Genomic DNA, 288,358 nt, shown 5'->3' with positions numbered 1-288,358 from the left:
ATAGGTGATTAATTAATGTCAGATACTGACTCTGGAGTCTATTACCTGAATTCATTCACTTGCAAAGCTTTAGAGTTTTGTCACTTGCTGACCATCCATTATGTGTAGTGAGTGATCTGGGGAATCAATTTCTATGCTTGGTTTACTGTACATTAATATGACTTTTTACTCATAAGGTACTGTTGAATTTCATATTGTGGATAAAAGTATGCATACAATACAGTGTATGTATGTGCAACACAGGCACCTGTTGGTTATGGGAAACATGGAAATACCTACTTGTCTCCAATGTCTTGGCAGCACTGCACACAACTGCAGCAGGCTGTAATGTCAGTGACTGTAACACAGTACTGAAAAAAAACCAGTACTGAAAAAAACACTGCTGCGTAAAGGCATTATTCACAGAAACAAAACCCAATATACTGTTATTCATGCAATAGTAAAGATACAACCCACCAGTTGTACTGCAACCCACCAACTGCATCACAACTCTATCAAAATAGTCCAGAATGCCATTATTGATGAAACTTAAGTTTCAGAATGTGTCACACCAGTAAAAGTGAAAAGGCAAAAATTTTTTATCTCTGCGTGCATTCAAGGAATTCAAGCAAAGCCAAGAAACTGTCTTTCATGTATTTCCATAAAAAAATCAGATGACATATTTGCAAAACTCACTAAGATGTCATTTACCCCGGTAGGTAGTGTATTGCTACATAATGTTGTGCAAGGCATGCCAGAACTACACAGGATTTAGCTACTTGATGGATTTCTCCATTACAAATGGTTATGCTACAGAATTTCTTCCATATCCAAAGCTTTTTGAAAAATGACGGTCACATTTCTCAATAATCAATCTAAAGCCTGATATAAAAATAATGGCATTTTATTGGGAAAGTTTTCCCAAGCCCTGTAGAACCCTAGCTTTGCTTTCATGCTGTTTACGGAGAGAGGTCTTCATGGCAGAACAAGGTAGAAACCAAACTTTGCCAGTTGCCACTTCATGCTGGCAGAATTGTCTTGGTTTGGTCCATAGTGCCTCCCACAGAAGCAAAATTTCAGAACAAATGCAAACAATTACAGAATTACAGTTTGTGCAGTGTGTTATGTTTGTCCTTATGTATGTAACTGCTGCATAATTGTGCATAGCAAAAGTTTGTGGAACTGCCAAGATTTGCAGATCAGCAATGAAATTAATACTGAATGAAATAAATACAGCCAGGTATTTACACTATTCAACTATGTGTTGCACACTGAGTGCTACTCCTTCCAGTTATGAAGGTGGACTCATACTTCTAAAAACCTACAGGACACTGTTGAAAAGACCATTGCATTTTTTCTCAGACCATTCAAAGAAACTGAGGAAAATATTCCACTTGAATATGCTTTTGTGTTGCTACAATAGAGGATCTAAATTAAGGTTACAGATTTTCAGCTTAGTGCTGTAATTTAAAAGCACTAAACAAGGGTTCAAATCAACACCAAGGGGAGTCACTCATTCATGCAGAAGACTACATCTACACAAGTATGATACGAGGTACTGGCCAAGAACTAGAAATATGACTACTCAGTGCTCAGCCCATGTTCTTTTTCTTCACTGTGTATCTAAAGACACAGGCATAAATGCACAAGCAACAAACACATTCTTCAGCATCTACAAAAAAGCATTTAAGTATTTCTTGCTTAATGTGTCCAGTCCAGCACAAATAACATGGCATCTTGACCACAACGTCTGTTAATCCAGAACCTGTTTTCCAGCTCTAATCTGCCAATAGTTTTAACTACACTGTAACCATTCCCCACCACAAAGCTGTGGTGCAAGTTGGTCAGCAATTTCTTATTCTAGAGAATTTACAAATATACTGTGATAATTTATATATCTGGATTATGATTCACATCACTGGACTGTCAGAATAGAGCAACTGTAGAACCTACATTCTCAGTCTCCTGGAAAGGGAGCAGAGACTTATGTATAAACATTGCAGTCTGTCCCTTCATGTGATTCATTGCGGGGAAGGTTTGCTACTGATATCAAAGACCTATTTGTTCATGCGCCATTGACTTCTGCTTTGCCATCATCCTGAGAGATTGCTTCAATAAATGGCCAGAAACAGCATTTACGTCACCAGTCACACCTGCTACTGTAATTACTTTTCTGTCCACTGTTTCCTGCAGAGTGGAGCCCAGAAGAATTAGTATCCAATAACGGATCACAATTCACCCTGGTAGAATCTGAAACTTTTCTGGGGAAGTGAAACGTCATACACGGAAGATCAAACACTTTAATTAAACTTTGGATGAAGGTGTACCAACTGCTAGGCAGAAGACTTCCTACAAACTTCCACAGCACATACTTCCAAAAGTATAGCACAGTATACACTTCCAGAATGACTATATATATAAAAGAGAAGTGAAATGTTAAATGTTGCTATATTATAGATGTTCTACTATGCAACAGAAGCACAACTAAAATAAATAATATATAATAAATAATAAAACAAATATTAACATATAATAATAAAACAGCTGAATAATAAAAGAGCTAAATAATAAAAAATATAAATATATAATAATAATAATAAAACAGCTGAATAGACACAGTGAAATCACAAAATGGACAGAAATTAACATCATGGTGCTAAGAATCTGCAAGTATCTCATTTGTGAGAATATAAAAGGTGATTTGTTTGATTGGGAGAATCGAAGTCCATGTTGCCTCTCAAGACTGTCAGAAAAGCAAAAAGAAGAAATAGAAAAAAAACTTACACCTCCAAACTACCTGATAAGACAGGTCAGAGTGCATTTCCCTGACTAAAGTAGGAAATAGCTTATCTGCTGATAACAGGGGATACATTAATGGTCCCCAAACAAGAAACACAGGAGAAAATAAAGACTATTCAACATTCCACCAAATCCTGATTAACCACCTCCAGGCACTGGAAAACATTAGGTAAATAAATGTAAATGTTTAGGCTCTCATTTTAATAATTTTGTCCCAATTCAGTTTTGGTCCCTAAGTACATGACTGCCTAGTAAGTAGTTATATACCTGTTGACAGTAAGATAATAAAGTTATTATTTCATTATTGCTTTGGCATCACAAATACGCAACATATTCCAAGAACTGGGGCATACATAGTCGTGCAGTAGGTGCTTGGAAGGTGCTGCTTCCGTGTTTGGAGGTCTGTATCTCTCTCACGGCTGCTGCTGTGGCTATCTCTATCAGAACATACATCCCAAAGCCTGACCTTTACACTTTATCTTGGCTACACTCTTAACTACATGGAGAAATTAATACTGAGTTATAATTACCAAGGATTGTTGAGTAGCAAAATTCAAAATTCCTATAACTCTTTTTCTCTGAATTAAAAAAAAAAAAACAACACCAAACTTAGATAAACATTTGCAATATTCTCTGTGGAAAAGAACATACAGAAGCTAGGAAGAGGGAGGAGAAGGGAGGAAGTCTCACAAAGATGCAGGCTTTTATGCCTGGCTTCCAAGATCTGTTATTGAGATCTGTTGGATTTTTGCGTAGTCTCTCGTCCACGATACTTTTCAAGTACATTTAGGATCAGCAGAGATATATCAAAGATTTAATAAACTCTTGCAAGTTTCTGAAAACAGGTAGCTAGATTACATAGATGACTTGATAAACATCCAGATGAAAAAAGATAATCATTAGGTAACATTTTAAACTAAACTTCAACAAATCAACACAGGAAAAAGCTGACATATGACCCTTCAAAACAGAGCTTATAATTGGTTGTCAGGTGCAAATCCAAAGAAATTCCAGGTTCAGTTTCCTATAAAATGTTATTGCTGAAAAGAGGAAAACTGTTGTAAAGAGTATAGTGAGCCGTTCTCAGGTACAGCAGTCATCAATGACATTACAATGCTCCACAGGAGTATTTGAGAAGTTGCATTTGTCAATATAAAAAAAGAGTGGGCAACATCTTCCATGCCTTACCACCGTGGAGCTGTGGACAAATACTGATATTAATGGTCTGAGCACAGTTGTTAATATTGGGATCAGCTAACCACTGAACTCTCTTGGCAGCAATGTGTTGTTTTCTGCCATTCCTCATTATCTATCATTGAAAGTGGCATTCGAACATCAGAAAGTAGAAGATGACTAATGCTATAATACCCTGGCTAGCAGCAATCGTTTTTTATTATGATATTCAGTTTATCTTGTCAAACAACGTTAGTGTTCACTGATTTGAAATATCCATTAGGCTTAGAGGGGACACACATCTACAAAGAGATAAAGATAACAATTCTGTGTCAGGCACTGATAATCTATTTAGTGCATCACAAATCAAAGGAAAAGTTTTCACTGAAAAACAGGTATATTATTACAACAATTGCCAAACATCTGCCTCACCCAGGTCACAGAGGCATGCAAATGCTCAAATGACTTGAATGATCCACAGTCTAAGCACGAAACACAAGTTTAAAGAAAAAAAACTACAGTGTCCTTCTAGGATAGCAACTCTCAGTGGTTCAGCTGAAATTAAACAGAAAGTGTAGCCTGTTTGATTCATATCAGATCTCAGCTCCCACCTCTTTTGGTTAGAAACCATGTGTGTAAATACTATTGGGAAAATCAGTCTTTGGTCATCATTATTTTGACCCAAATCATAGCTTGTTTGACTTTTCCTCTTCTGAGGTCTTGATTCCTCATTCATTTTTGAGTGCTGTAGTGCTAAAGTACTAATCTAGTTCCAAACATTGACAAGACATGTCAGAGCACTGTGAACAAATACCGAATTGAATGGTCACCGCAGTAAATAACACTTCAGCCATATTCACAAGGACAGATTTCTATCACAAGTTTTTTGTTTGAGTCTTTGATGAGTTTTCCAGGTGTTTTCTAATGCTTGACCAAATTAGCTTTTTACTTGAATAAAGCAAAATCTTCGGTGGTAATCCAGCTTCCCTAAATCTGAGATTGTGTCATTTTATTCCTGAATGAGAGGTATAAATATTAACAAGGCACCCTCAGAAGGAATAGTCTCAACTAAGGATACCTTCTGACAGTGATGTACCTCTAAGGAAATGGTTTTTGCTTTCCTGTTCCTACAGCGGTACACCACTGAGGAGAGTGACACAAAATTTCAGTCTATTCAGATGACTGTGTCTCCTTCTCTCTTTGAGCTGGTTTATTGTCTGCCAGAAATGTCAAATCTCTTTCAGCAATGCGTTGAATTCTATCATGTGGAGACATGTTTCTTGAAGAGTTGGGGAGAAGCTTTCCCCAGCTTTTAACCTTTCAACTGTGGCCATTTATAAAATGAAACTGTTTGCCTGTGCTATAAAAGCTGTGCTAACATTCAGAGGTTAAGGTTACATACCACAAGATTCAGATATCTTTTCTTACAATTTATTATAGTGATTTTAATATCATCTGTTTCTCTTGCACAGCATGCCAAGGACTTGTTTAATTATTGGTTTAACCAGCGGTTAATCGAAACTGAAAAGATAGATTTTGAAGTAAAATATTTCCACATTTTCAGATTTTAGGACTGAAGTTTTGATGCAACACTGCCCCTTTGCTGAATATCATCAGCATTCCCTTTATTTTAAGGCTTGCAGAAACTGTCTTTATCTGAATGATGAACTGGAAAGGAAAAAATGAGCCTTGGCATTCTTTCATTTGTTTTTCATAGAATCATGGAATCATTAGAGTTTGAAGGGACCTTAAAGATCATCTAGTTCCACCACCCCTGCCATGGGCAGGGACATCCCACTAGACCAGGCTGCCCAAGGCCCCATCCAACCTGGCCTTGAACATATCCAGGGATGGGGCATCCACAACTTCCCTTGGCAACCTGTGCCAGTGCCTTACCACTCTCATGGGGAAGAAATTCTTCCTAATGTCTAGTGTAAATCTGCCCCTCTCCAGTTTAAACCCATTCCCCCTCATCTTATCAGAACAAGCTTTTATGAATGGTCCTCTCTAGCTTTCTTGTAGGCCCCTTTCAGGTACTGGAAGGTCGCTATAAGATCTCCTCTGAGCCTTCTCTTCTCCAGGCTGAACAAGACCAACTCTCTCAGCCTGTCCTCATATGAAAGGTACTCCAGCCCTCTGATCATCTTTGTAGCCCTCCTCTGGACCCGTTCCAAGAGCTCCATATCTTTCTTACATTGAGGATTTCAGAACTGGACACGATACTCCAGATGAGGTCTCACAAGAGAGGAATAGAAGGGCAGAATCACCTCCCTCACCCTGCTGTCCACGCTTCTTTCAATGCAGCCCAGGATACTATTGGCCTTCTGGGCTGTGAGCGCACATTGCCGGCTCATGTCAAGTTTCTCATCGACCAACACCCCAAGTCCTTCTCTGCAGGGCTGCTCTCAACCACATCATCCCCCATACTGCACTGAAATCGGGGATTGCCCTGACCCAGGTGTAGGACCTTACACTTGGCCTCGTTGAACCTCATGAGGTTTTCACAGGCCCACTTCTCCAGTCTGTCCAGGTTCCTCTGGATGACATCCTGTCCTTCCTGTGTGGCAACTGCACCACTCAGTTTGGTGTCATCTGCAAGCTTGCTGAGGGTGCACTCAATCTCTGTCAATATCATTGATGAAGACATTAAACAGCACCAGTCCCAGTACAGACCCCAGAGGGACACGACTTGTCACAGATCTCCATCTGGACTTTGAGCCATTGACCACTGCTTTTATACAAGGCAATTCTGAACGCTTACTTTAAGAATAAAATAGTGAGGTTTTTAAACTTAGTTAAGGTAAGGCTTTATGTCATTAAAAAATCATGTTTGATAACTCACTGGGACATTTGCATTTTGCCAGCCAGTCAGCCAAATCAGTCTTCCTTCCTTTTTTTTTTGTGTTGCTATACACAGGGCTGTAAAGCACAGAAAACAGCCTTTCCTGTCCCTGGCTGTGCACACCCTGGCTTCTCTCCCAATAACCACTCTTTTGGTAGAAATTCTAGTCTGGGTTTTCTTGCAGTACATCTGGGATCTAGTCATAGGCTAGCAAGAGAATTATTTGTGGTAGCTCCGAGCTACAGCTTTTCTTCTCTGGCAGACTGGCAAGTGGTCCTTTCATAGAGTATCTCATAGCTGAAATTTAAAGGGGCAGTACAGAAGCCCATTATGCATGTTTCTGATTTTATTGTACTAGCAAAGTTCAGACTTTTCTCAGACATCAGAGATGTTTACTGGTCTGTTCAACACAAGCAGAGGATCAGGGTACACAGTCCTTAAATGCACTAAGTTGTAGAACATGTGAAGAAACATTTTTCTGGAGTACAGGCTGGAAACAGCCCTCAGCCACATAAGATGAAGTGGCTCTAGGAGAATGTTCTCATTCAAGCTTTCTCACACCAGCAGGGTCTACACAGAGTCCCGTGTTTGTGTCAGGGCCCACCGTATTTTAGTTTGCTGGGCTACTCACTCCTCAGCTCATTTTGAGAAGCTAGAAAATTTCTGTCTTCCTAGAATGGCACATTACACTTCTCATCTCAATTTTTGATCATTTTTGCCCAATGGTCCACCAAAAGGAAAGACTTAATGCAAGGAAAAAAAATACCAATCTGTTTTCAAGTGACCCACAGCTCTATGCATCACGAGATGAATGTGATTGGAAGGAAGCAGTGGTTGTAACCAGGAATTTTTGTGATTACAATAGAAAAACCAGCACTGAGACACTCAGCTCTCTCACTCAGACAGGAAAGGGACATGGTGATAACACGGATCAAAAAACACCTTCACTGGGCACTTCTGGTAACTGCCTGTTCCCTGTTCAGACTCCAGTTCTTTATCCATTCTACCCGACCTGACTCTCAGCTACTCTCTGTTCAAGTTTTTTTCCCTCCTCAGTCATTTCTCAGTTCTCTGCAAAACCCCTTACAAGGCTCTCAAACTTCCTCTTTGATTACTTCTTTTCCTTGTTCTCAAGAAATCCGGGAGCACTAACAGTACTTTCCAAAATTACTGGAGCAAGCCCTTCTCTACTATTTCATCTAAGAAGCCATGAGATTTTAATCATCAGGTTCATGTTCATTAAGTTATCTATATTACCCACAGTCTGGTCGATATACTCCTCAGGGTGCTCTGAGATGAACCATCAAAAATTACAACATAGTGAAAATTCATGTGGCACTAAGACAGGAGCATAATGAAAGGAGAAAAAAAAAAAGTACCAGTGCTCAAAAAAAAAAAAAGAACAAAAAAACTAATTACCTTCTAATGACTATAACCTGATCCAACAGCAAAATTACAGAAGTGGATGTTAAATGAGAAATTTGTTAAGACGTGATAAAAGATCAGTGAGTCAAATTCCTGTTGACATGACTGGAAATTATCAGGGCTTTGCTGCCATGAAATGAAGCCTCACAGGTTCTTCGGGAAGATTTGCTGCTTGGACAAGAAGGGATGCAAGATTTCCTGCCCCTTACGTTTTTTTTAATTATTGTATCCCTGGATAGTACATAAAGACCACAAAGCAATCTAGCTACAAAATGAGAAGCTCAACCCTGTAAATTTGTAAAGACAAATTTATAATCTAAGTATAGGGGGAAAAGAAGAGATATTTTAAGCTAAGAGTTAAAGCAAGAACATCTCCTAAGTGGCATTATGTCACTGGATGGCTTTTACAGGCATTAATTCAGACATTTTTGTTTGTACCACTGGTAAATTTCAGAATTGTACCAATGGGAACTGACTGCCTGATCTGATGTTATTGCAGTCAGTTCAGTGGGTTTCCACAGGAACTGATTCTAACCCAGCACACCAGGAGAGGTTCTCACTTTGTATTTACACTGGGGCAACAGAGCAGAATTTTGCCCTTCTGCTTAATGATAAATAATATTTTTTCCCCTGTCCAGTGGGAAAAAAAAATTGTTCAGATTCAGAAAAACTGTACCATAAAGTCAAGCTATCCCATTGTTCTAATACCACTGAGAGAAAATGAAACAAAATGAAGATTCACCAAGACTTCACTCACGTTTACATACCATTAAATTTTTATCTTCTGTCTTTCTACTCAGGTACCTACCAATACCAAGTCCTTAAACTACTGCTTCTGGAACAAATAATTCTTTGACACTAGAGGCACAGATGGATTATAAGCAATTTGTACTTGAAGTGTAGGCACTAATGCTGTCAATGAACCCATTTGTTTTTTCTTGCCCTTCTACTATTGCTGCAAAGCACTTACAACAAAATACCTTGTCTCCCGTCTTGACCTCTTTCAGAAACGCAGTTAGAGAGTGCAGTTAACTGAAACAGCACCATCAAAACACGCAATGACTTTCATAAGGAAGCAAGGTAGCAAGTTACTTAGCAGAAAATAACAATGCAAAAGAAAGCAGCCTCTTTCTCGTGGATGTTTTAATGGTGGCCATGTGACTAAGCTTGTTCTAGAAGACCCTCTGATTTTTTCCAGACAGATGAAGGAACAATGCTGAAACTTGGAAAATGAGCAAACAATAGTGCTAATTTCCCATTCTGTTGATTTAAGTAAGTTTGTTTATCTGAGACTATAATAGCAAGAGAAATCAAATGGAGTAAAGACCTGAGTTCAAATCCCAGCCTTCGTATGACCTCTTTCATGTCTCCTCATTTGTTTTATTTTACAAAATGAAGCTCTACCCCTTACTGGTGTTAAGAAGTAGCAGTAACTCTGAGACTGCTCTACCAATAGAATGGAATATAAATGTTTATTATCTGATAGTTAATGAGCACTAGCTGTTTTCTGTTTTGGAATCTGAAATGTAATAGTCCATCTAGAGTAAAACTCTAAAGTTGTGTATTTACCATTACCTTTTCCAGAAGAACACAATGTAGGACTTGTGAGTTGCAACGTGAATGTCTCAGCACAGTCCCAGGGCTGACATTCAAACGTTCAGGTACTGCCTGCGCCACTCCAGTAACAAAAGTAGGACATGCTAACACGCTTGCACTTCTCAGATTTTACTGTGGATAGCATCAGTTCTAATCACAGAATTACTTCATTTCTTGTCACAGTCAACAAATCACTCCCTTCTCTATCTCCAAAGAACAACTACTGACTATAGTCAGTCTTTGCTTATTAAATATAATTGAATCTCAATTTTGTTTCTGACAACATTTTCAAGGTTATTAGGCAGGTGACTTCTAAGTGGGGTTTTTGTGCCATCAGTCTCTCACTCTTGTTTCTTACTTCTCCTGTCTGACAGTTTTACAGAACAGCAATTATCAGTATATTCACAGTAGCAGCACAGTGACTATTACAAATGTTACAGTTCAGAGCAATGTTTTTAATTAGTCACCAGAGCCATGCTTAAACTGGGCTTATCACTCAGCTATTTTTACCAAGTTTCCTTTATTTCAAATGGTTTCATAAAACTTTTCAGTCACAGATCCAGGATATTCTGCATTTTTAAATAGAAGACTTTTTCTTCCCAGATCCTCTAGGGGCCAATTACTGATTCAAATCTTAACATTCCCAGGCTAATCAGTATTCTCTGTTTATAATACTCGATAGTATCTACAGATGTTTCTTTTGTTCATCAGAGCACAGTGCATGAAATTCATGTCTTAATGTCTACTGAAATCTCTCTGTGAGATGATACACCACTGGCTAAGGTGATTCTCTGCAAAGTATCTTGTTCCCATGCATTCACGACTACAAATCATCTTGGTTTTCGACAAAAATAACTACCACTGTATTCTCCATTTGGAAACTGTCTTAACTCCAACCAATCTCTAGCTAAAGCATGGAAATTTGAAAATTTGTAATTAACACTAAGCCACTGAGCAGTGTTGGGTAGGTTTTCAAATTCAGGGTCAATGAATAACATCTAAAATCCATAAAGAACTAAATCTGCTTTTATGTAGCATTTCTCTGCCTGAAGTGGAAGTCCAGCTCTACTTCAAGACACAAAGTTTGGGTAAATTAAAAGCAGTAGTACACTACTAACTGAATCTAATAAGAAACCATTTGTTTTAGCTGCTCTTAGCAGTAAGTTAAAGATATATATACCCCACTTTCTTCATTTCCTAAATGTTCCAAAGGATATTTGTAGCTGCATCTCTTTGGTGCTTTGACCATGCATTTCAAATGTTGCAATGGCTTGGCATTGAGTGGGTGAACAGGAATGATGGATGGTCAGCTAACTGATGGATAATGCTGCTATTTTCCACCTCAAAAACTGAACCCAACACAATTAAAGTTTCTCTTCAATATTCTTTTTCTCCTCTCCAATGCTCTCTGCCTTCAATTTCCCCAACTCTCATGATTTTTCCCAATATACAGTGGGCACTATTTATCAAAAATGACATTCTCAAATAAAAGCAGCTCCACAATGTAAGTACATAGTCTACAGCCTGCGTTTCCACTGCCTCAGTGAGGTTGAGTTTTCTAGGCAAACAGTGGTTCACTGTCAGTCACTGAATCTTTTGCACTGACTGGTATGTTTCTGTTGCTAAAAATTATTTATCATGAAAACATCAATCAAGAATGGCCTTGCTATGGAACTTTGTGAAACATTTAGTTGAGAGGGAAGGGCACTGACTTTCTCAGCTCCACATTTGGTCACTTTTACACATTCTTTGTTTGGTTTGCTGAATCTCCATTTTAAACAGATGCCTGTACAAAAAATATATCACTCAAATGTAGCAGATTTTTTTTCAAAAATGACCTGTGGAAATGCTAGTGTGGGATTATCATTCTTGTCAACAGAGAAGCCAAGAAAATTATAATACCATGAGCAACGTTCCCACTAAATGAAGTGTTTTCCTCACAGTCAATTCTGCTTTTTCTATTTCTCACCCCAATTAAGTATTGAATATGACAGTACTGGATATTCAGTAATGTACTAAGGGGAAAGGGCAAGCCTCATGTCCCATCCACCCACTTAAATTCATTAAAGATTCAACAGGTATTTGCCATAAAATGCTTTCGATTCCATGGTACCACAAATGGCTGTGAATCTAGCAGTTGTCTCCCAGATGCCTTCCCACATTCTCCAAATAACTTTAATCACTGATGCTTTCAAGTATGTCAAGGGTAGTTGTGATGAATAAATTTGCAGCAATTACAGTGCTTAGCTGTTATGACTGTAAATAATTCAATTAATTCTGTGTCCGATTTTAAGAGCAGACAGTATTTCCAAATGTTATTCTTGACAGCGGGCTGAATGTAATTCTTCAAAATTCCTGAAATCTGGATTCTTAAAGGGGAATACATGTGCATTAATATCCATTTTATGCATCCAGCACCTAATTCTGTAAAATGTTAGTAACATTGAGATGGACTCATAACCTTAAATTCTCAGAGAAATTTCAAAACCTGGAGAGATTAGGCTCTCGGGAAACAGACCTCCTGATAAAGTTACGGCAACGTGAACACCAAAAAGAAAATGAAAAGTCACTTCTAAACAAAACCATTTTGGAGTATATGGAGAGAGCACCTTGTTAAACAGTCATCCTGGAAATTCCTAATGGGTCAATCTTTATGCCCCCAACACTTTTCCTACTTTAACAAGTAGGAAGTGGTACAAGGAAACATAATGGAGTCATGGGGAAAGTTCAGACACATGAAAAAGAGGAAACTGAGATAAAAAGAAAAAAGTTTACAATTCTCTAAATGCTAGTTTTGGTTAATAATCAATAAATATCTTTTCCAACTGACATGATTTTATGATTCTATGATCCTATAGTTCTATAAGTGACAGGCTTTTAAAGCTGCAGCAATTTAAAGCAGTATGATTCTCCATCAGTATATTTGGGTTGGTTAGTCATGTACCAAGATGAACCTACAAGACTTTAAACTTGATGAGAACAGAGCCAAAGACCTCTAGGACTGCAGGAAAGCAGGAACCATCATCAGCCAAATCTTTCCTGCTTGTGAAGGAAGTGGAGGCTGAGGTACTATGTGCTACACTCCCACAGGCTGGTAAATGCTCTTCAGCACTGAAACTTCTGCAACAATAAGAGTGGAAACGTCATTCAACTTTTTATCAAAAATCAAACCTACTTTTGTTTCTAGCATCCCAAAACCTAAACATTTTGCCTCAGGCCACCAGAGATGGTGACCAGCAAGTCAGTCGCAGAATTAAAACTATGAGGATATTGATTTTCTGATGAGAAACAGAAAACAATTTGGACAGAATTGTCCTTCAACTATTAATAAGACAATTAGTCACAAGCCCAGTCATCTTCTTTTATCAGCCAAAACTGTGCTCCAGTTGATACAAATGTCATACTGTGGGTAAGAAAATTATTTCCTGCCTTGCTAATTTAAAGCACGCTTTAGATGCACAGCACGAAACCATCTCCATTAGGCTGTGTATCTAGAGTAGACACATAAGCCTATTGGCCAAAGTTTTCTGCAGACTTCCCTTCATTTTCAGCAATTTTAGCACTTGTAAATCCAAACGTACTAATGAAAGACGGTCTGTTTGCTTGTTTGTTTCTTTACTCACTCTTAAACTACAAAAATCAACACATTGTAGAGAGCAGGCTTTTCTTGAACACCTCAGTTTTCTACCTGAAAGACTGTGCTGACTCTAGGTCGCTAGAGAAAAACATTCCTCAACAAATGCATTCCTAAACCATCCCTAAAACTCAAACCAAATTATGACCTACAAGCAATCAAGACAGCAGTGCACAGGATAAAGAAAGTCAGCAGATAGCTGAGAGGGTGCAAACAATTAGTTGTCTTGCAAGAAGCAGCCAGCCCACGAAAAACTGAGCACTGTGAAGTGCTCGTGATCTTGAATTGAAATGTTTTACATCCAGTAGGGGTTTTCTCCTGGTGTAACTCAAAGCAGTGGTCAGCAGACAAAACTTTTCGGAAAGTTTGGCTTAGGTCATTCCTGTAAATGATGATGCCAATTATGTTGTCTCCACATTCAGCAAATTCAGTTTATTCACATGCAAACAGATTTTTTGCATTAAAATTCTTTTTTCTCTCTCCTTGTGTAGCATGGGTTATTAATAATTTCTATTCCTTCTCCACCAGTCTCCATTTCTCTTCTCCATGCAAGCCATGACACACCTGCCTGTTTTGTGGTTTGCCTTCTGCATTTTTTTCTTAGCAGCCTGTTGCAGCCATCTATTCTTATACAGTCTATTTCTGTGCGGATTTTCCCATGTTCAGACTCAAGGAAGCCAAATATAATCTTAGGATTTGCTGCACAAACAGGTCCTGGACATTTGCAATTTCTATTATCTTCAATAAGAAATAAGCCTGTTTAACAGCTCAGGATGTCAGATCATTATTGCTTTAAAAAAGATACTTATCAATGAAATCCTAAATGCATACCTGCAGAGCTATAATCCTACAAAATCTGAGTATTCACAGCTCAGATATAACTCACAACACAAAAACATCATAATCAAAAAGTTATTAAAAAAAATCAAGCTAGTAAACTAAGACTGCCATGTTAAAATTCATCACCTACACTGGTTTCCTTTTTGTGATTCCTTAAGCCTGCAGTTCTCCAGGTGCTGCTTCTATTTACTGTCCAACTTCATTCATTGTTTATCGAGTACTTACAGTTCAGATCTCTTTTAGTGAAATTTTTGCAAACCTGAGCTGTTGTCTGACTTAGCTGTGCTCTTTGTTTGCACAGATTTTCAAGTATATTGCTCTCCAAATACATAAATTTTTGTTATATATAATAATTTTATATTATATTAAAAATTCCTTGAACTCTCAATGGCTTGTTTCTAAGAAATGTTCACTATAATGTTAATTAAGCAAGAGCACATTAGCAGCTTCTCAAAACAAGTGGAAAGCACACCTGGACCTTTGTTCATGGGAAGTCCCTCCTTCTGCAAAACAGAAATACTCTGAAGAAAACTGAGGGGCAGCTTTCCCAAGGAGCAAGTTTGCATGGAAGCATTTACATACGTATAAGACAACCCCACGGTTTTCTAAAAGCAAAAATTACTACCTTCCTCCATACTTGTTTTTCCTATACATATAGAGAGCAAACTTGTTTTAATAATGAGAGCCCTGGGACCTGTGTCCTCGCTCTGGTATCGATCTGTTTAAGTCTCCTTGTCTCTGCTTATTATCTACTCTTGCAAATTTATCTTGCCGTGGTATCCAAGCACCTTCCACAACAGGAGAGGTAAAGTCCTCACTAAGCATTACAGAACCAGCAGCATGTCTTCATTTTGAAGGTAAATACTCTGCAGGTTCCTGAGGTTTTAATCTTAGCTAATTTACCATGTTCTGTCATTCACTTTCTATCTACAGCATTTATTTAAAAAGTACAAATCATCAGGGCAGGACCCAGACACGCTTTGTGTTTGTAGAAAGGCTTTTAGTATTGGTTAATGGGACCAAAACCACCACATTATATGACAAGGACAGGCATAGGGAACAGATATATATGTACGTATAAAATACATTTCAGGGTATCTGACCACCCTTTATTTTCTCTTTGTTCTATCCTAAAACTAGACCTTCACACCCTATTTCAGTCAGCCCTGGACCTGCAAAGGTTTTCATATATGCTTCATTTTCAGCACTATGAGTAGCTTCATACTGAAGTAACTCCAGCTGCAGTTACAGAAATAAGTAACACTTCTCAGGTCTAGGGCCTAAGCCTTCAATAATACACAATAACACTCCTTTAATACTTTTATTCTTTCAAATTATTCTTTAATTCCTGTTTCTCAGCTCTCCTCAGTATCATCAGACAAGCAGTGTGGGATTGATTAGCACATGAAGAAGTATCATTAAAGTGTAGCTTTATGTTCTGCACCTAATTTAATTCAAGAAGTGTTTTATAAACCTCTGTTTAAATTTTCATCAGATCAATTTTTCTCATTTTAAAGTTCAAAGGTTTTATCCCTGCAGTACTCATAACAGGAAATATTATCTCTACAAAGCAGATAATAGGCATGGGCAGGGTCACTATAGTACCTCTTGGCACTTTCGGGGGAATTTAACAGCTCCACTGTGTGTAGACGTATATTGTGTACTAAAATTCCCTTGCCAGTGTCAAGTGGGTATTAAACATTGCATTTGTGTATACTGTTATTTTGTGCAGGGTATTTGTGGGCTGTTTAACAGTGATGGTATTTCACTCCAGAGGTGACTGCACTTAAGATATGCTCGGAATGAGTGCATGTCTGTATGCTGTGCTTTGCTCTTTTGGCAAGAAAAAAGATGTTATAGATGTTACATAGCAATGTATTTGAAGAGAGCTTTAAATACAAACTGACAACTTTCATCTCAAATGGATTTACAAGATTAAATGCTGGCTATAGAGATAAGATCACAAGTTAAGATACGATGGTAGGCTAAGATAGGAAGAAAGGAGGTGAGGGGAAAAGATAACCAAGATGAGGCACAAAGAGATGAGCCTGAGTTATGGAAAGGCAGCGCCCAGTAGCTGAAGCTCCAAATGAGACAGATCCTCGTTGCTGCACTGCCGAGATTATTAGTTTATAACAGAGTCACCATGTTAAAGAGTAGAGAGATACAGAACCATTTTATTGGCAGTGCACGCAACAAAAGGAGAGCAGGCAATTGTAGCCATCAAAGTCTTTGCATGTGAAATCATAAGTACAGTAAGAGAGCATCACCAATAAAAAACATATGCAGAACACTAGGCAGGAATTAGAAAAATAACAGATTTTTCTGGAACCTGTATTGGACAGCAAGAATAAGAACATGAGAGTCAAAACATCCAGGAATTTAGAATGAAGTTTTTGAAAGGGAAAAGCAGGAATATTGGAAGATTTTTGAAAGGAAAGTTGGGGGGGAATCAAAATCAGAGAAACTGCAAAGGAATGTGAAGGACTCCAAAGGAAAGGGATGTATAGCAGATGCTCAGAGAAGATGAACGCATAGGAAGCAGTTCTGTATATATAATGCTACACATGTATATATGAGTATGTAACATATTCATAAGTACATAACACTACCCTCGTAGTCCCAATAGGAGGATGAGACAGCAGGTACACAGGTCACACTGACACATAAAACAAGAGAGGGAGACTTCCCAGGTGCATGAAAGAAGTCTGTAGAGAAAGTAATTACAGTACTACAATTGTGACAGGAAATGTCATAGCTAAAGGGCCTTTTTCAAAGCAGTAAGCTGTTAATTATCAGAGGGAAATATGGGAGAATAACAGAGACTTTGAGATGCTGAGACATTTGAATACTATAGAACTCCATCAAAAGAAAAGGAGAGGTGAAGGTATGAGTAAAAGGGATCTTGGAAATAAGCTTTGTAAGAAAAAGGGCTGTTCATGTCTTGCACTCCATAAAGAGATAAATGAATACTGGAACATATAGAAAAGATAACCCGGTAATAAGGAAGAAAAGAGTCAAGAAATATGCAACAACTAAACTCAGTAGGAGAGTGAAAGTACATGCAGGTTCCTCTAAACATCAGTCTGGAAGAATATTTATACAGATAATTTACTCTGAGAGAACTATCTTATTTCTAAAGTGTTGAAATAAAATCTCATCTGTAATTGCACATTACTCCAAACAGGAATATAAGCTAGGAGGAAGCCAGAGAACAGTTTATGCTATAATTAATTGTTTCTGTGTGTGAGAGGAGTTGGTGTACCTGCTCTATCAGCCTAGTCTTCTGAGTTCTAAAAGGTATCTATTGCTTTCAAATCTCATAAAAGTGATATATTCTTTTATTTACCCATAATATTTTTTGTCTGCACACTAGGTAGCCCCATACCTAACCTTTGCCAATGTTCTTCAGCGGCAGAGTGGAGCAAGCAACTCTGAAGCTCATTCCTTTTCCTTTATCCCACTTGGAGCATAGCAGAAAATACATTTGCTCCTGCTACGTTTGTGACTCCTATTCACAGAAATAGGGCAACTTTGGGGATCTTTTTTGTCTGAGATAGTTTATGTTTATGCCCCAGTGACTGCCTAAGTGACTCCTAGCTTTGCTTCTGTATTTGCTTCTATTCTTATGCACCATTTCAACTGGGTTTTAATGAGTTACCACAGGGAGATTTCTGTAATTTCCCATAGCACCACCAGAAAGTTACCGAAGGTCAAATGACCCAAAGACATGATGACAGCTTTTCCATGCCAACAAGTCTTCAGTTGTGAGGGCAAATTCATACACATAAAGTACAGGTTTAGGGGAATATCGTCCCTTACATTCAGGGGCAAGTTTCAACCTATTCTATCTTTCAGAGGGAAAATGAGTATGAAGAGCACCTCAGCAGTACTAGGTAGGTATATCCTGTTACCAAAAGGCTGAACCAGAGACTGAAGACATTCCAACAGAAAAATGATGGTTACATTGACACTTCATAACAGCAACCACACAGGCACATACATCAAAAGAAAAATATCTCAATATGCCTTCACTGGTTTCTCGTCATACATGATGCATCACATCCACTGGGGTCTCAATATAGTCACTATTCTCTTCTCTTTTTATCCTTATCCTCCTTCTCAATGCAGGGCAAAACCTTATGAGTGATTACTCCATTGTACTTTTCTCTTTCCTGAAATTGCTTCCCCCACTCCACATTGTGCCTTCCCATTTATTTGCCGTAATGCGATCTCTCTTATTCAAAATGCCAAAAGGAGATTCAGCTGCCATTTTCTCCACCATTCACATAACAGAAGGCTTGATTTAAACTTTATGGAAAACCCAGTTGTTAGATTGTGTGTTTGAAGGCTTATCTCCACAAAAAAAAAAAAAAAAAAAAAAAAAAAAAAAAGGAGCATAGAAATACAGCAGCATCAGGGGAACACCAATACTTGATAAGAGAAAGGGAGCTCCCTGCCACAGTTCCTCCTATGAGGAGTGATCAGACCTACCATCCAGGTGTGAAATAGTCCAACAGGTGCAAAGCGTCATGGTAAATGGAGCTAAATCCAGCTGGAGGCCAGCCACAAGCGGTGTCCCCCAGGGCTCAGTGCTGGGTCCAGTTTTGTTCAATATATTTATCGATGATCTGGACGAAGGGGATTGAATGTAGCCTTACATTCGTGGATGACACTAAACTAGGAGGAAGTGTCGATCTGCTTGAGTGTGGGAAGGCTCTACAAAGGAATCTGAGCAAGCTGGATTGATGGGGTGAGGCCAACAAGACAAGGTTTAATAAGGCCCAGTGCAGAGTCCCCCACTAGGGACACTACATCCTCGTGCAGCGCTACAGGCTTGGGGAAGAGTGGCTGGAAAGCTGCCTGGCAGAGAAGGACCTGGAGGTGTTGGTTGACAGCCCACTGAACACGAGCCAGCAGTGTGCCCAGGTGGCCAAGAAGGCCAATAGCATCTTGGCTTGAATCAGAAATTATGTGGCCAGCAGAACCAGGGAAGTGATTCTGCCCCTGTGCTCAGCACTGGGGAGGCCGCACCTCGAACACTGTGTTCAGTTTTGGGCCCCTCACTACAAGAAATACATTGAGGTCCTGAAGCACACCCAGAGAAGAGCAACAAAGCTGGTGAAGGAGCTGGAGAACAAGTCTCACAAAGAGGGGCTGAGGGAACTGTAGTTGTTTAGCCAGGAGGAGGCTGAGAGGAGACCTTATCACTACCTACAACTGCCTGAAAGGAGGTTGTAGAGAGGTGGGTGTTGGTCTCTTCTCCCTAGTGACAGGCGATAGGACGAGAGGGTATAGCCTCATGCTGTGCCAGGGCAGGTTCAGATTAGACATTAGGGAAAATTTTCTTCACAGAAAGGACTACCCAACACTGGCACAGGCTGCCCAGGGATGTGGTTGAGTCACCATACCTGGAGGTATTTAAAAGGCAGGTAGTTGAAGTGCTTAGGGATATGATTTAGTAGCAGACGGGTACAGTTGGACTTGATCTCAAAGGTCTTTTCCAACCTAGGACTCCTATGAGTCAAGAGGAGCAGCTCCTCAGATTACCTCACAGGCTGAGGGGATGGCAGTTACAGTTCAAAGAGTTATGGGATTCATTATGGAACACAGGGGAAGAGTATCTTGAGATGCTCTGCAAGATTTATTGTAGGAAGTTTAGAGAAGAAACCAAAGGCAAAGAAACAGATAGGTCAAGGTAGTCCAGGGAGGAACAAGAACAGGAGAGCAGAGATAGATAGGGTTAAAAGGAGCTGATCGCATGTAAACAGGTTGCTGCTCAGTATGCTTATCCAGCCATACCATGCATCAGATCACTGCAGCCTGTCCTTATGAAATACTTTTTCAATATTTCTGGGTGAGGAGACTCTGTGTGCATGTGTGTGTGTGAAAGTCCAAGCGCACCAGCAACCAGAGAGCACAAATAGCCTAAGCGCCAGCAACTGGAGACCACAGGCCATAGACACCATAGACTAGATAGAAAGCACATGTATTGTGTGGTATGTACGTTATTATCAAACTGCTAGTAAGTATCAAGCTGAGTCAGCCAGCAAGTATTATAAGAGGCTTGGGAGCCAGGTATCAAAACAGCCTCAAGTCTGGGCTGCATATTGGAAAGACCAGAGAATCAGAGTGCTGGCTACTAGAGGGACCAATAAGTCCAAGCAAATTACTGGAGAGTCGATGGGGTTTTGGGTCAGCTCAGACCCAGTCACATGTGTGTGTCCGTGCACAACAAAATTGAAGATTAAAGGATCCAAGGGCCGGTTACTCAATAGACAGAGTGTCCAAGGCCATCCATGGTGTGTGTGCATGTGCGTGTGTCTATACTCTTGTTTATGAATACAAGCAACTGGAGAGGGACTGAGGCTGGTATGCCCCGGTGCCAGCAACTGGGGAGACCTGGAAGCCAGGTGCTAGCTACCAGATAGACTGACTAAAATCAGCTCTTGGAAGGATCCATCTTGTGGATGTGAATATACATACATAAATCTTCCATTAACAGATTTCCATTGTGATCAACCAGATCAAGATGAAGCCACTGGTGCAGTCTTTTCTGTATGTGTTGATCTGCATGGCCAGTCATGTGCATATACGTACGTCCACGTGGGAATGCCTGCTCAGCCTTACTGCTGTCCAGAAGTGGGAATATGGAGCTGCAGCAGCCTCACCTGACCAACCTTTCCACTAACCTCCACGCACAGTTGCAGAGAGCATGCTGTACCCACTTCCAGTTAGAAGAATCAATGTGCCACAAGTCCAGTGCATCAGATTCACAACAAGTGCTAACTGCTGATATGCAGGCAGTGCCACACAACTGCCTATTGCACACACAGCGTATTTGCAGGTGAAAAGTAGCCACAGTTCCTTATGCCTGCAGAATATCCTCCGTGTTTTTAATTTATAGCCTACCTTCACACAGATCCACATTATACAACATACCTGATGACTCCTGGGCCATGCTGGCTCAGGATAGTTTTGCAGAGCAATGCTGATCCACATACAAAGCCTATAGATGAAATGTTATTTTGATACCAAGCACATAAGAAATTTTATGTTCTCTCTGACATTGTTTGTTTCCTGTATTGTGCTAAGGAATGTGCAAGGACAAAAATCAAATGTGTAATCTCTGGTATGTCCTTTCTGGTCCTCTTTGTTGGTAGGCTTCATAAGGTAATTTGAAGACTTGTCATGCAAACTGAGATCATTTTGTAGTTTCTAGGGAAAATAGTGTAACATCTCCGTTTCTTTTCCCGTCTTCCAAGCTTCACTCCAAGTCTCTGACTATGTATCTAAAATTTATAAGCCTTACTGGCCATTATCCTTCACAATTCCATATGCCCACACTGTTATCTGAACCAGAAAATAAAGCAAAAACTTTTTTCAAAAGAAAGGTCGCTGTAGAACAGCTCAAAGCTGTGGTGTGTTATCGTTTGAAGTTGCCTACTGAACTCACACGTTCCCAGTGCTTCAGACGCAGGGGTTATGTAGGATTTTTTTAAAAAAAGAAACTCCACTGTTCAGAAGCTTTTTCCAGCTTTGATGACAATCCTCTGAAATTGCTTATTTTTCAGATCAGTGGAGAGTGATACAAAAGGTCTTGGATCATTACAGAACATGAAGATCCTTACACATCTGAGCATATTGCAAGTGACAGCAGAACATACAGTGAGACCCCAACAACACTGTCAGCAGCTAGCGTTAAGAAAATAACACTCACTGAGATTTTCCTTACTTAAGAATGTTTTCTGACTTTTTTATTAACCCAACACTCTTATGCGTTTAAAGCAGTCAGAGACGCATTACATCAGCCCTAGTGCTTTATGCAGAAATATAGAGAAAAGATCATCCAATGACCCACATTAATGATCAGGTCAACAATTCAGTCTGCATACAGATGTAGACACCACCTATCTTAACAGCAGCACTTTTTCAATCCCTTCATCCAGGAGGAGGCTTCTGTAGGCTGAGGCCTACAATGAAGAAAAGGTGGAGAATGGAAGAAAGTGCACATTGTGGCCATCCTACAGAAATAGGAATAGTTGAAGTTTGAGACTCTTGGGCTAGCTGCAAGCACAGCCACACCACAAAGAGGAAAAAGGCCATTCTGGAGCCAGCTGACGGGCAGTGCTTCCACAGGCAAGCCACCGGCATGTTGCACAGGTCAGCTCAGGAGCAGCAAATTTTTTCTGCTGAGGGTACACAGAAGCAAGCACAATGAGCCTCATGCTGTTGTTTCCTTCTTTAATACCCCTCCGACATTCACAGGCTCGCATGTGAATGATCCATCTTTTTTTAAAGAGAGCCTCTGAAACTTACCACCTAGAAGTCTGAAATTACAGTCACCAAAGGGATAAGAAATCTTTCTTCTTTTCTCTTAAAGGCAACATTTAAACATATTCCTTTCATTTTCATTACATTTGCACACAACTCCTGACTGCAACATTCACATCAGTGAAGCTACTATGTTAAGTAGTTTTGTACACTACCTGCCCAAAATTCTTTGCTTGTGAGAGAAGGTGAACTGCCCCACTGAAAGTGAGTGACCCTGGGATATCAGTTAGCAGAGGGGTTGTTCAGATTTCACTAACACTGACTGCCTTCAAACCTCAGCAAGTGAAGGCAAGTTGCAGTAGTCACATCAACTACTACATAGTGCAAGTTCATGAACAATACTTTCTGAAATCTTTAAGCGAAAGTTTGTTGTTTCATTCTTGAAATGTCAAGCTGAAAAGCTCACCATAGGCTACATCTAAAATAAGGCCATCTGTAGCACAGCAACATTGTTGCTGCTCCGGTGTGCCCTTAGAGCAGTGAACAGAGCACACAGCCTGCAAAAGGGCATATAGGTGGCATAGCTGTGGTTCCCTTATTTGTTGCAGGCACCTTGAAAGCTTCAGCCTTTGGCAGGCAGCTGTGAGCAGGGAAGAGAAGGAGACCACCTACGTGAATTATATGAAAAGGCAATAACAATGTAATATAAATGACCAGAGAATAAAAAAAATGGAAGAGCTACACATAACTAAGGTACAAATCCTGAGTGTCAGTGGAGACATTCCTGGAAGAGGTATGAACAGTTTGGTGCTATAAAAGATTTTCATTTACTATCACGATCATCTGCTTTGACCTTAAAGTGTCATCCCAAATTCTGCTTTCTTTCCAAAGCATCTTCCCATTTTGCTCCTTTCCTAAGGACTTGTTTTCACTGTAGAATTTTAACTAGCAGCTTGCAGAGTGGACCATTTACACATCATTATTATTTGAATAAATGGAAAAAAAAATTGGGAAGATTTCAGTAAGATGTAGACCATCCTGCAGGCTCTAGGTTTTCTTTTCCAGGAGAGAGACGGCTGTTGACCCACTTCATCCACCTTCCAAAAGGGGAGGGAGCTTTGGTTTTATTTTCTTTATACTTATAATTTTTCCCTCCTCAAATTGCTTTCTGGGAAAACGATCAACAGAGAAGAGAGACCTGTGGCACATTATGATTGATTACTGCTTTTCTCACAAGTTGCTCTCCTCATCTATTTCATATGACATTTGCAAAAGCTAACATGATGTTAAATTCATCAGTCTCTAGACAAAGAAAATGGCTAGCAATGAGAGATCAATTTGTTTCATCAAAGTAATTCTATTTCTTCTCAGTCTATCTTGGGAAACATAATGCATATTTTAAAACACTTTCCAAAATATTTCTCAGACATAGTCCTTATATTATATATCACATAAGAAATATTTAATTCTGTTTAGTTATCAATGGGTACTGTTCCTGAGATTTCATGTCTGTATTTCCAAAACCTTCCTTTAACTGAATCTACAGACACCTGTACAGCACATTCTTATTTATCGCACAAATCCATAGAAAAGCTGAGCAAAACAACACTTTACATTTACTTGTTTTAGGGCTGTGTTGCATTCTTAACAAAAGATAGTACAGTTCTGAGCAGCTCCAGAGGCACCACAGGAGGGAATTGCACTGCAGGCTGGTGTTTATTTAGTGTAAGCATAGATGTAAGCTAGCAGTAAATACTCTGATGCGCAAGTCCAGTAGGCATCAATTGTGCTGTCTAATATACTGGCAGAAAATACAAAGTTAGAGAATTATCCTACACCTGTCTTTTCCCAGACCATGCCTCGCACCTCCGCAGAGGAAGAGAGAGCAAGCACATACTGGTTTTACTTCTCCAGGATCCTGGGAAATTCTGGAAGGAAGGATGTACCAGTAAGTCCCTTTCTTGTCATGCAGCCTTCCTTCACACTCAGCTCATGAAGAATACCCAGGGCTTCAATGAATCCAACTCCAACAGCGTCTGCACTGAAGCCGGGCACAAAAACTGCCTAAGAGCTCCATCTTCCCTCAAGTACACAACCACAGAACCACTGTAGAGAGATACAGGTGAACATTAGCAGCGTGACAACCTCTCTACTCTTGCAGTGATCTGTGAGCCAGGCAGAGCAATAAAGCACTAATGTGCACAGCAAGCACGCATTTGAATGCCTTTCAGCATGTAAACAGACATATTGGATTTTTGTCCATAAAACACTATCCTAGATTCCATAAAAACAGTCTGTTCATTTCCTAACAGGTCAACAGTCTAGTTAGTCAGTGGTCTTACATCCCATTGGAGGCCATGTTAATATATAGTGTAGGAACAGTCACAAAACCTAAGGCAGAGCCTTTTTAACTCAACAGAAAATGTTTTTATTAATTTCATTCTCTTTATTGCTAGTACTAAGACTTAGCAACTGTTCCTTAACATGGGAATCTGGTAAAATTTAGTTCCTATTAAGCAGTTCAACAAAACGGGCTCTTTTGTGTCAAAGCATGCTATTTCAGCTCAGTGTATGAAAGGAATATTCACTCCTAAGGATGTGGATTGGCAAACACCAGTCAGGGCCATATTTGGCAGCAGGACGTACCAGTAAAAAACAAGCTGGCTAATATCAAGGGCTTGAGAGGCAGACACATCTTGCTTGCTTTCCATTGCAAAGTTCTGTCTAATTAACATTTCATTCCACTCTGAAAGAATGAACAAAGGGCTGTATGCAGCCCCCTCATTAGCCAGAGGTTCCCATGTAGGCAGGAAAGCCGTCTGCAGATTCCAGACAGAGCAGTCCAGGCAGGTAGGTACACTAACTGGTTGATCAAAAAAAAAATGTTCTTCAGCTAAAACCATGGAAAACGTACAGTCACAAGAGAAGACCGAAGAAGAGATGAAGTCCAAAGACAAGATTTTCAAAAACAGGTGTCTGCTTTCTGTCTTTAAAATCCACCTTGCATGTAACTTCAGCCACATATCTGTTTTTCATGCCAAATGTTTTTACTTTCCCTTTTCCTGCTGTAACTGTTTTATTTGCAATTTTGCCCATTTTTGGGGTCCCCTCACATGTGCCCTCTATTTCTGTGTTCGTGATATGAAATGTTTTCCTAGGTTTTCTCTTGTTTTCATTGGCAAGCACCTTTTTTTTTCCACTAGTTAGCTTGCTCTCAAATTCCCTGCAGTCTCACCTGCAATTCTGTCAAGACCAGGAATACAGATGCAGACTTGTTACCGAGGGCTGTCAGCATCCGCTTTTGAATGAATGGCACACAAGCAAGACCCCAGTAACTGCATTTTACAGATTCAGTCACAGCTTTCCAGGGCAAAATACTGACTATCTGGCTGATAACAGAAGATATAGAAATAAACACAGCTTTGAGAAGTCTCTCACGGCAGCTGGGCTTCAGTGACCTCTTGTAGAAAGTGCAGATGACAGCCATGATCAAGCACACCAACTATCGCTGGTCGGTTCTGCTGGGTGTCAGAGCACCAGGACAGAGAGCAGGTCAGGAAAGTATATTTAAAAAAAAAAAAAATCACTCTGCAGTCCTAGCCCAGTATCCTAAGTTTAGAGCACCTCAGAAGAAAGAGCCATGAATGAGGTTGGCAGATCCAAGCTGTCCACAAAGACAGGGCAGTCAGCTATCATTGTTGAGCATTTGAACAGCCCCACTCATCCACACTGCAGCTGCTGCTCAGCAAGCATTCACCCTCAAAAAATAAAGTGAACACAGTAAGACAGACTGGCTACAGGCTTTAGCCATATTAATGCAGTAGCTCACACCTACGCAGCCGCAGTCCGACCTCAGTAAGTCACAAAGTGCAGTGACTGGACGTTACCCAAGATGGTCAGGGTGATGATGCTAAAAGACAGAACCTGTCCCCCTTCCGGATGCAATTTTGTCCAAGATTTTAGAAACTGGACACAAAACTCTGACACCACAGTACGGATTCAGCTTCAGACTGAACATCCCATGTATAACAGAAAGTAGTTAAACACCCACTTCTAACAGAAAGTAGTTAAAAGGCATATGCTGCTATTTCGTTTCCAATAGATACATGCTGTGTATTTGTTTTTCTTTGTACATGTGGAAAAAAAAAAACAGTCAAACTTACACTTTACTCTGTTCTTTTCCTGGATCTATTCCCAGAAATCAGGAATGGAAATACACACCAGTTCCAGTGATTTACAGGGAAAATATAAACCCACACTTTCCCTCTGCACAGTTTCTTGTGTCTCCACCAAACTCAGCTATCAAAACTTTCAGGTGTAGCCTGTGGGACTGACTCCCTACAGTTAACAGAAAGCAGAGTACAGCACAGCAAGGAGAACACTCCTGAATTTACTCCAAAGCTTGAGTAGATTCTCCCTGAATTCAGGGAGATTGGATGAGGTTCTGGAAGATGTGTATAAAAATAAATTGCAAGGGGGAAAAAAAAACTAGTTTCAGTAACACTAAAAGAAAGAGAAACCCTGCAAAAGCATTATGGAGTACACTGAATATTGTTATTCTAATTTTCTAATTGTAGACTGAAGACCAAGTTGCCGGGCAACCCCCAGGTCACAATATACCCAGTATATAGCAACAGTCTCAAAAAAGCACCCGCCAAATCCACATAAGCTGCACTACACATCACCCTGAAAGTCTCTGAGAAGTACTTACAAAACACTGGAAAATTAACTGCTGACAATTGACATCCATCCTGCACTAGGGTAAAAAGCCAGCAAAGGGGCTTGGCAATACAGAATTTGGTCATTTTCTGTACTTTGTACAGAGGTCATCAAAGCTGCTGCAGGTCCCTTGTCTGGGGGCAAGGTCATGGTCCTGCTCAAAGCTGGGGCCTTGGTCTACTCCATCACAGAAAAGTGGTTGTACTAGACCAAACTACAAGTTCATCTCCTGCTGCCATAACATGTATTCAGAGAGAGTTGTAGTTAGAGAAGATCAAGTATCAAATAAGCACAGCATCTTTAACATTGTCTTGGTCTCCTCCTGTTTTAGCTTAGGGACACAGCTGCTGTGGTTTCTGTGTCATTAGTAATCCCCAACCATAACTTTTTCTTTCCCAAAGTTTTCCAGTTTCCCCTCAAACTAACACAAGTGTGTTCACAACATCCTTTACCAAAACGTTCTATGTGTCCACTACCCTTTGCAAGAGGAATTAACTTTCTGTCTTTAAGCCTTTCTCCTGTTAGTTTCATTAGCTGTCCACTAGTTCCTGAATGATGACACACCTTGAATATTCAACACTCTACATGCCACTTCTGATAGACATACATCAGAGATTCCTCAGTTGTCTCTTTCCAAACTGGAGTCCAAGGTCACTTTGTCAGAGCCTCCTACAAATTATTTTCATGCCTTTGATCATCCTTACTGTCCTTCTCCAAATATTTCCAGCTCTACTACATTATTTTTTGAATACAGAGATCACAGCTTCACACGTTATTCAAGATACAGTTAAACAACATATTTACATGTAATATTTGCATATCGTGTTTTGTTCTGTATTCCTTTTCTTATAAGCCCCAACATTTTATTTGCTTTTTTGACCACTAGTGAGTAAATAGACCTTGTCTCAGATTTATCCACTAAAGCACCTAGTTCTCACTCCAGATTCCGCTTCCTCATGTGAGTTCAGCTCACTACTCATTGTTTATAAGAACTGGACTGTTTGTTCTCTGTACGGATCACTTTATCATCACCTACACTGTGTTTCATCTGACACTTTATTAACAGTCACTCACTCCTATGAGGTCCTTCTACAGCTTTCCAGACAGCCTTCACTGCCCCTACTATGATAACTTCTTATCACCAGCAGCTTCTCTCCAAGTCATCTGTGAGCACAGCTAAGACCACACAGGTCCAAAAACACATTGCCATGTGAACTTCCACTGCAAGAACTGACCATTTACCTTATTTTCCAACTACTGGCTAAATTCTCTACCCATAAATACCAGAACTGTCCTTCCAGTATCACAGTTACTTAGCTTTCCTACAATCTTCTAATGATGAAGGTGATTTTCACAAAGGCTTCTGACAAAGCAGACTATACCACACAGATCATTTTTATCTACAAGCTTGTTGACTCCTACAGAGAATAGCAACACATATGCAAGGCAGATATGTATTCTAACTCATTCCAAGCACATGATACTTACCCAGACATCTTGTAATTCTACTTTTTATAATAGGTTTTACAGAGTACCAGGTACTTATAACAGACTTGCAGGCCTAGAATTCTTTAAGCCACCCCAGGAACCTCTTGAAGTTGGGCATCGCATTTATCACCTCAGGTACAAAGGCAAGATTTATGACAGAGGTCACACACTACAGTAACCTTGAGTTCCTCCATTTTTTTTGGATGAGCACAATCTAGTCTTTTTGATTTGTTGCTGTTCATTTTAACAATTTATTCTATAACCTTCTACAGCCATTTCAGTTTTAGAAAGACTGTCTCAAGGGTACCCCACAGGAAGTGTTCTGTCATGGGAAATCTCCTCAAGCTATTCCATAAAGAGCAACAATGCAAGGAATTAAAGAAATTTCCTTGTATTTGCCTTAACAAGTTTGAGTATTCCTCTTATACCTCAATCATCTTTTACTTCTACACACACTCTGGCAGGTTTTGTGTTCCTGATGCATTTGAGGAAACACACTAATTACTATAAAAGTGTGGATCCCTCTTAGCAGTTGATATGACAAAACCAAAAACTTAAGCACTTTACTGAGTTTTGTTAGGATAGTCTTCTTCCTTCAAGCATATCTTCACCTTCTTGGTATTTTCTTAATTCTGATAACCTCCATTTTAGGCAAAATAAATCATCCTGACTTCCTGCAATCTCCTCTAACATGTAGAATGTCCTTAAGTAGCCTTCAAGCCAGTTTGGTGGCAACACCCTCCCTCATTTTATACAATTACTTTTCTCCACATTGAGGACAACCGCAATGGATTTTTTTGGCCTCCTTTGCCCTAACAAGGATGCTCAACCGGATACAAAATATTACAGTCTTCATTTCAGAGTTTGCAGGATCCAGGATCCACCCATCACTTGGAATTCAACCCAAGCATACCCACACCCCTTGTGTGCTTGCTAATCAGTTGCTCCATGGCCTCATGAATAAGCCATAAATGACTACCTCAACACTTGGTCTCTCCATGACATCTTGTCACCTTCACTCAACTGACAAGAGGTAAATCAAAGACTCCCACTACTGGTGTTTTTCTTGTTCCTCACAGGCTTTCTGTTTTCCAAATGCACTGTGTTGGCTGCTACATTCTTTGTAGAATTTACATCCCACCTAAAATTCCTTTTCCTAGGGGGCATTAGCAGCCACAGCACATTGCTTCTTAGAAGGTGACTAGCTCCCCAGACAATTTATTGTGTTAATGATGCATGTCATGATCAACAATGTAATGATGGACATCTATTCACACTGTAAATAGAAAGATAACAGGACTCTATAGCAAGAGTGGAGAGGCTGTTAACTGAAATGAAGGCATGTGAGTGGAAAGCATGACTACATGCCAGCCAAAATGGATAAAACAAGTAAAGAGGACAGTGGAAAAAGAACACAGGTGAAACTAATCCAGGACTAGATTCATCCTGTTACCTTAGTATTTCATATAGTCTCACTGCGCTCATAATTCCAGTCAGCAGAAGGTCCATAACAACATTAGTCAGAAAAATCCAAGAATTCACAAAAAAGACCACAATCCACCACACAAAATCACAGAGGCTTATTGACAAGCCACACTCCCCTACACCAACAAGCTCTGACGCAATGGGACACCAGCAGCCTTGAATTTTAGCTCAGATTGGTTGCTATCCGACTCGGTTAAGACAGTCTCAGGTTTTTTGCTGGACCAGAACTTCAGTGTGGACTCCATTAGGACTATTAGTATTTCATGAAAAATACACCTGCTAGGAATACGTAAAGATACTGTAAGACTGCTTAATGCACTATGCAATTTGCATATCATTTCTTGGTGCCATGGTGTTTGAACCTGCTCCTGTTCTGCCACAGACGTGGTAGTGCAGCTTCACTATTCAACTGGAACAAAATTCAGCTTTAAGTCAGTGGGAATATGATCGTCCCTCATATTTGTACTTTTGAGCAACACCACTGAATAATTCTAAGCTATTATATTCAATTACATGATGAAACAAACTTTCTTCTCCCTGGTACAATGGGGAGTGTTGCATAATGGTACTATTTGTACCTTGAAAACAAGGGTTACTTTCAAGACGGCAATCTGCATTTAGGCAGGAACATAGGAATGAACATATCAGATGAGACCTCTGGTTCAACCATGCTGTATCCCAACAACACCAAATTCTCCAGATGAATGTTGTGGAAGCCTCACAGTAGGGAAATACGGGAAAATGAAGACCTTATGAGTCTCATGTCTTAAAAGTAAACTACATCAATCAGTTCTTTACAATGTGCTTCAAAATTCTGTTTGATTACAGACGTGCATTTTTCATCAACAGAAACCAACTCAGTAAGGTTGTAACATAATACGGCTGTGCACGCATTCCCTTACTGTACCCTGTAAAAAAAATTTTTAAAGCATTTCTAAACCTAATTCTTGGTGTAGCAATCACTGAACAATAGTTCTTCCTCAACAGCCTCTTGCACGGGAGTTGCAGAAAAGGTGAACTTACTTTTATGCAAGTCCTCAGTGATTACAAGTTTTGGAGCATTTGCTTTGTTTTACTGCTTTTTTGAGCCTTGCTGAACACCACATATCCATCACCCTCGATGTATCCATGAAGGATAACAACCTTAACAGACAGGCTACATTAACTTCAGGTTGCCTTATGCTCAGGAAAAAAACTGAAGTAAAAGAAATCTATCTCTGCAGGCAATCTTTAAATAATATTATTTAGATGCCCTATGATATTGAAAGTGCAAAACTTTCCCTAGGAATTAATTTGTAGACAAAACATACCCAATTGCCAAGTGACCAAGACCAAGGCATGCTAAGTTCCCCTACTATCTTCACCAGAATCCATGGCAGTTTTCTTCAGCTTTATTTGAAGCAGCCTTAATTTTATTCTATCAACATCCTTACTAGACCGGCCATGAATAAAGTCTGTGATATTACCATATAAAATGCCTGTCCCCAAGTCATAGCGCACATAGTCTTTCAGAACACATTTCTTTTATTACCTGAAAGAATTGTTAGCACCCAACAGCTCCTGAGTTACGCCAGCTTGGCTGACAAGGCTTAAGTCAATTTACTGCAGAAAATGCAGTATAAACAAAACCAGATCCTCTAACAATGACAGTACCAAAGTCAGGGCCATTTTGCATCGTTTTCATTTATCTTTTCCAGCCTGCACTTCCCAACCTTACTTACAAATAAAATTAGATTAGACTTAAGAGATCAAAGAGAACCTTGTTGCTTGACAGATGTAGGCTAATTGGCAATGCCTTGGCACCCAGAGGGGTCTGCAGTCAGTGTGGTACATAAAGAGCTATTACAGTTAATGGGATAGTTCTAATTGCAACTTCTTTCCCCAAACACCACACTAAAAATATGCCTCAAGAAGACAGAATGTGCTGCTCGGTCATTCACTCAAGACTCGGCACTGAGGAAAACTCACAGAGTGCTTGCAGTAGGGACTAAAGCATGGAACTGTGACACAACCAGTTAAAACTGAAAGATAGCAAATACAGGCAAGGGAGCACATTACACAGCAGCTGACTTTGCTTCTTCCTTTAAACTTTCACCTTCACAGATGCCACAGATTTCTGGATAGAATCTGCCTCTGTACAATCACTTTCTCATCATCTCTTCCCTCCTGTAGAGTATTAATTTCCAGAAACACCACATTAAGAATCTAACCTATTTGTAAGAAGACTTGAAATGCCAACATTCCTGCTTACATTCCATCTATTGAAGTTAATCACAAACCAGAGTGTTAAACCAGAGAATTAACCACTAAGCACATGGGAAGGGAAAACCACTGTCCTTCCCATCACATCAGTCATCACTAAGATTCTTAAATCTTACCCTGGACCAAAAAGGAGTTATCAGTGGCAGAAACAGGTTTTCACAGGATGAGCCACTAGTATCATCATGAGGTGGACTCCTTTACTCTTTGTAGATGGAGATGAGGTATCACAAGAGCAGAATGAAGGGTCCAGATTTATCCCTAATGTAATAAAGCTATATATCATATAATTCTCAGCCTGATCAGAGTACCAGCCTCTCTGCAGACTGCAGAGCAGATTTATTTGTGTTGTGACTTTTTCCTGTGCAACTTTATTTTAAAAGATCAAGAACACAGACCACATTTCTGATGGCTGTACAAGTCCTACAAAACCTTTCAGGAACCAGAGAACAGAATGCTGTTAAACACCAGGTATTCATCAACATGAAGCTAAGAACAAGATTTAGCCTAAAAGGTTAAAATTTTCAGGTTATTGGTGATATACCAAGGCACTTGGCACAGATTTCAGGCGCTGTAGGCATCTTCTAGGGCAACAAAGCAAGATAAGCAGCTAGTAACTAAATGACTATCAAAAATGAAAATATCTAGAAACACAAAATTTTTCCTTTCACCAAATAAAGATTTTCATCTTCAGAGTATTCATACAAACTACTCAAATTAGTTAGCAAGGCTAAAAGGGGGTTAATGAGATAAAAAGAGAGTAATTTCTTTGGTTTGAACAAAAATACTCATGGTAGGGTAGCAAAATTTTTTCTAATTTTCTGCTGAAGTTAAAATACCACAGAGCACAATTTTCCCCAAAAATATCTAGGCATTCAGACTGTTTTAAATGTCCTGATGTTTGAATACAGAGCAACTGGATTTTTCAGTCGACCTGCTTAGACAATAGCAAGAGCACATCTATTTCACACATCTCCTTATATATTTCTTTTCAGCAGCAAACATGCTATATTTCCATACAGCTATAATTTTGCATTTCAAACTAAAACCTGCAGTAAACTGCTCAAACCCAGAGGCAAAAACTGATACTAAATTTGAAATCTGGTAGCTAAGCTCATGCCATAGGCCCATCCATCTTCCATGATCAAGAGACACTTCCTACCAGTTTCTCAGTGGGTGGCTGTGAGACAGTATAAGATAGTGACAAGACCTGCTATTCTCTTTTTCCTCAGGCTTATTTCTGCCATGGTTTCAAAAGCAGAAAGCAATCATCCTGTAGGACTCTTCATCAGAAGAAAGCTGACACTTATTTCAAATTGTGAATGCTGCAGGGCATTCCCCTCCCCCTATAATAAAAATAAGAAGTCCCCAAGAAATTCTATAAAATTAATAGAAAACGTCTTTCTCCCCATGGCAATTTCAGATTAGCAAATTGCCTTTAGTGCAAAAATGTGTGAGCTATGCACATGTTCTTTTCCAGTTTAAATTTTACAGGTCACGTTCAAAACTCAGGGCTGAGGATCCTGTTAAATGTCTGAGAGACTAAAAGTGACGATGGGCCATTCAGTGAAGTCCCTGTGAACTATGGCGCTGTTCACTCCACAAGAAACATAACTTACTACAGTGATACTGCACCAGGGAAATCCCAGGACTTTAGGGTAGTTACTGCATTTTCTCAAACAGTGACAAACTCCGTGGCCTTTCTCCAGCATCTCTGAGGGAGCAGGGACTAATTCCAAAAAATAAACACCACGTGGGTACACAGTACAGGTAAACACTTCATCAGTACCAGGCTCAGTTTGGAGGGAAAAGCGCTAAAGAGACACACTCCCCAGCAACACCGTAACACATGCATTAGCTGACATTTAAAATACACTGGTTGAATTCCTATCTAAGCCAGAAACATGTCCAAAGACCTCCCTAGGGAGGCTAGGCTGCTTTCTCCCTTGCACTGCCCACTGCTGGAGGTGGGAATTGCAAGCTGGAATTGCTGCTGCACAGCAAGGTAACTGGCACTGTTCCTTACCCAAGCTGGGTCTGGGCTTTGCTTGCAGCCTTCTCTCAGCTCTGCGTCCTCCACCCTTGCTCCCTAACCACCGCACCAGGTTCATGCCAAGACAACCATCCAGCTTTTGCTCAAGCCTGTGATACTCCACAGTTGTGGAAAGTCAGGCTGGTTTATTCAATGCTTTATTACAGGGCTAGGAGCATTAGCTGGCCAGACAACTTTACACAATATCTTTAGAAGCAAAATAACAACTACTTATATGAATCCACTTTGTGGCATTAAGCTTTATCAAGGCTTAGGCTCATCATTTAAAGAGTATAAGGCTTAAAAAACTAGCAGCATCCGTCACTTTATAACTCCAGAATCAGCCTAACAAATCAGAATAATTTTATATTAAAAGAAAAGATTGCACATTTAACCCGATATCCTGGATATTAAGTTTCATATTTGCGGGATTTCAAAAGACTGAACCCAAGTCTCCCAAATCAGGCAACACAGAAGTTGATGGGCTCCAGCACAGAATGTATTTAGCAGCTCCAGTTCCTCACTGAAGTATCAAAAGGGCACTGGAAGATAACATGCTTATTGAGCAATGCATTTTCTTACTCAGCATGCAAGGTTATTCTTAACAGGTGAAAAATGAAGCAGAAGGAACATAATCAGCACAGCATCTTGCCTTTTAAGATGTATAAAACTGTAATAGTACTGGAAGACTAGAGTGTGGCAAATCCTTATGCAAAGTTAATTGAACTCCAGTACTAGGCAGCTGCCTTGCCTAATGATCTGTTTAATACAAACTATATTTCTTGTCAAGGATGCTCTGTTTTGTTTATTTGTTTAAATCATAAATCAGACACAGTGACTAAGATGATGCTAGGTCTGTAGGTAATAGCTCTGTAAATAACATTTTGTCCTTTTGCTCTAGCTTCTCTCCCATCTCCTGCCTTAGAATAGAAAAGCTCACAAGAGTAGCTTGTGTTTTAGTTAAATGCCATCTGTAATTAGTCAAGATGATGTTCTGGGAGGTTGACACAAGACAACCGTAAAAGTTCTCTTTTTTCTTTATTTCCTGCTCATCGTTGCTGGGTAAGAGCTATGAATATCAAACAGATGGGTTGCTGGCTTCCTTATTTTGAAGGATTTTACCAACTTGAAAGATCAAGGGTTTTTAATTATTTCCCAGTCCCAAATTTTCCCTACAGCTGAGTTGGGGTAAGGACATTCAGAGAGCAGGTATCTCTTATTAGAAAAGACTACAGGCAAACAAACCATACAGAGATATAGAGATACACACAAGATCATCCTACACGTTTGGAAACAAAATTTCAGCAGAGTAACACCAAGGCTAAATTTGTCCCAGAGTCTCTACATCCAGTGTTGAATCTTTCTTCCAGTAGTAATTCATTCAAACCTTCCAAGGCTTTATTTTATTGTGAGTGGGGAGAAGTCATCAATACAAGCAAAATGTTGATCTTATCTTCAGAGCTACCTTCAGGTAGCTCTGAAGAAGGAACAGGTTGTTGCTGGCCACAAAGGTATTTCACTGAGCTGAAGAAATCCTCTGTGAGCTTCTGACTTAACAACCTTTCTCACCTTGCATTTTCAAAGGAACTAATTTGGCACAGCATAAAATGTTAATTTCCCAGGTGTTTCCTTAGAGGGAAGCCATGACTTTTCTCTTAATTTAAAAAATTCTCAGGCTCCAAATTGTAACCTTTCTTTTTTTAATTTTTAAAGGAAGCCAGGGAGAAAGGGGTGTCACTTACAATTAGGCAGCAAAGCCAAAGTCACAGATGGGTCACCTCCACTGCAGTAAAAGTCCAACATTCACACCAAGCAATAAATGACAGGAACCTCATGAAGTCAGGAAACAGTAATGAAACTGAAGCCCACCACAGTTTTTCTCATAGCCCCAAGGGTTACGGTGGATTCCTCACAAATCTTGTATTACAGTCTCAGCCATGCTTTCTTGTTCTTCTGTGATGATATGAGAGGCTCAAGAAGAGACCGTATGCATGGTGAACCTTCCTCGTACAACCCTGCTCAAAAGCGAAGGCCAACCTATGCCTCTCCTTCCCCCTGAGCCCATGGCAGCTGCAGGCTGGCAGGGGTGAGCTGGCTGTAGGACACCCTCTGTACTATCTCCCTGTTCCAGCTGGAAAAAAGCACATGCTTCAAAAGGTCCTTTAAAATAAACACAGGCTTCAAACAAATCTCTCCCAAATGTACTTTGTTTGCCACGATCTTCCATCCCACTAACATGCTTCATGTCAAATGCCTCCCAAGGGAAAAATATCTGCAGAAGTAGCCTGGATACTCTCAAAAACAGGAGATGGGACTTTCAGCAGGTCCTTGGCACATTTAAGTCAGTATGGCTCTTTGGAGTCTGTGCCGTTTGCCTCAAAAAACAATAAGCTATGTACCATTTCTACTGTTACTTTACTGTTATTCCTCATTTTTAGCAGAATAATCCCCCCTCAAAAGCGAGGTCTTCAGATTTTGAGGCTGATGTGGCAGGAAGAACCATGCACAAAAATTAAGTTGGAGAGAAGACAGGAAAAAAACACAGGAGGGAGGGAAAGAAGAGGGAAAGAGCATAAGAATCAGCTACTTTATTATGCTTCTGGAGAAACTGCTCTAGTAAGCACAACAACTTGATGTTACTTATTTGTATCTTATCACATCCATGTCAGCATTGCCTAATTTATTATATACTTGAATAGCCATATTTGTATTAGTCTCTGCTCCATACTATCAACATTGCTTGCAAAACACGGGCTGCAGCATTTCTCCCATACATCAGCACCACCAATAGCCAGAAAAGAGAAAACAAATTCTGGTTCTGAAGCATAAAGTAGGGCTAACATTTATATACAACAGAACAAAGGCAGCTGGAGTTCATTTTTCTCACCTTTCAAGGCAAAACTGCAGACCTGGCTTTGTAACTCATCTGGACAAGACGGCAGGGACATCACTAAGGAAACATGATGAAAATGCTACAAGATGCTATCTTACCCCATTGAGTTCTTCCAGGAGGAAGTAAAATGAATTGTACTTGCAAAGAGCACAAGCACTTCAATTTGTGCAAAAAGCTTCGGAGCTGGAGGACCCAGACCCATGCTCTCTGAGCAGTGTGGCCAACAGGCACTGCAGACATCACAGCAAAGCAGAATCAGGCCTTAAATGAAGTACCAGCACTGCTAAAAGAAAGAGACCAGTGAGGGAGAAGGGAAGAGAGAAGTTCATTGCCACAACAGGCTTCCTGGTATTTAGGCATGGTCCAAACACTGTGCTTAAATAACTGCTCAGCTCATTGAAGCCCACAGAAGGGGCTGGGGGGATCCTAGGACTAACAAGCTGACAATCTCCCATTAAAAAACTGACCCCAGTGGAAAATACCACAACTGAAGCACTTTATTTATCCTTAAAAGGGCTGGAACAGTTTCCGTCATTCCTTTTCTGCTCCACTTAGTTACTAGACAGAGGTCCTTGAATCCGTAATACACCACTTAATCTTAATGGTTAATTTTATGGATTATTCAATTTATGGTCAATTATGGATGCGAGCCACTCCCTCAGCCTCTACACAAAAGGAGTCTCTGGTTTTACACAGCACTGACAGAATGAGGATCCAAGTTGCACTTAATGGATATTACCATTACATTTGTGACAGGAAAGGTTGCAAAAGTCTGGGGGTCATTTGGGTATCTGTTCCAGGGAGCCAAGCAATTTCAGAGAGAACTAAATTTTGTAAGTGAGAAAAGCTGCGCTTGAGAAATGTGAATGTAGAGTCCTTCTCCTATATTCACCAGAAACACACAGTAGGCTACTCTCTCTCTCAGAAAGACACCAGGCCAGCCACTTCTGTAAACTATTGACCCAAAAATCAGTTGTCTTGCTTCCTCTCAAGGTCTTACAGAAGTGTCTGTGCCATCTAGCTACTTCACTTCTAAAAGTGCAAAGAGGGAGAACCTTCAAACCACACCCTGCATTTTTTAGACGCTCAAAAGCTTCCATAACCCTGAGGCACCAGCTCTACAACTCCTAGCTGTCTTGAAAAACTTAAGGGGATTTTTCTTCCTACTGAGCTGTAAAAACTGGTTGGTATAATCCCTCTCCAGAGAGTCACTTGCGGGTGGTCATTATCAGCTTCTAACACTGAGCCTCTTGAAGTCCCCAGGCAAATGCAGAGTCACACTAGTTTCATTTTATAGATGAAGAGCAGAGTCAAAGATGCTTACCTCAACATGAGCAGGGAGCCTGAAACAGCCAAGGTACAACACAAATCTCTTGACCTACCCACATGCTGCTCCTTTCTATGACCACAACCTAATCTCTCTTCATTAAAAAGTCATAAAGGAAACAAAATGCCACAATATATTTAAGCCTCTATAGAGGTAAAGGACAAAGACCCCTGTGGCTTAGTGTACAATAATAATCAGTACCACTTTCCACAGTCCACTTGCAAGAAACCACTTCTGCAACCAATTTAATGTCTCAAATTTGCCTCTGGGTTTTGTCAGTCACAGAAGCCTATTTCATGCTGGGACAATCAGGTAACGTTATCAATGTCACTGCTAATGAGCACTGAGGAACAGAACATAGTTTTCAGTAGGTACAAATGAAAGCATTAGGCACTGTTTGTGTTCACTTAACAGGGAAGAACAGCTACATATCCTTCCCATAGAGGCAGGCACCTGTGTCCAGGAACGACACCACCAGTATCAGCAGGTCCTCACAACGATATAATTTCCTAGAGCCAGTTCAGCCGTCCTTCCAAATCAGGAGAAACACCACTCTCGCCAGGGCAGGTACACTGCAGTACAAACTAAATAGGCAAGATCCAAATGTGGGTAATAGGGCTTCCCTAGAATAAAAGTTTTGTGAGGGGAGATGAGAATTAGACTTCTAAGTGAAGTCAGGTACCTTGGGGCATTTGATTCAGCAATGTGCAACAGCAAGATAAAAGGCTTTAAGAACATGTTGGTTTCCTGCTTTTGAAGTGTATTTGTGCATTCAGCTGGCAAAAGTAATGGTAGGTGATGTTAGAAGGTTGCACTTGAATTCCTACGCACGTTTCAAATGCAATTCATTCTAAAAAAAAAAAAATATTAAAAAATTTTAACAGACATTAACAGACATCTGTTAATGTCTGGGGATATTTTGCCAGTGGTGTCACAAGAAAGATTAACTGGAGAGGGAAAGGCAAGAAGTTAGATGTCTGTAATGCAGCTACTTTCCCATGTAACACTGCCCAAGCAAGCACATGCTCTGCAACATGTAACAGGACAGTGTAACATAGCACCCCCTTCGCTAGGAAGGGGGCCGCATCCATCAGAGCCAGTGTCAGGTAGCCCCAAAGCCATCACTGATCTGCCTTCACGAGTAGGTTCATGGCCTCAATGGAGTCACTACCCAACTAGAAAATTCAAAAAAGGTTAATGCATACTGGGTCATTCTCCTATGAAACCATGCCCTCTCACATGAGGCAGCATGTAAGAGATCTTCCCACAGAAAGGGGCCATTTTTTGGACCAGAAAGGAGAATTGTGGTCCCTCTACCAAAAGGAAGCCAAAATGCAGAGATTAAGCAATCCATCCAGTCACACAGCAAGCCCATGGAAGATCACAGAGCTGAAAACACATTTCTTTTGTCCCTTCTAATACCTTAACTTATAAGCAGCTGAGTTGCAGTTTTCAAGGAGGGGGGAGGGATGAGAGTAAGAAAAAGAAAAAAAAAAAGTAATCAAACCTGATGCCTGTGCCAATGAATGCCTACTACTATTCTTTCTTGCTTACAACAATCTACATTGTCTACATCCTTCTCAGTATAAAAGGCTATGCACTTTCTTACTCAAACTATTAAATGTTTTCTATCTTTGTGTGATCTCACAGACTTCAGGGAAATGCACCATTTGATGTAAATCTTCAGATGGAAACAAAAATGGTCCCCGTGGAGAGATAACCCCTTCTTCTATCTGCATCTATCAAGTTTGACTCATGACAGAATTATGACCCTAAAATAACATTTTAATAAGTGTTTACATGCTACCGCTCCCCAAAGACTAGGCTGATAAAATTCTTCCTCAGAACTAATTATGCTTCAAGACAAGGTACCCTCGGCGGATTCAGCAGTGAAAAACAGGGCAGAGTTGGACCTTCCTTCTGCAAGCACGGGCTCCTCCTTGTGGATGTATGAAAAATCCCATGCTTTGCACGTATTCCATGGAAAAAACTGAAGTTACGCATTGACGTGCTTGGAATTTCCAAGACTTACACTAGTTACATTAAAAATATGCGAACATATTGGCATGTCTTCCCTTCTTCTCTCGCCCTTCCTCCTGATGGGACAAGGCAGGACAGACCAGCTGGCTGATCTCCATGGAAATTTTCCTTACTGTGGGATTCGGGATCAGAGAGCACTGGAGAGGTAACACCACAGCAGCTGTTTGGTATTATCACCTTGTGCTACATAGACCGTGAAGTGGACAAGATCAGACGTTGCTTTTTCAGGTGTACAGATGACAACAGAAAACACGTGGAGACACATACCTCAAGATCTGAGGAAGATAGTGTCTTGGTGTTCTACATTCCATCCTACACATTTCGGACCAGTTACTACCTGCCCCAGACCACAGGAGCTGCAATGAAACAGAATGAAAGCGAATGGAGATTTAAAATCTTGCCCTTTTCATCCTAACATCTAAAAAAGAATGTTTCTACTGCTGATAGAAGTTCTTCAGCTTGGCAGAGATAAGAGGAAAGATTAAGTCCATGCCACTATTAGTAAAGGTGCAGTTCAGCTTTTGAATACCCCATGTCAAGACTGCTACCAGTAAATATTTCCACAGCAATCCTGAAAACAGTGGGCATCTCAAGCACATCTCTTTGAGCTATCCAGCACGCAACCCTGGCCAGAGCAGTACAGTTAGTGTCACAGAATAGTCCACCGTCACCTGACTATTCACTTTAGTTCTATATGTGTTTGAGAAATGAAAAGAGCTCAAGAGTACATTCCTTACAGAATCAACCATACCATATAGTTCAAGAAAAGCATTGGTTAGGTTTCTCTCACCTGCACTGTACCTATCAGAAGTCCACGTAGACCTCCATGTTCTGATGGCAGATGACATATTTTCCAGACAGAATGTATGCCTAATATATGTCCACTTGCTCTTTTGCTGCCATGGTTCTTTAGGTTCTCCCTCCTCCTCTCCTCCTGTCATTGTCACTTCTGAAAAGTCAGCCTCCCAGTGTTCATTTTGCTGGTTAAACAAGAAAAGATGTAGTCTCTTCTTGTACCTTATGGTCCAATAGACCTGGGCTTATGCCAACATCCGTCCTAATCTGCACCGATCTTCCTTGAACAGAACTATCAAATAGATATTTATAAATCAGGACCAGACAAAATTTTTGGAGTTTTAATTTATCCCCATCTTCAGTGTGAATAACTTACCAGAAACATCCTATGCTCACTTTTGATACCAGGATGTCATGGATATGTATGTATATATATATATATACTGATGCGTACATGTGGCCTTTCCTCAGTTCACAATCTACAATGTTCAAAGAAATTCTTGTGAATGTGGTGAATCTGCAATAAACAGCTTCATGTCTCTGGAGTTGCTGTCCTCATGAAAGTCATTTAAATCATTTTACAACACTCATCTGCTACAGTATCAGCAGCAAATATTTTCTCTTCTGCCATTGGTGAGGTTTGTTACTCTGGTTAGCCTTCAACATTCATACTGTATTTAAAGGAATATATTTCTTTAAACCACATATCATCAATCTCAATTTGATCTGTTTTACTTAAGTAGTAATGTTCCCTGACTCACTAGTGATTTCTGAAATCTACTCCTCTCATAGAATATTTGTGCACTCCAAAGAGATTCTATGTCCCCATCTCCAGAAACTGCATTGTTAGGAGCTGAAGAAACCTCAGGAACAGACCTCTGTCTCCAGCAAGCTTCCTTTTGGTACAACCAGTGATGTTCACCAGAACCTCTGACCAAAAGTGCCCAAAACTCAACAGCAGAAATCTCTGTGCACACCTGGTCTCTCATCCCTCCAGCTCACACCTTCCAGGAAATCCAAATTGTCTGCTTTCAAACAATGCCTGTGCTGTAAGACAATATTTACCCTTCCTGTCACAAACAATATATCGCACTATTACATCAGTTTCAGTCTGAAGTGCACAACGTTCATGTTTAATTTGCTTACCTGAACAGAACCTGGAGAGCGCTTTGCTCTAAAAAAGTCACATGAAAAAAATCATACATCAACCAAAATATGGGCAAAACTGCATCAGTGCACACAGTCATGACCTCAATTTTTTTTTTTTAAAAATGATCTTTATTCACACAGCCATTACCCTAAGGAACAGCAAGTATAGCAGCTCTGCATTGGTACAGAATGGTCTGTACTTAGACTACTCGAGAATGATTAACAAGAGGTCTCTAAATAGTTATTTAATTTCTGACATGTCTGTGTAATCTGCAGTGATAATTTTCATCCTACAGACTTACGGAAATATTCCACCTTAGCTAAATAACTTGAGATAGAAAACCTTTAGAAAAAGACCATTTCATCTGCTGATTATAACAAATAAATAAAAACCTTGCAATAGGAAGATTGGAGAGGCCCTTTCAGCTATGTAATGTTGCCACCTAGTGATCATCTTTAAATGTTAAAGCACAAAAAAGCCCATCTGCCTGTCTTTAATCTCCCTGCCTGAACCACCAGGGAACCTCACACCTGCAACTCCGTCCTGGCTGAAAAAAAGTCAGTCTGATCAATTTGTAAGTGTGTTGGAGAGACATCTTTTTTACATATGCAGCATATAAATATATATATATATAGCAAATGGATACAAATCTTGGCTCCTAATCAATCAAACAAAACAGATTTTGTTTCCCCTACTTAAGGATCTAAATTAATGGCCATCTATAAAGAGAGGGATAAAAGAAGAAATTACCTGCAAGCAAACAGTGAGGGTAACTACCGAAAAACAGAAAATTTTCTGGCTTCCTGAAAATTCTTCTGAAAGCACACCAGGATCCACTCAATACGAAAAGCTTTGAAATATCTGGCAGTAACAGCGCTGGGCAGTCTGAGAAGCATTATTTGTGTCCTATTGGTTGTGTATCTGCACCACAGGATATTTTGAGAGGCGTGATAGTGATGATTTTTACCTACCAGTCTGCTTACGTCTGACTGAGACGGTGGCCAATGGAGGATATCAATGGAGTCTGCAAAAATCCAGACAGGCCACTTAAAAAATTTACTGCCAATCTAAAATTCTGCTGTGCCTGGGCAAACAGCAGGTCTAAACAGTTTCATGGGGAGAAAACAAAAGGAACCAGTGACTTAAGTGCCACCCCTGCCAAATCCTGAGCTGCTGGCACATATTTTTTTATTTTAATTGAAAAAAATTGCTAAGTTAGAAAGTATCATCCAAAAACTGGAGCGGGAGAAAGTTGGACAGTAAGGTTTGACTTCTGACCATTCAACATCATTTAAAATACCCTGGTAGGAGTCAGGACTAGAAAGGTAAAACCATCACAAGAAGCAAATTAGAGGCAAATAATCCAAATCAGCAAAACTAAAAGACTCAGGGAAAAAGGCAGAAAGTGAGCACATAATACAATGATATAGACAAAACAATGCAAAGTTGTTTACCTGATGTCTTATTGTTCTTGACTATTTGGCAAAGCAATTACTGTCAACATTTTGCACTTTCCTATGTCTCCACGAGACAAGGTTTAAGTTTCCATCCTTTTGAGGACGCCCATCACACCAAAATGTCAATAATAACTAATGAGCCATTTGTAAACACACAGCAGAAAAACTAATTTACAGGGTCAGTTGCGTGTGCATACAGCTCCTTCTATGCAAGCTAATTTGCTATCCTCCTTTCCCATAATTTGAGCCCTTACAGAGAGAGCATAAGTATTCTTCAGAAATAAATAAATACAAACGAAAAGTAAAATAACCTGTGGAAGAAAAATTACCATCTGTCTGCCTTTTTAACAAAGATGTCTCTCTCTCCCTTCATTCTAAGTACAACATTCTCATGAAAAATATTACCCAAACACAGATAATGAGCTGATGAAAGTATATTGTCTATTTCCCCCTGAGCTAGGATAAGAAGTTAATTTAGAGCAGACTTAATGAGTTATCCTCCTTCCATACCTTTTTCTGCTTCTCTGAATACTGTTCTCTTGCTAGCATTTTGCGTTAAATTTTTTGATGCATTTTGGTGCTGTAAGAGAAAGATTCGGCAAACTAGCAAGCACCACTGGCTAAGGGTTTAATCCAAAATATATAACAAAGATTGACTTCCTTTTTTCTTACTGCTTACTCCTTCTGAGCACAGAGCACACTAGAACTGTTTTGCAACTGCACTTTAACCCTTACTTACTTCCTTTTAAAATTCTTAGAGCTGAGTAGGTTCTTGGTTTTAAGCTGATTTTTCAGACAAACCAAGTCCATATTTTGGATTTAGAACTGACTAAAATGCAACCAGAAAATACAGACCAGAAGCCAAGCCTGCCTCCTCCCAGCTACGCATCTTAACCACAAGCATACAGTCTTGGGACAGAATTTTAAAGGCAACATAGCATGTTACGCTGCAACATTAGCCCTTCTCTAAGCTCGATTTAAAATAAATCGGTCCCATAAAACTGTGTTCTGTAGGGAGTCTCCTACTACAGACCCACTCCATGAGCACTTGCAGGATCAAGCTGTCCACAAGCCAGAGACAGAAGAACTTCATTTCTGTGCCCACAGAGGGTTCAGACATCATTTAACAACTGAGCTGCTTCACTTTTCAAGACAAAGATAACACCTAACATCTACAGAGGGACAGTGCAGACACTTGGGGAACTTCAATCAAGCAAAGATGCACCCGTGCAAGTTAGAAACCTCCAGAGTTTAAACAGTAGCTATGCAAAGCTCTTTTGAGTCATAATTTAGGATTCAAGGACATAAATTTATCCTAAATCAAATTTCAAACTGCACTTGGCCTTGTCCCTACCACCTCTCTATAAAATGAGCCTTGAGCCGCAAGGGAGGTTCCTAAAGTCTGTGGGACCACTAAGCCAGTAACCACAGTCATAAGTTCAGGTAGGATCACTTAAAGGGAGATGAAACTGAAACAGCCCTGCAGGAGGAAAACAAAGCCATTCACATGCAAAAGGTATTAATCTACAGCAAGTCTGTAAAACTGCATGCCTCAAAATTGCTTCTCTTGCTCTAACAAGCCTGCTATGGAGATAGATTGATAGAGAACCTCTGAACCATCTTTTGTATGTGTGGCAGTGCTTTGCAGATTTCATGGCCATCCAACAATACTCTAATTCTGTAATTGGGTCTGCTCCGTTTTTCACAACCATTTTTGTTCTTTGTCTCTCCAGAGAGTTGAAAGGATTTAGACTTTAACTCAGGAGAGAAATTAAACCTCTAATTAGACCAGGTGTGTCTAGGGCTGTATTCCCCAGGAAACCTAAACAATTCTACTTTCATTTTACAAATTTATAAACCATTAGGATGCAAAACCTGTAAACAGGAATTACTCAAAAGCTTAAAACCATACTGAAATACTAGGAACGAGTGCATGCTTCCCATGCTGAAAACACCCCATAAAGCATTTAATTCTCCATCCAAAGCTCAGAGGAATTAGTGAAAAGAGACCCATAGGGGTTTTGGATCAAATCTGAAACCCTGCAGGCATACAGCATTTAACCAGACAGAGCTGCCCTGGCTTGACAGAAACAGCTCCGGAGCTGTAGATTAGCTTAAAAAATGAGCTTTCCAAAGCCTATGTAGAGGCTTTGCCCAAAGTATGAGAGCATGAATAAAGCTGGACCTGTGGTGCTAAGTGCTTCTGAACAAGAAACAGTCTGCCTGCAGCTCAGAGAAAATTAAAGTGTAAAAGAAGAAACAATTTGCTTCTGGTCACACAGCAGAATCAGAATTACCATACATGTTGTCTGAATCAAGTTCTTGTGGCTCATCTCCTAAGCTTGCATTTCATGCTTCACCCAGCCTGTCTGGATAAAACTACTGGTGTAGAGAAAAGAAGGTTTTCCCCGAGATAAACAGGCATCAAACTCACTCTTTGCAAGGAAGAAAAAGGTTATCCTGATAGCTCTCCTGAGCAGACAGATCTGTGGAGAAAGGTTACCCACGTGCAAATCAAAAACCTTCAAAGGACAGTGCTGCTCATATCTTAAAGGGTATTTCTACACTATTAAATTGGATTGCTTCACTACCCAACAAAAAGCACCCACAGAAATGAAGCAAAGGGTATTTATCATTTATCCATGCTAATCTATAAGGATGAAATCCACTCACATTGGTCAGTTAAGCATCCACTGATCTTCCCCATCATAGAACAAATTCTGGCAAGTCAGTAATTTAATAAGCAAACAAACGAAACAAAAAAAAAGGCATTTGGAATCCTGAACAGCTGCCAGGGAATTCAGAGAAGTAACGGTCCATATAAAGGTTATTATGCAAACGTTTAAAAGGGATGCTGTGTCTGCTGTATCCTAAAAGTTACACATGGAAAACAACTACATACAGTGTACACCTCCAAACAGGAATGAACTTTTCTAACAGTGGTCCACAGTGTATATAGTTTTCCTTAGGACCTGTTTCTACTCAAATCTTCTCCATGGACAAAGCAGCCAGAACAGCTAGCAGGTATCTCAAAAGATCGAAGCAAAGAAATATTAGAGAAAGGTAACTTTGAGAATCACATGGCAGCTAAAGAAAGGCATCACTCACTCATATTAACAAAAGGAATAGAGCTGAGTAAGCTGAGACTTGGATCCTAGTACTTCAGACAGATTTAGATACCTAGAAGAAAGAGAACACTGTTAAAACCCAGTTTTCAGGCTCTATTTCATATTTTGCCATTAATTCAGACAAACAGGAAAACAAATCTCTCCTTAAAGAAAGATTTAACATTCAAGTCAGTAGTGGCCGTTATCTCTTTTTTTATGCAGTAGCTTTAGCTAACGATACTAAATTCCTTCAATTTACCAAGTTTCTAATAAATTATACTCAGTATGGAGTTCAAGGCTGCAGCCATGAACTGCATGGCTGTTTCTTTCTTAGAAAAAAAGTAATTACAAGAAATTGATGAAGCATTGTTTAGCTGGTTCAATTTTAAAAACAACTCAAAGCAGGTATTTTCATTACTATCCATCATCTTCTGCATTAGCCGCTGAGATCAGTGCAGATGAAGCACAGCCTCTACTCCACCTTTCCAGTTTATTACTCACAGGCAAGAAACTGTTTAACTGAAAGTAATGAAATTTTAAACTTTTCCTAAGAGTAGGACACTGGTCTAGTAGCTATATCTAATGATTTTTTTCCTCTCCAGATTACACGTTATGATTCTGTAATTCAATTCTATCAAACTCATGGGGAGCATAGGTGGTTCTACAACACCACAAAAGTCTTTGTATGATTCTTTTACACGTAAAAATCAGATCCCCCACAGAAGTGGTTCTCAAGATATTTATTTTTATATATATATAAATGTATGTGTGTGTGTGTATATATATATACCGACATTTTGCTTTCTAGCAAGAAAGCAGTTAGAATATTCCACTGCAATTCCAGGTACACACATCTAGAAAGTTAAGATGGCTGCAACACAGGTGTATCACTTTTATTTACAAAATTAATCAATTTGGATTTTTATGCAAGTCTGAGATTGCCTTCCACTCCTTGGTCTCCGAAGTTATGCGGTGTGTGACTATGGAACTGGCCCTGTATTTGCCAAGCTTCACTGCAGTGAAGCTGCTGGTGTTCCAGTTCCCAATATGAGCGTTACTTAAAGGTTCTAAATAAAATAATGGAGCTATGAAAAAAACAAAAAAAAAAAAAACAGATAAGGGGAAAAGCTGTAGTGCCTTTTGAGGTGTAGGTATTTTACAATGCCATTACTAAAGCTTCATTTGCAGGTTTCTGTAAACACTTAAGGTGGTGATCCCATTCCATGAGAGGCAACATCAAAGTCTCAACTAAAACTACAGTGACAAATATAAAAGAAAACTCCTTCAGGAATTAACACACAACTGCTCATGGAATATATGTGCTATTATTGCATATCACAACACAGCACAACAAGATCTTCACACAGAGAAACGCATAGAGGCTGCCTGTATGTGCATCTCTTCTTTGCTACCCAAGAATATTTTGGATTAGCCCGTAACACACTGCCTACTTCCTCAGCTATGGGCTCATAAGCACTGATGCACTCTTGTTCAGAGAAGCCACATGGCAGAGCTGTAAGGAGAGTCCACGAATGAGCAGCTTGACCAAGAAGGACAGTCGCTGGTTTTAAAACCTCTGGCAGCATGCAATATGGTGGCTTTTTCATGAAAGGCTGGCAGAGAATGAACGTATCCTCAAGACAGGTTCAAGAAAACATACAGAAAAAGTGTTACAGCCTTCTTGGATAAGGAACACAGCCTGACAAAGTCACAAGGCCAGCAACTTAACAAGGGCCCACTGGTAGTTCTGTGGCTCTTCATGTCAGGGTACCTTAAAAAAAAAACCAAACACCTCATTTTACTTTTATAGGCCATTGTGAACCACCTAGAAATGCTGGACTTTAATACAAATCCCTAATCTTTGAATAACTCTGAGGATTTAGGAAGAAAAATATTCCAAATTCAGACTCCTACACCTTTCTGTTGCACAACAAAAAGAGGCGTCACTCTTTTTGAAGGTCAGACATCTCTGAGGGCTGAGTCATGTAACGCACTCATGTAGAAGACACAACCACCAACTGCACCTTGCTCAGCATAGTTCATACAGGGAATCAACTCTGAATTTGACAGCCTTCTAGTGGTAGCTCTGTACTACAGTATCCTCAAATTACACTCCACACTGGAGGTAAACACTGGGGAGGAGGGCAAGGACTGACCCTGCAATCAAAATTAAGTTTGCAGCCTGGCATTAGCACTCTTGAGAGTTCATTATATACCACACAATCCACAGAAATATATATACATCCATTCTCTATTCTGTTACACATATTTTCAAATGCATAACCAAAACACTTTCCAGTGTTTACTGTTTCACATTATGTCAGAAGGCAGAAGTACTTGACAAATCACTGTGAGGTACATAAAAGTTTTTTGTGCAGGTCAATAAATATAAAAATAAACAGTGGTGTTGAGTTACACTTCATTTCAGAAGGTCACCAAGGCTTTCAAACTGCTCCAGCAAATGAACTGTTCTTGGGACCATTTTCTTGTCCAAAAAAAAGACCCATACATCATTCTATAGCAAAGTTTCATAATCCTTGACTTTTGGCGGTGCACACGAAGGCTATGTCAAAACCACACTTGAGCCCCAAGCAATAGCTGACACATTAAGCCACAAGAACAGCAAATATATTTACAAGCTCACAAAGCAACTGCTTAAGCAATCTGAAGTGAAGAACCACCTGTACTTGAATTAAGGAAGGACAACTAGGATTAATAAGCTATATAAACAAATGTAACTGTATCCGAAATGTTTCAGTACCATATATCATCTGATCTTTATCTCAGTAAACTGTTAGGGGTTAGACGGAAACTTTTATCAGAAAGAATGCTCTCCAGCAAGTCTTGTAAATCCCCCAAAACCTAGACTAACCTGATTCCAGGTGCAGCCCTGTAGGGGCAACTCCTGTATTTCTGAAGGACAGCAAAAAGTAAAGATATCTTCTGAAGATAAATAACAGAAATAGAAGTTTTGTCACCGTGAATGTTAAGCCTCATGCAGTATTAGATGTCATGCAAAAGAAAAAGGCAATTTCTTGATAAGATCAGGCAATAGTTTGGTCCTAAATTTCAGCCTAAAATATATTGTACTTTGTGTCTTTGCTACACAAATCAGTAGACATCAAACTTATTTTATGAACAGCTATCGCACAGGTGACAACATAGGGCATAAATTTTTGCTTTGCACTGTGGCATGTATGTTAAGTATGAAAAACCTCACAGGAGGTGGATCTCAGCATTTCATACAGCAGGCTGGAGAAAAATGTTTTAGAATAATCCAGTTGAAGAAAGAGGAAAGAAGGAATTCTTTGCTTCTTTTTAGTTACATTGTAGTTTCACTTAGACAGCTAAGACAGACAATAACTGTTGTGCCAAGCCCCGTGCTGTAGCAGACGCCCTTCAGCCTGTGAAACTGAGGATTGTTTTCCCCTCTGTTCACTCTCGTTAACACTCCATGCTGCTCCATATGAAAGATGCTTGTAAAATAATATGTATTTACATATAAAAACATCTCCGTGCTTATCAGGTAAGAGAAACTATCAGCCTAGCAATACTGACAGAGTGGCTCTTGACAAACTGGGGCCCACACCTGAATCCTAAATAGAAATGTGCTTTGTTAGAATGAGCATGGTTAAAACTCTGTATCTACATTTCTCAGCTGGTCACATTATCTAAAACAGGACAGACCAACCCCAGATACAAATATACCCACATTTTAAGGAATTCAATATTTGGATTCTTCCTAGAGACCCAGGGTGTTATAATTCAGGTAATATTAAATCAGAGGCAGAATATAGTTTTGAAAACTAATGGTATAACTTTGTTTTGCTAGCTCAGCAATGCCTTGTATGAGGGCAATATTTTAATGGGATATTATGAGGAACACGACGCATTCCTTCAAAGCAAGCCTGTTGCCTTCAACCTGCTGTAAGCAGCCATCCCTGGACAAAGAGCAGCAGTGACCACTTCCATTCTGATCCTATCAGAACAGCTTCAGCTCTCTGAGATGAAAGAGCCCAGAGCAAAGGTGAGAAGGAGAAAAGGCAGTATCAGCTTTAAAGAGGGTAGTCTTTGCAACAACCTCTTGCAGAACTTTGGGGTTAATCCACCTTAGAACCACTCAATTACCTGGAGGGAATATTTTCTAATCATTTGAGATAAATCAGAGCGGTGGATGAAGGGTGAGTAAGACCATGACTAATGGACTTAACCCAAAGAGTCTCATAGAGGAGAAGGACCTGCGGGTGTTGGTTGACAGCCGACTGAACATGAGCCAGCAGTGCGCCTGGGTGGCCAAGAAGGCCAATGGCATCTTATCAGAAACGGTATGACCAGCAGGTCCAGGGAGGTTATTCTCCCTCTGTACTCGGCACTGGTGAGACCGCACCTTGAGTACTGTGTTCAGTTCTGGGCCCCTCACCACAAGAAGGATGTTGAGGCCCTGGAGCGTGTCCAGAGAAGAGCAATGAAGCTGGTGAGGGGGCTGGAGAACAAGTCTTACGAGGAGCGGCTGAGAGAGCTGAGGTTGTTTAGCCTGGAGAAGAGGAGGCTGAGGGGAGACCTTATTACTCTCTACAACTACCTGAAAGGAGGTTGTGGAGAGGAGGGAGCTGGCCTCTTCTCCCAAGTGACAGGGGACAGGACAAGGCGGAATGACCTCAAGCTCCACCAGGGGAGGTTCAGGCTTGACATCAGGAAAAAATTTTTCATGAAAAGGGTCATTGGGCACTGGCAGAGGCTGCCCAGGGAGATGGTTGAGTCACCTTCCCTGGAGGTGTTTAAGAAACAGGTGGACGAGGTGTTGAGGGGCATGGTTTAGGGAGTGTTAGGAATGGTTGGACTCGATGACCCAGTGCGTCCCTTCCAGCCTAGTGATTCTATGATAATACAAACACTCTTGTAATGCAGGGAGAACTCCCATGTGGTCTATGGAGGACCTTAAACTAAGCCCGTTCTCAAACATTTTTCTGAATAGAGATTGATTTAAACAAGTGCTTTTTCTTAAAGCAGGGCCTTAAGTAGTAGAGAAATCAATAGAAGCATTTACCAGGTAAAGGTAAATATCAGTTAATTTTGATTCAAAATGAACACTATGGGCAAACTAGGTTTGGAGTACATCCTTCTACATAAGCCTTATTAAGATTTGTAGTAGAAATTTTTGCAATATAATTACTTAAATCTTAGCATCAATCATTCAACACCAGTATAAATCCTAAAATCCCCCTAAGACTAAAATGTTGACAAATTTCATTAGCAGCAATACAGAAAAAAAAATCAGTAAGCTCAGTGCTGGAAATAGACTATTATTTAGCTAGTCAGTAAACACTAACTACAGCAGTTTCAGCTTTCGTTTGGGGATTAGTAGAACCAATAATGTGAAGTTTACAAGAGTAATAATCCTGCACAAATTGTTTCTCAATGTACTTTTGTGTAAAAACAGCAGTAACTACATACATAAGCCTTTAATACATACACACAGTCTTGTAACAACATGGGGCTTAGGGTGAAAGGAAGTCTTCTACAGCATGAAGAAATTGGTTATAAAGGTCCTATATTTTTAACTCACAGCCATCAACTCACCACCACAACCTCTCACTTAGTTCTCCTGCCTCTGCCTCTTCTTTATCTCACTGCTCTCCTCTGCATCCCTTCTGAAATAGGTGACTCATGATGTTTAACAAATCTTCAACACCTGCAGATAGCAGCATTAAGCTCACCTCTATCACCAGGCCTTCCCTAGAGGACCAGAGGCAAATAGGGCTTGTGCTGTTGAACATATTCCCTAGAAACAACAATGGGAACAAAAAAGAGCTTCAGAAGCTGAGAACTGCGATGTTGATTCTCCCAGGGCTATTGCATGCCAAGATTTCTATGTAATGCTGGCACATCTTGAAGCTCTTTAATCTCTTCTCTCCAGAGTCGCTGCAGAGACAGTACAGGCTAGAAATGACACTATCTTCTGGTTTGAGCTAAAATAGAACCAGGTTTCTAACTTTGGCTAGCCTCACCTGAGTAACTTCATTTTCTGAAATTAACTGCATGTTTTTCAGACAAGGTCTGTCTCTAGAAGTGATAACATGGGACGCTGGTGTGCAGAAAAGCCACAGAAAACAAGGTCATCCTCGTGTTGGTGAAATGCCCTATGTGAAAGCAGAGGAAAAGGGTTGCACCTTCAAGGAAGGGCAGCCAGGACAGGTGATCCCAAACTGACCAACAGTATTCCATCCCATATATATCATACTCAGGCTAAAACTGAGGGATCACGAGGGTCACTCTCTCTTTTTCAATGGCCAATGTCCAGTGAGGACCTTGTCTGTCTCTTTGCCCTGATAGTGGATCCATGTGTCCCTGAATGCAGTTCCTGAGTCCAGCTCCCTCCTGCCACTGAGTCCAGCCTGGGACCAGCCTGCTCTGCTGCAGCACCTGTGGTGATGCAGTCATCTGGAGCAGTGAGGGGAGTGAAATTTCCTACATTTTGGCATTTGTTTGGGTTTTTTTTAATTAATAGTATTTTTCATTATTATTACATTAAAGCTTTTTAAGTTTCCAGCAGATAGATTTTTTTTTTTCCCCCCTCTCATTTCCCTTTCCTTGGAGGGTTGGGCAAGGATGGGAATTGGGGCCACTACAACTGCTCGTGTTTAGCTGCCAATTAGGCTGCGCAGGGGCTAAACCATGACACGCTATAAACTAGAGTTTACCAACCTCTTCTCCTTCTAGGCATCGGTGCCAAGGTGCCGTCAAAAGCAAACAAATCACTTCTTTCCCTGTGTATTTTGTGTTCTTAGGTGTGTCCACACTGACATTGAACTGCTGGGATAAGGCAGCAGTAAAGCCATACTGTGTTGTCACACACGTGCCAGAACAGGTATCTTCAGACACAGGTTAGGATACAGAATAGGCAAATCACACAGGAGGACAGTTGGACAAAAAGGTACAAATAGAACAATGGGTTGTACAGAATTTTTAGCTACCCGCAGCTACCTTTTCCCAACACTCATCTGTCAGAAATTTCTCTTTTTCAAACTACACCAGCCTTTCTTCTTTGCCATTTATTTACCCACAGTTCTGTTGCTTGTCCTGAGAAACAGGGAGGTGATGGAGGCAGACAGGGTACTGCTCTCATATCCAGTGAGCATAGGACAGACAGGATGAGGAATTTGCCTAGATGAAGATTGCTCTGAGAGCAGAAATTTCCATTTGACCTGGGGATGATACTGCACTGAAGTGCAGTCATACAATTGTTCTCCCCACCAGGCACAGCAGCAGCAGCTATTTCCATTCAAGCAAAGCACAATGCAGAGCTCCGCAATTAATGTACTACTGCAGAATAAAAGAGACCAGTAATTTACCTCTTCTTAAGCTTCGGTCCCTCACTTCCCATCTCTCAACAGCATGTACATTGGCCAAGTCAACGTTATGTTCCCTCTGCCTCACACAATTAATTTTGATGGTTTTAAGCTAAGTGCAACAGCTTCAGCAGGAGAGTGGCTGAAGTCCCCATACATCACAGAAGCCTACAACGTGGCACTTCCATTCTGTTTTGAGAGACAAAGGTTTGATCCCTCCAGCTGCAGAAGAATTAAACATAGGGCAGGATCATGCCATGTTTTGCAGAAGGGCATTTTGATAGTTCTTTCCCGGCTCCAGCCCCTCAGCAACCTGACTGTGTTCCCATGGCTCAAAGCAAGACCACAATGCGAATTCCCCCCTACTCCCCAATAGAAAAGAAGCTGGAGCATTTTCCAGTACACGTGGGAGAGCACTTAAAAGGTCAAATCATCCCCAGTGGACTGATGCCAATGCCACAACAAGCAGCAGTTTCTAAGGAGAGCATTTGTCCGAGAGCAGAATGTGGCACTGCTCTTATGTTTAATCTCCAGATAACATTTAGGGTCCAAAGAAGGAAAAAAATAAGGGTTTTTTTCTGTAATAATCCCCACCATCCTGCTATGCTCTCCAAAGGTAAATGCAGGTCTAAATTTTCTCCCTAACCCCAAATTAGCTCCTAATTAGAGAATTAATTGTGTGACAGTCTCATGCAAACAATCTTACAGGATAAAGAAGAACAAGATGGCTACAAAGATGTCAAGTCCCCATAAGATGGTTCATTCATATTAAAGGGGCCAAAAATACAAATTCATTTTACTGAATATATGGCAAATTATTCACAGCATCAGAATTAACATAATTCAAATTACAATGGATTTCTTCTAAAAGAGACTGCTGTAGTAATTACATAAGGCATTCTAAAAGGAAACAAAGCCAATTGAAAATTTCAGACTTTATTTTATGCAAATATCGTAGTTGTAGCTTTCTAAAGAATTCCATTGTGAACTGAATTGTCCATTTCTGATGCTATGAATAATTGCATATCCATTTATTTCTAATAACCTATTATTTTCTGCAATTTCTTTTGTCCTAAATGCTACAAAACCATTTAGAAAAACCACCTATATGACAACTTACCAATTATCTTTATAAAACTTTGTATTGCTTTGGATTAGTTACACACACAATTAAATGCCAACTAACTATTATGCTCATATAAGTTAGCAAAAGTCTATGAAACCCAGAAATATTTCATTTAATTCTAAACAGTTGTTTCTAAAAGGAAAGAAATTACATATAATCAGTCTAGAATGCAATCAAATTACATTCAGGTTTATGATTAAAAAGATTATTGAGTGCATGTATCAATATTTAAATATGCAAATAGCGACCATTTTCCAGATCATCCCCAAAACAAACTCAGTCACTGCCTTACTCTTCTACTGCACTGGTACTGCAGCCACTTACATGTGCACCCAGCAGTATGCCCATAAGCAGCCCCACGGCACCACACATTTACCCTCCATGATCACCTTGGGATACACTTGACACTGCATTTGGCCACTGGGCCACAATTAGGCTCAAGGCTGGTGATTTAGATTACTCAAGCCTGTTACATCCACACTGTAGGACTTAGCTTTCCTCTGGGCCACACTGCTGAGCACCGGTGTTGTCCAGAGGGGCTGCGCTCGGGCTCTCAGCCAGGTCTGGGTCCCATCATGGTCCTCAATGGTGGAGGAATGGCCATTCCTGCCAGCACAGTCACATGTGCCAAGAGGCTACCACTGTGTCACATATACTGACTGCCATATCGTCACCGCCTGGGGAGAGTGAGGCAGCCCACTGTTGCCGGCAGCACAGCAGAAGAGCATGATTCTGCCCCGTATCCCTGCCACCTTTATACTAGAGAATCCAAAGATGCCCTGGCTTCCTTATCCATAGAAAGGGCACCTGGCGGCACTCATCTTCAATCCACCTCTTGCTTAAAGGTGGCTCTGGCTACACAGATAAAATGTACTACCAGCTGGAGACCCGTACACAGACATTGGCAAAGACTGTGCTGTTCAGTGCACGGCTTCCATGCCTTCAGAAAGTCAAACCCTGCACTGCTCAGCCAGGCACCTCCCGGCTGCCCACGGAGAGAGATGATGGCACTGTCAGGATACCAGCCGGCAACATGGCACACCGCTTGCCTGACAGCATGAAAAGCCCAAGTGTTTATTCTTCCATGGTCATAGAGAAAATTGGTCAATAAGGGCTTTCAGTGAAAACAGAAGCTATGTGGAAAGACTGTGACAGCACCAAAAAGTGGCAAGGAGAAAATAGAGCGGGCATATGCCCTCCAGAGCCCAGAGAATAATGCACAGGCCTCTCAGTGCAACCAATGCACCCTTTCCATTCCACAAGGAATCAGTCATGGCAGCTTCTTTGGGGAGGGCCATAACTACAGCACCTCAGATTCAACACACAAGAACTACTTGCTACGGAAAGCCACTTGTTCTAACCACAGATCTAAATAAACCATGCACGTGCCCTGACAGCCGCCCCGAGGAACGCAACTCGAGAGCAGCCCATGTACAGAGCAAGCAGCCCTGCTTGGCAAGCTGACAATGTCCCCCATACAGTGAAGCAGGAGACATAAAGCACCCAAAGATCACAGCTCATGGTGCCCAGTACACTGGATGGAGGCAGCAGAGAGAAGGCAGACATCACTGCAGCTAACTGCTAGAAAGGCCTGCAAAATGTAGCATATCTGAAAAAATGCCTTCCCTCTCCTCAGCAGTAGGCAGAGACGGGGATCTGGAACACAGCACCCGAGGGCATTTCTTGGGCTTTGGCATCTACCTATCCCTTTAGCTGCCCAGATGATTTATGGTGCTATGTTAAGTAAATACGTGCTGATTTATCCATGCAAATCCTTTCTTAAACTCTTTTTTTGTTGAAGTCTACACCACCTTTTGGAGGCACAGTGTGCAAGTAGCCCAGCGTTAGCCAATAAACTCAGCCTGTACGGTTTACTAACGTGAGTCTTCACTGCTAAGGTGAGTCCTCAGGACCACAGGGAGCTACATAGCTCCCAGGCTGAAGCTGACTCCTACCTGACCAGCTTGAAGCTTGCTCGTGCCAATGCGCAAATCATACAAAGAATATTCAGTGTGTTTCCTTTCAAGCTCTTTTCCTCTCTTTAAGCCTCTCAGTACCTCCCATGCCTGAGAAACTATGCCTGGCGCTGCCTCAGGGCACGGCAGGCAGCCTTGAGGTGCAGCAGGACCCACAGCAGGAAGATGTGCTGCCACAGGCAGGTTATGGAGCAGGCAGGTTATATCCTGCAGCAAGCAGGATTCAGTCCTGGAAGCCTCCATATCATGGGACTTCATGTATATTGATGTAAACGAATGTAAATGTAAACCATGGGCAGGTAGGCAAGAGGAGCTCAATTTGACCGAAGTAATCTCAACCTAACTTTTGGCATCTTTAGTTTCAATTTTTTCCATACTTACATCCATTCTTTTAAATGACATGCCGTGTTTGATTCCATTTCCCTCTTTTTAAAGCTGAACCACTCCTTACACAACTAAAACAATTTGCCATACTGACTCTTTCAATACACTTCTCTTGGTGCATCAGCAACCACCTCCACTTCTGTGCCACCAAAAGCCTCCATGACAACTGTACCCAAGTTAATACTGTCTTGTCTCCTCCTTTACCCTCAGTGATTTTTACCCAATTCTGGACTTTGAGCGCTTTTCCTTCTGAAGCAAACTCAGGCTTTTTCCGTTACTGTTATTCTAGAGAGTCTGTCATGCCAGCTTTGTATTCACAGCAATTAATAATGACACTTATTCTACTCCATTACATAGTTGTCTTTCTATATTAATGCATTTTTCATCTCTTCGGTGCCCTTGGGCTTTCAGCATACAATTCATTTGTGGACAAAGCACTTGTACGGCCCTACACTGTAAACCATTCAAAATACTGGCAATGAAAAATGCAATACAAGTGAGCCCTAGAGGGCCTGTACTACACTGCATAGAAACTTTGCAATCACCCATGTACAAAATGCACTCGCTCTCTCTTGTACTTCAGATGATTTGCTTAATTAAACTGGCAATAGTAAGGGCAAAGAGGGTGGAGAGGCATAAAATGACCTGCAAATGCAATCAAGTGCCACAGAGATTCACATTTGATAACCGCAGAAGACATTTATTGTCCTGCTCACTCCTCCACCATGAATCATAGAATCACTAGGCTGCAAAAGACCTTTGAGATCATCAAGTCCAACCATACTTGTCCGCTACTAAATCATATCACTAAGCACTTCATCTACCTGCCTTTTAAATGCCTCCAGGGATGGTGACTCAACCACATCCCTGGGCAGCCTGTGCCAGTGCCCAATAAACCTTTCAGTGAAGAATGTTTTCCTAATGTCCAACCTGAACCTCCCTTGGCACAACTTTGGGCCATTCTCTCTCATCCTATCACCTACCACTTGAGAGAAGAGACCAACACCCAGCTCACAAGCTCCTTTCAGATAGTTGTTGATAGTGACAAGGTCTCCCCTCAGCCTCCTTTTCTCTAGGCTAATCCCATTTCCCTCAGCCACTCCTCACAAGACTTGTCCTCCAGTCCCTCCACCAACTTCGTTGCTCTTCTCTGGACACGCCCCAGGATTTCAAGGTATTTCTTGTTGTGAGGGCCTCAAAACTGAACACAGTATTCGAGGTACGGCCTCACCAATGCCAAGTACAGAAGCACAATCACCTCCCTCGTACTGCTGGCCATGCTGGTTCTGACACATGAATACTGTGCTCCATGGTACAACACGACAACAGGAAGCCTAAGCAAAACCCAGCACTCAGATACATTCGCTGCTCTGCTGAGGGTCTCCAGCACACACACATTTCCCACTCGCATAACCGTACAGGTGCCCTTTGCAAGGCTTTTTGCTTCAAATTATGACCTCTGGCTGTAGGAGGAATGCACTCATCAAATACGTATAGCCTTCAGCACTGCTCTCCTGCCCGTGCTTGCTTGCTGTGTGCTCCCATTCCCCCACATCCTCCCACATCATTTTTTTCTCTCTGGTAAGACGGCAGACAGGCTTTACTACTAGAAAATCCTTTAAAAAGCATGGGGGGACTGCAATTACCACTGCCCTGCAACCACTTACACCCGGCAGGCCAGCACATGAACCAAATCCCCTATGTATTTGTCCCAGGGTGGTCTGACAGCTGAACTGTATTTTTCAGATGTGGGAGAACAACTATTTTAAAAGTAGCCCAGGCAGTGTTGGACAGCCTGAGAGAGAGAGAAAACTCCTGCAGTGGGAGAGCCCAATGGCTGCAGGCTGGGGCACCCGTGGGGGACCCTGCTTTTCCACTGCTCCTAAGGGCAGCAAGGTGAGGTGAGAGAGGTTTCCATCCACAACCTCCCCTCACCCCAGTGAGGACCCCAGGCTCACGTCTGACATAACACTGCCAGACAACCTCCCCGATTTCAGAGGGACTGAGGTGTAGGGAAGCCTTGTCTTACTCTAGTCAACCTCCCGTCTTAAAGCAGGGCCACCCTCCTAAAGAGGGAGACATTTAACGGCACCTTGGGAGAGTCAGCCTACTCCGGCCATGCCCCACCTCCCTTGGGCATGGGCAGACAGGCTTCCAGGACCCCCCTTGCGCACTGGTGTAAGTTATCAACACCTCAGGGCCTCAGTGCATAAAGCTTCTAGTGATATTCCCTCAGCACCACAACATTAAGGTTAACTTTCCTCTGGTGATGCACAAATGGTTATAGGTGTCTCAGGCAGTGAGAAAAGTGGGTGTCCAGAAGCTTACACGCTGCACATAAGGACAAACAGAGTGGCTTGTTAGGAAATTAAAAAAAAAAAGTAAAGAGAAAAAAAGTTTTCTAAATAAGTAACAGTCAGGAAAAAAAAATATTCCATGCCATCAAGAATCATAGAACGATGATGACTCCACCACTTCCCTGGGCAACCTATTCCAACGCTTCATCACTCTTTCAGTAAATAAATTTTTCCTAATTTGCAATCTGAATCTGCCCTGGTGCAACTTGAGGCTATTCCTTCTCATCCTATTGCTTGTCACTTGGGAGACGAGAACAGCACCCAACTCGCTACAACCTCCTTTCAGGTAGTTGTAGGCAGGGATAAGGTCTCTCCTCAACCTCCTCTTCTCCAGACTAAACAAGCCCAGTTCTCTCAGCTGCTCCTCATAAGACTTGTTCTCTAGTCCCTCCACCAGCTTCATTGCCCTTCTCTGGACACGCTTGAGCTCCATGTGTTTCTCAAACTGAGGGGCTCAAAACTGAACACAGTATTCAAGGTGCAGCCTCCCCAGTGCTGAGTACAGGGGGATGATCATCTTCCTGGTCCTGCTGGCCACATCATTTCTGATACAAGCCAGGATGCTATTGGCATTCTAGGCCACCTGGGCACACTGCTGGCTCATGTTCAGCCGGCTGTTGACCAGCACCCCCAGGTCCTTTTCCACCAGGCAGATTTCCAGCCACTCTTTCCCAAGCCTTTAGCGTTGCATGGGGTTGTTGTGACCCAACTGCAGTACCCAACACTGAGTCTTGTTGAACCCCATACAATTTACCTGCAGCCATCAATCTATCCTGTCCAGACCCGAGAAGAAAACAGGGTGGATTGTGCTGAGCGACCAGAAAAAAAAAAAACAAAACAGAAAATTGTAGTCAGCGTACTTGCCCAAATAATGAAAGAGACCAGCCTGGTCACCTGCAGAAGTTAATCTGATCACTCTCTGTATGTGCAGAAAAGAAATGAAGAAAATGGAAGAATGTAAGTGCTCCAGTTTTTATTGTTTGTTGGGGTTTTTTTTAAATGTTTTGGGGGATGTGGCTAATGCCTAAGATTATCTTGTGTTTCTTTTTTTCCTCTGAATGCAAATGCATTGCCTATGGAAATATCAGATATACACAATAATGAAACTATAACTTATTTACCTGCTGGGAGAACACTAATGAGTGTTCAAGTAATGAAAATGGCTTCAGTAGCTTGTAAAATGCAAACCATCAGGGAACTCACGGGAGACCCCACAAGCATACGTCAATAAGCAGATATTATTCATAAGTATACAAGCCTCCCAAGACATCAGTTTCCCAGCCCCTTGTCATTTTCCGATTGCTCATGTTTTAAGCAAAGTCAAAGACCAATTTTCTATTCTTCTCTAGCTTCTAAATTTTTTGCAGGAGCCAAATGATCATACCTTTCCATTCAGATCTAAACTGAATATTTAGGCAGCTAATACTTCACATTATCTAATCTAAAAGTACTACAAAGTGTGATAACAATACAGGACAACTGTATCCATGACCATAAACATCTGAACGTAAATAACATTTTACCAGAGTCCTCTCATGATGCACTCAGAGACAGCACCGGTACAGTATGCTCTCATTCATGCTGTTGGTATTCTCTGTTTCTCTCCTTTGCACCAATCCCAACAATACCAACACCCATAACAATCACCGTCTAGTCTCATTTCAGCATTTCTAGTGTACACTGCCAAGCTCTGCCATGTGTTAAGAGTAAAACAGAAAGTGCTAATCCTCACCAAAGGGGATCATTTAGCAAAAATTCAGATCAAAGTGTTAGGATTTTAACAAAAAATCCCATTAGAACCAAGTCCAGGCATTTGCTGTTCGAACAAGATTGCGATGACTGTATTTCAAGTCCCCCTTCATTATAAATCCATTTGGCATCCTTTCTAATAGCCAGCTATCCTCAGAAAAGAATTATTTGATGCTCCTGTGGATGTCATATGTGCCTTGTGCTTTTACAGCACTTCTATTGTAATTCAACATTAATTATATTTCAAATTAATGTACTGCATAATACACCGCACAATGCTACAATATGAAAATCTCACATTTTGTAAATGAGAAAATTGAGCTCAGTTCTGTCTGCTTTGATCCCATTTTACTTTCATTATAATTCAGTACCAGAACTCTTTTCCTTTTTTGTTTGGGTTATTGATACCCTGAATACACACAAGGGAGCCATCTCTCACATACAAAAGATACATTTATGCTTATCTTCTCCAAAAAGACCTCCAATTTCTCTTTTTCAGTATCATTTTAATATACTTTCCTGCCTTATGATTGTTACTGAACAGCTCAAAAGGGAAATGCATATGACAGAAGTACTAATAGAGCAACATTTACAAATCATCATAAATGTAGGCATCATAAATACCTACAACTGCTGGAAAATGGTAAGTGTGAAGTAGGCCACCCTACATACACACTACTGTTAGGCACAAAATAACTCGGGCAAATACAGGAAACTCAGGCAAAGGCTCCATTTCCAGAGTTATACGAGTAGTACACCTCCTTCTCTCACGTCTAAAAAGTCTCTTCTTCCAAACAAGTCAACCAGATTGTTACAAACCCCACTGCCTTGATATTAGAAAGAAGTGACTTCCCTCCATTCCTGCCTAGATAAGAGCTTCTCCATGTGCTTACTCAACATCCAAAGCAGGGTGGGTGCTGAGGTGACCCAACAATCACAAGGACAAAGCCTGGTGTTCTCAACATATGTTTCCAATTTCCCCCATGGGTAACCCTGTGTTGAGGATAAGCAACAAAGCAAGCTACCACCCACAGGGGGACTCCAGCCTCCACGAGCAAGTTCTGTTCAAGGCAATTCTTTCAACTGCTCAGGATGGGATCTCACACTATCAAAGGAAAGAAAAATATTATTGCCAAATGAGAGACAAAATTCCAACCACAGAGATCCTTTGATTTTTTCACACATTTATAAGCACACAGAAAATGGCAACAACAAACAACTACAACACAACCTTATGAAATTTCACTTTGCATTATGAAATTAAAATCATACATGAATATTATGAACTTAGAAATTACAAATCAAAACGACACCTTGTGGATTGTTTTAAAAAATGTCAAGAAAAACAGTTTCAATTTACTTAATACATTTCCAGTGATTTCAGCAGATTTAACTACTGCGTATATATTCCACACAGGATTCTACTGGGTAACATGAAATCATAGCTAAAGATCAGTGTGAAAAAAAACAGGTCATTAAAGAGAATCCAGTAAAGTCAATGATAGTAACTGCACCAGCAAGGATTGATTGTGTAAGTTACACCAGCAGAAACAGGTTTGCAAATTGCCTGGATTTTCAAAATTTTTTAATCAGATAATGCCCTGGTCTCTGTTTTATTTCATATAAGTGAATGAAAAGCAGCCTGGACAAGAGATTTTTCTGTAAAAGAGGTTCAGGCCTTGCAGTACACATCATATTTTAACTTTGCTCCCAGCTTTGTTCCTTCTAAGCACTCTTTGAATTTGGCATCCATTTCCTGGTTCTGAGCTTCAGTGAAAAGACTTCTCCAGTCTCCAACAACACCTGGAATATAAAGAAAAGTAAAACATTACCTTTGACTGTAAGGACCAAGGAGTATGATTTAAAACAAAAAACTACCTTTTCTCTCCTATTATCATATCTCAGGATAATCCTTTTTCTTTTTTCCCACAAGAAAAGAATCTCTGACCCAAGAATACATTCTTATATTTGCCTTGTGTTTGGTGTCCTCAACAGAATGTGGATATAAAGCAAACATAAGAAGCTACGGGTCTGCCTTCATAGCTTTCAGCATGTGTCTTGTACAGCTGCAGAGAACTGTAAAAGGCAACCACCAGTTGTGAAACCAACCCAGAAAGTTCAAGGACGTGGCTTTTAACTGCAAGAGCTTTGTGCACTGCAACCAGACACTGTCATAAGCTACAGTCTACTTTTAATCTAGATTTTGGAGAGTCCACTGCGAGGCTGTCTGAGTTTACAGCTCTACCTTGATCCATGGCTAAAAGACACAGCTGTGGAGTGTCCACATTCCATGTGTTGACTGAGGCTATATAGAAAACATATGAAAAATCTGTGCAGGCACTCTGTAGACTGAGTGCCAGTCTATCCCCAGTACTCACAGAAATCAAAAGAAAGCTCTTTTTTTGTTTTAATTGCTTTTACTGCATACCATGGCTGAACAGTATGCTACCTGTAGGGCACTTCTGCTAATTACATTATATAGGGCTTTACTGGCCCTTGTGATGAAATCAAGTGACAGCACCCCGAAGCACAGCCAGTGTTTTTTAAACAAAAAAAAAACTTCAAAATTCTATACAAAGATTAACCATCTACTGATCCAAATTCCCGTCTGCCTAAGATGCAGCACTACTCTAAGTACAAGTCATGGTCAGACTTGATGATCTCAAAGGTCTTTTCCACTTTTCCAACCTAGGGATTTTATGATTCTATCATACTGAATATACCCTAGCAAAATACAAACAAATTTACCTTTGCGGAAAAGATTTGAGCCAACAGCACCATAAGTCTCATGAGCCTTTTCCTTTACTGCCTGGAAAGTGGCTCTGTCTGCAATGCACTGGATCTGCTCTGCCGCTGGGGAGAATCCAAAGAATTCAGCTATCTGCTTTACACTGGCAGTCAGGTTCTGAAAACAATACAGTGAAAAGGAGACATGCAATACTCTTCTTCTAAAGCAGGAGTTGCCCACTTGGGATGTACATTGCCACCACCTATTGACAATATATATTTCCCTTCACAATATGCTTTCTGCATTACATTGGAGGTCAGCTTTTATATAGCCAGACTCAACTTCATTTTGCTCTTTCTGAAACCTGTGCCTTTTGCTGTGAAAGTCAGCAGATTTCAAGGAATGGTTTTAGATGTCTTCTGCCCCTCAGTGCACAGCATCTGCTTTACCTCTTTCAGGTCTTCATATGTTATGACCATAGTATTCTCATCCTCAATGTGTTTGTTCCAGGTGACTGCATGATCAAAATAGGATCCCCAGCCAACTGTAAAGAAGAGAAAAAAGCATCAGTGCGACCTTTTCTTACAGGGTACTAATCTCCCTCTGACTGAACTGCCCTCTGTTGCCTATCTGTTATATCAATGCAAACAAATGGAACAGCTCGTCTTTTTCATCCTACCATACTGTACAAAAGAACGATGGAGGCTTCCTCTGGACTTTTGTAGGTAAACAGTTTCTACATAAAATATGAATTTCACTGTGCTTACCCTCTGTTAATATACTGTCATTTAAACAACTCCTACAAACTAAAGCCAGACATCAGTCTATATCTAAAATCTGGGTTACTAAAGAGGTGTTCGGTCTCATGTTCAGAAACAGTAAAGACAACAAACTGTCACTTCATTAATACTTTGGATCTGCAGCGTTTCCTCCATCACAGAATATTGACCCAATGCCATTGTCAAGCTGCCACACAACTCGCTCACCCTTACTTGAAAGAGCAAAATACCTAGAAGCAAAGCATCTTTTGGATATTCTCCCCATTCTGGCATTCAGATGTCTCCTTTATCATGATGTATGGCCATCAGTAAACTAATTATGACACAGCTGTTTTCCCACAGGCACCATTTGGTTGGTTTTATGTTGTTTTCTATTTTTTTCTATTGCTTCTTTAGCTACATTCAGTAACTATAACAATACCTTTCCCATTCATGAACTGTGAGAAGAATTCATCCCAGGAGCTGTAACTGGGGACGTTTGGCACATTGTTGTGGAAATGGAAAAATGAAACAGCTGTATCTTTAGGGTTTCGAAACAGCACTAGTATCTGGAGTGGAAGAAAGAGATCAACAATTTTAGATCACTTATTTTCCTTGGCAACCAAATTGAGTGTATAACCAAACATTCTGCAACCAATAACATACTGGGGGCTATAAAATATTTTATTAGTTAAGGTGGGGAGAACAATTTTATAACGTGATCATAATAAAGAACTTGTTACTACTTCTAAGATTTGCTTATGTCATGAAGCAATTGTAGAAAGAAGCAACTGGAAAAACTGTAATATTGTCATTGAATACTACCCCATAGCTACCTAAGACTTGGGAAATTGCAAGAACAATTTGCCAACCTCCTGCTAGGAAAAGCTCTGTTTGATTCTCCTTCAGGAAGCCGCAGCTGTTACAACTATCTCCCATTTTATAAAGCAAGGCAATACTGTTCTTGCAATCCTAAGAGACTGTAAAGCATAAACACTTCTGAAAACACTTTATAAACATTATTTTTTGTTATACATATCTTTCCTGTCACATTCAGGAAAAATTACCAATGAAACAGAAAAAATCCCCATCCCTTAATAGATTATTTCCATCATCTGTGGTACATCTCCTAAGTGCTATGTATCCACGATTGTTCAGTGATAAAGCACATATTAAAGTTTTTGCATGGAGACAGTCGATGTCCTATAGATACTGCTGACACGTTCATTCCCACCACGGTCATGCACAGAAAAGAGAAGCATAAAAAATGAAAGTGTGACACTCCACCCATTTCTGAGCACTGCAACAGACTCTAGATCTGTTCTTGTTTATGTTAACTACAGCACCTCTAAGGCTATTGTAAATTGTACGGGGGGCTAAGCCAGCCCAAGCATCATGAGACCTTCCAGTGTCCCCAAGTTGCTTTCCCCCAGTGCCACCTGTTTGGGTGCAAGAAAAGGGTGTGGCCCCAAAATTACTCTTGCATGCTGGTACTGTCAGAGAGATGAGGCTCGGTCTTGGAAAAAGAAAAAAGCCCACCTTGGCTTTGTTCTTGAAAATAGACTTGGGGAGGCAGTCATAATTCAAATGTGTTGCCAAAATCCTTGGAGATGGAATCTGCTTCATCCTCTTCAGAAAAAAAAAAGAACCATAAGTGAGAAGTAGTTTATTACATGGGTGCAACAATGATCTCTGAGAGTCACCTATGTGAAACAATCCCTAATCAAAAGGCATTAGTCATCCAAGATTATATTTTCTCCTCTCTCAGGAGAAATGTCTTTACTTGCTGCATGACTTTATTTTAATGACTTGTGGGGTGGGGGTACAAGAGAGAGAAAACAACAGACTTTAAGTGGTTTCTTTTTACTAACCTGATACTTCTCTGGATCTCCACATTCAATAAATGGCAGTTCTGTGCTTACAGGTTTACTCTGGATAGTGGTAAATATCAAATCACTTAAAATCTGGATAAGCCAGTTCACACCTGCATCAAGAAATTCAGAGAACAAAATAAAACGTATCAGAGGTTTATATAAGATCTCAGAGCCTTCTCACATGGCTTAACTCAGCATAATAGACAGTCATCAAATGACAAATAAAACTAAAGGTCTTGAATGATTACAAACAAAATAATGATTTCCCTTAATGAGATCCTCAACAGCTTTTTAACCAACATTCTTGCATCACTTATAACCAGTATGTGGAAAGCACCATGGGCAGAACTCGCTCAACAACGTACTTAACATATTTTTTAATATATTAATAAAACTGTCAGTGACAGACAATATCGGGGGATTTCCTGTCTTTTGCAGACAAACACCTGGGGAAGGTCTGGATAGGAGAAGGAAGGAATGAGCAAGGAGCTTCCTCATTCTGCTGAAGAAAGCATCTGTTTCCCTTTGTTGCCCTGGGTCAGGAACAGAATAGAGTCATCTGTTCAATATGACTCTCAATGGTTGTCCTCAGTTGTGCCTGTTGCTGTCTCTATAATGTGCAAGTCAGAACAACTGCTAGAAGCATTGTTCTCTTCTCGCACTGGACACCTGCACCCCTCACCACCCCTTGCCCTTGGGAAGGGATCTTGGAGCAAAGCCTCCCCTACACCACATCCCATTTCAGTGTGAGCTGCACCATGGTACAGGCTTCCCCGAAGTTTCCAGGAACTACATTTCCTCGACTGATGCTCTGCCAGCTGCCAGCAGGATAGAGCAAGGGAACAGCAAGTTCACCTTGGCCTGCAGCACCCTCCCCATGTCCTTATGGGAAGGTGCTTGGAATGTTTCCCACTGGGCCCATGAAGATGGAACTGCAGAGCTGTCACTGCTTCCTGCACACTGCAATTTACCTGTGAATACAGCTGCTAGAGGCACCGACAGGGAACACACAATGCAAACAGCATTCAGATGATGCTTTCAGTAGAAAGTTATTCCCAGAAAGGAATAACTTCCACCCTATGTTACACAAAGCGCCTCAGGATGCTTGGATGGAAGCAGCTGATACATGTCCTTTATACAGTAACATGTATACAATGCATGTACATCATACAATGTCTTATAATACATATATTATATTATATATATCATATAAAGAAAATCATATAAACCTCGGAGGCAATCAGTGTCATGACTCAATATCATATAAAGAAAAGACATTGCATGATCTATATCACATACATCGCTCTCCCACTTACATACAGTCCAGACTCAAAAGCTCCATGTTCTCACCTGCCCAGTATTAACTGCATGTACACAAATACAAGCTTTATTTTAATGAAAAGCTACAATCCATAAACCTAACATTCCTAGTCTCTAAATCCCCTATTGGCTTCTCAATTGCGCAGCCCACCCCTGTGAGGCACTGTATGCTGGAACTCCATCATCCTTTATGCCCCACCTCATCAGCAGTTCTCTGCATCAGAATTTTCCTCTTCATTGTGCATACATAAGTTGTGGGGGAATCTTCTATATAGTCAGACTTCACTCTAACTTAACCTTCATAATACTTCATGAGTACAAGGCATGAGAAGAATATTAAAGCTTCAAGAGACAAAGCATTTGAAGGGCCTCAGTGTGACTCCTTCATCAGGTGTGTTCATGATCATCTAAACCTGGCAAATGCCAAAGAGTTTGAGGCCTGCATGGAAAATATCTGAGAAGCTGGCAGAGGAAGCCAGACACCAGGATCCCCTGCTGTAAGAGGGAAAGAGGCCTGCAGAGAGATTTTTATTATTGCCTGGTGGCTTTATGGCTTTGTGGGTCCAAGTGTGGCATCAAAGCACAAGAAGGAGCCCATCAATTTCTGGCTTCAAACTGGGGCAGATACTGTTTCCTTTTCATTCTCCTCTCTTGCCCTCTTCCCCCAACTTTGCAAACTCTAGGAAATTAGGATAAGATCTCTATTTTGCATTGCTTAAGACCAAACATCCAAATGGGAGAACGTTCCAAAATATCTACCTGCTGACTGTAACTAGACTGCACTGCACAAATGCAGCATTTTCTCTCCTTCCTCCTTTCCCATTTCTTTCATGCAGCTTCCCATAAATGCCTTTCCAGCAGTGTCTGCCAGTTAACAGGATGCTGCATTCCCTAGCAAACCACAAGTAGCTGTGTATTCCGCTCCCTACCGAACAACTGGCAGTGGTCTTTGGTAAAATTCCCCCCTGCTGTCCTACCTCAAACTGCCTGATACTAACAGTGCGAGATCTCTTTCTTTACCTACTGGTCTGTTTCTCTGTGCAGGAGCAGTTTACCAAGTAGCTAAACCTCGGAGGCAATCAGTATCATGACTCAATGTCTGAACTCGGCGAGAAATCAAAAGCCAGTGCCAAGTTATGACAATGATTTTTTAGGTATTTACAGGGCCCAGCAGAACTCCGGACCCAAACCCAGTGGAATTACAGGCTCCTTAAAATAAAGTTGCACATATCACATCTTGTGCCAACTCCCTCCTTTTGCATTTGTCCTCTCTTTCTCTTGGTTCATTTTATCTCACAGCAGCTATAAATTCACCCTAAACATTATGGGCATACTTCTTAACCCCCTAAATGCACCACAGTTTCTTTCCACATCAGAACTCTCCAACCAATGGGACTTACATGTTTTGAATGAGATCTTGACCTAGGACTCTGGTTAGAGCCCAACTCACTGTATGCACTAGCATGCTAGTGCAATGAAATCCTTCCCTGGACCCCCATTTTTTCTGACAAACCTAAGCTTCCACTGTTTCGGTCTCAAAGAAGAAATGTATACTTGGATAGGATTTCCTAGATTAGAAAAACCCATCCCTTCCTTCTAAGCAACCATGTCATAATTCATAATAAACCTGATCAAAATCAACTTGTTTGTTTGGTTGTTTTTTTTTTTAATCTGCTGTTGCACCTTTCCTCCTTTCTGCAAACCTCTGACTAAAAGATTTACACATCTTGTATGTCTTAGTCCATGCCACTTCACAATAACAAAATAAAAACCAATGCTGATACTGAATAATACCGAGAAACAGCGTACAATTTTGCAAATAGAGATGTCACTTTCTATACCTTAAAGAGTCTAACGCATAACTTTATTGCTTTTGTAGAGTACACTACATTATGGTGCTAACATGCTTTTCAGAATACAGATTGTCATATGTAACATACTGGCAGAATTGTCTTGTCCTACTGATATAAAAAAACTATGTACTTTATTCTTGCTTCTTCAGCCAAAAATATCATTGAACAGTAAAACTTATTTTCCTTTCAGAAACATAAACCACATCAAAAAGCAGTGCAACAGATTGCTCAACTAGGATAAAGCAGAACAAAAACCTGCTGCCTCTGGTTGTAGTAGAAATGCCCAATATCCTCACACCATGTACAGTGGCCATTAGTTGGTTTTCCTTCTTATTGTGTCAGCTAATTAGTTACAATACTGTAGTCTACAGCAAGTAATTTATAAAGTACTCACCACATTTGGGGTAGGACACCAACACCATATCATCTCTTCTGGCTTCCAGGTTCTCCAGGGCTTGGAAGGTTTCCACGCTGCACACTGTGACAGGATATGGGGTCCCCTGGTAGGAGAACAGCAGGTCCTCCAAGGCAAGCCCTTCAGACTTTGCCAACACTTTATTTATCTCATCAATAAAGACTTTTTTATCCTGAGCCATATTTACCACCTCTAAGGTGTGAAATTGTAAGTCTAATGCAGTAAGCACCTTTAAATAGATATTAAGTGGTGGAGTAGAAATTCTTGGCATTACTTCTGCCCTCCCTCTAATCTGATATGCTTCTTTCTCTCCTCCCTTCCCACCTTTCTGGAAATGGAAGCTGGATTGATCCTGTCCACTTATAATCTATGGAGCAGAAATTACTTCAGTAAGAAATCCCACTGAGAGAAAGTAGTACATGCAAGCTCAGCCACCAGGGAAAACAGGATTGGAAAATTAATTACCCTGTAAGAATGATCAGAAAATATTACATCTGATCTTATGTAACATCAACAGGTAAAAAAAAAGCATCTCACAAGGAGAAGTCCCCAATAAAATAAATCCCAAGAGGTTTTATTTGGGCAATAAAATCAGCTCCATATTGAGTTAAGAGAAACAGAAAATAATTAAAACTACAAACCGGAGAGAACTGTATCGAGAGGGAAGGGATGCTGCCATCTTTGATACCAAATCTCCTTACCGGAGCTGGTGTGCACTAGCGTTGTTCTTCATGTTGTGAGAAACACCTAGTCACTGATAAAATATTGAAAAATACAAAGTTTTTGAAGCAAAGACAATAATATCTTTGTTTTACAATTCAGCACTGAATTGGATGCCTTTCTAAATAAGGCATCCCACCTTACAAAAGCAGTAGGTGTATAGGTACTAGTTTCAGACAAAGGACCATGCAAGTCCTCAAATAATGGGAGTTTTTTTAGGTTATCCAACCATGTCTAGAGACTTCCTTCGGGTTCTCTCTTGACCTACGACAACTACCTCTTACAAGACAATTAAGCATACCAATAAATTCTTGCAACTCTAAGGGAGTGTCTATTCTTTCAGGTTATTCATCCGTGTCTGGAGATTGTCTGCATATTATCTCTTGATACAAGATAGATTTATATGACAAGATAATTAAACGTACAAACCAGCTGCAGCAAAACTTATCGATTCATTCTCACAATGTTAAAAACACAATTCATAGAATCGTAGAAGCACGGAATCATGGAATGGTTTGGATTGGAAAGGACCTTAAAGATCATGTAGTTCCAACCCTCCTGCCATGGGCAGGGACATCCCACTGGATCAGGCTGCCCAAGGCCCCATCCAACCTGGCCTTGAACACCTCCAGGGATGGGGCACCACAGCTTCCCTGGGCAACCTGTGCCAGTGCCTCACCACTCTCAGGGGGAAGAAATTCTTCCTTATGTCTAGTCCAAATCTGCCCCCTGTAGCATGGCTACAAGCCTTTGTGAACAAACAGTAAGATCCTGCACGGCACAGGTTTCTCCAACATTCCTACGGCAGAAACAGCATCCCTTTTTTAACTCCTGTGATCTCTGCGTTATCTCCGCTCCCCCCACCAGTGCTGGCCCTCAGGAACAGTAGAGCCCTTCCACCAGCTGGAGCTGCCGAGCAGCCCCCGGAGCGCCCCGCCGGGATGGGGGCGGGATCGCGCCGTCACGGGAAGTGATGCCAGAGCGGAGCAGGCGCGGCGGGCGATGGCGCGGCGGGCGCTGCGGGCGCTGTTGCTGCTGGAGGCGGCGGGGGTGCTCGGCGCCCTCCTGCTCTACCGCGCCATGGACCGCAGCCGAGGTGCGGGGCGGGAGCGGGGCGGGCATCCCAGGGGCGAGCCGCTGCGCTGCCTGTGTGACACCAAAGCCCTGGGGACGCGTCGGAAAGGCAGCGTGTGAGCCGGCAGCGACTCCTCATCTGGGCCGTCTTAGCAGGAACAGCCCGGCCGAGATAGGGGCTGGGAAAGGAGAGGCTGGAATGCCAGGGGGGCAGGACTGGACATTTCCCAGGTAGGGAACACACCCCCTGGCAAGCGGGCAAGGCAGCCAGCAGCGCCTTCCACACCGGAAGGTCGGGGTGTCATCCAGAGGGACATGGACAGGCTGGAGAAGCGGGACTGTGCCAACCTCATAGGGTTCAACAAGGCCAAGTGTAAGGTCCTGCACCCGGGCCAGGGCAATCCCCGATTTCAGTACAGGATGGGGGATGACGTGACTGAGAGCAGCCCTGCAGAGAGGGACTTGGGGGTGCTGGTCAGTGAGAAACTCAACATGAGCTGGCAATGTGCGCTCGCAGCCCAGAAGGCCAACTGTGTCCTGGGCTGCATCAAAAGAAGCATGGACAGCAGGGCGAAGGAAGTGATTCTACCCCTCTGCTCCTCTCTTGTGAGACCTCATCTGGAATGCTGTGTCCAGTTCTGGAATCCTCAACGTAAGGATATGGAGCTGTTGGAACGGGTCCAGAGGAGGGCTACAAAGATGATCAGAGGGCTGGAGCACCTTCCATACGAGGACAGGCTGAGAGAGTTGGGCTTGTTCAGCCTGGAGCAGAGAAGGCTCTGAGGAGATCTTATAGCAACATTCCAGTACCTGAAGGGGCCTGCAAGAAAGCTGGGGAGGGACTGTTCACAAAGACTTGTAGTGATAGGACGAGGGGCAATGGGTATAAACTGGAGATGGGCAGATTTAGACTAGACATAAAAAGGAATTTCTTCCCCCTGAGAGTGGTGAGACACTGGCACAGGTTGCCAGGGAAGCTGTGGATGCCCCATCCCTGGAGGTGTTCAAGGCCAGGTTGGATGGGGCCTTGGACAGCCTGATCTAGTTGGATGTGTCCCTGCCCATGGCAGGGGGGTTGGAACTAGATGATCTTTAAGGTCCCTTTCCAACCCAAAATATTCTATGATTTAGCTTCAGTCCCTCAAGTCTCAGACTCCCATCTCATTGCTTGGGTAACACAAAAATAAGCCAGGCACCAACTTGGTCGCTGCAAGATTTGCTCTGCACAGCAGTGCCTTTTTTATTGTCTGCAGGGTGCAGCACTGGTTAGACATACCTGCGCCCCTGCTGTAAAAGGCACTCAGTCCTGCAACGTACAAGGTCAGCGCAAGCCCAACAGGCAGCTGCTGCTATCACCGGGAGGGCACGAGCTCACCCCTGTCAGCAGTAATGTGGTCTCACACCAAGTTCAAGCTGAACTTCATCTATGCTACATAAGTTTGCATTGGTTACCCCAGATTCAGAGCCCAGCACACTGCTACACTTAAGCTATCTTTCTTTGCATTTTTTATTAAAAACTATATAATCAAAATGTGGAGAAAAATGTGTCGGCCTGTCCTGGTAACTTGGTGCTGGGCTTTCATGGTTTCTCGTTCTCCCCATTTTCAGTTCTAGGTCCTAGTTGTTGCAGAAGAATTGCTTCAGCTGCCGTTCTTGTAGTTCTTTAAGGTGCAGCGAGCTCATCTAACAGCTCAGTATGCTCAGAATGCAGCTTTTCCTGCTTCCCTTGCGCTAGTACTAGCATTGGTAAGATCCTGCTATGAGCTGCTCTAATCATTAAGATAGCTTTATGCTATCGTTACACGATTTTCTACTGGGTTGCTGGAGCAGCGCTCAGAAGGATCAAGCGAACACCTAAAGCTACATAATGAAACAAAAGTTTTCCCAGATTTCACTGTATGTCAGCCTATGAGAGGCATTCTGCTTCCTGTGAATATGCAGCTTCTATCTGGTAATCACAACTGTGAAGAAGCTCAGAAAACCCAAAAGGGGCATACAAGAAGGCTGGGGAGGGACTGTTCACAAAGGCTTGTAGTGATTGGATGAGAGGGAACGGGTTTAAACTGGAGAGGGGCAGATTTAGACTAGACATGAGGAATTTCTTCACCATGAGAGAGGTGGGGCACTGGCACAGGTTGCCCAGGGAAGCTGTGGATGCCCCATCCCTGGAGGTGTTCCAGGCCAGGTTGGATGGGGCCCATGGCAGGGAGGTTGGAACTAGATGATCTCTAATGTCCCTTCCAATCCAAACTAATCTATGATTCTATGAAAACACTGGGATGATAGGGTTGCACATATGTGTAATCTGAATATGGTTTGTCATACAATTTAAAAAAAAAAAGGTAAATTCAGATTATGTTATTTAATGGTGGCTGTAACTAAGGAGCTCAGACAAATTTAGGTAAAATTAGTCTAGCTAGAAAAATAATGCATTTAATTATTTGTCTTAAAATACATTGGGTAAAGTAACTGTGATTTCTCTTTCCTGTCAGATTTCAGATATACAATGCAGAAGAGGTTTCCATCAATTCTGGAAGGTAGGTGTGTAGTTGTTGGATTCAGAACTGTTGGCTGAAGCTTCTGTTGCATCTTATGTATAAAACCGATTTTATTATTGCTTAAAACTTACCCCAGGAGACACTGTGTGTTTATTCTTATGCATAGGCATGGCTGAGAGTCAGACTGTTGGACAGAGTCCTCAGAAGTGGAGGAGTATACATGCAACAAAACTAGCCACAAAGTGGCTCACCTTCAGGCACACCTAACTTATAGCTGACATGGATTTTCCTGTTTTTCAGTGTATTACAAATCCAATGAGTGGTCTGGAATTCATGGCATAAAGGAGAATGACCAAATGGCATGGTTAAGCAGCAAGAACTGAAGTAAGAAAGATGTGTAAGTACTTAAAAAATAATTTTAGAATAATTATTTTTAAAACGTCCACATTAAATGTCCCCGTTCATCTTTTTGATTTCTTGCCTTTGTACTTGTTTTTCAGCCCTCTGTGCTTGAACTGTTTCTTCCTTTTGATGATGCTTTTCACATCCCTATTATGAAGCCACTTGTCACGCTCTATTTCCCACTGGATCTGTTTGACATCTGTAAGAGGAAAGGTGAGAAATAAGGAGCCAATGCATACTTCAGACCATGATCTGGAATACAGATGAATCATGTAAAAGTTAAAACTTGGGTACTACATAAATGTTAATAAAGTGCAAGCTGCCATATTTCTTTTTTTGACACCAGAGAAAGTTTTGTTTATCATTTCACAAAATATGCCCTACCGTCTCAAAATTGCAGGGTTTAAGAGACTGCTCTTGCCGTTGCTTTGTAGTTTACTAATGCTAGACACACTTATGTTAGAAGTACACAGCGTGAATATACAGTGTTTGAGGGTGGTGATAACATTTTTAGGTGACACCAGGAAGACTCATAAAAGCTCTACAAAGGACCAATTATTCTATCAGTATATAATCATTTAATTCCTTAGAATTATTCCTGGGAAACTACTCACCAGTGCTGTAAGGAAATACTCTGGTAGGTCGGTAAAAACAGCCACACCTTCTGCCTTTCTTTCACAAGAATCCAGGACACTCTTTATCAGAGCAAAATTCACATGAACCCCCAACAAACAGCATAGTGCCCGTTCTTATGTATGAAAGTGCGAAAGGGTGACACGATAGCCTTTTCCTCTTTTCTGAAGCCTTATTCACTCCAGTAGTCACATTAAGCATTAGCACCAGGCATCTCTTGCAACTGAAGAAAACTATATCGTCTTACTGACTTGGAGCTACTGTTCCGACTGTGTGATTTCTGACTCTGTGTGTATTTCAGTTAAAGAAAGTATGTCTTTTTAAGTACAGAATCTGAAGAGCAGTAAACCAGCATTACAACTATCTGCTTTTTCTACTTACTTGCATTATCTCGGTTGGCCATGGCGTTCATTCCAATATTGTCAAACTTAGACCCAGCATTCTCATCAAGCAGATAGCCAAACTTTAGAGAGAGAAATTGTAATAATTTATTACAAGGAAACAAGTAAAAATGCTTGATCACTTTTTGCTAAGCACTGATCAAACTTACCTCTTCTGCAGATGCCAATATACTGGCATCTGTGAGTTTTCTCTTTTTTCCTCGGTTGGATCCTTCAAACAAAAAGTACTGTTCTTACAAGACAGAATTTCAAGTTCACAAAGACAGTAAAAGCATTACCACATTTTTTTTTTTATTTAATACAACCACCTAAAATAGCTGTGTTAGTAACCTTTATTCTCCACCCTCCCTAAAAAATACCCTAAGAACTAAATAGAACGAATCTATTCATCGTGTTAGTAAGAGATGCACAAATCATCAGTACAACTTCATCCTCTCTTCAAAAGTTCCTCCTTTGATTCCCAGTCCTTCAGCAGTAGATTGTCACTCTAAATTAGGCCACACTGGCTGGAGGGCAGGACTAAGACTAACTCCTTTCTGGTTATGGTTTATTTAAATCTGAACCCAGATCCAAAGCTGTAGATAACCTGCTGTACCAAAACCCCCTGATTCCAAAGTTTTCCAGACTCTGTATTCGTATTAAGCCTTCTTAAATAGAAATGACGGCAGTGTTTCCTTACCTTCAAGTGATCCCACAAAATTTGTATCTTTCTTTCTCTTGCCCTTTTTACTGACATTGTTCACGTCTGACAGGGGAAAAAAAACAGACAAAGAAACATCAAGATACACTAATCCCCAATTCTCACACCATATGCATATATTTAAAGCAGACCAGAGAGTAAAATTTCTTTTTAGGCATATTTGTCAGAATGGTCTGAATCTTGACTTTAAAAAAGTTTAAAACACCGTGCACACAACCAGATCTGGGATTTCTTCAACCTAGACAATGAAAACTTGATCAGTGGTGTGCCATTCTTCATGCATTTTTTTTCCCACAACACCAAAAAGGAATGAAATGTTATAACTAAGTTAAAATATGAAGGCTAAAAGCAGGTGTTATGTAAAACTTGAATGTCTGCATGGTAAATCTGGTGAAGTAACTCATGAAAGATTAATGTGTTAACAGGTGTATGAGTGGTTTATCTCCTCTACCCTCAATCATCTTCCTGTGACTTTTAAGTTATTAGATTAAATACTCCCATTCATCTGTGCTTTTCCAGCCACATAAAGTGTATACTGTGTAAACTCTGCTTCTCAGTTGAGAAGACAATAAAACCATGCAGGTGCAAGAATGAGTTATTACAGTGGTAATAAAAATTTAGGTGCATAGCTGTATCAGAAGAGAAGGCTGTTCCTTATGAGTCAGCAATTTACATACAAGTTATCTTGGCTAATAAAAAAAAAATAAAAAATCAACATTAACTAGGTCTAGAGAAATAAAAAAAAATTACCAAGTACCACATTTGTTTTTTCTTTGAGAAATTTTCCTTTTTCCTTTGAGATCTTCTAGTACTTCTGCCTACTGTAGTTAGTCATTTGTGTATAAAGCTACTATTGTTACTGCCAATGTTTTCAGAATGAAAGATGTCTTGTTTGTAAATTTTTATACCCAGATGCCTAATTCCCACTCTCACCTAGGAAGCTATGCCAGGAAATGTTTCTCTTAAGAATTCATTGTCCAGAGAAGGACTTGTCACTACTTAAAAGCCAAACCTCCCACTCAGGAAACTAAATTTGAATTTATATATGTAATTACATATTAAATAACCTATCTTTAAAGCTTCTTCTCATTTTTCAGTTATAAATGTTATTTTACCTTCGCGGTTATCATCATCAGCTACATCCATAAATACACCTCCCTCTTCATCCATATCCTCTTCAAAGTCCTCCTCCATACTTCCTAAGGAGACTTCCTCATCATCCAGATCACTGAATTCATCTTCATCATCAGAATCCTCCCAGTCAGCACTGGATTCTGCACCTTTCTTATCGCCTTTGGTTTTCTTTTGTATATTACTAAAAGAATATGCAACAAGCTTAGCACTTCATCTGGAAAAACACTGTTTGCATCCAGATAACATCTATCTACTGGCAAACACTATGTCAGAATAAGTTCAACATCCTTGCAAAATACTGTAAATGTGGGTTGAGACCTAAGGAACATATTATGCACTCAGGTACATTTTCAACATCAGCATATGGAACCATATCATAAAAGTCAGCCATTTGAAGAAGTTCTGGAGAGAAGTCTCTTCTGAATTAACAGAAATGTCAGCTTCAGTGTTGTATTCATGCCTTTGCTCCATTTCAGAAAGTCTTTTCTGTAAAACACAAAAAATGCTGGTACCCCTAGCAAGTCAACTTCATGAAGAAATGCAATTTTTTGCTTAAGAAAGCAAACATGGTTCTTCATGTACTAGATGGTTACTTGTTTTTTGTCTCCTCTGTTTTTCACTCACAGCAGTCTGGATCACAAAAACCTTAAGGCTTCACTAGGAGTTTAAACTTTAATTCTCCTTTCAGATCAAGAAAAAAAGTTTTTCTGTTGATTCAAAAGCTGTTTTGCAGATACTTTAAGCAAAAAAAGAGGCTACTTCATCATTCACAGTAGGATTCAATGACCTTAAAGGTGTTTTCCAACCTAAATGATTCTATGACAAATGAAACTGCTGACTTCCTGAGAACTGAACTCTGTGATGCTGGATTCCACAAAGTTTATTTACTGCATTAGGTCCAGTTACAATCACACCTTACAGCAGCAGTCCCATTATGCCTCATTCTGCTTATTTTTGCAGTTAGCAATTCTCAAACAGAAACGTGAGACAATGAAAAACAAGTAAGATTTTACCTTGCTTACTGGGTCACTGCATTGTATAAATTAAATACTACAGGTCTCACGTGTCAAATCAGCAGACTGTAAGCACCACAGGATCATAATGCTCCATTATGGCACATGCAGAAAAGCAGCACCGCCCAGCATTCAACTGCTATTGCCTTTTCTGTAAGGTGATATTCTTGAGTCTTTTTGAAAAAGATCTGCTCAGTTTTGCAGAGTAAAATTCTATAAAGGTATTTAAAAAAAAAAAAAAACAAATACGAAAGAACCAATTTGAAGTGTTACCTAGCAAAATCAAGGTCGTCCTGGCCAACATCGATGACATTATCAGCAGCTTCAAGTGTATCTAGGGGGAAAAAAAATGTTTATATTACAATTAAAATCAAACAAAGAAATATGAAGTCATTGCAAAATATTTAGGTATCATTTTCCTGAAAAGTTTGTTACTCACACAGATCATATAAAGGGCCCTGATACCAAAGGGTCCTATAGAAAAATACTCCCCAAAACAGCTACCTCAAACTAAACGGACTTCTTCTGAAAAAAAACGCAAACACTTTTTTTTTTTTAAACAACAGTGAAAGTCTTCTTTTATCCAGGATGTAATTTCTGGCAAGAACTAGATGATGTCCATCACAAACCCAGATGGACACACAGTTGCCCAGCGATTCGAACTTAGTTGGAACACAAGATATCACAAGTCTCAAATACTTGACCAGGTCAGACAGAACAATGACTCAATTAAGATACCCCAAGCAAGTGTCCTGCCAGCTAATTTGTTCATTCATTTTCAGACCAGAAGCATTCACTATAATTTTTGATAGAAAAGCAAGCATGAGTCAATTAGGAACAAATTGCTATAAAAAATAGCAGGTTAGAACAAAATCTGAAAAACTACAGCTGTTCTGTTGCAAAGAGTAAACACTAATACTGGAAAGCCAGTTTTCCTCCATATTCCTTTATCTGGCTCTTTTACACCATACAAACTATAAAAAGAATAAATTAATAATTTGCAAAAGAGTGAAATATTGGGACACTTCCTGCAAGGAAAAACACCACCTCACCCAGTGCTCTTTCAAATTCATCATCATCTACGTCTTCCACACTTTCTTCATCATCCTGACGCCTCTGTTTCTCTCTCTTCTTATCAAACTTGGAATAAAATCTGAAATAATATATTGCTGTCAGACATAAAATTACAGAGGGTGATCTTTATGACAAGTTTTTTTAAAAAAACGACCTGCAGATTGTTTCATGTGTATTTTTGCCAGTTGGAAATTGTAAGTCATGGTTTCAAACACATCCCTAATCAGAGATTCGTATCTTCCTTGTTTTTCAGAGTAAGCTACTTCTTAAGATTTCGAACAGAAATTTCACAGCCAAAGGTACCAGAAATTATTTTTAACATAGTGAATTTATAAAGAGGCACAAAAAAGATGTGTAAATCTGTGTTATACTGATAAGGAAGAAACAATCAAGTTCAACTTGAATCTAACTGAGGGGGAAGAGGAAAAAAAAAGATTCACCCATTAAATTCTAATAAATTTTCTCACACAGCCCTATTCCATGTGCTTAGTTTTACCTTCTGTGAGTCATATTAAATCACTTTCTTTCCTTTTTTCATATTATAGAACCACCAAAACACAGAAGGCAAATGTGATCAGGTACAACAGCAAAACTGTACAGCACTTTGTATGGAAGACTTTAAATGTGTGATCTCAGTTTCAGTCATCTTCAACGTAACAATACTGTTAACTTTTCAGACAGGGGCATGTTTTTAACCTGCTTTTCTTTAATCTCAAAACTAGTACCAGCATTTTATGTAAGTAATCAATATTATAATATCAAATAATTAAAATTAATGAGTTGCATTAACCTGACACTTGAAAAAAATTTAAAGGCTCCTACAGCAGTGAATACACTAAAGAAATAAAACCCCAAAGTTAATTAGACAAAATAAACTCTGATCTTGTAAGTTACGAGACATTCACAGGTAACCAATATTTTGATTTACTGAAAACAAATCTTTGCCAAATGTGTACCAATTCAATTTTAGTGTTAGAGGTGCATTTTTATATCATAATCTGAAAGGAAAGCCAACTAAATGGAAAGAACTATGAATAATAAAAAAACTAGCTCCTCTGACTTTTTTTGCATTGTTCCATTCTAACAACTCATAATATTAGCAAGGTATATTCCAGGGTGTTTTTTTTTAAAAATACTCCTAATGCCCAAGAACTACAATCCACAAAACATTTGTTACCTATTGTTTAAGGCCTCTCTACCACAGCATCAACTTACTTGATTATAGACTACAGTACTAATTGCCTTTGTTTGTAAGTGATATTCTTTCTTAAGCACTTTAGACAAATGTTAAAATTATGTTTCAAGGGAAGTACTATCACCACATGTCCATGTGACAATACTCAACTGTATCAAATTAATCAAATTTAGCAAACACTTGGAATAGCAGAGAATATTGTGAAATGTAATGAGTTTTGATGGCATTGCATTAAAAAACAACACTTAAAATGAATGTTCACAACTGTTTCATTACCTGTGAAAAAACACTTCATCCACTGGAATTTTGCTTTCATCTTTGGCACGGAATTCTTTACTGTTGACTGCAAAACCAAAAAAGGACTGATTTTATCTCAAGTTGAACTGATTCTTGTGAAAGGTTAGACAGCATGCAGAGACAGAAGCACAAGATACCCAGTGTCATCTGTTAAATAAAGTGGAGCCCATCTCAAAGTTTCTTCAAACTAGCAGTTCTCAGTGTATATACCAATGCCTGGATGTAGGCAGGCCCCATGGAAAAACTCAAGAGGCACAGCCCTAAGGAAGTTCAAATCTATATATCAGCATGCGAGGTTTTGCCATCACATACAGTGAGAATGCATTCTTTCTTTTTTTTTTGAACAAAAAATTAGGAAATAAGCTAAGCTTGCTGTCATGCAGTAAAATAATGAAACTGCTGCTGCCCAGCACTCCTAGCAGTAGGAGAAATGCTTGTCAGCAGCTGCGAGGAAGGCCGATACACCAGCTGATCACGTTGAAGATGGGATGGAGCCTCACCCTGCCTCCATTTCTGAGGAACCAAGGCAAAATATGACACTGCAACAAGAGACTGACCAGGCTACTGATCAGGTTCCCTGTGGAGAAGCTTTCTACCCTCACATCTTCCACTTCCCCCCTCCACCACAGAAGTAAATCAGAGCAGAAAGAGCTACTACAATCTATTTCAGAGGGCACGGGCTATGATATTTTCTAAGTGGCAAGGGTCCAAGTTTCTGAAACCATATCAGCATACTCACAGGACTCTTCAAACGAATAGTAGAAAGTACCACAGGATTTGCAATCTCAGTTCTCTAAGTCTTAGCAGAGTCTAGCTACACACAACAAACTGTACCTTCAAGTGTGTTCCAGGTAAAATTTCCTACTTTAAGCTTTAATAGCCATAAAACCATGCATCGGTAAACTTACATCAGCTAATCTGCATAACTAAAACCATCTGTGCAACACAACAGACCTAAAGTTAGAGGAAAGCACATCCCTGGGAACATTCCAGAAGATCGAAGCTCTTCTGTCCTCAAGCAGCATGTTTACTCTGATTTTTAATTGCTGATTCTTAAAACCAAATCCTGCCCTTACTCACTGGAAACAGTGGGACTAGACAAAAGGCACCCTCTTTCTGGAGGCAGGAAGACTTAGCAAAGTAATGGTGCCAAAGTCATCTTGCACTAATCCTAACAATAGCCACAGCTGTGGCATTGTATGGAGTAATCCATATTATTTAATGAATGAGCTTAATGTGCTTTAAATTGTTATATAAATCACTGTTTTGAGAATTTATGTCATTTTTCAATCACAATAAGCAGAATAAAAGTAGCAATAAAACAACTTGGAAACAAATAAAAAGGTTAACTACACAATACTACTATACTAACTGCTGCTGGATCAGCATACATTTTGAAGATTTTTATGTAATTTTAGATTTTAAGAACCTGAAAATCATTATTCATAAAACTAGAATGCCAGGCATAAAAATGGCATATTCATGAGCAGAAAATTTAGTTGTATTTTATAAAGTCACATTCCTCTGAAGTTAGTAACCTAACACACTACTCTTCTGGAATAAATATCAAGGCTTTTTTTAGCCTTTTTTTTCCTTTAAGTGGTCATATTGCAAGCTACAAACAGATTTGTAAAAATGTTGTAAACTTTTAGCACAAGACTGCAAATCAATTCTTTAGCCAGGGGTTGTATGTCCTTTTACGGGATGCAGGAAAAACTATAACTTAGCATAAAAGAAGGTATAGAAAGCATATGCAGGTCATAGCAGAAAAAGCACAGAATACAAGGCATGCAGTTTTCAGCAGCTCTGTCCTTTGCTGTTATACATTTCTTAATGGACTGGCGGAAGTATGACCTTGTACAGATCAAACAGAAGGTACGGTCTTAATCATGCACTGCTTAAGGAAAAGGAATTACTACAATAGAAAGTAATTGACAATTAGGTGGAAAAAGAGATGGCAAAGAAGGGTCTTACGAAAAAAATCAATGTGCAGCCAAGCACTACAGAAGACAAAGCATTTTCATACTGAATGGGCTAACAGTTGAGGTAACTGACTTTATGCCATTTATTCTTAAAATGATTCAATGGATCCAAAGTTTCAGCTGTGAAGATCTCATGCACCCTTACAAGATTAGACCTGATCCTGAACATCAGGCACCCCCACTGCACTCCTGATGGACAGGATTTTCTTTTATTCCTAACAGAAACAGCATAGATAGTGCAGATGACACACCTACAACAACCAGCCTGCACTGTTTCAGCCATCATAATCTTAACTGAAAAGGGGCTGGCTTACCTGCAACACTGTGCATGTCTTTCATAAACTGCTTCTTCTTTGGCTGCATTACCACACTGCTGGTGTTTTCTGTAGCAAAACATAAATCAGAAAGAAATTATTTTACTTCAGTTGTTACAAAACTGTGAAGAGTAGCTGATAGACCAGAGGGTTTTGCTGCCATCTATAAGAGCCTCTAGAGGCCGGAGAGATGGGCTGGCAGGAACTTAATGCAATTCAATGACGGGAAGTGCAAAGTCCGGTACCTGGGGAGGAACAACTCCCTGCACTGGTAGATGCTGGAGGTCACCGAGCTGGAAAGCAGCTTGGCAGTAAAGCCCCTGGGTGCCCTGATGGACACCATGCTGATCATCAGCCAGCAATATGCAGTAGAAAAGGCTGAGAGTATCCTCAGCTGCATTAGGTGAAATGTTGCCAGAAGGTGGAGGAAGGTGGTCCCTCCCCTCTACTCAGCACTTGTGAGTCCACATTTGGGACTGCTGTGTCCAGGTCTGTGTTCCCAGTACAAGGCAGACATGGGTGTACTGGAGAGAGTCCAGCAAAGGGCCATTAAAATGATCAAGGGACTGGAGCATCTCTCCTGTCAGAAAAGGTTGAGAGGGATAACTATTCATCTTGGACAAGGAGGCTCAGTGGGATCTCATCAATGTATATAAATACCTACAGGGGGTGTAAAGAAGACAAATCCAGACAGTTTTCATCAGTGACCATGACAGGGCAAGAGGTGACAGGCACAAACTGAAATACAGGTTTTCCGTCTGAACATCAGAAAACACTTTTTCACTGCTAAAGTGACTATGAGCTGAAACAGGTAGCCCAGAGAGGCTGTGGAGTCTCCATTCTTGGAGACATTCAAAAGTCATCCGAACAGCCTGGGGAGCCTGCTCTAGGTAGCCCTGCTTGAGAAGATCACGTCCAAAGATCCCTTCCGACCTCATCCATTCTGTAGTTTTTACATTCCCCTATCATTTTGCTTATTCCTGCTAGGTTAGCCGTTTCTGCGCTGCAGATGTGAGAGGCAGCAGTATGTGATTGTCAGCTGGTTCTGAGTTGCAGACACCTCCCTCCCACAGCCCTGAATACTTATCCCACTCCCCAGTTGCACCACATGCACCCCAAATACTTGACAAGAACAAAGAGTTACTTGGCAGTCTGAGAGAAAGACAGCTTGGTCACCATATGTAATCAAGATCACAGGCTAATACGTACAGAGAGGTTCATACCTTTGCCTTTACTGAGTTTGGGATTTCTGTACACAAAGCGATCCAGGAATCTCATCAATGTGAAATCCTGCAAAGGGTCACCAGAGTACTGAATGTGATTTCCCTGGAAGAAGAAAAAAGCCAAAAATCGTCAAGGTCTTCAAGTAAACACAGAGGACTCAAATAATCCAAGAACAACATTAAACCACACTTTTTAAAGACAAAGACTTGGAGATACTTCATCACATGAGTCTGACCGGTTAATACACTCTTGTACAGGTTCTTATTTTTGGAATTTTAATATTTTCTTAACTAAAACATATCTCCTTCACTTTGTTTCAGTGATGAACTGCCTTGTAACGAACGCGCTGTGCTAATAGCAGTTAATAGTCAGCACTATATGGATACTGAATATTCACATGAAAATAAGTATTTTAAATACATATTTGCATAGGTTTGAGTGTTTTGGCACAATATCACAAGAACATTAAAAAATAATTTGTTCCAACAGTAGGGTTCCCCCTAAAAAACACGTTAAATAAAAAAGAGAGACCAAAATTCTAAAAGGGCTTTGAAAATCAAGTAAAATCTCACATTTCTACCAAGTTAATTATTTCTGCATCTCCTTTAGATAAAACACCGAGATGCTCTGCATTTAAGTTTACCTTGCGGTGCTGCAGAGCTGTTGGTTATCTGCAGAGTGCAAGGAGGCTTTATAAGGTATTTTTTCAGACAGCAAAAGACAGTTAAGATAAAAAACATGCTTCAAAGCTACAGATTAGTAAAAGCACTTACTTCTAGAATTGTTTTTGCGAATAGGGCCACAGATGGATGAAAATGTTCAGAAAGCTGAAAAATATGAATCAAATTTATTTCTACTTTAAAAATAAATGCAGTCATTATTCATGTCGACATATCAGACTCCTGACAACACCACTATGTCACAAAACCATTCTGTAACTCAATAAATAATAGACAGACACACGTAGTAGTGCGAGGCTGATGTGCTCTGCCCTTGAACAACTGAAGAACTTTAAGTTCTAATCTTTTGTGTTAACTACTTTCTCACTTAACATTTTATTTAATTTGATGCTAAAAAGCTTTAGTGATACGAAGCTAAGATCCAAAAGTCAAAAAAGATTATTATTATTATTATTATCCAAATCTCCACTTAAAGATGTATGCAACATACAAGCTTAAAGCTGAACAATGTGTTATTTAACCTTTCTGTTATGTTACACAGGTAGCAATTCCAAGGATAATCAAGTTAATTTTCTTCTCTCAGTATAGGGGCTGCACTAAGAAACTCAGTAAGCAGCAACATACGAATGCCTTACTTTCTTCAGTTCCCACAGGCTTGTACTTTCAGCACCGCAGTATAAAGGACTTCGGTGCATAGGATCATACGAAGCTCCACTCTTCCTGCCTGAGGAGCAGAGAAGATTAAAACAACTTAAATTTCCTCAGGCAACTTTATGAGAGTATTACTTTCATTTCATCATGACAGTAACGCTGCCCATCATTCTTAGATGGACAGGCCACAGGCTCATTCAGTAACAAGTAACAGTTACATCCAGCTGCCCTTCCCCAGCGTAGGATCAGGCACACAGGTGAGTCCCTACATTCATCCAATGAAGCTCCTGAAAACCCCTGCTCTGTTGCAAAAAGTCCTCAGGACAGAGTGAAACCAGAAGCACATTCAAAGCTAGACAAATTGTTCTAGCAGGCTTCACAACCGAATGAGCTTGTATCCTTGGCTACGCTGCTCTGATGGTGCTTGAATGTGGAAGCAAAAAATCCCGAGCTTGTTTATTGCTTAGGCACAAATGCAATAAACAGCATAAAGTGAAGCACGTAGTCTCTTCAATACTCCTAAGTTAACAGATAAATAAAAATTATTCTGGCTGATTTCTTTGAATCAAACTTCAATTTGAAAAACTAATGTTTTAATTACTTAATTTTGCAAGTCTTGATCGACACATCGCTGTTACAGAATGTCAGAAGTTAAATGAAACATATTTTCTTGCTAATTTACCTCCCATATTCAGATGATGCACCCATGAGGCTGTTGAATTTGACTTGTTTGTTTTAGCAGAATTTTTCGTTGTGCTCTTCTCTTTCTCTCCTACTTCTTTTTCTGCATCCTCAATTTTTTTCTCAACATCTTCCGTCTCTTCTTGATCCTTAAAGCACTCTTCATCATCCGACTCCTAAAAAACAAACATTAGCGAACAGCTTTTCTTCTCTAGTTTTATCCTGTTTTATTAGAAAAATGGGCAGATAGTTAAGACACTACTTACAAATATATAAACAGATGATGGCCAACATAGAAGCAATGCAGATCTTTGGCCTTGATACAAGACTTAGAATTGAACTTTACAGCTTACATCACACAAGTGCAACGGTCCCTCCCCACCTAAAGAAATTAAAAATAACCCAGTCCTGCCTAGGTATACCTCAGAGACTGCAGAGAGAACAAATAGACTGAGAAGAAACAAAGCTTTTTGGTGAAGAATATTTACCTGCTTACTTACACAGCACCTAACAAAATAACACTCTATGAATGACCTCCATAGGACCTACTAGAATGCTTAAAGCACCCTCATCTATGCAGATTTTTAATGTAGTTACAACTGTTTGTTCAAGCCCTTTCTAACATAACACAACACAACACATTAGCTACATGTTAGCAAGCCTTCAGATTGCTAAAAAACAGGTTAGGGAAAGGTGCTTATGAAACTAGCTCTTACAGAAAAAACAATGAGATAAAGAAATCATCTTATACCACATGATCCTGTAACTGGACCCTTAACTCTGGCTTCACTTTCAGAAGCTCAGACAGAAGGTACAGGGTTCCACAAATAAAGGGTGGCATTTGTCCACAAGTGACTTGAAGCAACCTCTTCACAAACGCTTTCACACGCCGTAACACCACATCTGCCTTCAGAGATTTATAGATAAGATTAAGAAACATGGATGGCTTTGAGCAGGTTGCTAAAGCAGGATCTAGAAGCTTCCTGTAGAAAACACATAAGAAAATATTGCTGATTGTCACAACGCATGCAGGAGAATTAACAAGTTATCTACATTCTTCAGAGTGCCATCTAAAAGACCAGTGACAGCTTGTTCCCCAGTACTCAAAACCATTACAATCAACTCTGAACTGTCAACAGCCGTGTAGTATTTCCAGATATATATGAGACACTGACGATTTTTTAAAAAACTGTTATTATTAAAAAAAAAAACTAAGAAGAAACTGAGTTCAACTGAAAACAGTTTCAGAATCTGAGGTGAAATTCAAAGTGAGAAACTAATCTGATTCATTCAGATGTTCAAAAAACTAGAAACAAAATGGTTAGCAATGAGCATGCTTCACAATCAGAACAGATATATGTGTTGGCAAGTTCATTTTCTACTCCACTTTTTTTCCAGGCTGCCAGGCACAGGAAGGCCCCTAAATACACTGCACATTCTGGGGGAACTTGGGTTCCCTCTTTAAAAAAATCAGCAATTTCTCTTTGGTCTACTAAACAGAAGCCTACAGGGATCCTACAAAGAGTCTAAACAATCAGGTGAGATAAAAATGAGATCATTTTTTAACACAAGGCTTTCCAACTCCACGAATTAAATCTAAAGAATTTGTTAACACATTCTCCCGCACCCCCAGGAAAAAAGGAAACAAGATTTTATGCTACTATGTGACTAAGTGACAGTACTTATAAAAAATATTTCAGAAGAAGTAGTTATCTATTAGTTTCAAATAATATCTGGAATTAAAACATGCCACCAGAAAACAGTGCAAAGGAGGAAGCGCATATGCTGTGTTCTCAGGACCTGCCACTACCATTTGTTTTATCCCCACGTTAAGTCAAGGAATCGACATGCTTTTTCTTCCAGCTCATACAAAACATCCGAATTTTTTCACTAATGAGGCAAAAAACCTGAAAGATCTTCGAAGTAAAATACCCATTTCTACCACTTTAAACTAATGAGGACTACCTCACAAAATTATATTTGTATTCAAAAATGCAAACCTGTCACTTACTTGTATAGTGCTGCATAGTACCTATCCGATACAGTCTGCTGAGAGTCCATCACTTGGAACAATAACATCAGGGCCTGGACACTGGTACCAAAGTTCACAAGATGCAGAACCTTAAACAATGTGTCCATTTGTTCTTTCACTTTCTCATCACCAGTCTCAGCATAAGGGTATGCTCTGTTTACCCCACAAAGAAGAGCACTGAGCATTTTGGATTCAACATCTTTTTTCTTAATGCAGTTCCGAAAAAAGCCAAAATACAATGTTATCAGTTTGTTAGCCAATGCACTTTCTTCATGACTGAGGACTATCTGATTTAGAAAGCAAATGGCATAATATTGAGTTTTCACATTAATGTTTGACCGGTACAAAAGCCTCTCCACCTCACTGCACACTACTCCTTTCATATTTGGATGCTTGTGAAGCAAAGTCTCTAAAAGATATGAGGCTTTGGTGGCAATTTTGTTCTGAGGGTCTCCCAGTTTATTTACCAGCTGAACAAGTAGAACTTTCTCCTGCTCAGGTTTGTTACAGAGCAGCTCGTGGGCAACTGCCAGCACTCGGGATTTCATTGCCGTCAGAGAATCGTGACTCAGAGTCTCTAACACTTGCACAAATTCTGCCACCTGCAGTTTCAGGTGATGCTCAAAGTACCACAGTATCAACCGTCTGTCTCTTGAATCCCTGTTGCCACTTGACATCTTCTCTATGTTGTTAAAAGGTCGCTGGGAGAAAGACCATAATTTTCGATTGTCTGGTAAGAGATCTGAAATTAGAAGCTCCTTGAATGTATCCAAAGCCATAAGGCTTTGCTGCCTGCTGCCCTTTTTCTTTATGAGGTTTACCAAGTTCTCAACAAACTGGAGACTGTGGACAGCACTATCCTGAATGAGAAGGGTCATCGCTGCCATCCTGTCAGCCAGGGTACCTGATGACACAACAGTTTTCATCCACGCTGAAGAGGCGCCCTTCTGATAATCTGTCTTATTCTTAAACAGATCTGCCTCATGATGGTACAGCTTTTCAGCCAAGGCCTTATACTTGGATAGAAGCGTCTGATTTTGTGGCTCTGAAGAGAACTCGTTAGTATACTCTAAATCATACCATTTGCAGCCTGGTTTGATCAGTATCACTTGCCTAGCATGAAATTCAAAATCTTCTACTAGCTTCTCTTTCGTTGCTGAAAGCTGTTGGTCCTGATCACTGCCCGCTTGCTTCTTCTTTCTGTCTTTCACAGCGCTTGCCTTTTCTTTGACTTTTTTTTCTTTTTTCCCTTCTAACAAAGGAGGGTTAGCTTCTTTCTTGCTTTTCTCTTTCTTTGGGGGCTTCTCTTTCTCCTGGCTGTCATCACCACCATCCTCCTCCTCCACCACCAGGCAACTTTTTGCATACTTGCCAAGCCCCAGGGAACTGACAAATGCCTCCAGCTCCCCTTCCTTCAGGTCATCGATCGCATCCTTTTTGCCGCCGTCCACAATCTCCTCCGCCTCATCCACAGCGCACAGCATCACATAGTCTTGCTATGGGCGGTAGCACAAAAGCATTATAGGTAGACCTGATACAGAGCTGCACACCCCCAACTGTCCCCAGTGGTTCCCAAAAACACCCAATTGCCTTCAATGCCTCTCAGCACCTCCCAACAACACTCAACACCTCCAGGTGGCCCCCAACGCCTCCCAATGCCCCCCAGCGACTGCCAACGCCTCCTCCAATTGCTCCCAGTGAACCCCAGCACCTCCCAATGCCCCTCAACTCCTCCCCCAGTGGCCACCAACACCTCCCAATGGCCCCCAGCGACTGCCAATCCCCCCGCAATGGGCCCCAGCAACTGCCAGTGACACCCAACACCTCCTAGCGAACTCCAGCACCCCCCAACTCCTCTCCCAATGGCCCCCAGCGACTGCCAGTGACTCCCAACGCCTTCTAGCGAACTCCAGCACCTCCCAACTCCTCTCCCAATGTCCTCCAATGCCTCCCAATGGCCCCCACCAACCCCCAGTGACTCCCAATGCCTTCCAGTGAACTCCAGCACCTCCCAACTCCTCCCCCAATGGCCCTCACCAACTCCCAATGACTCCCAACGCCTCCTAGCGAACTCCAACACCCAACTCCTTCCCCAATGGCCCCCACCAACTCCCAGTGACTCCCAATGGCCACCAGCACCTCCCAATGCCCCTCAGCTCCTCCCCCAATAGCCCCCAGCGACTGCCAACGCCCCCCGACGCCTCTCAACGCCACGTGGATCCATCCCGGGGTCCCGACACCCACGTGTTCCTGCTTCTTCCTCCCCCCTGCCCCCTTACCTTGGTGCCGCCGAGACGCAGCACCTCCTCCAGGGTGAAACCTCCGTCATCACCTTCTCCTCTTTCTTCTTCATCATCTTCTTCTCCCTCCTCGCCCCTGCCCGCCGCCTTCGGGCCCCTCACGCCCGAGCCCCACAGCGCCGCCATCGCTACCAGCTCCCCCTCCTCAAGCCTCTGCGCGCGTGCGCCACGTGCGCGGGGTTCCGGCTGGGCGCTAGGGATGGCGGGAGCCGCAGGTCCTGTCAGGGCGGAGAGAGGAGGAGCAAAAGGCATCGCCGGCGGCCGCGTCAATGCCTTCACCTTCACGCAAGCGGCGGGGTGGTATGTGGCTACCGAGCTTCCAGGACCTGCGAAGGAGGAAGAAGCGCCGCCATGGTCCCTGCGTGGCTCGTCGCCGCCCGCTTCGCCTTACTGAGCCGCTTCTCTCCGCTCCCCGCGGCGGCGGCTCGGCTTTATTCGGGCGTAGGGAGGGAACCGGCTGGCGATGGGAGCAGCGGGGCCACCGCCATGCTCCGGCACTTGGTGCGGAAGCTGCGGGCCACCGGGGCGGTGACGGTGGCGGAGTACATGCGGGAGGCGCTCACCAACCCCGGGCAGGTGTGAGGCGGGACGGGACGGGGCGAGATCACCTCTTCTTCCTCGCCCCTCACCGCTGCCCCGGCCCTTCTCCCCCGCAGGGTTACTACACACGCGGCGGCGGCATCGGAGGAAGCGGGGATTTCATCACCTCGCCTGAAATAAGTCAGGTGTTCGGAGAGGTAACGGGGGTTCTCTGTATCTTAACTGACTTCTTTTCATTCTTCTCTCTGGAGGTGTTCAAGGCCGGGTTGGATGGGGCCTGGGGCAGCCTAGTCTAGTGGGAGGTGTTCCTGCCCATCGCAGGGACTTGCATGACCTTTAAGGTCTTTTCCAACCCGAACCATTCTATGATTCTTAAGCTTCAATTAAGATGCCTTTGGAGGAAGAAGAGGTGTCTTGTTTGATACCAAAAATGCCAGCAAACAAACTTTTTTAAGACTCATTTTGGAGCTTTAGAAAGCGAGCATCCTTTAATCATGGATGGCCAACGGGAGGGTGCAATATCCATTGATGGTGTGCGGCCAGACAAGACAGTTGCTGGGGACAGAATTTATTTCCCACTTACATGTACATGGATACATTTTCCTAGAAACCTTATGCATATTTTATTACTTTCCAAAGATTAATTGTAGTGTTATTATGAACTTCACAACAGTCAGAACTCTTGCTAATTTGGAGCTTTGGTGCCAGCTCTGCCTGACCTTGCGTTTGAGATGGGGAAAGGCTGCAAAGAGGTGGTTACAGAAGAGACATTTGTTCAGCACAGACTGTACTGCACACAAGATGTTATCATCTCCAAAGAATGAACAGTGTCTGGGAAAACACTGTCTGAAAGAAAACACTCTATCAGAGGGATATGCTGTCTGACTTTCAAAAAATACAATTACTTAAATGAAACTTAACTCTACTTTAGCTTAAATTAAAAAAAAAAAATCCAGTTTTTGTAATAGTAACTAGTTCTCTGATGGTGTTTTTCTGGGGCATCAGGGAGTTGTTACAGTTGTTACAATTTGGGAGATCACCTGTGCTTAGTAACACTTTTACTTTCATATAGAATTTATTAACAACTGTGGAGGTGTTCAAGGCCAGGTTGGATGGGCCTTTGAGCAACCTGATCTGGTGGGAGGTGTCCCTGCCCACACCAAGGGGGTTGGAACTGGATGATCTTTAAGGTCCCTTCCAACTCAAACCATTCTATGGTTCTGTGATTTTGTTTTTCTGGAAGATATTAGAGATTTTTTTGTCTGTTATAATGTAGGATGCCATCTGTGCTCTGTAGTACTTATTTTCATGCAAAACCTCTTTATAAATAAAATGAGTTATGTCAGTTTCCCAGTGTGAAAACTCTACTGAAAAATCAGTTTCAGGTTTTGGCCTGGTTCACTCTGGTCTGTGCATCATTTCTGGTTAAAGGCTGTTCTCAATGACTTTTTGATAAATGCTGTTTCATGAAGAACAAATGTTCAGAGACAGTTGAGCAGCGTCCTGTGTTTGAGCCGTAAGGAAAAGGCCTTGCACCAACTGGAAAAGAGTCACACCTGCTTACTGGTGGAGAGTTGCTTCTGCTGCGTTGAAAGCAGTCAATCACTGAAGTTAATACATAAAGAGGGCACATGTGTGGATGATTTCTCTTAACTTTAAAGTACAGAGAGAGAATATTGTATAATAACTTGGTTATCATCAGGCAAAAGGCAGATACCACTTTCTGCAGGTTCTCAAGTTGTTACTGTAGCTCTTACTTTGTGTTGTTTCTCACTGTCAGTTAATAGGAATATGGTATATTAGTGAATGGATGGCCACAGGCAAACCTAAAGCATTCCAGCTGGTGGAACTGGGCCCAGGGAGGGGAACTCTTGCTGATGACATATTACGGGTAGGTAAAAACTAATATAAACAGTCTCTGTTTCTGGGTTTATGCTGTGGCTACATTGAATTCTGAAGGAATGAGGTTTTGCTGTTGAGATTTAACCTTCCCTAGGAACCAAATAGTTTTGGTCAGGAGATTTGCAGCTTGGGCTCTAATTCAAATGTATGTGTGTTTCTGAGGTCTCCGAGTTGAAAGCAGAACAGGTCAATGTGTGCTCACTGTGCAGATATGCACATAATCTTTCAAACACTACATGATAGAAAGGGAGGGCAGGAATATTCCGGTACAAGATGTTTCTGTATAGGAGAGCATTATCCAAACTGAAAACCATGAAGGAGGGTGCTGCTGTGTGCATCTGGGAGTGAAGCCTCAATGCAAGGACAGGCTGCCCAGGGAGGTGGTCGAGTCGCCTTCCCTGGAGGTGTTTAAGGAACGGGTGGATGAAGTACTTAGGGACATGGTTTAGGGAGTGTTAGGAACGGTTGGACTCGATGATCCAACGGGTCCTTTCCAACCTTGTGATTCTGTGATTCTGTGATTCTGTGACAGTAATATAGCGGTGAAGCTGTGTCATTTTCTTTGGAGATTTGAGGAGCTTCTTTCTTCCGAGTTAACCCTTTTCAATCATGCTTGCATGGCTGTCTATTAATTAAAATAATACTTATTCAAAAACTGATTTCTAACGGAATTTAGTACCTCAGAAGGATTTTATTCTATTTACATATGTTAAGGAAAAGTAACTTTAATAACCACAGAGAGGTAGGATATTGAGCACTTTTTGTCTATGGTTTCTGGGACAACTGAACAATTTTTCTGCTAATGCTAAACCATCTACAGCGATTAGAGGAGGTACTTGCTCTCAGGCTGTTACTGTTCTAAATCAGCATGTCACGTTGCTGTCTTTACAACTAACTATATATTGTGTGCTGTACTTTGCTGACTTTTATTAGAAGCAAAGCAGTTTTTACTAAAATGGGTGCAGGCATTCCCATTTCCTTCTGGAGGAGCAAAATGCAATCTTTCACTGGGAGTATTTTGTTAAATAAAAGTCAACTGTATCTTTTATCTCCAATATAATTAATGAGACTAAAGATTAATTCTTAAACCTTGAGCGTATACAGCTCGTGACTGTGCCTAATAGAATTCATCTGCCTTTATAGGTCTTCAACCAGCTTTCCTCTTTACTTAGTAAATGTGATGTCTCTGTTCATCTGGTAGAAGTGAGTCCCAAACTCAGCGAGATCCAAGCGTTGATGCTGACAGGAGGGAAGGTACAGTCAAACTCTGAGGACAGTTCTGCTTACATGGAAGGCGTTAGCAAGACTGGAATTCCCATTTTCTGGTACAGAGACATTCAAGATGTGCCGCCAGGTAAGGAGCTTAAATGTCAGATTACAGGGATGGCGTCCTTCCTCCATTGGCAACTTTTGATAAGAGAGGACATCTCTTATCTATCCATCTATCCATCTTCATAATGGATAGAAAAGTAGTTAATATACATATTTGTTCTTAATTGTTTGAGTCTGAGGCAGGATCTTGACTCATTTTCATAACTGCTACCTATTCTGACTACCTGCATTTTGTGATAGCTACCTAATTTCATATAGTCTGACTTTTTCTTTTCATGGGAAACCACTTACTGGCTTTGCCTGGATCTCCTTTCATGAGATCCTGATCTTGAGCTAGCTGTAGAAATGCTGTCTTTGACGTATCCAAGTTGGAAGTAACGATAGTTATTTTACAACCACATTAAAAAGCTTAATTCATTAAAATTCATAAAAACATTTCAATTTGCAACTTGAAGCTTTCATGGACACATTAATAATTTAATGCATTCTTTTTTACCTTCTCACAGGTTACAGCTTTTACTTAGCACATGAGTTTTTTGATGCCCTGCCAATACATAAGTTTCAGGTATAGCAAGATGATTATTGTAATTGTGACAATCTACTTATATGTCTTTTCTCTTTGAGGAAGAATAGAATTAGGGTGCCAAATTATACACATGCATTGTCTGTGGTGATAAAGTATTTCTAACTGAACTGGATTAAAAAGGCTTAGTTCAGCTGGTAAGTGTAAAATTAGTAATTCTCCCTGAATGGAAAATCTTGAAGAAAGCTAAAGATTTCTTATTGCTTAGAGAAGTCTCAAGTTTATTTCTTATGCTATGCTAATAAGTTTTTAATTTCAACATTATTTTATTCATTGGTGCTAACCAAGACAATGCTCTGAAGGGCTTCCATTTGAATGGTAATGAAAATAGCAAAATAAAGGCTAGTTAGGATTCAGAAGAAACTTTCAACTACAATTTGATAATTTGTAAAAATCACTAGTAGAGGTTTATTTTATTTTCACAAGTTAAACGTTGCACTGTCAATAGGAGAAGCTGCATTTTTCTCAACAGCGTCATTCATTCCTTTTAAGTATAATTAAACCTCTATTTGTTGACACTGCAGAAGAGTCTCTACCATGAGCTTTTTCCAAGGAAGTTACTGGAGTTAAATAGGATTTAATAATTGTTGTTAATTGCGTATTCTGTTCTGAAAACATTTGTGAAATTACTAATTGGCTAAACACATTAGCTCAGTCAGATAAACAAGGTGCTGTTTTACCCGTGGAGTTTAAAGTGAGTACTTTGGGTTTGTTACACAGAGAACAGAGAGAGGCTGGCGTGAAGTGCTGGTTGATATAGATCCAGAAGTTCCTGACCAGCTGCGGTTTGTCCTGTCACCATCCAGTACCCCTGCGACAGAAAACTTTATTCAGGTAAGGTTATGCCTACCAGGGTTCATACTTAGATCTTTACTGACTCTTCAAGTACATTTACTGCTTCTCAGTTACTTTGACAGTGAGAGAAGGGCTCTCAATCTATAGGTGAGTAAGTACCGCTTACCATTTCCATCCTGCAACATTTCCACAATCATTTAACTTTGTACGCTGTGAATATATAGCGCGGAAATAAACCCGTACATCAAACTTTGCAAAATCAAGAGCTTAAACAGGCAAAACACTTCTGAGAGCAAACTGAGGCAGCAGGTGGCAGGCAGAGTTCTGCACTGCATGTGTCGTGTCACCATCTCAGCGATGGCCCTTGCCTAAGCCAGGCTCTCAACCGGCTGTGTACGTACTCAGTGCAGCTGGGTGAGTGCTCCTGTGCTGCACTGACCTGTAGTGGAAAGTGCCCAGGACTGGTTTATTTTCTAAAGTTTACTGGATTCCTAAAGATACAAAATGAATTAGTTGAGATTAAAACCAACTACAGAGTTTCACAAAGAAAGGCCTTCTTGAAGGGTTATGCACAGCTGAAGAGCTATTTTCATTCTTTTAGTACTACAGTAATGCACTTTCACCTGATGGGAGTATTCTTGTCAGAAGAAAATTGATTTTGGTGAACTCTATAGAAGAGATATCTGAAATCCATCACGCAGAAAACACTAGCTGAAAATGACGGTTAGTGAAGTCTAGTTCAAGCTCCAGGTAGCCCTCTGTGCCCCAGTGAAGTGACAATAATCCCAAGATGTCAAGTGTGAAGAACTCTTGGCCTGTACTCGTTTGCTAACATAGTTGTTTTGGTCTTTGAGCTCTTCTTTAGCCTGAAGAAAAGAGAGATCATGTGGAAGTGTGTCCCGAGGCTGGTGTCATCATTCAGAGGCTCGCCTGTCGTATAGAGAAGGATGGTGGCGCTGCACTGATTGCAGATTATGGTCATGATGGAACCAAAACTGACACTTTCCGGGTACGTCATTTACCCTGAAATACTGAGCTGGAATACTCTTATCTTTATTTGTCACTTGGATCATTAAGTTCTTGAAAGAGAAAAGTCCTGGGCGGACATAGTAGCAAAAACTGCAAACATAAAACTGAGTAGAGTTCTTATTTAATCAGTACCCGTCAGGGTTTCTGTCACAGGGAAAGGCTAGTGTGAGCCCTTGCTACATATACCTCAAATTTTTGAAGTATAATTTGCAATTCTCACCTCTCCCATCCACAACTATGTCTTTGCTGGCCCGGCTGTGGTAGCTAGGAGTATAGACGATTTTAATTTTCCCATTTAATTTTTCAGGGTTTCCGGAATCACAAACTTCACGATGTACTGAAAGCTCCAGGTACAGCAGACCTGACAGCAGATGTTGATTTTAGCTATCTTCGAAAGATGGCACAGGGCAGAACAGCTACATTGGGCCCCATAAAACAGCGGGAGTTTTTAAAAAACATGGGCATTGACCTCCGAATGCAGGTACGATGTTTGCAGGTACATAAACTCTCCTAACGCACAAGTAATCAGCAACAAGAGAACTCTTATAAAAATCTGATTTTAAAAGAACGTTGTTTAAAATGTGTATGTGTGAGATCAGAGTTGCTTCTCCTAGATGTGTGTTACTTTGGATCCTTCAAACTAAACTGGATATACTATATTTAGGAGTATTTAACACAAAACTTTGCTACATACATCAATATGTGAACTCCACCAGGGATCTCACCAGTTCTATTGACTACTACGGCACTGTTACACTGGTGTAACTAAGTGAAAACGATGCAACAAGAAATTGCAAGGATGGAGGAATTTGTAGGAAAGCAGAAAGTGCTATAACTTGCATTGCTTTTTTTTTTTTCAGGTGCTTTTGCAGAATTCACGTGACACAGCAACTCATGAACAGTTACTCCACAGTTATGATACGTTGATGAATCCTGAGAAAATGGGAGACTGTTTTAACTTTTTTGCCCTGCTGCCCCATCATAGACTTGCACAGCCTGACAAGAAACAAAAGCTAGAATCGAAGTCTCCTATACCACCTGTTGCTGGATTTGGTGAGCTCGTACTGAAGTAATTTCAAATACTAGAGCAAAATGTCTCATAGTGGTGGCTTTCAATAGCAATTCATTAAAAAAAAAAATGAAGTAAAAGAATGGAGTTGTGGGTTTTATGGTTCCATAAACAGTTTTGCAATAATGTAATCTGCATTTAGTTACATACGCAGTAACATAAGAACTAAATATTTTGATCTATCTTTGATCTGAAAGCAGATGAGATGTGACCTTAATTACCAGGCAATTTTTCTCACACCTATCTGCACTTTGGGGCTAAGGCACCTTTTGGTAGGGAGCATTAATCCCGAGTCTGTCTACGGCAGCGTGCTAATCCTCTTGACTAACCTACTCAAAGCAGTACTCATAGAAATCAAACAGTGCACATACAGAACCCAGCACACACAGAGCAGAGAATTAACAATGTTTCTGGGGTCTTACAATAGAGCAGAGGAGTATGAAGCTAAAACTTGTAACAAACAAACACGTGTTAAGGAGACTTCAGATGTGCTCAGCTTTGGTACCTGCATAAAACACAAGATACCTCGACATTTTTAAGGATATTTTTATAAAGAGAAGGGTGACAGGAACCACACAAAAAAGTTACCGGTTTCAAAGCACTGCTAATATATAATGCTAATATACTGCAGGGTATATCGAATGACATATCTACAAATGGGGAAGTGTAAAGAAACATTTACTTCTAGGAACATTTAATAGGAGAGATAATGCATATAAATAAAAAGAACAAGTCTGCTAGGGAAATAAATTTTATTTTCAAGCTTATCAGAGGATATTTACAAACAAGGGGATGTATAAAAATATAAAAGTACTTGACAGTGTCCATTTGAGGCTATAAATTTTACACAAGCTTTTTTTCTAGCATCATGGTAGCACTATTTCTTGAATGAGCGCAACTTAATTCTCCTAGGGGTAAGGATATGAAACACTGTAACCTACTGTTGTCAAAGTCTGCAGTAAAGGTAGAAAAAAAGGGAATATAAAAAAAAAAATCAGCTATTTTTACTACTCCGAAGACTTTACTCCTAACATATGTCTGATTTTTGGTTCCTTGACTATTAACTGCTCGTGGCTTTTTATTGTCTGTCTCCATATGCTTTGTCTGTGTATGTGGTCAGACAATCTCTGCCATCAGCACTTAATTTTTTTTTTTAATACAACTTTAATAATAAATAGCTTGTATAATACTTTGGAGCAGAGCAGACTGCATGGGGAGAGACATCAGCCAGGCCTTCTGCTTCATTGTGTCCCCTCCTTCTTCTATTCCTGTTGTGCTTTTTCAAGTGGCTGAGCTGTTTTTTTTTCCTCCCTTAAAAGAACATTAAAAAAAAAAAAAACAGGAAAACCTGAAATGACAGCTCAAGTATGAAATTGGAAGTTTAAAACCAGAAACCTAAACAAAACACCAGACTGCCAGCTTAACAGGTGGTTCCAAAGATTAAAAATAGTCCCTCTTGGAAGAATCAGTCCTGAAACCTGAGAAAAACACGTGCTAGCAGAGAGGATGGGTGGTGGTCAGAAGGGCTGAAATGCCTTGCTCACTGCTGGCTGCCGAAACTGCCATACAGATTGCGTGAACATTTTTTACAAAGTTTTGTCTGTCCTCACAGGGAAGCCAGAGTTCAGCCTTTACCAACTTCGACACCTATAAAATGCAGCGGCAGTCAGATTAAGGGTAATAGGAAAAGAAAAAGCTTTGTTAATGACCTAGACCTACCTGTGGGTGTGTACTTCTGCAACTGCCACTGACTTTACTGCTGGGTCACTGTCATTGCAAGCAGCTGTGGGCCCTGAAATAACCGTGCAAAATTTTATGTATATCTAAGAGCTTAGAAAAGTCTGCTCACCTGTTTTCTTACCTGAATAACAGTAGAAAAAATACTTTTCTACACACACACAGAAAAGAAAATCTCTGTAGGAAGTAGAGGAGAATACCCCAAAGCCTCTCACTGTGTTTGCAATTCAAGCCTGTATCAGTGCTTTAAAAGCTATTTTAAACCAAGCTCCAGTTAAATCAGCTCTCATGGCCTCAAGGTTCTTGGAAATACCATAAATTTTAACTGTTACACTGTCCTCTGAGGGATCTGTTTCCAAAGAGTATTGCTGCTTCCTCTCAATTGTTCCATATGTCCAGTAAGTAGCTGGGAATCCAACAACTGAGACTTCTGTGTAAAAAAACTGATTTAGGAGTTGGTTTTGGACTCTTAACTCGCCTCAAACAAAACCGCTGCACACAGTAAAGAGAGTGGGAGGGTCTGCAGATTAAGGTAAGAAGGCAAAGCCCTTTCTCCTACAATCCAGCTGCCCTGGCAGAAGCAACAAGCGATTTGATATCCACTGTTACTTCGAGGTTTTGAGCAGAGTCAAGCTACAGGCTAGCAGGCTATAAACTCCTCCTGATGTAAGTCCAGGGAACCTCAAAAAATTAGAAAAATGTTAGAAATATTTAAAAGTATAATTACAACAGAAGAAAGCTGCATGTATTTTTCCCTATTCTTCCAACTTCTTCTGCTGGAAGCTGTTCTTCCAGAGTGAAAGGATATGCTACATCAAGTCTTGTGTGCTCCCTGTGCATTCCTTGTATAGTTTTAAGGCACAGTGCCTTTGGTGTGTATCAACGACGTGTGCTGGCCTTGCACAGCAACACACTGTTGTGACTTATTGCTCTGTTTTAACAAGAAAATAAAGGACTAGCATAGCTTTGATTGTCGTCTCTTTAGATTGTTAGCCAGCATTTCAAGAGGAATGTAAGAAGTTCCAGGGTTTGGGTTTTTTTTTGGGGGGGGAGGCATTTGAAAAAAGTTCAGTTAGGGCAAAGACACAGATCTTTAACTGTCAAAACAGCAGCAAATTATTCCTTCATCTGTGAAGCTGTATTCAACCTAAACCACCATGTTTTGCTGCTAGCCAAAGTATTCTGCACCGATTCCTCTTTACAGTTTCTTTTCACCATGCAGAGTTTAGGAAATGGGAGATGTATCTAAGTAACAGAAAACAGTCCTCTATAGCCTAGTAAACAGGGATTAGAAAACCATTAAAAAATTCTTATTGTGTAAGCTAGGAAAAAAAAAAGCAACCTTGAAAAACACACAAACCATTCAGTCTGTACACATTACACCTAGTAATGGCTTTGTAGCCACACAGTTTGGTGAAATGTTACCCAACGGGGCTTATCCCACTGTCCAGTAACTACTCATAGTTTAAGTCAGAGATGGAGAAAAGCTTGTCAGTTGACAGTCTGTTCCCATGTCAATGCAGGATCCTCTGGGGCTTTGTACACTGAATGATGTGTACAGCATTCAGAAAGAGCAACAGTTGTCCTAAAACTTATCTTCAGTTTCTGTCTGGAGTGCCCTCCTTTGCTGCAATTTAGCATAATGAATAAATCAAGGGTCTTCTTCCATGTCATCTGGATTAGGAGCCATAATAAAATGCTGGGGATACTCAAGGTTGTGTTCATAAGCATGTTCTTTCCAGCGGGCATCATCGCTCTCATGGGTAATGTAACGCTCTCCAATGCGTGTTTCAAATTCTCTGAGGTCAAGCCAAGTCTGATAATCCTAAGTAAGAGAGGTTTAAGGAAACAGTTTAAGAAACAGCAGCACTACATTCCCACAGATAAATTCTGCACTTTATCTCTACTGTAAGTATAAATAGCCATAGGATATAATCAATGAGATGGTTTAAAAAACCAAAACAAACAAAAAATAAAACCCCACCACCCCTCTGAAATACCGCAGAAGAGCATCCACAAAGAATGGTTCAAAATTAAATTGGCTAGTTCTTAAGGTTGTAGTACTGTAATTCATGAAAACTTTTCATAACAACATAGCTATTTTAGCTTCATTATAAAATTAATTGTATAGATACTCAAAATTACTTGGATTTTCCCCTTAATGTCCTTTAAGTTATTCGTGTAAAAAGATGTGTGCATACAGCATTGTGAAACTGTTGTGAAAGGAACCCGCATCAAACAAGCAAATGAATTCCATTCCAAACAATTCTCTTCTAAAACAACTATGAGTTACAGCACACACCAGCTCGCGTGTCTGCTTTAGCAACGAACAATATTTGCCTCAATACTGATTTCAGTGGGGCTCCATGCACTCATCTCTGCCTGCATTCAGGAGAGGTTCCAGAAGAATAAATCACTCTGCTGATGTCAGACAGAAAGTAAAGGAGACAAGACAAAATTTTCCTTGAGGAAAGAAGCCACTAGCAGATGGGCAGAATCCTGCAGCACACAAAATGTAAAGCAGAAAACAGGAACACTGAACCCTCCATGAATGCTTGTTAACAGACTGTGATAGTAGTTTTAATAAGCCTCTGAAGGATATCATCAAAAAAATCATCCACCCATTAAAAATATAATAACAAAGGCAAGTGGGGTTACCTGTAACCACGGATGACTAAGAGATTTGTCAACACTGTAACGTTTTCTCATCTTCACTTGAAGCAAATTGTTTATTAAATCAATGGCTGACAAAGAACACAACAAATTACATTGTTTAAATATTAATCACCTTCATAATCATTCACGTGCTGCAGTGAAAGTGAACTTTTTTACATATGTGTGTATATATCCCACTGAACTCTTTTAAACTTAATCAAGCTCTTGAATTTTATATTTAGCTTTGCTTTTCTTACGGTAAATGAAGCTCCAAAACAGATATGGGGTAAGCTCCCCCTGACCTTTGATGGAAACACTAAAATCTTTGCTATATTATTTGTTAATCTTTTTCCCTACTGATTTTAGTGATTTTCAGAAGCGTCTAAATAACTTTAACATAATCCCATGTTCCAAAATGCTGTAGGCAGATCCCACTATTGTATTCTTTTCATAGAATCACCACGTTGGAAAGGACCCGCTGGATCATTGAGTCCAACCATTCCTAACACTCCCTTAAACCACGTCCCTAAGCACTTCATCAACCCATTCCTTAAACACCTCCAGGGAAGGCGACTCGACCACCTCCCTGGGCAGCCTGTTCCAGTGCCTGATGACTCTTTCTGTGAAAAATTTTTTCCTGATATCCAGCCTGAACCTCCCCTGGCAGAGCTTGAGACCATTCCCCCTTGTCCTGTCCCCTGTCACTTGGGAGAAAAGGCCAGCTCCCTCCTCTCCACAACCTCCTTTCAGGTAGTTGTAGAGAGTAATAAGGTCTCCCCTCAGCCTCCTCTTCTCCAGGCTAAACAACCCCAGCTCTCTCAGCAGCTCCTTATAAGACTTGTTCTCCAGCCCCCTCACCAGCTTTGTTGCTCTTCTCTGGACACGCTCCAGAGCCTCAACATCCTTCTTGTGGTGAGGGGCCCAGAACTGAACACAGTACTCAAGGTGCGGTCTCACCAGTGCCGACTACAGAGGGAGAATAACCTCCCTGGACCTGCTGGTCACCCCGTTTCTGATACAAGCCAAGATGCCATTGGCCTTCTTGGCCACCTGGGCACACTGCTGGCTCATGTTCACTCGGCTGTCAACCTATGTGTTAATCATATATATATTACTAATAACAAAGCTGGCACTGTAGAGCTCTATAGAGACCAACCTCGTACACTTCTAGATTGTTCAGACCTGACTTTTAGACCCAGTTTTTGTTTCATCTGTTAGTGTTTCAAAACTAAAATTCCAGATTCAGCTTTGAACCATTTCTGTAATTATATTTTAAATAAAGTAAGTTTTGAGATCAGCCTTCAGCAAATACTCACACGTAATTTAACTTTTTATTGGGAATTTGGGAAGTTTCAGGTTATTTATACCATACCTCCCGCATGCAATTAGTTTTTCTCGCTAAATCTACTGGCTCCTGCTACCCTGAAAATGATCTAATATGTTACACTTGACAATTCATCTTGCACAAACAGATGCCAGCTCATATTTATCCATCTTGTCATAGTCTACTTAACTCAATCATAGACTCATAGAATGGTTTGGGTCGGATGGGACCTTAAAGATCATCTAGTTCTCCTGCATCAGGTTGCTCAAAGCCCCATCCAACCTGGACTTGAACACCTCCAGGGATGGGGCTTCTGCAACTCCACTGGGCAACCTGTTCCAGTGCCTTACCACCCTCACAGTAAAGAATGTCTTCCTACTACCTAATCTAAATCTCCCCTCTTTCAGCTTAAAACCATTACCCCTCATCCGATGAGTGCACTCCCTGATAAAGAGGCCCCGTCAACTTTCCTGTAGGCAAACTATCAATACTAAAACTATCAAATAATCAAATAGCAATAATATTTAAACTCAAACTATCAACAATGCTCACACTTCTATTTGAATGAACTTTGAGCTTTAAGCATTTGAATATGTAATCTACATATAAAGACATCTTAATAGAGAAAATTCATTTCTTTACCTTCACTGGAAATTTCCTTCCAGGGATTTGGCGGGTACATAAATGCTGCATTTTGAATTTGATCATTTATATCCTCATCTTCATTAAATGGGAATGTACCACTAAGGCTCACATAGACAATAACTCCTACTGACCACATGTCTAGGGAGCGGTTGTAACCTTTACTCCTGAGCACTTCAGGAGCGAGATAAGCAGGTGTCCCCACGACAGAGCGCCTGAAAGATTTTTCACCAATGATACGTGCAAAGCCAAAATCACACAGCTTCACCTGCAAAAGAAACATATTTTAAATGGAGAAATCTCTGCTTAATCTCCAAAGCATCCTAATGCCCAAGACCAGAGTGGTACTTGATACTGTTTCTGCCAGTATACGTGCAGGTATAAATTCTGATACCACTTCATTTAAACACTGTATGCACTAAAACAGAGATAAAACATTAAATAAACCAGTCACTTAAGTTTTAAGTTGCTGGTTTTGCAGACTGCAGATGGCGCACGCTTCAGAGTGAGTCCTGAATTGGCCTTGCACAGACTCAGGTCTGACGCAGTCTGTGCAGTACATGGCCACAAGTGCGCAAATAAGCACAAAAAACTTGATTCAAAGGTCAGCTCATTGTCAGAGGCAAATCCCCACCCTCACAAGGCGCAGAATCAAAGTTGAAAAAGCACATGAATTTCAATCAGATTACATTCCCCTTAATCATATTCCCAAAGCTGGAGGCTTCAGATACAGAAACCAAACCATGGGTATTACCTAGAACTCGGACTCAGTCACCTCTGGACAGAACAGTCCAGTAATCATCCAGGTAGAACAACAACACACCAACAGCTGATGCCCGCACTGATGTTTAAATCTTCATGGTTCTGGAATGGTTCCTTAACTTGAACACAGCATGCACTCATACAGAAAAAAGGATGCAGATCAACTCCAGCACTAACCCCAAGTTAATAACCCCTCCTCAGAAAAAAAGCACTGCACTAAAGGCACAGAAGTGACTCCCATTAAGTCCACTCCATATGCATTAATGTCACGGGACTGGAAGCAATTCCCCTTTTGCTGCCCTGCAGCTTTTAATTGCCATATAACCTCCACAAAATCTATACTATCCAAGGTATCTGGGGGGTTAAGTGTTGTCCATACATAAATACTAATAATGCTGAACAGCATTTCTCTTAAAGAAATTAGCTATTTAGTTTATATTACAGTGTAGTATCACACAAGCTAATGATGAAAACCCCCAAGCAAGACTAGTGACAAACGAGCCAGTCCCTTTTGACAACAGCTTGCTTATAAAGCAAGACAGACAAGAGCAAGGAGAGATGATGTGCAACAGGGAAGAAACCGTTTCCCAGGGTCAAATAGCACTGGAAAAGAAACAAGACTGGTCTTGAAGATTTTAGTCCTGTGCCTTTTCCACCGGACTATTCTAGTTAATCCGGGATACCGATTTCCATGCATTCTATGCAGCCTTTTGCTAACTGCTGGCAGTAGTTGTACTTCTCAGGCTCCTCAGAATAAAGAACCTCGTGCACAGCACTGTTGTGTGACATAATCCAGGTCTGAGGGGAAAGAAACTGAAATGGACCACGGAGCATACAGCTAGGCTAAGAGTTGAAAGGGAGGGGAAAAAAAAAAGCCAACTTTAATACATGCAGTTCAAGTAATTCTAGACTAAGTCAGCCGAACGAGCCCACAAGAGGTCAGCTTTTAAGCTGCAATGCCTCTATTCCTTTAAAAAAAAGAACACTGAAAAGTGATAAAAACATATTTTTTAATTTTTACTCACCTGAGGGAATGGCTCTGCTGATGCTAGTAGTACATTTTCTGGTTTCAAATCACAGTGCACAATATTCTTGAAGTGTAAATTCCTCAAAGCAACAAGTATCTACAAAAAGAAAAGACAATTTTCAGTGCTATTCAAGTGTATAGAAAGCGTCAAAAGCCACACACAATAAGCAATACAATAAGTTGTACCAACACAGTCTTCAAGAATTAACCCATATATACTGTGCAAGTACTGCTTTTTTTCCAGCCTATCAAGACTTGAAACTGGCAGCTTTGCTTTTCAGGGTTTTTTTTCCCATCCCCCCTTCTACTTCTCTGCCTTTTTGAATGCTCACTGTTTTGACATGTATCTTTGGAAGTCCATAATGTCATGTCTTGGAAAAGAACACCAAACATAATAACATAATTCACATTTTAAATTCTTTCCATGTTTATTCAGTTTTCATTAGATGTGCAGCCCTCTGTGCTGTCTCTTTTAGATAACACAGAAAATCCCTTCTTCAAACTCCATGCGCATATAATTACAAATGATGAATCTAGCCTTTCCTCTCAAAGAAGTGAGACTGAATATCAACCTGAGTGACCATGAACTTTGTTATTCGTTCTGGAAGCCGACTTTTCTCACTGGAAAGAATCATCTCTAGCATATCTCCATGCAGCTTTTCCATCACAACAAAGACCCGCTCTGGGGTTTCAAACATACATTCCAGATTCACAATCCCAGGGTGGTGCAAATTCTAAAATAAATCAGTATAGGAACAGGTGCATCATTAAGATAATTCTGTATGAAATACCCCAAATTACACAAAACTGTTGTACCTCAAATCAAAAAGCAGTTAAGTGGAGAGTTAGAGATGAAAAAACATGTCTGAAGCAAGAAACTAGTTTGAAACATAAATGTCAACCCATGAAACATGCCAACTACCACTATTAAGTCCAATTTGTTTTAACACAAATTACTCATAATGATTAATTTTACAGTTGATATACTCAGCAGCTTGATTACAGAACATGCAAGACTGAGGAGCCAGTAGTGGAATACAGCCAAAAATAATACAGTTTCCTGCTACCTGCTGATCACAAGAAGCCAAAGCACCTGTGTGGATCCCATATACAGAGCAGATACCACTCCCAAGTTATCAATTCTACCAAATAATCAGGAATCCCAGCTCTTCCAAGACTGCCTCTTACGAGAAAACTCAGAGATCATATACACAGATTTTGAAATCGTTTCAGAGCGTTCACACACATTACAAAATCTTATTAATGGCTGAACACTCCAATGTGATTCAATAATACTTTCGTACCTGGAGAATGGCTACTTCATTACGAAGCTGACTTTCTTGTTTAGTTGGAAACCTCATCTTGTCAATGACTTTGATAGCCACATCTCTTCCAGTCTTCCTATGTTTTCCTAAAAAGAAAGTGAATGTCAGCCATCAAGAGGCAGAAGCAATTAATAGCTATTAAACATTACAGCTCTAAAGTAATCACTTTTTGGGGAAACAAATATATTCTGTACAAAGATACAATATTACTACATTTATATTTAAAGTTGCAATTGGTATAAGAGTAACAAGAAGTGATCAGCCTCAATAGGAGAGTTATAGATAAATTTAAACTGGTTAATATACTCTTTTGCCCAGTATGACATTAGAGGTCATTGACAATAGGTGAAGTTTTCATTTGTGGACATTAGCAAGTAATACCTACTGCCACAGAATACTGCCTCTCCTGTTAAAAAAAAATAAAAATATTCAAGACAAATGTGAAGAAAGATTTACAACTCTTCTCCAGTGGTTTCATACTTTCATGGGCTCCACGTGCTGAGGGAATCTTATCTAATATGCTACAGGAATATAGAAGTAATTATGTTCCATGAAGAACAACACATTGACACCCAGGAAGCAGTCTGTTGTGATCAAAAAGCTCTAAAAGTCTGTGGTGAGAAAAAAAAATGTGCTGATAGCACCAAATATTCCTTGCTGCAACCTGCATCAGCTAAATGAAAAGCATTCTGCGCTACATAGATAGGGTGTTAAAATGGCTAAGTGAGCAGCTGGAAATGCTTCCCCAGTTTCCTCACAACTGCTAAAGTGACTTGTAGCACAAGCACAACAGAGAGCTAAATAGGATCACAGACTACAAGAATTTGATAATCTAAGAGATTTAATGCTAAACTAAACCAGAACAATAAGTCTGCACCAAAGGAAAAAAGCCATTATCAGTGAAGGGTTTAGAAGCCATTTAGGAAAAGGGACAATACACACAGCTACAGTGGAAGCGGCACAGAGGATTCTACCAGCACTGCTACAGAGAGCCTAATTATGCCTCGCTAACCATCCAGCCAGGCCTCTCCTGCTGCCCTGCACATGGTACTGGTGGCCAGGGCTTAGGCAGGGCATAGGGACTGCTCCAAAGGCTGCTGCACCAAGCAACTAGTACACCTGCCTTAAACATCATCAGGAATAAAGGATCAAAACCAGGCTTATCTCCATCAGACAAAGGCAGCTAGCGGAGACATCACTCAAGGTCCAAAAGGGTTTACAAGGTAACCAAATGGAACTAACAATTGGAGAGCAAAAAATAAATTTTAAAAAGAGTATATTAGTCCTAAGAAAGCATACACCTTATACTGGACTGTTACAGACAACGGCATAAAGCCAGAAGTCTCAAAAGGGAGAGATCCAGGGAGTTTTGTCATTTATTTCTGGAAGAAATCAGCACTTTTAGGCAAAATACTAGAAATCACAGCACCCACTTATAATTTAAATATATCCTAGATTCAGGGAAAGTAACTCTTGGCTCCACTAGACATAAAATTATATTGAAATGTAGCAGAAATACCATCAATTACGAACTAGATGCAAAACCCAGCAGTCAAATACTAGGCTGCAAGAGAACATAAAGCAAAACCAGCAAACTAACAAAACACTTCACTACATAGAGTAGAGTTAAAAATGTAATAATGAAGATAGACTAACAGAAAAGCAGCTTGAAAATTCCTTTTCCTAAGCAAAACACAACTATTCAAGTTCCAGGGCTAATTTTACATCAGTAACAAAAAGTCAAGAGTTTTTTTTTTTTTTCTGTCTCCATTTTTCAGACCCTTCAAAACCAACCAAAACAGGCAAAGGAGAGCGAAATTGCTCACTGAAAGAAACATGAGTTGGATATCAATATCAATAACTTCTCGATTGACAGTTTGGAAATGTTTGCCCAGAATAGAGGGCATAAAAACACCCATCAAAAACCAACCCCCACAATAATGTAAGGAATTTGATTTCAGCTTTATTTATTTAAATAAAAGGGTTTGTTACCTTTATTGCAGTAAGCCTACACAGGTGGGGAGAAGCCAGTATTGGAAGTTAACAGATCTAGTCTCCCAAACACTAGCAACAATTAAGCAGTATGCAGAGCCAACAAAACAATATTCTTTTACGGCTACTTTTCTTTTATCCTAAGAAACCAAGGATGCATAACCTATATAACTGAAGGTATCTTTAAGTGAAAAGATTTAATATAGCAAAAGGCTTTTATAAGCATTTGCTATGTTTATAAGCATTGAATCATGAAAAATACCAAGCTGGGATTTATCTAAAAGGCAATTCAGGAGAGTATATACAGAAATAAAATCAAACCATTAAACTACTGTCTGCATTTCTGTATATTCTATTCATAAGAGGGGGAGGATAATTTGATTCACACTATGCTTTAAGAAGCACGGGGAAAAAAAAGGTATCTCCCAAGAGTGATGTAAAACCAGGCCATCAAACTGCATTTTCACCAAGCACTTCAGAAGTAATAGAGAAAAGTATTTAACTACACAACTAGCACAAAGGAAAACCATAGTTACAATACCTCCTGGCTACAAAGACAACATGACAGAAGCAGAAAGATTACCACTTCTAAAACATTAGGTTTAACTTATTCTTTCTTTCCAGATTTATGGTCTGTGGTTTTCTCAACACTTGAGACAAAATACATAAGATGGAAAAACAAAGAAAACAGAGAAACAGTTCATATGATGCATTTCTAGAATTTCTTCTTTTTGTGCTTCCATACTATAAACAAGTTATACATTGCAACAGAAGTTTTTAAAAACTAAAAGTGACTAAGTTACATTTGCAAAACTGAGTCTTCTTGACAAATAATTCCTCCCTCTACTTTATCCTGCTGATGGAAATCTGTAGCAAAACTGTTTGCATAAAATATGTCAATAATATGTTTGCATAAATACTGTCAAACCATAAACTATCTATCTTTTCCAATTTCTTTTGGCCACATCTCTCAGATATCATTAAAAACAAGTATAACTTAAAGCCATCTTAAATATATGACTCCGAATACTGTATAATACAGACAACTGTGTTAGAATTTACAGTTAAAACCCCTCACATCATTAACCAACGTCAAATTCTGGCTTGAGATTGCTTTGTGTTTAACTGTGGTTAAAATGCAATGCATATTCTAAACCAAGAATGTCAACGCAAACTCTAAATGCAAAAATAAATTTTAAGAAATATTGTACATGAAACTGCAGAGAGGCATAGCAATCCAAACAAAACTTCTAAGAAGATAAACATCACCTAGACACTGTAGATACAGCTAAGTAAATATGAAAAGGCTATTTATATCAAGTAGACAGACATTCTACTCTAATAAATTCCTAATGGAATCTAAAGTAACTTACCTCCATATACAATACCAAATTGACCAGAGCCCAGCACTTCATCAGCAAATATTTGGTACACAGAGCTGATATCCTAAAGCATGAAAAAAATAAATCACAAATATTAGGAGTAATCAAAATGTTGATGAACATATCAGTTAGTACTGGCTAAGCTGTATTGATATTTAACATTAATCAAACTCAGTAAAGGGTGGCATGATCACCCTGAATGGAATGGAAAAACCCTGAAGAGGATTCACTTCAAGTAGGGCCATACGTTGATACAAACTAACAGGTGTGCCAGGTAGATAGATTACCTCCTGTATAACAGACTACTTTAGCCACAATACTCTGCTGTGGCTTTCTCATTGGGACACTGTTACTACCAATTACTTTGTAATACCCAGGTATATAAACACCATTATTATACAATGCATATGACTCACCACATTCTCCTGCACCTGGCTATTTGAAACAGAGATGCTTAGAGATAACTCTTCTGCAAAAAGAAGATAAAACTGAGTAAGCAGATAGGAAGAGCAAGCTTTTTCTAGTAAAAAGGGAAAAAAACCCAAACCAAAACCTTCACTGACTTCTAACCCAGTCACGGTGAAACAATTTTGATTGATGTCCTGCAGAAACATCATACCCTAGAACTCAAATTTCACATTTGATTTAGATAAAGTTTTGTGAGTTTTGCTGGGATTATTTGTCTAGTTTTGTCGTATCGCTGATTACAAACATAGTAGAACAGTACGAGTGTGTACACAAAACAGAGCTGGAGAACCAAAAGCAACGGTGATGGGACAATTGTATTAGAGTTCATTAAGCTATTAAGAATTTCTGGTAGTAATATAGAAAAATATAGGGAAGAGGATCAGGTAGTTCCCTTACAGTCAAATGAATGTGGCTACCGATTTTCTGTGGCATCAAGATATACACAATTAATGCATAAGAAAATGAAACAAATCAAGCAAAGCAATTAACAGAAGACCTGATAATTAAAAAAAGCAATAAAACCCATAATAAAAACTTTTTTTCATGGACGAATTACAGAAGCATATCAACTTTTGGAATAGAGGAGTACATCTAGGAAGTGTAATCTGCAAGTAAAAGCATCAGATAAAGTTTTTTTCAGCCTGCAGCAGACGTTGGCATGAAGTTTTGTCACAAGAATAACATTATGATGCATGGACAAAAAGAGATACATCCAGGAAGGCAGAAAACAGCCTTTTCCTCAAGACAGAGGTGAAGCCTCTCAGACAAAGGGACACCTATCATTTGTTACATTAACTTCCAAAAAAGAACAAATTCACATACAAAGTGGATAGAAGATACAGTGTAGATTACTAGCACTTTGAGGATGATAAAGGCTCTTTTAAGAAGAGCCTTGAGCTTTAGAAACACAATTTTAGAGAGGAAAACATCTGTATCTGATTTTTGCCACCTGTGCTTTACCTCAAAGAAGGAATTTAAAGACTTAAGAGAGCAATAAATACCAGTTCTCAAAGACACTCTGAATACTGCATCTGAAATATGAACTGGAATTATGTCCTCACATATGTCCGCCTATTACTGACTCTAGCTAACTCTCTATTGGAATAACAGTAGGAAATGCAAGGAAAAAAAATAAGACATAAGGGAGAAACAAAAGCTACTACGGTCAAGGCAAACTGCAGCAAGGTTGAGACAAGGTACCTACAAAGCAAAGATACAATTTTAGAAACTGTTGAAAGAGAACACGCTGAACCCTTCTCCATAAATGGCTACACATCTCAAAATACCTGCTAGGTAGAGACTGTGTTACTCCTTCCAAATAAATCCATTATTCTAGTGTTTGAAATACATAAGAACAAGAGCTGAAAAACTGTCATTTCTGAAGAAATCAGTAATGCCCGGATTCAATATGTAACCTATTCCAGATAACAGCTTATTAACCTCATCTTTCTCATTTCAGCTCAGAAATATTCCACAAAAATCGCCCACCCCAACCACCAGGTCCAAGGTCAGAAAGGACCCTTACCCATGGGTCCTGGAAGAGCATCCTCATTTCTAGCTACCTTCTGGCCAGAATGTGGAATAAACTGACTACAAATTTAGCTGTCTTCTGGACAGATGGACATAACAATTTCCCTTGCTGCTGCAAGTATTTCAAGCATTAGCAATGTCTCCCTCCTCTTTTGGTCTTTTCACTTAAAAGAACATATTTGACGCTTTATGGGGGTTTGTTTTTTCAACTAAAAGTCTAACTTTCTTAAAGTTTCTTGGTATATGTTTCACAGCTCACAGTGTGCAGGAAGAAAAGGGATGAACTGACATTTTGTAGGCTTTTTGGAGTTTAAAAAACAACCTGATGAGATGTCTAAGATTATGGCAATGCATTCCACAATTCATAGTAGTTTCTTATACTCCCACAATCCTAAACATGCCAAAATACTTCCTCTCTGTATCTACCCTTGCAGCTCTATTCCCTACTAATGTCAAGTTTTAATATAAAAACGTTATTATTTATATCTGCAAAAATATTGATTTTGGATAAAGCAACTGTCTTGCAAGTCTCTCAGAAACACTAAGCCTCAGGTTCTAGAAAACTGAGCTTTGGCATATGTATATTTGGAACTAAGAATTTAATCTTAAGAGGCTTTTTACATATGTATGAGGCCAGTCATGAGATACCATGTTACAGATATGTTTCCTTACTGCAACTAAACACTGTAAATAATTACCAGTACTGGCACTGCTTAGTTTACCATTTCAGACCATGGTTGTATTTTCAGAAAGTGCCTTTACCTCAAACTAGCATTTACACGTTCTTAACTTTGCTGATGCGGAAAACCAGATATCAGAGATGAAAAATTAATCTTGGTCTCTCTTGCAAAAGAAAATTCCACTAAGGAAGATTAAAGAGTAGCTGGAATATGAAAGAAAATTAAAGAATGAAAGTATAATCTCAGTATAGAATGTGAATGAATGTCATTGCAAGGAACAAGATGTCTGAAAAGAAAGAACACAATATATAGTTTAGTAAAGCCTTGATAACTAAAATGATCCTAAGCCAGAGAAAGAAAGGGAAGATGAGCACATAAAAGGAAGAATACTTATTACTACCCACAGCTCAGCAAAAGTTCTTTCCATCACTGGCAGTATCTATAATACATTGCATAACTAAGTCCTTTTCTTCTCCTCAGCTCCTGACATCTAACAGATATAAAAAAAATATACAGGAGATAACCTCAAAAAGCATCTGAATTAAGATCTTTCAGATTATGTGTATATAATCTGAATACACATATATATTTTCTAAATTTATTAGAAATCTCTACCTATAATCTATGGTCCCTTTTTACATTCAGAAACTATGTGTGAGTTCTTAATGGTCCTACAATAAAGATCTGCAATATGCATTCATATTGCAAATCTGATTCTTGATTACTATTTCCTGCTACAACAGGCGAAAGGATTTTCCCACCCTCCACAGTGTCACTTTAGAGACTTGCAGAAAATTATGGACCCAATTCAGCAGAGAATAGACATACTACACTTCACTCTGAATAAGCACTTTTCTGAAAGGAATCTCTACCATCAGCAGCTTCAGAATATGAACATTAGTGCCTTGTCTCCCTGCTTACTGTGATCTTTTCCTTGTCCTGCCGCAGTGCAAACGCTAGCTTGAGGAGTGACTGGCATCAAAGCCTGACGAATGGCTTTCTCCCAGCCCTGAGCTACGTCAAGTCCAACTCCGGTGGCAGCAAGAACAGGACTGTGATGACTGCTGCCATTGTTTTCGCCAACAAAGTACACCATCGTGTCAGTGATGATCTCAAAACAGTATGGGTTGCTGCCCTGCACCACGTTTGAAAAATCTCGAGGCTGAGTCACCTGGAGAATTTCTGAAAGTGGAATCTCCTGAAGAAAAATATTAAAGATTAAAAAATGAAAATGCATATAATTTACTGATATTCAAAACTTAAAGTGTTTGCAAAGAAATCAAAGCAAGTATATCAAAATACCAAAACAAAAATACCAAGCTTCATAACTAATGTCAAACTGTGCACGACCATTGCCCACCCACAGGTTTCTGAATTCCTCTGTACAAGCCTAGAGAGACTTCCAGCCTCACCACAGTTCCCTCTATAGAACTACTATTCTCTACTGAGATAAACTGCATTTATATTAAGCATGACACATAGCCCCACTGCATACAAATGATGCACAACAACAGAACGACCATTTCTTCCCTGTAGTTTGTACAGCCTACCTAGGGAAGAACATGATGGGGGGGAAAATGCAACACAAAGAAGAGGATGTGGTTATATAAGTTGGTCAATAAGCACTGCTTCATGTATCAGAATCTGTTTTGGTTCTCTTTCATATAGATATTAACAATTTCTACTGACTCTTCCATCTTTCCAGTTTAAGATCATAGCACAGGCAGTACTAGAGAACAGATCTGAAGGAAGAAATAGTTGCAAGTTCACACTAGCTGGAGGACATTCCACATATACGGGAAGGTGTAAAGGTGCACATCACTTGCAAGAGTAGTGAACAAGCAGGTGAACACCAGGTTGGTATTAAGGGGACAAGAGACAGTAGCTGATTAAGACGAAGAGTAAATAAACGCAAAGGCAACAACTGTGAATTACTCTAACAGCAAAGACAAATAACTTGAGATTTAAGCAGTTAAAAAAGGGAGTGCAAAGGGGCAAGTCAAAGGACTAAAAGCAGTAACACAACGGAGCAACAAACAAGGAACGTATTTTACCAGCTGTGTTTTGAATGTACAGGGCAATACAAGTCTCAGGGAGGTCTGAGAAAAGACTGCATTGGTCAAGATAGGGATGAAAAAGATCTGGATAAGTTTAGCTGGGTGTACAGAGAAAAGGCTTGATCTTAGAGATGTTATAAGGAAGAAGCTGCAAGATTTGGAACACCACCTAAAGGTGTAAGACAAGAAAGGGAAAATCCTGTTTATACATTCAAACATATTTTCTGAATATTCCACCACTGAACACGTTACTATATTAACAATACACTAAACTTATTGCTAAGTTTTGTTTACATAACGCCAGGCTACATAATAAATTCTCTAAATCTTGCTTGAAACTTTCAGTTGAACAATTGGGAATAATTTAATTTTGGGAACCTTGAAATAAAATACATAAGCAGGCAAACTTTCAGTCACTACTTAGAGAATGCAAAAATCCTAGCCTTCGTTAGATTGGCGGCCAAAAAATCCTCTGGTAATTGTCAAGAAAGCTTAATATGCTCAGCAATTCAGGAGAACAGTACATATAAAGTGTAAGGAGAGACATATTCAAGGGAATTAGAATAGGGGTTGGAAGCGAATTCTCAGAGTTAGTCTTGGTCCCTCCCACTTATAAGCTTTGGCCAAAATTAATCTGTCACGGTTTTGATTTAAAAGGATAAGGAAATACAGATAATACTTATGCTGCTCACAAGCAGATTTCAAATCTATAAAGCACTGACTAAATCAAGTGCAACATAATTAATACTTATTATTAATTACCTTGTAATATTTTGTTCCAGATTCATTTTGAAATAGCGTGAGGCATTTGCTGTCCAGTCTCCAGTAATGTCTTTTTCGCTATAAAATACACAGCACAATAACATAAGGAATAAAATCACTGGTATGGTTTTGTTATCTAATTATTTAAATAAGAGAAATGCTTTAAGTGACTAAGACAATCAACTAACATTAATCTACATTTGCATCTTAGACTACATACATGAAATATACACTTTGGGAAGAAAGATTTTATATTTAACTTAAGAAAAGGCTCATTAAATTATTTCCATGAAAAAGGAAAAAAACCCAAACACTTACCTTAGTAACAGCAGTGACAACAGCAGTTATCCCCTACAGGAAAAACACTTACCTACAAAGGTTTCACTCCAGGTGCATGTGCTCACAAACTGAATTATTTTAACTTGGTAACAATTGTGGGAATCAGGCTTTCTCCCTCTGTGCCCTCACACCAAGACTACAAGAGCTCAAGAACTGAGCAAGCCTAAAAAGTTATTAATTCTTTCAACAAGACAGAATTCTATAGGGTCAAAAGCCCATAGTAACAAGACAGATGGAGATTTCAAGTGGACAAAATAGTGTGTTTGGGGGGGCTGGTAATAAAAATCAAGACAGACTTAAAGAGCCATTTCCTGGAAGTGTCCACCATTGAGAATTATCTTCTGCACCAAAAAGTAATATGAATCAGCTGTTGCACTTAACTGTCTTGTAGTTTTAAGCAAAGGAAAATCCCTGAAAACAAAGAGCCTTTTAGAAAGCTAACATTGCCGTATGACCTAACTTACTTTACTTGCACCAAGCTAGAAGAAACCCATTTTTGGTTTTGTGTGACAAAAACCCAACACTCTCAACTCTGGCCTAGGATGTCAAAGTTTGAAATATAATACAGCAGAGCTTAGATCCCTTAAATCATGGGGAAGTTAAGACTACCTGGAAGAGGTAGGCAAAGCAAGCTAGGACATGAATAGGACTTCTTTTCAATGGCCTTTTTCAGTAGATGTCATCTAGGTAGCTGCCAGACTGACAGGAAAAAAAAAAAAGTCAAACTAAGCTAAAGTGTACAATCTGATCACTATTCTACAGGGAGGTCCAAAAAAGTCCATGGAAAAGTGTACCGGCTGTACTAAAAGATTAAATCAGAGCCAAATACCAGGTTTGCCCCACACAGTTCTGCTAGAACTTTCATCTACTACCTTGGCTTAGTTTTTCCATAGACAGCTGATAATTGTGTCTGTTAAATAGCCTTGGCTGGAATCTCACCTGAAATATGACAGATACTCATTTTGGTTTGTGATAAATACACCTAGATACTAGAAAACTCTGCTTTAAAGAAATGTTTTGTAAGGCAGTTTCTGATCAACTTCAACAGAACTTAAATAACTGTTTTTCAAAGTTCCTGAAGTCCTCGTCCATCAGATTCTTGTATAGAGACAAAGAATGCAAAAGTATTCATGCTGCCTTTCATCAGCAGTCTCAATAAGACATATTGTGCTTCACAAGATCTAGGAACTTCTTGACTTCATCCTTTTCATTCATCTACGAAAAGACAAGAGGACTCACTCTCTCCTCTCTAAGGAAACTAGTTATTCTTCCCAATCTTCCTCCTGAACAGACAAAACCAATGAGCTTACCTAAGAAGGTTCAATTAATTATTGGTAGCATTGGAAACAAACAACACAGTCTTGTTGGAGGATGTTTGCGTACCCAAGGACATGCAGTGAAGCCACAACTCTTTATTCCACTGACCTACAGAAGAATAGTGAGTTTGGGCGGAATAGTGTTCCATAATGCTTACTCTAAGATAGAGTGAATTGCCAGAGGAATGAAGGGCTCCCATATCTACACATAAATATTTACAAACACGTAGATTATTAGAACAACAGTGTCAACCATTTCAGTGCTCATCATTTGAAAAAGACTTGCACCTTTTCATGTTGCAGAATAAGAACACTCATACAAATGTTTAGTTCAACTGCTAAACAGAAAGGAGAAATAAGCTAATTATTCCAAATTATTATCTCAGGAAAGCTGCAGTGTTAAACATGCAATTCATCCAGGACAAGTCAAGAGGGAAAAGGGAGAAGGAAAAGTATTGTTGAATCATGACAGGAAGAATTTTTAATAAACTACAGTTTCTCCTTTGCACCAGATTTCTTTATAAAGAACACCATGACTAAGCTCTTTGAAATGATACTGTAAATCAAAATATTTAAATAAGAGAAATAAATTACACTGGTTTGAAGAAATAATTTCACTTAATGTAGGAAGAAGCTAAAGTCACTGACCAGATTGTCTCTACTAGTATAGTGGACCATCCATCCTTCCTTCACCATTGTACTGCTCTTCCTCTTTGTGTGCTTGATTGACTGTACAACTCTCATAAGAGGAATATTATTGCTTGTTGAAGGACTGAAAAAGATAGAACAGTCAATATTTAACAAGTTAAAATACAAGAGTACTGCAATTATACTGGTACCACACAATCAGCCCATAATTTTCAGGAACAGGTATCTTTTCTTCCTACAGAAACTATTTCATTTACAGTTAAAATTGATAAGGCATCTGAGCTCCCACTAGCTCTCCTACTGCAAGTATTGCAGTACTTTAATTACTCTATGGAACACAAAAGAAACACACTGGAATGAGGATACCTACAGAAATCATCCGCCCTCGAAACTATTAGCTGAGACTGCTGGTTTTGAACTAGCATAAAAATATAAATCAGCATTGCTGTATTTTTTCTTATCTGTGTAAGCTGACTATGCTACTTCTTCATACTGTTATTACACTAATAAAGTTCCCTATCTAAGTGTACTTTCAATTTATGAAAATGTCAAGAGGAGTGTGTTAATTCATATCACAGCTGCACTAGGAAATTTTACCAATGCTCAGGGATATTAAGTATCCTGCAGACAAAGATTTGACAATCTTTAACAGTCTGACTGAATCATTAGTTAAATGTACAGGTTTTAATAGCACTGAGATGGAGTCAGCCACTAAATCACCCGCTTAACAAGAGAGGTCCTACATGTGACACTACAAGAAACATCTGTAAACACACAGAATCACATCGCAGATTCAGATCTAAAAGTGTAAGGATGCTTTAACACAGCACACAGTTACACTGTAGAATTGGCTGCCATAGAATACCATAGAGGCAAAAAAAAATTTAATTGCTTAAAATGCAATTATAAATAAAAGGAAAAATCCCACATAGAGACGGAACACAGAAAATATGCTACTTCCAACTCAGGAAGTCCTTGAGCTATAAATCATAGAAAGTTCAAAAGGTATCACTATATGCTCTTCCTTACATACTTGTTATTAAGTACTGAGCTAAAATGACCTTTGGTTTGACCTAGTACAACTGCTCTTACATTATTAAGAATAACTTAAGAAAATCAGGATGACACTGTTCCGTGTAAGAAGACCAGACTTGATTAAAGCAACTATGTAAAAGTTGTCATATACAAGACTTCAGAAAAATCACATTTCTGTTAAAAATCAAAATTTCTGCCTAAAATGCATATACACTATGACGTGAATATTAAAACACTTCAAGTTAAAGCTTTTGAATTAACACATGTAAACCAGTAACTAAATTAGCCTAAAGTCACAAATATCTTAGTTGTATCTTAGTCATGTTAAATTAAGCCATAAAGTTCACCATGTTTTGATAATCTGGCTTTTTTTTTTTTTTTAGTATCAGTCATAGTACGGCACTTTTTCCACCTAGAAGAGACAATATTATCTTAATTTATTTATGTTTCAGATTTGGTTGGGACAGAACAAATTCACAAAATGTTTTCAGGTTAAAAAAAAACACAAATTGAAAGATTACACTATAAACAGTAAAACTGGGCTAACGAGATGTGATTTACTCAAAGTTTTACTTCACAGTATCAAGGAAACTACGTTCAGAGCAAAGAAATCCACCTGATGGTTTTGACAGCTTCCTCATCTTTGTCTGCATCAAGGTCAGACGGATCCATAAAGAAGATCTTGTCCTCTGGAGGAGAGGGCTCTTCAGCATCATCTAGACCCCGACTACCATCACTGTTCATTTCACTGCTATCAACTTCCATTGGCATGTCCAAGTCCTGGCCTGGGCTAGCAGGTTCTGGAAACAACACAGGATTCAGATATTATTTCAAAAACACAATAAAAAAAAATCAAAACAAAACAAAGACAATCCCGAAAATTCCACAAAATTTTTTCTTCAGTTCATGTTTATGGAAGTAAACTAAACTGTACAATCAGAATATACAAAATCCTCCAGTTAATGCTAAATGATGCAGAGTGTGCTAATGAACATTATCAATTTTCTTTACTAAATGCCAAGGCAAGAGAGACCAAATCAAAACAAGAATCCTATTGAAAAACATGAGTGAAAAGCTTAAGGTCTAAACCTAAATCTCATTAAGTAATTCTGTTCCACAAGTAATCAGCACAAAGTAACCTTTTGATGGCTAGAGATGACCCAGAGAATTATTCCCCGTGCAAATGAAATTCTCCATCAACAGAAACCCAACTCTGTCATTGCTGCCCTTGTAGCCCATAACAGCAAAAGTACGAGAGAAAAACAGAGCTGTGCTGTTGCAGGAAAAGAGAAAAGCAGAACAGATCTTATTTGTATCTGACTCCCTGCTGGCTTAAGTTTAAAGTTTCCAGAAGTCGTACAACTTGAACTGTAAAAACTAAGAACTAAGACATACAAATACCTTTACCTGTAGGCTTTTTTGTTGTTTGGTGGGTTTTTTTTCTGTCTGAGAAGAGCTCAATTTAAGGGTGGGAGAAAGAACAAAAACCTAAATCACTCCTTATGTCCATGGAAGAATTCTCTGAAACTGTAGTTCCCAAACTACATGCTCTAGCACCTTATCAGAAGGGTGGCAAAAGCAGGCCACAGCAACAACATGCTCCAAATTATTGTTCACGGTCACCAATCTCAAGACTTGGGCAAAAGCCTTGGAGCTAGAGAAGGCAGGCATGAAAGGAGGGGATATGTTGTGCAACGGCAATAGATCCACTGGCTAACAGGGATCCTGCCCAGGCCTCTGAATCAGGTTGGACAGTTTGATGTGATCTGCTGCATGTCATCAATTTTATTCCTGTCAAAAACATTCATGCCAAGGATCAAGATTTGGGGCAAAACAATCACAGAACAGGTGAAGTTGGAGGGGTCCTCTGGAGATCATCTGGTCCAACAATCCCCATCAGGCCCTTTCTCCAGCCCATGGAAGTCCCTCTGGATGACAGCACAACCCTCTGGAGTACCAGCCAGCCTTCCCAGTCATCAGCAAATTTGCTGAGGGTATGCCCTGCCCTATCATGCAGATCATTAACGAAGATGTTGAACAGCATTTGACTCAGCACTGGCCCAAGGGGTACACCACTAGTTACTGGCCTCCCAAATACACTTCATGCCAAGGATCAACCACCCTCTAGGACTATCCATTCAATCAGCTTTCAACCCACCTCACTGTCAGCTTGTTGATTCTGTATTTCATCAACTTTACACTGCTTCAAAACTTGTAAGAATAAGACTCTAAACTTTCTTCCACATACTGTTCTCCACCTCCCCCTTTCAAATCTGTAAGGTCTATTCAGAAGACAGCTGTATTTAACTAAGTTCTTAAGAAATTATAGTGCTTTTTTTTGTTTTGTTTTGGCTTCATTTTTTTCCTTTCTCTTTTACCTCACAAACTGCTGGGCTCACTCTGGCCACTAAAAATCACGGCTATGAGAAAGCCATAAAAAACAGTACCTGTCTTCAGATCTTACCATTTAAAAATATATATTTCATGGTGAACAATGAGCAGATCAGTGACAACAGAAGTTTAGCTTTTGTACATCAGGAAGGCTTCTTCATTTTTTGTTTTCCTTAAGCAGTCTCAAGAAAAGAATACTGTACTTGCCAAGACTGATTAAGTAAGATTAAAGTCACCAGAGTATAAGTTTTACAGTGAATATTTTTAATTGTCAGTGATCTCAGGTGAAAAAAATGGGAAGTTAAATAAAAAGATGTAAAATATTCAAAGATGGAGTAACCAAAAGCTAATGCATCCTGCTAAGCCTGTAAAGATCTATCAGTATTTGGAAACATGTCTCTCATCTTACCTCCATTGAAAGTCACCTCTCCAAGACAGTCTTTAGGTACTTTAGATGCACAACGTTTGTGACAGTTGAATCTGCAATCTACAACAGAAGATACTTAAGCCCATGACACTGGAATCTTACTCCTATTCAGACACTAACATTCTGTCATTCACTACTTCCATGAGAAGCTTCAGTTCAGATCCATAGTCACATGTAGCTGAAGACAGCACTGATGAGGTCACTTCCAGAAGGAAATTAACAATCTTGTCCTGATTTCACACATTGATTTGCCCCCCCACCATTTATTATGTCAGCACTTCCCCTTCCAGTACAAAACAGCTGTCTACTTCTCTAGCTTTTTCTGTAGTTATTTTTCCATCATGACGTAATATTTCCCATCCTCTGTTCCACACCCTTTTTTCCACTGCTATGATTAAAATGTCTCATCTCTATCATTCTTCCCCACCTGCTGCCTAAGACTTGCAGCCATCAGAGCCTCTAGGTTCACACACCTACGTAGAGAGCAAATATGCTCTGCTGTATATCCCAAAGTCCAGATCCTCTATTATTCAGATTACAGGTTTGGCTGAACACTGAAGCTCCACTTCTGCCAGCTGACACAAAGTAGACAGAATAAAATTATGTCCAGAGCTGGCCTGATGTGGAGATGGAATCTAACTTGGATGGGTGCCATTTCTCCATCTGAGGTATCAGACACAGCTTACTAAACAAAGTCCAGCATACAACATTGGTGATATTAACAGGAATTTCCTTTATTAGCAGTATCACTGACAATTTTCAACTTTGTATCAAATTTATTAATTTCAAAACTCCCTACTGCCCCACAATGGTTTTCAAACTGATGTTTTAGCCCCTTTCGATATCCAAAGAAAGTTCATTGTGCTTTCCTTTTAAGCCCAGGCAAGAGAAAAAATCATTATCTCCCCATTTTTAGTAGCAGAGAAGCCAAACCCTGCAGCAAAATACAATCCTGTTCAGCTGATGAGTGTTTATGAGGAAGCGTCCTAGGAGACCAATGAACTGTCCTACAGCACTGTTCTCAGTCCACATTATGGAATGTGGTTAACTCACTGGTTACTTCACTAATTTGAAGGGGGCTGGAAGAAACAGAGACATTTCAAATCCTACCAGGGAACCAGAAAGTTCTAAGAGCAAGTCAATCCTAATAAGACTGAGCAACAGAAAGTCCTCTCCATATTAGTGTTTAGGATTGATTCATCATACAGTTTTCTTTCTTGTAACAAAGCTGACAGATCTGCACTATCAAGCAATAAAGAGCTGGAAGAAGACCACAATGTTATAGTTATGTCCTGAGAACTGCATATAAGTCTAAGAACTGAAGTCATGCACCTTAATCCACATTAAATGAAAACCATGCAGCTGATGAAGCCTAAGCTAGCTCAGGAAAAGTACCTACCTGTACGATTTTTTTCCGAAAGATAATTACCAGTATTATGTACTGGAATACTATACTGAAAACTTAAAAATTCTTTACTGACGAGTCTAGGAGACAGACACTGAATAAAGGGAAGCATTTCCCATTTTTAAAAATCTAGAAATATCCTTCTAGAATTAAGGTGTTCCCATGTGATTAAATCTTGTTTTTCAGAAAACGTACAATGCATAGTTTACCAAAAAGAAAATGACCACCTCTGTAATCCTCTCAAAAATGATACTGTCCCATGTCACAGTATACAGCCTTCTGGCAATCAAAACATAAATTGAAATAAGCTTTAAATGTAAGATCTTCACTGAAAATTTTCACCACAGCAGAAAATTAAATGTTTACCTTTACATTGCATTCCTTGGCGAAAAAGGCCCTTGAGCAGTCGTTTGCAATACTGGCATATGGTGGGACGAGTATAAGAATGAACAGCAAAAGTATGTGGAACCTTCACTCTACAAAGCACCATCTTTTCCATCCAGATGGGACGGCCACTCCAGGAGGGAATCCTCTTACTAGGTTCTGGGCAGCAGCGCTGAAATAAAGAAGGTATATACGATTTGTGCCAAAAGAGTTTTGAGAGAACATTCTGACATCATAAAACAAAATCAAGAAAACACAAGATGGAAAAGCCTTGCAGAGAGCAGGAAAGTATGCATGAAACTTAATTTCTACAGAAGTTAAAATGCTAAAAATTCACTCTTATGACTTTTTCTTTTAAGCAACCTAGTAAGGTTCACAGACAGCTCAAACAGACCCTCATGAAGGGGTTAAAATGGAAAACGCCGGAGGTAAACAAACCAAAATCCAATCATTACCTCAAGTTAAGAAAATAAAAAAACAATTTTGGAAATTACATCCCCAAGAAATCCTTGAAGCTAACTTAGAACAAAAGCTTTGGTAATTAAAAGAAAAAAAGACATTGAGTATCCTACTGAACATTCAGTTTTTAGTTATGTACGTTTACAGAAAAATGTAAAGGAACATGGTCTTGTACATCTGACCTAAAGCATTTTAAGATAGCACAAAGATGAACCGCAAATATGAGAATATATTACTGATCATCTAAGCCAATATTCAAAATGAGACAGCAAAGAAAAGGTGTCAAACAGGTACTAAACAAGCATGTAGAAATCATAAAGTTAAATCTCATAAGGGGACAAATGCTTACAGTTCTACGTTCATTGAATAAAACCCATAGTTATAAACATCAGAATAAATATTTTTCATGACTCAAGACTAGGCTTCATAGCCCTTAGCTACAAAAATTATGTTCTTGAACCAAGCAATCTATATAATTTATATTTTAAACTACTGTAGGAACGTAAGAACTGTTATACTGTAAAGTAATAGAATTTGATAAGTGAGAAAAATGAAGCTTCAAAAGCATTGCTTTTACCCCACAATGAAAGCAGCAACAAAACAAATCACTGCCTCCCCTGTCCAAAGATCCCAATATGGTTGCAGTATAATCAATAACCTCTCAGCCACCATGATAACTATTATAACAAAAAAATATTATGGATGATGTTTTTACTGCAAGGCCTTCATCCCCTACACCACCCTTGATAGGGCCTGGGGGATTTGAAGATAAACTCTGTGAAAAGCTTAACAGTGTATCAGAAACACTCTCTTCTCTTCCAGCATAAAACAACAACTCGTACAGCTTTAGCCAAGTAACTATTCTATACTTACACCTCATTTATAAAATTAATATGTATTACAAAGAAGACAAGGTGTTTTATTATACCCTAAACCGAAGTTCTCAGAGTTCATATAACTATGAGTAACAGGCTAATAACAAAATCATACATAAAAGTTATAATTGACTTCCTGTTTCACTTCTTACAGTAAAAATAGTTATCCGTAAGAGTTACAATCTAAGACTAACCAGATTTAAAAACGACCTAAAGCCAGTCATAAGGGTTAAGCTCAACTACGTTGTACTCATGATGAGCTACTTGCCACACTAGCTAACTCCCCAGAGAACCTGAAATTGTTCCCTCTTTCACACTACATACCTCTTCAGAGGCAGAGGATGTATGTTCAGCTTGTGCTGGTCTTGGAACCGAAAGCCCTGCTCCTGGTAAAGACACATTAGACAGACGCCTCTTTCTCACTCCACTGCAGTTATTTGGAATCTTGAAGGCACATCGCTTATGGTAGTTTAACCCACAACCTGAAAGAGAAATTTTAGACAAAGTAATCTCCCAACATTCAAAGTTACAAAAATAGTACTAATATTTTGATAAAGCAGTTAAAAAGATGATCCAGGAAACGGGAAAGACAGAAACAGATTGTTCTGTTAAATTCTCTTATTTTAGTGCTCTTGGTGAAATTTACAGAAACAGGTTTTTTTGCACTACATGCCATAATACCGGTCTCCAGCAAGCCCTGCTCTAGAAACATTGTGTAAGACACTGAAGCAGCTGACTGTCCCCCATTACTTCTCCCTACCCCAGGCGGCTTTCATCCCTCACTTCAGAGCACAAGAGCCAAGGAGAAGCCAGCTAGCAGGCAGCATCACTACCTGACAGCAGGGCTGCACCGCTCTGGATGAAGGCCATAAGGAAAGGGATTCCCCTTCCGGAGCCTCTTCAAAAAATGTGCTCCTTGTGCAAAGAACACACCCTTGTTAGCTGGCTACTTTTTTCAAACTAAGAAACAAGAACACTTCTTAATCATTTGCCCAAGGTCACACACACATTGCGTTAAAGCCAGGACCAGAACTCGGGTTTCCTGATGCACAAGCCCTTCCAACTCTGTGAAACAGGACGTTTATCACATGCTATCATATAAAATAAGACACAATTTCTTCCTCCTGATCTTATATAGATATATACACACAAAAATACATTAAAAATCCCAGACATACCTTCACATTTTAATCCTTGTCGTACCAAACCCCAAAGCATCTCTCCACAGTAGTCGCAAAAAGTAGGAGCCTTGTAGGAATGCACATAAAGTGCATGAGGACGAATCTGGAAATCTTCAACTGTAGCCAAAGCTTTTAAAAAATTGCAGTAAGTTATGGTTCTTGCTACAGGATCAACAAGGATTTATGGAAAGAATACGTTGTTTTAAAAACGGCAGATTCAAAGGACAGTAATAAGCTGTTTAGACATCAGCATTTTACTGTACGTCATTTAAATATCCATTTGGAAGATTACATAGTTTTCAGTAAGCATTTTTATTGAGGAAAAAGATCCGCTGGATTGTGTAGGCTAATGGCCACAACTAATCAAAAGTATGAGTCACAATGTTGAAAACCTCACTAAGCTGAGAAGGCAAATACAAGCTTTGCTAAAATCAACTTAACAGTTAAATATATGAAAGAGCAACTTCCTTTTCAAGCTGATTTGTAACCTACAAATTTTCAAACACAGGACAGTTCCACAGGTTAGAATTTTATCTTTCACAAAACTTTTTCAGTAAAAGCTTGTTACATTGAACTCTGTGCGTATCAAAATGGAACTGCATATAGTTTCCATGGGAAACTGGAAACTTTACTAGTAGTGTTCTTTTTCTTTAACAAGCACAGGTATATTTAAATCACTTTTGTCGTATTTTCTTGGAATGTAAATTTAAAAAAAGTGTTATTTTACACAACACTACTTTGACTTGATAAATGCTATTCTTTGATCAAATATATACTAACACTTCATATTGAGATTCTCATGTCCCAGTTTTAAAAATCTACTGAAAGAGATTTACATGTCTTCAAAGTGCCTCTGTTTGTGTTGGTCTGTCTGTTTATAAGGTAACTGTCAGAGATGGTCAAGAAGAGGCACACACAACAAATTTTCCAAATATGCCATTCACCAGAAGCAATAAAAAAGTCAAACCAAGATGATCAACTACTGAACACCTTAGAGATGCCTAGAACAGTAGGCCTTGAAATGCAGCTAAGGAACTCAGCCTTATGACTCTGGAAATCACACATTATTGATCCAATTCACAAATAAGAGTCCACCTTTTATTTATAGTTTAACTACAGGTGGCTGGTTGAATTGGTACCAGTACCATTTGGATTTTTTGGAAACCTCTACCGCCGAACAGGGACACAGTATGAGACTTAAGTCAACGAGCGCCAGGTAAGCATGATAACAATGTTCCATAAAGTCCTACCTTCTTCTAATCTACTGAATCACTGTTCTACTGTTACAACAATACCTACCAGAGAGCACAACCTCAATAAGATCTCCCTCATGTATCTCTTCTGCTGATGTAATTCGTTGCAAAATATTATCTGAGTTCAGGTCATGACGGAAGAGGAGAATTTTGTCATACATGCCAAAGAAACCACACTCTGGGAACTGCAATAAAAAGCAAACTCTAAATTAACACATGATTTTTAATAATCCTATCCCTAAATGTTTTTAAAAACAGCTTCAGAACTTCAGTGATTTAAATGTTCCACAGAAATAAAATTGATCTAATTATCACTGAGGAACTGAAGCACTTTCTGAACTGAAGCATTTTCTGAACTGAAATGTAACTTTAAAAACCCAAAAAAACCCCAACCACCACACTAAAACTAAATATATAAAACCCACCAATACCAATTTCTTCCCTGTTCGCCCTCCTCACCAACAGTGACATTGTTTTTCAAACCTGAAAAGAAAAGATGTTAGGATTTTTGTTTCTTTGGGGTTTTAATCTTTCAGACTTGCATAATCAGTCTAGTATAATGAGAGTCAACGCAGATCTTTCTAACTTGGATACCACCACCTGTAACCCTTATTTCACACACATTCTGGTCAGGCAGGTATTTAGCTCAAGACACTCCAGCGGTACATTTTTCTTTAGGGCCAAGCCAAGAGAGGCTCCATTTCATTGTTCTACAACAGTTTAGATCTGCAGATGCAAGAAAAGGAAACCTCAATTCTTCACAAGGAGAGAAGATAATACTGCAAATCCATACGGAGAGTAGGTACACTAAGTAATAGTTTTTCCATGAGATTTCACTGAAAATAACTCATATTCTGCACTTCCCCCACTCCACAAAATATTGTCACATGTGACCAAAACTTCTTAAAACGAAAAGCTTAAAAGTAAAAAGATAGTTCGCAGACAAAAAGAGCAGGAAAAGACCCTGGAGAAGAATGAGTACTGAAGAAAACAGCTCCTTTGACCTTTTGTTTTATCCAGAATTCAAACTCCAGGTAGGAATGCACACACAGAAGTGCTCCACAGAAGAAAACAGGAAGAATGTGGGAAAAAATATGGAGAAGTACACAAAAAACTTTCACCGAGTTAGGTAACAGATTATAGTTCGGTAATTTAGATCTTGTGCAGTCAATAAGTAACCAGATCTAAACTGCATGAAGCTTCTGGTAGAGTAATTGTCCCTAACTAAAGTAGTCAAAGACTTGCTTCTGTCAAATCAAAGACATAATGAAGGGACCTGTCACGTCCATTGTTTTCACACTCCCTTCCCATTCAGAGAGAAAATAACTTCTTCTTTCTGGTGCCATTTTTTAAAAAAATATTAAATTGGCCTTCTTTGTTTTGGTGTGCACACCCTACAAATTTACACTATACATAATACTGAAGAATCCCCATGCTCTGGAAAGCTTACCATCTCCTTGGACAATCACAAAGAGAGGCGGAATTTGTGCCATTTAACCCATGCAAAAGCAAAAGATGGACCTGACAAAATTATACGGACACTGGTACATATATAATCCACAAAATCAAGAAATGGATTTACTAGGCTGATGTCAAAGTAGCAGGCAGACCCCTCTGCCTCCCCACTCACTCTTAGGTTCCCTACACAAACTTGAAACTCTCTTGTACTCTGTACAGTAGTCAAGACAGTACAGATATGACAGTATCATGGTATTCCCCCAAACCAGATGCTTCTAAACCCTTATACAATAAAATGCTATTGCTTAAAATCCCTTAGGTCACCTGGAATTACCTGTAAGAACTCCTCTCTTATCATACTATAGTTCAGTGTATTCATCCACTGATTCATCTTGATAAATAGCAAATATTTATTAATATTCTTAAAATTACATTTTTCCAATCTCCCAAAGATTATTTGTATTAGGAAAGCAAGTGAAAGGCTTCAGAATTAGCTGTTCTGCCCAAATACGTGTCTCGGTATCGCTACAGGAATGCACAGGACTGGGGTTTATATTCAGTATATGCACAAGTAAGGCACACTAGTAATTCTTCCAACGGAACTGACAGTTCGTCATACCTGAAACAGTGCATAAATGTGCTTTAAGCTCTAACCCAAAATTCCACTGTGCCTCAGTTAATAAGAAAACATGTTACATATACATTTTTTAATAAGTGCTGTCAGGTTTTATTCCTTGATACTATATACACTGTTTAGCCAGGTATCACATCATAATGCTAGTATCAACAAGAATCATGCTACTACATCAATGCTATAATCAATTGTATCCTCAAGATAACTTCTATTCATAGTATATCAACTGCGTTATGCTGCCAAAAATCTTAATTCCAATGGAAGAGAAATAAAATCAACATGAATATGGTGCGTATTTGCCTGCAGATAAACATGCCACTTTTTATTAATGCTGATATTAATTTCAGCTGCCAGGCGAACAACTGATGATTCAGAGAATCTGTGTGAACTATTGCCTCTTTGTATTAAGTTCATGGAACCACCTACAAACCACAGATTTTAAGGAACCTCTAAGGTATTTCACAGGTTTAAGTCTCTTTTTTTTCTCTTTTTTTCATTCTTTGAGACCACAAACTTATGCAGCTGCCAGATCACCCCTACACATAATTCCCCATCCCGGTAACCAAAGGTCACATAATCACATACCAAGAAGTACTTTTTTTACATGCTATGACCATATATATTCTGCATGTGTATTATTTACCCACTCTCATATACAAATCTAAAATTTGTTAAAATGTTTTAAGAGTTCTATATTAATTTGGGTGAGTAAAAAGCATCAGCTCACACAATAAACAAGAGTTACAGATGAATTTTCAAATACCCTTTGCCAGAGCAAGTGTAATCATTAGAAACCTTAGACATTACATTGCTGAGAAAGCAGCATCAACATCAAAGTTTGTAAATAACAGTATAATGCCTATAATAAAGATTTCAAGTAAATTCCAGACAATGGCTATATTAATTTCTATGGAATAAAAGCATTGTTAAAAAAAAAAAAAAATCATCCATTATATATTGTTAAAACTGTTGGCATCAATATTCTCATTTGGTTCTGTGTTAATTGAATTGACCTTTTAAGCTGCCTATAGTGAACACTCCTAATGCTGTAGCGACATGTTTCACTAACCTCTCAAAACAAGAGCTGCAGTTGCTACAAGGTTTTCCTGAATCCACAACAGGCACAGGCAAAGCTGAGAAGAATCTTGCAACAGCTCCCTCACCTATCCTATCCTGCCTGTTAGGTTACCTGTATGTCTCCAGTCCACAAAGGAGCCAAAAGGAACAATGCAGGTTGGGCAGCCCATACGCACCCTGACCAGCTCCTCCCAAGTGCATTACAGGAGACATCAGCCCATCAAAGGCCCGTCTCCATACGCATGAGGAGCTCAGAGGCACAGGGGCAGGTAAGGAACAGAAACTTAGGACTCCAAGGAAAAGATACCTTGTCCAGGCCCTTCCCAGGGCTGTCACAGGAGAGCCTCAGCCCCAGCTTCCAGCCACAAAACCCGTAAAGATATGTCAACACTGAAACACCTTCTAGACTGAGTTGCTGCCCAATGGCATGGGACACATCATAAGACGCCAGGGAATTCGAATTGTAAAAGACTTATTGTGGGACATTTATTGAAAGAACCAAAGGCAAGGAAAGAGGCATTTCAGGAACAAATAACCATGGGGAAAAAATGGAGGGATAAGAAGATTAAAAAAGGTTGGTTGGGCACTGTTAACGGGCTGGTCAGAACAATTGTCTGGCCCTTCCCTGTGCCTGATCAGCACCATCTGTCTTATCTTTTAATTAAATTCCATTTCTAACTATTTTCCTGGTTCATGGGTTCTCATTCTGAGTGCATGTGCTTGTACAGGGGGAGGTTGTGTTCAATTTCGGGCCCCTCCCTACAGCAAAGACTTTTTGTTGCTGGAGCTTGTGGAAAGGAGGGGAAAAAAGCTGGCGAAGGGGCTGAAGCACAAATCTTAAGAGAAGCAGCTTGAGGAAAGTAGGGTTGTTTAGCCTGGAGAAAAGGAGGCCAAAGGGAGACCTTATCACTCTCTACAACTACCTGAAAGGAGGTTGTAGTGAGGTGGGTGTTGGTTTCTTCTCCCAAGTAACAAGTGATAGGACAACAGGTAATGGCCTCAATTTACGTCAGGGGAGGTTTAGACTGGATGTTAGAAAATACTACTTCACTGAAAGAGTTGTGAAGCATTGTAACAGCCTACCCAAGGAAGTGGTTGAGTCCCCATCCCTGGAGGTATTTAAAAGACATGGAGATGTGGTGCTTAGGGACACGGTTTAGTGGCGCGCTCATCAGTGTTAGATTTATGGTTGGACTTGATGATTTTAAAAGCCTTTTCCAACATAAACAATTCTGTGATTCTGTCTGAGTGCCAGAAATGAGCCAGACCACAGGTCAGAGACCCATGTGTCATGATGCCAGTGGCTGCAGAGACCAGGGTGAGTGAAATCAAGAACTTGAATATCCAGGTGTGAGCAACTGGAAAGACCAAGAACCAGTGGATGCTGTGGGGCAGAGAGTGCCTGAGCCCAGTCGCTGAAGACATCCAACTTTGTTGTTGTTGGGTTTTGTCTGGGTTTTTGTGCAGTGTGTGTGTTCCCACTAACAGACTTCCACCCTGAACCACTAGAGAAGGATACAGTATGAGACCATTGGTGCTGTTTGTGTTCATGTGAGTGCTCTATGTGTCTGCCTGTGTCAATCTGTGCGTACACACACATCTTGTACACCTGTATCCAAGTGCCTGTGCTTACTGGGAATACATGGTCAGCCTTGCTACTGGTTAGACCCAGAGCACGGAGCTGCAGCAGCCTTACCTCTGCCAGGAGGCTGTTGGATTTAATCATCCCTAACAACATTTTTCAAGTTTGATGAACAAGTTCCTGCCCCTTCCTTGCACAACTCTACCCCTCACAAGATTCCCCTGTTATAAAAGACCCTAACACAAATATGCCTCTGACCGGTCCTTTCCACATGCTTCAGCTTAGTTACTCTCCTCTGCCCCCACTAAAGTCCTGTGCGCCCAAGCAATGGAAGCGCTGGCTGGCTGCCCTCTGCATGGCCGGCTCTGATGAGCTGCAGGTGGCCCGTCAGAGCCTGTGTCTGAGGCACTTGGCCAGGCTTCAACGTGGGGAGCTGTGCAAGCAGCTTGGCTCCTTACAGACCTGAGGCGCCCTGCTCTCTCTTCCGCTCCCCAGTACATTTGGGAATACAGCATTCCTTGCTAGCACCTTAGCCAGAAGGCTGTGTGCAGACTGCTGGCCAAGAATAACCTCATCGATTAACGAGGATTTTATTTCAAGTGGTACCTTTTAACAGAATATCTACACAAAGCTCAAACTATGTTCAAGTTGTACACTACCAAATTTTTCTCTCTCTTACTGCAGCAAAGTATAGCTTTTATAGCTTTCCGTACACTCAGCGACACGATGCTGCTAAGGAAGAGCACTATCCAGTTCCTTTGAAGTGTTAAGGGTTCATAATGTAAACCTGAAAACAAAACTCAAAGCAGAATTTTTTAAAGCCTGTTTTATCGTACAGGATTACACAGCTATTACTTCCCCATGTAAAAGGCCGAAGTATCTGCACAGCGACACAGAACACATAAACTGCTAATCCCAGTATTACTATGTTTCATAAAAGTAAAAAGGAGATTGTTCCCAGTGTTAACAGTTCCAAAAGAGCATCTAACTACAGGAAATCACTTGCGGGAAGTCTACGTATGCAACAGACTGTGCCAAAATTAATCTCTGGTACACCAATACCATCAACTTTCATAAGAATGTATGCAGCCCTTTGTACTTGGGTGGTACTAGCACAAGTAACATTATTAGTGCATTACTGCAGTTACACTGAGAAAAACAATTGGTTGTTATCTAGAATGCTTATACTGTAAGTATTACAGTACACCTAGTTTTAACTGACAGTGCATTACACTATTCTTCTAACACAGAAGTGCTCAATATATAGGGGCCAGTACTGCTGGATGGAAACCCAACCCAGGCTTCTTTCTAACTTGGCAGTAACTGACAAATCCCTCTACTTCAAGCTCCAGGACTTACTTTACAAAATTCTGGACCAGTCGCCAAAAATTCACACTAGGGAGAAGTGTAGGCGGATATTGTTTCAAGGTCCAGTATCTCATGACCCATCATAACTCAAAACAAATGCTTCAAACCACTGAAAGTTAATTCCAAAGCCTAACAGTGCAAAACACCCACTACCTTGGAAAGTCTCTTCGTTCACTGAAAACACTCCAAACTATTATCCTGCATCCCTACCCAGCTATTCACTCCCACTCTTTAGAATCATGTGCCAAATTGCATTATCACACAGACAACTAGCTTCAAACACGTTGCATGAGATCTTCCCCTCACCAGATGCCTCAGTACAGACATACTTGGACTACTGCTTGGCTAGGTTTTCCAGCACACAAGCCTATTACCATTCTGGAAATACTAATCTGCCCCACATCCACCAACTCTGTGCCCAAAGTACCCCCCAGGACCCATCTTCTCATAGACACTTTTGCTTCTCATCCCTCCACTCTATTACTCCACCGCCTTGTCTATAACAGCTTAAAGACAGCAGTTGATAAGTCAAGAGGCAGACCAACAGGGAAAAGAAAAGAGAAAAAAGAAAAAAAAAAAAAAGACTTGAATACAGCTGACAAATACAAAACATGATTTGCATTAATTTTAAAGCAATTCAAAAATGAGCACCATGAACTACTGCAAGTCTAACCTGGAGGAAAAGCCTAGAGGGATGGCTGCACTACTGCCACCTATTCATTACACCAAATTCAGCAGTTACTGCAGAGTTGTAGAGACGCATTTGTAACGTGGATGGGTCGCAATAAGATCTCTGTAATATGATTCTTTTACTTCTCAATATTTCATTAGCAGAACATCTGTTAACACTTGAGAAATCACAGTAAGCTTCAAGTTGTCACCTCTCCCACAATTTGCTTAGATAGTTCCCCATTACCAAGACAGGTCCAAACTTTTGGAAGACAGCTCATATACATTCCACATGTTTTGGCCTTTTCACAACATAACAATTTGAAGTATTTTAAAATAAACACTCTTCCCCCTCTTCAGCAGCCCTCACCAAAGAGCTAGCTACCCAAACTGCTCTAATTCAGTCCCAATAACACTCAGGTTCTTAGGTACATGAATAATACAGGTGCACAGTTAATTGTCACTTGGTTAGAAATTCCTACAGATACTTGCGTGCTCTTCATGTCAGGCTTTTTTCCCCCTCAGATCATCAAAGCAAAATGTCTGCACGCATCTCATCCTTCCCACCCCAAGTCTACTTCATCTTCAAAGGAAGCTAGCTAGTTTCCCAGACAACCCAAAGATTTCAGTCACGTTCCAGTTAGCAAAAAATCAACACCTTCCACAGTCTTGAAGAAATAAATACAAGTGTGTACATGTTACCTACTCGCACAAGTGGCTATTGACACATTAAGGCCTGAATTAAAGCAAGTCAAAATGAGCAGGAAACAATCAGGGAACTAAAGCTAGTAAGAAAGCATAAGTACAGTTGCAAAAGGAAGCAACACTTAAGGTAAACAATGACACCCTATTGACTCTGCCTGTAGAGAGAGAAAGATGACCAAAAAAAAAACAAACACGGAAAAAACAGCCAAAAAAAAAAAAAGATGAAATAACAAGGAAGCATGAAGAACGCCAGTAATCAAGTAGAAATGTGATTATACATAACCATGAATTTGCTGTTGAGACACAAGGAAGTACACATGCAGCTGAAAGACAGTTATGTTAGGAAGAAAAAGAAGACAACAAAAATACTATTGCTAGCAAAAGCAAAGACAGCAAATACAAGAGTTACAGGAACCAAGACGAAAGCAAGAGGTGCCAGATAAGGGCTTCAAGCCTACACACAAGCAAGACAATTTTGAAACTACTTTGAAGAAAGAAATGAAAAAACAATGTGCTACATATGGAAGAGTTCAGCAATAGCAGAATTGTAAATATTGTTGGTGAAGAAGAGTTAAGAGCAAACCTGGAACAGGCAGGCTACAGAGGAAAAAGTTACTTTTGCAGGAAAACAAAATAAGGAACAAGGTAGACAAAAAATACTAGGCTGGATCAAGTTTGATAAGGAAAAGATAAATAGACAGGAAACAAGTGCAGCAAACATGAATGAAACACTAGAAAAATAAAAGGGCAGAGAAAGAAGAAGAGAGCTAGAAAATAAGTCCGGCTTGGCTTTTATTTTCTTCTTTAAATTTAAGGCATATTGAGAGCACCACGTTAAGAAAATACATAAGACAAATCCAAGAGAGGTTTACTAATCAGTAAGACATAAGAAATACACCTTTGACTTTGCAGAGTGGTGACCTTTGGGGCAGGTTCAGCAAAACAAAAAAACTAGTTCAGAAGACTAAGAAACAGATTGTAAAGCTAAACAGCGTAATGGTACTCAAGTCATAGAGAAGGCAGCAGTTAGAAAGGATCACAAGAATTTCAGGCAAACATCCTAAGATAGGAGGGCAGTCAGCCTATTTCACAGCAAAATGTAGCAGAGCTGTTGGAGGAAAAGTATGCAAAGGAGAATGCCGACTATGACTGAAAATTAAAACTATGAAGGATGGGTTTGTAGATGAAAAAGGTAAATAAGGGAAGTTACAGAACCATGAAAATAAAGATCCCTAAGTTTAAGAAAAAAGTTAACGATAAATCTTGCAGGTACAAGTAATGCAGGTAATAAGCACAGAACAATCAAATTCTTACTCGTGTATAGCTATCAGTTTAACTAGAACAAAATAAATTAGCTAGAACAAAGCATTTACAGCATGCCGTCCTAAACAATTCTGTTTGTAGGCAGTGGAGCATCACTGTATGTAAGTTACTAGCTTTGAGCTAGTAAGCACTATGTTCTACTCATGTCCTCTCATGTCAGGGATGAAGAAACGTTACTTAACACAAAACAGGATTAAGACCTTCCCTCTAATAACTGATCATTGTTCGAGGACACACATTATCCATCTGCAACCTATGCTACACATTTTTCTGCTTCTAAACACTCTACTCCAGCAGTCATATCTGTCCATGCTTTGGTTCCTCTTCAGACTCTCCCCTGAAAGCTGTATTCTGGTACTTTAATATACAGCAATCTAGATACGGAAGGAACAGAGAAGACAGGTTGAGACTATTATCAAGATTTTTTTGAAGCACTTACAAAGTCTCAACTTCATTTTTATCTAATGACTTCTATTAAGCATTCTGATATACAGTATCCCTAACATGGTGCTCCCTGAATTTAACTTACACTTGATACAAGTTTTTGCTCTTCTCCTGATATTTGAAACATTTTTAAGAGCTAAGAGACACATCAAATATTTGCATCACTCATCGTGCTCTTCTTGTGGACATATGCCTCTTTAGTTTCAGTTCTGCAGATGCTACTTTTAATTAGTTCTGTAAAACCTGAATAAGCTGCACCGAACAGCAGTGTCTGAAGCAGGAAGCTGACCCTCAACAACACAGCAAGAGGGGCAATACAGAAAGCACTATGGTAAACACAATACTTGTTTCCTAACTAAACCACTCTCCAACACAGGCTTTTTCAGGATTGTTTTCCCCTAGTTGATTAATTCTCTGAAAGAAATAAAGGTCATGTATAACGTTATTTTTCTGAAAACTCGTAAGGATACTATAATTACTTTTATAAAGGTTAAAATTCAGCCTCCTCAGAGATCTGCTGCAAGTCCTAATCAACATTTTTGATACTGCAATTGTGGCCTCAGAGTTAGGCAGGTACCTCAAGCTCCCAGCCTAGTGGAAGGACACCTGAAACTTCTTTGTTCCAGATATGTTCACAAAAAGAAGTCTAAAATGTGATTTAAAAGCACTATTACAAATAAGCATGGAAACTTCCATTTAATTCTAGTAAAGATAAGAATCAAAAAAGAAGAAAAGCTATAAATGATTCCAAGTAAAAAAAACATATTTCTCCTTTTTCGTTAAAGAAGTGCAACAGTAAATAGATACTGCTAACTACAGAACTATCACAGAACTATCACTTCGGTACCTTGAAAGTGAGAGCTAGGCACTGGTCAAGAAAACACAGCTTAAGCAGGTTGTGGAATACCAGAGGAAAGGGAAGCTTTAACACTGTTGAATCTTAACAGCATACCCAGTAGCTTCAAAGCTTTCAATTGGAAAAAACAGGCAGCCGTATTCATGACACCACACAGTTCACAATTTTTACACAAATACAAAATTATCTGTATATTAATACTAGGATATTAAATATGCTTGCAACAGCCACTAGACCTAGGAGAAAAAAAGTCAAGGCAGGATGTACTGCTGTCAAATAGAGGGTGAAGATATTGCCACTCGTGCACTGACTGCAAAACTACTTATGAAAGATGAATCCACCACGCATATGGTTGTTTCCTGCTTGCAAACAGTTCAGTTCGCTGCTTGCAAACATGCTCTCACTAAGCAGTCATCTACTGGTAGAACTAGCTGCAGGAGAGCATAAACTGAATCGCAGACAGACAGAAAGAGGAAAAGTGATCATGAAATCAGTTTTGCAGTAGATTAGGCTCAGCATAAAAGAAGTTTTTTGAGCTATAACAAGAACTTGAGCTAAACTTTTAGCTGAGCCTGCCAAGAGACAGAAATGAAAAAGAAAAGAGTGAATGTATTTGTTTTCATCTTTCTTCAAGACAGAAGACAGGAAATATGCAGATGCAAAGAGGAGTTGATACAGAAAGAAAACGCGGCCCCTAAAATGGCTGCGAAAAAGTGCACCTAACATGTATTATACAAAAAAATAAGACGTTGACCCAAATAACTTGCCTCTTCAGAAAGGAACTACTATGCTGAACTACATTTTGCTAGCCCATAAAGTTATTATGAAATCACCTGTCTTGCCAACTAGTTTATAAAAATATGGATGATGCAGTAAGCTATGAGATGGCAGAAAACAAGATACACAAACACATGCAAATGAGAGTTCTTATAATGTTTATGTTCTTTCAAGCAAAGAAAACCTAAATGGAGTTAAAAGTTGGATGCCAAAACTACAAGATCAATGTTATTTCCTTCCTAGAGAGTGAGAACTTGCAACAGCTTAACCAAGGCACATATGAAAAGTATGCCAAGATTTTTTTATTTCTTGGTCAACCCACTCTTAATAGAAATTATGCTGATAATAGTCCGCTTGTAACAGAGGACATTTACTCCTTAACCAAAAAAACAATACTAGCTGTTTGGTGGGGGTTTTAATTATTAACAGAAAACAAAAAGTAAAGCTAGTATCACGCAAGTCTGCAGGCCTGTAGTGCATTCCTGTACCCACAATTGGGCCTTTCATCACGGCTGGCAATACGATTCCCAGAATATCCCTTAACAGTAGTAAGCATAAACTACTAAAAGCCTAAGATATCAGTGATAACCACTGAAAGGAAAAAACACACTCTGCATACTGTGAAAACTAATTCTTGCAGGAAAGTTACAACTGTATCTTATTTTACCAGATTTCACAAGAAATAAAGTAGTAACAGGAGCCTTTACTCCTTTTAAATGAAAAGATTCCATCGTGGGAGTTAGCAAAACTTGGTTGTGCATAAATGCAAATATCTAACGTGGATCTTTGTGGCATATTTCAGTCACACTTTGTTATTACTAGTAGCCTGTTACAAAACAACAGATGTCATCAGCATGAAGTGGTAGTTTTATATCATACCTTCTGGTAAACTATAGAGCACACGAGGTCTTTAACAGCAGAGAGTGACAGGTCCTGAGCTTCAATTGTGACAGTTTCTCGAGTGAGACCGATCTGCAGGAGGAAGGAGACCCCATGCATAGAGCCCCGGGAGTTGGTGAGGCTCTGGGTACTGAAACTGCCATTGGAGAGTCGACTGGAGAGCCCCGACTGGGGACTTGAAGACAAAGTTGGGGTTTGCGGTGCAGCAGCATGACACGTAGGTGGGGAAAACTTCTGTAAGGATGGGGGAGAAGAGTCGTTTGCTGACATCTGACTTGCTTTACTCTGTAGAGATCCCCCTAGTAGTCAAATTCTAAGAAAAATACGTTGTCAGTTCTTGTTTTGAAATGAAAACAAGGATCATGTAACTTTCCCTTTCTTAGCTCAGTAAAACACCCCTGCCCAATGAAACTTAATTTTCCCTTTCATTCTGTGCAAGCCAAAAGTAAAATAACTTCAGCTGTAAGTCACTTTAAATTAAAGGTTCTTTTTCCACAGCTACAATCAGCTGATCAAAAGCAGATTGCTTGTCCTTTAGCACCACGTCCGGACAACAGAGGCTTACATAAAGGCCTCACAGAAATACATCAGCTCTGCTTTTTTATACTTGTCCTTCATTTTTATATATTAAAAAATATTAGAAGCTGGACACACAGATGTTAATAAATGCTGGTAACTCATTAAAGTATCCTCATTCACCTAATTCCACAGATCACATCTTAAATGCAGGCTCATCTTCATGTACACAGCCTTTTAGACTGGAAAAAAAAGGGTATCCTTCAATAACAACAGAAGTCCATGTATGTGATGAATCTATTCCTCCTTCAGAAAGTCTTCTCTGAATTCACAGGACACAATTAACCTGGAGATCAGTGAAGGTATCCAATTCCATTTTGATAAAATATTTTAGCTCATGAAATGCAGGAGCAGAACATCTGAAGATGCAATCACATCAAATGTAATCTCTAGCTTCACCCAGATAATCTCCAGCATTTTGCAACGTCGCACTCTGCCTGTAGGGGAAAAGGATAAAGTTTTTATTGCATGTGAAATGTGTGCCATTGCTATGCAATTTTATTAACCCCTCTGCTTTGAAGCAGCAGGATCACCAATTCCTTGTACGCAAATATGTTATGCCGTTAACATTTTGTACTTATAATTTGAACTTAACTGTTTTCCCTGCTGTATGATATACAGGACAAATCACACATAACAGTGCCCAGTATGTTACCTCTGAATTAAAGCTCTTAACAGCAGAAAAACGGAGCAGACCACAGCTCTGCTCAGTAGGTGTGTGCTGAGAAGCCAGTAGGTAGGGAAGGAAATTCATTAAATGCATTGAAATGTCAAAAAAAAAATGTCAAAACTCAAAAAACCTCTATGTAGCATGTACTCAAGATACCATTTTGATACTTTTATTCAAGACAACTGAAGAACATCTTGCACAAACTCTAACTGCAGGAAGATGCACATAACATATAATTGAGTAGTGGTTCCTTTGGAAAAAAAGAAAAATCATTTAATGCTCACGTCTGATTAAAAAAAAAGTCTGCTACAACCTATTAAAACAAATCATTTAATGAGCACGGGCTCAAAATACTTTTTATAAGACGCTGTGTTACCTGATGGAATATTTCAAGCATTTCACAAGCAACTGAAATGCTCAAAAAGAATCACTTTCAGATGCAAGTTCTGTGACAGAAAAGAAGTCATTCAAGTACATACACACCACCTATCACTAACAGTTTTTAAAGGAGCATGGATTCATACTAGACAGCAAAATCAATAAGCTCAGTCCAGTTAATACACACTCCTGGTATTTACCAGTGTAATAACTCAAAATCCCGCAGCCATTGCATTTTAAAAGGCACATAAGGAAAGAAAGGTACGTGACTTGCAGTACTGGAAGGAAAACAAGCTCTTGGCTCCATGATAAAAATTCTTAACAGGGGCTCCAGAAGAGAGAACAAATTGATACCTTCTGGATTTTCAGCACAGGTATCTACAAACTGCTGCCTTAAATACTCAAGAGTTGCTGGCTGTTTACCAAAAACACCTGAAAAGACAGCTTGTCTTAAAGAACATGGTAAACATGACGCAGACAAAGGCCACACAAAGGAAGAATAAGGGCAGCAACGGTAACATTTAAGAACCTTTCTCAATAAAGCAGATTTCACAGTGCCTTCAACTTTGCCTGAAAAGGACTTATTTTTGTTTTCCACATATTGCTTTTCCCTCCCTCACTTCTCACAGATACCAGAGACAGCAAATACCAAGCCCTGGGGGTGGATCTGAATTAAAATACTAATGCCCAACCAACATAAAAGAATATGTAAAAGACGTAAGACGCAAAAGAATTAAGTGGTCTACTAATCAAGTTTAATTTAGACAATAAAAACACACTACAAAAGCTCATCTACAGCTGACTAATTAGAACGTTAATTATATTTACCAAAAGCATGATGCATATGCATTTACAAAGCCTTTACATACCAAGTGTATTTGCATAAAAGCCTTTAATGAAATTTATTTCTGCTACTTAGAAGATAAGGATAGCTCTTCCTAAGAAAATAAAACCATAGAAACTTCTCACTTCGTAGTCAGAATCAACCGATTCTGAACACCAAATAAAATAAGGGCAGACTGCAATTTATATTCAAATCTATGATTCTATATTTACATATATATAAAACTCCTACATAGAATCACAGAATGGTTTTGGTTGGAAAGGACCTTAAAAACTATCCAGTTCCAACCCCCCTGCCATGGACAGGGACACCGGGGCAATTCCCACTGGATCAGGCTGCTCAAGGCCCCATCCAACCTGGCCTTGTACACCTCCAGGGATGGGGCAGCCACAGCTTCCCTGGGCAACCTGTGCCAGTGTCTCACCACCCTCAGAGGGAAGAATTTCTTCCCAATGTCCAATCGAAACCTTCCCCCTTCCAATTTAAAGCCATTCCCCCTCATCCTACCATGCCATGCTCTTGTAAAAAGTCCCTCCCCAGCTTTCGTGCAGCCCCTCCATCTCCCTAAGCGGAGGGGTACGGGGGCCACGCCGGGAGACCACCTCCCAGCCTCCTTTCCAGCGTCCCCTCGCCCTGCCCTTCCTTTCGGGGCTGCTCCCAAGCCAAGCAGCTCTCAGGCAGCTCCTCCATCACCTCAATTCGCCCTCCTTTTCCCCCTCACCGTCCCCGTTAGATGACACACGGAATTCGAGCCCCGCTCCCTCCAAGCGGCTTCTCTCCCATCCCATTCCATCCCATCCCGGCGCTCCCAGGTTTTAAACCCCCGCCGGGCGCCCCGAGGCGCCGCTCTCCGCAGATGATGTGGCCCCGGTACCCCGGGACGAGGCGGAGCTGCCGCCCCGACGCCTCTTCCCTCCACCTCCCTCCCCGCCACCCCCCGAAGTGCTTCGCACCCTCCCCGGGGGTGGGGGCGGGGGGGGCGATGTCGCCGCTCCCGCCGGGGCAGGAACTTTCCGAGCGCGCCCCCGCCCTTCCCTGGCGCGCGCACGGCCCCACCACCCCCGCGCGCGCGCGCACGCGTCTATCCCCCCTCCGCACCTGCGGCCTCGCCGGCTGCCCCCGCGGCGGAGCTGCCTCGCGCGCATCTCATCCGCCGCCTCGCTCTTCCAACCCGCTCTCGCTCCCTCTCTTTCCCCCCCCCACTCCTCTCCCTTCCCTCCCCTTTTCCCCAGCCCCGCACACGCCAGCACCGCCCGGGATTGGGCTGGGGGCGCGGGGGATGCCGGGAGATGTAGTCCCGCTACCCGCATCTCACCCCGGGGCGCCGCTAGTCAGTGAACTACAATCCCCGGCGTGCCCCGCGGGGCGCCCAGAGGAGGGCGGGGCCGGGCGGCGCGTGCGCGGCACCGCCCCATAGAGTTTCCGTTAGCTCCCGTGCCCGCGGCGGCCCGTGCCCCGACGCGCTCGTGGAGCGCGATACGCGCTTCCCCCCACCGCCCCCCGGCCCTTTTCGCGCCAAAGCACGTGTTCGCGCGCCGTCGTGCCCCCCACCCGCCCCGCGGGCCTTTCCCCGCCGCAGCACCCGCTTCCCCTTCGCCCCTCCGAGGGCGTGGGCGGCGAGGAGAGGTCCCCGGGGCCTGGGACGCGGCCCTTCATCCCTGCGCAGGAAATACTTGACCGAGTGTGTCACGGCATCGCCTCGGGCTCTGACCTGGCAGCTGTGTCGTGCCTGCTGCTCCCCCAGCGCCTCGTGGCGGTCCCCACCGGCCGGCTCGTAGCCGAGCGCAGAAGTTCTCAGGGCCCTTCGGGACGTGGGTGTCCCCCTCTGCCACTACGCTACAGTGTCCCATCCCCCCCAAGCTCTGATTCACCCAAATCCCATCTTCCTGCTCTGCATCAATGATGCCACTCTTGCATCATCAGCAATCTCTGCACGCAAGATATTCGGCAAACGCGCACTTAGCAGAAGTCCTAAATAAAACGGGTCACAAGGCAAAACTTGAGCTTGTAATCTCCCTCCAGACTGAAAGTTCCCTGTTGAAAGACAACCCGTAATCTTCCTTCTTGAATTTGGATTCAATTTCTGCGTTGGTCTTAAAATAATATCCACAACTGTAAGAAGCTGCTGAAGTTTCAATTATATACCAGACTGAAAAGACTTGGAAAAGAGAAACCGTCAATAGAAACTCAATGGCTTCTCAGCTCAGCGAAGCACAGATGGAGAAGCAGATTAGTGCTTTGTCATTTATAGCGCTGTTTGTAACGTACGTTTCTCATTTCCTTCATCTTACACTCCTGAGGCCTGGCCTAAAACCCGCTGAAGCTGAGAGGAGTCTTTCTGCTTGCTTCACCCTGTTTTGCATCAAACCTTTACACTGCGCAGCTGATACAGAGCGTAACCAGGTCTGTGTTCCGCCTGGAGACACTCTATTTGATAAATAATTACCCTGCAGTTTCTTGTCGAAATCTGGAACCACTTTAAACTAAAAACTGTAGCACTTAATGATTGATTTTGCTTGTAACTGGTTTTGAATGCTAAAAAACACCCTGGGACTTTTTAACGAAGGCTATTCCATGAATAGAGGATGTTCTTGCCAAAGCTCTGTACCAGATAACTGAGCAATGTTCGTTTCCTTTTTCCTCTGAAGTGGGACTCCCACACACCACCACTGTAAACATAAAGCTTGCCTCCATAAACATAATTTTTGATGTTTAGCACAGCAAGGAGTTATACTCTAGAGTATCTAAAGTGCTGCAAGCTTCTCACATTCTGAGTAACAGCCCTAAAAATAGCTGTTAATGGACGATACCAGATGGATATTAGGTATTACCACAACCACTGGGCAGCGATTATACTTCATAAAGAAGCTCAGCTTTATACCATCCAATATGGTTGGTGCCATTTAATTTCTGCCCTAACCCTTAGTAGCTGCTTTTTCATAAATTAGAACAGAAGACAGATTAGTTAAAATCAATTTATTACAGAACAGAGGACAGCATCAGCCAAAACAAAGCAAACTACTCTTAAGTATTTCTGCTGCGGTACTTTCCACTAAACAAATACTCCTGAAGCATCCAAAACCTGTTCTGTTTCTAAAGACCTCTGAGTAAAGAACACCTGAAAGCAGCTCTGCATTTCAGCATCCATGAACAGAGCAGCACACAGGTCTGTGCACGTGCACATCTGTCTTCATGGCGCAGCACCATGACAGCACCGCCCCTCTCAGCACCAACTAACAGGGCAAGCTTGTTATTTTTGTAACTACCGTCATTAGTGATTGCCTGTGGATCTCATTGAGGTTTTTCGTCTTTTATCTGAGCCCACATAGTTCCCTCAGATGGTTGGCTTGCTTTCACAGCTCTGAGCTGCTGAAGCCAGCTGCACTTTACAAATTACTCTCTTTTACAGCTGCAAGATACAAGGAAACAGGGCTAACTTTTATAAAAAAAGGCCCTTTTTAATTAAAAAAAAATGGGTTTCATTCCATATGGATCACTAGGTCTATATAGAAAAACTGCATTTGGGACACCTGTTCTATAACTCTAAAAATACATCAAGTTTTTCCAGTTTGAAATTAATGTGGGTAATATTTGGCTATTTTGTACCTGAAAATGGAAACATAATATATTCATTTCTATTCACCAGTCTGGTGTTTGGATTATTCTGGTATCATCTAACTGGGTTTCTGGGAGACTAGTGCATTTTTCTGATAAATTCCATAAGAATGTGCTGCTATGATTATTTTTCACTGCTTTACACGGATCTTGCTCAGCAAATGCCACCATTCAGGATCTGCAAGATCTGCAAGAAACACATGCAAAAAGAGGAACTAATATCTCTGCAGGCAAAATGTCAAAATGCTTTTCTTTTCCCATTTTTTTTTTAAGTTCATGGTTTCCTTTCTCCCCACCTCCCCATAAGAGAACTGAAAAAGAGTTAGGAGTTCAGGTTTGGTTTGGATAAAATCCTGAAATAAGGATGTGTCTCTGAATTACCTCATCGTCTCGGTTTGAGCCCTTAGCTGAACTTTGTCCTAAAATCCACCTCTAACAAAACAGTGAAAAGTTCAGTATAGGCTTAAAAAACATGGAATCAAAATTTACCTTGGTATAAATCCACTGAAAACAAAATACATATTTAAATTTTTTATTATATGTAACTGACCTTTTGGAATTCACTTTACCCCCCACCGGTTTATAGAGTGATCTCGCAGATCTTTGTGCCTACTGAGTGGGGAGCCTCATTCATACCATATAATACCACTGTACCGACTCTGAAATAGACATAAAGTTAATTGCCTAAAAAAGAAGTGTTTAGGGCCAACCTACACATTTCTCTTACAAAAATTTATCTGTCAATACATTAGCCCATGGAAACAGAATCTCTTAAACCTGAATCACCAAGTGTGATACTTCCACAGGCTGATAAAAGCTGTGTTCCAAAACCCACAGAGAACAGCTGTGGACAAGTCAACCAGGATGAATGGCAGCTCAGGTTCATAGGACACACATGAGCACCAGGCACCTGCAGGCCCATCAACATCTTTCTGAACATCAGCCACACCACCCCTTCCCCTTGGGCTGCAAGAACTGCCTACAAATTTATGAACACGCAGCAGCCCAGGCTGCGAAACACTGGAAATCTCAGACTGTATATTGTAACTGCTGGCAAATCAGCCACAGCTCAGGTACAAAAACTGCCTCGTATTAGGTGGATTTAAAGCACACCAAACAATGCTTAATGTTCACTCCCTACCATGGGCCTGCCAGCTGGGAGAGCTGAGCATCAAAATTGTGTTTAAAACAGTGGAAGGTGTGCAAGAGTCTCCGGTCTTGAGAAAACAGGCGTGCGTAAAGCCTGCAGCATGTGACGTTGGATTTTTGCAGAGTTAATAACCAAGGTAATGACAGAGCACTCAACCTCAGCTTTCGAGAGGCGATTTGAGCTGAAATGCTTGTATGCTGTAGTGCCAACACAAGGAAAACAGTTTTACAGTGTTGCCTCTAACGTCCATCCTTCGGGACTTCAGTAGATGGCACTGTCACACCAGCTGGGTTACAGGAAAGAAACACTGTACACATTATATTTTCACAGATAATGTATGCTTCTCTTCAAATAATCTACCTTTTATTTTTGCTCTAGATGATATCCAGTTACATCTATTTGACTTTTCAGGGTAATGAATCAACTATGTAAAATGTATAAAATAAAGGAACAGACCACTGAGCAATTTATTGACCTTTTGTCCGTTTGGTAGTATGGAGTAGGACTGAGCAACATGATTTTCCTTCATAAATCTCTGGTAAAACAAAATGTTCATCGCCTTTGAGTAATTTTTGTTTAACTTTGTAATTTTGTATTAAATGTTACATAATTCTCTTTTCAGCTGTGAACTGCTCTGCTTTCTGTTGTATTTTAATAGATTCTTTTTTTTTCTTCTCAGCCTTCTTTATATCATTAGACATAGAACTTCCTGGGGTGGGTATGACTGGAAGATGAGGGAGGTTTCCCCTCCAAATATTTAAAATAATGCCTTTATAAAATTCTGCTCACTCTCTCTACACATCTGGTCCCGCACTTACATTTCTATCTGTGTTTCCCACGTAGGCAAGACCAACACTGCCCTAAGCTGAATTTATGTTTGCCAAACTCTTAATCTATCAAAGCATTGTAGCTCTTGCTGGGACCACAATCCCTTAGGGGGAAACAGCGTTAGCTAATCCTGAATAAAACTTATATTCTTGGCAAATTTCTCCTGTAGCTATTGTTGGGGGTTTTTTTCTGCTAAATTGCACGAGAACCCTGGCACATCAGCCAGAAATTTTGTCCAGCAGCTGGATTACATAGTCAACAACAGGAAATCTGGTGAAGGGGCAAAAGATTTTTGCTCTTTTGTGTAGTCTTGGTGGGATCACTGTCATCTCGGTAGGTGGATTTAGACTAATTTCCCATGACTTGATCTCTGCTGACATGGGGCTTTTGCCTAAGAATCTGTAAATGGTTGCCCATTTCTCACTATTCACCAGTGGCTTGGCTTTGCATTTGGAACAATTTCCTAACAAAGCCAATGTGCAGAGTTTTGTGAGGAAAAAAAGAAAGGAGAAGAAAAAAAAAAAGGAAAAAAAAAAAAGCATTGCTTTAAATTAACTCTTCATTTTCCCATACACAAAAAACTTTGGATACAGCCACATTCCAAGTATCATCTAGAAGGATGCTAAAATTATCACTACCAGAGATCCCACTTTCGTGCCGGGCAGCAGATCCACAAGATTTTCTAGGAAGTTTGTGGAATCTGATTCAAGGACCTGCAAATCACAAATTGCTCCCTTTTTGTAATATTACCTTCACAGACACTTTGAATACTTGCAAAGCTGTGTTTTCCAGGATGCAGCTTTCCAGTATTAGGCTGAAGAGCAGTGTGGCGATTCTCCTGCTCCTTCCCTCCCCCCTCCCTCCTTTCTTTTGTGTGGTTTTTTTTTCTTTCAATTTGTTTTAGCGTTAAGACTGAACTTTAAGAATCGTGTAAAAATTGGAGACTTTGAATGGACTATCCGTGATGCAGAAGTCAGATGTTTTCTACCCCACCACAGAGCAAGGATGGTGATATCAGATGAGGTAAAGAAGGGCTTGTGTGCTCATAAGCTGCTCTGTTTCCTTTCATCACTTTAATCGATCTGTTGCAAAACATCGCCTCCGCACGGGTTTTTCTTCATCGGTGGTAAATGGTATGATAGAATTTAAAACGCCTGAAGACGGGATTGACATTTTAGGAAGCACTATCATTTTAAGCCTAAAAAAACAGATCACAGGAAAATCTTATCAAATAATAATTTAAACCACTTCTCAATTCCATAGGTCTTTGCCTTTCAAAACCCTTCAGGGATGCCCCTTTCGGTGCCCAGCGATGATGAGCTTGTTCCCAGCGGGATCCCAAAGCCGCTCCAATTCCACGGCCTGGAGCGCCCCATCCGTGCTCAGAGGTCACACGGAGCCCCGGTTCCTTTCGAAGCCATTCCTAGAAACACAAAACGATTTTTTTTCTCTGGGGAGACCGCGGGCTGCGGCGTTCCCCTGGGGGAAGGCAAAGCCCGATCCGCGGCGGGAGGCGGGAGGGGGCGGGGCAGAGCCCTGCTGACACCCGGCACGGGGCTCATTCTCGAGGAGAGGAGCCGGGAGAGGCCGGCAGAGCAGCCCCTCGGCCGTCGGGACTCGGAGGGCAGTGGGATGCCCGGCGGGGCCGCGGGCGCTGCCCGCCTGCTCGGGGCTCTCTGCCTCTGCTTCCACCTGGGGAGCGCGGGGGATGCCGCGGCGTGGACCCTGGAGAAGGTGCGTGGCGTTTCCGCGGGTCTCCTCGCCTCTCTGCTTGGGTGGGGGGTCTCTGTGTGTCTGTATCTCTATCTCTGTGTGTGCCCCCCTCTCTGTGTCCCTCCGTGTCTTTTTCTGTGTGTGTTTTTGTGTGTATCTGTGTAGAGTCTCTCTCTGTTGGTGTGTCTGTCTCTCTGTGTCTGTGTGTGTGTGTGTCTCTCTCTGTGTCTCTGTGTGTGTCTCTCTGTGTGTCTCTCTCTGTATCTGTGTGTGTGTGTCTCTCTCTGTGCCTCTTTCTCTCTCTGTGCCTCTCTGTGTCTCTCTGTCTCTGTGTGTGTGTTTCTGTGTGTCTCCGTCTGTCTCTCTCTGGGTGTCTGTCTCTCTGGGTGTCTGTCTATGTCTCTCTCTGTACAGTCTCTCTCTGTGTCTCTCTATGTGTGTGTCTGCCTGTGTCTGTCTCTCTGTGTACACTCTCTATGTGTATCTCTGTCCGTGTGTCTGTCTCTGTCTACAGTCTCTATGTGTATCTCTCTCTCTCTGAGCGTCTCTCTGTGTAGAGTCTCTCTGAGTGTCTCTCTCTGTCTGTGTGTCTGTCTCTCCGTGTCTGTGTCTCTCTGTGCCTGTGTGTGTGTTTCTGTGTGTCTCTGTCTCTCTGTCTCTCTCTCTCTCTGTGTGTCTCTGCGTGTGTCGCACTTTCCTGGGGGACAAGAGAGCCGCAGCTGCTGTCCGTACCACCCCCCCCCCATCCCCGCGGGACACCCCTCGCGCCCATCCCAGGAGATCCTGCCGGGACTCTGTGTCCCCGCCGCTCGCTCGGCGCGGCTCCGTGTGCGGGGGGATAACACGGCTTCCCTCCCATCCCACGGGATGCCTGCAGGGAACAAATCTGCTCCGCAGGTTTGGAACCTCACTGGTGGCTTCCACACAGCCTGGGAACCGGCAGCCACAGCTTATTGCTTTGTCTAGGGCAGTTAGGGAATTTAGGGGGAAACACGAACAGGACAAGAGGGATCAACAACCAGAATAACAATCCATCTAATATTCTATTGTACTCCAATTTTCAACATGATTATGGTGGACAGTGTCTTAGTTTAAGAGAACAAATAGCTCTTCCAGCAGTGATGTGCATTTATCTAGGAAAAACAAGTAGGGATGGTATTGATAGATACTGCGTACTTATTTGGAAAGTATTTAATATTTTAATGTCATAGAACCATATGATATTTGTTTTAATTAAAAATGTCGTTTGAACTAGTGAAGAAGATAACAGTTAAACGCTGGTAAGCAGTAAACCCGTGATTTCTCTGTGCAACAATCCTTAGTGTTCAGTCGTGAAACGCTAACAGTTTGTTCATGGAGAACTAAACCACATGGAACATGGGAGAGCATACAACCGCAAATTATATTCAATTAAAAGAGTTCAGGAATTGCCAAAGGGAAAATATACTTCCAGGGCCCCTCCACAGGTGTTTGTAGAAGAGCTGAACTCAGAGTTCAGCCAGAACTGACTGAACTCCGTTAATCCAGTGCACCATTCTCTTCGCCAATAGATCAGAGTCCAGGACAAACTGACAAAATAAAGCTTCCCTCATATAGTTCAACTCACTTCCCTTTAGTCGTTCCCTTCTCCTTGATTTCATTCACTCCAAATTCGAATAAGTGTTGGTTTGGTGGTTGTTTTTTGTTTTAAAAAGAGAAACTTTGTCATTCTGTTCTATTAATTGTATCTTACTATATCTCATATATAGACTACATACCTGTAACATAATACATCTACAGTATGCATAATACTTGTTCTATGTGTACATATAAAATACATATATAGGAATACATGAGGCTAGATCTTTAGTCACACTAGTCAATACATAAGCATGTAGCCCTGTGCTCCTTTTTCCAGCCCTCTTGAGCCACACCTCATTTACCTCATTCCATTCCAGCTAGCCAATCTACTTGCTAATTATGTAATTAGTGTCATCTAACCACAAAACCATAGCATCTGAACTCCTCTGCCCCTGCAAACACTAACCGAGAACCACTTCCTCTTTCTCAAAGTCTTGTCCCTTGATAACTTTTTTTTTTCCCCTTCTCCCCAGGGAGATGTGAGCCAGAAGTTGAACAGTGTAGAGACCTTTCCCTCCTGTCACTGAGGAGGAGAAATCAGGTCTTAAGGTTCTTAGAAGCTAAGTTCCATTGGCACTGAGCCAAGTACACTAAAATCAGCAGGATAAGTATGGGCTTCTTCTAGAAACTGAAGTCTTGCATTTTTATGCAGTTTAGTACAGAGCATTTGGTGGTCACCCCAACATGAATACATTGCTCTGCCTCCTTGCTGTGGCCATGGAGGAAATAAGGATTGACCAACACTTTAGGGAAAAAGTCACCTGTGGGTCTCATTCTGCTTCTCTTTTATTTAATGACCAGTTTTTTAATTCCTCCCACTTCCAAAATTTGGAGATAACTCCATTATTAGAAATGGGAATTTATTGCTCTCTTCTGAAATGCCTGCATACATTTGTACTTCAATAATAATAATAAAGTTTCTTTGCAAAGTGATTCAATGACCCTGGTTACCAGGCATGCTCTATAGTTAGGAGCAAGAAGATTCCACATTCTAATTGAGCCTTTCACCTGTTGAAATAAAGGTGTATTTAACTTCCTTAATTAAATTGTCCTCCTTCACACTTCTTAACAACACTTCTTATAATAATTTCATCCGTCAGGATAATTAATGTAACAGGTTGTTATATAGGATTGCAGAAGATTTCAAGGTCACTACACTCCCTGCACAGGTGATGAGTTTCAGCAGTCATTTCAGACAAATGTAAAATGATGCACATGAGTGAGGGGGGAAAGGCAGAGGAATAATTATTTTTTTGTTAACGTATACGATGATGGAGCTAGAGTGAATGCATCTCTGAAAATGTCTGTTTAATGCAGGAGCCCAAAAGCAAGTCAGTTGATAAACAGTTTGAAGAAAGGAAAAGAATAAAATAGAAAATACCATTATCCTACACTATAAGCTATGGTGCACTCATGTTCCAGTTTCCCTTCCTTTTCTCAGCTCAAAATGGATGAGATAGACAGGGTACACTGAAGGACAGCAAGTCTGATCAATCATGTAAAGCAGTTCTGGTCAAAGAACAAACAAATAGATGAGAATTTTCCAGTGGGAGAAAGAGAGGAGTAAAGGGAAGTCCCTATGATAGAAATAAGGAATGGATCTCATAGGAGCATTCTACGATGGTGCCTAAAATAGGAATTTATAAAAACAGGGGTGGCTTAGGAGGTTTCTGTGGAGACAATTGGCAGAGACTGGATAGGTTCAAATCAAGTGCCTAAAAGGACATTTGAGATGTCCTTGGGTATCCCACCCGGCATTCATCTACCACTGCAGAACAGTACAAGGCGCTTCACAGACATGCATTTGCCAGCCCCGCCAGAATGTCTCAAGTAATCTAGGTCACCTGAATCTAGGTCCACACTTAGGCAGCAGCAAAGAAGCCACTTGGGAGGTAGCTAGCATTGCTAGTGGTTGTCACAGAAGAGAAGCTGCCAAAACTGAGGTTAATCCGTGTGTCACAAAGCTGATGTACACCTCAATTAGCCCCAAATGAGCTACACCACGCTGTGTGCCGCGATTAAGAGACGGGACGCAGCTTGATGCAAGCAAATGTCGTCTTTATTGTGCAGCTAACTTATATTTATACCAGTTACAGCTAATTTAGGCTCATACATATTACAAAAAGCTAGCTCAGTATTGGCTAATACAAAAGGGTCTTCTGCCTCACTTAACGACAATTTCCTGCCATTCAACAACGAGTACCCGCGATCAAGCCAGCAATCTTTGTTAAAGTTCTTGTCTCACTCCCTCCCAGGGCCTGTGGCCTACAGGCTCCAGCGCGTCGCCTGCCTTTATCAACTGATCTGTGCTGGGGGTCTGTTGCCACAGCTGTGTAGTCACACCAACATCATCACTGCGGGGAGAGGCCACAATGCCGCAGTTTCACTCTTATCTGTGACTCAAACGGCTTATGCATTTCTTTGCAGTACTGCACCTCTTAATGTAGACACAGCATAAAGCTAAATATTATTGCTACCAAAAACAAAGCTTCTGGTACTTGTTTCAATGGAAACCTCACTTGAAGGTGACATGGTTGCAGACATGACGGTATGCATGTAGAATTAAGAAATTAGATATGAGAAAAAAGCATGGGTTGAATTTCTACAGCTGGTAGGTAAAAATTTCTCCTATATTTTTAATGCTAGTATAATGCGCATGGAAATTAAAGATACAGAAGCCACAGAACTTAAAAACGTCAATCAATTTTGAGGAAAAGCTTTTTTAAAAAATTACTTCTTGTTGTCAGTAAATCAACACAGCACAACAGATCACATTTACTATAATTCTGAAGAAAACCGGCTAAAAGAGTCTAGAGATAGTTACATCAGTCTTCCCTTTTTCTCCCTTCTATAGTACTCTCACCAACCAAAAATTTTACCTTCTGAGGCTATTAAGGAAGTTGCAGCAAACACAGATGTTTCTGAAATGTGGGAGAATGATTTGCGTCCCATCCTGATAGAAAGATATCCCGGATCACCAGGAAGTTATATCGTACGACAGGTAAGACAACATTTCCTGAAAACCTTGAAGAGCATTAATTGTTTATATTCTGGTAGTGCCTTCAGTGACCACTAAAGGGACAGACACATTCCTTTCATTCAGCAGGATGAACTCTATCATTGTTCAAGTCTAGACTGTGCAGAGCCCACATGACACAGCTTACACTTCAGCTGACATTTCCCAGGGCTGCATAGCGTGATTAAAAAAGAAATAATCATAATCTGGTTTTGAATGTATGTTTTTAATTAAAAAGCTTGCTTCAGGTTTGGTATCCAAAGTACAACACAACCATTGTCCTTTCCCTCACATAAGCAGGTTTTTGGTCACTGGTTCAACCCCCCTGGGACCATGAAATAAATGACACTCACCCTGTCCTTTTTCTGGAGAGGTCCTGTGCTGTTACACTCCTCTCAGATGGGTGTATCAACAGAAAAAGGATTCAGAGGAGCCCAAGCAAGCAGGCACATGAAACGGTCAACATGACGAAGTGCAGCACTAAGTCCCATGCTGCTTCTCCGCTGCCCCAGGTGTTTTATGTTAGAGGCGAATAATTGATTCAGCCTTTGAGGATCAATTCACAATTTTATTAATTACAGCAAGCGATAGCAAGCAAACAGCGCTGGGTGCAGCCGGGGGGTCTGCGCTCCACCAACGGCTCACACCTTTTCCTCTCCAGCAGTCCCCTTTTAAGGTTTTCTTGATAACTTCCGTGCACGCATCTCTTAGGAAAAGACTTCTGTGTTGTGCTGATAGGCAAAGGCTTTCTGTGTTGTGCTGATAGACAAAGGCTTCCGTGTTGATTTTGCAAGTGGGGTGATAGGCCTCTTCCTTGTGGTTGTCAGTTCCTGCTAAGTCTGCAGAGCTTTATGTCATATATAATCATTTTATTATTTCACAGTATTTGTCTACCTTCATATTTTATGGTTTAGCCTTTACATAGTTCCTCCTGCATTCAAGTTTCCATTCTTGATGAACAAACGTGTTATTGTTATTTTTCACACCGGGGACAACAGTCTGTTAATGCTGGGCTACCATATCCAGATTGCACCTGGCCCCAAGCCAGTAAAACCTCCAGCCTGTTGTATTTGAGCCACAAGGAGTTACCTTGCGACTGGGTTGCTGCCCGGTCGGTGCCTCTAGTTTGCACTCACAATGTGGACCTCTTCAGGACTCTGTGCCATGCTGGCTCTAGACTACATTACCCAACTGGGAGACTACAGTTGGGTTTATTAGAAAACATTCACAACATCTCACTAGCCTTTATCTACCCTATAGGCAGTGACTCAACAGCTCCAAGATAGCTCAAACTACAGTAAGTTTGTTTCCCACTCTGCAATTGGTAGACTGGAAAAATGCAGCTACATAGACTTAGTTTTGAGGTTTCTTTAGTGGTACCCTGGAAGGCAGGCAAATGAAAGAGGAAAAAGTAAAAAAAAAAAACCCAAAATGCCCGGCCAAGCCTAGGCTAGATAAGCACAAATCACGTTCAAAATAGGATCATTCCATTACCAGGTAACAGCAAATACTAAAGTAGACCCCCCCTCACCAAAGTTAAAAAAGAAGAGTCCTCCGCTGTCAAAGCACAATGGAGTTTGAAATGGATGACATTTCTTTGTTAAGACACATAAAAAGCATCAGACTCCCTTAAGAAGGCTAGTGCCAGTCACAGCTAGTGTACACTGGGAACTACATCCAAGCTTATACAGTCCCCTTAATCCATAACAGACGTCCTTTGCGCTGCCTACAGATAGTAGATAGACCATAGAGCACCACAAAAGCTTTCAGAGGGTGACCACAAACAAAACGGAAGTTTGTCCTAGCACTAAAATTTATGGCAATATTCCCACTGACTTCACTAAGTGCAGAGCAAGTCTTCAAAGTCTATTTTCTTTTTTCCCCTTAGAGGCTTTTCCTAATGTTTATATAAAGAGAGAGGAATCTGCCTTGAAGAAGCACTCTAGGGACCCACAAAAATAAGTTGCTCAATAGAGATGGCCCTCTAGTAAAAGTTAGCCAGAACTCTGTATTAAGTATAACTGGGGCTGTTAGAGGTATCCTCGTTAGGTAGGAAGATACCTAAAATGACTCACTGTCTTAATTTTTATCTTTACATGAGCTACACTTATAGGATTTCATTTTTAAAACACTGTTCTGAAATGTTTAATTCTTTCATTTACAGGAATCAGGAACGTCTCTTATAGCTGTGCAGACAACTTGTGTTACTTGAAAGGCAGATTTGTCACAGAAGCTAAAAGAACTAAGAAAAAAAACCCAAACCAAAAAGGCAAACAAACCACACAACAAATGAACAAACTAACAAAACCCCAGAATTTCTTCAATACTGTTGTGGCATCTGTGTGTGGTAATTGTCAAAATGGCCACACGAAGTTCTCTGCAGCCAGTTCTGACATTTAATTTAAGGGCATGACTGGGTTTAGATTTGATGAGGTAAATGTTAAATCTGTCCTGGTTACACCTGAAAAAACACTGGCCTGGAAACTTCAGAGATCAATATGTTAATGTGTCAAATTAAGGGACAACCATTCAAAGCACCTTTGGAGTCCAATGACAAGAGCCAAAAGGGAGAAATTAAAAGCAAGTGAGCCAGTAAAATGCTAAGATAGCAAAAATGTTGCTTATTTTATATAATGAAGTTCCACATTTTCCTATAAAATTTCTCTTTGAAAAATACAGTGAACTTACAGAAATAAGCTTAAGTACCACATTTGACAATTGGCACAAATGGCAATTTATCTGCAACATTTTTCTGAAGCAAGCAATATTAATCTGATTTTTTTAATTGCAGCATATCAAGAACCGTCTTCAAGGATTACAGGCAGGTTGGCAAATTGAAGAAGATACATTTCAGAGATACACACCATATGGATATCGAACATTTTCAAATATTATCAGCACTCTCAACCCCTCTGCAAAACGCCAGCTGGTACTTGCTTGCCACTATGACTCAAAATTCTTTGGACAACAAAGGCAGGGGAGAGTGTTTGTAGGAGCAACTGATTCAGCCGTGCCTTGTGCTATGATATTGGAGCTGGCACGTGCCCTGGACAACAAGCTTCAGTTAATCAAGGTAGTTTGCTTGTTTCATTTTAATTTGTTTCTGCAACAGCAGTAGGCCTTAAGGCACTTCCATGTTGTCTCCCATAGCCTGCGTGCCTGATTCTCTGACTCCTGTGCCTCTTGTAAAACTCCCACTGACCTCAAGAAGAACAGGACAGAGATCTGCATCTACTACTTTAGAGTACATTGTCACATTTAAACTTCTTACACAAAGGGTGGCTATCTAAAAATTAGCTAATAAGTATAGACTGTATAAAAGTAACAATTTATATATGAATAATACATTTTTCATAGACTGGACGAGGTATAAGTTTTGGGTTGTTGCTTTCTGAATCTTGCATTTTTTAAATCCCTCAGTTGTATTCTGTTTTGGTAGATGGATGAACCAATTGCCGCACTGGAGAGTTATGTTCACATCGCATCAGCCCATAACAGATTCAAGCTTTTCTTCTTGCTTTCCTTTACCAAATTGAATAGTTCATTTATGGGACAAGCATGGCTGAGTACAGGAAGAGAGTCAAGTAATAATATATTACCAGTCTCTGTTACCTACACTGTGAAAGTTTGTTTCAAAGTGCTGCCATTGCTAGGCACAAAAATCTGTTGATCCTACAAATTTGTGGGATTACAAATTTGTAGGATTACAGATTCATGAGTGCCATCTACTGGTTAAGTAATTACTATTTACAGAAGAATACAGTAACAGCTTTCACAGGAAGAGGTCTCTCAAAGTGTCAGAAATACCCTCAGATATGAAGATTACTTGTCAGCAGTTGTTTCCAGAAACTGATTTGGTTCCTTCTGACATTAGAGTATTTAAGAATTAGAAAATTAAGAATATGCCAGTGGTTTTCACCACAAAACAAAACACTCCTGTAATACATAGGCTTTCACTCAGAAGCTTCTTAAAATAAATTTGCCTGTTATTTATGGAAACTACACACCAACTTAAAGACTGGAATTTTTTTCAAGTAATGCATCTTTTTTTGATTAAATTGTTTTTATCATGTAAGATGACAGCATTTGACAAAAAGGCAATTTAATTACTTTGCACAGGCTACCATTTGTACAGCCTGTTAACAAAATATACCTTGAGATCCATCTGCTTAATACATTAGCTACGACCTTTTTGCTCTGCTTATAGAGGCATAACAGACTTTGTTAGGTTTTCAACCAAATCTATTTATACCTTGACTTGAAGCTGTGATTTTTGTCTTGATGTTTCTCCCATTATATAAATTAAAGGGCAAAATTAAAGGGCAAATACATCTCTCCATGTTATTCAAACTTGGGAATGTGTTCAACAGTACTAATAATACAAATAGTACTTTATAAAATTCAAATAGCATTAATAGGTTCCTCCAGAATGTAAGGCAAAATGACTGCTATCAAAACAGCTGTCCTGTGTGAAGGACAAAGGGCAGCCCAGCATTGCCATTAGAGAAATCCATATATATCACCGTAAGCATAATCAATATCATCTTGCCTGCATGAGCAACATTTTATAGAAGTTTTCCACTGCTGTTTATATTGGATCAGCTCCAGCTAGTTGGGAGTTGATGGCCATACAGGACATGACTGTTGCCAGTGACTCCACCTTTTTAACCACATCATGCAATTTCATTTGAAGTAGCATAAATTCATAGAGGGGTTAAAATATTTATAGCGACCGCCAAGACTACAATTCCCAATACTGTTCATATAGGAGAACTGAATTGGGTTTAGCTATGCTGTAGGTTATTAGGAAATATTGCCAGTGCAAACATGGATTCAGTTTGTAAACAGGGAGAAAAAAGGCCCCTTCTATGCAGGGAAGACACTTCACACAGATGTCTCCTTTGTGACCTTAAGTACATTAACTATATATACTCTCAGTTTTTACTGCTGTGATATTTTTGGTTGTTAAAAGGGAAAGGTGTATCTACTCTACTCTGTGCTTTGGTTTTAGGGGTAAAGTTTCTTGGGTGGTCCAAGTCCCCCTCAAGGAAAAGAAATGGTCGTTCTTCTCATGACTGGTTGCTCTTTGTCCCTCAAAGAACCACCAGCTTCACAAAGACATAATTCACCTCCAATGAAGCACAACTGTAGCAGACACTTACTCCTTTTCCTGCCAAGGAATAAGATTAGTGCTTACATCGGGTGTCGTTGCTGACATGTCCCCTCTTTATTTGAGATGATGTTCTTGCTACCTGGTTTTGCAGATGAGTCTCAACATACTCAGCTCATGTCCAATAAAGTCAGAAATGAAACTTTTAACCAGAACCAAAACAATACCAGACTGGAGAATATGTCACTGTGCTAAGTAAATAATCATCACTGGTCACTACCACAATTACACCATTAGGTGTGTTCAACAGCCACAGGAAGGATTGCATAGGGTACCTTGAAAATATAACTCAACCATTGTTGCTTATATGGCTACAGGATTTGTCCTTTGTTTAACATCCTGGTCAGAACCAGTTATGTTACTTTTAACTTCCTCCAACAGATCAGCTCAATGTCAAGTCCAGACCTTTCGCTTCAGCTCATTTTCTTTGATGGTGAAGAAGCCTTTGTCCGGTGGTCCCCTTCTGATTCCCTCTATGGATCTCAACACTTAGCTCAAAAAATGGCATCTACTCCACATCCACCTGGTTCGACAACCACAAATCAGCTGCAGAGCATAGTAAGTACCTTTCACCTCCCTAATGAGCAACAGTAAATTGCATTTTTTTAATATTTAATTAGTAATTAGCCAAATTCCCAAGAAACCATGAACCCCGCCAAAGTTAAAGGAAGAAACAGGATCGTGGAAATTGTATAATATGTTATAAAATAGAGTTAGCAAGAGCTTTTTGGTGAATCTGCTCAGACTTTCTCCATGCAAGGATGAAGAAGAGTCATAGAAAAAATTATTAGAATATAAATTGGGATAACCACCTTCTTCAAGAGAGAGAATTCAAAGTGATTAGGAAAGTGCATAGACACAATATCGGTCTGTAAAGGAATCTCTCCTAGCTCAGCACTAAGCTACAGAAAGCTGCTTCTCTTTGACTCCTACTAACAATCTGATTGTCTGCTCCCTTATCCCTACTGCCTTCTTGTTTCCCTGTGCACTGCTGACACTCTTTTCTTCTGTCACTGTATCTTGTGACTCATAAAATGTCTTTCCCTTGACAGACTTTGTTGTTCTCTGGGGAAGAAGCAATTTCCTTTTCTTTCTCCCCACCTACTATAATTTTTCTTTTAAAGGGATACAACACACAAAACCGCAAACAAAGCAATGCAGTCTGGTTCAGCTTGAGGAACAGAGAAACATCCTACATTTTTCCTCCTTGGAAAGACAGCAAAATGTATCAGATTGGAATTGAGTTCTGTTAATGAGTTCTTCTCAGGTACTATGGTAGAAAAGTCAGATCTTTGGCTAGAGCTATCAAAGACCTAGTCAGGACCTACACAGGAACCAAGAGGTTTCACTGCTGCTGCTGCCGTTGATGTTGTTATAGCAATGTAGAGAATTCTGTATTAAAGTTTCTTTCTTCTGTAGGACCTGTTTGTTCTACTGGATTTAATTGGCGCACCAAACCCAGTCTTTCCCAATTATTTTCCAGACACTACTCGATGGTTTCAGAGGCTTCAAGCAATTGGTAAGGAATTGGGCTTTTGATGAATTTCAAAATTTAGTGTGTAGTTTCTGGATGTATTAAGTCTTGTAAATCAGATTTTTAGATTTCATTTTTGGTTTACAGTTATAATGTTTAATATTGTAAATGTTAAATATGGTGCATCTTAAACCTATATGAAGATTTTAATATTAATTAATAAAGTAACTGAGGAAGATCCCCAGATGCTCGAAGCCATGAAACAGATTCTCTTGTCACCTTGTGACTCTTGAAACTGCTTCACTTCTGCATTTTAGTTCTCACTTCTGTAAAATTATGGTAACAGCATCAGTTTTGAGGTCTTTTAAATACTAAACAAACGCACAATAGATTCACCAACCCCTTTTTCTTCTTTCAAATGGAAGAAGCTCATATGAGAGGAAAAATAATTCAAATGTGCTAACATGCCTCATATTGTCTGAAAGTTGTAATAATGACTTTCATTGTGAATTACAGAGCGAGAGCTGCACAACATGAATCTGTTGAATAATCACCCTGTTGAAAGGCAGTATTTCCGGAATACTTTACATCGAGGCTTGGTTGAAGATGACCACATTCCATTTTTAATAAGAGGTACCAGAGGCTCTTATATTTCTAAACTATAAGTTCAGTAACAAATGCATCATTTAGTGAATGAGGATGTGCATACAGTCCTGCTTTACAGCTCATCATCCCCAGAAGGAGGCTTCCAAATCCAACTTTACACAGGCCAAGAGCTGCAGCTTTGAAGAACACACCTGAACAAAAGCAGTGATAAAACATACTCATCGTCGTTTTGCATGAGTGCAGCTCCAATGGCACAGAGATAATGGAAATTTGTGTCAGCAGTAGTGTCCTACAAAGATAAACAAGTCTGATCCAGTGGGATATCACTATATACCACACTAGCCAGCTAGCTACTATTTCTAGGAGCAGCAACAGAGACTGACTTGCATGTCAGTCTCTCAAGATCTGTTGTCAAAGTTACAGTAATGCTCACTGTTAGCTTTTTACTTGAAGGCACTGACTCCTGCAGAAACCCACATACTCAAACTAGACAACCTCATTCCCTAAATAATATGGAGATTTCACAGCTGTCAGCTTGAGGGGTGGGGAAGGTGCATAGCGTAGCCAACAGAAACAGCAATATGACTGAGGTCCCTCCTGAAATTAGGCACATAATTGAAACAGGAATTCTCCGCTTAGGCATTTCTCCTGGCGGACACCAATACTCTGTCCCTGCATTCATTGTTTTCCTTTGGCGTGCAATCAAAGAAAGGGAAAGCTACTGCTGCCACCCTGACAAGCTTATCAGTGATTAAAGCCCTTGTCCAAGATGTGGATTTGATGTCCTTCTTGGTTCAAGCACCCAGCAGAGCATCTTCAAAACTAAGGTGGGCCAAAGAAGCTTAGTAGATATAGTAAACTCTTCTGATTGAAATTTTCCACTGTAGAGCAAGGACTACAAGGGTCATATTGCCAGGGAAGGGTTAACGAAAAGGAATGTAACACTAGTTCAATGAAGAAAGTATCTGCCTAGGAAAGGAGAGAGGTATCTTCACATCCAGCCCCTAATTTTACTGTTGTTTATGCTCTGTTAACTACTGAGTAGTGTAAAATGAGCACACGGCTCTGGAAGCTCACACAAGAGCGGCTACACTTCTCCACTCCTGAGTGAGTGCTCTCTTTGCTGAGCTATGGTTACTCTCTCCTGCTCAACGCCTCTTCAGCTCCACGAATCTTTCATTATTCAGACCAAAGCACAGCCCAGGTGCAACAAAACCAACACAGCCATAGTATGTACATCCAGGGATATCAAAAACACTACATGGGAGAAGATCATAGGGGAAACGACTACACCTCAAAATCTTTTCTAATAACACAATTAACACCTAGTAAAGAAAACAGCTGAGAAATGAGAGAGGAAAAGCAGTTAAACAGGCAAAAGGCTGGAGACAAACAATGCTCTCCCAAAAAGCAATCGGGAAGCTGGCTTATTTAACTTCTTTTTACCTAAAAGCTGCAGTACGTATAGGCAGCTTGGTGTATATATATACATGTAGTGATACAGAGCCTTTCAAGTGGAGGTGGAAGTTCTGAGGATAACAGTGGTTCTATTTTACAGAGTAAAAATACAGACACTTCATTTTACCATTTATGGAGAGGACTAAAAAAATGCTTAAAATTGCTCAATTTTAACACTGTCACAAGAACATGGTGATCAGTTATCAGTTTGGGGAAGCTGCACTTCTGTAGCTCCTAAACATGGTAGCAACTGCAATGCAAAGGATCTCAAAGACAAAACCAACCAAAAATAAGTATCACAGTAAAACTAGCTAGAGATGCCTTAAAAAAACCCAAAACAAAACAACAAGGAAAAGCAGTACAAAGAAAGGAGGGTGCCCTTTTTTGGAAGCACGCAATTAAATAGGTGCGCTGCAGTCACAGGCTTCAAAAAAGAGAAGGCAAAACGAAGCTGCAGTGACGCACACTCCTTTATAATAAAGTTTATTGAGTAGTTACCTGATTCTATTGCTAAATGGTGACACATCAATTAGATTAACAGAACTTCTCCAATATTTCTTCTCTAAATTTCACTTTCCTCCTTATAGGTGTTCCAGTCCTACATCTGATTCCATCCCCTTTTCCTGCAGTATGGCATACCATGGAGGACACAGAAGAAAATCTTGACAAAACCACTATCGACAATCTCAGCAAAATCCTGCAAGTGTTTGTACTGGAATATTTAAACCTGTGACTGAAAAAACGTCAACAAATCGTACTCCATTATGTGTTTGCCCACCTTCACATTTGCTATTTAAATGCATTGGAGAGCAGTAAAGCAAAGCAGAACATAATGATAGCTCTTCCTAGACTGATTATTGATTTAGCTGTTCCGGGCCCAGTGTTCCATGTAGCCAAATAAGATAGCAGTAAGTAAGAGGTAGTTTCTTCTGTAAAGAATTTGGTCTTTACATGTCTTACCTCTGAATAAAAAAATACCAGAATTTTTCCATGTTGTTCTCACCTTTTCATGTCATGTATTATGATCCCCAGGAGGTCATGGCTCCCAACCTCAGTGTTTAGACCTACAGTTTTTACCAGGTGTGACCAATTTATGCAGCATTCAGCAACAGAAATTTAGACCACGTTGTTAAAAGGGGCAAAATTCTAAACCAAAATTCTTCTTTGAGTTGAACTAAACCACTTTAACCCTGCAATGAGTTGCTGAAACTCCTGACACAGGAGGACTTTTATTCCTCTCTGCTCCCTCTCCTCCTTGCCTTAAAGGATAGCTGCAAGAGCTCTTGTCTGCAGACAGCAGGACACCAGGAAACAGAGAATAATCCAAATTAAATTTTCTCCCTATTGTTTGTTGGATACTTTTTGATGGAGAAAGGTGGTGGGGAGTGCTGCTTAGAGGAAGGCATGTGGGGGCTTCCATTGTGTTTTCACACAGGTGGTGTGAGGGAACAAAGCTCCAGCACACACCATTCATTCCTGTGAGAATAATACACAATTTGACCCAAAATAAAAAAATATCATGCTGGTTTTAATATAGATTACATCAGGAGTAATCATACTAGGAAAGTGATCACTTTAGAACCTGTAGTTTTATATAAATATAATTTAAAAGGCAAAGTTCTATCTATCAAAAGGAAAATTAGTAGGAGTCAAAAGCAAGACAGTTTAAGCACCAAAACGTAAGGGCAAGCCATAGTCTATATCAGAAAGAGCTCACTAGCTTAACAACCCTGTGCTTTTACATTTCTTACTGGAATTATTAAATAAATATAGTATAACACTCAAGCAAAAATCTAACCTGGAATGAAAATCAATAGGCAAAGCCAGCAGAACAGTATTCAAAATCTACCTACAGAATTATGTTTACCACTGATGAGAAAAAGATGAGAGCATTTAAAAGGAAAAAAAAAACAACAATCAAGCTGGTAGAGAACGCACAGAGAAAAAACAAGTCAGTATTTTACTACTCCAAACTTCTTCCATTAGTAAGTTCTATCCTGGGCAAAGAGCTTTAAAAAAGGAAATATGCTGCAGAATTGTAGACATGTCAGATTTGGCCTGTATTTCACCATTTTCTTAAAGCAAACATTTTCAAATGAAACAATATTGACATACATATTTTAAAGGTGCAGTAGAAATATGTGTTTACAGCAATGCAAATTCATAAAATTTTGCTATTACCGGACAGCCTGAAAATGAAATTCAATCTAGATGTTGTTCAAGATGGAACAAAACCATTTTATGTTTTCCGATCACTTTAACATTTGTGGAAAATGTTTCTATTTTGCATTTAACTTCTGAGACAGAATACAATGGAAATTCTAAAAGTTTGACAGGTGTTTATTTTCAGATATTACTGTACACCTATGTTACTACATTAAATAAATTTGAAGACTTCGCTATCATCTTCTCCTTTACCTCAGCCCATGAGAAAAATATTCTGAACTACTAAATTAGATCTTCTGAAGTTTGAATTCTCTGAGCAGAGTAAGGCACCTACCTCCTAAGTGGCAAAAGAAGGTAACAAAATGGCTATATATGGAAATACTAAACATGAGTTTGTGAGGCTAATTTTGTTTTTACAACTCCTCTGGTACTTCGTGCTTTGCAGGGCCTCTGAAAAACGCTTTATGCATTTGTAGTGTGCCACTCTGCTTCTTCAAGAATTTGAAAGTTAACTTAAAATAGATTTCATTATGAAATGTGGGATCAGAGAGTTGTTATAACTAGGAAATCTCAAATGTTTGAGTTAGTTGAAACCAGAATTTAACCATGTAGTTTATACGAAACGTCTGGCACATCAATATTGCTATCAACTCCTCACTGCCTGAGCATGCAGTTCCCGTGATTTATGGTTATTGAGATAAAGGTTGATACGATTCAATGGTTCTCAAAACATCAATAAAACACAAAGAGCCTTGCTCCCCTCCCACCTTGCTCCTTGCAGGGTTTTGGGGTGGGGTGCTACAGGAAAAGAGGGCTATCTCTTAAATGCATGTGAGCCCTATAAGGGGTTTACTTACAGAGGGGAAGGTGATGATCTCAGCAATTTATATGATCTGTCATTCATTTAAAAAATAACTGCTGGAAGGAAAACTGAGATCAGTCCAGTAACCATGTGAATCCAAGAATTTAGGTTCCTAAAAGCACAAGAATCTGAAGTAGTCAATAAAGCAAAGACATAGTACAAGGCAGGTTCTCACTGCTAGTAAGGCAAAGGAGAACAGGCAAGTAGGAGAAAGTCTAGCCATTTGATAAAATACCTACGAAACAAAAAAATACAAGTGAAAAGCAGGACTGGTTATCTCTTCCTCTTTGTTTCATCATTTAATAATACTAAGCATCCTGATCCATAGGATCTGGACATGCACAGTGCAGATAATCAGTTCAGAATTCCAAGATAGGCTTTACATTAAAGAACCTATCCCTGAATAGTTTCTCTGTCCCTGTTGGATGGTGGCAACTTCAACTGAAGAACTTCAACTAATTTGGTAATTACACAAATCAGCAGAATTGCTGCACAGGTTCTCCCCTTGAATAGGATTTGTTACATCTCAGTCAGAAAAAAAATTAGATGATCAATCCACCACCCACGAGAGGCTGTCACTGGCATGTCAGAGCCCTCCTAAACATACATGTACGCATATAAACATTATTACCTGGGTGAAGGGATCGCAGAACAGAATGAACCTGAGAGCCACTACTCAACAGGTAAAAAAGCTGCAAAAAACCTACATATTACATTAGTTGTTTGTATTGTAGGAGGTGCCCCGGCTCCTTTTATATCCGGACAACACAATTTTTCACAAGAATCTTAGGCTTAAGTATCAGTATGCCCTCCTCCAATTCTCTAAAGCTTAATGCATTTGCCTACAGGTGAAGTTATTCTATGCAATCACAGCTGTAATGAGTTAAGGGAGTAACAATGCCAAATCCTCTGGCAGAAAGAAATGAGAGTGAGTACCAGTGCTCTTTTTCCTTTAGCTGGGGTGGCATTCCTTTCACCAGGAATGAAAATATAAATTGGCAATTCTTATTCACTACATTTCAAATAAACATTTACACTGTGATCACCTAACAGCAGAATACAATTTGAAAAGGCAAAATGCAGTAGAAGTTACTTCCGTAGAATTACAAAGATCCAGTCTACATTTGCAGCAGACCCAGCAAAGTTCTGAAGTTTCACACATCTGCTCACTGAGATTGAAGTACCACCCGAAAGCATCAGCAACAGTCAATATATATAAAACTATAAAATTTTGCACACAAATTACCACTTTTTCCTTGTCATTTAAGGATGACACTGATTTTATTTTCCTTGTATAAAAGGAGACATTTTTCTCTGTGCTGATTTAACAAATATTCTCAATATATTCATAACAATAAAGCAGCTAAAAAGCTGTTCTAATTCCTAGAAGAAACTTTATCATCTGCACATATGATATATATTGTAAACAATCACTCCAAAAAATAATTTTGTAAAATGTTTATATTGCACTCAGAATTCTGGGATTCTCACTCCTCCTCCTCATTTGAAATCAATGATCAGCTTCATTTTTTAATAAAATGGAGCTTTAATTTTCTACTAAAAACAAGCAGGCATGCAATCAGTATAATACAATGTATTTAAAATGTCAGAAAAAGGGCAAGTGTTTGGTTATGAAACTGCAGTAAGGAACAATTCTCAAATAGGCCACACTAGAGCAGTATATTGTAAACATTCTGCTGGCTCTAAGGTGTTGCAGATGCTGCAGGGATGGCAGTCTAGTTCAGCACCCAAGAGGTACAGAGGATCTGTTCAAGGGTTCTGTACTTCAGTAAATTTCCAAGCAGCAATGGCACATGTCATAAACCACACATAAAGACAGAGTAATGAAACAAAGGTGATTACTGAGCTTATCCTGGCCTCAAAGAAACATATCCAATTGTTACAAGTTCACTGTATTCTTTAAGTACAAGTATTCCAGGTCATTCAATTTTCTAACACAGCAATTGAACCGTCACTCTTGCTGCAAATGAAGTACAGAACTAGATTCCCTGTTTGTAGCTTACATGGACTGTACATCAGTGGCAGTCTGGGCACTACCCTCAGCCTAAAACATCACACAGAACATCCCCTTGCTTTGTTTTCAAAGTGACGCCCTCTTTCATGCATTGAAGAAACACAGGTAGTAGAGGGGGGAAAAAAGACGAAAGCAATGTCCTTATGCAGAAAAAGAAATACTCAGCCAGTGTGAAGAGACCACAGATCTTGAAAATTCAAATGAAGGCTGTTTTTTCTCAACTCAGTTCTACTACAGAAAGATTCCTCTATTGAACCCATTATCTTCAGGTAACATTCATATCTTTGGAGTCCCTGAGATACTACAGCTCCATATAACCACCTTGGACAAATGGAAAGACTTACTTAGTACACAGACTAACAAGGTGGAAGCCAATATATAGCACCCTGAGTTGCAGTGAAACAGAAGGAACGCGCAACCCATTCCTCAACAGCCGAAAGATGCAGAAGAAAGTGCAGAGGAGGTATTGGCTGGGGATTTAAGAGAGACACACTCCACAGGAGAACAGAAAACAATCTGGTGTTTCTAAAAGGCCTTTCCTTCTTATCAGAGCAGAGGGAACAGGTCTCCGAGAAAGGCCCTGAAGAAATATGGCCTTCTAGTTGTACGGTAGAACGACAATGCAAAAGCAGAGACAAGTTCGGCAGTCTTGTTCCAAGTGTGCCCCAAAGGTTAAGCACTCTAGCAATGACTTTAAGAACTGTCAGTGATCACTGACCTGTACTCTGGATATAAACCAGGAATATAAAAAGATATTTTTTTCCCCTGAAACTACAGAAAAAATACAAAGAGGAAAAATACAAAGTCACAATTGAATCAGAGAATATTTTCCATAGTCAAAAATGAAATACTGGCTTTAGAAACAATACCGCCATCTGCTCTGTATCTTACATAGGGTTAATCATAAAAAATTGCTTGTAAAATCTTGGAATATTTTACTTCCCAATATATTGCTGATTAATTTTGCAGTTAAAAGAAATATCAGAGAAGAATATGGAATACTGACAACTAGAAACTGGTTGCTGAACCATCTCAGTTTCTATAAAAGCATCAATAAAAATGTAAAAATACGGTCTCACAAAATTAATTAGAATCTGAAATGCCAGATTGTCTTCACAATGGCCACAACATGGATACTGATGGATTTTTGCAACCAAAAAACTAATTGTGACTTTGCTAATAGATAGCTTAATACAGCAATCAAAATATCTCTAAAAACTGGGACTTGTATTTCTGCAATTTCCTACTCTCACGGTCACTCAGCATTCAGTAAGCAATTCTCATAAGAAAAAAAATGCTACCTGGTCACAATTTGACTCCATCACGGAGTTGTGCTCTATCTCAATACATTCTTGGGGAAAAAAACAGAAGTTAATAAAAAGTGGAATAGAAATAGATGCTCTATAAAAACTACCTGCAAAGTATCATACATCTGGAAAATACTTGTGGCATTACACAGGCTACTGCTGATGAAAAGCAAAAAATTGCAATTTAACCATTTCATGAATATGAACAATGCACTTGTTCCCAGCCATTTAGAATGATCTGACATTCCAAATGTTTATAAAAATTGGGTAATAAAAGAATTAAGTCAATACCCTTAAGTACAATAAATAATGCTGTTTATTATGGTCGGGGTTGCCCACGAGCATTTGTTCCATATCTGCTTGGGACATTTGTAAAACCAGTTCTGAATCCTTGAGTTGCTCCCATTCCTGGTATTCCAAATCCTTGATTGAGTACACTGCTGTAGGGTGCGGATCCATGATTAAAGCCCAGTCCATAGGGCCTTGTCTGAGTGTTTAAAAGGATGACTGGACTCACATTTTTGCCTGGTGTATTAAAAGAAAATTCTGGCGGCGGGCTGCTGGGCTTAGCTGGAGTGGATGTAACAGGGTTCAAATTATCCGCAGCTTTCAAGGATGGCATTGGAATAACATGATGATCCGAAATGTTTAGAATGTTGTTTGCAATAGGCACAGATGATAAGGTAGGTCTGATCCAGTCATCTTTGAAAATCTGAACAGTCAAAGTAGAGACCAATGTGTATAATCTGTTAGTGACATGGGCAAGTACCATTTGTTCATTTGCATCTCTCCGAATTCGAACGTGCACTGATCCAGCCTAGAAAGTGATAAAAATAAGTTGCCTGTTAACGGTTACTTCAATCCAGGTTCTCCACATGCATTCAAGAAGAGGTAAATTATCCCACAGAGATTATGAAAAGACCTTTTACAGTGGAGATTACTGACTACATTGAGAAACTTATTAAATAACTCCATAATTAGAATACATTTTGATCTTTCCCAAGGCGTTGATCTCTTATGAACACATCAAGATCATTATTCAGGAAAAGCAAACTACAAAATACAACATGTGATGACAGGAATAGAAAGGCAACAGCTGGGAAGAAAAGAAGACCAAAAGAAGACCAAAGTGCAGACAAGCTCCATATTCCAAATTTAGGGAAAAGTGTCATCACTGTGCTGCTGGAGCAGATAAGAGGAAAAGACATAGGGCAGGCGTGCTCAGTTTGGGACCACTAACAAGAACAGAGGCAATGTCCCTTGTGTTTCTCTGACCAGTTTCTCCTGGATGTGCATATAACTGTGGGCTGACCCTGCCTTCCTCTCACTAACATACTCTCATTTACCCTGAACTACCACTGCAGAAGAGAACAGGACACAAAACAGGACCCCTCACATGCTTTTTTCAGTTCATATTTAATAAAGAACATGGTTCACAGCTTGTGCTGCATAAGCCATTTCTACGTAAGATGGTGCAACTGAAAATAGCCAGGTCTCAGGAATTTTCTACTACAATCTGGAAGAAGCCAACAGGTAAATATGGATATAAGTTTTTGTAAGTATCTGTGATCAACAGTGGTGTGATACACTATTTTGGGTGGCAGAATAGTAAACTGAAAGCTATTTTCCCCATCATAAACTCAGAGTTGCTTCCCTTTTTTCAAAAAGGGTAGCATACTGGAAAAAATCAGAAGTAAAGAAAAATTCCAACAGACTTAATTTTCTGTTTGTCTCAACATACCTTCATCAACTTAGAAACAACAGAGTTCTGTGTGATCATTCTTTATCAGAAAAACACCCTACATTTCTTTCAGCTAACAGAATAACAGTACACAATCATAGCTGGGTTTTTTTCACCACTTTCCTAGAAATGCTGAAAATGTGATTCTGGTGGTAAGTGAAGGTTTATAGTTTTCTTTTTCTCCCCTCTGAGACAATTACAATAATATATAATTATAAAATATCTTTACTATTGTTCGGGGCTTTCTTCACTGCCAAAATACAAAACAAATCCTACAGTTACAAAATGCATGCTACAATCCCGAGCTGCAGTAATATTAACAAATAACAAAGCTTTAAAAATGTATGACAGAGAGGGGAAGAGAAGTCTTGCAATAAATCACAAAGATCGAGTACTGACTCCATCAATTTTTTTTACATTTAAGATTTCAAAAGAAATAAAAAATTTAAAGTAGTAACTGAGAAATCTTTTTTAAAGGCTAAGAGGACAATAAAGACATAACTTACCAAAGTGCCAAAACCTAACGTCCAGAAATGCTCATTTCGAACTTCTAAGACACCATCCAAAGTCGAAACCTAATTTTACACAAACATCCAGAAATATGAAAATAAATTAGAAATCATGTTTCAAATCCTTTTGCAAAGGTACTTTTATACATATCTGAATAATACAGCATTTTCAGTAGTAAAATAAAAGTTTCCATACTAAAGATTGGATAATGTCTGTTAACAATGCCACTAATGCTTATCTATCTACTGTAATTTTGCTACCCTCAAACATCCAAATCCATTAAAAAAGTGGATTTCAGTAACATGTTTCAAGTAACTCTTGCTGCCAAACTGTATTCCTTTTCGTCTCTCCACTCACATTTGTCAGCCTCTTCAATGGCAGCTCAAATTTAGTTCCAAAAAACAACAGCCTGCACTACTTTAACAGATTTGTTCACGATACCCGAATGACACTATTGATCTTGGATAGCAAGATCCATATTTTCTACATGCAGCTAAAAAAATAATACTAAAAGAATAATTATTTAGCAATCTTCTGGGACAATCCACAAAAAAATACTCCTATTCCTGAATGCTTATTTAATGTTATCTGTGCACACTGTGTCCTGTGTTGTACACTGACTTACCTCTCTAAGAAGTTTATCTAACTGGCCAATCACATGAGGCGGGGTTGTCTTTAAGAAAAAGAAGGAAAAAAAGGAAGAAAAAGTTTTATTAAAAATTAACTGTTTAAGTAAGAGAATCTTAAAGTCTGGTCTAAATATTCAAGAGACCAACAGCATTAAACAATAAATTCTTATAACTTCATGATGCATATTTCTACTGCCCTTAAAATTCTTCTAGCACATCACAAATTCCCCTTGGAACATTTTCTTTTAAAATGCTTAAAACAGATTTTACAGTTTTATTAAAAAAAGGACATTTAAAACACTGAAACAACAAAAAAGTTAGTTTTATGAAATTGCTTTACCTGAAGCAGTACTTTCCCACTGTAGACACTCATGGGATACATGGTACCAAACGTCATCAAAGCAATTGCTATAGCAGAGACCGTGTCTACAGCAAAATAATTGCTAGAAAGAAAGAACAATTTCAAAGAAAATCTGGTATTTATGTTTTTGAAGGGCATAAGGATTTTCTTTTTATTCTTTTTTATTCTCTTAAATTATATACATTTATAGAATATTACACATACTAATCTCATCTGAACTATACATCTTTGTAAAAAGGACGAATATAGTCATGGAGTTGCAATCCTATTCATACAAAATATGGCTTTTGATAAGATCATTCCTCTCATGTAAATATGCAGTTTCCCACAGAAAAAATTTACTTTTTTTAAACAAATGTACCTACTTGACTTCAATGAGCATGTATGTAATGCAAAGAGCTAGAGCTCCAGCAATATCAATCAAGACAAAAGGGTTCATTCGTGGCAGAAAGATGCTACTCAATCCAGGGATGATTCCACAAATGCTGTTACAAAAGAGAAAAAGCACTGTCAGGTAGCTGTTCATCACTACTTCAAAACGCAAGAGTTATATCCTCTATTTCAGCATTTGACTTCAAATACACCTTACAGTCACTGCAAATGATACCTCTGAGAACTGAAAAAGTCCTTCTAGTTCTGTTTAAAGTTCTCCAGCAGTCTAATGTCAGCAAAAAGTAATCAAGTTTAATATCCATGTCACATTCTCTCTCATATCTGAAACTAATACTTACATCTTGCATCCTAAACCTATCCTTCCATCTACAATACATTATACTACACTGATCTTTATACAGTTTTTCTATATGTTAAAATACACATCTTGTGTTACTTTCTGTTTCTTGGTAACACAGGTAGTTGTGTCAGCTGCACACAACCGAAGTACTTTACAGGTTCAGATATTGCTATTATGTCTTAGGGGTGGGTTGGATTTCTCTTCTCTCCAATTCATCCACCACCTCAACGTGCAAAAGTGTTCTAAAGCCAAAGCCAACTAATTCAGAGTCTGAAAGAAGGGAGACCAGCTAGCTGAATAAGAGGAGATGAAAAAAACCAAGAGGAAACACTGGGAAAAGTTATTTATTTATATCTGTTTTCTGCCAATGGGAGCGTGAAGAGAGAGGATTTCTGTGCTTCCCAGTAAATGTGAGTGCATGTCACATACTGGAAAATTTAAAAGAAAGACAGCACAAAATGTTTTGTTGCTCTGTTTAGAGCCAGCCTGTGTTTAGACATCACCTGCGGGTCTGTTCCTGAAAGAATTTTAATCAACATAATTATATACAGGTGCAGATATTTCATAATCAGCACTGCTTCACAGAGCACATCTAAAATGGCTCTATACATACTAACCAAATCTAATTTTTTTTTTTTTTTCCCAGATTGTTGGCATAATTGTCTACAGGTTATCTCAAACACCAGCAGAAATCCTACACTCTCAATCTGGGAGCCCTTCAAGTTATCCGTGTCCTTCCCTGTAACACTGTGTTAGCACACTGTTAAGGAAAAACTCTGCTAGTGTCTGTGACTGCTATCCATGTGGGTTTTTTTTCACATTGAAACTCCAATTACTGTTAGTCTTCCAAAGCTGTTTTGCAGAATTTGGGTCTGATGATATAATACCATACACCCATATAAAATCAATTCTTCTGTTTAACAAGGCCAAGTTCTCACTTTCCTCAACTGCATACAAAACCGACAACTTGCAGAAACTGATGGGCTTTGCAGGAAACTTAGCATGCCGTACAACATTGTTTAACATTCTTATTTTGATACTGACAGCATAAGTACTTTGAAGACCACCTGTGGCTCAAAATAAACATTTCTGACATCTGACAAAACTGTTTGCAAACAATGTTATCTTGAATTCAGATATCCAATACAAGCAAAAGAGTTAACAGACAAGATCAATAAGCAACACTGCATCAGCCCCTGGAAGACACAGGCTTCCCAGTTTCCTGCTGGACAGGTGAGAAGTTTCCACAGCTATGTTTCAGTGAGTAAACCGTTGCATGTATCACATTTGGGCTGCAACCATCCTAGTCATTTGCCCACCCCACAGGGTAAAAAACCACAAATTACTACAAAATACATTGCTTGGGTAACGATTGTTGAGAAATGCAGTTTGAGTCTGTACAAGACAAAGCCAGTTTACCTCACCTCACCCCAGGAGAATTACATGCAATGAACTGAACACACTCAAAGGACACATTATGCAGGAAGATGTATTTCTATCAGATTGATTAGATACCTAGGAGATATGAGAGACAATGTTTGCTCTAGAGTTCATATACTAGAACTACAATAGGTAAAGTTATTTTAAAAGCTCTAAGATGCAACATTTTAGGCCCCCATACCCATCAAACCAACACTGCCTTCTAGAAGCTAGCAATCTTGAAAAACATTATAAAGCTTTACCTTCTACTAAGATCTGCAACGTGCTCCTGAAGCCAACTTGTGCTGGCAGCTGCAAAAGAAATAAGGCAGTAATATTACTACGAGTAAAGGTACGCATTTTGAAATAATACTTAAAAAGTTTTAATTTAAGTGAAGAACACAATACAATGTGAATGAATAAATGTCTCTCAACAGATTGACTGTCACCTGAAAAAAAAACCACCAAAGTCGGACTTTTCCAGACAGTAAGTAAAATGCCCATCTTTCATAATAATCAGAACTGATTAAATGCAAATATAATTGCAGATTATAACCATCACAATTATCTTTTATGTAGTATGATGTATAATACATAACTACAAACAATTTACACTTAGTGGGAATGATTGCAAGTCTTCCTCTCAGTGAAAATGTCTCAGGTAAAAGAACTATTAAGAAGAACAATTACATTTATTTATTTTTTAATCCATTAATATATCCATAAAATGTCTTCAAAGTTCTGATATCTGTCAGATGACCTTCACTCTTTGAATACAAAAGACTGAAAGTAAAGGGTTCTTCAGCATTAAGATGATATGCAGTTTATCGTATTAATGACTACATACTACTCAGAGAGCCCTATAAGCAAACTAGAGTTGAAATTCGGACAGCAATTCTAAACTGCATGAAGTTATACTAATGGAGGTAATAGTAGCATATATCCACTAGTTCAGAAACTTAGCAGACAAGTTATACCTCCATAAAAATACCAACATTAAAATCTTTTCCCAATTCTTATTACAGGTTAATTTATCACATACCTTCAGAGACATAAGCAAAAGGCTTATTCCTAATGGAAAGCATTGTAAATAAGTTGAAAAAGAGAGCCACGAAAGTACCAACCAGCAGTCGCCCACTGGGGAGGGAAAAAAAGAAAAAGTATCTTAATTTCACATCATCACAAAACATGAAATCTAGCTGTAATTACCAGCAACAAAATCAAAATACTTTGCTTGGTATCTTTCACTGAGACTGAAAACGGGTAAGGTAAGCTAAGTTAATGCTTAATAAGTGGCGATGTATTATAATCTTAAGAGTTATATTAGATCACTGAACTTTGTACTTCAGCGTTATCACATTTGGCTTAACATGTTGAGTAACAGTTCTTAACTTTTTGCACATGTGCACACATATATGTTTGTCCTTTGAAGATATAAATACATCAGCTCAGCAGCAGAGCTAGAAACCTTACTCTCCTAGAGAGTTATGCCCCTACCCTTCCCTGGAATCACAACTTCACCATACATACATCCCACATCTCAATCTTTTGCCCCAAAACACCTTCTTTGCTCTTCCCCATATTTTTACAGTCTTCACCATCTTTGCAAACACCTCCAGTTCCCTAACGGTGACAGCATTCTTCCTCCCACCTACGAGGCCTCCTAAAAGGCTTCCATAAGAAATGAGAGTAACTAAACTAGCAAAAGCAGCAATATATAATTAAAACATTATTTAAAAGAGCATGTGCATTACATTTCAGTTGTGCCTTGAAAAAACTGTTTGCAATACAACTTGGACATAATTTGAAACAAATGCCAAGGCACCAAAACCAGTTTGGTGTTCAATGTACTCGCGTAACTAATACACGCTAAATTAAGAATTAGAAACACAAAGGGAGATTGAAAATACTTATAATTTTACATGTCAAAATAATTTCTTACGTGTGTATCTCAGGTTGTTCCAGAAATCGCTCTGCGCTACAAAATAAATGAAAATTTGAGTTATATTCATACAATAAAATCTTGATATGTGAAGCATGATTCTTGAGTCTTGAAGAACTACCTGCCATCCATAAACAAAAACTGACAGGTGCAGCACTGCAAAAGACGATAATTGCTTAAATAAGCACAGCAGTTTTTATAATTGATGAAAGCATTTAACACTGAAAAGCAGCAAGGTATAATTTAGATTTTCCAGCTATTTCCAACTGTGCCACATAGGTGCTTGCTACCATGAATGCTGCCTACAAAATAAAAGGATGCTTGTAAATAACGTGCCAAAAAATACCACTACTGCCACCACCGGTATTGCTAACCACAACAAACTAAGCCTGAAATCCCTGACTTGGAGCCTCTCAATAAGCAAGGCCAAATAAAGTAGATATTAAATACTGTGGTGGAGATAGAAATCTCTTTTTTTAACCCACCAGTAAAATATGAAATGAGCTTCAGCTGTAAAAGAAAAACTTACACATTTTTGGAATTTCCTCAAACCAATGTACAAAAACTTGGAGGCTTTGACAGTGTGTCGCTGTCAGAATTCATTCCATTGTATTGTCAGTACAACAGATCAATCTATAGTACAAAACTGCTAAGTTCTTAACACAGCTGTTTATAAAGAAAATAGAGCCCTTGAATAGCAAAATGGAAGGTATACTGCCCCAGTTTTAAAATCCAGATGTTAACAAAAGCCTCTGCATTTTTAAAGACTAAAATAATTTTTTGGGCTAACCTCCTGAAAAACAAATACTTCCATGCACAGATATTATGTCAAATTAATAATTGAGCAAATTTTGAAGGACCCAAGAAAATGATTTTTTGAAACACTGAGATCCTTAATAAATTATCAAGTTGCTTTACTTCATGAAGAAACTGAAGTAAAAAAAAAAAGATTTATTTATTAATTAACTTAAAAAGTCAAGATGCGCAGGGAAATTCATTAAATTAAATACCTAACTTTTTGGAAAATATGATACTTAAGAACACTGAGTCTTTTCCATGAAAGCTGTTTAATTAAACTTACCCATTCCTATTATTTCATCTAAAGCCTACATGCAGTGCAGTCAATATAAGTGAGCAGTAAGGTTTAGAGTAGGTAAAAAAAATCTGAATTTTTTTCTACACTATCTCTCCACAGACAGCATTTGTAGGAAGCATACATTTTTCCTCAATCTGGAGTATCTTCGTATGTAACAAAAAATTAAAGAAAATGATACATAATCCTACCTTTCTTTCAGTATAAAAAGAGCACCAAGCTGTGCCAGAACTGTAGATGCAAATACGGCTAGAACTTCAAACCTTTCAAACCTGAAATTTGAGAATTAAGTTTAGAAACACTGAACATTGAACAATGCATCAAATGCTTTCTGCTCTGATCAGGAACCAGCAGGACAGACCTACTATTTCAAATTCTTTCAAGAGCAGATAGATGGGAAGAAACTGTAAGTTTTATGGAACAGGCATAACTTTCGATTTCATTTAAGTCAATGCTCTATTTATCACAAACAGCTTAAATGTGAGCATTTCTTAGTTATTCTTCCTGTCCCTCCCATTTCCTCTCCTTCCCTATTCTGTAATGCTTTTCACGGCATCATTCTTGGGTCTCCTTCTTTTTAGGCTCTTTTACATCCAGACTGTTAGTCATGGCTGGTAGGGAATATAGGCAGTGATAGTCAGCAATGTATCAAATGTATTATCAAACACCAGATCTTGTTATTAGTACTCACCCAAAAGAATAGACTGAGCTGGGTTTCTTCATCATTACCCAGTAGCTTATTAGACATGTTACCAAACTAAAAAAAAGGGGAGAATTAGACTATGATAAATAACTGCAACCTTTACCAACTGAAAAATCTACAAATACACACCTCAGCCATTAGAACTAAACAAATTAATATAACCACATCTTACTGTGAACTCAATCCCTCCATCACTGTCACAATGAAGGTTCCAGTGAACCCAGAAAAGGCTGGGAATAAAACTGACACTGCACAATGACGTCTCAGCTGCTCCCATGAAAAGGGCAGTAAAGAACCTTAGCAGAATGGTAGTCAGTCTAATTCCTCACACCAGGAGATGGACAAATGCTGTTCTCATTCCACACTGTGCATACAAAGGCTACCACTGACCTTCTTCGATGTAGATCATCGCTCAGCCTACATCAAGTTTACCATAATCCCAAACGCAATGCATTTTACACTGTGGCTCTGACACAAAACTGCACCGCCAGTGTTTAATCTGGATGTACCCCATGAATTTTTCTTGAGGGGACGTGGAGCACCAGGTACCCCAGAATCTGACTAATAGACAAAGGTGGTTTGAGAAAATCCTTTTAACAGTGCTCAGAATCACACATAATGATGTCACACACAGTAATGAAAATACAAAGCAAAAGCCTATGGAAATACCAAACTACATACCCTGCAAATGCTTTTTGTACATATGCCTTATGAAATTGCTTAGAAATACTGTAACCTGAAAAAGGCCATTTAAATGAGAAGAAACGTGATTAAGTAAAACAACGGAACTGTCACATCTGTATCACTTCGTATCCCAATCATAAAGTGATGGAAACTCTCCATTAAACTCTTCTTCTAGCGATATACCGCTCTAGAGCAAGTCTCAGGCCATGACAGGTATCGCCTTTCTTTTCCACAATGTAATCTGTCTATATATATGGTCAAAACAGATTTATCTTTTTTGGCTGCATTCATCTATACAAGCTCTAATTTAACCAGCCACTCCCTGACAGCCACAGGTCTCTCTTGCTATTTTCTTTTCAAGCTTTTATTTCATACTGGCCATCTGAAATTCCAATTATTTTATCCCCATGGTGCTAGCCTGAATTTTTCTAGTATGAATCTCACTTCCTTTGTCTATTTTTCCTCTATTGACCCCTTTGGACAATTTTTTTTATTTGAACCCACATGGATTCAGTGGCATCTGTGCCTTTGTGCAGCCCTTCCTTAATTAATGACTATGCTAAATCAGACTGGATCAAGAACTCATCCCTATAGCTGATGAATAATTGCATCCTCACAACCTGATCCACAGCTGTGTAGTGTAAAAGCAAAAACAGGAAACGATGCTGCTCATATACAAAATAGTAAATTTATGTACTCTGTAAGGCTATTATAAAACACCAGGAAGATGACAAAAATGAAAAAAAAACCAGAAATTGATTTCTGCAGCAGAAAATCAGCAAATCAAAAATGAATTACAGCTTACAGCAAATGAAAAACTCTTGAAAGCAACTGCTGTGAGTTAGAATAATCTTCTAGTCCATCCCCCAATTACCCTAATATTTGAGTGTCAGGGCTATTCCAGCTTCTCTTAAAACTAAAATACGAAATATAACATCAAAATTTTCCCCAAAGTCAAAAAGGTATTTTGAGTCAAGAAGACAAAACTCAGCAGATAGAAAATCCTAAGAGAAATAAGAGATTCTTTTAAGTTATACCACAATTCTAACGCAGTCACAGATCAAGTAAAGTATTTTTGTGCCTATATTAACCATTCATTTTCCTTACTGCAAGTATGTTGCAATTATTTAGAAATGTCCTACTATTAGTCAGATAAGGTATAGTATGCAGTCAGCAAAACTGACTGCAGCTGGTTGATCCATACTTCTTATAAGCTAGTGAGCGAGCAAGGGAAGATAATGTAGGTTAATAACTAAAAAACACATGCATTTTATGCATTTATTTCCCAACTTCTGCTATCAATCTGCATTTCAGATATGAACTGTCCGTATTATCAATATTATCAAGAGTGTTCAGAACTTTCATAGTTAAAGTAGTTTTAAAATCATTTTGTCAAGGAAACAAGACAAGTACTAAAAATATCTAATGATGTTATAGGAAGAATGCATGACATCTTGGATCTTGGAATATTTTGCAATGGCAATAGGATTACTTATTCCTCCTTTCCTGACGCTAAAACTGAGAGACACTTCAGAACCAATGACCATGGCGTTAGGGGAATGTTGCGAGTGAACCACCAGTTAACAGTTTGATGTTAGATTGTGGTTTACGTTGTTATGCATCTGCACAGAGAAACCCATGACTGAACTGGTTTGTTACGAGTCATTCTCAATACACCTATGGTGTTTCTCATCATTTGTTTATCGTGATGTACAGTTTTATACTCATTTAAGCTATATTTAAAACAGTTAGTGTTTCTATACTGACAATTCCAAATAACATGTGTTTGTTATCTGTAAATAATTTTACATATACAAAAATATAGAAAGACAGGCACAAATGAACACTAAGACTAAATGGGAAAAACTCACCTGAAAAGGTCAAAGATTGTCAAATACGTGTAAGCAGTTAAAGCTGTAAAAGAAGCAAATATTAAAACTTAACATAATTTTTCAAAGTAGAAAACACTTTTATTCTATTAAGTCCTGCAGCTCTTCATCTTCTATCTACATAAATTGTCCGTGCTGATAGAGCAAGTCTCTGTCTTTTGTATATGTATATAATATGAATGTTCTAAACACACCGATATATTTAACTTCATAAATAAGTTGATTACAGCAATTCGAATTCTAATAAAGCACGTAATAATGCCCAGATACAAAAAGTATTACATTAGTGACTAAGTTGTGATTAAGAATTTAGATACAGAAAACTCAGATGTTCTAGTACACCATCCGCCAAAGCAAACGATCTCTCATGTGCATTACTGCAGTGAAAAGTAGATTCAACAGATTTTTTTACTAGTTTTGCTTCTCCAAACCATCTTGAAACTGAAAAAAAAACTGTCACAAATCAAAAATGTAAAGTGCTCTACTTTCAGTACAGATGATGGGAGGCATCTTGGATCCCCTATACAAAAGTAGAAGATATATAAAATATTGGAAAGGAGCATTCCTAGAATCAGAGAAGCCTTCTGCCACACCACAAACACTACTACTCAACGGCAAGTAAGGATCTCTTACGTGTCACTGGTATCATTTACATAAAGAACTGTTTTGAGGACTGGCTTAGAACTCAGCATTTTTCAGTCTTAAAGATAAAAAGAGTACTACAGGAAGAAAATGACCAGCAGGTCTGGAAAACCTTGCAAACTTTGAAGGACTTTAACCTGTGCACATTTGCCTGGTGAAATGCCTCTAAACTGACTGTGGCAAATCAAAAGGGAGCACTTTCCAAGCCCAGCTGTACAGCCACCTAACTCCATTGCTGAACTTTGCCTTTTCAGTATGTGGGAAATTCTCAAGCTAAGAAACACATGGTAGTTGGTTGAAGTTTCAGTACAAGAGAGCAACCTACCTATGCTGTTTGTAGAGCTGCACCACATTAGCAGGAAGCCAATACATATTAAATTTATAGCACCAAACAGCAAGATCTTCCAAGACTGTTGATGAGAATAAATATGTATTTTACATCTTCCAAAATTTACAAGACAAAAATGTATCTATCTGGTTTTAAAAAGCAATGTTGCAGTACTTTGCCATGCAAGCAGAACTGGCTTCTCCTCCCTCCCAAAAATTTACAACTCATTTCAGAACAAGCTCATATTGTACTTTTAACACTACAGGTTGTCTCAAAATTAGTTTATAAACAGCGCTTATACACCAAGCTTAAAATATTTTTTTTGGACTAAAAAATTCACCCCTGAATAACATTTGTGGGTAATTACAGCATGCATGATCTGAATTTTGAAGACAGACTATTTTATATTAGAAGGTTCCTTTCTTTGTGCTGGAACTTAGGTCCCAGAAACATCCGTGCATATTCAGTTTATAGCTCTACTGAACACATTACATGCAAGTACGATTCTGGAGAACACCAACTGACAGGGACAACGCACAGGAAAGAATCCTGCTTTACAGCTGGATTATTGTTTAAGCACAGCTGAAAAATTTCAAAGAAATATTCTCAAAGTATACTCAAGTTAATAATGTATTCATTTATCACACCTAATGCCTTCATTAATTTTATTAATTTTTTTAAATAAATACTTACCCTCCTATCTGCTGCAACCAGCCTAAATTCATGTGTTAACTTTCCAACCAACGATCTCTGTGATTTGCGGAACAGATGTATTGTCCCCTTGGAAAAAAGTTAAAAGTTTAAATAAAAGATTTTGCTTCAACCATAGTTTTAATTAGCAAAATAAACCCCCCCTCATTTATGAACTATTTTCGTAACTGTATCAAAGAATCAGAATGAATTTTTTATTAACTGGAGATAGCCCATAAACATTAAATTCAGCAATATTTTTACACAAATTTTACATGGTTATTACATTAGAAAATTATTGACTTAGAATTAAGCTTCGTTTAGATATAATCCAAAATTCAAGTTTACTGTAAAACACACCAAAATACCATTTAAAGAGCATTTTTTTACTTTTCTTTAAACAGTACTATTACAGATGTTCTGAAAACACCAATATTTTTCTTCATCAAAGCATATTGTCCACCTAAAGCCAACCGATTTATTAAACAGGAATTTAAACAGTTTTAAAATATATATTATTTAAATCAAACAGGAAATTAAACAGTTTATGTGTGTATATATAGATACAAATGAGAATCCAGCATCGAACTAAAACAAATGCTGGTATAATCTCCAACGTGGCAGACACAAGGCCAGTAACTTGATGAGACGCACAATCTCAGTCGCAGCTTAATCTAAATGTGCACAGTAGATGCTGTCACTGTAGGTGCTCCCTCTCCTTTCCTGGGGAGGAGGGGATGCATGTGCACGCAGGAGGTGGGAGTGAGGGGCTGCTGCGTGGTTCTCCTGGAAGCGTGACAAGGAACAGACTACTGGAAAAATTCATCAACCATGCCACTTGCTGCTCTTCCTCAGAGGGTCCAGGCTTCCTAGTTAGCCATCTTCTACTCTCCCAACAACGACATAAGCTTTCCATACAAAAAGCCCTTCTGATCTGCAATAGAAATTCTTTGGGGCTGGATGAAACAAGGACATGGATCTGTTAGAACGAGTCCAAAGGAGGGCCTCGAAGATGGTCAGAGGGTTGAAGCACCTCTGCTATAAGAACAGGCTGAGAGAGCTGGGTTTGTTTAGTGTAGAATACAGAAACTCTGGGAAGACCTTATAGCGGCCTTCCAGTACTTCAAGGGGGCCTGCAGGAAAGCTGGGGAGGGGCCCCTTACCTTTATCTTTATCAGAGACAGGTAGAGAGGTAATGGGTTTAAGCTGAAAGAGGGGAGACTTAGATTAGATACCAAGAAGAAAATTTTTTTTCTGTGAGGGTGGTGAGGCACTGGCACAGGTTGCCCAGAGAAGTCAAGGCCAGGTTGGGTGCGACTTTGAGCAGCCTGATGTAGTGGAAAGCGTCCCTGCCCATGGGAAGGGGGTTGGAACTGGATGATCTTTAAGGTCCCTTCCAACCCAAACCATTCTACTACATTGCTAACTGCCAGCAGAATGCAAAAAGACATACTAACAGGCTGTCACCCGTCTGTGCACTCACAGACACAGTGTACCGGTGTATTTCATAGTATCTGCAGAAATACATGTATGTCTTGGTGTCATCAATTTAAACAGCAGTGTTATAGATCACAAGTGCTCACCTGAGGCAAAAGCCTCGCACTTACTATCTTCTTTACTAGCAAATCATTCCACAATGGTATTTTTTTTTTCTCAGTAAAGACATATGGCATGAAAGAACACTTTGGAAAGCCTTCCTAACAGGCAGTGGACAACCTGCTGATGAAAGCTACTCTACCACCTTAGTGGCCACTGCTTTCCTGTGCTGCCAGCACAATGTCCATTGCCTGACTGTACTGTGCCACACCTCCCCGCTCATCATGGAAATGATGCCATACATTAAAGCCATGTACCACAGAGGGGAACTCCATGCAAACCCACACTGGCCATTGCTGACCCTTAGAAATGACCTCTATTTCAGCAGATATTGCACTCTAGCAGTAAAGTTTCCTTAGCTCCTAAACTTCTGGCAACACAATGGAGCTGTGCCGAGCAGGAGGGCTGCCACCCTGTGCCCTGCTACAAGTCCCCATGTGGCACCAGAACAGCCATACAAGGAGCATTTCTGTGAGTGTGAGCATCTGCTCCAGCAGTGCCAACAGGCAATGGCTCCTGTTAGGATACTGATGTAAATTCACTTGTGCTCAGCATGAAAAGGGAAAGTTCAGATGCCCTGCTGAACAGGTGATCATTCCCAAAGGAAGGAATTCTCTTCTTTGGGAAGTGAGCCATACCTCCCAGGAGCCGCATTCCCGTGCTTTCACTGACACATGGAAGCAGGGGGAAAGCAACTCGTTTATCCCATGGAACTGCGCTCTCTGACTCAGTGCTGAATGCAAAACCTGAGCCTGGGATTCACATTGCAAGGCCAGACAAGATCGCTTCTTCCCAATGATACAAGAAGTAGTTACCGTTAAGGCAAGTGGAATATTTTTTATTTAAGCTAAACTAGTATTAAGTTTCATCTAAGTAACTGTATTTTTTTCAAAGTCAGAATGTCCTTCTGATAGTGTGTCTTCTTTCAGACAGTGTTTTTCCACGCACTGGTCATTCTTTGGAGACGACAACATTTTGTGTGCAGTACAGTCTGTGCTGAACAGACGTCTCTTCTGTAATCACCTGTTTGCAGCCCTTCCCCATCTCAAATGCAAGGTCAGGCTCCAGATTAACAAGAAATGTGATTGTTGTGAAGGTCATAATGACATTAAAATTACTCCTTGGAAAGTAACAGAATATGCATAAGATTTCTGGGAAAGTTTATACACATGTGTAAAGGGGAAATACCTTCTGTCCCAGCTGTTGTCTGGCTGCACACAATTGCTGCCCAACCCTGACAAAGGACGCTCGCTTTCTAAAATTCCAAAAGGAGTCTCCAAGAGTTTATTTGACGGCATTTTCAGTGTCACTTTCAGAGGGATATTCTGTCTGACTTTGAAAAAACACAATTATTTAGATGCAATTTAACTTTACCTTAGCTGAAAGATATTCCACTCTTTGTAACAGCAACGACTTCTTGTACCAACGGGATACGCATAAGATTTCTGGGAATATTGATGCCTGTGCATGCAAGCGGGAAACAGGCTCTGTCCCAGCTGCCGCCTGGCCGCACAGGACGGAGGGGATCGCGTCTCGTCTCGCGCAGCCCCGACACGGGCCGCTCGCCGTCTCCGACCCCCACGCGGGTCTCAGGGAGTTCGCTCAGCACCGCGGGGGGGGCGCAGCCACGTCACGGCGGGCGCCGCTGCCGGCCCTGGGAGCCGCCCCGCCCCGCCCCGCCCCGCCGGGATGGGATGGGCGACCCCCCTCCCGGCTCCCTCTCTGCCGCCCGCGACCCCGCCGCCGCCGCCGCCCCCCCCCGGGCTCCGGGACACTCACCATGTTCCTCCCCGCGCCGGAAGAGACGGCGCCATGCGAAGGCGGAAGGGGCGGGGGAGGCTGCAGTCGCCGCAGCAACGGGCGCGCGGGGCGGGGCGGAAGTGGGGAGGAAATGGCTTTTGATTGGAAGGCGGGAGGCTTAGACGGGACGTTAGGAAGGAATTCTTCACGGTGAGGGTGTTGAGGCACTGGCACAGAGTGCCCAGGGAAGCTGTGGTGCCCCATCCCTGGAGGTGTTCAAGGCCAGGTTGGATGGGGCCTTGGGCAGCCTGGTCTGGTGGGAGGTGTCCCTGCCCATGGCAGGGGGGTTGGAACTGGGTGATCGTTAAGGTCCCTTCCAACCCAAACCATTCCATGATTCTTTGGGAAGCGAGCCGTACCTCCTAGGAGCAGCTGTCCCTCACTTTCACTGACACAACACAACCCATTTTTACCCCACGGCATCACCACTCCCTGGCTCTGAAATGGTGATTTGTAAATGGTGAGATGGAATGTCAGCTGGAATGTGTGAAAAAACAAGGTTAATGACTAAGACAATGATATCGTCTTGTCACCCAGAGTCGTTGAGGTGGACCACACAGGTATGGCTACACCTGAGCCACTCCAGGTGGGACTGATCTCATCCACCCTGGATATGCAATGAGGTTCCAGGAATAAAGTGCACTTGTCACTTCAGGGAAAAATATGAATATGAAAACATCTCTGTGTAATATAAAGTTCTCTGAAATCACTGTTGGGTACAAGCGGTCTGAGGATGAATCCCAAGTCTTCTCCAGCACTGTATAAAGTGTACTTGCCTTAATGGTTGAATTAAGCCGTTAACCCTGTTTCTTTGTTTCAATGGGATGCTGAATGCAACCCCTGGGGCTGGGACTCACACCATGAGGCTGAACTCAACCGCTTCTTCCCACCATGGCCCGTGGCCGGCACAAGTGAACTGACACCCCTATCAGTAATAAGAACCATCATCTGTTGGGGAACACCACCTTGTCCTTTCCCTGCAGCCAGTGTGTGGGAGAGGTGGCAGCGGGGGACCTGCTGTCCTCCGTTTCCTCAGCCCCTTCGTGGTGACCAGCTGTGTGACAGCCCACTGCGTTTCTGTCTGCCTGTGATCTGTGAGAGCCCAAACAAAGGTCTCCCGGTGTGGTGGGCGTGATACTCTTAAGTTGCAAGAATGGGTTTATTTCCCCACTTCCTAAAATAGCAGTGGCATCCCTGCAGACAGCCTGTCCACTGTGGGTTCTCCAGTAGTGGCAGTGAGTGCATGGCTGTCCAAGGGGGATATTTTTTTTCCAGGAATATGCAAAACTTGGAAAGCAGAGCAGTTCTGGGAACCGCAGGAACTCTTGCTGAAAATCATAGAATGGTGTGGGTTGGTAGGGACCTTAAAGTTCATCAAGTAACAAGCCCCACCCCAGAGAAAGGAACACATTCCACTTGATTAGGTTGCTCTAAGCCCCATCCAACCTGGCCTTGAATACCTCCAGGGATGGGGCATCCACAAATTCTCTGGGCAACCTGTGCCAGTGCCTCACCACCCTCACAGGAAAAAAAAATTCTTCCTGATATCTAATCTAAATCTTTCCTCTTTTGGCTTAAAACTGTTCTCCTCTCATCCTATTCCAGGTAAGAGGCCCCTCCCCAGCTTTCCTGGAGGACCCCTTTAAGTACTGAGTACAGTTACTGCTATGCGTGATAAAGTTCTGAGAGCTGGTCCTGTCACTCTGGATGTGATAAAACATTGGAAGCATTGCAATTTAATCATTCTGACCCCATCCCAAACATATGAACCAGAGAGCAAACTGTGTGGAAATCAAAACCAAAGGGCTACATTAAAGTCCTGTGACCACTGTTACCGAGGTTCTGGACCATGAGGGCTGCAAGGTGACAATGATGATCTTGTGTAATCAGAGCAGCAGGCCACTAAACTGTGCCCAATAATTTCTATCAGAAGGAAAAAAATATAAATAATAATAAATAATATAAATAATAAAATATAAAATAAAATAAAATAATAAAAAATAATATAAAAACCCCAAAGTTTTCTTGAAAGTTAGCACAGCTCTGCTAAGGAAAACTGTGTTACAAAACACCAGTGTGGGACAGAGAGATTTAGTAACAAGACAGCTTATTTATTATTGCCTTTGGGAAATAAGTGACAAGAGGTAGGAATAAGAACTGAAGTTAGATATTTTATCAAGACAGATTATTGTGCCTCGGAAGATACTTGAAACAACCTTCTATAACACTGTCCTGTCTTTGGTCTTTTAATAGTCTACTCAGTTGTCCAGTGGCCACAGTTGAAGTGGTTTAAAATGTTATTTGCATCTAATCTGTTCCGTGAAACACACCAAAAGGCTTATGTGACTGTGGCTGGGAGCAACTGGACAGGTAGTGGTATTTAATTTAACTCAAACCTTCTCACTCTAAGCTGCTGACTGTAATGAAGAATATTTTCCAGTGTACAGAAGTTCTGGGAACAATTTAAAAACAAACAAAAAAAACAAACAAAAAAAAAAAGAGAAAAATCCATTTGCAGTCTGTAAAATGTGCATGACAGGTAAGAGAATTCCAACTGCAATGTTGTGGTATGTAAACTCTCCACAGGATGTGCTCCACAAAGTTGTTTGGCTACTTCATTATTGACACATTATCAGTCTTACTGATTACTTCAGGTCTTGGCATATTTCTTCCCAGAACACAAAAATAGTTTTAAAAAATTGCACTTCTAGAATTCACAGAATTCCTATCTGTTCCAGAGCCACATGCACTCTTGTAGGAAACAGGCTGGATTTCACAACTCTTTGGAAATTGGCAGAGAAATGGCTTGAGTGGAAAAAATAAATAAATAAATTTTTTTATATATGTATATATATACAAAACTTGGGACTGATTACTTTTTCTGGCAAACTTAAAACATCAAAATACAGAAATAAACAGATTTCATCTGAAATATGCCTGCATCTGACACTAGGCAGGGAGCCTTGTCTCACACCATATTGGCTGAAATGGGATATTTACTTTTTAATTTGCCTAACATACTTCTGCCAAGGCTATGCTGCCAGGCCCTTAATCTCTGTATTCAATACAGTAAGTGCTGGGATACTGTATTCAAGCTCTTCTTCATTAAATTTATCTGAGCATCTCCTCCACAAGAATAAAGTCTACTTGAGTATCTGTAACCTCTACACAAAATCGCTAATTGAAATAATGGCAGTTGTTCAGAATCTACCTCCAAATAGCATTTCAGCCAAGGAGAGATACTGGATAATTACTCTGCATAGACAACAACAGTGTCATTTCTATCCCAAGGAACCAATGCCTGACAGAAGCAGTAATTGCTGTTATGCTTCAGTCCAAAACACTGGCCTTTTTTCTCCCGATTGCCCTATGTAGCAGTAACAGTAAAAGATACAGTGGCATGCTGAAGGCAGTGGTCATGGCTGCTTTTTGAAAGCAATGCTGCCATATACATAATTTTAATAATTACTTTAATCCAGCTTTTGTTGTTTTTTAATCTTATTTCCAGGATGTAAAGCCCCAGCAGGTGTTAGCAGCCCAGCTGCAGCCTCAACACAATGGCTAGAAAGAACTACAAACAGGAAGAAGATGGGGATAAGTGAAGAATTTAGTTTGTTACCTCAAAAATAACAGCAGCACTCTTCCCCCAGCAACAGAAAAAGTGCCATTTTGATATCAAGTAAATTGGCCCCAAAGAGCCGTTTTCAGGACTGCATGGTGACTACCAGAATTAGTGAATGTGAAACCTCCTGGTTTTCACTGCAATTTAGCAAGTCTAGGATAGGCACACATTTTCAGTCCCATCACATTTAGGAAGTAGCACTTCTGTCTACTTTTAAGAACTTATGTCCTTCAGAAACTAAATGAGGTGTTTACATCTATTGTTCCATCATCTGGTATACAAGACCCAATTTATTTTGTAACCAGCAGCGATTAAACCAGCTTGAGGTTTAATGAAAAAGCTCTTAGTTTTGGACATTTTATCTGATAAACAGACAAGAAAACAGTAAGACCAGGACAAATGCAATGTTTTATTGTGAAGCTAAAGCTATGTGACTGCTTATCATGCTTTTTTACATTGCTTATTAATAAAATGGTGTTCAACATTTCAGAAAACATTATTAGAAGAACAATGAAACAAAAGTGCTTCAAAACAACAAAATACAAGAATTAACCCCATCCCAGACTGGAGTCGTTCAAAATATTTAATGTGGGTGGGGTATAGCATTTTGTCTCCACCTTTGGTTTTTGTCACTTTATCCAGATTTCTGAAAAATACTGACTTGCCCTTCACAGGAATAAAAATTTGAATCATGTGGCAAAACCAGTTTTGATATTTGCAGTCCCTTTGACAGGCAGATCAGCATTAAATAAAGCACCTTCTTCCCCACTTGTAACAGTAAAAAAAACCTGCAGAACTCAGAGGCTTCTTACGAGAATGCACCTCTATTAAACAGCTACAACGAATGTTGACCTTTTTCCTCAAAGCCACTTCTCTGAAATAGGAGTTTAAGAAGCATGTCTTATGAAGGCAAGGAAAGTCGTATGGCAAAACAAGGCTGATCACCATAGTTTCCAGACATGTCAAGAATTTGAAAATCTAGAGATCAAACTCTGAAGAACCCACAGTGTTTGGCCAATGCATTTAATCCACTGGAGGAGTGTATGCCTTACCAATTATTGCCAAACTCAGGAGGTAGTTACTGACAAAGTAAACAGTTTCCACTCCAAGACTGTTAACGATTTACACGAGAAGCAGGAAAACCACAATACATGTTTCCCCATACTTCAGAAGATGATTCTGTATTTGTAGGAAGCAACAGTTTAACTTCCTCCATCCGGTGGAATTATGATTACAATATTTAAAAGAAAAAGCATTGAAAAGAATATTTAACAGAAAAATTCTAAAAGAAAACAACCAATTCTTCAGTCGTCTCTTAGGATGAGCAGCAGATCATTCTAAGCATGAAAATTCACGTAGGTGAGTAAACAATATCCTTCAACACTAAATAGCAGCTCAAAAGAACCTAGCAATGAAATTAGCAACTGCCTCTAATTACCACAATAAGTGAGATAACTAGCTGCATTCACTACCCACCTGCTACTTTTCATTCCACATTTAATATCTGGTATAAGTCCTCAACACTAAAAATGTAACAAAAGATTGAGACTGCCACAGACAATGAATGAAGATCTGTAACCTACAATAGCACTTGCCACCTCCCAAAGCTGCCACATGCAGAAGCATCACTTATAGCACTGGAGTAACTAGATATGCCAGTCTTGGGCACAGCTACGCATTATCCACGCCTTGGGTAGCAAAGCACTGTAAGAAACCAGGGCACAAATTTTCACCAGAGGTGGTTAAGGAAGCCCTAATTAGAACACTGCTTTCCGTACCAGTCACAGAACAGACGTCTCAGTTAAATTTCACAGCATAATTGACTTCTGTAAAAAGTACTTACATTTCACAAGATGGACTTAGCAGAAGTGGCAACTAGTGCTAAAACCCGCTTGTTTAGAACAGAAAAAATACTGTTTCTTCTACAACAGAAGATAAAGTTAATTGCCTAAGTTATATATGTATAAAACTGTAATTTTAAAAACATTTGAGAGAATCTAAGAGTGAAATCAGCAATGGACTCTCATTAGCGGAGTGACAACAAATTCATTGATGGTTTAGAGATCCCATTCTTCTTCATTTTAAAGTGTTCCCATATTTATTATCTACATAAGGTAAACTGCAAGGCCATATTCAACAAAACTGTATCAGTGACTGACTTCCTGAAGTATTCAGCAAGATGTCTCAGGAGCAGAATGCCTATTTCTAACACACTCAACTCTGTAAAGTCCAAGAAACTAACAGGACAGAGACACTTATGTGTACATAAATGCCCTACTTTAAAGCTTATCTTTAATATTCATTAAATTTGGGTTTGTCTTAGCCGCAAGGAGAAAACCTGTACAGGTTTGGTGTACTTTGCAGAAAAGTCAATATTAGTAAAAGAAACCTCTTAACACGACAAATTTTCATTTTAAGGAGAAAGAGCATTACACAATGCTTGAGTCTTTTTTTTTTCCTCCTGTTATGCCACCAAAAGCAGCAATCCGCTGCCTAAGATGACATTCCCCTTCCAATATGCAAAAATACAGAAGGTGTAATTCTTGCTCAATAAAAAAAAGAGGCAAACATGCATGAAAGTTGTTTAAAAACCAGGGGGCTTAGGATTTGGGACTTTTTCCTCTCCCTCCTGTAACTGCTACACTTAAAGTCAGTAAAACACACTTGCCAGACAAGCTGCTTCCTAATCATCTCGAAAAAGTGAATCATTCATTAGCAGTGGGCAGAAAAAAAAGAAAAAAAGAGTGAAAGAGGCCGTTTAGAGAGACAATGTTAATGCCAATCTTTCTGAAGGTTAAAAGCAGCCAAGCTGCTGTCCTGCTTAACCTATCCTACCTAATCTAAGATTCTGTATTAGAACACAAACTAATTTTATGGTAAATACAGTTGCAAAGTGAGATAATGCCTTAAGGGGAACAGAATTATTCTTAAAAGACACTGTTGAGAAAATAGCATAACACTTTTAAAGATTTATTGCCAAATGGCATTTGGTCACCGGCTAAAAATCCAGAAGCTGTGGGACAAACTGGTGTTGCAGAACAAAGCTGAGTTCTTATTACTGTGTTCTAGAAATAATTTATAGAGCTGTAGTTCACCCATTATGTAGAAAACAATCAGGACAGGATAGATAACCAAAAGGCAGTGGTACAGTCACACAGCAGCTCAGACTTCTGACCCTTTGTGCTGCCTGCTGGTGGTGCCTTAGCAGATGGGAACTTCTGCCTCTACGTTTCAGGTACCTATCACATGCCAATAGGTAGGTACTTGAAATAAATACTACTATATTCCTAAAAATGAAGTGAAGGATAACACTTTGGTAACAAAAGTTGAGGAGCACCCAAAACCAGAAGTGTTACCCTCAAAGTTGTCATTTGCAAAGGAGCTCAAGGGAAGTTTTAAAGCTTTACAAACAGGAAGACCAAGGGCCTTTCTCAACCGTTTAGCTATCTGGCAGATGCTAATCTAACAATAACGTTTGTGCTCAGTGCTATGAAGTCTATGACTAATGCAGACCAGGTCAGCCAGGCATCTCCAACAACAGAGATAGTCTACAGAACGCAGAACTAAGGCAAAGCAAGCAAGACAAGGGATTTAACAAACTGAAATCTTTTAGCACTTCTCACTTCTTCAGGAAAGTGAATCAGGGGAACAGAAGTCACACATTTCATTTACATCAGACATACTTTTGAGACTCATACCCTTAGAAGGCTAGAACTGGTTTGGATAACTATTTCAAAAGGCATAGTACTGTAACACAATCTTCTCTTATTTAATTGCTTTTAATTTTAAGACCAATTAAAAGCAACTCTGGTTCAAAGAAAATGGAATCCCAAAAATATTGCATGTGTGCGTCTCAAAAGTTTGACACAGCTTCTGCTATTGAGTATTCAATACGATACAGTAAGCACAGAGTCCTCGCTGGGTATTACTATACTTACACTGCAACTATCAGCTGTGTGTGTGTTCATATATTTATAGTCAACTTCCAGGTGAGCAATCCCAGAAATATTCAACTTACTCCTTCCAATAAACAAATAAGTTAAATGAATAATTAAAAAAAAAAAAAATCTGTTAATGCCAACAGCAAACAAAGCTTATAACTCAATTTAGTTAAAACAATTATAAACAATAGTCATATTACAAAAATGCGCAACTGCGGAGAATTGTCTTTTAAAAACAAAACTAAAAACCCCACAAACCTGCTCTAACAAGGAACCAGTGTTCTGACTTGCAAACATCTGCGTTTAATCCATGTAGAATTCATAAACAAGATGTCAAGCCTTTAAAAGCAAAGGCAAAGATGTTTTCTTTTATTACAGTATTTAAAGGCTCTTACTTAAGTGGTTATTTTAATAGCTTATCATTTATATAATAAAAACAAGTATTTGTACAAAGAAGCAGTTTCTTTTTAAAAAAGCAGATCAGTTGAGTGTTTCACACTTTAATATATAAACCAAAACATATGAAAGCTATAAAAACATTAGTGTACCATGTATTAAACATGTAGCCTCGTGTTTTAATGCCTACATGTGTAGATTAAAAAGAATTATCACAATGGAAATTATACTTTCAATAATCATAAACAGACAAAAATACAGAGTAGAAACACGTCATTTCTGAAACTTGACAATTAGCATCACTTACTCTCTCAAACATCAGCTGGGCTTCAAGTTGTACACCATAAGCATAAGCTAACATTCTACCAATGGAAGCATTACAAAATGCATTAAGAGAAAATACTGCCAGTAAATGAATGTCTTAGTTTATTTTTTTTATTTAGTAATTTATTTTTTTAAAAGACAGTTGGAATTGGTTTTATAGGGTTGGGGTTTTTTGCTGTTCTGCTATCAAAGGTCTTCAAAACTGTTTTGTGAACAATACAGTCACATTACAACTAAACAAAAAGACAAATAATAACAGACCAGCTGCTTTTTACATTTTAATAACCATAATGCCCCAATGCTGTTCTTCCTCTCTGCATAGGGAAATTGTTTTATTTGGCACATTAAGGATAAAAAAAAAAAAAACCCAAAACAAAAACCTGAACCAAAGTTTACAAACCACCAATTTTAAGTTAGTAGTTATAAGGGAGAAAGCCAGACATCAATGTCATGGCAAAACTAAAAACAAAAAAACACACATACACACAACATAGGAAAAAGGTTTTCCAATGATCAACTTCATCAGAACCCTCTAGCTGAAATAAAATACGTATATTATCGTTCAAACCATAATGGGATTACTAGGAATCCTGTCTCAAGTCCTATTGTGCTCTTACTTATAGACTGTAAACCCTCACTAAATGGCAAGGAGGCTTCGATGAACACATTTCACATTGTACAACTTTTTCTTAAACTCAAGTTTCAATGCAGATACTTAAAGATCTGTAAAGTCCTGTAAACTCTGGCTGCTTTCCAGTAGTTTGTACCAATTACTCCTTAGGCAGCACTTTGTTTCATTTCAAGTAGTGTTTCACACTGTGGTATCTCCAAAGTCCTTGTTCCAGCGAATATATGCTTCCAGGGTCTGTGGGCTCAAACTGCGCTTTATCTTCTTCAAAGACTCAGTGAAATCTGATAGTTTGATATTTCTCATCTAAACAAAAAGCGAAAGACACCAGGATCACATCTGGTTTATGTACTTCAGTTTATTCACAAAGTGCTTCAGCATTCATTTTTAACAAAGCATATGCTACAAGTGCTTCATCTTGATATAAGACAGACATTTTTTCTTTAAGAACAGTTAACCACTTGAACAAGCTCCTCCGGCACCTGGTAGAGGCCCCACCACTGGAAGTTTTCAAGATGCAATTGGGCAGGGTGATAGATAATTTCATCTAGGTTCCCTTTCCCCTGAAAGGTTGGGCCAGATGATCTTTCAAGGTCCCTTATGACCTGGGCTGTTCTTTGATTCTATAACCTGATGTAAGAGTCTTGTAATTTAAGACTTATCATTTTTAATAAACTAATATTTGATAATCATAATGCCTTCTAATTTAATGGCCCATGAGATTGTGTTATGATTTCCTATTTCACTAGGTGGTGCAAGCTGGTGCTTTTGAGGGCACAGAACTGAGTGAAGAGAAAGACATGGGATTTTTTTTTTTCTTAACACATTTATGGCATACCTCTCCATACCAGAGGAGACTAAGGCACTGAAAGCTCCCACCCTCCCTTACCACAATGGTATTCAGACCACAGTATGCTGTCAGCCAAGTGATCTCCAGTATCTAACCTCTCTGATTCAACACATGCCTTTCAGTTGTTCGCTGAGGACATAGTTACAAGCAGATAATTCCTGAATAGAGAAATGCCCAAATATGACAGGAGATAACCAAAGCATGTGGAACAGGCAACCTCAGTATTAAAGGAATATTAACATTACAACTGGAAATGATTCCGCATGTTTCTTTGGGACTGGTGTTCATAGGCTACTGGAAGTAAACTTGCACTCACAAGAAATTTTCACAGATGTTCTCTATTTTGTACAACAGATCCTTTCAGCTTCTCATAGCCTTAGCCAGGATCTCAGGCTGAACACAGAAAGCAGCAGGGGAACTGACTTTGGCTTTATTTTCCCCTGCGTAGCTGTGGTCTGCACATATATCTGAAGAGAAACTTTTATACGCAGGACCAACCTCCTCTTTTGTTTAGTTGTTTACAGATGCAATTTTTGTGAATATAAGTATTATGCATATACACAAATAACTATTTTCAAGTCACTCAAAGGTTCTCCCTAAGACAACTTGCTTTATAGGGGTAGCGGAGTGAAAATAAAATCATTTGACAGAATACTTCTAGAAATGTCTTGGGGGAGTAACACTGTGGGAAAATAAAAGCCAGGCTTCTGGCATCATCAGATATGTAACAGACCAAGCCGCAGTTCAGAGTAAAGGAAAAGACAGGATAGTCAACTGAAACTAACAACAGCAGAGACTTACTATACGAAAAAGAGATGCTTTTACACCTGATAACCAACAAACTACACAAAGAAGCTCAGACATGTGAGAACAGACTTTCTTCTTAATCAGTATTTGTAAAGAATTTTCTTCAATGAAGAAGCAAGCAAGGGTAATAACCCTCAAAATTATGCTAGGTATTTTGTATGATACTACATGTAACTAAAGGGACTTTAAAAGTTCCTGGTGAGTGTGCATTCTATTCAAAAGGGAAAACAGAAGTGCTAAAACAACATACCTCACTGGCAGACATGTTCTTCACCTGTTCCGGTTTTAATTCTGTAAAAATAATGGAAAATCATTGAGTTTCATAAGAAAACTTTCATGACTTCTGATAAATAAAGCACATTAAAGGCACTTTTATTTTGAGAAAAGCCCACAATTAAAAATTATACCTCTCTGCCTCAACCTGATCTCCTGTACAGAAAGGTACATGGTGGTTTTACATCCTGCTTCCCCATGCATCAGCTCCTCGACCAGTCTGCTCCCACACTCAAGCACACAGATACAATACAAAGTGGTAGCAGAGCTACCTCCATCTTCCTAAAGTACAGGCAACAGCACACAAGCTTAGTAGAGCAGCCTTTCTCCATATTATTTCTGGTCCCTACAACTCCCTTACCCCTCAAATCTACAAACCCCCCTATCCCTCAAACCTACAAACTTCCCTACCCCTCAAATATGCACAATTTTCAGGAAGCAGAAGGTACCATCAGCCAAGAATACAGAAAATCAGGCAGGACATGCAGGAGAGCTTCTCGTCCTCTGCAGCCCTGGTAGGATCTAAGCTTTCCCATATCTTCCACCATTTCACACATTTTTTTACTGGCAATATGGTTAAGTTATCAATATATTATAGCAAACTTGTTGCTCTGAGGGTGCAAGAGAAAAAAGGATCTAGGCAGGATTGGCAAGGCCGACATGAAAAAATAATTTAAAAAATAAACTGTTTCACATTGAAGCCAGGAACAGGTGGAAGGAACAGGTAGCACAATATTTCATGGTTTCTTCTCAAAATGGGACTCCATGTGAAGTGATTTGTCGGCAAAGTAAAGCCTGCATACCTAAATGCATACATTACTAATTCACCCACTCTAAATAAATACATACAAAGCGTTGGGAGACATGATGTCTCTTGTGAGAGCTATTTATTGTAATTCTGTTTCCCAGTCAGTATGCAGGATTTTGGAAGATGTGCCTTACTTTCAGTTGTTGAGAACCTGTAAGTGGGTAAGAAATCATGACTTTCCGGCAGCTACTTTCAAAGAGATGGCTCACTGACAAAACTGCATGCTACAGGATTTCTGACTCAATTAAAAAAGATAAGAAAACAAACACACCCACAAAACCTGCACAGTCCTCTCCTCCTCATGAATCATTTGAGAGAGTTGCAACAAGTTTTATTTACACATAATATGCTCATATTACAGAACATTTCCACCCTGGCTGCTTTAGTACATGTCAGGTAGGACAATATTATCTGCAAGCAGAAAACTATCGTCAAAACTTAACCATCTTTCCTTCACAAAATCCCACTATTCTACTAAGTCCACTAAACAAAATCTACTACTCCACCAAACACAAACAGCTCCCTTAGATGTGGCTACTGGATCGGAGAATCATAGAATCATACAATAGTTAGGGTTGGAAGGGACCTTAAAGATCATCCAGTTCCAACCCCCCTGCCATGGGCAGGGACATCCCACTAGATCAGGCTGCCCAGGGTCCCATCCAGCCTGGCCTTGACCACCTCCAGGGATGGGGCATCCACAACCTCCCTGGGCAACCTGTGCCAGTGTCTCATCACTCTCATAGTGAAGAAATTCTTCCTAATATCTAATCTAAATCTGCTTCTCTCCAGTTTATACCCGCTTATACCCATCATGGATGCACAATAACTAGCAAGTGAAATCCAACATGGGGCTGGGGGGTTGGAAAAAAGTATCTGTTTTGCATTAAAATTCTGGTTTTTCAAAGTTGGAAATATCAAGGAAAAACAAATGTAGGTAAAATTCTACTCAAGTCACAATTGTCATCTTGATCAAAACTCAACATTAAGATGATTTAAAAATAAAAAAAGCTATGCCATTCAAACCATATCTAAAAGAATCCCAACACACAACACTGCTCCTATTTCAGTATTTCTTTCAGACACGAAAGAGAGCTGCTCCACTTTATAAAGACAAGTAATGCAGTCAGACATTGCTATGCACACGAAAATTCAGATAGAGCAGATCTGACACCAGCTTAGTGAAGATGCACTAGTTAAAACAACACAAATGAGCAAAAACCACTTCAACTTGCTTTCCTCCTAAGACACAAAAATTGTTTCACATGGTGAGGTACTAAAGCATTTTGTGTAAGGTAAGTCTTATAAACATGTTATTACAAGGAACAGACCAAAATCCAATCTAAAAGGAGGTGTAATTATAAAGATGTAGAAAAATAGAACGTCTTTAATATCAAGGGCATGGAGTTTTTTCAAAACTGAAATAAAAAGCTATGCAGCTTACCTCGAATAGGCCCCAGTGCAGCATCCTTTGCTAATGCGGTTAAATCACTTCCAGAGTATCCATCTGTCATTCTTTATTAAAGGAAAAAACAGTGGAAAAGAGGAAGGTTAAAAAAACCCAAACCTGCTTCAAATCAATTTAGTTGCAAGTGATTAACACTACTTAATCAGAAGTAGTAGTATTTTGATGTTGTTTTTCAAGTTTAATACACCAAAAGTGCATTCAATGTAAGTGATCTATATTCAAGCCTGTCCCACATTTAAAGTGCAAATATTCAAGTCCGAAATACCATTCTAGGAAAAGCAAAAAGACAGCAACCCACTTGGTTTTGTAAATGAAAACTAATCTCAAGCAAGTTGACTAGTTCTGTTTCAAGAATGCCCTACCATTAGTTTGTCATCATTTGTCATAGATCAATATAAAACCAAAACATCAGCTGTCCTGTACTCTTTCAAAACAATCAATACAGTGAGAACCCAATACCACACATTTATAATGATGTGTACTGTCAGTTGACATCAGAGCCAGACAAAGAGCAAAAGCACTACTGAAAATTTAACAGTAGCATTTGATTTTGAAAATAAATGACAATTTTGTAGTGTGCCCTTAATGGAAAGACATGGATGCAGCTGACCCAGTGGGCTTCAAAGAGTCCAAAATTCCACTACTTCAGAAGAGTAAATACAAATCTGAAAAGCAGCACCATTTTGCTTAGCATTATTTTGAGAGGAAGACTAGAAATAACGTTTTTTAGCGTTGAAAGTTTGGTAACTGACTCTACTCTCAAAGTAGCTGGGAAGCTTCTCAACTCTCTGAATTTACAGCCTATGTTTTAGCAGAGTACTGAAACAGCCTCATACAATTTACACACAGAAAATTATGCCTAGCACAGCCCAGTCTGACTTACGAACTGAATCGAATATTAAAGGCTAAACTTGGAACTGCTAACAACCAAGAACCAACAGAGGGACTTGAGATGGCTGCAACAGCCTGAGCCATAGCCTCCACAGTTACCTCAAGAAGCCTGAACATTTTACACATTTAGCTTCAAATAAGAATTATAATTCAGCTTGGAAGTGACATACAGTGGACAGGTCCTTATTTAGAAAGAAACAGGTTCTATAAGTGTGTTTTGCACACACTTCCCATTGATCTGGGAAATAATATAGTATAAATGTGTAGGTATTATATAAGTGAATTGAAAAGAAGATAAAATGTTATCTACTGTTGGGGGGGGGGGTTTGGGTTTGTTTTTTTTTATTGTAAGACTGGCAGATATACAGATCACTCAAGTCCTCAGAACCACAAGGGGGAAAAAAAAAATCTAACCAAGGACCCAATCTGTGTGGCAGCTTTTCCAGAATGAGACTTCATTTCCACATTAACTAATTAATTACCTTGCAGATTAAAGGCCTCCACTGAACCAGGAGGCCACCAATATTACGCCACCAATATCACACCACCAACAGAAGTGAAACAAAGTAGTAAAGGCTTACCTAAAGAAAAATTTAAAACCACCCCCCGCCCCCTCCCCGATCCTGTAGACCAGCAGGTAGCTGCAACAACAAGAGCTTCATGGCTCAGTCTTCTGGAGAACATGAATTCTGTTCTAGTTCATAGAAAACGTTGCAGACGAGTGAAGGAACACAAAATCATGAAGAATGTTAAATACCTATCACTTTTGAAACAATAACATGGCAGATGAAGCAGGCTTTTATATTTTTGCTAAACCCTTTAAAAAAAGTGCACTTAAATTGCAACTGTAACTTGGTTTATAAATTTGCAGTTAAAATCCAAGACTTTTTCCTCCAGTTAACTATTACTGCAGCCTAAACATGGCCTGAGCTAGCATCCTTCAAGAAGAGAAAGAATTTATTCAGTTGTGTAATACATCAATTTCTGTAATGCTACATCCTAGACTGTACTCACAGTCTGTGCACAAACAGAAACAGAGAGTGAAGTACATCCACATGCACATTTTTGATAACTCATGCTCAGTTTTCATTTCTTCCTGCCTTAAGTGCTCTACCTGCTTTTTAGTCTAGCTTTCTTCACACCTATTATGTTTAATTCCTGAAGGTGACAAATAACAATACTATGTCAATCTCAAAGATGAAAACCATAAAACAACTTAGTTTCATAATAGGAAGGGTATTTAACCCACATCTTCCCAATCAAAAATGAAATTGAAAAGGATCTAAATTTATCCAGTGCTTGCTCTGCTATGTTGGCAATATCTTCAACACAGCTACCAGGAGACAAGCAAATAAAGGTTACTTTTGACTTGAAATGCATGGCAAGTGCAAAACTGGTACTGCATTTTTGCATCAGGGAGGAGAGCTGGACTGCCTGGGGGATGGGTGGATAGAAGCATCCCCCTCCCTATGTGTTTCAACAACAGAAACCTAGCCAAGTGGTGTAGAGAAAAACCAAGCACATTTATATGCAATCATTCTCAGCAAGTGTTGTCACTATCTGATGATTTACACTAGTTACATTTTGAATGAACTGAACGGTCTGAATGAATGCAGTAGACCAGTACATATATTTAATATAGTTACAAAATACTTACCTAGCTAGTTGTGCCAATTCTTTTTGGGTCAATGGACTTCCTTGCTTGCTTAGAAGATTTTTTAACAAAATCAATCTTGTCTGAAAAGAAGATATACTTATCAGATGTAAAACTAATTTTCATGGTGCACTTAAAATTCTGCTGCAACAACAAAAATTACGTGTTTGTCAAGTTGGCTTTTGTGCATCACTAGTTTAAACTTGCCTATAGTGCTTTTGTGATCAGACTGTACACTACGATCTCTTCAGTGGAAGAGTCAGGATTTGGTAGTAACGAGATCAAGGGCCAAACGACTTCAAGAATAATACATTAGAATCCTCATCAAAAGTTCTAATCTGCTATTGAGCTGAAGAATATTATTTTAATAAAGCTACTTTCATCTTTTGCAATAAACACTCTTCTCCAGCCAACCAAATGTGCTCCTGCAAGACCTACTTCAGGCTTGTCCATGCCTGCCAGTATGTACCCAACACCACAATGGCCAAGAAATACTGAACAGCTGTTACCAGTTTTGCTACTGGCACATGTAAAATAGACGCAACAACCTCAGGTAGTCACTAGAATTAAAGCACAGTGAATACGGCCAAGATGGGCAAGAAGTTAATTCACAGAATTGTAATCATCAACTAAGGTATGATCAGAACAGTCTATGAAATATATTTTATTCTCTCTTTTTAAGAAAAATCCATCTTAAAAAGAAGAAAATGCATGGAAATAAATACTTACTTCCTCATTTGGTAAAGACACATATACCCGTTTGGTGAATCGTCTATTAAAAAAAACCAAAACATATATACATGTATATACACACATAGTTTAACTTTTTATTGCATACAGATCTAGTATTTGGTTTGATAAATGTCAAAATTTCACTTCATCAAAGTCTAGGGAGTAGAACTACTGCTTCTAAAAAACAAACAACATGCATGAGCTACTTGGTTCCATCTTACTCTTACTGAGTTACAAAACTCCTCCCAGGCAGGAACACCCCAAGGACAGAAAAACCCTTGACTAGCAGCAACAAAATGAAGCATCTCTTTACTGTACACAAAAAGTCTTTGGTATCCTTAAAAATGTGTTTTATTTTTTCAGATAGTACTGACATGACTATTTCCCTCAATCACAAATTAAAAGAGAAGCAAGAATGAGAACTCATTGCAAAACAGTCCTAAGGCAATTCTACAGCGAGATCTGTAATCACATGGAACTTCTGAAGTCCAATATTCATTAAGAAGAAATACTGGACTTCACTGGTCAAATTTCTTCCTTCATCTGCTATTAAGGTCCAATAATAACAAAGCCATATATATGATAGAAGAGGTTTATAAAATGCTGACTTGACCTCAACAGGCACTGCTATTTAAGACCATTCCAAGGCCATCATGCCTGTGCAGATGTATCCCAAAGGAGAAGAGATAGGCACCTCTTTGAGAAATTAAATAATTTAACCTTGCCAAAAAAATTTTTGCTACTTAGTGTTCTCATTTTTTTAAGTTTCAGATTAAGTAGCAAAACCTGCTGTTCCTAACGAATATCCTATTATCATGTTCAAACCAAAGAAGAGACATTTTCGTACCTGAGAACAGCATCATCAAGCTCCTGTGGCCTGTTTGTTGCTCCCATCACAAGTATTCTGTCCTCTCCAGAAGACTGCACCTATATAGTATAGGAAGAAGGCAGGCCAGATTTCAGTTTACATCACATAGTAACACAAAACCAGTTAGAGACTTGCTGTGCATTCAGTGCCCTGATCCTACTGCGTATGCTTTTTTTTAAAATACAGTTAGCTTTGCGTTTATCTAAAGCATGTTTACAGTTCTAGTAAAAAGTAAAAATAAAAAACAACAAAAAAAGACGGTATGTGAACACAGGACACTATGGCAAAGTTACAGTTTTTGAAGAGAGTCTTGCAAGAGCACAAATGTTGCTGTGCAATTGCAAGTTACAATGCTGGAGAAAACCAAGGTTACAAAAAGCACTCAGTTGTTTAGTCATCCAGAAATAATTATATTTAAAAAGCCAGACTTTCTGCTGATGTTTTAACATCAAACATTGTTTTGAAGCCTACAGAGAAAAGGCGAATAAAAACTTTAGGCTAAGGTACAGCCAGAACCATGATCAGAGATTTCATCCAATATGGGTCTCACAAGGAGCTAGCAATTAAACAAGAAGCCATTCAGTAGCACACAGACACAGTAATTAATCTCCCAGTTCACTCAACTGCAAGACTTGATTTTATGCCCTAGAATATAGAGACTTACAGCTTCCAGACTTCAGAGAAAACATTTGGGTACCAGAGATGCGTCATTATCCTTCCAAAGCGTCAGAGCTGTGCATACCCATGATCTGAACTAGTCTGTTTGAAATCCTCATCCCACAAGTCTCAACATACTCCTTGACAGTGAGTGCATTTGTGACAAATATCCATTACAAAACAAAAGACATTACTTACAAACCATCTAATCTTCTTTTACTTTGCCAGAATGATGTGCTTCACCACAATGATTAACCCCCAAGTGTCTCTCTTGCCCTCTATGAAAATTTTTTTTCCTCACAGCTCCTTTATTAATGCCATGTTATCCTTTCTTCTCTGTCCTTAGCCTTCCAACCCATTATGTCAGCACGTCTCCAGATTACTACCTTCCACCTCAGACTGTATCTTTCAGAATACCAAAGTATGCAGTTGAAAAATTAACAGCAATAAAAAAAAGCTGTTTGCTGACCAAGTGGCAGGGGGAGGACCACACAGATGGACAGAGCTAAGCCCCAGCAGCCAAAACCTATTTGTGCTTCATCTGTAGCTTGTACTAGCACCCACTACACATTAGCTAATTCAGCTAAATCAAACAATACATAAGACTAAATACTCACACCATCAAATTCTATTAAAAACTCTGTTTTTAGACGCCTACTGGCATCGTGTTCACCTTCTCGTCTTTCACAGAGAAGGCTATCAACTTCATCTAAAAAGTAAAGAAAAGAAATACATCTTAATTAAGCATACAACATTAAAATCTTCATATTTGCCTATGGTTTTTTTGCTAATGTAGGGCTCCAGTGACAGACCAGTACTTTATTCCTTAGGAGACAGACAGACGTTTACAAAGTTTAAAAGCTTGTATAATTTTCTGATTTATCATGCTACTTTCTGTTGTCCTTTGAATATGCAACACAAACCACAGATGAGAGAAAAAAAAATATCCTGCTGGGTAACAAACTGCAACTCAGGACAAGCAAAACTCATTTCCATGTTTGAAGTTTTATATATAAATGGGCTTACTTTGTAAAGATACTACAGCATGCACATTTTTGCAGGCATTTCTTCCCACTAATACAATTAAATAACATAACAGTGATATAGCATGCTCTATATGGAACTACCAATTGGCCAGCAGGTCATATTGAAGATCCTTCCTCTACACTGCAGAATTACCCAAAGAAGTTTACTTGATTATTGCATCTCAAAAAGTCAAAATGTTTAAGGAAATACACAAAGCCCAACAACATTTAAGGTCTTACCAATAAAAATTATAGAAGGCTGAAGTTCTCTGGCTACTGCAAATAAAGCACGCACCAGTTTCTCCCCTTCACCCACCTAAAACAACAAAAACCTGTTTATCAAGGGAGTTTAGAAAGTATTTATGACAAGAAAACTAGCATAAGGACCTACAGAAAATCTTGCTGATGACCCACCACACTCACTCCATTCATGCACACCCTGTTTATCACTAGTTCACATTACACATGGCAGCACTCTTTCCACCTTTAAAAGAAATGCTGCACCTTCACAGATGATCATGATTGAGATGTCAAGAGATTTTGGTGCCTAAATTATCAGAGGGAAAGGGAGCTGGAACCCACTTCATTTACTTCCTAAAGGACAAGAAAAAAAACACCACCAGTCATCTAATATGACAGCCAGGGCCATCCTGAACTGTAAAAGCCTTAGACATTGAGTTATCCAAGCACAAAACAAAATTTTGACTTCACAAGTCACTTTTCTAAAACTTTATGTTCATTGTAAGCTAAGAGTTCAACAAGGACTCAACAGAAGTCTCTGATCTTCTTAAGGCCCAGCTACAACATGCAATCAATCAGATCAATATAATTTACAGCTGCTACTTACGTATTTTGAAGTTAGGCTCGCTGCACTTATATTAAAGAAAGTAGCGTTTGATTCTGCAGCAACTGCCTTGGCCTAGGAGAGGGAAAAAAAAGGTACTTTTTGAAACATTATACTGCAGATAGCTCTCTGCTTCTGTAGCTGGCACTCATGTCCCAACTAATGATTTTCAAAACCCCCATTCCTTCAAAGGAAACACCCTGTAGATGCTACAAAAAAACTTCTGTAAAGGCTGCTTAGGAATAGATAAGCAGCTGAACCACTACAGAGGCTCCTAAGACTCCCTCAGACTTCTCTAATCACACCATCCTCATAGCTACCTACAACTTGCTTAGTAAAGAAGACAGGTCTCTAGCTCCTTTCGGTGTATCCTGAGTAGACACCCGAAACAGTTTTAACTAATTTAGAGTGGTAATTTAGGGTAGGAGCTGGACCAAATCACACTCAAAATTCTGGTTTGTTTTTTTTCTTCTCACTCCATCTATTCAAAAAATGTTTTCACAGGAAAGCTAGGAAAAAAAAATCAGTTCACCTGGAATGCTCATACAGAGTACCTTCTTCCTTAACAATTTCACCTTATTCAAGAAATTGATTTCCTGGTTATGCAGGGTTGTTTCTTTTTAATTTATTGATTAGCAGTTACCTTCTAGTATGTAAAATGTAACAGATGAGCCCAAGTGAGCTGTTCAACATTCACACTCCTGTGCTTCAGAGCTGATCCAGTTTCAGTACCAGCAAAGGGAGCGTGCAGCTGCAGCCATGCCATGTGATGCAGGACAATGTGCCTGGCTCAGCTGCATCAGGACACACCACAGGCCCTGGCTGATGCACAGGCATTTCCCTTCAGTTCTCTGAACCTTGCACATCACACTGAGAAAATAAGCAGCAGCCAGGCAGTTTCATAGGACTGATGCTCCCTGCATAGCAGTGTGGAAGGCAGACAACCCTCTTTCTTGCTACTCTGCTCCTTCTCCATTTCCAAAATGCACTTCTAGTATATTTTAGTGGAGAGCAGACCATTTTTTACTAACCACTGCTGTACACAAAGTTAACCAAATTACTTTTATTCTCTCTGACCCTGAGCTGGAGATCTGTCTTCTCTAGTAAGCAAGCTGTAGTTGGCTATGGGGGATGATGTGATCAGAGAAGTCTAAGGAAGTCTGGGAACTTCTCTAATGGTTCAACTGCTTATCTGTTCTTATTTATTAGTGGCCTGTCCAGAAGCACTTTGTAGCATCTACAAGGTGTTCTCTTTGAAAGAATGGGGGTTTTCAAAACCAACAGTCTCTGAAAATGAGACCTGGACTTGCTAACTTAAGTTTCAAAACATTACTTGCAATATTGAAAAGAATTAAAGGGAACAGTTTAGCAATTTCCTCCTCCATAAAATCCACAGTTAAGAAAAATTTTGCATTGTTGTATCAAATGGACATCATAACAGATGTCCAGGAAGAGTATACAGTTCATGACTACAACACCCAAACCGAAAGCCACCTCTGATGGTTACAATTTAAGCCCACCAACTCATGCATGAAGTAATTTTCTCACCAACATTGTCTTCCCATTTCCTGGTGGGCCAAACAACAATAAACCACGTGCAGGAGCTCTGAGTCCTGTAAATAACTGAAAAGTACATCATCATAAGTTACCTTTGAAGTCTTAAAGAAAATGTAGATTTACCTCTGTTAGAAAATGGTTATAAATGCACTTCAGCATTTTAACCTTGATAACTATATTCCTCAACTGTTTCTGCTCTCCATGCTGCACACCACCATGTGCAACTCTCACCCCACTTCTTCTGTTTGAAATCATTCTCTGGGAATTCCTTCACTTTAAAGGTAGTCCAGACCAAATCTACAACTTTCCCTTTTCCACCTTGATCATCACCTACACAGTTCAGCCATAACTGCCATCTGTCACTGAGGCACACTCAGCTTTTAAAGTTTTTATTAACAGACTAATCGTACTAATCACAAACTGAACTAATTGTTACTGGCTTATTAGCATCTCACCGCTGAAATGGTTGCAGTCATGTCTCTAGCCACTGTTTTCTGTTTATTTATCTTAACTCTTGTTCTCGTACCGAAATACGCACTAATTGGCTTAAATATGAATTTGAGTTCAAAACTTCATTAAGATTAAAACCAAAGTAGTATTCAATCGACTAAATATTCCCCTACAGTTTCCACATCTACCATGTTCATTTACAACCTCTCTACTTTCAAGGAATGCTTTAAAACTGGAAGGATTCTCTGTCCTTGTTACACCTCCACTTAGACCAAGATCAGGCCCATTGCTAGCTAGAGTAATACGATGACAACCCTACTGAAAATACTGTTACCAGAAAAGAATGGTAACTATTCCAAGCCTCACATCTCAAAGTCATTCCCACCCAGCTCATTCTATTATTTTTACTAAACAACAGAGTTTACGTGCTAAAGCACTGTAACAACAGAGACAGCACAATGAGATTTCCCTTCTACATAAGAATACTAGAACATGCGTATTTAATGCCAAAGCTTTGTTTTCCTTAGGGCTAATATTCCTGTGATGTTATGCCAGGTTTAAGGTATCCTCCCTTGGACAATTCAAAACCAGAAACTGCACTGAAGGAAAGAGGGAGACCACAAAGCAATTCCAGTCACCCATCCATGTGACAGACAAGACTCACAAGCAAACAAACAAAGAACAAACAGCAATTTTAGCTGAATAATCAGCACTCCAGTAAATCATTGCACACAATTTCTGCAAGAGTCCAGCAATTTTTAAGAAGTCCAGCTTTAGAAAATGACCAATTATTTTTTCTTTTTTTAAAAGCAGCTCAGAAAATTCCAGTAGTACATAGACCGGACCTAAATGTAGGCTGTCACAGCAGTTGAGGTACCACCTACGATAAATGAAAAAAAGCCTAAATGACCGATTTCCATTCCACTCTGTGAAATCTGCCCTAATATATTATACACTTCAGTGTACTTGCCTGCTCACTACCAACTTCTTTGTACCTTCCCATGCTATGCATAGACTATTCAGAATGCCTGTCCAACATTCACACAGAGAACAGTACCACAATGCCAATCTATAATTTTTAAAACTAAATAGTGTCATGGCTCAATTTACCTATACAAATCTCATCTGTTTCACTTTTCCAAATATAGGCTTTGTCCTCTACATGTCCATATAGGGTTGGAGACAGCTATAGATATCAGGAACATTCAGCCTCATATATTTTCAGGATATCTTTTGGTTTGTTTTTTTAGGTGTTTGCAGTTTGCTGGTTTGTTTTGTTTCGCTTGGGGGGGCGGGGGGGAGGTTAAGCTATTGCCTCAGTCACTTTCTCCAACACTGACTAACCAGAAGACAGGAATTGCATGACAGTATTTTAACACAAACTCTTCATTCTCCTTTTCCAAGACCACTGTCATCACACAGCTATCAAGCAATCATAGCCAGTAACCACAGCATTCACAAATCACCACTTCACATGTGAAGCACCAGTACATTTCTTTGATTCTGTGACAGTGTAATAACAAAACCCAGCTGCTTACCTCAGGTCTAAGAGAAGGAAGGATAACAATTTCTTGCAAAGCTTGTTTAGCCAGTTCCTGCCCTGCAATATCATCAAATTTGACAGCTGGCCCACTAACAAAGAAATGGAATACTGATTAGTGTAACAATGAGATACTCTTTTTCAGCTGCAGCTGACTAATTTAATGCATTTGACTATTTATACAGAACCCTTCTGAGGAAATCTACAATTTATACAGCTAAGCATTTAAATAAGATAAGCATTTCTGATTTGAATTTTCATCCTCTTGCCAAAGTAACAACAGCAACAAAAAAAAAAACCCAAGTAACCCCCCCAAAAACCTGCAACAAACAAAACCTACTGATTTTCATTGCAAGTGGACCAAGACTGTACTGAACAAAAATCTGGCTTTCTCTACTGACAAGCAGACTTTTCTTCAGACTTACCTATCAACAATTTCATTCAGGATAAGATTAGCAAGATTACTGTCAACATTTCTAAATATCTTCGCGTCTTTCTTTTTTCGAGGAGCAGGGGTAGGAGTAGAAGGCTTATTTGTTCTGCTGTTTTTAGGAGCAGCCTGGAGAGAGAGGGGAGGAAAAAAACCTAAACAAAATACATCTTGATTCTTTTAAAGCATACTGTTAACAAAATTACTTTTACATTTCATATGGTCTAGTAAAACCTAATATGTTTACACATACCAGATATTCTTTTTATTTTGTTACAAACCATACTATCATATTCAGCTACAGGTAGAACATCTTAAACTCTAGGGGAATTTTTTTTTTTAATTTGATTTTGGTTCTGGCTTCTTTTTTTGGGGGGAGGGAGAGGCAGGGATATAATTCATTATATTTAATTACAGTATTTTCCCCCAGCATACCTTAGAAATAGAGCATCACAAACTGTTTCAGATTCTCAATATCTATAAAAAGAATTTCTACTGCTGTCATACTTTGCTAATGGGCCACTTAGAGGCCTTCATATTATAGCAGCAATAATGCTTAACCACATTTATGTTCTCTCCATTCGACTCTTTATTCTACTTTACTATGAGAGCAGCAGTGGGAGATATCGATGGAAGAGGAAGAGATACACCAAAAAAAATACAGCCTTTTTGTGTCATGTTAGTATACAGATTTCTGTATTTTGGTCACAATCTATTCATAATTTGCTTTTCATTGTGGTTGCAATAAAACCTGTGCATGCATGCTTTGGAAGACAAGCAATGTGGATGGGGGGGACACAGTTTTTTTCCTTCATCTTTTCCACACCAGGAATAATATTTTGTTTTTCTCCTAGATAAGCTTCCCTCAGTTTCTCATGCAATTTTCAAAACAAGTATTATCATTTATTACTGCATTCACAATTAAAATGCATTTGCGCATGCAGCTGATTTCTAAAATCCACTCTGCAGCCTAGCTCAAGACGCTTGGTCAAAAAGTTCAATTTTTTTTTCCCCCAAAAACCCTCTGCTACCACAATACTGAAATAAAGGCAGTAAATTCAAACTTTCTTCTGGTATTTACATTGATTTTCCAAGTGTATATCGCTATATTTATCCGGTAAGTACCTTATGAGTTGTAGCTGTGGGATTAGGTGCTGGTCTAGACACCGAAGCTGATATCCCGCTGTAGCTTGGTGTTCTATGATGACCTGAAAGGCCTGTGGATCCAGTTTTTGCAACAGTTTTTGAACGAGGAAGGGAATTACTTGTGTGTGTTAAGGGATCCTTCTTTTTTGGAACCGCTCCACTTTCTATAAAGAAAACCAATGTCATGAGAACATTTTCAGCAGTTCTATATTTATCATCAATTATAACTTGAAGATAGTATTGTTGACATAAATAATACAGCCTTATAGGAAAATAATAAAAGGTTTTAAAGAGATTTAGTACTTTTAAGGGGATATTAACTTTACCTTTGTCCTATAACTAAGTTTTTAACTTTTAGGAGCTCTCAAAAGCAACACTAATTAAGCAATGTTAGAAAAGCTGAAAACATTTAAGTCTTGTAACAAGGGAAGAACATGATCCATCTCTTAAGACAGAAGATGGCAGAACACCAGTCAGAAGATTTTTCTTCCTAAGAACTTTTAAAAATAATTATAATAATCCCAAAATTTCAAGCCGTTCCATTCAGACCATTCATTTAAGTGACATTGATGGGCTAGTTACTGTGGATGCTAGCTAACACTATCTACCACCCTCCACACAGAAGCTCCATCAAGGCACTTTAATTTGGGAAAATTAAAATAGTTATAACTGCAAGCAACTACCAGGAGCTTTTTCTTACAACACTCCTCCACTTCAGGACTCTCAGGGTGTATGTAAATTCTGAATGGACAGCTACGAAGCAGCTTACTCCCCTACCTTTAAAATTAAGTCTTAAAATAGTCTATTAGACCACTGAATTCAAACAGCACTACACATTCTATACACGCTTACTCTAATTTACCTCCATGACAGAGAGGGAAGGTCTCAAATTAAGTGTCAGATAAAACTTAACATATTGGCAGTGAATAAACTGCGCAAGGCCATTCTAGTCCAGCATAAGTGAAACAGCACTTGATTTCTACATTCTCCATATGGGACACATGATAAAATAAGGTTCGTTGGCACAGAAATGGCATGTGTAAAACATCAAACAGAGACTAAGAGGTAAGAATGTGCTACAGCAAGCACATGGATTGGTCAGGCTGGCTAATGCTTAGAGCACAGTATCAGATTGGGGGTTTTCTCTGGTGATAATACATTACTGGAAGCTGTCTAGTACAGTACTGTTGTTTGTGAGGGAAAATGTAAGTATTCCCTTATTTTATGTTCTTTTAAGAGGATTAAGGAGCTTTCGATTAGATAAGAGAAATATGCCATCACAGGCAAGAAAGTTCCAGACGGATTTCAGTTACAGGTTTCCCCATCAGGATTTTAGAGACGTGCAATTCGCAACTCAGTTTGACTTGTTAGTCTTAACCAACAGGCCAAAGAAGTCTGATTTTTAAGGAAGTTAATGACTGTACAAAGACTTTTTAATTTATAATATTGCAGTGCAGTGAAAAATATTTTAAGTAGAAAACCTCATGTGATTAAAAAATTCACACAAGAATACTTCAGTGAAACAGCATCATGGAAGGATCAATTAACTACTACGATGTTCTCTGCCTGTTTAAACATAAAAGTCCTCCACACCACCAGCACCAAATCTTTACACAGCCTGCAGTTATCTATGTTTTGAAATCCTTGGCTAACAAGCTTCTAAAGCCTTTCTTCGGTCACAAACTACACATTTTGAGAGTTACAGAAACTCTGCAAGTGTCATCATGAACAATGCAGAAATATCAATACACAAAGAACAAGGGAACTTGAAGAATATAATCAACTGTACCTACCTGTAAGACATTTCTCGTAAAAAAAACCCAAAAACAAAACCCAAAAAACTAAAAAAAAAAAATGCCAAACACACAAAAACCATGAACTCAAAAAAAGATCCCCCAAACCGGCTATTGACTAAAACACACACAGATCCAGAGCTGGTTGAATATACTTTGTCACTCTTGCACAGGAATTCCTAAGTCAAAAAATCTTCAAAATTGGGCATACTTAGTAATTTTCAAGTTCAAAAAGCAGTATATAAATCTATTAAAAAAACCCCAAACCCTAGCTACTCAATACTTTGACTGGTTCAATTTAATCGAAACGTGGCACTCAGTTTGAGTGGGTTTTTTCCTTCCTTCAGGTTCATTTGCACAGCTGGTTTAAAGTCAACATGGGAAGGCTTAAAAAAGCTAAAATAGTTTTCTCCATCTCCTTCACCTTAACATGTTGCTCAGTTATCACACTTTCCCAGAACTACCCCAATCTATGACGAATGATACACATTGCAATTCTGAATGTTCTAAAATTGCACAGGTAAGAACTATTTCAGAAAGATGGAACTACAGAGGGGGCAAGGGAAAAAGAGAAAGGTTTAAATACAAATTACAATTTACTCTAGTTGTACCTCCAAGAATCAAGACCATTAAGTTTACATATGTGCTGTGGTCAGTCCTGATGGTTAGTGCAGAAAGAAGCACTAATTAACTACTCTTGAACATGGCTGTTCAGTGTCAACTCCACAAGGAAACTTAATTTTATATAAAAATGTTCATTGAAGGAGCAAATAAAAATGTGATAAAACTTTTCAGAATTAGAGTTTATCCAAAGTTTACCTATATCTAAAGGGTGAAGTACTGCAGAGCCCAGGCATGGCTCTTGCCAGACTGATAGCCTCTATTATTCCACTGAATAAAATATATATTTTGCTGTAACAAATGCAACTCCCCAAAGAAATATATTTTGCTGTAACAAATGCAAACTCCCAAAAATACTTCTCATCCATTTGTATTTCTCATCCATTTGTATTTTTCATCTGCTGAATGACAGAAAATATGCTGCAAGTGGCCTTACAACCCCTGTAATATCTCCAGCAGCCTTTTGCAAAATGTTTCACAATTCCATATAAAACAGTAAAGAAGTGCCTAAAACGTGTCTTAATCACAAAGACAGATCATGATATTTTTTTCAAGTGTATTTGAAACACACAACAATTCAACTGTCTATTTTTTACGTACTTACAGAATAGCAATGGTCATTTTGATTTTACTCTCTAATTCTTAACTGGGAAGAAAAATTTTATTCAAAAGATCCAAGCTAACATAACTAGATGATATAGAAGTAATAAATACCTGGTCTTGAAAGCATCTCTGCAATTTTAATCTGTCATCCAAATACATACACAACAAATTATGAACAACCAAGAAGAAAAATTTTGCCTGAGGTTTTCTACTGGTTAAATTGCAATAAACTACAGACACAGTGGCCTAATTTCAGACTCCCTTATGGGAAGAAATGTTAAAACACAATTCTTGTATTTAACTGTTTTTAAAAGTAAAGTGAAGTAACGATATGTTTGAACTACTTTAAGAGAGGCTCAATTAGACTACACACCTGGAAACACAGAAGTGATCTGGGAAACATGTAGCTCCAGCTTATTTAATAAAGATTAGAGCATGCTTTTTATGTGTGAAAAGTAAACCAATTATATTTTCTTTTGTGCATCTAAAAAGATTAAGGCACACCTTAATAAACAAGTTTCTGTTGGTTTATAACTTCTTAAGCATAAAAAATACAGTTTAAACTAAAATTACCAGCACAAGTTCCAGTATTGCAGGACAGTTTCCAGCCTTTGATTGTGAAACCTTAAATATTCATCAGAAATTCCTAACCTATGCCCTTTGATAACTGAAATAAAGTGACTAAAAGAAGTTATATGTACTGTGGACCCCAAGCTGGAAAACAAAAATACAGCAGTCTGGAATTGTTTGTGACTTCGTAAGTAGACTCATCAAAAAAAAAAAATTTCAAGTTTTAAACTATTTATCTATAAATTTTCCGCAAGTACTGCACTGCAAAATACATGCAGCATTGCAAGACTGATAGTTATTTGGGATCAGCATTTGCAACAGCCCCCAAACTCGTAATTCTTTCAAAGATTATATTCAGATTTTTCAAATAGGTGCATTCAAATAATAAAAAACACCTAATGGAAAACTTCAGGAACTAACAATGACCTGTTCCACGTCTCAAATGGCAGCACAGCAACACAGATCAGGGACACAGCTGTTCTTCTGTTAGTTAAAGATCTAGTGCTGCCAAATTATGGTGTTAAAAATTTATTTTATTGCTCCTTGTTCTTCTGCTTGGGTAACTCCTTAAAAAACTTCAGTGTTAAGAGCAAAATTTTTGCAACACAAAAAACATTGCTAATATACGCCTACTATTAAAGGCATGCCAGCAAATCCTTCCAAGTGAAAACTGAGATAAAATACTAGCTACTTGCACAGCGCCGATGCTGCAGTAAGAAAGAGGAGTTTAATGCTTTCTCTCATCACAGATCATGCTGAGATTTACGCGTTAAATGTAAAATGGTACATTGGAATTACTGTAATACTACTGGTTTTGTATGCCCAGTAAATAAGTTCATAAAACTCAAACACTACCTTTGCCAAGACTGGCATAATCGCCTTTCCAAACTAGTTTAAAAAACAAAAAGATAACAACCCTCAATGTAAAGGAAAACATGCATGTCTGATAAAAAACCCAACAAAAACAGCTAAATTGTTTTACATCTAATTTAAGATTTCTATGAGAACAAGAGTGATAGATATTAAATAATAAATACGTATTTCAAAATAAAGTTTTGGGTTAAGGCTACCTGTCATTATTCTTAATCAAGTTACCATGTAGCCTTCTGCAGCTGAGGGGCAGGTAAAACTCCTGTAATGAGGTCTTAGAAAACTTCATTGAAAACCTATCAGACACATCTCTAGCTATTCAGTTGTTAGGAAACTATGAATGAGGAAGACTGGGATAGGCAGTAATTTGTGCTAGAATCAAGTAAATTGGTCTGAAAGGCTGACATACAGTATCCTGAAAGAAGGAAGAATCTCAGATGAGTAACATTTTGAAAATAAAGTGTGCAGTATAGATGTGAGAACAAAATATCAGACAGAATTAAGAAGCAAAAACATCTTTAAAGATTTTGGCTTTGAAGGCAAATGAAAGACAGCAAAGCACTTTTTGACCAAAGAACAAGGAAAAAGCCACTTTCTTCATGTTAAAACTATGACAGACGACGTTTCACACTTCATAAAATCCTGGACTTGTAAAAAGCCCAGTCTGATTAGGCAACAGCACAGACAATGCTTTATGTAACAGAAAAATGAGGCTTATGCCAGAGTCCTGTGGCTCAGTACCTCTGCACACCTCTACTTTCTCCGTAACAGCAGACCTCTTATGTCACGTGGTCTGCAAGCTGATTTTATACAGTCTTCTAAGAATGTCACCTACTTAGTATTTTTGAATGACTGCTGCTGGCCATGTGAAAATACCATCTTTATTACAACACATATGAAGGAAGTACTATCAAGAAAAAATTGTAGCGCCAACATCTCACAAACAGACTCTGTCTCCACACACCCCAAAAAAAACAGTTAAGAGCAAGAGAGAGAGTAAACATGCAAGCATGGGCACCAGCCAATTAAAAAATTCAGACCATTGTTAACAGGCTGACTTTCCTGGTACTTTCAGGAACCCCACAGCCAGAGTATGAGAGCTTTGGGTAAAGCTCTAACTTCCACCGATTATGAATCTAAAGTTTAGCTTTGGCGATGTAAATGTAAACAGCAATAGAAGAAGATTCTGTACTCTTGTTCAAAGTAATCAGTAAGTGCCCAGTACCTAACTCTCCTTTATGATCTGCTCTTTAGTCCTTCTCTTCCTCTCAGATCCCACTAAGCCTGGTAAATTAAAGTTTCTCCATTAGACCGCATACATTTTCAGAAAGCCAGAAGACACTTCCTTAGAAAAAAGCATCCCCAGAAGACCCTTTGCAGTTGTTCTACTGCCCTATCATCCATAGTTTTGCAGAAGTCATTCAGTCATCCATCTTCTAAAAGTCACACGGAATATGACTACAAATGGGTAAATTGACTAACATCGATTTCTACAAGTTTACCAACTGACCACCTACTGCTACAGGAATTTCTGTAAATAAAACATGCCACAGAACTGGCAAAACGTTTCTTCATTTCCAGCAGATGTCAATAGACATTCTATGCTTTGTTACTAACAGATTTAGGTAAGTAAATGAACAGTTTTAAGACTTAAAGTTAAAAGTTAAGTCTTAACTTTCTCCTGCAGCATCCAATTCTGAGATACAGTGAGAAAACGGTGGAAGATGTTATCAACTTGTACGTATATCTATGTATTTGTTCACTTCATTTCTAGCCAACCAGGTAAAAAGACAAGGGTTACACTGGATCATTTAAGGTAAAGAGTTCTTTAGCTCAATCTACATAGGAACTTCAATACTGAAAAGCCATTTTAATTACATTTTTTGACAAATGCAGTTAACAAAAACACCACACGTACAGCAATCTAAACAAAAACATGTGGTTTACACTGAGTTTCAAGTTTAGTTACTTTAAAAATTTAATAGTGCTCTTGACTTAGACAAGCTTTATGAATTTCATTGCTTGTTAGTTCTCCATTTTAATAACCAGTTGCTGGTTTAAAACACTCCCTGAAGACAATTCACAAACTTCAGAGTAACTTTACTCCTTGTGTAAAGACAAATACGTTTACTTCTGATATTCTAGTATTCCCAGTGTAGTCTTCTGAGAAAGCATAACATCAGCCTTCCTCGACAAAAAGCAAGAGCTGGTTCCTGCCCTCCCTCTTGTTTGTGCTGTGCATCACTTTCTCAAACACCCAGAAATTTAAAGCATCTTAAATGTAAATGCACATTCACTCTCCCAATGTCATGAAAGAACAACTAATTATGCAAGCACAATATATATAACCTATATAGCCTACACTGACTTTCACACTTTCTAATAGAAACAGGATTAACTAAATTCCTTTATGAATATAACATCAGAAATATTTTCTAAAATATTGTCTTAGTAAATAGTTTCAGATTCTAGGAAAGTCATTATAAGAGAGAACTGAACACTACAAAATAAAACAGTGTTGTCAAAGCCATAGAAAGGATGGAATGTATTTCATATAAAGCCTTTAAAAACAGAAATATCAAACATTTATTTCAAAAGTTGGTGGGGCCAGAATATAGTATTGCATATGCTTCCCTGTAATACACCAGAAACTGACAGACATCCCTTCAATAGGCACTGGTAAAACCAAACCCACCTGACTGGAGATGTCCGTTGCGGCATGCCAGGTTAGTACTGTCATTACAGACCTCCATTTGCGGCTTGGAAATTTGCAAAACTGCCTGCAGCTTCTCTACATAGTAAACAGAGGAGGAGGAAGGAAAAAGGACAAAATAAACAAACAAAAACCAAAAATGAACCAAGAAAATTTATGTATGTTGAACACACAAATGTCAAGTTTGGTTTATTATAATTGATACAGGGTTAAAGATAAAAAAGGAGTACTTCTATCTAGTCTATGTGTTTAACAAATTTGTAAGAAAATTTTGTCAGCATGAGCATGACTGAAAACAGCTTTAAAATTTGCCATTCGTGGCTGAGTTAATTACAACAATCTTTCCAGTCTAATGATTGTTGTTACTTCCCAAAAACAATGGTCAGGATTAATTCAACTTAATATATTAAATATTTACATTGATAACCCATTTATAAAAGTCTTCCCCAAGGTGTTACTTTTGACCAACTGCAAGAAGTCATCATTTTCCTGCGTATTGAATGTTTCTGTTAAGCAGTAACAGCCATTTTACAGGAAACTCAGCTGTTTGAGCAAAACACCATATATATTACCATCATGTCTTTCAAGACCTCTACTTAGAAATAATTGCCTTGAAATTAAGTCAATAAAATAGTCATGCAAGCTGTGTTCTTTGAGAGGATTAACTTCAGAAACATCTGAACACAAGATTTATAAGGTTAAAGATTAAGGAGAAAGTAACTTTAAGAAGTCATGATAAACTATCCCAAGCATAAGTTAAAAAGCTGTAAGGCTGCCAATTACACAAAACGAGAATTAAGTTTCAGGACTATTTGTCCTCTGCAGCTTACCTACCATTCCTGCTTTGCTCACTGCAGTTAGAAAACACAAGGCATTTCATTTGGGGTGCTTTACAGCCTCTTCCATCTTTATTTCACACACACACCATTTTTGTACAAATAAAACACTGCCTGTGAGAATGCAAGGCACATGTCACATCCCCCAACCCTTCTTTCCTTTTCTCCTCTCCCCCAAGAGGTAACAGTACCGAGTAGCTGCAGGAAAACAGATGGCCAAGTAGAGGAGCAACGTCCTCTGGCAATATGAAAGCACATACTGCAAAATAAGCCAAATTTTACCGAAAATGTACACAGTCAAGATCATAAATATCCCAGTTACAGGAAGAATTGCCTGTCAGAGCTTTAAGGTCACACAACCAACAAGCACAAATACTTCCTTGGTTCCACTTCTTTTTCTATCACAGATCTTTTTCCAGTCTTTCTGCTTCATTCCTTTATTTTTCTGCCTGCTCCTGACCACTCACTGCTTAGCTTCCCTGAAAAGTATCCTTAGACCCAATATTTTAACTGATGTTTTGATAATAACATCCAGACTGAACAAGATGCAGTTTTAAGTGAAAACTTAGCAGCCACAGTCAAAAAAACTTAGTATGTGCACACAGGGTTTACTTTGTTTTAAATTTAAAGCATTGAAGAGTCGAGTACAGTAAATCAACAAAATGTTAGTCACACAAGAGCAGGCTATAAAGAACCACAAGCATTGCATCTTGCAAGAAGTTACCATAAGAAATCTCCTTCTAAAAGAGTCTAAGAAAAGTCCTTTTAGTATGACTGACTGCAAACACAGTGTATGGTCTTAGCGGACAAAGTGCTATGAAGGAGACAGCAGAACAGTCTACTCCCTGTCCAGTGCATGCAATCTGAAAGAAAATACATAGGGAAGCTTAGGATGCAAAATTAGTATTAACAAACTTGATAAGATATTAGACAACTGGAGAACATTTCTGAACCCGAAAAAACCCCAAACCCTTTCTAGCGAGTGACCAAAATAAAAGCAATTGGCTTGGCCAATTCAAGAAATGTTATTTGCTTCTATACTACAGTTTGAGACTGGTGTTTTACCACAACTGTCAATGGTTTAACAAATTCCTCATATTCGGGAACTCCAAAACTGCAATAAAGGAAATGTAATCCAACTGTTGTCCAGTTTCAATTCACACTCTCTTCCCATCACTTTACATATGAACATGTAATTTTAATACTGCACATCAAATTACGTAAAGCAAATATATCACTTTTCTCAAGAGATACTGTAGCTATACAGCCCTCTGGCATAATGAAAATAAATGAGCTATTAAATATTATTCCAGGGAATTAACAGGACACACTGTCACCTTCCAATTAAATGCTTTCTCCCTTTGCTTCCAGACATTAAAAAAAAAAGTTTACAAAATCTCATTCATTATTTCTCCTTGATGATACAACATTAATGTAAACCTACCAAATAAACACCACTGCAGCCACTGTCAGCTCAAAGTTACTGATTTCTAATAAAACAGCTCATTACCCAATAACACAAGCCTGAAGCAAAACTACCATCACCTGCAAGGCAGTGGAAGAGTCCTAACAGGTATCCATTGAAGCCTGTAGCTGTTGAGGGGGCAGAATTATTACCAAACAGGATACAGACGAAAAGATATTTGAATTATGTTCTATATGCATCCTTTGAACAAAACATTGAAGCTACACACAGTACACAGAAAAGCACTTGGACTGACAGAAATCCGGCCCTCTACATAAAGTCTCTTGGAAATAGGAGAACACAGAATGGTACAACACATGTACAGAGTTAGAATTGAATAGTGTTGCACAGGACAGCATGGTTGCCCATCTTTAGGAATGGCAAACTGCTGAGTTTTATGTACTGATTGTAGAAAGTAAACATCCTCCTGTGATTCTAAATATATCGAATATAATGATTCTAACATGGGTGATCAGTCATCCTGGAGAGATTTGGTCTATGAAGACCATCAGAGCAAGACTCATCCACTCATCTAAATAACTGCAAAGCCAACACACCCTAAACTGTGTCAAAACAGGGACCACCATGAATTCAAACGGAAGAACTTAGAAGCCCACTGACGGCAGGCACAACTCAATTATGACACTGGACTGCCAAAGTGACCAAATCACTTTCAGGTGCTCTAAAACACACCTGTAGTAACTTCAGCTTTCAGGCTATGTCATAGCACATACAATACAGTAATTCAGACTGAAGATTAATACAGTGCTCAAAAATGTAAGTAGCTACGCCCTCCTGATTAAACATTAAAAGCCATCAGTGCTGTGATGACACATGGGCATGATCAGATCTCATGCTCCTATCAGCGGTGTCATGCAACTTGAACTTACACTGATGATCCGAAACACTTCAAAAAAAAAAAAAAAAAACCCGGAAAAAAAAAAAATCACTGGATTCACAGAAAAAAATCACTTTATTAAGCCTTAAGAGCTCCAACAGCCTCAAGTTTAGTCAACTACAAACCCATCTCTACACTACTTAAGAACTTCAAGTCTCTGTTATTGTAAGTAACAAGCTAAAAGCTATGTTCAGAACTGCACATGCAATTCAACTTCAGACTACTTTAAATTTCCACTATGTAAAATCCACGTAAAATGACATATAAAAGCAATAAAAACACATGCTATCAATGCTCGGAAGTTAGTTAAATGGTCTAAGGAATATTACTCAAACAGACCCAAAATAACAATCAAGTTTGCAGGGATTTTAATCCAGTGGAATACCTCTCCAAACAACACCTTTTTACTTCCTAAAGGACAGATGATTTCACTTGCTCCTTTCTATCCAAATTGCTCTCAGGTACATTGTTTGGGGCAGATCCTTAGTCCAAACTGAACAAGAACCTAAGCAAAACAATGTACTAAATTTCTGATAATGTAAAAGTAAAAATTTGTCATATTTGACATCAACTTATGCAATAAACACTATTCTATCTGTTAACCTTTCAACCTGCATTCTGAGTGAAGAACACAAATAGCATGTGATCGCAGTCTGGTAGTAGAGATGAATGGACCAGCTTGACTTCAACTTCAGTTTTTTTGCCATGTTTACCTTATTTTCTCTTTTCAATCAGAGCACAGCAAGCAAGTCACTTATCCACATCCCAAGTGCTACTACAATAACACAAGTAAGTACCCACAAAATACAGGCATTGCTCTTTCATGGTTCAAAGAAAAGCAATTTTTTTAAAGAAATCATAGTTACTTGCAATAAGGATGTCAGCAATTAGCCACAACTTATCAAAGATTGCTAGCATCACTTTCATTCTTTTGTTCCCTAGTTTATTTTGCCTCTAGAAGTCAGCCTTTAACTCTTCTGAGCAGAAAATACTTGTCCTGCACATACTAAGGTTCTGTTGTCAAACACCCATAATAAAGAACAGAAGCCAGAAGTCTCCTTCACTCCATCTTCCCTTCCCTTTATTTTTTTTAAATAAGAAATAAGGATACCAGGAACTCAAGGGACTCCCTGCCAATCACAACTTAGGACCACAGAATCACAAAGCATAAGAGAAAACAACATGAATTTTCCCATCTGCTCTACACAGTCCTGCTAGAGCGTGTTAGTAGAATTCAAGACAACACAGTGCAAGATTAAAGCTACAGATACGCAGATTAAACACAAGTACATCTGTTAGTCCTCCCTTAAAGAGCAATTAAAAAAAAATTTTCATTTTACTGCCTGAACTGAAAGCATTTCCAAAGTTCTCAGTTTAGAGGATGCACTGTGCAAAGCTGCATGTTTGTTGGTTGATGGGAGGATCTCTGTTTATCACATACAGTAAGATGCCATTTCCAATCCTGCCCATTTCACTCTTTTCACTAAGAGCTTATATACAGCACTTAATTTTGATATAACTACGCAACGCTATGCTTCTGAAAAGGAGCGATCTTACCTGCTAGGCTTAAAACAGAATCCTACTAGACAAAAATTATCACAATCAGGATTTCACTACCTTACAGTCTACACAGTGCTAAAGAATTATTATTACAGCATGTAACAGTAATCAGGAAAATTGTTTTATAAGTGACAGCAGAATTAACAGACCATAAAGTAGTTACACTCACTGAAGGCACACTTAGCACTTATCATCAGAAATATATCAGAAGTTTCACTAGAATTCTAACACAGAAAACTTAAACTAACTCCAACAAGAGTTAGTCAAGACTTTCTCAGTTTAAGACTCAAGTGTGCTACTATACAGACTTCTCAGTTACTTTTCCACTATTGATTAAGGCATAGGGAAGCGAGATTCCAATTTCAAAATCCATTAACAGCATTGAAAAAATATTGCTTACTTTCAACTAAATACCAAACTTAAGAGACCCTACACAGATAATAACTCCTTCACTTTAAAGGTCAAAGTAATATTTCAGAAGAAAGCCTTACATGAAGTTGTGCAAACAATGACAAACTTTCCAAAGTCATGAATTGTAACTGGTACCTAAAAGCTGCAAGCGATCCTTGGCCATTGCCAAATTTGTCATCATTTTAGATTGCAGACGTCGAGCCCGTTCACACTGCTCACCTTACAAAGAAAAATCAATGTTAAAACACAATCTGGCAAATTAACTTTAAGTGCTAAAATACTGACACCCAGCCTTCCCTCCTCTTTCTCCCACCCCTTATCTACCAGCTCCACTAAGGAACATCATTGCAAATCCAGTGAAAAATTCCCAAAGCCTTCTGTCTCATCAAGAACTTAATGTTACTCAACACCATCTGCTTTACAATATTGCTTGCAGAGCATGGGGAACCCAAGCACTGCTTTGCATATTCTCTAACATTTCATGCTGACCTAATACATGTTCTTTGTCACTGCGCTTTTCTAAACAGAAGTCAAAGAAAAAAGGTTTTTAAAAATCTTGAAAAGTGACTGAGAGGCAAGTACAATTTCAAATAATTCACTTTGGCAAAATTAACAGTTTTAAACTAAGTTGACTGTGTCCCTTTACATTTCAAAACAAAGAGAATTAGAGACATTAATATCATCACTTTCTAAAAAATAGTGTCTGTTCAAGTCAAACTTTTTTAAACTGTGCAATTTAGATACGCAGCAATGCCAGTGGCATTTGATACAACATAAGTAACATGTCACCATATACAGCTCAAACATTTCTAAACATCACTGAGGAACAAAATAGCAGGCTGCAAAAGCAGTTACAGGTTGGGGGGGAGGGGTCGTTATTATATTATTTTGAGGATAGAAATTCGTAGCAAGTCCTTCACTACACCTGTTTCTCTATGGTACATACCTGCTTCTACCCAAAAGCTTAAAATGTTTACACACACACAGGCGGCTTTCCTTCTTTGCTGGAAACGTTCAGCTATTTAGGCATAAGCTATTCAGAAACACAATACTAGACTATTCCAAACTGAAGTGTTTCTTTTTCAGTTATACTGAAAGGAAAGTGAGAACATGAACCGCCAACTTTGGCAAATCAAATCAGAACTCAGTATTTTGGTATCCACATTACATAATAAATCAAGTGTTTAGAATTTTCATGAACTGCTTATGATTTTGGGTAGTCTGAAAATATCTGAAGCAAGACCTGCATGTGCTATAGACCAGAACATGAAGGTAGAAAAGAGAAATGGACCAGCGTTCACCTACAGCTGAAACAGAAATAAGAAACACTCTTATGAATGAATTCATACAGCAGACCATTCCTAGCACCTACTATATTTAGCAATATTGATTCCTCACTTTCAAGAAGCCATAAATGAAAATCTTTGCCACAAAACTCAAAACTGGCTTACCTTGACCAATTACTAAGACAGCTATTCCTTTTTCCAGTTCTTCAATTCCTTTCTTATACCATTCAACAGCTTGTTCCTTTTGTCCTGCTTAAAAAGGAAGTGAACCCATTATTTTCTGGAACGAATCAAAGCTTAGGAATGGTTCCATATAATGCTGCTTAAAACAAGTGCAAGGAAGGGATATTTGAACAAAATTCTTTGATTTAAAGCAACAGTTAAAGGGACACTGTCAACTTTATATCTACTGAGTTTCAAATAAGGTTTTCTATTTAAAACAGGTAGTACACCAGCCTCAAATCACTTTTTGCCTATTTTAGGAATGCTTCTCCATCTGCCTTAAAGAAATCAGTCCCCTTAAAAACAACCCAAAACAAAACAAAAAAACCCAACCCACACACATGCAGAAGAAAGGTAGAAAAGCTAGCCTACACATATTAATTCACGACAGAAACAGTGAAATTAATGTTTTTTCTTTCTAGAACATCAAATTGAGACAATTAATCTTAATCTTTCAATTACCAAAGTAACACTAGAAGCACAGAAACTCGAGAAAAGCAACAGCTCTAAAACACTACACCAGTGAGAGAAGAGACACTTTCCCCCGGTTAACTTTTGTACAGAGCAGTTCATTTGTCATGGGGGTGTTTCTTTGTTCATCCTATCATGAAACTGCTATATTGCAAGTGTACATCAATTTTCACATGATGTACAATACACAGAGAATTAGAGTACACCTTTGTATCAATGATGTTGTAAACGGATATTACAGCACGTACAACCATGCACACGCTTAACCTACACTACTTGACCCCACAATAGCAAATAACTCATTTCACATCTAATTCATAGAGCTCCCCTTCTATACATATTCTGCATTAAAAAGATAACTGCTTGCATATGGAAACAAACTTGCAAGTTGGCTATGTCACAGTAAGCATACCTTTCCACAAAGGAATACAGCACATTAAGTATTACAATTTAGACCCTATTTGCACTAACAAGATGCCAGTGCTAGGGAAAAAAAAAAAAAAAAAACCGCCTAGAACAAAACTTTCAGATCTCATTACCCTAGTTAAAGAAGAGAGAACATTTCACAAAACTATTCCTAAGTGCCAGTTACCAGTGATTATGTTGCTTCTGCACTCACATCTTTTGACAACCTTGGTTCCAAAACCTATTTTCTAGCAAGTTTTAGTGCCAGTAAAAATATTTTAATACATTTCTAGAATCCTCTTCATGGTTTTTTCCTGCTCCTCTCCAGATGCAAAACATTTTAGGATTTGGCCAGTTACGTGGTGCAGGTAATGCCACACTTTGCTCTTCTTACCAACACAAACCACAGGAGCACCTTCTTATGGTCATGTAGCATGTGCATCACACACCTCGGGAATCATTTTATTGCTGCTCTTTCTCCAGCTATATATATCCTGACTGCTAAGGACAAAGATAGATAAATTAAATCACTGAGGTGGTGTGACTGTGATCCTCTCTGTAGATGTTTTTAAGCTTCTCCCCATCACCTATAGAAACAGTTTCAACTGCAAGGTAAACCTACAGCTGACTATGGCTATTAGATATAAAATTTGAGATGATTACAGCCACCTCAGCTATTGCCTGAATTGCTTTGCTGTTCTGAAGAGCAGCTGTGAACGTGCCAAGGTCATCATTAAAAATCTCACTTCCACCTTTTAACTGGAGCAGTTTTAAAAGCAATATACCAAACCGAGCTGTTTGCAAAGGTAGCACTCTGAATCCACACAGGACGGTTTACTACTTCTCAGTGCTTAAGACATTAAAAGTACAATAAAAATAAAAAGTCACATTCCTTCAAAGTCATTGATTTGCTCTACTGGGTCTGGCTGGAATGGAGTTAATTTTCTTCACAGAAGTCCTATGGTGCTGTGTCTTGGATCTGTGACTAAAACAGTGTTGATAACAGAACAGTGTTTTGGCTATTGCTTAACAGCTTGCACAGCCTCAAGGTTTTCTTCCTCCTACTCTAGATTCCCAGTAAGTAGGCTGGTGGTGCACAAGAAGTTTAGAGGGGACATTGGCAGGATGACTGACCCAAACAGGCCAAAAAGATATTCCATATCATAAAATATCATGCTCACCGTTAATAACTTTGGTAAAGAAAAAGATGGGGGCCGATTCCAAGGTGGCCACTGCTCCGACACTGGCTGGGGATTGGTAAGCAACTGTCTCTGCATCACTTGTCCTCATCCGACTTCCTCCCTTCACTTACTAATGTGACTTTATGATGAAGCACAAGTTTTTTCACTTTTTTTCTTCCTATTCTCCTCCCTGTCCCACTGAGAGAAGTAAACAAGCAGCTACACGGGTGCTTAGCTGCTGTCTTGGGTCCACCCACTCCATGTGCCATCTCTGTCCCAGGAAAAGATGTTAAACTTGATTTTGAAAACACCAAAACAAGAACATTAGTTTCCCCAATAATTCAGAAGCATAAAAATTACCAGAAATGCTATTATAATTACTGAAGTGTACATAGCTTCCAGAAGAGCTAAAATGCCGTATAACTAACAGGATATTAGACAATCCAGAAATTCTAACCATTTCACATACTATGCCTATTAAATTGCTTTGTGTTGCAAGATACACAAAAACATGCTTACATATCAAATAAATTCAAAGGTATGCAAGTATTCCAGTAAAAACAGGCAGGCAAATAACAAATCTATGTATTAAAGCAAGTTCTTTCTCAGTGAAATGACTATTGTATTTGCAGGGTTCTAACAGCCTTGCAACTGTTTGTGTTAGAAGCAAAGTTTTTTTTTTCTTACTAAATGTATGACCTGTGCAGCTAATTCATATACAACGATCCTAAAAAAATCTATAAAGCAAGTCCATGACTAAAATCATTATTTGAAGGCTTACCTTCCAAACAGTTACAAGCCACAACAGTGGGACAGGCACCTGATAATTTAAGGCTTTGCTACTCTTCACAGAGCAATCGTCAACAACACCGTAGTTTTGAGCTACCTCTCCTCTTTTCATGCTTTGCTCCCATGACCCTCAATGTCCTTACATTGTACATCTGTTCTGAACTAACCTTGCCGCTTCTGGAGTATTTCTTTTCTCCCAGAGATTACCACTGCCACTCCCTAATTGTCAGTGCAAAGCAAGACATCCCTTACTTTTACAGTGTACTCAGCATGTAGCTCCTATTGAAGGCCTATTCCTAGATTTTTATGCTCTTAGAACCATATGCTTTGGGTTGGAAGTGACCTTTACAGGTCATCTAGTCCAACCTCCTCCTCTAGGACAGCAGCTCCACCAAGGCTCAACTGAAAGGGAATATTAAGGCATTCTGATGTTTCCAGAGGACTTTAAAACTCAGGACAGCATGCCCCCAAGGACTACTTCTTGGATGTTGACAGAGTTGTACTGCTGCATTTGGACTAAATGACTAAATCAAATGCACAGGCAATTGCTTCTCCCTTTTTTTTTTATCCTCTAGACAGATAAAAAAAAATAATTCCTTATTCCTTTTATTTAATTGAACCCTAAGCATCCTCCTTAACATCTTCTGGTTTCATAGTGATAGCTTTTTTTAAGCATAAGCATGTCAAACAGTTGAAAAACATTTTTAAAAAGCAGCTGCCAAAACACGAATAAATACTTCTTTCCTTAAAGGCCAGAAGACTCCAAATGGTCAGTTTGAGAGCCAAGTTTCCTGAAGGCTCGCTCCGTCATCTGTCAGACAGTGCACTAAAGGATGCACCCTGATTACAGTTCCTGTCGCTTTTGTTGTCTGGGTGGACTGGTTAAACCTAGAGGCAGTTACAGGCACATCCCCGGTTTGTGATCACCTCCGCATCAAAAAAACTTGAACGTTACAGGAGCTAAGTGCAAGGACTTTATTTGCACGGGAAATCCATTTGACCCAAGCTGGGGTCAGGCAGGTGCAGACCCGGCAGAGGAGGGTACACCTCGAGCACTGTGTGCAGTTTTGGGCACCGCAGTATAAAAAGGATGGAAAGCTACAGGAGAGCGTCCAGAGGAGACCACGAAGTTGGTGAGGGGTCTAGACATGAAGCCGTATTGAAGAGTGGCTGAAGTCACTGGAGAAGAGACTAAGGGAGGACCTCACGGCTGTGTACATTTTCCTCACAAGGGGAGGAGGAGGGGCGGGCGCTGATCTCTTCTCTCTGGCGACCAATGAAGGAATGGCAGGAAGATGTGCCAGGGGAGGTTTAGGTTGGGCATTAGGAAAAAGCTCTTCACCCGAAAGGTGGTGGAGCATTGGAACAGCTCCCCAGGGAAGCAGCAAAGCCTGACAATATTCAAGAAGCGCTTGGCCAACGCCCTCAGCCCCACGGTGTGAATGTTGAGGTGCCCTGTGCAGGGACAGGAGTTGGATTCGACGATCCTCCCTTCCAGCCTAGGACGTTTTACCATTTCATAACGCACTTTCTGCCTCCTCCGACTCGGGTCCCTCCGTGCTTGCGGGAACGGCCCCACAGACACCGCCCCTCCCTCCCCCCAAACACGAGCGGGTTTGGTTTGTTTTTCCCCCCAGTCGAGCCCCGCCGCTCCCCTACCGGCCTCGTCCTCGTCGATGCGCAGCGCCATGGAGATGCACTCGAAGGCGCGCTTGTGGCAGCCCCGCACCGCCTCGGCCGCGCCGCCCGCCTCGGGCCCGGCCCTGCCGCCGCCCCGGGCCGCCATCGGGGACAGGCGCTCGCAGAGCCAGGCGAACAGCAGCCCCAGCTGGAAGGCGACGAAGCGGAGCAGCGCGAAGGCGGCGAAGAGCGGGTACGAGAAGAGGTAAAGGTTCCGCTTGTGCGGGGACGGCGCCGGCGCCGAGCGGGGGGACCCCGCGGCCGGGGGCGCGGAGCTGGAGCCGGCTGAGCCCTTCTTTTTCCCTCTGCCGCCTGGAGAATTCATTCACCGGCGTGCCCGTCGCCCGCGGCCGGGGACTGACGACAACCGGCCATGGCGGCGGCCGCGGCGACGCCCCTTTCGCTCGGCCCCGCGGGGAGGAGGCGACAAAGGGAGGCGGGGCTGGAGCTGCGGATGGAACTACAACTCCCGGCGTGCCCCGCGGTCTCAAGGGGGCGCGCTGGGAGTTGTAGTCCCGGAGGCTGCGCTGGGAAGAACGTCGGCCGGCGCCAGCCCCATGCGAACGAGGTTTCAGCGCGTTGGAACACACCGAGCGGAACGGCGATGAATGCAATCGTAGAATCACCAGGTGGTTTGGGCTGGAAGGGACTTTAAAGATCATCCAGTTCCGAACCCCCTGCCACGGGCAGGGACACATCCCACCAGACCAGGCTGCCCAAGGCCCCATCCAACCTGGCCTTGAACACCTCCAGGGATGGGGCAGCCACAGCTTCCCTGGGCAACCTGTGCCAGTGCCTCACCACTCTCATGGGGAAGAAATTCTTCCTTATGTCTAGTCCAAATCTGCCCCTCTCCAGTTTATACCCATTGCCTCTAGTCCTATCACTACAAACCTTTGTGCACAGCCCCCCCCCAGCTTTCTTGTAGGCCTGATCATCTTTGTAGCCCTCCTCTGGACCCATTCCAACAGCTCCATAGCCTTCTTACATTGAGGATTCCAGAACTGGACACAATACTCCAGATGAGGTCTCACAAGAGAGGAATAGAGGGGCAGAATCACTTCCGTCAACCTGCTGGTCACACTTCTTTTGATGCATCTCAGGATACAGTTGGCCTTCTGGGCTGCGAGCGCACATTGCCGGCTCATGTCAAGCTTCTCATCGACCAGCAGCCCCAAGTCCTTCTCTGCAGGGCAGCTCTCAGTCATATCATCCCCCATGCTGTATTGAAACTGTGGATTGCCCCGATCCATGACTTAATAATAATTTAATAAAATAATTTAATAGGATTCGTTATCCCCACTGGAGCTGTGAAGTGCCCTGCAGGCAAACTGCACTGCAGGCACTGTGCATCCGTCCCCCATGAGCATCAGCTCTCTAGGTGGATGGATGAGGAGGGCTCAGGGGAATGTCCTCTTTTTCCAGAGCCACTGGCCTCGCTTGGAGATGTGTGACACCCGGTAATTTACTGTGCCCATCCTCCCACTGCTGTGGAATTGCCCCGAGAGAACATTCCTCAGCGCTTTGTCTGCTCCACACGTCTGTAATCAAAATGACAGGCTGTCTCCTCGCATGGTGGAAACTGGCATAATTGAATATACATTATGGATACATCATTTGGGAAAAGAATCTTAACTCTTTTTTCTATCCTGATTACAAATATGAATACCCAGTTTTCCCAGGAACCCCTGTCAATTAATTGCCCAACTGTAAAATTAATTTATTTGAGTTTTCCCTGGCTAGACAGATCCTTGCGCTTCTTACTCCTTCTGTTATTTCAACTCTTAAAATGCTTTGGTACAACTGGCCTAGCAAACAAGGGGAGGCATTCACACATCAGCATTCCCACATTTTGTTCATGATTTTGCTACTGCCATATTCAATGCTATAGCAAACCCCTTCCTCTCTGCTTCAATCCCCTCCTCCCCTTTGATTTTTGGTTGTTCTGTTTTTCATTTTTTTTGTTCCTTTGTTTGTTTTGTCACACTCTTACTGTTCTACAAATAAAATACCCAAAGCTACTGATGTTACATGATGACAGATCATCTCTCTCCTACACCCCAGAACTGCAGATGACAGCCTAGACAGTTTTAGAAATTTAAAAAATTCCAAAAACTCAAAAAAAAATTCCAAAAGCACAGACAGAGACTATGAATTAATTCAGTGCACCAGCTAGCTTCCCCACTTTATAGCTAGAAGGGTGTGTTAACTAAAAGGAGATGCTAAATTTAAATCACTGCTGTCCCCAGTGTTTTATTATCTTTTCTAAATTACTATAAAACTATTGTTTTTTTTCTTGTTTGCTTATGCCACATAGTTACTTCTCCTACAGTAAGTTCCCCCAATAATGTGCATTGTTCTTCTTAAATTACGTAGAAGAGTAATTTTCTTTTACCAACAGAACCAAGTATTAGTTTTCTTATGATTTAAAATACAGAATTTCATTAACATATGAAATATCATATAAACATATAACATAACTATTCATGACCTAGAACCATTATTAGACAGACAGTAAATAGTGCTAATAAAATGTAGTAAAGTTCGTTTTTCCAGTCCACTCACGACTTTAGTATCCTTTTTTTAATATACCTAGCTATCCTTAAAAAAAACCCAAAACCCCAAAACAAGGAAACTCCTCATTTACTGATATAAAAAATTAACAGGTTTTTTGAATACCAAAGAAATTCCAGAAACTTCAAGCAGTGTTAATGCTATGTAGCATTTAAAACTGTTAAGTGAAATAAGCCATGTGACGACAGATTACCGATCTACAGTCTCTATTATCCGCCTACAATCTAAAGTGCCATCCGTTCCTGAGCAAAACAGTAAAGAAGCTAATGGAAGAATAAGTTATTAATAAATTAAAGGACAGATTGAATGACAATAGGAAGACAGTGAGTCTCAAACAATCCTGACTGCTCAATCTATTAGGATATTTTTACTTTTTAAAAAATTTAGAATGGCACCTTTGTAAATCACTTGACTGTATCACAGCAATAAAATATAGACTGATGCACTGGTAAGCAGTTCCCCTGTTAGGGGAATAGCAACTTACTAAGCCAAAACACAGTTTCAGAAGTATACATCAGTCAGGAATTGTGACCAAATTATAATGCTTTTAGTGAGAACCTACAGAATCAATTCACTATTGTGACTAGTACATATTTTGGTTATCTGCAATTTTATACACCCTCTCCCTGTATATTATTTTGGCTGTAGCATTCACTGGAACCTGTCTGTGAACTATCTGAATTAATAATCCGGCATAAAATCAATGTAGCTAAAAAGAAAAAAAGCCTTAAAAAAGCCCAAATCCGATGGGTGGCTTTCTGCTGGCTGAGTAAGATATCCTGGCCCAGAAAAGGCTACTATGAACACCAGAAAAGGGTGGGGCAAGAAGTAAAACCTTGTATTTTATGGCAACAGTTGGATCAGCTCATCCACCTGAGCCGATTTTACCCTAAGGACTGAGAACTCGTAGAACACAGGAGGTTGAATGTCGTATGTCAGCAAAAGGTTTGGTTTTTTAATCAGAGCAGACAACTAAAACAATCATAGGAACAAGAAAGACGCTGGCCACGCTGCTTCTGCTGCAGCCCAGGATACAATTGGCCTTCCGAGCTGCGAGCGCACAGTGCGCGGTGATGACCACTCCCCGCACCGCCGGGACCGCTCGCACCCCGCCCCCCCCCAGCCCCAGCCCCAGCCACCTCCCCGGGGGGGCGGGGCCGCGCACGCGCTTGGGGCACCAGGCGGCGGCGTCGCTTACGTCAAAACAGATTCCGACACCGCCGGGGGCTGCGGGGAGTGAGGGGCGTCTTAGGCCCGGAGTGGGTGACGTTGGCTCGGTGTTTGGGGGTCCGACCTTTTCTCCCCCCTCCCCGTCCTGTCGGTCCCTCCTTCCCCTTCTTTCCCTCTTTTCCTCCCCCCTTTCTCGCTGTTCCCGCGCGTTCCCTTCTTCGTTCCGCTCTTGTCCCCCCGGGGCGGTGGGTTCCCAGCACAGCGCTGTCTGGGGGTCCTGGTGCACTCTGGGGGCCTGGAAGGGAGGAAGAGAGAAAGGGAGGAAGAGAGAAAGGGAGGAAGAGAGAAAGGGAGGAAGAGAGAAAGGGAGGAAGGGGGTCTCTCCGCCTTCCCTCGGGCGCTCCTGGCCAGGCATGGGAGCAGGCCATCGCTGGGGACTCTTGTTTTAAATGATGGATGCTATGTTTTCTGATCCCAGTTTTGTGAGTGGATGGAATGCAAGCCGTAAGGCGCTTCTCGATTCTTTGTGTGGGAAAAATGTGTTCCAGTTTGGCAATGGGGGAGCAGAGAGCAACCCCATGTGCTCTCTGGTACCCTTGCCTTGGTAACCGAGAGATGTGGTGTGGGCCGGCTAACACTTGTTGTCATCTCAGCTTGCTGACCAATTGTTTTTTTTTATTGCTTTCCAAGATTACCCTGTGTCCAACAGATTCCACTTTTCAAATCATGGAGGCAGAACAGATTATGGAGGGACAGCCGCAGGTATTGCAAGAAACGTTTGACAGGCATTGTGCTATGTTACATGTGTAAAAGGAACATTTCCACTTTGCTGACTGTGTGTTATTTTACAGGTTCCAGAAAACCCCCATTCAGAATATGGTCTCAATGAAAATGTAGAGGTAACAAAGATTTTTATTGCTGGAAAGTACAGTGGTAGTCGCATTCCTGATTAAGGGGAAAAATGTTGAGTCTTGTCTAACTTCAGCAAATGTAGTGTTCCCAAGAAATTAAATGGAAATTGACCTAACAGTTACTAATCCCTTGTATAACTGCCTGTTAATATGTTTTCTGTTGTGTTGCTTCCGTCATACTAAAGGATACTGAAGTAAATAATGAACCTGTTAATGAGGTGGGTTTTTTTTTTGGAAGTAGCCTACAATCATTATTTATTCTATCACTATCTAATATATAGGTCTATGTAGTATATTATGCCACAAAGAGTTCCAGACTTTCATTACAAGGAGGGGAATAGGAGGAGTTGGTGGGATTTCTACAGAAGTATCAAAGAGAGGCATTCTTTTCATGTTCTTGTCAATAAAAATATTGGATCAGAATGATCCAAGCTATCTTAATTACGCATATTGAGAAAGAGTAGACGCAATCCATTCTCTCTATTGTTGGTAACAGTATGGGTTGTAATAATAACTCTATGCCATTTATTTATTATTCCTTATTATAGAAATGCCTTCAGTCTCCCTCCATTATAAGCTTCTACTTTGTGCTAAGCTTTTGCAGAAACTTTTTTGCTAAACAGTCTTTGTGACTCATCTCTCTGTTAACTGCCTGTCTGTGTGCCTCACCTTCCACTACAGAACCTTCCACTACAGTGCATTGGATAGACTGGTTATGTATTGGTAGACTTGTGTGTGTTGTGTTGAAAACATTTGGTTTACTGGTAGTGGTGGGGTATCCCTTTTTAACTACAGTTAATGGTGTAAGATGATTGCCCCACCCCTGGAGGTGTTCAAAACCAGGTTGGGTGAGGCTTTGAGCAACCTGATCTAGTGGAAGGTGTCCCTGCCCATGGCAGGGGGCAGAACTAAATGATCTTTAAGGTCCCTTCTGACTCAAGCCATTCTGTGATTCAGCACTTTTTGACCAAAAGCCATCTGGAAGTTTTTTGCATATGTTTTCTTTAAAGTATCCATCTATACTTTAATAGAGCATGGTCCCAAGCGCTTGAATTTAACAGAATCCACTTTGTCAGATTTCCCCTGAATGCTAAAGTGCTTTTAGAATTTTGTGTTAGAAGTGCGTGCATACAGGAACCATTTGAGACCGCTCTTTCTGGTAGTCATTCCTGTCTCAGTAGCGTTGAATTTACATCTGTGAATGCAAAAGCAGAAATAAAAGTGATAGAGATTAGGTGTCTTCTGTTTCAGTAAACTTATGACATCCTAACATTGTTTCCCCAAACTAAAATAATTTAACACGAGACTCCTCTGGATTAGGTTTTTGTGCAAGGAAAAATATGCACCTAAGTTTTCTTAAAACATGTAAGGAAGTTATTACCAGTGAATTGCAGAGGGATGGTTACCTTGTTTAAACTGCAAAGTAGATATGGCTGCTATTACCAATGTTCATTCACTTTTTTCTTTCTACTTCAGAGAATAGTAGAAAACGAGAAAATTAATGCAGAGAAAACATCAAAGCAGAAGGTGGATCTTCAGTCGTTACCCACACGTGCCTACTTGGATCAGACAGTTGTACCTATCTTGCTACAGGGACTTGCTGTTCTTGCAAAAGAGAGGTAAGATGCTTCAAAGTTCCTTCTGTTCTTAGGAGAAAAAGTAGGTCTCAAATTTGGGTAGTATGTCACCTTTCCAGACCTCACACAGACGTGGTTTTGCTAGGTTGCTAGTTGTAAGAAAGTCCTTACAACAGGTTTATGAACCTACCAATTACTATGATTCACCATGCAGGTTGTGTTCCTCACCTAGATGTATATGGCACAATGACAGCTGTTTATTGAATTTTGTGATCTCTCAATGAGGTATGCTGCTGCAAAGGTTTTGGAGGGGAAAAATTATAGTTTTTTATCAATTTTATGGCATAATTCACCTTGTAGAAGCAAGGCAAGAAGTTTTTGTAGTTTTGAACAATATTTTTGTAGTGTGTAACTATAAAGAGTTCTACTTGCCATTGAAAAGAGAGACGGACAAATCAGGCCTGACATGCATCTTTGCTGGAGATGAAAACACTTTCTAAGGGATGAAGCTGACTGCCCTTTCAACATAGTAACAAACAGTTTATGCTTTGAGTAAAGATTATGCTGCCGAGGTCTCCCAAGTCTCTTATCAGTCAATGTAGAGGAGTATTCAATAGTAGCAAATGGTAGTTCATCTTATCCAAATAATTTCTAGCCTTTTGCTGTATCTGAACTACTGGCGAGTCATGCTGCATGTAAGCCATTCCTCACAGAATCGCAGAATGGTTGAGGTTGGAAGGGACCCCTGGAGATCATCTAGTCCACCCCGCTTGCTAAAGCAGGTTTACCTAGAGTAGGTTGCACAGGAATGGGTCAAGGTGGGTTTTGAATATCACCAGAGGAGGAGACTCCACAGATCTCCCTGGGCAGCCTGTTCCGTGTTCTGTCAGCTTCACTGTAAAGTTTTTCCTGATGTTAAGGTGGAATTTCCTGTGTTCCAGTTTGTGCCTGCTGCCCCTTGTCCTGTTGATTTGGCACCCTTTAGGAGAGTCTGGCCCCATCTTCTTGACTGTAAAACATGGTCTGAGGTGGATGCCTCACTTTTGTTAATCTTTCTTCACTAAGGAAGGAGCCGTTCTTTATAGGGTCACCTTACAGGACTGAAAGTGGAACATTGATAGAAGAGGTTGGGGAACATTTAGGGGGAAAAATCCTAACGGTATCAAACTGCCAAGGTCAAATTGGTTATTTAGTTGTGCATCTTAAAACTTCAGGGGTGAGAAAGCTGAACTACCAGCCCTGCTCTATAATCTTCTGCTTAAAATTGAACTGGAAAGTAACTAATGGATGCTAATTTCTTTTTCTAAGGAGTATAGAGATGTTCAGGGAATAGCCTAAGACGTCTGATGCCTATGTCTGGAATTCAGTAGAAATTACCATCCAGGATAGTGAGCATACGGATAAATGACATATTTGGGAGGAGGGGGTCAACAGAACTTTTGTCAGGGATCATAAGTCTCTTGGAGCTCACTGAAGGAGTCAGTGAGCACACATAAACATGAATCCAGTCTGCTTAAATTCCCAAAAGGCTTCTGGCACAGTCTTTTACTGAAGGCTTTTTTAAAAGAGTACATTGCTGTGGGACTAAAGGGTAATCCTTTATACTGACGAGGAACTAGTTGGAAAATATGACATAGAGTAGAAGTAAATGCTGAAATTTCATGGTGAAATGAGCTCAACGCTAAAATCTTAAAAAGATAATGCATAACTATTCAAAAAAGTGGCTGACAAAATTTGTTATGATACTGAGTTTTACTGAATAGATTGGATTTTTTGTCTCTGGTTTTCTGTTTGGTTTTGTTTTTTTTTTTTAAGTTGATCGGCTGTAAATTAATTGCACAAGGAACTACATAAATTTGGTGTGAAACTATGGGAGACTGCTATGAAGAACTGAATCTATGAAAAATTGAATACAAATAAGCAGAAAATTATGCACCTAGGAGGGTAATAAATACCCTCATGCTACTGACAAAATGATAGATTCTGAGTTGACAATTACCCTAGAGAAAAGTATCTTTAAACTATTAAATTTATATGTTAATGCATTACTTGGTCAAAAAAAAATTCTAAATGGTAGGACTTAGAAATTGAAGTGGTAAATAAAAGAACATTGTCATTATTTAAATGTGTACTCATCTTGTATTTTGAATATTGTGCATACTGCCAGTTCCCCTGTATTCTGGTAGAATGTAAAAAATTAGGTAGAGTGACAATATGGCCAAAGTATGGAATGCTGTCTTTGTAGGGAGTGACTGAACAGATGATACTTCAACCAGGAAACAAGATTTCTGAGAGATAGTGTTCTAGGAATCTGTAAATCACTAATAGCATGGAGAAGCTGTATTGGGGAATGTCATCTATTCTGATAAGGTAATCAAATTAAGCTAGCAGGTTGCAAATTTATAATGAACAAAAGGAGGTGATCTTTCACAGGTCACATAATTAAGCTATATAACTAGCACCAGGTTGAGGATATTAACATTTTATTTGGGCTCAAGCAGCAACTAGTAAAAGTCGGAGAGGGATTCACCCAAGACTATCAAGGTGCTAGCTCGGGAAGCTGCTTAACTGTACAGGCCTGTAAAAACATGGTCCAGAGAAGTGTCTCTATCCATTTCGTCCATTCTTTATGCTTTTTATAGGCATATTTGCTCACTACCAGGACCTTTGGTCTGAGCCAATGTGGGATAAGTAAGCATGCCATTTATTGTTTATATGCAAATCCAGATTTGCAGGATTCATGTACAGTAGCTTGAGGAGCTGTTAAAACAAAAACTTATGGACTAAGGCCAGCAATCAAAAGTGTGTATTACTGACTACTTGCAAGTTACAGCACTTTTCAGACTTGGGAGGTTTTGTTGTGGGCATTTAAGGAGAAATAGCAGTTACCAGAAACCCTGAAAACAGCTCTAATGCAAAAGCTACAGAATAACCATTTCAGGAAAATGAAGCAAGAAAGCACTGGCAGATTAACTTTTACTTTATATAGCACCAGTTAAAGAAATAGGCAAATGCCTATAACTTCCAATGATGTACGCACAGTCCTTATGCTTACAGAGTGTACCCTGTTCTAGGTATGTAACTGCTTCAGCAGTTTAGTAAGATTGAATGTATGGTGACCAACACTCATGAAAAACTTATTCATGAGACATAAGGTGGAAATTGAAGGGTAACTGTAGGTAGTTGGTTATCCCTAAATCAGTGCTTGTAGGTGTTTGGGAGGAGTTACATTGCTTTTCAGGGAAGATGATTTATTCTTCAGCTACCTAATTTCATATAGCAAAAATAATTGCTTTTGATTTACTTCTTTCTTTACAGACCACCAAATCCCATTGAATTTCTAGCAGCGTATCTTTTAAAAAACAAGTCACAATTTGAGGACCGAAATTAACTCCATAAAAATGAGGACTGTTTGGCTACTAGACTGAAATGCTCATTTGCCACAATTTGTTTTCTGCTGTAAAAATCCTTTGGAACCATGACATTGTCTTTCTTAATTGAAGTTTGCTTTACCTTTTGAGTTATTTAATAAAGAACACTTTACATTTAATTTGTTCATTTGTTTTAAACTAGCTATTAAGAGACTTTTCAAAATAAAGTACTGAAACTGCACTATGGATTATGAACGTCTGAGTAATTCTGTGGGGCTACATCACCTGAACGCATGAAACAAAGGGGAATAATTTATTACGGGAATCACATAAATTATAATGTTGATTTTTATATAGCATTTTTCGTGTGCAAGGTACCTAAAGAGAAGGCAAATGAATTAAAAGCAGTTAGAATTTATTTTGAGGATGGACATATTGATTAGACAGAGAGGAGAGATCTTGCTTCAGAAAGCCAGGAAAAGGCTTTAGTTAAAACAATTATGTTCAGCAGCTGAACAGATCACCTGCAGGCACTGTCCAGCATCGTAAGTATTTACGTGACATGTGCTGTTCAGCACTTGCTATTCATCTCCTGTGCCTGCTGTGCTGGATTCAGCTGAAACACAGATGAAGTTTCAAAGAACTTACGAAGGTTCTGTAATTCAGTTCTCTGTACTTCTGAAGCATTTTTTCTCTGTCAAAGATAATCTATCCAGTAAAATACCGAGTCTTCTGATTTCCCTTCCTGCCCCCTCCCTTCAGAAGAAAAACATCTTTTCAATTGTCTGCTAACTTGCAGGGGATTGAGATCTGGCTGTTAGGAGGAAGGCTCTCAATATTTGATGTATTTCTTGAATTAATGAGGTCCAAGAGCAGTAAGACTGCTATTTTTATTGCTAAAGCAGCATTCCAACATTTCATCCATAGGTGACAACATCGTAAAATTGTAAGAATTGTTACATGTGGAAAAAAAATTATCTATGCCGATCCCCAGTATCTATATTGAGAATCTGTTCAAGACCTTACAAAAAGAAGCAGCTTAACTATTAATCCGGCCTAGACAGACAGAGCAGTTCTGCCTCTATCACCATGCCTCAAATCAGAATACAGTCAGATCTTTCATCTTACAGTAACACCCTCCAGTTTCTGCACAGCTCTTGCATCAACCTAGGATCTCAACATATGAGCGAGTGCCAGTCTTAAGGTGAGCTGTCTGCCAGCAGCAAGCCACCCACTCAGCTGTTGGTGCCACTGTTTGGTACACGGTGTCATCTGCTGTTGTCTTCCCATCTAGGCTGGTTCAAGAGAATGAAAAGCCGAGTTCATGAGGTGATGATTTTAGAAGATTTACTACAGCAGCTTTTATGGGAAGCTTCCTCCAAGAAAATACGTTGAAATGCTACCAAGAGCAGTGAACTCACCAGCTCTAAGAAATGCATTTTAGTGATTTTAATGATTCTTGCAACGGCATGAGAAATCGACAAAAAAAAGTGCAACCATATCCCTTTACTATTTAAATTTGTTTCACCAATTAGGATTTGATGCACAGAGAATGCTCTGTAACAGAAAGAAGATAGCAATCTGAATAATATGATCGCATTTGAATAATCCATTTCGCAGAGTTAGGGAAGTAATGATATAAAGTCCAAATTTTCAAGGCATTTACTTGTTTTAAACTCTTCCCCCCTACAAAACTGAAAATTCTGTGAAAGAGACTTGACAGATGCTTGCTACCCCAATTTAATTCAGAAAGAAAGAGTACTATTTTCCCACAGGAAATACCAGTTCTGAGGGCTTCAAGATAAATGTATTTAATTTTGAAATACAAATTAAAAACCAAGTGATTTTACATTTATAAAAATGAGGAACTCATCAATAAAATGGAGATGTAATGGGCTATAAGTTATTAGTAGAGAATAAAAGCTTGAAGAAATAAATTAAGATGGCAACCTTAGATGTATGACAGACCACTGCTAAGTAGCTGAAAACCATTACCTCTCGATTCTTAAACAATTATTTTCACTTTTCTCCATGCTACCCTAGGTAACCAAGTCAGTATATGCTCTGAAGGGCAGTAAAATTAAGCAGAAAATAAAACAGAGTACCTGGTTAACACTACAGCACACCTTCCAGGATAAGTATTTTAGATCCAAAATCCAGAAGTTACTATTCAGTGATTGTGAAAGAATTATATATGACTCATATGCAGTATTTTGAAGTCTGCATGTTTAAAAGCTTCAACCAAGAACATTTATCTTTTACCTTGAAGAAGACCGTGACAGAAGAAAGGATTTCCCACTAAGAGCAATTCTGATCAAAGGGTTCTACACCCTCATATTCTGAAGCCTGTTACCACCTAAAAATACAGTCTGACTTGCCAAATTTTTTTAAATTTTATTTTTAATCTCCAATTTATCAAGGACATTCTCCAAAGTCAGTACAGGTCTCTGAGCTATCCATTTTACTCTGAAGTGCTGTCACTATTGTAAATGCAGTCTGATGAAAAGAACATCTCTCTCCCCTATTTCTAGAAATAAAACAGCTGCTTTCAAACAAATGAAAAATCTGAAAAATTCTGCAAGATGGAAGCAGTTGAAACCAGTAGCTTGGAAGGGAAACACATGAAATGAATCCCTATGCCCACCAAGCCTGATAGAATACAGGTTTTGATTTATTCTTATCATTGTACTAATTACATAACAGCTTATTCTTAGCCAAGCCTTAGCTTGTGTCCTCTATTCTATTTTGTATTTAGAATTAATTTTAAGAGTGACTACATAGCCTAGATCACAGAAGAACAGAATGTCAGCTGTTACAGAAAGAGGCATTTTACCCCAATGAAGAAAGTATCAGCACTGCTTCTGCTAATGTTCATTATTCTAATAGTTTTAAGCAAGGACTTAAATGCTGTGTGAGTAATTACAGGGCAGTTTACAGAAGTGCTAGTGCAACACTGACTAGGAATGTGTCGTATTCTTCTTCGCAATGTGCTTGTATCTCTCTTCTCAAAGTTAGCAATTGTGCAAATAAACCAGTTTTGTAAGAGAAGCCTAAACTGATAAAAGGCTGATGGATTGTTGAAAAGTATTTTGAAAAGTATTTTGTGGAGAGCATATGGCCCTCCTTTTCCTCTGGTGTACATTGAGGTATTTACCAGATGGATCATTTCCCACCAATACTATTTCAGATGCTATTATACAGGAAATGGAGATATTTCCCTTGTAAGGAGCACGAAGTCTGGAGTGGCCTACTTTAGACAGTAGAAGGAAGGACTCCTAGGAATGGGAGGTTCCTCAGACAGAGAATGACAGTTTCCGAAGAGGAAAACCTGGAGTAACACTGGCAGTGAACAGCTTCCTGAGAAGGGAGGAGACAGGAAGCAGACAATGTGAAAAGCATGATAGGAAAGAAGGCAAACTAAACCATGTCCAAAAGGACAATGAGAGCGAAAACCAAGAAAGCAACAGACCTTGAACACACGCCACCCGAGCTGGGCACAGGATATGCAAGAAAAACTGCATGCTATGGGCACACTAACTGCCAACTCACTGCTGCCACAATCTGCCTCCATGCTTTTCTTCCAGGTAAGGAACAAACTGCCAGCAGGCCTACATGTGTAAGAGAGGTTTGTGCTTCAAGGGTATGCTGATTTGAGGAATCTGTCTGTGCATTGTGTCAGCCCTTCCCTGCACCTCAGGGGAAAAACGATCGAAATAGCTCTGAAAAGGTAAGTGCTTCTGTTACTTTACCTGTACATAAAAGTGCTCAGAAGAATTACAAAGCAGGAGGATCTCCCAACCTTACTCATGCTTCACATATTTCACTGAAAGGCGAGTCCAGTTTCCTAGCCCGTGGCTGGAACATTTCCATACCTCCATGTCCTGAGCACCAGAAAGCCCAGCACCACCATGTTCTGTTTAACTGAAGAGCTGCCTGCTTTTATTTCTGCCTCTTTCGTGTGTGTTATGCAGTATTGAGAGAGCTCATCAACAGCTCTTAAAGAAACAATCCATGGTCAGGAGGGCATAGAAGTTCTAAAAGAGAAACTCACAAAGCACTAAACACTGCTCATGGTATTATGTCCACCTGTGATAGGGAGCAAAGAAAAAAATCCTGCCAGTGGAAACAGCAGAAATTCCTGCTGTAGTACTATCGATGACAAGCTTTGGCCCGAACAGCCAGAAACTGAAGAGGGTGTCTTCCAGCTTCACCGAGTTCGAGTGCTAGGCGATAACAGCGACAGAGACTCACTGGAAAACATGCTGCCACAGTGTTTGTAGCATACACCATAATTTAAGGATGAGCAAAACCCTTTCTATGACCTGCAAACACTGAGCTGCAGTTGTTCCTCTGCATCTATACCGATACTATGTTCACATTATATAAAGGAAAAACTTCATCCTAATCTAACCTAATCTAGTTGAGAAAAAAAACTATACACAAGGAAAGAGAGATTAATGAGGAAAGGGAGGGCAAAGGAGACTTAAAAAAGCACAAGAAAAAAATGGATCCAGCCCAAGACTTATGCAGCAACAATAACAGAAGATCTATTAAAGACATTTTAAAGGCTAAACTGAAGAGGAAAAAAACCCACTATGTAAAGAAAAGTAGTAAGCCCAGAAGAAAATACTTACAAAAGGGCTTTACTCCTTAAACCATCTAGAGTGCCACTTGGAAGTTCTTATTATATTTTCATTGCAGTGAAAGTGCTTCTTCCTCAAAATGGTATACAAGAATACCAAATAATACTAAATAATTAAAAATTATTTTGAACTCCAGTTCCCCTGAGATGTTCCTCCTAGCAGCCTCCTCTAATTGTTCTTGGTGGACTGTGGGACAATGGTGCCTCAAAAATTTTAACTATATGAACAGCATGAACATTTTTCTAAGTATATAATCACAACATTTATTATTCCCCATAAAGCAAAATTTATCCTCTGCTGCATTTAGTTAACTTTATTGAGGGATTAGTAGTCAGTTCAGGAACTATTCCCATGTTTATGTGAAAGATTTGAGAGTTATAAATCAGTATCGTAACTGCCAATATAGTTTTATGTTAAAGCAGTCAGGCAGGATAGTTATTTCAGTCTAGGCAGCAGTTATAATCCACATTAACCTTTTCCAACGCACTATTTGTAAAATAACAAAGGAATACTGTAAGGCTAGATAGAGCAGTGAAGGCTACATAAAAAATTAGACATTTGCTGGGATAGTCAGGCCCCATTTCCTCATTACAACCTATTACAAATACTATTAATTGGAGACTCCAGCCCTTATTGCCTCTCAGCTGCACTGGGAGGCCAGTGTCACGGGCGCTGAGGAGGATCTTTGCTGATAAAAGTGACATTGGCCATATCTCTGCAGCACCAGCCTTTTTAGATCTTCAAGACATATTGCAAACAATGCCTTTGTCCCCTTGGTTTCCTTTGTTTTACTGTTAAAAAAACCCAAACCACAAAACAAACAGAAGCTCTGTATTTTGCATGCACTTGTAACTGTCTGGAGACCTTTTTGAAGAATGACATAAGGGTGAGAAGAAGACTATGTTTCCTGAGCCCGCCCATACATTTTCCACCTCACAAAGCATCAGCCTGCCTTGATACCTTAATGGCTGCAGCCCCTCATCTCTCTTTTTGCGGCTTCCTTCTCTCCTGGTTCTATTATGTCAGTGGACAAAACTGCTTTTTCCCTTTTGTACTGGCCATACTCCCCTTTCCAGTTCTGCCTTATTAGCTATTTTGAGTTATGAGGTCTCCATGGCAGCAGTCCATTCACCAAGCTAATGAAAAAAAAACAAAGGGGTGGACAAGGATTAAGCAAAGGGGAACTGGAGACTTGTACAGAGATGTTCTCCCATGTCCCGTGGCAGACCCTCACTGCCCGCCGCAGTGCCACAGCTGGAACAGCACGGGCACAGAAATACGGGGAAGGCACGTTGCGAGCCCAGCCAAGGATGCAGGCCCTTGGCCCAGCGAACTCCATGTTCCCTCATTCTGCAACCTCTGCCTCTGCAACATGACCCTGTGCTCCTCGGCACCTGAGCCGCTTCCACGAAAAGCGAGAGGAAGCGCAGGAAGCCATACCGTGCTCCCCTCACGGCCAGAAGGCAACACAAAACGCCGCTTCCCTCCACCCAACACGGCCCGCCCGCACCTCCAGCCCGCGGACGACACACCGGCCCCTGGGCCGCCCTGAGCGAAGATTCGGGCCCTGGGCTGCAGCCCGGAGTGTATGGGAGGGTGTCCAGGCCGTAGGCCGCAGCCCCCGGACCACTCTCAGGGGGAGAGGGGAAGAAGCCCCTGGGCCGCGGCCTCTGAACTGCCTCAACTGGGGTTCAGGCCTGACCCGCCCCCAGAGAGGACACCGGGGCCCGAGCCGCCAGGGCGGAGGGGCCGAGGTGGCAGCGGCCCCTCATGAGAGACAGAACGAGGGGGGGAAGAGTGGCAGGGTGGAGCTCCCCCTCGTCCCCCGCTCGCACCCCCCGGCCTCCCCTCACCTGACCCGCGCCCCTAATCTTCCCTCGCCCCACGGAGACACGGCGCTGGCCAATCAGCGCGCCCGGCGGCGATCGCCACGGCAACGCGGACAGCCAATCCGAGCGGGGCTCCCCGGGCCGAGCTCCGCCCGCTCCTCTCCCCCTCATCGAGGTGGTGCCGCTCCATCCCGGGCCTGTCAAAGCGGTGGGCGGGCGTGGCGATGCGGAGCGGCCAATGGTAGCGAGGCTTTTGCTTTCATGCCCAATAGGGGAGCGGCGCCGCGCGCGTGGCCCCCGGTCCACGGGAGCCGAGCGGGGCCAAACCCAGCGGCTGCCGCGGCCTCGTTTCCTTCGCGCTCTTCCCCCCACCCCCCCCTCCCGCCCACACGGCGCGGAGTTGGCGGCGGCGGCTTCGCGCTTTGTCCCCCCCCGCCGCCGCCTCCGCTCGCCGCCCCGAGCCGCTGCCGGCATCGCCGCCCCCGCCCGCGGGGCCCGGGCCGAGCCGGGGGAGGAGGGGGAGCACCGCCGCCGCCGTCGCGGCCGGGCCCGTTCCCCAGCGCCTCCCCCGAACACCATAGGAGGCTCCGGCACCAAGATGTCCAACCGAGTACTCTGCCGGGAGGCCAGCCACGCCGGCAGCTGGTACACAGCCTCAGGTACCGGCGACGGGGGCTGAATCAGCACTTTCCGCCGCCGAGAACGCGGGCGGTACCGGGCCCGGGGAGGCGCCGCCGGCTCCGCCCCCGCCGCACATGGCGGAGGGGTCAGGGCCTACCGGGGGGAAGGGGGGGGAACCGGGGTCGGGAGCCTCCGGCTGAGCGAGGGGGGAGGAAGGGAGCCGGGTGTCCAAGTCAGGAGTTGGGGGGGGGAGAGCCAGGGGTCGAGAACAGCCCGGTTAGGAGAAGGGGAGCAGTGGGGAGAAGAAACCGGGGGTCGAGACCCTCTCGGAACAGGGGAGCTGAGGGGTCGGGGTCTTGGTGGTGGTGGTAAGCCAGGGATCGGGAACCTCTCGGAACAGGGTGGGGGGCCGGGGGTCGAAGCCAGGAGTCGGGGGAGTTGGGGCGTGTGTGGGGGACCAGGGGTTGGGAACCTCCCGGCTGGAAGAAGGGGAGCCGGGGGTCGTGCTCCTCCGGGAAACGAGGGCAGGAGAAACCAGGGGTCGAGAACCTCTCAGAACAGGGGAGCTGGGGCGGGGGGGTGTCGCCGTCTCTGCGGAGAGGGAAGCCGGGGTTTGGCGACGTGGTGGTAGTGGGGAGCCAGACGTCGGGAACCCCGCGACTGGGAGAAGGGGAGCCAGGGTCGTGGCCCTCCGGGGAGCTGAGGGAGAAGAGGCCGAGGGTCGGGAACCCCTCTCGGGACAGGGGAGCGGGCGGAGCGGGGTGAAGCCGACGGTAGGGAACCTTCCGATTGTGAGAAGGGGAGCCGGAGGTCGCGGTCCTCCAGGGAACGGGGTGTGGAGAATACGAGTGTCGAGAACCCCCCGGCTCAGCGAGTTGGGGGTCGGCAGCCGGGGGTCGGGAGCCTCTCGAATCCGGGGAGCTCGGACGTGTGTGGGGAGCCAGGGGTCGGGAACCTCCCAAGTAGGAGAAGGGGAGCTGGGAGTCGTGTTGCTCCCGGGTCCGGGGAGCTGCGGGAGGAGAAGCCGGGGGTCGAGAACTTTCCAGTTGGGAGAAGGGGAGCGGGCTCCCGGCTGCTCTGGCCGGCGGAGCCGCCGAGGGGCCGCCGCTGCTCGGGACCGCGAGCAGCGCCCTGCTCCCGGCCCGGAGCCCACAGCGGGGGCAGCGGCGCCTCTCGCCGGAAAGCCGGGGCTGGCTCGGCCCCTCCCGGTGTTCCCGGTGTGCCTGCCCCCGCTCCGGAGACCGGCATCGCTGCGGCTGCACGCCTCAAGGCAGCGGCGACAGAGCCGTCCTGGGTATTGTGCCTCGCACCGAGTGTTGCACTTAATCGCTGTAAAAAGCACGCGAACAGATTTTGGTGTTTTGGCGTGGTCTTGTGTTTTTTTGTTCTTTTTTTTCCCCCGGAGAGGATACAGGATGTCTGAGGTGTTCTGCATGTTTAGAAGGCAGGTGATGTGTGTGTGTGTGAAATGAAGAGGTTTATTTCACTTTTTGTAGTCTAAGATGAGCTTCCATCTTTATCTTCCAAAGTATCTTTTCTAGTACAAAGCAGCAGTACAGAATAGGCTCTGTCCGTTTAAAATGTGGTATTTTAAGAGAAAGAATAGAAGAAAGACATGGTGTGCTGGGGGGGAGGACTAGCGCTCCTCTTGCCCTCCCAAGGAAAGACAGAAACCTGTAATAATGGCTTGATTGCTCACCCACATTTTGTTGGCTTTTGGGGTGAAATCCTGCTGTTGTGCATAGGATGCATGTTTGTATTTTCAGAGCTGTTAAAGAATAGGATGATCTTTTACTGGCCTTGGGAGTCAATCAGAAATCTGGAGGTGAACAAGATGAACAGGAGGCTGTAGTTCAGAGGGAGGGTAAGGATACAATTAAAACAGGACAGATGTATTCATGATCCTAAACTGACATTTAAGAACTAGATATGACAAGTTTTACGCTTCCCTTGGCTGTTATAGGTGCTCTTATATTTGTTTAATGTTCCAAACATAACTGTTGTGTCCACTGGTCTCAAATCTTCATCCGATGTCCATAGCTTGCAATTAGAGGTTTTTCCAATGATGTAGGAAGTTAGGTAGTTTCTTTTTTTACAGAAAGCAAACAAAGTCATGTCGAAGGTGTGGATTTAAACACGTATGAAGACATCAGAATGTTGAAGCTTTGTGGTAACACTTCCCAACTTGATTGATGCTACTTATATTTTCATTTATGAATGAGGCAGAAAACTGATTTGCAGTGTGGAAGGCTATGTGACCTTACACATAGTTTGTAGGTTGTTTGATATTGGTCTTCATGCCAAGTTACTGCTGGATACTTGCAAATAAGAGTTTTAATTTTTTTTGTAATTAATTGAAGAGGCATAGATGCTGTGTTTGTCTGTTTTCTTTTCTGTACAAATCCAGTGCATAATTTTGTTAGACTATACCCTGGTTGGTCTGTGTGACTGGTTGGGCCAGTACTACTTGTCTGTAGTAGAACATCAAAAAAGCATGTTACTCCCATGGTTTTTGGGCAGCCCTCTGGGTGTTGCTTAGTGAAGAAGTGTGGGGTGGTTGCCCAGAGACGTGCACTGCATGAAAAGAACCCAAACTGGATCATGTAGGGAGTTATGGTGGCTGTACTTCTGGCAAGTTAAATTGTACCTGTTACGCTGTGGTGGGGGTAAGTGGTTGATGTTGTACAGGCTGGAGTTATGGGAGGTGTGTTTTGTTTTCCTTAATCAAGAGTATTAATTATATATCCTTCTACACAACGATCTTGTGCTGTTTCTGTAGGGTATGTGGGAGCAGGAATTCTCCTTTTTCAACAAGTCTGGGATTATCCATTATTTGCTACTTGGAAACTTGGTTTCGTTTGCCATTTAGGAAGGTTTATCAAAACTCAAGAGAAATAAATGAGGATTAAGAGGCTCTGGGTTCACCACAGACTTAACTGAAGATCTTGTAGTTTAGGCCAAACTCGCATGTTGCCATTTCAAACTTGTAACATGGGCTCAATCACAGTACTTGAAGCAAGTCTGGGTTTTTAACTATGTGGTTTTAGCCAGCATAGCTTCAAGGATGGAGCTGGGGCAAGGATTAAAGTCTGAATTGCGATAGTTCTTCAGTGCATTCCTGCGATTCTTTGGGAATTGTGTTGTCAAGTCCTCGTACCTACTCTGTTTGTGCTTATTATCTCAGCCCAGAAGCGATTTGCTAGGTTATATGTATAAACTGGTTAGCATTTAAGCTTCCCATTTTGTGAAAACTGCTCTTTCTGACAGATCTGAGTTTGATTACGTGAGGCAAGCAGATGCCCTGTAAACCATCATCCTGCTCCATACTTAAGATGACCTTGTCTGAAAGGCTAATGAGAAGCGTTATTTTTGAAGGAGGTGTTAAAAATCATTGTGTCTGAAAGTATTTTAAAGAGGCTGTGTGAGGATGAAGTTTTTAAGTGCCAATTCATCCTGAGGTGCATGGTACCCAAGGGTAAAACATCAACGAAGCATCCAGAATGGTGCATGACATCCTGAGTTGGGGTGGGGGTTGACTGCAAAAGTAGAGTATCCATTGCTATAATTAAATAAAAATAGTAATAAAAAAAAATAATTATGTGTCAGATCTGGCTGTAAAAGTCAGCCCTGGGAAAGAAAGGCTGAAGCCAGCTGAGAGCTGAGGGAGAACAGGACAAAGAATGGATCCAGAACGCAAACCGGCTTTTGTGGCCAGAGGATATCCTTGAACAGGATTAGCTGGCTCCCCTGTGCTCCAGGAGTGGAAGCAATATCAGAGGTGAAGCCATAACCTAGTAAGAGGCATCCACTAGCCTTCATGGAGGGTCAATGTAATTTATGTAAGAGGGGTTTAGAAGAAATAACACTTCTTGTCTTTAGTGACTGCTCATTTCTGTTGGGCAACTGTTGCTTCAGCTGGCAGTAAACACGCGATCCCCTATTTTCTTTAGCTATGGGACGTGCACTGCTTAGGTTCTGCCTTGGAATATGCATGCACTACATTCTAGTGCAAGTACATCACCTAATTGTATGATGCTAATTAATATTTCAGAGCCGGTGAAACTGGCTGTGCAATTATGCACGTCCAGACATGTTCACATGTTAGAATGTCGCATCTAAACTGTAAGTAAAAAACTTGTTATTGGAGGGAAAGTGAGGTCCCAGGCTGAAAGCTCACTGCTTCGTACTCACTTGATGAAGTTGAGGAAGGGAATGGGGAGGGGAAGATAGGCTTCACAGTGGTGTTAGCATTTAATTTCCCATGTATTCTACATTCATAAATGTGCTATTTATAAAAAAAAATAATTAAAAAGCAAGTTCCTTAAGAAGTTTCTGCAGTTGAGCTCTGTATGAAAAATTTGACCAAAATTACCATTGTATCTTCTCGTCTAGAATTCTTGGTGTGGGGAAGTTTGTTCCACATCAGTCTGTGTAGCATCTTAATGGCCTTTAGATGTGGACCTGTGGAGCCAGCTGCCTGGCAGCAAACTAACAATGAAGTCAGTTGTTCCTCCGTCTCGTTAGCAGCAGCAGCAGCACCAAATGTGGGAAGTTTAACAGCTAAGTTTCCAAACCGAAATAGCGTGACCATTGCTGATAGTAGGCTACTGGTCTAAATAACTTATTTTCACTTGCAGACCTTGATCTATATGTCTGCTTTTAAAAACGTTAAAATGATATGTGGTGTATGCCATTGCTTCTATGGAGTAGCAGCCTGGCACATGGTGACCCCTAAAAACACTTGCAAAAATGAGATAAAGGCATGCCATGTAAATAAAAGTATCACCCTGTTGCACTGCTGTCATGTAGACTGTTGGTTGTTTTTTTTTTTTTAAAAAAAGAAAATTATCACTGTTGTGTGGTGAAAAATGTTACATTCTGATTTATTTTTGGAAGGAAGTCCCACTCCTGCTGGGTTAATTCAACCACCTAGTATCCAGACTTCTTGAGGAATTGATTTTGACCAGCAGGGGGAAGAGGAAGATTAAGGACAACTTGAAACAAAAATGGCATAATTTTCCATGACAGGGCAGGTGCATTCCTAGATAGAAAAGGAGCAACTGAAACGTAACGGGAATGACATGCTATCCTGAGCATGGACTGTTTGCGGGACAAGGCGTGGATGCTCTCTCCTGCTGTATTCTTCTATGTGAGTAGGGTCTGTGAGTGCTGGACAGTTCTGTGGGGAATCAGTCCATACATTCCTGAAATGAAAATAATCATTAGCATATGTGCATCTTTTTTTCCCATATAGCATGCCATTACAAGTGAGATGTCACACAGCAGAGTGCTTAACATGCTTATTCACTGGCAGCTGGCCTGCCTTGCCTGGCTCCTGCAAGTGCTAATTCAATGTTGTACCACTCTTTATTAAAGCATTTAATAAGACTTTTTTGTTGCAGCTTTTCCCCAGTCAGTGTCATGCTGCTACAGATAAAACACAAAGGTTTTTTGGTAGGCTATTCCAAATCACAGAAATAAAAAAAAAAAAAAAAGAAAGCCTGTGTGTGAATAACAATACCACATGATCTGACACTTGTCCTGCCAAATGAGTTTGTCATTCTGTTAGGTATGGCTTATTTGTCTGTTTTCCTTGACCAAGCCATAGTGGTCAGAGGTTTGGTTTCTGGCAGCCTATGTGAAGCTGTCTGAACTGGGAGAACCTTGGTTTCCATACGGTTATTGATGCAAATGTGAGTTGGCAGTGTAATTGCTGTGTTGACTTGAAAGGCCTTTAGGTTTATTGTCTTCAGTGCTGTTTTTTGTGATGAGCCAAGTAAATGGTCTGTCTCCACATAAATGTCTGAAGAGAGTTTAAATGTCATGGTACTCTTGGGTTCAGAGTTGGGTTTCTGCTGCCCTGGCTTGTAAGTAAAAGAATCCCACAGGAGGTAGGCACTGACTTCCTGTTGCTAGCGTTTATTAGGATTAAGCTTCTAACTTGTTTGGACAAGAAATGCCAGAACTTCCAAATAACTGGCTGTCGTGTGGCCATGCTCAGGCCATGTCTTTCAGGGTGAGGTCTGCATGATGGTGTCTAGGTCAGCTGGAAAGCATAATACTTTGAAGAACTTCTGCAGATCAGAAAACAAATTAAAAGACAGTTGTGTGCCGTGAATGATCTGTTTAGAAAAGATGCTTTTGTCAAATTTGGCCACAATTTTAGCATGTTTGTACTCACTTCTACCCCTTTGTAATTCCCAGTAAGACTTGCATTAGTGTTTTTTTTACTGCCTTTGTACTAAATACTGTTTTTTTTTCTTCTGATGCCAAAACCCACTAATTTTCTGTTAATAGCCCTTTAGCCAGTTTCGATGTGCAATAGCAGTGTGATTTTGAGATAGTACAGCCTTTCTCACTTATATCTTTTGGGACTTGGGGGCCCTGGAGAGTGACACGAAAGTGTCCATTTTTATTAATAGTGACATAATCCAGCATTTGTGTGCTTTTTGGCATGAGCTGAAACTTCTCATCATCAGTGGAAGTGTGCATTGGTTACAGCTATTTCTGCTCTGCCATGATGTTGCTGACTGTGTAATCTGTTCACCTGGCCTGCTACCTGTGGTTTCTGAGGGCAAACACCCCTGCTGGCTTGTCTTTCACTGACACTCAGAGTGGCTGAATCCTACCTTCGCTTGGAGCAGAAACCCTTCTCTGTAGTGTGTTGGGTCTGAGTCTGCAGCAGCAGTGGTCGGAAGGAAACGATATTTGCGGTCTTTTGTGCTGTTATGCTATGGATGCAGATGATGTCTTAAGGAAGGTGGTTGCTATATTCTAAAAGAGCCTTTTTAGGAAAATGCTTAACTTTGATGTGCTAAGAACCCTGCTGTGTTCCCAAAAGTGGGATCACTCATCACAGGTTGTTCATAAAGGTAATGTGCAAGTAATGTGCAATGTGTTGTTTGTAGATGGTCGCCAACAAATGGATCCAGGGAAAAATGGAGAAAGTGTGTGAGGGTCACTGAAATGAAAGGAAATTTTGACCTGATCTTTCCCTACAACAGAGGAGCTTTCTATAGAAGCAGGTTTAATGTACTGATCATGAAATCTTAATGTTGTGACATTAGCTGGAGCATTGCAAATACAGCTATTAAGTCCTTATCTTGCAATCTGTGAACAACTAATTCTAGTGTCTTGTAAATTTATAAAGTTTGCTTTGCAGTGTTAAATACTAAATGTAATGTTTTTCTCCCTTTGATCTTCTATCTTTTTTTTAGGCATTTTATGGGAAGAGTGGATGTGTCATTGCTGGCTCTTGTATGAATTAATCATGGCACACTGTTAATGCACAGACTATTATTTAACGTTGTGTACTGCAAAAGTATACTGGAATAATTTAAAATACATTTTCTAAGCTATTATTTTTAGCTGTATCACTTAAATACAATCAGAATCAAGGTACTCGTAATTAAAGAATGTAGGTCGAACTTCTGTTATGCAATTAGAATTGAAAAAGAGCTTTACATTTAGTGCAGTCCAGGTATTATTAAAATAGACCCACAAATATCACTTAGGAAGTACTTCTACAACTTCACGTTACATTTAGCATGTACTAGAGCCAAAATCACTTTCTCAGAGCTATAAAACAGAAGGTCATTTGTTTGGATCTCTGAATGACCTGACTGCTAAGACATTGTATAAAGCTAGGTAAGTGCAAGTTGGCTGGTATTCTTAACAAGAATGGCATTACTGTTTGGTTATTTCCTTTACTGAAAATTATTAGGAAACTGAAGAGCTAGTGGAATACTGGAAAACTGGGACATGCAAGTGAGAACAGACACTACAGCAGAGTTCAGCATTTTCTGTTGTGGCTTTGGGGTATTTTTTCCCCCCCATTCAAGCATTACTTGCTGTTCTATGTACATCTTATAATGTGTATACTAGGAATTTATGTAGCATCAGTGTAATCTTTATTTCTATCTTAATGTTTTTTCCCAGTCCTGTAGTTGGCTTAAGTAAATTTCTGCCTTGCTTATAGGCTAGCTTCACTGTTTTATCAGTACTCAGTATTGGAAGAGAGTATAAGACTAGCAGTGGAGGGTGTGCCCATCAACATGAGTTGTTGTAAATCACCTTCTATTCCTGACAAATTAAAGTTTTTGCGTAGGTGAAACTTGTCCTTTATTCAAGGATTTGGCTTATGTTGCAGTGAGGAACAGTGTTTTTTTCGAGTGGGGTCTGTGTTCTTTGGAATAGTCCTTATACTTTCTGCAGTTTTAACTAAGAACAGAAACTGGTTAGTCCTCTGTTGCATTTCACATTGGAATTTGCCTGACAGTTAAATCAAACATTTTGGATTCGTCTTCAGAGTTGTGGAGAGAAAAGTTCCCTTAGTTCCAGATATTAAGCTAATGGTGCGCCAGCCCTCAAAGTTTCACTGTTACCTTGGTTTTTCTAACAGCCTACAAGAATAGACATTTATTTCTTGGTATGTATGCTGTATTGCTTATTGGAAGTATTCAAGGTGTAGACTTTTTCATAAATGGATGAAGGTAGTTGAAAGATAAAAGGAGTAACGCTCAGAAAAACACGTTGTCTCCTATAGGGCAGAAGGCATGTTTAGGCAAGTAAAAGCCATCAAGCAGAAGTGTGAAAGCTGGGGACTGCAGTGTTACTGTCATTGTGCTCCAGCATTACTTGCATTGCTGCAAGTGCTGTACACATACAACCAAGGGAGGACTGCGCAGTTTTCTCTGGTGCTACTCTGAATTTTGGTTGAGACTTAGCACTTACAGTAAAAAAAGTGTTCACCAAGACTGAGGATTTGGAGCAAGCACTGCATCTTCCCTCCCAATATGAGAAGGTGGTTTTGCGCTAGTAACAGTGGCTGCTGGGGGGTAGGAACAAATTCCGATTGTATTGTGTTGACGGTTACATAAAGGCTTCAGCCCCATGTGACAAGGTGAGCTTGGCTGGGAAAGAATGTACTGGTTTGGCTTAACCCACAAAGTTTGGACCATGACAGCCATAAATTGAGGTGATGAACCTAAGTGTGTGACTGCTGGACGTCTTCATGTTATTATTCATTGGGTAACACTGTCTTGTATTTAACTGGGAAGGATTCCTTCTTACTCACCGTGGCTCTTTGTGAGGGGATAGCAGTGGTCATAAAAATAATGTATCCTTTTAGGCCAAATAGTTGAATAAATGCTACCGGTAGCATTTCATTCATAAGTTTGTCTGGTGGAGACTTCATCTGTGCTTGCTATTACTTTTTATTTGGCATGACTTCTGCTGATTTCGAAACCAACATAGGATGTGAAACATCCACAGATAATGTCAGCTTTTTTAGTTGCGTACCTATGTTTATACCTTACTTCATAGAGTTGAAATGATCTTAATGTTAGGTGCTTCAACAAAGCTCATATTTTGCTGCCTAATCTTCCTTTAATCAATAAAAGGTCTGATCTTGCAGAATTAAAGCTGGGGTGTGTTGATTGTTGTGTCCAGAAGTTACATCCATAAGGCTTTCTGTCCTTCTCTCTGGGTTACCCTTAAAACTCCATTGGGCTCATCCAGCTTGCTTAAGGTGGGCTTTCCACCTGTGGCTTGGGGGCAGGAACATCTCCTGCTTCCCATCATTGTGGGAGGAGGATACATAGGCAGCAGCGCTATTCCTCACCCATGCTTGTCAGCTTAGGAGGTGGATATTTATGGCAGTTATCTGAATGACTATTTGCAAAGACCTTTTTTTTTCCAATTTAACTTAATTTACATATGAACAAAACTTACTTGTAGAGCTCTTAATGAAGAAACTACTCATCTCCTATAAAACAATTCCATATGGCAGAGCACATCTACTGTAATAAAGTGGGTTTATTTATATTTTGTAAAATAAATTAAAATATTATGACTTTTGCCTTAAGCACTGTCATCTTTGCTAAGTTGGGAAAAAAACCCCAAAACTTCTCTGAACGCTTCCAACAAAAAGTTGATGCCAATGTAGTAACAAGAAATTTATGGTTTTAGAATATCCCCCTTTAAAGTATTTGTAAACGTAGGAAGCTGCATTTGAGCTAAAGTCCTGTCAGTTCAAGTGTGTGCTGTTACATTGTTTTTTTTCTTCCCTTTAGCTGAAAGGTCAGGTGGATATGTGGTACTCTCCCTCTTTCCCTGTCCTTCAAAGAGAGAGATCCGTTTACGTCTTTTATTAAAATAGTGCAAATACCTATCGGTTGAGCTGGAAACTTACATTAGGTCTGAGTTAATGATTTAAGAAGGCATTAAAGGAAAAAAATCTGAAAGCGGATGTGTTATGTGGGCCTTCAATAAACCCTTAAAAAAAATCCTAGTTTGAGAAGGGTCAGAGGAAAGCCAAGCACCGTGCATTGTTTAGGAAGAGTCCCAAGACTGTCTTGTTTTGCTTGGGAGGTTCTGCTGTTGTGTTGCCTATGGATCATCATCTTTGAGGAGAACAGGTCAGGTGGGATGGGCAGAATCATCTTTTGTTTAAGACTCTGGATAGCAAACGTTTGGGGGGGGGAAAAGTGTCCTAAAGAGCTTCATTCAGAAAGTACTTTGTTCTTCTACATACTTTGGGAGGATTTGGAAGTAAAATTTTTTTAAGGGATTTGTATATAATTAACATTAAGTATATAAAAATTAAAAGCAGTAAGACTGTGAAAGAGTACTATTTTGTTAGTCTCCTGGTAGCTTAGAAAGAGGGTGCAAGTAGAGGTCTGTTTATTTTTTTACCTAGCTCCCCCAACAGCCTCCATTTTCTAAGATGTCTTTATCTCTATCTCTATTGCATGTCTCTGCTGCTTGTAATTTCTGCAAGCAAAAGAGTGAAGTTGGTGTGGTTTTTATTGACGATTTTGTTATTTCACAAAGTGGCTGATCAGTGTCACTCTTGCCCTCCTTAGAGCTGTGGACAGCAACTAAGGCATTCATCATGGTGGTAGTACACTCGGGGAGATGGTATTGTGCTAGTTTGCCTTCTTCATGCAGGAAGGTAGGGTTCTTTACAACCACAGAAGTCATCCTTCTTTTCATGAAACACAGGAATTTAAGTTTTGTACCAAACACTGCTCTGACACACACACAGATAGTCAAGGGTGTTCTAGAGAATGCTTTTTGGCTATTGCTGCGCAGTGACTGGGTTCTGCAAAAGTTGGCATCTTTGTTCTGGTTCTCTGTAGTTCTTGTTAGCTTTTTGGAGAGGTGTCAGCCTGATATCTGGGCTGTTTGGAACATAGCTGTGAAATTGTTGCAGGTATTTAATTTGATTTTGGCTTTTTCTGGCAGTTGGTGGTTTTACACCTGCATGGGAAAGTTACAGAAATCTACAAGATGTGAGGTAGAAGAAAAGCAACTTACTGCACCTGACTTTACAGATGAACTCTGACCCGCAGTTCTGTCAAAAGCATAGTGTCAACTGAAAACAGTGAATCTATTTCTCTTTGTTAATGATGTGCTGCTTGTAACAATAGCAGCTGAGTGAGTTTTACTTGAAATTTCACATCCTTTAATATAAAGAATGTTGCACGGTGTTTTTCAGAGTTGCTGCTTCAGTAATAGTTTTATATCAAAAAGTTTTCTTTGTGAAGGGAAATAAACAAAATATATTTTTTAGTGTTGTATTTCTAGAAGGCATTTTTATCACCTGTCAGATAACTGAATTGAAAATATTTGCCACTTGCTGAGGTACAGGATTTAGTTTAAAAAGAAGTTAAATGTTGTGTTGGCCAATTATCAAAATTAATTTTGCCATGAAGTTTATGTACTCGTATATTAATTGATCAGAAGTTGTTAAGGCATGAGTGTGAGCATGGTATAGCCTCACTTCTTGCTTTTTCCTGTGTATTTACAGTTTCCTCAGGTTACAGTGTGCTTTGTGTTCTGCTCTTATGCTTGCTTGGTAATAATAAAAGGACTAAATACCATAACCATTGGCTATCATGTCAGTATGTATGATCTTTGTATTATACTGTCTTCCCATACGGAGCTGTCCTGGTATAAGTCATCATAACTCTTTACTTCTGAATTCTGCAAATATGGTAACCAGAGGAATCAGTCATGTGTTAGCCTCTCTTTTGAGGTCAGGAGCCATCTTTTTCTAGTGATGAAATGGTATGTGCTTGAGTCCACAGAGCGAGAAACGTAAGGGTGTGCTTGGATGTGCAATAAATGAACTTCTTGGACTAGGAATTTGAAACTTTCCTACTGTAACTTTCAACATTACATTGGAGGTGTGTTGGGTTTAATTTTTTTTTTGTGAGTTAAACACAGGGTTTCATGTTTAAGGTGATTTTAAATCCGGTGGTCTTTTGGACTTTCTGAAATACTTCCAGAATTAAGTAGTCTTTTATGGCTTCAGTATTTCCTTGTCTCTTCATAGGACCCCAGCTGAATGCACAACTAGAAGGCTGGCTTTCTCAAGTACAATCCACAAAAAGACCTGCTAGAGCCATTATTGCACCGTAAGTTTGAAATTTATCTTTAGTATATATGACACTTGATTGGTTAAATGTTTCTTCATTTTGAGTGATTTTTGAAAGCTAAAAGCTACAAGTAGTTATTTTGGATATGGGATGGAATGGAAGAAATCTGTGCATGTTTTAGTGTATGATCAGTTTCCTCTTGCTGATGGACTGAAGACATGACATTCACTTGTGATCCGGTAAGACGGATAAGAAGTGTATTAGTGGAGTGGTAGTCTAAGGTGACAGCTCTTTCAGTGCACTTCTAGTATAGAACAGCTATGTGCATTTAAACAACTCCAGACAAATAACAAACCATGCAGAACAAACAAAACTCCAGCACCTGCCTTCCCTGGCCTTAGCAAATTTGGAAACAAAAAATAATGAAACACTATTCAGCTATCCAGAATGGTTTACTCTTTGTTATTTTAGTTTGGTTTTGTTTGGGTTGCTTTTTGTTTGTCCACAGGAGAAATAGGGATCATCTAAACTTTAGGTAGAATTCAATTTTCTGAAGTTGGCAAGACTTAAGAAAAATATGTTGATCATTCCAATTTAGTGTGAGTTCGAAGGAAACGCAAGAAGCACCTTAAATATGGTGTTTTTTCGTGTCCTAATATAGCATTGTCATAATGTTTGAACTATTCCGTAGTAGTGTTGAATATGCAGTAGAAATTGACGCAAATCTGCCCTAGTCTTTCTCGCAGGAATGTCAGAGAGGAGGCCTTTCAGCTCTGCATTGGGTAACCAGAGTTCGTTTTCCAGAACTTCTAGAAGTCTTCCCATGGTCTTGCCAAATTGTGTTGTTAAGTGTGCCTTTGTTTTCCCACTTGTAAAGTAGGATGTGGCTAATAATATTTTTTGTGAAATACTGAAGAACTCTGAGCCTAGCAGAGGAACCTTTCAGAAGGCTCTACTGACTCTGTCAAATAATGCACCTTGCTGGTTCACTAGGTCTTGGTCTTCTGTTTATTCACTGGGTGGGTATGTTAGTACCTTTGAGCTCTTTAAATGAGTGAGGTAAGTGGCGCTGAAGTAAAACTCAAGGTAATTTTGAGGATAACTTCCTCCAGATGTGATTTTGTGGATGAATATACATGCATGCAAGGATATAAATGTATGGACAAATATAGTATCCTCCGGTAGTGTGAATAAGGAACTTACCTTCAGGCATCCTGTGCATCCCAGGGCTTGCAGCACTTCATCATTCTTGGTATCATTTCACAAAAAGGCCACCTGGAAAGCTGTAGTTGTGTTGTTGCATGTATTGGATTTTTAAAGTAGATGATAGCTATTGACTTAGGGTCACAGGTGCTCCAGATGATTTTTAATATTTTCATCAGTGTTTACTCTTCTTATCAATGATATTGACAGCAAGATTGAGTGCACCCTTAGCAAGATAGGAGATGGTGTGGTTGAGAGCAGCCCTGTCAAGAAGGACTTGGGGGTATTGGTGGATGTAAAGCTGGACATGAGCCGTCAATGCGCACTCGCAGCTCAGAAGACCAACTGTGTCCTGGGATGCATAAAGAGAAGTGTGGCTGGCGGGGTGAGGGAGGTGATTCTCCCCCTCTGCTCTATTTTTATGAGACCCCACTTGGAATATTGTGTCCAGTTCTGGAATAACCAACATAAGAAGGATATGAATCCATTGGAATGGGTCTAGAGGAGGGCTATGAAGATAATCAGAGGGCTGGAGCACCTCTCATATGAGAACAGGCTGAGAAAGTTGGCGTTGTTCAGCCTAGAGAAGAAAAGGCTCCAGTACCTGAAGGGGGCTAAAAGAAAGCTGGGTAGGGACTTCTTACAAGGAGATTTAGTGCTAGGACAAGGGGGAATGGATTTAAATTGGAAGAGGCAAGATTTAGATTAAACATTAGGAAGAAATTCTTCACAATGAGGATGGTGAGGCACTAGAACAGGTTGCCCAGGGCATGGCAGCGGGCTTAGAACTGGATGATCTTTAAGGTCCCTTCCAACCCAAATAATTCTGTGTTTCTGTGAGCTCCGGAGGCGATGAGGCCTGGAATCCTGGTAACATTCTCTAGAATGAATACTTTTAGTGGTGTAAACTGAATCTTCTCCTGTTTTTAACAGTCTTTAAGGGAATATTTATTGGGTTCTTGATATTTGGATGTGATATTTGAAACAAGTAGTCAGAATAATTATGAACTTTTTTTGGAGCACACACAGGTCAAGAAAGGCTCCAGGCTGTAGTAACAGGAAATGATAAAGCATGCTATAACACTCACTGTGATAAAAGCTGCAGCGCTGCATTTCATTCCTTACCCTGTGCCTATACGTTCTCTTGCTGAAGTATTCTATGACAGTGCTTTTTTTTTTCTCTGTTTATCTGCTATAATGTGTTGTCTCTCTTTGTCAAACTCCTCTACTGTTATAGTATTCAGTTACTGGAGTGTGATTAGAAGAACTTTCTCAGGTGGCATACTATTCCCTTGTCCCCTGGCAGCACTCTTAGCATTACCACGAGCTTCTGATAATATGCAGTTGTGTAGTCTGACTAGTAGTATCTTATGAGTAACAAAAGGTATTTGATCTGGAGGCTTACTTACTAACTTTCACTGATAGTTCTTTAACAGATATATCCCTCGTATGTTCAGTACTGGAACAGTGTTCTCCAGCTTGTGCAGGATTTGATTTTTGGATCACTCTTACTATTTCTAGCTCATTGAGGACAAATAATATTTAAGATATTAACATTTAATAGCAGTATCAACATATCTAAGATGTTAAACAGTATTTAACATATTAACGTTCTGTACCTCCTGATTTGCAGCCATGCAGGATATACTTATTGTGGATCTTGTGCAGCCCATGCTTACAAACAAGTGGATCCTAATATTACGTAAGTATTAGTTTTTCTTCACTAAGCAAAGAGTAAGACAATGCCATTGCAATTATCTGAGAAGATGAATGTTCTTTTTACTGTCTTAAGTACTTGAAGTACTCTAATTGTGTACTTCTTTTAGTCTTTTATGCATCCCTTCTCTTTTAACATCATTAATGTTCATAGTTTGGATGTTATAAAAGAAAAAATGTCGAATTGTTGAAATTGAAGATGTAAAGCAGTATTTTCAAAAATTACTGGGAATTTTTGATAACTGACTTTTTAGAAGGGAAGGGTTAAAGGTGTTCTTTTTGCAGGAATAACATTTGATTTGCTTTATTTTTACTTTATTGCTGGATGTTCCACTGTCTTTATTAAAGCCCAAGCTGCGTGGTTTTTTTTTTTCTTTTTTAACTGGCTGCAGGGTGTCTGTTTTTCATGGGTTTTTTTGTTGTTGTTGTTGACAGGTTTTGATTATTTAAGTATATAAAAATATTTGATCATGATTCTGCATTGGTTTTTCAGTGCAGGATTATGGGCTGAATGCTACCAGGATTCTCTTCTGCTGTGGAGAAAGTGACCAGTGTTTGTATATGATATTTGAAGTCAGTGAAAGTTACTTGTAATAATTTTAAATAGACTTCTGTTTCTAACTGCACAACAGTTTAAAAAAAAAAAATTAAAATTAAAAAACCCAGCACCTACTGTAGTTTGTGACTGGCTCTGAAAATACGAATCCAGTTATTCTAGCTTAAAGGAATATAATTCTTGTGTTCTGCTGACTGCAACATTTTTTTTAAATGACAAAAATTTAAACCATCTCCAGTATTTACTCGAAGTATGTATTTTGCAATGTTAATATAAAAACTGGCTACGTCTGAGTGGCTCACGAGATAAAATGTTGCAATGGTCTCTGAAGAAAATGGTCTTGATTATTTCTAAACTACTGGAAACAAAGTGAAGATAACTTATGGTGTGACAGATGACTACTTTCCCTAAAATTTCTAGAGCAAGTTGCATTCCCCATGTTTAGTGACGTGGAGTTGATTGAACTTTCTGGATCGCTTACTCTTTTGCTGCGTGGGATGTTTAGAATTCATCTTTCAGCTGAACTATTGCATGTTAGCATATTTTGTTTCTATGAGCTCTGAAAAACTTCTAGTTTTTTAATATAGCTTGCTGTAGCACTCCACATGTAAGAAAAAAATCTTTACGTATCTCCCACCCTTTAGTTCAGTGCCAGAAACAAGAAAGTATGATTCTGAATATTAAAAGCTGAATTTCCTATAGTTTTTTTTTAAGCCTTGTGGAAGGAGATCCGTAACATCAAATCTAGAGTCAGGAACTGAGAGCTTGATAAAATAACATCATGATGACATGTGAAAACTTGCAGCATCAGCTAGGAATGTGCAGGTCCAAGTTGCTGATGTTGATGCAACAGCTGGATCGAAACAGCATTTGAGAATGACTTAAGCTTGAATTTGGTAAAATCTGAAGTAAGACTAATCAAGTAAATAAGTTAAAAGCTCTAAATAGACAATAAATCCATAATTGTCATCTGAGGGCATGCACCCATAGTTATTGAAGGTGGTGTGCAACTGAAGTTTGTATTGGTCCAAGAACAGAATGCAAAAATCTGTTCTATGGGTCTGTAACACATCATTCATCTTCCAAATGAGTCCAGTCAGACAGATTTCTAGCTGAGAGGTGGCTGATATATAACCTGCTTAAGAGGTTTAAGGCTCCTGGAAGCATTTCTGAGACACCAAGGAGGGCTAGGGCGTGGATTGATTTGTGATCTTACAGCAGAGTAAAACTATTAGTAACCACCAGAGAGTATCACTTCATACATTTTATTAAACTTGTTTCTCTAAATCAAGTCTCTGTACAATTGCAGTTGTCTAATTGGTGGGCTTTTGTGTTAACTGTTGTAGCCGAAAAGTTTTCATTCTTGGGCCTTCCCATCATGTGCCCCTTTCCCGATGTGCACTTTCCAGTGTGGACATTTATAGAACACCTCTGTATGATCTCCGAATTGACCAAAAGAGTAAGTGCATGATAAACCTTACATCTTGAAGATTGCTGAGTCTTGACTATTAACTGTGGTACTGCAGTTCTGAGGACTCTCTTGTTGTTGGGCACTTACTGGCTTTCAAGTGGCTTACAAGTATAAATCTGTGAATTTACTGCAGTGAAAGCTAACTTCTGAAAGGTCCTGGTGGTTGCAAGCATTGCTATATTATAATGTCACTCTTACTCCTGCAAGTAAAGATTTCTCAGTCTTTCCTTATCTTTTCCATTATGAGTATGTGCCTCTTGACAAGTGATCTTTCAAAAGGATCTGAAAGTGTTACATTCGAATAATAGCCCACTACATACCTGCTGCATTATTCTGTGAAGTATTCTGTCTGCAAAAAAAGTGCTTTAGTTTATTTCGGATGGGGGAAAATAGAACAAACCACTGCTTTTATTTGGATACTTTATTGCACATGACTTTTAAACTGACAAAGTACCTACAGAACTTAAACTCTTAGTCCATGGAATACCACTTTTCTAGACTAAACTTAAAGGTGCAATGAAGATAAATTTGATATTTTGATTTTTTGAGGTATACCTATATAATACAATATATTTTTCAGAAGGGCTAATAGCACAGATACATTGCTATTCCATCATGACTGTGATTAAGCAAGCTGTTATAGTTAAGGCTTTCTAAGCAGCATCTGCCTATAGGAATTTCTTTAGGCAACAAATGTTTTGATATTCTGTAGAACTCCTTTATGGAGTGTAGAGGAGGCACAGCCGTACTTCGAGTTCTTCATGTAATGGAGAGTTTTCAAAATGTAGCGATGATTTTGCATACCAGCAAGCACATATGAGAGTAGAAAAGATAACTTATAAATGTGGATTACTTAATCAGTTTTCGCTGTCTCTAGATTTCATGATTCACTTAATAAATTGTGTTAAATAATAACACATCCAGCAATGGCTCAGCTGATCAGCAATTTTTATTATTTTAAAACATATGATGATATGTTTGTGAAAACAATCATTCAGTGACTGGGCAAACGGATGCATGTTTTCAAACGTGTTTTGTTTGTGTTACTTAAATTTCATATCATAACGGAAAATCTCAATATACTAACAAGGTCACTGATTCAACACACTTATTTTGTAAATTGAATCATGATGTTTGTACCTTAATGTCATAAACATAATTTTAATCCTGCATTTGTTTAAAAACCAGTGGCTTATGATGAAAGTCCTTGGAGGCAAGTAATTTGTTGTAGTGGGCTTGTTCTGATAAAGATGCATTGTATTTTCCTTTCCAGTGTTTTGAAAAATAAAGTAGTAAAAAATAATCTTTAATTCATTTCAGTTTATGGAGAATTGTGGAAAACTGGAATGTTTGAGCGTATGTCTCTACAGACAGATGAAGATGAACACAGTATTGAAATGCATTTGCCTTATACTGCTAAAGCCATGGAAAGGTACTAGGGCTAATTACTACTTGTAAAGAATGAGCATTATGTGTGTTAAATGTTTGAACTTCGTGTGAAGTGCACTAGGAAGTAATAATACCCTTTATGGTATATAATACCCTATGTGATGTATAATACCAACACCTCCCCACCCTCCAATAAAAATTCTGGGGAGGAGAGGGTCAGAGACTAGAATTGCTGTAATAGAAACTATAAGCAGAGAAAACACTTAAATGATTAAATTGGAACAACCCTTATGAACAAGTTTATATTGACCTAATAGAGTTAATTAGACATGCTTTCATGAATCTTTCTCATTAGCTATTTTTTTTGTTTAGTTTTTTCATCTTTACAAGGCATCTCTGAAAGAAGTTCAAATACTAATAGGTGCTTTTTGTGGGGTTTTAAGTTAGTTTGGAGCCTTAATACTAATTCTGAAAATGTGGTTCTGTTTACACGTGCTATTTCGGATGAGTGCATTGGATATTTTTTCTTTAAAGGTGGTATTTTTTGTCAATTTGTGGTGGGTGTCCCCCACCCGACTTTTTATTTTTTTATCTTTTCTTCTATAGTACTTGTAATTTTTCCTGGAATATCTGTATACATCTGTGTAGTATCTTGAACATTTTCATATAAGTTGGAAAAGTACTCAACATTTGTGCAGCATCTATATGGGAAGAATTTCACTCTTCCTTTATTCATGGTTTCATTTTTTCTTTTTGTTTGCCTGGTGTTTTTACATTGCAACGAAGGTAACTACTCTTGGGAGGGGAGGGCATTTGTTTTCTGCAGTTGAATTAGTTTCAGGTTCTAAACCAACTTCATAGTATGACTGTACCAGATTAACTGTGTTTTCAATTAAAATGTTCCTTTCTAAAACGTTCTGCAATTTCGGTTAGCAAGCCCTGAAAAAACTTCAGATGTTACTTGAATTACAACCTCTTTTCTTTTGCTTATAAGCCATAAGGATGAGTTTACTATTATTCCTGTCTTGGTCGGAGCACTGAGTGAGTCAAAAGAGCAGGAATTTGGAAAACTCTTCAGTAAATACCTAGCTGATCCTAGTAACCTCTTTGTGGTTTCTTCTGACTTTTGCCATTGGGGTAAGTTTCACTTCTCTTTGTTCTAACAGCATGATGAATATTTTGTAATGATTTTCAAATAATGTATTTCATTAAGCATGGAATATTTAAACTTCTGTTTAATCTATCTTTGAAACTGAAATGCTCTTGTAAAGCTAAAAAAGGATTTATTTTTTTTTAATCTGGAATACTGGATGAAAAATATTAAGGTGGTGATGTATTTCAGCATAGTGGAGGGAATAAATGATGAATGTATATGGGTTTTTATGCATCTCTTTAGTGTTGCAATGAAATAAGTATCTGAGGTTTCTTGCTCTTTTTACTCTTCTTTTAAGCACCTCAAAGCAACTTGCAAAACTAATTAGCTAAAACTTCACTGGACATGGCAACATCCCTCTGAAGGAAATAAGTTTTGTACATTTTACTGCTTAGGTGAGGTAGCGGATGGAATATTTATGCCAATTCACGAGAGCTATCCCAGTTCATCTTGGTGGCAGAGCTCTAAAGACTCCAGAAGCCTTGACCTCTGTCCTGCTTTAACACTTTATTTTTTTGTGATAATAGCCAGAAAAAGGACTGCTTCAGAAAGATGTGTTTTATGTTACACAACAGACCTTCTTCCCCTTTTTCATTGTCATCTTTGGTCAAGTTACATAATTAAGTGCATATTTTACTCGTCTTTGAATTGTGGAATACGTGGAGGTTCGTAAGAAATACCTGAGTTCTGTTGTGCCTAATGAACCATCTAGAACTGTTCACTGAATTCTCATGAACTTATTCTTATTTACTGTGGGCTTTGTTGTGCAAGCAGAAGTAGCCCGACTCCAGGGTTGACTTTATCAAGAGCAGTAGCAAAACGAAATGTTGCTTTGTGTTTTTTTTTTTTTAACTTACAGAATTGGATTCCAAGGAAATAGCGGGCAATTAATAAGCCATACTGCAGCATCAGTTTTACATAGTAGGTTTTTCTTTAGGAATATAGCTGCCCATCATGTATTTCTTACTTTGCTTCTGGGCTGCTACTTCAGTTGCCCTGGAATTTCCTCAGTTGAGCTAAAAAGTATTAAAAAAAAAAATACTACTTAAATATAATTTCGATTATTTAGTAAGTACTAGGGAGTGTTTTAGCGACGGTTCTTCCCTTTTTTATTTTATACATGATTTTTGTTTCAAGGTCAGAGGTTCCGTTACAGTTACTATGATGAATCCCAAGGAGAAATTTATAGATCCATTGAGCACCTAGATAAAATGGTAAGTTTTCAGATTTGGTGGAACTAACTAACAAATTTCTCCTGTACATTACATTTCTTTGAACACTTTAGAAGTTTCTTTAACAAAATATTATAGATTAGCTATTTTATTGAATGTATACTTTTCTTTTGTTTACCACAACGAGAATTTAGCTCTTGTTTTCAGCTAGTATTCTCCGTTTTAATGACTGCGCACAATATATCGTGAATATAATCTGGTAAGCATAAGTTATGAGAATAAATGCATGCTCACCTACCTTAAATGCTCTAGTGTAAGGTAATTCCTGTTCGCATACCTTCTTATGTTTTCAGGAAGCAAATAGTTGTGAATTGAGTATTGTGGTAGTTGAGGCTTGATAGCTATACCTGCATATTGAAACGGCATTGTGAGTATGCTAATGGTGTCAGGAACATCTATTTTGAGGAGGAAAGATTGTAGGGGATTGTGCTTGTCAGGAAAACATTGTCACAGTTTCCTTTGGAGTAGTCTCCCCCTCGCCCCTTACTCTGTAATAGGTGAAGGGGAAAAGCAGTAAACCGGGCTTCATTGCGGGCTTGGCAAATGGCTGAGAGGAATGCTAAATATGTAGAGATCATGATGGTAGTTATGTTGCATTTTCTTTGCAGTCACAGGACCCAAGGTTTTATTTTTAAATGAAAAATTTGTGTTGATGCTTGAGAGTGTACTTAAGGCACAGAAGAGAAGTAATTCTCCTGGAAATACGTAACCTTAAAATTTGTTTTAAAGGTTTGGATCATGTATGTATCTTCTGTAAAATCTGTTAGAAGAGAAAACTGTTATTCAAGACATGCTAATCTTTTTCCTTGTCTCGAAGGAATAAATCCTATCTGCTGGAGAGATCTCTGGAGTTTTTGGCTTTGTGTATCCATATTAACCTGTTTGGTTTTTCACTATTCATTGCTGGAATGGAAACAATAAATAATTTGCCTTCATTCTGTTTATCCCATTTTTAATAATTCTTGTTGTCAGTTAAGAGGTTTCTCTATAAAGACAAGTGTTTTGCTACAGAGTGCTAGAATTTGCAGCTTTGAGTGTTTTTGCAGAGAAGCAGATTAAGGTGCATTAGCAAACATTAGTTCTCCCTCCTTAATTTCTGTAGTGAAAGCCTGTAGAAAGAGTGGACTTTGGCATTTAATTAATTTTAGTGAATACATTGCTGCGCCAACTCATTCTTTTGATAGTTATTCAGCCAAAAGAAAATTACATTTTTTATAACATTGAAAATTATATTTAATAACTGTGAATATACTGTGTAATAACTGTGCAAATACTTTTTCAGTCTGAAGTTTAACTGGAATACTAAATATGCTGCATAGCAGCATATTGTGGTTGGTTTTTGCCTGTTTATATTGTGCTGTATGGGAACACGATTCCATATTCAAACTCTGTACAGAGTAGGCTTTGCTTTTGGTGAATTTCAGAAATGTTTTTTTAGCAGTATTGTGAGTATGCTTTGGGTGCTACCCACAATGCCTAGTCACGTTTCTCCAGCTTTTGGGAGGCGTTTGTTCAATTTTGTATGCCTCACTCAGCTGCTTCTTGTTTCCTTAGATAACTATTGAATTTTTTAATGTCATTTGGCATGCTAAAGAAACTTGTGTTGTTGGAACTTCTAGGCTTCTCCACAGGGAAAATATTTTGAAGATAGAGATGATACTGTACTAAAACCATTAGAGGTTTTAACTTCTGCTGTTACTGGTCCAGTAATTCTGTTGGGCCAAACTGGGAAACAAGCTGACCGAGTGCTTTGTAAGTAGGAAGATATTCTGGGTTAAGGTGAAATTACTTTTCCTTAGAAATGAACTTGTGGGAGGACAATAGTCTCTTCCTTATTTAAGCTGGACATTAAATACAGATGCATTATGATTTTCCTGACTAGTGCATAAACGGTGTTAAAAGCTTTGCGCACTGAAGATTTACTAACCTGGTAACCACTCTGAGAAATATTATTTGCTGTGATTTTAAGTTAGAGCCTTTAGACTCTAACATAAAAAAAATTACAGTAGTAAATATTGCTGGGCAGACATCAATTTCTCTGTGGTAAATCTAAATGTGACTGCTGTTACCCTGGGAGTACCACAAGGCACCTTATGAAGTGACAGTGAAAGGAGTAAATAGCCCTTTAGTTAATTAGGTTTCCTCAGGGAAGAATCCTCAACCGAAAATTTATAATTGAGCCACTGATGTGCAATAATTTGTTTGTGTATCACAATCTGATACCTACCATTTTTTTAAGTAAAAGGAGGGGGAGTATTCTGTAAGATGCCATTGAAGACTAATTTTATTTATTATGGTAAGACAGAAAATGCAGACTGCTCACTTCAATCCTCACTGCCAGATTGCTCATCTTTTATCTGTTTGTGAAACTTTGTGCCTCTCTTAAGTGTATAGGGGAATTCTCTTACCCTGAATGCTGGAGGATAATGCAGGCTCTGAGGAGAGCTGTGCAGGAACAGCCAGCAGCTGTTGTGCAGGGGCCACGCACAGCACAGGTGGCTCTATTGAACCACTGAATTCTGGTGGCTTCTGTGGTGCTGCTGTGGTGTGCCAGCACCTTCCACAGTGGCTCAGCCTGAGAAGGCTTCTTAGCTTGGCCATATTGCAAGACCACAACTATCTGCCTGGATGCCCATCTCCCTGTTCTCTCTACTGTGCCCACCCGTAGTTCTCCTGTTGGTTCTTTGTCTTCTAGTCTGAATGACTCCACACATGGAAGGATAGTTGGACTGTCTAGTGCTAAAACCAAGTTTGTTTGTAGTTCCATAACTGTGCTACTAGTTTATGCTTTTTTTAAAGTGTGAAGAAGTAGCTGAAGTTACTGCAGAGTTAAACTTCAGCAGCCAGGGATTATTGGAGCATAGTATAAAATAGGCCTATGGGTTATTTTGTTTCGTTTTTTGTTGTTGTGTTTTTTGGTTTGATTTTTTTTTTTCTGTAAGCTTGTAGATACTTGGCCCTATAAGGGATGATATTTAAGAATATTAAAGATATTTAAGCAGTGCATGCTTTTAATCATATTAAGTGCATTTTGCTAGGATGTTGTAGATGCCATTTAAAGGGTCTGGTTAACTGAGATGTGCAATTTGTGTGGGGAGCCATAATAACCATGTGATAAACTGCAGAACTGTGTGATGGTTTGCATTTTTATCATGTGGGTCTTGTATATTTTACCTCTGTTCTAAAACATGCCTGGCTGTGTTGCTGAGAACTATGAGCTTCATACTTAAACTCTTCAGAAAAGTAGAGCACAACTTGACAAAAATGTTTCCTTTTTTCCTCAACGCCATTTTAGATTGAGAAACAAGCTTGGTAGTCTTTGCTCCTCTGCTGCAATGATTTTAAAGTCCGAAAGATTGAAAAGTTCGGTACAGCTGAATGCTCATAGGGTATGTGTTAATACCCATTTCCTGTGGATTTTCTCCTGTCTGTGATGTATGGAGATCTGTTAGTATTTGCTGGGATGAACTGCATAGCTCTAAATGTTTTGCAGTACTGAACTGTGCATTGAAATAAGCTTACCAGGCATTCTGATAAATCCATGTCTGTTCATTTGAGACAAATGCTCAAATGCCTCTGCCCAATATATTCCAGTGACTTACAGCTATAAAATGAGTCTCTCCTTTGAGCAGCCATTTTCACTTTTTAAAAAGTCGTGAAAGGGTTTAGAAATGGCTGAAAGACATTTCTTATGAGCTGTTCAATATCTGAATAAGTGTCTCATGCATGCTTAGTTTCACTTAAGTGTACAGTTAAGCTTGCTTCTGCTTTCTTTAGCTGTGTATTGACATTTACAGTTCAGAAGTAATTGAATGGTTCGAAGACATGCATTTAAACTTCAGAAGTGCCATTATATCTGTGTAATCACTGCTAGTTAGAGAATAGCTACCTTTATTTTTCTGGCACTCATTTAGTTTCTGTAGATCTGGAGTGAGTCACAGCTGTAATTACCAGCCAGGGGTCCAAGCACCCTCTCCATGACCCAGGAAGAACTGAGCTCTTGCCGGCAATTGGTCAGCATACTTCGGTTTTATTTTTCCATAAAATTTCTCTCTTTATGAATTCATTTTACGTCTGTTTTTAATTAAAAGTACACAAAGCTGGTGGTTATGGTTGCTGTTTTCTAATCCTTCCTGGCTCCCCTGGCATCTCCAGCTCCTCCACTGTGAGCTGTGATCCAGTCTGAGTAATTAGTGTATCTGCCAGATCAGCACATGCCCTTGCAGACTATTCAAGATGTTTTGCTCTTGAGGTGGAGGTCAGATTGACTGCTTCCTGCATTGTGATTTCTCCTTTTAAAACCCACACTTTCCCAAAGCTGGGGAAGGGGCTGGGAAAATTGTAGAAACCTTAGGAGAAATTGTCTCCCTTTGTGTTATCAGCCTTCTGTTGTTCCCATGCTAAATGAATGGCTCTTTCCAATCTCTAAGGAAAACCTTCCTATTTCATCAGCTACTTGTAAGAAGCAGAACCATGTGTTTTACTGAATTAGTGACTGTCTGAAGCTCAGTTACCAGGTGAAGAGAATTAATCATTTTCCGAGGAAGGAAAACCACAAGAGGCCGAAGTCTAACATAGGCAAAATATCAAAGCCATGATAAATTCCAGGCTATAATTGATTTAGGCTTGCTTTAATCTACTTTCACTGTATTTGATCTGCTCTGTGGGATGGGGTAAGAGTAGGCTGTATCTGCAGTTGTAGTATTCTTTTTGCTTTTAGTAATGCAACTGTTTATATGGACAATTTTGTTTTCCATACATGTTCTGGTTATCATAGTGTGACTCCATGGCATCATGGGTTTCACTGTGAATGGAGAAAAGGATGTATATATGTGACTACCTCATGTGAAGTGGAAGCATAATCTCCTGACTCTTATGTTTCTGTCATGCACCAACTTTCTAGTGCTTTAGACATGTTCTGGATCTGCTTTTTATGCTCTGAGCAGATGGTCAGGCTGTGCTCAGTTCAACTACCTTGCATAGCTGTTGTATCTAGGGTACATTACACTTGCCACATGCTTGAATTCCACGTGTGTATATTGATGATTTGTCTAGGATCTTTGGACATCTGGAAGTCCCAGAAAATGCTCAGCCCTGTGCTCTGTTACCAGGGAGAAGACTAGTAAATTTGTCTGGTCATTGCTATACAAAATCGTATGGAAGGAGGACACCCTTGGAGGTGGGGAGATCAGCTAGTCTGTGGGAGAAGCTTTTTTAATGTGCTTCACTATATCTGCAACGATAGCTTCACAGATATGTGGATCATAGACAGCTTTGGAAGAGCTCCTGCGCTCTTAGTTTGGCAAGGGATGGCAACAAGATGACTACAAGCTAGAGCTCACATGCTGAGATTCCCTTCATACAAAGTAGAGTATTTTTCCTCCAATGTTGTCATAAATAGGTGATGTATTAACATCTGCTTATGAATTTGTGAAGTAATCATTGCTATTGGTTATTTTTCAGGGTATGAACATTATAGAGCAGCTAGATCCTGTATCTTTTAGCAATTACTTGAAGAAATACCATAATACAATATGTGGAAGACATCCTATTGGAGTATTATTAAATGTAAGTAACTTTTGATTTGTTGAAAAATGTAACTTTTTGCACAATGCTTACTTTTATCTCAAAGGCAATATTGCTGGAGTATTCATTAGTTTTTAAATGCAAGTGTTAAATTAACTTATTTTTCCAAGTGTTCACAACTTGGTCTCTAGTTCCCATGTCTTGAGTATAGACAAATGTAAGCTTTTATAAGGGCTGAGGGTTTTCAATTCCGTTAGGCAGATGAGGTACTATGTTCTTTTTGAGTATCTTTGAAGTACAATTATTCACTTTCTCTTGGTCCTAAATAAACAAATCCATCTCCCTGAAGAAGTAATGTACATGTGTTACATCTTTGAATCGGTACTTGGAATCACGTTTATTTTTTTTTACTGTATTGATATTAGCTGGCTATTGTGAGTACCTTGGGATGTCTGGCAGAGTTTGAATAGAGATATGATAAGAAGTTGCCTCTGTAAGCATTAGTGCATTGCACAGCTAACTATTAAATTAATGGCAATTAGAATTCAGATTGACTGGTACGTTCTAGTTACCATGCTCTGCTTTGGTGGTGCAGTGCAGACATAGATCTGGCTTAACTTAGTTTTCTGAATTGGGTCACAGCTGCTTTACAGAATTGCTGGAGTGCTGCAGATTAGTCATGTTGCTTGAGTGAATCTCACTGTAGTTTTACTTTAAATCAAATCTGAAACAGGAAGGATATTAGCTTTTTTTAAAAGGGAAAATCTAAATCACAGGAAATGCAGTCTCCATGGAGACTGTATAGATGAACCTTTTAAAGCAGAGTCTATAAAAGTTTGTATGCCCAATATCAATATTGGGGGATGAATATAGCAAAAACCAGTACTATGACATCTCTGCAGAAATATCCAACTGTTAATCTCGGGTAATGATTTGCTTTGCAGGGAGTTTGAGAAATTCTATTCACTCACTTTTGCCAGTTGTCACACTTAAATTCTTGGTACATGCTTTTTCCTTAATTGAAGAAATACGATCCAAAAAGTGTTAGTAGAGGGTTTGGGTTTTTTTCCTGTTACATGTGTGTTTCTATATAAATTCCCTATGGAACTGAAAGCATTATTTCTGAAGGATCTATTTTGAAAGGTTGTTTAGTATTGCTTTATAGAACTGTATGGATGCACACAGTGCAGTGAGGGGAGCGTCAGTGAATGAAATGGCACAGAAATGGGTTAGGTGGAGATGCTTATATTGTTATGAGAGATGGAGCAAGGACCCTTGGGTGTGGGGAGAGGACTGAGATCTAGAAAATGTCATAATGTCATTGATACCTTTTTCTAAACAGTTTGGTTTTTTGCCTCTCTACAGGCTATCAGTGAGCTCCAGAAGAATGGAATGAATATGAGCTTTTCATTTTTGAATTATGCTCAGTCAAGCCAGTGTCGAAACTGGCAAGACAGCTCAGTGAGTTACGCAGCTGGAGCACTTATGGTCCACTGAACCACTAAATGCTCAGGGATGGCACCTGCACACACTCTGTATACGGGATCCCAGCCTAGCCCTTACAAGAATACAGTCCCTGGTCTTTGGGTATACCGAAACCTCAAACTAATAGAACTTTCTTCTTTTCTAGTAGGTGTAGTCCTTCCTTAGTTTCAACACATTAAAAAAATGCTTTCTTGTTTAGGACAATGGAAGGAATGCTGGTATTGAAACATGTTGTGGATTTTTTTTTTTTTGAAAAGAGAATGGCTATGAAGGCACGGTGGCAGACAGTCCTTACAAATACAACATGTAAAGCATTTACCATATCCTAAATTTGCACTCTTTGCAGACCTGTGCACATATACTCAGCTTTCAGAATAGTTTTGCAAGTTGTAAACGGAAAAAGGGATGGAAGCTTTTTAATAAAAGAAAAAAAAGGAAAACAATGCATTTATAAATGATCCTGTATTAGAATATAATGAAACTCCAGTATAGTCAGTTACTACCCGTGATGTACAACAGATATCTTCTATTTTAGTTGCTAATAAAGGGCTACACAAACCAAAATAGTCTGATTTAAAATTATTGCTTTGTGTTCTGTATGTGGCTGCTTGTCATTAACATCCTTTATCTTCAGTTCTTATGCTTGATAATTCAGCCAGTCTGTAAAATACTTTAGAATGTATTTTATATTCAGCATTTGTTAAGACTATTTCATTTACAGATTTTTTTATCTTCAACCTGCTCTATGAGTTCAGCTGTGCAAAAGAATTTTAAAAACTTTTTGTATATTCTAATTAATTTTGGTTTACAATTATCTATAAAGTAGTATCTTTTAGTATGTGATACAAATTTGTATCAGAAAAACACTTTTAATGATTTTTATGCTCAGTTTATTAAAGTAAAATGGATGCAGTATTTTTATTTGAAATGGCTTAAAATTGAAAACAAATAATAGCTTGAAAATTATAATTCTTTAGAGTATGTATCAAATATTTATAGGCCACAAAAGCCATACAGTGCTCAGATCAAGCAATTATTCCTCAAAGACTTAACTGGGAGGGGAAGGTAAGGCTGCTTTTTTTTTTTTTCTCTTGATTTTATTCTTTGTTTTTTGACTTTGGGTAGAACTGTTTCATGTTCCTTAAACTTCATCACATCTTAGGATTTCTTGAACTTTCTTCCAGCCAAAATAATGTTGCAATTCTTTGAGTTATTGTTCCCGAAGACTTCCTTTTGTTCTAATAAGAAATGCAAAGTAGGGTGGCAATACTGGCTCATTATCTAAATGGAGATTTCATTCCCTGATATTTCACCTGCTGTCAAACAACCTTCTGGTATATTCAGCTTTTCTGGGTGGCAGAGGGGAATTTTAGGATTCAAGTTAGACTATCTTTGGAGGTTGTGAGAATTGCTGCATACAAAGTCTTTACCTGAAAGCCTACCAGACATCTTGATTTTACTGTTAAAGTACCCTTTGCTAACAGGCACTGCTTGCACCACTTCTATTTTCCTCACCACAGTTGGCCACCATTTTCAAAACAACAGGTGAATGCTCCATTTACAAAATGAACTACTTTGCAGATATTCAGAACCCATCCCAAATGCCAAACTCCTTTGCATGTCCATTTTTTAGTTGCCTTACTGCTCTGTCTTGTTCTTAAAGTCTCAGCAGCAAACAGTGGAAATTACTTTCAGACCACTTTTGACAGACCAGCAGGAAGGCTGTGCAGGTAAAACTGAACTGGTAGCCAGTCTTTATAAATACTTGTCTGAGTGTGCCTTATTAAAAAAGTAGTTTCATCTTTTCAGTCTTTGGTGCATATGAGTTCAGTTAGGACTCGGGTTTCTTTCAGTCTTATGCCAAATGCTCAATGTCATTATTGAAACACATAGTTAATTGCAACCTTTCTCCCGAAGGTAAACATAGTAATTAGCTTCTGGATATAAATGCCTACGTTGCATCTTAGTTCTGTAAGATAGTTTTAATAAAAACAAAACATAACTGGAAGAGCTTCAAGGAAATTAATCAGCCATTTTGCTCAGCACAATGTTATGAAATATCTTACAGTGAAAGCGCTTCACATGTAAACTGTGTAATGGATTTCAAAATAAAGTTTCTAATTAAAATGGGAATTTCTGTGCCTAGTAATAATAACCACCAATGACAGTTCAGAAGCCCACTCAGAAATTTTAAGCTTTGTGAATTCTGCTGTAACTTCAGAAGGAGTTGTTGTAAAAATTCTGAAAGCAGAAAATACCCAGCTTCAAAGAACTTGGATTTTTTTTTTTTCCTCTTTTTGGTGGGGTTGGAGGGAATCGACTTTAGTGCTTTGTTTCCTGTTGTGTCAGTTTGAAATGTGTCAGAAGGAAAAGTAAATAATCTCCTGAAAAAGTTCTTCACTCAAGGCTATAGTTATGTTATTTTAGTTTTACCATGCATTTTATTCTCGCTTAAATATACAATTAAATATAACATTTTGGGACAAGAGACTGTCTAGTTTAGACAATATTGAATATTTACAGTCCTTTTGACTTTTGTGGAAGCTTCTATGTGTAGGATAACTGAGTTTTGGCTGCTCTTTTGGTGCAATAAATCCAGCCAAGGGCATGGTTTTCATTTAAAAATTTTGGCTTTTAGAGAAGTGTTCAGTGCATGAAAATGTTGGTTAGAATACTTCTTTGTTTTTCAGTTCTTGTGTTGCTCACAAAAGAGCTTTATGGGTTCTGTTTTTTAAAATACTGTCTTCAAAAGTGCTTTTATAGTACTGTCAACTGAATTCTTAATTCTTCAGCTTAATGTTTTTTACATTGCAGTGGGGTGGTAGATCTTCCACTGCTTTGGATTTAGATCAGCAGAAAATGCAGGCATAAGCAGCAGCCCCACATTGGATGCGTCCATGGGTATCAAGAGCCATCTCTTGCTTTTAACAGTCTGAGAACTTGTGCCCTTTGCTGAAAGCACCAAGGTGACACATGGTGGGAGTTAGATGTAGCTACTTCAACTCTCAGCCTTCACCAGGTCATAAAAATCATTACTTTAGGAGCTTTGATCCAATGTTATTTGAACTGAACTCTTACTCCAGTGTGATCTCATTTCTTGGCACCTCTGGAAATGACAAGTTTGCCCACACATTTTTTTAGGCCTTGCTCTTGCTGTTTCCCAGTGAGGGGCTCATTGCTGCATCTTGAGGATTCTAAATATTCCTGTGGACTTTAAACATGAATCTGCAATTGAGGTCTCGAGCGCTGAGATGTGTGTATGTGCAGAGTTGATGCCTGCCCATGGAGTCTCCCTGTACTTTGGCACATTGTTTTGGTGGTTGGTGTAGGATTTTTCCATTTCATGTTTGTCCTTTTCCCCTTAGTCCCTCAGGAAAAATGCTCTCCTCTGCTTCAAAGGAAGCTTTGCTTTCAAATGACATCAGTCATCAAAATTTGCAGTTGGTATTTCCTCAGGCTGAGTGCAGTGCGCTAACTAGTGTGTGATCCACCCTCAAAAATTGCCCAAACTATTACATGCATCAAGGAATGTTTAAAGTTCCTTGTATAGGTGACCTTTGCCTTTTAGTTTTGTGAGAAACTTTCTGAAACTAGGCCTTCAAGCTAGCCTATGAAAAGATAATCAGTGTGAAGTAAAACTGAATTTCAGGATCCAGTTTAGTGCACCCCAAAGATGTGACGTATTTTGGTTCGGGGCCCACAGTGCAGCCAGATGGCCTTTTCAATAGATGGTTGCAAAACGGGATTTGGAATTGATCTGTAGAGATGAACTGACTTTGTTCTTTCAGTAATACAAAATCTATTGCCTCTATTTTAATTATTTTAATTTCTTTTTTTAATTTCTTTTTTTTTCTTAAGTTGATTTTTGTTTAATTCTGAAAACAATTTGTCCATGCATACTGCAGACAGCTTCCAGATGCCTGGTGTCATTTGATGGTTATTCCAGCATTAGCTGAAAACTCATGCTTCTTCCTGTCTTCTCTGCTACCTATTCAGTATGTGCATTCCCTAATGCTTGGGTCTGAGACATCTCTTATATTGCTTATAACCCAGGAATGAAAATGCCATGGTAGTGTTACCTCTAAATTAAGAAAGATTGTCAGTTTGTTTGCTTGCAGGTTTTTTCATTTTAGTTGGTTGAGGGGTGGTTGTGGGGCTTTGGTGGGGGCTTGGGTCTTTTTGGAAACGGCAGAGTGATGAGGAGAATGGGCATAGACAGGAAAGAAAATAGCTACTCTTCTAATTTAATGTCAGCAACTATTCTGCTCCCCAGTTAGGGAGCTGACACGCTGCAAAATGTCGCCCAGCTCAGCTAGGGGCTGGGTGGAGTGGTGGGCAGCCTGTTAATGCCACTTCAAAGAGAAGAAGTACTGGAGGATTTTGTCAAGTCTGGCTGAGTTTGTTGAAGCTCAGGGGTGAGAATGCTATCCTGATAAGTTACAGGTAAATAAAGGTGTTTTGGTCTTTATGCAAAGGTGACTGATAGATCCCCTTACCTTGTTTCTAAGTCAGTGTGTTTGGTTCTCAGTGGATTTAAGAAAAGTAAGTGATTATCTCAGCCCTGTGAGTTCCAGTGACATTAATATAAATATGTATTCACTATAAACAGTTCTGTGTACCTCTTTCAAAGCCTATGAAACCAAAGTTAAATTACTGCTTTCAAACAAAAGTATATCATAATTCAAATAGTTGTATTTAAATCCTATTAAAGAATTATCCAAGGCTTCAAATCTGCTGAGTGGAGCCAGTTATGAAACATTAGACAAGTGGTACAGCATCTGCTCTGTATATGACAAAGACCTAAATGACAAGAAGAATAAAATAGTGTTAAGCATTAAGCTAGGAATTCTCCAAACCTCAACTTCTCAGATTCCTTTTTTTCTTCCAGTAAATTTTGAAACAATGAGGAATTGCTTTCCTAAGCCTGTGGCTGTAGCTTCGAAAGACTCAAAAAAACAGTGCTCTTGGATGAAGATTTTTCCTTGGGTAAAAAGTATTATATTTTTCTCCTCAACTTCTGCAGCACAAAGTGGAGCTAATAGTATCTTAGTGCCTGAGCTGCAGAGGCTTGACTGAGCTGTCGGGCTGCATGAGCAGGTAGGGAAAGACAACCCCTAGGATATGTTGGCTCATACTTAAATTACCTTCAATTTGTCTCCATGAATTAGAATCATAGAATCACAGAGTTGTTTAGTTTGGAAAAGACCTTTAAGATCATTGAGTCAAACCATAAACCTAGCACTGCAAACTCCACCGCTTAAACCATATTCCTAAGCACCACATCTATATATCTTTTAAATACCTCCGGGGATAGGAACTCAACCACTTCCCTAGGTTGCCTGTCCAATGATTGACTACCTTTTGGTGAAGATTTTTTTTTTCCCAATATCCAATCTAAACCTCCCCTGACACAACTTCAGTCCATTTCCTCTTGTCCTATTGCTTGTTACTTGGGAGAAGGGACCAACACCTACCTAGCTAAAAAATTGTTTCTAGTAGTTGTAGAGAGTGAGAAGGTCTCCCCTCAGCCTCCTGCAGACTGAACAACCCCAGTTCTCTCAGCGGCTCCTCATAACACTTGTCCTTCTGACCCTTCAGCTTCATTGCCCTTCTCTGGACATTCTCTCGCACCTTGGTGTCTTTGTAACAATGACTTGTTATAAAGATTTGACGAGTGAGTCTTTAAGCTCAGCTGTGATGAATCAGTGTTGAGCTTGTGCGTACTTATGGTACAAATATCTTCCTTTATGATCACAGTCCAAAGAGCTGGTGTTACAAATAATATGTCAGTGAGATGTTTGAAATAAATAGCTGGCCTGGAAATGCTGACTGGTGTCACAAGTAGTTTCAGAGAGAAATCACACTTTCTGTGTTGTAAGAAATTGTTTTCTTCTTGCGTGGCTGAGTTGTAAGCAAACGCCGTTTTCAAGCTGTTCTGAAGCTGACTTGGTTATTGTATATAAGCACTTAGCTCTGGTATGCGCTAAGTAGCAGAGCAAGAGAATGCATTACTGACGTGTGCCCATGTATTTGTGAGCCAACTCCGAAGGCTTGGGGTTGTGTGGGAAAAATAATTCTGGTAGAGTATAACAGCTAAGTGGCAGGTGTAAACTATACTCTATGGAAACTACATTAACATTGGCATGTTCAGTTAAAGCAAAACTAAAACCACACACACACAAAAAAGCAAACTCCCAAAATGAAAAAAAAAAAAAAAAGTGTAAGTGTATTTTTATGAGTAGAGAAAGCTGTAACGAGGTTAGTTTCCTTATGCAGGCTAGGGCAGGGCTGGGTTTGGAGGCTTCCTATTCCACATCTGCAGCAGGTACTCTTACTGGTGCTTGCTGGAGCAGATGGTCCTTGGGAAGAGGTCTGGTCTCCTGGTCCAGAGGGAAGGAAGGGTCTTTTCTACTAAATGCAAGTGAAGTCTCTTCTACTCAGCAAGTCTTTTGGAAAAAATGATTTTGCTTGTACTAGAGAATTAACTTCAGTAAAGAGTCTCTAATTAAACAGTCTGCTTTCCTGCAACCAGAGTCCTGTATAAGTGCTGGGGGTCAGTGATGTGTTCTTACGGCTGCACAGTAGTTGACTGGAAAACAGGAGTTTCCTGCAGCCTCTTTCCTGTTACTTCTTCCTGCTTTCCAACTGTAGGCCAGGTTCCTCCGCATTCACTGCTTCAGTCAGCCAGGTACAGCCACAGCCATAGAATCATAGAATAACAGTTTGGGTTGGAAGAGACCTTAAAGATCATCTAGTTCCAACCTCCCTGCCATGGGCAGGGACACCTCCCGTTGGATCAGGCTGCCCAAGGCCCCATCCAACCTGGCCTTGAACACCTCCAGGGATGGGGCAGTCACAACCTCCCTGGGCAACCTGTGCCAGTGCCTCACCACTCTCGGGGAAGAAATTCCTCCTTATATCTAGTCCAAATCTGCCCCTCTCCAGTTTATACCCGTTCCCCCTTGTCCTGTCCCCCCCAGCCTTTGTGCACAGCCCTTCCCCAGCTTTCCTGCAGCACCTTCAGGTACTGGAAGGTCGCTATAAGGTCTCCTCAGAGCCTTCTCTTCTCCAGGTTGAACGACCCCAACTCTCTCAGCCTGCCCTCGTAGGGAAGGTGCTCCAGCCCTCTGATCATCTTTGTAGCCCTCCTCTGGACCCGTTCCAACAGCTCCATATCCTTCTTATGCTGAGGATTCCAGAACAGGACACAGTACTCCAGATGAGGTCTCACAAGAGAAGAATAGAGGGGCATCATTATTAGCAGCAGCCTTGTGAGCAGCGGGCAGCCGTGCCCTCAGCCGACCCTGGCAGCCTCCCACCCTCCCTCCTCAGCAATGCTCACTGAGAAATACCCTGGAAAAAAGGTTATTTCGGGGCGGAGGAGGGCTGGCAGACACTAGGTGTCAGTGTCGCCCTTCCCTCAGCGTCTCCGTTCCTGAACAGTCAGGAGGAGTTGCTGGTTTTTTTTAAAATACTATCTCGAGCGTTTCATTTCTCACTTGTTTCTGAAATTCATGGCTACATCCAAAAGCCCCTTTTCCAACAGGCCCTTTACAACACTGTGCTTTAAAAAATATGGGGGTTTTATTTTTTGGTGGGAATAAAATTCTATTAGAGATCACCTACGGAGTTCTCTCTGTCAAAAAACACAGTAAAAAAAAAAAGCCAACAGCATTTATTACATACAGATATTTTTGTTGACAAAGCTCATAAGCAAACATCTAAAGGTAAGGTGAAGGTGCACCTCCAGCCATGTCTCTGGACATGGACCCTCTTACTCTCTTGAAGGTCTCGGTGTTTTACAAGTCAGGCAAAATTATTTCACTTGGTTTGTTTGGTGTTTCAAGAGAGCTGTTCTTCAGTTGGGGGTGAGCAGGAGCTTGGGCTAAAAGCTGAACCTCTGGGTGCTCTGTGAATTACATAAGGAAAAGGAAAATTTTCCCGCAAGCCCTGCTGCAAGTCACATTGCAGGTAAATTTTCAAAGATGTGATCCTGTGCATAAAAGGTGGTGGTGAAAGCCTAATGGGTTTCAGCAGAGTGGGCCTGAGAAAGCACCTGCAGCTGTCGCCCTACCTGATCTGGGGTTGGCAGGATGGATGTGAGCATCCTCTGTGGTATCTCCCACCCTCGCACTCGGGCACGGCAGACCTCACATTTTGGTCCATGTGCTTTGGTGTGACCTGGGACGCAGAGGAGTGACTCACCCAGCAGGGCACCCACTGGGCCACATCTGTGGCATCCGACCTCTGTATAGATAGTTATTTTCACAATGCTTGAAAAAATACCTCTGTGTCTGATCAAGCTCCCACTGAAGTCAACAGGAGGTGGATCAAGCTCCATGTTCTTAAGGACATGTGGAGCTGCTCAAGAATGCAGTGAAGCAGCCAGATCTCAGCCGTTGTAACCTGGGCAGAGGCTGTGGAAAGATGCTACTGGCAGCTTGTACAGTGGAACAAAACCAGAGATGAAGAAGATGCACTCAAAGTGTATCTGGAGACAAATGTCCATGCTTTCTAACCTCAAGCAGAAGTTTCATTTATCTGATCTGACAGTTGATTTTACAAGATTATTTTGTTCATTAAAAAAGAAATAGGAGCCAACCTGCTGCCACCCTCCCCCCTTTTTTCCTTTCTTTTTCTTTTAAATCTTGTTACATTTCATTTTCTTGACATATGAGGTTTTCCATAACTGAAGTTTCTTTTAGCTGAACTCATCTTATCTGAAAGAGAAATCTCAGTCTGGATCCAGCTTATTGTATAACTAAGTAGTGTTCCAAAATGAAGTCAGAAGGTGAGGGACTAAAAAGTCATCTTGGAAAGACACGCGCGCACACAGAAAAGAAAAGGGAGTGTCCATTTTTTTTCCAACTGAGTCCAGCTGCAGAATTAGGCCAGTGAAAACATTTTGAAATTCATCTTCTTATTTTCCTGTTGTTGAAATGCATTTACCAGGAGCAAACATCCAGCATCCAAGCCCTGGCACCTTGTATGGCTGGAGTGAGCCGTCACTAGTCCTTTCCGGGGACATAGCACTGCAGACCTAGCACTGGTATAGCTCTACCTCTGGTGACAGAGAGACGTATGTTTAAAAAAAAAAGCCCTTTTCCTGCTGACTATTGCTACGTGGAGCTAAACATCTGTAGGATGAAAGATAAAGCAGAGGTGAGAGACGGTCCTATGAAGATATTCCCTCTGACTCTCTAATAGCTTGCTGTACTGAGAGAAACAATAACCAGAGGAAAGCTCAACTTGGCCAAAGCCAGAGAAAGCAGATGGGCCAAAGCATGTTGGAAGGAGGGCCTTGGGTTAGGTGTTCTAGGGCACTGCCAAGCCAAGTTCTGCATATTGCCATCCAGGGAAATTTCGCCACACCTCTGGGCAACTTATCTCAGCCTTTCTTTTGTCAAGAGAAAAGAGTCTTTTGGAGTCTTTTGTCTTTTGGAAGAGACAAAATTTGATCTGAAGTGACTTTACTGTCCATCACAGTTCATCCTCTTGAAGAGAGTGCTTTCATCATCTCTGCATTCCCAGCACTGAAAGACTGTGATGAAATCCCTCCTAGCCCTTGTGTCTCTAGGCTGAATAAACCCCATCCCTTCAGCCTTGGTCATTTGCCAAGGAATCCAGCCCAATAACCATCTTGGTGTGCTTACGCACTGGGCTCTCCCCAGTTTTCCAATGTCCCTCTTGACCTTGGAGGACCAAAACTGGACACAGTGCCTGTGTGTGATGTGGGCATATCACATTCCCTTTTCCACTAGCTGCACTCTTGCTGACAGAGAGCACAGTTAGGCACTGATACAGTCACTGTCATGGGGTATTTTTCATCAGGGGATTTCAAAATGCTTTGTAAGATGTTTTAGGAATAGCTCCCAGTTTCAGCCCTGCTGAGGTTTCTCCAAGGAATCTGAAGCTTCTTCAACCCTGTCATCTACAGAACAGCAGAATTAAGTCTATTGTTTTAACTGCCTTCTTCCTTTCGGCATAATGGTCAAATTCATCGCATTCTGTAGTGTGTAACCCTAGACAGAAATTTACAGGGGAGAAAAGACCCCCTTGGAATGTAAGAGGGATGCATGAATTTTACAGATAAGTGCAATGAAATCTTGAGTTTCTCTTATGCATATACCTCATGAAAGGCATTAAACTTTCTCTAAACTGTTCGATAAATTAAACAATTTTTTTGTTATTATTTTCCTGAGCAACATAACGTAGATACAAAAATGAGCCCTGGCTGTAATCTTGATATTTTTATCAAAAAGCATATTCCAGCTGGGTGACTACTCCACCACATCCCTGGCAATGGGGTTACAAATTCTGGAGGGGAGCACGTCGGCCTTCTTGCCCAGCTTTGTTCTTCACCAAATGACAAACTTTCATCCAAGCAAGGATATGTGCCTCAATTTCCTCATCTTTAAAACGGAAACCATTGTACTTGACTTCCATTTGGTAGCAGCAATGGAGAAATGTTAATGATGCCCACCACAGCTACTAGGGTCTTTTTCTTGCTTGCAAGCTTTTGGAGAGATAGCAGTGTTACACTGAGTGACACTTGAGACACCGTCTCTCATTCGGAGAGCACATGCTTAAGTTGCCCTTCACAGATGTTTCTCCAGTGTGTCGATGAAATGCCTCTTGTGTGGTGACTCCCAGCATGGTTCTGCCAGGGCTTTGCTGCCCTTCGTGGGAGGCACTTTAGTTGGGTACTGCTCTCTGCAATTTAATCCTATGTGTTTTCCTACCCCAGCAGACTTGTTAAAGTCTCCTATTTCCATTGCAGCTACTGGTTTTGATTGTGAAAACCTTATTGCATCTCAGTTTCCTTTTCCCTGGCAGGAACAGCCCTAATTCTTTCTGTCTTTCCCTCACCATGACTAGTTGCTCTTGCTGCTTTCCTCCAGGCTGCTGGCCAATGCTTCCTCAAACTGTAATATCCCAAATGACTCCTTTCTGCTGAGGCCAGACTGATGCCAGATGGGAGGAGTATCACTTCATATTTTCACACATCTCACCACTGTATGGTGTGACCCAGCATGATGCTCACCCTTCCCTGCAGCAGCAAGGCACTGTGACACACGCTGACACCTAAACTCCGCAGAATAGCTGTGTAACCAAGCGTTGCCTTGTCAAATGCCTGCTCATCCTGAAACCCATGCCAGGTTTGCACTTTCTTTTGTGTGTATCAAACTGCCTTCTGTTTTTTAGATAGTTTATCCTGTTTGACTAGATAATTTTGAATTCCTAGGCTGTGTCCTGTATATTGGAAGGCTTTCCACCTTAGCCATCATCTGCAAATTCAACAGCCGTACTCCAGTCTCTCAACATCCAAAGCATCAATGAAGATACAGTATAGCCCAGTATGAAATCATATTCCTTCGGTGAAATCCATGCTTTATGCACCCTTACAATTTGGCCAGGGATTTACTGACAATGACTCTTTGAAACAAGTTTTCTAACTGGGTCTGAACTTCCTTTATGAGAGTATCATGTTGACACAAGTCACCTCCTCTCATAAGCACACCATGTGAGAAAGCACCGGAGCTTTAGTATAGTCAGAACACACCTGTGTCTTACATAGAATGACAATTTCTACTTTCATCCTTGCACAGAAGGGACCTGAAATGGGTTTCACGTGAGGTCCTCATTAATCTGTGTTTGCCATCACTCATCTGCTTGGCATCTTTAATGCATTTGCAAGTAGCCCGGTTTGTTCTTACAGTGGTTTTTTCTGGATATTGAAGTTAAGCCAAGTGTTCTCCAGTTGTCTTACTCATCTGTCTGCTCTTTATCTTTATAATGCTAGGCACTCAGTATGCCCTTGGTCAGTCTTCTGTGACATTGGTCACTCTCTCCAAATTCTCAGGTAACCTCAGGTAGCTCTGAGATAGCTTCTGCCAGGGATGGAAATACCTATGGGGAATTTCATTAGGCACAACCAGCTTGAAAACATGTAATTTGTCTAAAGGGTCTTTTTAGATAAATTTAAATAACTTCCTCTTTTTTTTTAGTACCCTGAAATCCCAGTCCTTAGGTGGCAGTTCTGTCAGCTGTCCAATCACACGTCTCTTTCCGTGGAAGAAATAAAAAATAAATTATACACTGTTGTTATTGATATTGATAGATTTAAGTGATAGAAATGTGAGAAGAGAAAGGACTACCTGGTTCAGAAAGTCCCACGTGCAGTGGCCATAAAGTATAGCACAATGCAGAGACTACTCAAAACTCTGCACTTAACAAGCCAATCCATCCTCAGCAAAATTCTACCAGGAAGTGACTACCCTGCACTATTAACACTGAAAAGGCAGGATGGGCTTTTGGAGATCTGGTGGTTTACCTTTTGCCTTTCTTTATTACTGAATGACATGGTTTAACCCCAAGCTGGTGACAAAGAACCATGCAGCTGCTTGGTTTTAGTCCTGAGTCAGGAGCAAAAGAACCACAGTGGCCACTTGCTCACCCCTGTCTCCCTCGTGTGGGATGAAATAAAAAAAAAATAAAGGTACAGCTTGTGAGTTGGAGTAAAAACAGTTTAGCGGAGCAGCAAAGGAAGAGACAGTACAAGAACAGTAATAACAGTAAAGAATATACAAAATGAGGGATATATAAAATGGATGATACACGATGCAAAATTGCTTATCATCTGCAGACTGACTCCTGCTGTCTCCTGACTGAGAATTCCCAAAACCACAGAAACTGCGTGGTGAGACC

General features: G+C 40.0%; 9 protein-coding genes and 1 long non-coding RNA gene across 29 annotated transcripts; 5 read left to right on the top strand and 5 right to left on the bottom strand.

Moving 5' to 3' along the window:
- Nucleotides 1-62,992: 62,992 nt before the first annotated feature.
- On the bottom strand, nt 62,993-71,829 carry SULT6B1 (sulfotransferase family 6B member 1). The gene is made up of 7 exons (XM_009569152.2): nt 71,183-71,829; nt 67,613-67,725; nt 67,281-67,370; nt 66,184-66,310; nt 65,433-65,527; nt 65,004-65,160; nt 62,993-64,058 (listed from the first exon to the last, which is right to left on the bottom strand). The coding sequence occupies exons 1-7, from the start codon at nt 71,472-71,474 to the stop codon at nt 63,928-63,930; spliced, it is 1,005 nt and encodes a 334-aa protein (XP_009567447.2). The 5' UTR covers nt 71,475-71,829; the 3' UTR covers nt 62,993-63,927.
- Nucleotides 71,830-71,849: 20 nt separating this feature from the next.
- Nucleotides 71,850-82,301, top strand: LOC128851790 (uncharacterized). Of its 4 annotated transcripts, XR_008449236.1 has the most exons (6): nt 71,850-73,019; nt 75,490-75,534; nt 75,796-75,892; nt 75,996-76,110; nt 81,106-81,151; nt 81,398-82,301. It is a non-coding gene; the product is annotated as an uncharacterized LOC128851790 (long non-coding RNA). The 4 variants fall into 4 exon arrangements; XR_008449235.1 differs by lacking the exon at nt 81,106-81,151 and having other exon boundaries at nt 71,852-73,019; nt 81,398-82,300; XR_008449234.1 differs by lacking the exon at nt 81,398-82,301 and having other exon boundaries at nt 71,852-73,019; nt 81,106-81,374.
- Nucleotides 73,064-92,358, bottom strand: CEBPZ (CCAAT enhancer binding protein zeta). The gene is made up of 16 exons (XM_009569154.2): nt 92,188-92,358; nt 89,888-91,404; nt 88,628-88,859; nt 87,878-88,052; nt 87,180-87,268; nt 86,638-86,691; nt 85,864-85,966; nt 84,641-84,709; nt 82,324-82,390; nt 80,831-80,931; nt 80,052-80,112; nt 78,747-78,946; nt 77,611-77,676; nt 77,081-77,142; nt 76,912-76,993; nt 73,064-76,096 (listed from the first exon to the last, which is right to left on the bottom strand). Exons 1-16 carry the CDS (start codon nt 92,332-92,334, stop codon nt 75,957-75,959), a joined length of 3,165 nt encoding a protein of 1,054 aa, XP_009567449.2. The 5' UTR covers nt 92,335-92,358; the 3' UTR covers nt 73,064-75,956.
- An 87-nt stretch (nt 92,359-92,445) lies between these two features.
- Nucleotides 92,446-105,797, top strand: NDUFAF7 (NADH:ubiquinone oxidoreductase complex assembly factor 7). 2 transcript variants are annotated; one of them, XM_054063259.1, is made up of 10 exons: nt 92,454-92,784; nt 92,865-92,945; nt 94,529-94,639; nt 95,794-96,004; nt 96,489-96,547; nt 97,286-97,399; nt 98,226-98,369; nt 98,697-98,870; nt 99,250-99,442; nt 104,305-105,795. In XM_054063259.1, the coding sequence occupies exons 1-10, from the start codon at nt 92,560-92,562 to the stop codon at nt 105,066-105,068; spliced, it is 2,076 nt and encodes a 691-aa protein (XP_053919234.1). In that variant the 5' UTR covers nt 92,454-92,559; the 3' UTR covers nt 105,069-105,795. The 2 variants fall into 2 exon arrangements, with proteins under 2 accessions (XP_053919233.1, XP_053919234.1); XM_054063258.1 differs by having other exon boundaries at nt 92,446-92,945; nt 104,305-105,797.
- PRKD3 (protein kinase D3) lies at nt 99,506-144,997 on the bottom strand. The gene is made up of 19 exons (XM_054063257.1): nt 144,874-144,997; nt 141,287-142,320; nt 129,561-129,699; nt 128,259-128,390; nt 127,405-127,562; nt 125,729-125,918; nt 123,940-124,017; nt 121,756-121,939; nt 120,105-120,228; nt 117,802-117,879; nt 115,904-116,180; nt 112,721-112,773; nt 112,296-112,368; nt 108,910-109,016; nt 108,178-108,339; nt 107,604-107,702; nt 105,817-106,084; nt 103,854-103,939; nt 99,506-103,020 (listed from the first exon to the last, which is right to left on the bottom strand). Exons 2-19 carry the CDS (start codon nt 141,575-141,577, stop codon nt 102,847-102,849), a joined length of 2,673 nt encoding a protein of 890 aa, XP_053919232.1. The 5' UTR covers nt 141,578-142,320; nt 144,874-144,997; the 3' UTR covers nt 99,506-102,846.
- Nucleotides 144,998-150,806: 5,809 nt separating this feature from the next.
- Nucleotides 150,807-165,432, top strand: QPCT (glutaminyl-peptide cyclotransferase). Its single transcript, XM_009569149.2, has 7 exons — nt 150,807-151,102; nt 155,556-155,702; nt 158,509-158,790; nt 161,269-161,445; nt 162,307-162,406; nt 162,878-162,994; nt 165,013-165,432. Exons 1-7 carry the CDS (start codon nt 151,001-151,003, stop codon nt 165,156-165,158), a joined length of 1,071 nt encoding a protein of 356 aa, XP_009567444.2. The 5' UTR covers nt 150,807-151,000; the 3' UTR covers nt 165,159-165,432.
- Nucleotides 165,433-168,862: 3,430 nt separating this feature from the next.
- On the bottom strand, nt 168,863-187,600 carry SLC30A6 (solute carrier family 30 member 6). 2 transcript variants are annotated; one of them, XM_054062372.1, is made up of 14 exons: nt 187,535-187,600; nt 184,163-184,249; nt 183,467-183,551; nt 182,482-182,524; nt 179,915-179,980; nt 179,415-179,495; nt 178,131-178,166; nt 177,231-177,325; nt 176,452-176,500; nt 174,402-174,521; nt 174,016-174,118; nt 173,672-173,719; nt 173,043-173,111; nt 168,863-171,612 (listed from the first exon to the last, which is right to left on the bottom strand). In XM_054062372.1, exons 1-14 carry the CDS (start codon nt 187,535-187,537, stop codon nt 171,115-171,117), a joined length of 1,383 nt encoding a protein of 460 aa, XP_053918347.1. In that variant the 5' UTR covers nt 187,538-187,600; the 3' UTR covers nt 168,863-171,114. The 2 variants fall into 2 exon arrangements, with proteins under 2 accessions (XP_053918347.1, XP_053918348.1); XM_054062373.1 differs by lacking the exon at nt 183,467-183,551 and having other exon boundaries at nt 168,867-171,612; nt 187,535-187,582.
- Nucleotides 187,601-195,935: 8,335 nt separating this feature from the next.
- On the bottom strand, nt 195,936-231,260 carry SPAST (spastin). 5 transcript variants are annotated; one of them, XM_054061748.1, is made up of 17 exons: nt 230,820-231,260; nt 226,258-226,341; nt 224,942-225,025; nt 219,619-219,714; nt 212,446-212,630; nt 211,316-211,449; nt 210,889-210,982; nt 208,892-208,966; nt 207,347-207,418; nt 206,740-206,815; nt 206,092-206,183; nt 204,797-204,876; nt 203,947-203,989; nt 203,221-203,300; nt 200,649-200,719; nt 198,374-198,414; nt 195,936-196,772 (listed from the first exon to the last, which is right to left on the bottom strand). In XM_054061748.1, exons 1-17 carry the CDS (start codon nt 231,163-231,165, stop codon nt 196,650-196,652), a joined length of 1,776 nt encoding a protein of 591 aa, XP_053917723.1. In that variant the 5' UTR covers nt 231,166-231,260; the 3' UTR covers nt 195,936-196,649. The 5 variants fall into 5 exon arrangements, with proteins under 5 accessions (XP_053917723.1, XP_009567442.2, XP_053917724.1 ...); XM_009569147.2 differs by having other exon boundaries at nt 226,258-226,344; nt 230,820-231,259; XM_054061749.1 differs by lacking the exon at nt 219,619-219,714 and having other exon boundaries at nt 226,258-226,344.
- Nucleotides 231,261-234,564: 3,304 nt separating this feature from the next.
- On the top strand, nt 234,565-246,878 carry DPY30 (dpy-30 histone methyltransferase complex regulatory subunit). Of its 8 annotated transcripts, none has more exons than XM_054063354.1 (6): nt 234,565-234,677; nt 235,275-235,346; nt 235,436-235,483; nt 235,681-235,713; nt 236,972-237,114; nt 241,738-246,878. In XM_054063354.1, the coding sequence occupies exons 2-6, from the start codon at nt 235,311-235,313 to the stop codon at nt 241,769-241,771; spliced, it is 294 nt and encodes a 97-aa protein (XP_053919329.1). In that variant the 5' UTR covers nt 234,565-234,677; nt 235,275-235,310; the 3' UTR covers nt 241,772-246,878. The 8 variants fall into 8 exon arrangements, with proteins under 8 accessions (XP_053919329.1, XP_053919330.1, XP_053919323.1 ...); XM_054063348.1 differs by lacking the exon at nt 241,738-246,878 and adding an exon at nt 240,391-240,689 and having other exon boundaries at nt 234,576-234,677; XM_054063350.1 differs by lacking the exon at nt 241,738-246,878 and adding an exon at nt 240,391-240,689 and having other exon boundaries at nt 234,581-234,673.
- Nucleotides 246,879-247,271: 393 nt separating this feature from the next.
- MEMO1 (mediator of cell motility 1) lies at nt 247,272-277,795 on the top strand. 4 transcript variants are annotated; one of them, XM_054062023.1, is made up of 9 exons: nt 247,272-247,574; nt 259,877-259,958; nt 262,756-262,824; nt 264,741-264,853; nt 266,186-266,297; nt 267,249-267,391; nt 268,545-268,621; nt 274,103-274,207; nt 275,531-277,782. In XM_054062023.1, the coding sequence occupies exons 1-9, from the start codon at nt 247,514-247,516 to the stop codon at nt 275,660-275,662; spliced, it is 894 nt and encodes a 297-aa protein (XP_053917998.1). In that variant the 5' UTR covers nt 247,272-247,513; the 3' UTR covers nt 275,663-277,782. The 4 variants fall into 4 exon arrangements, with proteins under 4 accessions (XP_053917998.1, XP_053917999.1, XP_053918000.1 ...); XM_054062024.1 differs by lacking the exon at nt 247,272-247,574 and adding an exon at nt 250,092-250,202 and having other exon boundaries at nt 275,531-277,784; XM_054062025.1 differs by lacking the exon at nt 247,272-247,574 and adding an exon at nt 258,466-258,490 and having other exon boundaries at nt 275,531-277,783.
- The last annotated feature ends 10,563 nt before the right edge of the window (nt 277,796-288,358 follow it).

This window comes from Cuculus canorus, chromosome 3 (genome assembly GCF_017976375.1).
Source record: "Cuculus canorus isolate bCucCan1 chromosome 3, bCucCan1.pri, whole genome shotgun sequence".
In the NCBI taxonomy this organism is placed as follows: domain Eukaryota; kingdom Metazoa; phylum Chordata; class Aves; order Cuculiformes; family Cuculidae; genus Cuculus; species Cuculus canorus.
The sequence above is the reverse complement of the archived record's forward strand: the minus strand, read 5'-3'. Positions and strand labels throughout refer to the sequence as shown.

Bases quoted from the DNA above. Each gene is read 5' to 3' on its own strand.
- SULT6B1 (XM_009569152.2), bottom strand. From the start codon at position 71,474: ATGCCAAGAATTTCTACTCCACCACTTAATATCTATTTAAAGGTGCTT. The intron at 67,726-71,182 runs GTGAGTACTTTA...TTCTTGATGCAG, and splicing joins GGTGTCCTACCCCAAATGTG to GTGTGAACTGGCTTATCCAG. The intron at 65,161-65,432 runs GTAAAGCAGATG...TATTGTTTTCAG, and splicing joins CATATGAAGACCTGAAAGAG to AACCTGACTGCCAGTGTAAA.
- CEBPZ (XM_009569154.2), bottom strand. From the start codon at position 92,334: ATGGCGGCGCTGTGGGGCTCGGGCGTGAGGGGCCCGAAGGCGGCGGGC. The intron at 87,269-87,877 runs GTAAATTAGCAA...TCTGCTCCTCAG, and splicing joins GCATCATCTGAATATGGGAG to GCAGGAAGAGTGGAGCTTCG. The intron at 80,932-82,323 runs GTAATGAAACAG...ATATTATTTCAG, and splicing joins GATGAAGTGTTTTTTCACAG to ATTTTATTCCAAGTTTGATA.
- NDUFAF7 (XM_054063258.1), top strand. From the start codon at position 92,478: ATGCCTTCACCTTCACGCAAGCGGCGGGGTGGTATGTGGCTACCGAGC. The intron at 96,548-97,285 runs GTATAGCAAGAT...TTTGTTACACAG, and splicing joins TGCCAATACATAAGTTTCAG to AGAACAGAGAGAGGCTGGCG. The intron at 98,370-98,696 runs GTACGTCATTTA...TTAATTTTTCAG, and splicing joins CCAAAACTGACACTTTCCGG to GGTTTCCGGAATCACAAACT.
- PRKD3 (XM_054063257.1), bottom strand. From the start codon at position 141,577: ATGTCAGCAAACGACTCTTCTCCCCCATCCTTACAGAAGTTTTCCCCA. The intron at 121,940-123,939 runs GTAAGATGAGAG...TGTTGTTTCCAG, and splicing joins AGAGGTGACTTTCAATGGAG to AACCTGCTAGCCCAGGCCAG. The intron at 116,181-117,801 runs GTAATTAATAAT...ATTTTTCTTCAG, and splicing joins CTGGAACAAAATATTACAAG to GAGATTCCACTTTCAGAAAT.
- QPCT (XM_009569149.2), top strand. From the start codon at position 151,001: ATGCCCGGCGGGGCCGCGGGCGCTGCCCGCCTGCTCGGGGCTCTCTGC. The intron at 151,103-155,555 runs GTGCGTGGCGTT...TCCCTTCTATAG, and splicing joins CGGCGTGGACCCTGGAGAAG to TACTCTCACCAACCAAAAAT. The intron at 155,703-158,508 runs GTAAGACAACAT...TTTTAATTGCAG, and splicing joins GAAGTTATATCGTACGACAG to CATATCAAGAACCGTCTTCA.
- SLC30A6 (XM_054062372.1), bottom strand. The intron at 183,552-184,162 runs GTAAGTATTTAT...TCTCATCAACAG, and splicing joins TGGTTGCAGCAGATAGGAGG to TCTTGGAAGATCTTGCTGTT. The intron at 182,525-183,466 runs GTAGGTTGCTCT...CTTCTTTTACAG, and splicing joins CAGCTCTACAAACAGCATAG to CTTTAACTGCTTACACGTAT.
- SPAST (XM_009569147.2), bottom strand. From the start codon at position 231,165: ATGAATTCTCCAGGCGGCAGAGGGAAAAAGAAGGGCTCAGCCGGCTCC. The intron at 212,631-219,618 runs GTGGGTTTGGTT...TTTTCTTTATAG, and splicing joins CAACGGACATCTCCAGTCAG to AAAGTGGAGCGGTTCCAAAA. The intron at 208,967-210,888 runs GTAAGCAGCTGG...TGTACTTTTCAG, and splicing joins TTCCTTCTCTTAGACCTGAG to TTATTTACAGGACTCAGAGC.
- DPY30 (XM_054063348.1), top strand. From the start codon at position 235,311: ATGGAGGCAGAACAGATTATGGAGGGACAGCCGCAG. The intron at 235,714-236,971 runs GTGGGTTTTTTT...TTTCTACTTCAG, and splicing joins ATAATGAACCTGTTAATGAG to AGAATAGTAGAAAACGAGAA. The intron at 237,115-240,390 runs GTAAGATGCTTC...CTTTCTTTACAG, and splicing joins GCTGTTCTTGCAAAAGAGAG to ACCACCAAATCCCATTGAAT.
- MEMO1 (XM_054062024.1), top strand. From the start codon at position 250,115: ATGAAAAGAACCCAAACTGGATCATGTAGGGAGTTATGGTGGCTGTAC. The intron at 259,959-262,755 runs GTAAGTTTGAAA...CCTGATTTGCAG, and splicing joins GCTAGAGCCATTATTGCACC to CCATGCAGGATATACTTATT. The intron at 274,208-275,530 runs GTAAGTAACTTT...GCCTCTCTACAG, and splicing joins CTATTGGAGTATTATTAAAT to GCTATCAGTGAGCTCCAGAA.